Genomic DNA, 239,726 nt, shown 5'->3' with positions numbered 1-239,726 from the left:
TCCTCTTCGGCCATAAGTATTTGATTGTATCCGGCGTTTCCATCCATGAAGCTAATAATTTGTGCCCCGCGGCAGCGTCGATCAGTACATCGGCCGTAGGCATGGGGTAACCATCCATCGGTGTGGCCTGATTAAGATTTCTGAAATCAACGCAAACGCGGAGCTTCCCGTTTTTCTTGTACACCGGTACGATATTAGAAATCCACTCGGCATAACGACATTGCCGAATAAATTTTGCTTCAATTAGCCGAGTTATTTCGGCTTTTATGTCTGGTAAAATTTTAGGATTGCATCGCCGTGCGGGTTGTTGGTACGGCCGATACCCTGGCTTTATGGGTAGCCGATGTTCAACAATAGACCGATCTAATCCGGGCATCTCGTGATACTCCCAAGCAAAACAATCCTTGAATTCTCTTAATAAACTTATCAATTTACACTTGTACTCTGGATCTAAATTTGCACTAATAAAAGTCGGCCTTGGTTTGGTCCCGTCACCTAAATCTACCATCTCCAATGAATCGGCCGACGTGAATCCGTGTCCCAGCTTCCCGTCTTCTCGGGCGAACTGATCCATCTATTGCGCTTCTTCGGAGCCGACTGCTCGGATTGGCTGTAGGCCAAAATCGGTGACCTTCAGGAAATCGGTTTCCCACATCCTACCTGATATGCACCTGACGGTTTCGCAGCTCCATTGCTGTGCGTCGGCTGCTGCGATGCTGTATGCGGAGTCGGCTTTGACCACCTCGATGTTGTCGCCGACCCATTGTACAAGGCATTGGTGCATAGTTGACGGGATGCAGCAATTTGCGTGTATCCAGTCTCGGCCAAGAAGCATATTATAGGACCCTTTGCCATTAATGACAAAAAACGTGGTAGGAAGAGTCTTACTGCCGATGGTGAGGTCGACGCAGAGGGCACCGCGAGCGTTTGACACCTTGCCTTCGAAGTCCTTGAGGATCATGTCCGTCCTGGTTAGGTCGTCGTCGCTCTTTCCCAACTTTCGGAGTACGACATACGGCATGATGTTGACGGCAGCTCCCCCGTCGACCATCAATCTAGTGAGGGGGCGACCGTCAACGTGCCCTTTAAGGAACAACGCCTTCATATGTTGTCGTTCGTCATCTTCGGGCTTTTCGAACGTGGCCATCATTGGTTCTAAAGCCAACCGTGCTGTTTGTTCCTCTATCGCCGACACGTTCTGTTGATCGGCAGGGGTCATGAACTCCATCGGCAATATGAAAACCATACCGATTTCGGCTGCCGATTCATCGCCCACCGACTCATCGTTGCCCTTGTCGTTTGCTTTGGGGCGCCATACCCGAGGCCTCCCTTCCTTCTTGTCCATCGCGCCTTCTTCTTCTTGCAGTTCCCATTGGCGGAGGCGTTGGACTCTTCGTTTTTGTGATTTGGTTAAACCATCGGGACACCATCTGGGGTTTATTGGCCTCCCTTCTTTCCTAGCGCGTTCCCATTCTGGCTCGCGTCCTAACGGGTTCTCGTCTGTTACCCGAGCATCGGCCATGTCTTGGAGCCGACTGTGAACGCTGGCTTTGCTATTTGATTGATCGTGTCGGTCGGTCCTGCCCCCCTGCCCATTATGGCTTCTACTTTCTGACCGATCATATCGGTCACCTCTGCCCCCCAGCCGATCACGCATGGAAGGGCGCTGATCATCTGGGTCGCGCCGATTCCTGCTGATTGGTTCTGGCCTTCCATCTCTGGAGCGAGACCTGGTGAACGGCCGATTGCTTCGATAGGGACCGTTGCACTCTGGGCAAGTATCGGCCGACGGTAGTCTGAGGTTATTTTCCCAACAATGGATGAAGAATGGGCATCTCCAGTGCTCCTCGTGCCGACGCATCGCTTCCTCTCGGGACCTCGAACGTTCATGTTGGCGTTGGTACTTTTGGAGTAGGAACTGTGAAGTAATGCATGGTCCTTCTGACTCACCATCATCGGTCTCCATTCGTCGCTTTCCCTTGACGTCCTCAGTCGTAACTTGATTTCTAGGATCGACAGGGCCACTCCTTTTTGCCGACTCGGATGTCAGTACCTTTGTTTGGAGAGAATTCCTCCCCGTGTCAGCCATGTTGGTAGGAAAAGGGTGCTGGTCGATTTTCATTGGTTTGGCCGGTTTCGCCAGCACTTCAAATTTAAGTCTGCCCTGCTCAATGGCCGACTGTATTTGTTGTCTGAAGATTTTGCACTCGTTGGTATCATGTGACGTGGCGTTGTGCCACTTGCAATACTTCATCTTCTTCAATTGTTCGGCAGAAGGTATGGTGTGGTAAGGCGAGAGTTTAATCTGCCCTTCCTGAAGTAGAAGATCGAAGATTTTGTCAGCTTTAGTTGTATCGAAACCAAATGCTTCCGGCTCCTTCTTGCCGAACGGGCATGATATCGGCTTCTTTCCCTTAATCCACTCTGCAAGTCCGATTTCGGCGTCTTCTTCATCCTCTACTTCTTCCAGGAATGCCACTTTCTTTTGGAAATTCCGTCTTGGATCGAACGGACGCACCTCTTGTCCGGACAATCGGTGGACGATCTGGCTCAGGCTCTCGAACTCTTGTGAAGCATATTTTTCTTTAATGTGTGGCAGCAAGCCTTGGAAAGCTATATCGGCCAACTGTGCATCGGTTAGAGCCAGGGAGTAGCATTTGTTTCTGATCTCCCGAAACCTCTGTATGTATGAGGGTATCGGCTCATCACTTCTTTGCCTGAGGCTAGTCAAATCAGACAGCTTCATTTCGTGAACCCCAGCATAGAAATACTTGTGGAACTGCCTTTCTAGATCGGCCCATGTGATAATTGAGTTTGGTGGCAAAGTGGTGAACCATTGGAAGGCCGATCCAGACAAAGATGACGAGAACAACCGTACCCGCAGGGCATCTTGCGTAGCTGCCTCCCCGCATTGGATGATGAATCTATTCACATGTTCCACGGTAGAAGTGTCATCCATCCCCGAAAATTTGGTAAAATCAGGAACTTTGTACCGATGGGGAAACGGCAATAGGTCATACGTAGATGGGTACGGCGTCCTGTAGGTATAAGTTTGTACCTTCGGCTTCAGGCCGAATTGTTCTTGCATTACCTCCGCGATTTGCGCCGACCAATCTGGTTGTTGCTGGGGAATATTTGGCGGCGGGATCGGCACATGCTGATAAATCGGAGGTTGAATAAAAGGAGGTTGATGAAAAGGTGGTATCTGAGTATAAGCCGGCGGTGTAGTAAAGGACGGCTGTTTGTGGGCGCCACTTGTTTCATCATATAGCATGATCTCCGACGTCTTGTTGACCTCTGGAGCGATAGGTTGGTATGGTGGTATGATCGGCCGAGTGGCCGTTTGAGAGGGTGTCTGGAATGGAGGATTTCCTTGACTGACCGATTGATTCAAACCGGTCGTGCTTAAAGGCGTCCTCCAAGGTAGAGGGATGACTGGAGGGAGTGGTGCAGAGGACGGTTGGATAGAGCCATATCCCAAAGGAGTTGATGACGTAGAAGCACTGGTTCCTCCGACAGAAAATTGGATCGGCTGAGAAGCCTGATAAGCCTGATTTGGTGGAATCGGCTGAAAATACGTAGGTCCCCTATACCCTTGTGGTATACCTCCGGCGAAGGAATTGACAACAGCATTGTGCACCATGTTTGAGAGTACTGGGGATTGGTTGATGAAAGCGTGATGAAGAGATTGTTGAATCATATCGGACATTTTATCCGAACCTTCTGAAATTGTGATCTGGCGGGGAGTGGGGAAAGGAGACTTTTTAACAGTTTCCCCGCTCCTGGAACGACTGAAGGATTTCAAGCAAGTTTTCCGGACTTGCTCCAAATACTGATTCAGATCTTCTTTTTGGTCGTCCTTTAGATCTGCTTCCGTCACTTCGATGACGTTATCTTCGGAGACTTCAGCAATTTTCGACATGACAGCGGTTGTATTGGTCCCACCGGGCGTGCCAAAAGTGTGTTGGCGCTAGAAATCGGCAAACCGAATCCCAGCGACCGACACACGACCCGGGAGAATCTGCTTAGCTCCTGTTCGGGTGAATGCCCTGGTGCGGTTCGCGCGGCGTGCCAGCCAATCTGACCTGTTGATTGGCAAGGAAGAACACGTGTCAAATTCAGTAACTACGATCGGCTAAGTTTCCGATCGAGGGAAGCTTATCGGCAGATCGGCCGATTTACTATGATAATGAAATCGGCTATAAGACAGCACGATCCCTGTAGCCTTGTAGGTAGAAAAATACTTAAAGTAATCGGTACAAAGCACGTAATAACAACACTAGAAAAAGATTTAATCGGCAACAGATGGATCTGACAATAGAAAGTAATAAAAGCCGATACTACCGATTTCTTAGCGGGATAACAGGTGATAAAAACTAGGAAAACAGGTAAAAACCTATGAATCTAGTCGATATCGATAACTGATGAATAAATCTAAACGAAACAACAGCGATGCGCCGGAAGTTAAAGCTTAGATATTACTCGATAAACGGAACTTACAGAATCGGCCGGAGATCAAGATGATGCAGCCCTGCCAACCCGCACGAACTCGTGAGAAAGAAAAGTGATGGCGAAGTCGCCTGCTCGAAAGTAAGTATGAAGAATAAAGTAACTTGTTGTATTGATTGATTGTTGTGTTTACAGATTTACAAAGGTAGCTATTTATAGCCCCGTACAAATAATCTTCTTAACCGACTAGAACTCTATCTCTAATTCAAACAGAAAACAAATATCTACAAGCACAATCCGTGCTAAACTAATTACTCCACGCTTCGTGGGCTGAACTCCACCTTATCCCTCCATCTTTCCAAGCCCATACAGGCCCACCTTAGTCCACCTTCCTGATCGGCCGATTTCTTATCAGCAAAGGATTGCCGATTGGGAATCTAGCGCGTTCACCCTGAAGCGAAGTAAGAGCTACTGACCGATTCTGCTTTATAGCATCTTTTGACCGATTCCGCATTATAGCATCTTTTGACCGATTTCATCCATACTTCTTCGACTTTTTTCCTCCTTGGCGCCGATTCTACTGATGACGAAATCCGGCGTCAACAGGTTTGTAATAAATCGTACCTCTGGTATGTATGTAAAAATGTAATGTTTGTTGATACTATCCCATCGTGGAAGCGATCCTGATGTATGGCTATGGAATACACCGTGGAGGTTTTCAAGGAGTTCTGTGAATAGAACCCTTGACGGACTACCAGACTTACACTGTTTTAAGTGCGTTTTGGATAATTCCTGTCAGGCGCACTTAAGCCAGTTTAAGTTGGACGGTTTCGCCACAATGGCGGTGGAGGCCTTGGCAATTTAACTGCACCAAACTTGTCATCATACAACTTAAATGCAGTAGAAAGTTTAGCTCTTACATCAGTGAAGTAAGCACAATAATCAGTACCAATAAGACTAGATAACAACCTGAGCACATTTTGAAAACCTTTCAATTTAGTTCAGGGTCCCAGATGAATGTAACAGAATAAAATATTGGAATATTCCTCCAGCACTTAAGATAGTAATCTTTCATAGGAACTACCACATGCCTAATCAATTTATCATTCTCATAATGTTTCAGATGGTTAGCAATCAAAATAAGTTGATGCAACATAAGTGGATACGTAGGATAATAAACATCAGAAAGTGGAACAGTAGAATCATAAAACAATTTAAGGAATGATAATTTACTCTCTGCAACAATTCAGTGATCTTCTATCAAAAGTAAAGGATCTTTTTTACTCCTAGGATAGTTAGTATCAATGAAAATATTAAATGTCTGCCTGTAAGGGATCAGATGCTTAAGCATGAGGTATGTGAAGTTCCACCTGATATCCATGTCCAAACCAAACTTTCTAGGACGAACATTCACAGCAATGCATAATCTCTTAAATGCAGCAATGCGTTGGTTAGAAGAATTGATGAAAGAAATTGCAGTTCCAAATGTGTTTCCTGTCAGGAATGAAACACATAAAAACCGAAAATATTCTCTTTTTGAATGGTGTGCCAAGGTCATATCCAACTACAAAAATTATATAGAAACAATCCCTTTCTACATCATATTCTCATGACCGAATTAAGCTTGAGTTACTTCATTGACATCTGCTGAATTTTGTACAGCACAAAGGTGCTGGTGCTAGGTAGGGAGCTTCTGTTTAGGCATCAGCAAGAGCTCAAGATTTTCCATTTGTCTCCTTCCTCTGCTTCAACAGAGATTTTTTGAAACTTGATCCCAGAGTAGACTGCATCTCTTCTGAAGGTTATTTCTTTCTTTATCTCAGTTAACTTGATCATGGCATGTTCTTGCAGCTTGTGGACTCCAACAGAGCTTGTATAGGATGCCTGAGCCTAACAGACTAAAATCGGAAGAACCCAATTCTACAGTGCAAACCAGAACTTGAAATTCAGGGTGTTCTCAAGTTTTCGATGGGAGCTGATAGCATAGAGTCCGCCAGGTTTTACATTTGAGTAAATCGTTGTACTGGAATGATATCATCACCAAGTTGACATATACACAAAGATTTAAAGAAACTGACTAAAAACAACAATGTTCCACCACTCCCCTCACACCTAAATGCTGAGCGTCTCTAAGATTCATGTCGACACTCTGTGTCCGTGAAAACATTCGCAGGTGATGCCGCGGTTCACCGTGCGTCCGTACCTGTGCCGGACGAGGCAGCGGAGGCCACGGCGCGGTCGCCCGTCAGCAGAGGCACCTCGAGTCCACGAAGCTGGACGCACGAGACTGGGAGGAGAAGGCGAAGCTCGGGAACGGAGCCCTTAGCGCCATGGAGTTGCTGCCTCCAAACAAGGCGGCGGCCGTGTGGGCAGGGGCGGATGGCGCTGGCCGGGGCCGCTCCCGGCGCGCGAAAACGCAAGGCCGGGAGGAGAGGCGCCGGCGAGCGGGGAGGTGATTCTAGCTGCTGCGGGGACGAACTTCGATGAAGGTTAACGCTTTCACCTTGCCGTGTTGTCGGGCGACGCCGCGGGCCACCGGCGGCGGCGAAACTGGGAGAGCGCGCCGGCGAGCGTCCCAGCGGCAACCAGTCCAGCCCGGACGGTATTTCATTTACCGTCCGGGCCCGGGTGCCCTCAACCGTTGGATCTAAAGAGTGCGGGCACGATTGAATCAGTTGATCCCAAGCAGGAGCGCCCTCTAGGTCAAACGGAGGTCAAACCCTTTGCCGTGCGTGGGCTGGCCTCCTGGGAGCCTCCGCGCCTGGATCTGCGCTCTTGACCCTTCACGCCGGAAGCCGGACGATCATGGCGGAGGCGGCCACCGGGCGACTCACGGACGGCGCTGCAGCCCTACCGGAGGACGTCCTCTTCGAGATCTTCTCCCGCGTAGAGAACGTCAGCGACCTCCTCCGCTGCGCCATGACGTGCAAACCGTGGCGACAACTCTTCACCGATCGCGCCTTCCTCCGCCGGCTCTGGCCAGACCAGCAGGGCCAGGGGCTCCGGTCACACCTCCTCGGCTTCTTCTTCCAGCAGAAGGGTTTCGTGCGCAGGATGAAGATGATGAAGGCACGGGCGAGGCAGCACTCCCTCCGCCTTCGCGCCCGCCTTCCTGCCGGCACCGGGGTCACCGCTCGGCCCCAGGGAGCGCGCCCTCACCGCCTTCGTCGCCTTCCTGCCGGAGTTCTTCGTGTTACAACTTGGTCGTCAATAGAGACAGGTTGGCAATCGACCGATCGAGATTTCAGTGGCCAATACAATAGAAAAGGTCAAATCATTCATTACAAAAGGAAACAAATTCACCCATGCTTCATAGTTCATAGACATTCTTTAAAAGATTATTACGTATTGGATGCCAATAAGCATCTAGTGCTTGGCCTTTCGATGTTATAAGCAGCGATACATCTTCTTTTTTCCCTACGATGTCTACGGCCTACATTTCTGATGTTCAGCAAAAGAAAAAAACACAGAAATTTGCTAAAAACACACTTCTTACGTTCCAAACAACTGAAATTTGGGTGCTGTCCAGCCGACGGTGTGAAAATAGCCAATGGCGCGTCACTGCCCTTTTCTTCTACGCCACGAGCGTCACCGATCCCAACTTCGATCCGGATCAGTTTCTCTGTGCGATCCCTTGAATTCCGTAGGGCAAATCCCTTGAAGTAAATTATTCTCCACCCCTTCCCGTACGCAACAGCGCTTAGCCGCTTACGATCATGGCGGCGGCAGCCGTTACCAGGAGACGCAAAAGCACAGACGGCGGCGGCATCGCGGCTTTACCTGATGAACTCCTCCTCGAGGTCTTCTCCCGCGTGGGCAACGTCAAGGCCCTCTTCCTGTTCGCCGTGACAAGCCGACGGTGGCTGCGCCTCTTCACCGACCCGGCCTTCCTCCGCGAGCTCTGCCCGGGGCACGGCGAGGGCCGCCGCGCGCGCCTCCTCGGCTTCGTCCCCCGGCAGGCTAAATTGCACGTGGATAGTCCAAGCACAATGAAGATGCGGATGGCGCAGCGCACCTCCGTCTCTCGACTCTCCGCCCACCTCCCTGCCGACGCCGGGGTCGCCGCTCGGCCCCACGGAGCGCGCCCTCACCTCCTTCGTCGCCAACGACGACGGCACCTTCAACTACGCCCAGCCCCTGGCGGCGCGCCACGGAATCCTCCTCCGCCACATCGTCGTCAACCGCGGCAGCTGCTGCATCAGAAGAAAACCCGACATCCACTGCCGCCTCCTCGACCCCGTCACCGGCGCGCACGACGACGTCGCCCCGCCGCTGGAGTGCGCGTGCGTTAATCACGCAAACGGCTACGCCATCCTCACGGCCGCCGACGGCGACCACATCAACCGCGAGCAGCGGCCGCCGTCGTCGGCACCGCACCCCGCGTTCTCCGGCGAGCTGCTCCTCGTCGGCTCCCACCTCGACAACAACCGCTTGCGCCAGCACGTCCACTCCTTCTCCGGCGCCACGCGCCGCTGGAGCGCGCCCGCCCAGATCCGGCACCACAACCGCCTCCGTATGGTGGGGGCGCGAGCCGCCGTCGTGCCCCGGGGCGCGGCGCACTGGCTGTACGCCGACGACACGATCGACGCCTCCGTGCCCAAGCCGAAGAGACCTGTACCTGCTAAGCGCGTCGACGGCGACGGGGCGCGCCTCCGCGTCCGTGACCAAGCTCGCTATCAAGGCCGCCGGCGGGGTGCCGTACCTGTGCGTCCGCCGGGACGGCAGGTTCTCGCTCGCCCGGGTGCACCCCACGCGCGTCGACGTCTGGACGCAGCCAGACGGAGACGACGGCGGCGACATGGTGGCATGGCTCCGTGCTCAGTTTTATGGAAAAGAATGGCTCCTCTCGCAGGTGATCCAGATGCCGGCGGCGGCGGTGCCCGCCGGCGCGAACTTCATGTGCTGCAGCTGGTTCCAGTTCAGCAAGGGGGCGATGATGGCCGTGTACGGCGGCAGCGGCGTCTTCGTCCTTAACCTCGAAACGAAGGCGATAGAGAAGATCATGGACCTGACTTGGTGCGATCCCAGCCGCGGGTATTACAGCTGCCTGCCGTACGAGATGGATCCGCCGGAGTTCTTCGTAGGCCGGCTGGGTGGACGGGCGATGGAGACGGAGGAGCAGGCGGGGCTCACTATGAGAGATTAATCAACTTAGTGATTTGGAGTATAACCACATGTAGGAGGGTGAAGGCCATGCAATGAAAGTGTTCTTTCTTTTCGAAGTGGTGAATTGAGAAAAAGAAAACATTTCAGATTTACGCATCTATTGTCATTGGCTTATTGAACCCAGCCAGCATTTTTTCCAGAGCTACAGTACCTCAACTCGGCCAGCATTGAAGCAATGTGAGTATGTGACTGTGAAAAAACTCGTGTTCATGCCTCTAGTCCAGACCATGGGCTATAATAGAAGAAAGCCCGTTGCTGCTACCCTGCTATTTCGAGGCCCACGGGCGCAAACTGGGTCAGTAGATGACTGTTCCGGGCTCCACGAGCGGCCCAGCATTATTTCCTCTTGTACCTCGAACCTAAAAAATTCTTCGAGTGCCAGTTCCTTCCTCCTCTCCTACGCACACGTTTGGGCGTTTCCAATGTGGCCAAAACCTAGCCTTGTGTTTTTCTTCTTCTTTTACAGAGCAACAGGGTGTGGTTTTCTTGTTCATCAGCAATTCAGCACGGCACCAGAGAAGAAGATGGAATGTCAAGAGCTCCTGTTTGTTTCCACCAGCTTACCGATAAAAATAAGCGAGAATCTCACCAAACGTCTCGCTTATTTTTCCAAATTCTTACTTATGTAGTAAGTCGCTTCAGAGATTTGAACTACAAGAAACGAGAAGAAACGAGAAGCGAGAAACGAGAAAATCTTCGTTTAAATTATAATTCAAGCACAGCGACAAACAGGGCCATAAGCTACGATTTGCCTGATGGACGCTGTCACTGGGCAGAAAATCATGCCGCCCTTGCACTACGCCACTTCCTGACTGGCTGAAGAGAAGATGGGGGCGAAAGGGATCAAAAGGCGCAGTAGCATCGGCACCACCTGATCAAGAAACAACATTTTTTAAAAAAAAATATTGGCAGGAGCTCTGCCTATTTATTTAAAAGGAGAAGAAGTTTAAAGTTTAGCATTACAAGAATATTACATAAAAGTAAGAACACTCATTCTCAGACACAAACAAAAGCTAACTGAAGGCATTAGGATACAATAGGATCTTCTCGGATGAAAGGTGTGCCACAAGCTGTTCTTCTTAGGAGGATGTCGTTCTGAATGAGATGAACAAGCTGAACAGCTGTCATGGAATTGCTGTCGAAAATTCGTCGATTCCTTTCTTTCCATATGTTCCACGTAGTGTACATGATTACTGCTGCCACCGATCGACGATGCTTCCCTTTTAGAGGCTTCAAAGTTGAATCCCACCACTCCTGAATGTCCCCATCATTTGCTGCCGTGAAATCAGGAGAGCAGCCCATCCAGTTTGACATCAGAAACCAAACTTGCTTAGCATAAGAGCATTGTAAGCATATATGAGTAGCATTTTCAGGCTCCTGATCAGAGAGCACACATGTTTCAGAACAAGGCCAACTTGTGGCTAGAAGATTGTCAGCAGTCAGGAGTTTCGATTGAAGCAAAAGCCAGGCAAAGAATTTCAACTTCCCTTCAGCATAAGCTCGCCATATGTTATCTCCCTGCACCACTAAGACAGTACCCTGCAACTGAGCTAGATAAGCCGATTTGGCAGTGTACTGACCGTTGCTGTCCATTTCCACGAAATTGAATCATCCTGATCAGAAAGCTGAACATTTTGCACCATGTCACGCCATAAGCCTCTAGTCCAATTGTGATTAGTTAACTCTTCTTGATCTGTTTTCTGTTTCCTCCAAGCTAGCTTGTATAGTTTTGGAGCAAAGTCCATAGGGGCCTTTTCTGCTTTCCTGCCAGCCAGCTACTTTGCCAGAATTTAGCTTTAGTTCCATTTCCAACACATACCACAGTGCTAACCCTGAACAACTGCCTGTCAATTTTGTCACATAGAATAGCAGTTCCAACCGATGGCCTTTGAGGATCAGTCCATTCAAACCATAACCACCTTAATCTCAAAGCTCTCCCAAACAGCTCAAGATTTAGAATTCCCAAGCCCCCCAATTTCTTTGGTAGCAAAACCTTCTTCCAAGTGACCAAGCAATGATTTCCATTTGCACTCTTAGAACCCTTCCATAAAAAGCTCCTCCTAATTTTATCTATCCTCTTGATAGCCCATTTCTTCAGTGAAAAACTGTTAGGAAGAAAATTGGTACGGCAGTGAGGACAGATCTAACCAAACTTGCCCTTCCAGCCTTTTCCAGCAGCTTCCCTTTCCATGCAGGCAGCCTTGCAGCAATTTTGCAAAAAACAACAATACTTGCGTGTATGCGGTGCAATCTTCTTTTCGGCGCGCATGGACTTTCCTGGGTTCGAATCCATCTTTTCTCATGCTTTGCAGAACAGAAAACGCAAAAGGCCAGCGCAAGTGGAGGTTTCGTTGCCGTCTCATCATGGATATTTAGTGTCAACCCGTTCTAATGCTGGAAGCAGCTCTTGCTCCAGGAGGGGATGGTCGATGCCCTTTTCTTGGAAGGCTTGTCTCTGCTGCGTTCCGTACAGCGGCAAGGATGGCTAATACAAAATTCAGTGTTCTTGACGCATATGGGGGGCACCACTGACAGCTGCCTGCGCGAAAAATTCTTGGTCTCTTTGAATGAAGAGGAATGAAATAGCTCAAGTATCGCAAACTTCCACCAATGGACAAAGCTAAACGGGACCGACATATTGGAGCCGGCAGGACCAAGCCAGCTGAGAGTTCTTCTGAAAACTTTTTGTAGTAGCAACACATAGATTAGAGGGCGATGCTTACCTGCACTACACAAAGTATATGGGAATTAGGCTAGCTTTAGGGCGTGTTTGGATCTTCGGGCTAAAGTTTAGTTCTTATCACATCGAATGTTCGGATGCAAATTAGAAGGACTAAACATGAGCTAATTATAAAACTAATTGCAAAAACCCTGGGCTAATTCAGGAGACGAATCTATTTTGCCTAATTAATCCATCATTAGCAAATGGTTACCGTAGCACCACATTGTCAAATCATGGACTAATTAGGTTTAATAGATTCGTCTCGTGAATTAGTCTCCATCTGTGTAACTAGTTTATATTTAATACTCTTAATTAGTATCAAACATCTGATGTGACAGGGGCTAAAATTTAGCCCTTAGTATCCAATCAGGCCTTAATCTGGTCAAATTTCACCTCTTTATAAAGCCCTTGGCCACTTAGGTGATCCACTGATCCGTGACATGTCAAACCGTGAGAGTCCCGGGCGTGAGTGTCTCCTTAGTTTGTGGCTCAGATCAGGGATATCTGAACACGTGAAGACACAACCAACCCACACTAGGCATTATTGTTGCCAAAAAGAAGGCCTTTACGTTGTTTTCCGTGCTTGCTTTCCCTTGGGGTCTTGTGAAAAGGACGCTTTCTGATGAGATAAAATCTGGGGAGATGGCTCACGGCTACCGCTAGCTTTGAGGTTGATCCGGTGTTGTCAAAAGGTCACCATGCTAAGGAAACAAGATGCAAACGACACGTGGCTGCCGCCAGCCCAGGAGAAAACATCACTCTGACCTTGAATCATCCGATTGCTTGGCATGCTTTCCCTGCACAACTTGATGGAGTTGCCTCTCTCTCTCTCTTTCTCTCCTCTGAATGACCCAAAATATTCAGAGAAGATGCAGCGCATTTCCTGGCCGAGATCAGAAGATGAGGTGCTAGTATCACTATGTCTGTCGGTGTCGACGATTCAGTCCATGTTCTTCCGCACCGTTCTCCGGTGCAGTACAAGTACGTGCGGAGCAAGCTTTTTGGCTTGATGATCTCCCTAGCTCCCTGCAGCTAGCTACGTGCCTTCCGTGCAGCAGCAAGGATGGCAAACGCAGAATTCCATTCTTGGCACCACGAGGACAGAATCAACAGCTAGTAGGAATGATGTAGAATACTGCTCATGGAACTCTTCCTCCCTTTGAACCCAGAAGCTGGATGGAGTATCACTACTTTGATTAAGTAATCGGCAAAGCCAAAACTGGACCGACAGGGAGACCAATGCAAGGTTATCGGGGAGGAGATAATCACCTCACCTGCAACAAGTATGTGGATTAGTTGGCCTCTAATCTGGTCATCTACAGTACTATACCCCCGGTGGGGCTAAAAGAGGAACCCATGTAGTACTTACATGCTACTTTGGTCACAAGTCCAAGTCACGAGCGTGAGCGTCCTGTCGAAACCGTGGCTCCGGATCAGGGTCGTCAACTTCACATTTCTTTGAGTGGGCTTGCCTTTTCTTCCTCCGTGTCTTGTGTCTAAAAAGGATCTCCCTCGTGCTCGCCGCGAGATGGAATGTGGCGGGACGGCTCATCGGCCGGCGGGCGGGGCAGCAAGCAAGTGTCGGAACCGGTGGCGCACGCAAAGCAGCAGGCGAGAAAAAGCTATGGCAGGGCCAAACAAAAGCGCCAGACCTACCAACCAACCGATAACACCAGGAACCAAATGGAAACATCCACCCAAACGCATGTCGCCCGGCCGCTCCCCGGCGCGTGGACCACCACACCATCGCGGCCCGGCCGCCTCGCCCTGCTGCCTTACAGGCTAAGCGAGCTACAGCTTTCTTCTTCCTGCCGTGCGCGCCGGGGTTCGGTTTATAAATACCTCCACCACCCAGCACGGCAACCCAACACAACGCAAGACGACCCTACCACCACATCCTCAACAGCTGCTTGTCTCTCTTTGTAGTCCCATCGTCTTCCGATCCCACACGACGTGCTCCTCCTACTCGTACATGCCATCGAGCCTCCTGCGGCGCTCCTGCCACCACCTACAGCTGCTCATCGGACCACAGATCGAGCTACCGATACAGCTAGCGGCAATACAATGGAGGTGCACTCGGTGCCGGCGGTGGGGAAGAGGATGTGGAGCTACCTGCACGCGCTGTTCTTCATGGTGCGCAAGGGCCTGCTCTCCAACAAGCGCAAGCTCCTCCTCGGCATGCACCTCCTCATGAAGCGCCGCAACAGGGCCGTATCCCGCACCGTCGCCGCACTCCTCTCCCACCACAACGGCCACGGGCACGGGCACGGCAGCGGCAGCAACGCGCTGCGCCGCCGCGAGTACGAGTTCTCCTGCAGCAACAGCCCGGACCCGGCCTCCGCCAGCAGGCGCCACCACCTCGCCTACTTCCCCTGCCTCGGCGCCGTCGCCGAGGACGACGATCGTCGCTACGGCGGCTTCCCCCTCGCCGACGCCGACGCATCGCCCGCGCCACTCGCCAGGATCGAGTACTACGCGGCCGCATCGCCAGCGCCGTCGTCGCCGGGGCTCCTGCTGCGGGAGCTCGCGCCGGGGGAGCTGGAGGAGTCATGCTGCGCGTCGCCCGCGCTGCAGCTGGGCGGCGCCAGCGGCAGCGGGGCATTCTCGGTGCGGGTGTCCAACTACTCGTCCGATGACGAAGGTGCTGCCACCGGCGGGAGCGAGGCCGTGGACGACGAGGCGGAGGAGTTCATCCGCCGCTTCTACGAGCAGCTCCGCCGCCAGAACACCGTCGCGCTGCTCCCCTACATGCAGGAGTCCGCCGCCTGATCATCAAGTTGTATGGTCGTGTGATCGATCGATCGAGTTGATCTTGATGATCATCAACAACATCCACCACGGGCTCGCCCGCGGCACGGATCGAAGAACTTTGGATGGGTGGCTTGCTTGGCGAGCATGCAAGGAATGGATGATGTACAGCGGCGCAATGCATGTGTACATATACTGTTTACTTTTAGTAGTACGTGCCTATGTTTTGCATGTGTGTGTATGTACGTATTGTAATGTGATGAAGGAACGAAGATGTTGAGTCCCCATGGTTTTGGTTGCTGGGACAACGACTACAGATACAATGCAAGCTGCGCATCCTTTTTTTCCCCCTCCATCTTTGTTCTTTACGTATGTTCGTTCCTTGTAACAATATGGTATGTAGATAAGGAATAAAGTATGTTTAGTATACGGTGGTTTTGCCACTTTCAGTGTCTTGTTCATCATCATCCGGACACGCATGATCTGTATGGTGTCTTTTCCGTACTATCTTTCTTTGGTTCTTTGCTAATCTTTGAGACAAGCAAGTACGTACTGAAGGCAACAGCTTCAGGCTGCTGCGTAATGTAACAACCATCAAAATTGCACATCGATGACTCGATCGAGCCAGTTCGTCGTCTCACATGGTGTGGTACTGCTACTACTGGAAATGCAAGAAGCCATCGTCTGGATTTCATTTGTTTGGTGGGTGGGGAGCTAGCTAGCGATCACCATGTCAAATAAAGCTATCCTTGTTGCAGTGGCTAGCAGGCTAGTTAACGAATTGATTATTAGCAATTTAAACGCGACGTGCACGTAATACTAATACAGTGTGTAATAATACAGCTAATATTAATAGATATATGTTCATGTCGACACGTAATAGCTCGGCAAGTGCCAGTGACTATCCAGCTAGGCTTCAGAGCTGAGAACTCCGATCCATCATCCATGTGAAAGTTTCTGAATATTTTCCTAGCAATTTCAGCTGGAGTGCCACGTGGCGCGCATTCCGGAACTGCGAGTGAAGCTGTGCAGAGCAAGAGACAAGCTCGAAGCTGCTCAATCTTTCCATGCATGGAACCCCCAATCACGGAGGACATGTGTCATCACTTGATGTGGATAATGGATAACCCTCTCCCTTTAATCACTCGAAAGGATAATTGAGACGGGCCGATGCACTAGTGCCGTCGTTGGCGAGTCCTTCCCCGACACTCGGTCGAGTGTGCTTTACAGCTGCTTCTCGCACCTAAAGAAACTGGAAAGCAATGCCAAGGGAAGATGGGCCGCCTGACAGCACAGCGCGGTCGTTTGGTGCACGGCAGCGCTGCACCATGTACAGCACTGGGCAATGATCAGGTCTAGTTCTATACAAAACCCCTCACCAGCTGTGCCACTGCCCCTGCATGCCTGCCTGCCTTAATGGCTTAATGCAGCTTTATCTGCTAATTATGTGTACCATGACAGCAGCTGCTCGACCTAATCCACACTCGAATGCGGCACAAACTCTCGAGTCTGGGGTCATCAATTCAGCACTAAACAAAAAAAAATGTACTGTATTAAACAAAGCAGAGCAACAAATCTGAATGCATCAGCTGCCCAATTTTGTAGGAATACTTGTATCTGTAGGCATGCACGCTGTGCGCAGCTAGATGCGGCTGTCTGCCCAACGTGGCTCCATGGTCTCCCGGTCCGACGAAACAAACAAAGAGGTGGAATCCGACTGACTTGCCACGAACAGACGATGCATCTCACGCATGTCGGTCTCAAGTCCGAACCGGCTCCCATCTGTCCGATTGACTGTCGGAGTCAATGCTGTGCTGTTCACTTGTTCATTATTTCTGGACACGGAGATCAAGGACCGTGAGAATCTACATGAGCATTTTATACTTGCCGACGTTGCCGTGCCGCTACCGCGTATTATGATGTCAAGCAAAAAAAATTCATGGAAGGTCAAGCAGAAATTACACGGAAGGACTACGAGTCTACGACTACATAATCTTTGCATAACAAGGGGAAACTGCAGTAGTTGACTCCAAGAGAGAGAGAGAGAGAGAAGGAACCGTAGTTAACTCCGGGCCCATGGCCCACATGAGAGAGGCCGGAAGGCGCGGACGCCGAGTAACAACGTTTTTATTGGGCCCCCATGTACGTGGTTTTCCTCCGGCCGGGACAAGCCCACATCAATGTGCTTGAAGGAGCCCGTGACCCCCTGCAGCCCGCCGCGCGGTTGCTTTTCCGCAGGCGCGACTCGAGTTTGAAATTTCTCTCTCCACCTCGCTTCCGCGGCAACCGGCGGCGATCACCTCCGATGTCTCGGTGAAGCCTCACGCAGTGACGCAGATTTCTCTGATCACCGCTGGTCAGCTCGTTTGTCTCTCACCGCGGCTTTTCCCACGTTTCAATTTCCTTTTCGCCCCCCGAACTCTGACACCATCCGCTGGGGGCACGCACTCTGCTGAATCGCAGAAACGAAGTACCGGATTGGGTACCGGTCGAGGCAGCAATGGTTCGCTCGAGCAAGTGAATCAGACTGGGATGGGATGCCAAGGTACATTCTCGTCAAATTTCGTGGTTTTCCGGCTTCTCTCGCCCGTTCCCCTTCAACTGTTTGATGAAATGCCCGTTTCGATGCTCTGTTTTATCACCGTGATAATGTTTGTTTGTGCTCGATCGGGAGTTGTGAGGACGGTTTAGTCCTGTTGGTATAATTAATTTCCTCCTTGCTTGCTGATTATTAGCCTCGAATCAGTGGCAATAGCTGATGCGTGTTTTTGTCCACATCAACTTTTAGAAGCAAGTTGGGCCCTCTGGTTTAGGAAGAATTTACCCACATCTGTTTCTAGGACTAACGAAGTAACAATGTAACACCACATACAACCTCTAGGAGTATATTGTTATGGATTTTTTATACTAAAAAAAGAACCAGTTATTCTCCATTTTACTATGTGGCAGTATGCTACAATATTTAGGTATGCACTTTACACTAGTTTTTCAAAAGAAGACAATTGATCAATAACACTAGAAGCATAACTACTATGCATACTTTTTCAAAAGAAGACAATTGATCAATAACACTAGAAGCATAACTACTATGCATGCTTTCTTCTAGTTTCTCCATCTGTAAGCATAGAACCTTCGATCCCTTTTAACTTCACTCCGGTAGGCTGGTTACTTGCCTGTATCACTTTAGCATTTGTCTTTCCTTGCTTTATACTGAAAAAGATATACTCTGCTCTCAGTATCTAACTGTCTGTCTGGGTGTTTTGATCAAATTGTGGTATTTTACCAAGTCTAGCATTGCTCTAGATCTCGTATGTCATTCCCACCCGCAACAGTCTGTTATGAGGGATACAAGTTATCTTCTCTGGTTGCCTGAAGTTCTTCCTCATGAAATTGTAGGCGTAGTCAACTATTATCTTCTTAAAGAAATCTGCATTTGGCTCTGCCACCACGTTAGTTTCTCCTAGCATATGGACAACACCATCCTCCATCTCTCTCTGTATTGTTTGGATCTCATCAATGCTTCCATTTGGCGGGAAGGTTGCAATTCTATCTGAAAAACTTTTGGACAATCTTGCCTCTTGAACTCCAGCATAAGGCTCTATCGCGTCTCCTGATTCTTCTGTTAGATGATCTCCTCCTTGGCTGTAGAACGATTCTTCATGGATGAATTGTTTCAAATGTTCAATTAGTAATCCCTCGAATTCTCTTGGATCTTCTACTTTATCATTGTATCCATAACGCACCACACATCGGAATACCCTGTAATCTGTTGGCTCCACATATCGGAATAGGAACCGCTCACTTGTTTCTATTTTGCTGATAGGTAAGTACTTTATTGAGATAATCACAAGAACTGTATGAATGGAAGGTACTTTTTCGACCAAGTGAGGAAGTATGGGTGGGATGCCTTGCACAAGCTCAGAGTACAAAAACCCTATTCCTGGCAACCTAGCCAGATTTCGCCTTGACGCCAACTCTGCCACATAGTTACTTGACACCTTGTTTTGGAGCTCATAATTGTACCGATGAACATGGACATAGTGCCATGTGGCCATTATAAACATTAAGATCGCTGCAAAAACTAGCGGCAAGTAGCCACCTTGAGTAAACTTGTAGAATGCCGAGGATAAGTATATGAGCTCTGCTCCACCAAATATTACTGGAAAGAGTGCGATCCATAACAGACTTGTCTTCCATATCATAACCATTACTAAAGTGACTAGAAGCGTTGTTATAAACATCACAAAAACAACAGCAATACCTGCATAATGTGATGATGGTATGAATATCTGATCATATAAGATGTAACTGATAATTCATGGATGGAATAAGATGATGCATTTACGGATGTGGATCATTGTTGTATGGTATCTTATTTTACCAGGATAAGCTAGCAGATTATGACCCTACTTGCTCTAACAAAAAGCCGACAGATCACCATGCCACTGAAAATTCCACTATTCTTTTAGATTTAATCAAATTGTCTCCATCCATACACTAAGACAAGCTTACTTATGAGCTATAGATCACTAACAATCTCCACAATGTTGGCTATGATGGTTTCATTTGTTCTTCTTTCTTGAGATTCTTGTGGTGATAACATATTAGTGCCACCGGGTGCTTATGAGCCGATTTCACTACCTTTAAAGAGTTATTTTGGCACAAATAAAAAAATAGTCCTTATGGAATAAGAATTTTGGGAAGATTCAATAAACTTTTTTCATTCAGTCAGATCATTTTATAGGAAGTTCTAAATTGGGGAATATACAGGAAGACTCAATGGTTCCAAATTCGTCTTTATTTTGAGAATTCCTACAACAACATTTTACTTCTTTGATACAATCTTCCATTCGAATCCTGTGTGGGTAAGAGTGCTTACTTAAAGCTTGTAAGGTTATTTCAATTATTTAACATCCAGAGAAGTAATGTTCTTCGAGGAGTAAAGTAACTTATTCATCCAACTTGTTTGCAATCTAGGCAGACATGAGTGCGCTTATCAAGTTGGGAACAACTTTACTGCAGCTTTTTAGTATTGATGAAGTCCATGTGACTTTAAATAACTTCAAGTAATTTAATATAATTAAAACGATTGTTCAGGTACTGTATTATGTTTTTTTCTTAGTTAATGTCTTGGGTTGGGACTTGGGAGGGATATTTATCTAGAGTTGAGAATTTACCATATGCATTGCCGATCTTTTCTGTTGTTTGGAAAATAGCTGTAACAGCTACACATAAAATCATCAACGCGTAGTTGATCTCTGGGATGTAGACTTGTCCTTCATACTTTGTTGACGTGTGGGTCACACGAACTCGTGGAAAGCAACCTAGAACTTGGGACTGAGCTATGATTGCAAAGGCACCAGATATCATAGCTTGACTTGCAATTATAGCAGCAGCTACAGCCACCACAAATGTTGGCCAATATAATGGACCTGACAACAAAATTCATGAGTTTACATTAGATTTAATCTTTCAATTGATAATCCATGTCATTCTTTAGTTGATTATTATATGTTCATACCTGGAATTGATTTGTAGAATGTATTTGCAACATTTTCTGGGTGGATACGAAGATATGCAGCTTGTCCAATGTATGCTAGCAGTACTGAAGGGAACAGAACTACTGAAAAACCAATCTGTAGTGCAATAAAACTTTATCATAAATGCCTAGTTGAAGCAACACAGAAAGCAATTTTTGAAGTTTAAGCTTCAAACTATCTCTTTTAGAAGATGAAAAATATCTTTTGCTTTTTAGGACTATTTTCTCCATACACTCAAGGAGTTTCTCCACAAGCACAGCTTTCCAGAATCTTTCCTCCACGGGTCAGTCAGTGGGTGCATGCATTCAGAAAATTAAAGGCTCAGAATTGGGAAATGTGCTCAATTACCTGAACGGCTCTAACATTGAAGTGACCAAGGTCGGCAAACATCGCCTCCGTTCCTGTTTTATAAAAATGTAACCCACATTACAAAAAAGTTGATAAAGATTGTACATATTTTGTTGCTAGCAAAATACTGATATCATAGAGACCCAGGTATATTTCGGAGCTCCGTTACATACTCTGGGAGCAAAAGTACCTGTAATGCATAAAATAACCCCTCCAAGAGAAATCCATCCCTGCTTTCCATTTCTTTTGAAATAGTCCACAATATATTTTGGATTGAATGCTTTCAAAACACTGGTATCATGTTTGCTCAAATTATAAACTCCAATACCAGCAATCAAGATGAACCATGTCAAGATTATAGGGGCAAATGTGTAACCAACTTTGTCTGTGCCAAACCGCTGAACAAGAAAGAGGACAATCAAAATGGCTATTGTGATGCCAGCAATCTGTCCTGTTGATTGGTAAAAAATGTCAGATGTTTTCATCGTAAATAGTAATTTTATTTAAACTTCTGTAACTCTCGTTGGTATGATGCATAGATTGGTGTACCTTGAGTCAATGTTGTTGCTTTTTGCTTGATCCCTCCAACTGCACTAAGCACTGCAAAAGAAATACTTGTGGGTTTTTTCCTTATAAATATATTATAGTGGCAAATGAAAATGCCTGGCAGATTAGCAGGATAGCTCTCTGTTTTGTTATTCTGATTGACAGTTTTCCTCTTTCATATTTGAACTCAGCGGGTGTTTTTAGCATGAGTGAGTGCGTGTCGAATCAGTTCATAAAAGTGATATCATGATTTATTTATTTGAAGAATCAACATGTGTTTCGACTATCCGATGTATGCAATATTTCTTATCAGATATGAGCAAAACCAGAAAGGAGATTGAACTGACCTGAGATACATGGGGTTAGAACACCATCACCAATCACCATGGATGTTGCCAGGACTGTCACTAGGAAAAGCATGACCTTAAATTTTGGACTGTTTTCCATCTTGTTCTTGATCCAATGAGCCCTCTTGATACGATTTGTGGGGGATTCCAACTTATACCGAGAGACCATTGCATCTTCAGCCTGCTGATTAGGTATCAAGCTAATCCTAGCATACCGTGATATCAATGAATAAAGTGCAAATGTTCCTCCTACAATATCATAAATTGATAATACATGTCAACTGTCCCATGAAACAAATAATAATATTTGACTTTTGTGGTTTTTAATTTCTCTTAGCAAATTATGTGCTTAATGCTTTCAGACGTAGCATTTTAATGATTTTGAAATATATTGTTAAAAGCTACTACAGTCTCTATACATACGTATATATCCTTATGTTCAATAATCCTCAGTAAAGGTAACCCTATTGTGTTTTTTTTTTCAGAATCAAAAAATAAAATATACTGCAGTCGAAACCAATGTGGTGGGAGACTTCAGGTCTAGTTGATTTATCAAATTTTCACTCCTGTCGCCCTTTGTGACCATTCTTTTCTATTTTTTTAACATTCTCTTTAAGGAAGACATTGCTTCTAAGTTGTAAAAAAACATTTTCTTCTTAAGTTATTAAAAACTCTTTTTGCCTAGGCGGGCGGACACAGCTCGCCTTGGGAAACAGGTCCGCATTGATGCCTAGGCGATAAGGCGTACACAGCTCGCCTTCCTTGTCGCCTTTAAAGCACTGACTAGAAGTTGTGTTGAGAAAACTTATGGTCATATGGAGCATATTTACTTACCATCACCATTGTCGTTAGCTCGCAGGACAATGAAACAATATTTTATCAAGGGAAGGAGAATCACAGTGTAGATAATTAGAGACATGACTCCAAGAAGGTCATCTGTGTTGTTAATCCCGTTTGTAAAGGTGCTGGAGAAAACATAGAGAGGAGAAGTACCCATGTCGCCATAAACCACACCTATGCTTTGGAATGCCAAATGTAGTGTGGTTGCCCAGCCAACCTTCAGTATTAAAGTGCAAACTTTGAATCAGATTGTGTTTGCCACAAAAATGTGAATCATATGCGTTTAATCATGCAATCCTTAGATGAAAGTAGCTGTTACAGTGATATGCTTAGTTCCTTCACATAAGATGGTGACTGATATGATAATTCAATTGTTATTTTAGGTTGTAGCAGAACCGTGCTTTACAAAACTAGATATATATGATCTGGATTGTTTTGTGCACAATGGTATCTTTATGTGAAATTTACTTTGAAATTTTTTGCTTAAACTGATGAGAATTAAAATATGTCCATGCAGTTATGCAACTTCAAGCAATGGAAGAATTGTTGTCTAATTGAACAAGAGTTACTGGAGATCATACCTTGGCTGCATGTGTTGATCCACCAGGAATCTTTCCAGCCTCCATATGCAGTGAATCAAATCTCTGTAACCTCTTTGGTGGCATTTTCTCTGATGCATATTCAGAGTCCGCATCACTGTGAGCAGCTCCATTGCTGCTCGTGTGCTGAGGTTCAGCCATCTTCAAGGTATGGAGTCTTGCTCTGGCCGACCTTTTGTTCTGTTCTCCATAACTTGGCTTTTATAGGCGTGCTGCGAGGGGCCAAGCATGATACCAGGCTGTTACTTCCTTGCAGCCGTTGGTGCCTGGCTTGTGATGATGGAGTACGAACGTGAGCTCTCTCTTTTTTCAAAGACCAGTATGAACATCTTCTGGGATAGACAGGATGCTCGTGCGACAAACGGATTTCTCCTTGCGTGCTGTTGAAGTCAGATGCTATTATCATTCGCTTCACTTGCCAAGGTCTTCCTTCAACACTGCGGCCGTGAATCTTGTGATGTGCTTTACATAAGCTGGGAACGTGGCTACGTGGGAGGGCACGGTCACTTTTCTTGATCAGCAGTTGTCGTCACTCGTGAGTAAGTGTGGAGTTGCACCTAAACTCGCCTGGAATTCTTAATTTGTAAACACAAACAATAGCAGTTTGAAAGGGAAAAGAGTTAATTGTGTTACTTTAACAGTTGTCATTGGCTCATTGCACTATACTGGAATTTTGGAGTTCTAATGCCTCAGTTTCTGTTATCATCTGAGTGCAATTTTTCTAAAAAAAATCAATAACAATTGTGTCTCAATGCATATAGACATATCTACTACAGCTCTGAAATTGAAATTCTAATTGTCTCTAAAACCCTACACAGCTGCCTATCATGTGTTCTGACCTTCGCTTTCCTACTTGTTGGTACTTAGAGGTTCATTTAGGCAAGTTTCTATTTTCATTGCCAATACGTAAGAAGACGGGATCTTGGAACAGTGTGTAACGGCCCAAAAGTGGCAGCCAACAGTATTGACTTGGAATTTTCAATACCGTGAGCAGCTATAGTTGGAAAAATTATCAGAGCTGAGGTGTTCTTTTGCAACTTGGTAGTTTTTCGTGCTGAACTGCACCGTGGACTTGACTGTTCTTTGTCGAGCAGTATCGGTTGGGGCCTTGGGGGAAAGCTCTTTGTGATGGTGGCATGTGGAATGTACCACCAGCATATGGATTCCTCGAAGGGATTGACAGCCAACGCTTGATGGGACAAGATCTTTGACCATGTGCACAATTTGGAATCTAAGTCTTGGCAACTAAGCTGCTTCTAGAGTTGGTTCAACTTTCCAAGTTTGTAGTCTTTTCTTACTACGTGTGGCATGGCCAGTGGTTTAAGAAATAATAAACGCCATAATTATAGTGCTGTTAGCTACTTACTATAATTCCATTGTGAGTTCTGCCATGGTAATTGTCCTGGTTAGTGCCTGTTGTCAATGTCAGGGATTAGAAAAGACGTACTTGGATGAGCTCTGTCAAAACTCGTATTGACGATTTAGTGATGACTTGGTAGGTGCAGCCTATGCAGCATTCTGCTACAAGACTTCTGTGGTGATGAGTAGAGTGCCTTGGCATCTTTCTCCTCATTTTTCCAATCTGGGTCCGGAATAAAGCTGCACTTGGAAAAATTAGTGACTGCCTTGCTTGCTGTTTAAGATATCTACTTTGGTTGGTACAAATCAAGAACCGGTGCGTGCTGCGTAGGCTAGCTAGACATGCTCGGCGCCTGTTTTTGACGGGTTGTTCGTTTGTTGGTCGTGTGCATGAATGATGCCATAAATGCTCTATGTTATCCAGTCCCCTTTCCATCCAGTTGCAGCCATCCTTCTTGAACCTTGACCAATTTTCATTCTTCTTTTCCTTTAAGGAGCAACGGCATGGCCGCAACCTGTATGTGGAGATAGTAGTGGGGTTTTATTTCCTCCGGTGAAAAGTAGGTTTTTTCTGTCAGATTTGTTCTTCACATTAAAAAAGTAGGTTTTTTCTGTCAGATTTGTTCTTCACATTAAAATCAAGTATTAACACGTGCTGGGATTTTTTTTGAACGAACACACGTGCTGGGATTTTAACGTGGGATATACCAAGATGAATCACATAACTGTTTCCCTATGAAAGAAGACCATTAGCAGTTGTGGACTTGTTGCAGTCCTGTTGCTCCTGATATATTTATGCCATGGCCTGAATTAATCAACAAAGCTACTAACAAATCCAGTGGGCTAGAAAGCCCATTTCCTGAGGCCCACTGCCCACATGGTTTAGCTAGATGGTTTGACGAAATCCAAGTGAGCTAGAAAGCCCATTTTCTGAGTAGCTTACCGGGCCTTCAGCTTTTGCTTCCTTTGGCTAATGGCTAGTACATAATTTTACTCCAGTTTTTTCATTGCTCAGTGATTGCAATCTTTGCTGATTTCTGACAGCTGAGTTACCCCAATTTTTCATGCCTTCACTCGTGGAATCTTAACATACTATGAAATTCTTGTTGCTTTTCAGGCAAAAACAATATATTCTATAAATTCCGTATGACACAGGAGTATAGGACAACTCTATTTTATTATATGTTATTTATTTATCTGCGAAAAGTCAGTTTTAATCGACTAGAATAGCTGGCAATAATGAAAATAACCAATTTCAAACATTTTCTTCTGCATACAATAATCTTGACTTTTATATATCTGAACTTGGACGTTCTGACCCCGTAAATTATGACTGAACTCCCCTGATTAGAGAATTTGGATCTACTTCTTATTTGATATGCTTGTTGTCTATGGATATCGCTCTCAGTGTCACACTACGGAATTTATATACTAGTACTAGTAGTACACAAGTGGCCCCTCAGGAATTATGCTGCAATTGGTAGTGGAATTCCGAAGGACGTGTCTTGTCTTTCACAAGTGGGCTCGTTTCTTGCTTTGTTCTTTCCCCTTGTACAAAGCAATTCCATTTCGTTTTCGCTTTAGGTGAATCGCTCTTCCTCTGGTCGCCCACGTGGCAATTCCAGGCACGCTAAAGATGCTGGCAACCAGATCATCTGAGCTGTGCTTGACTGCATTTGACAAGTCCCACATGAAATTCCACCTGCCATTGCCATTTGCCAGCCCAGACGTGGCGATTCTGAGCTTAGTGGATGCTGCCTTATTTGGATGCTGCACTGCATGCGCCTCAGTACATCGTATGTTTATGTAGGCTGGTTGGATAAGCAGGCAATTTCTATGTGAAGTTCCAATCCAAAGTGATAAGCTTAGGGTGCGTTTGGTTGGGAGACAATGTAGAACGGGACGGTCCCGTTCCAGTTTTTCGGGATGGGATGATCCCATTTCTTGTTTGGTTGAATGGGATGGGATGATCCTATTTTTTGTTTGGTTGGAGAGATCGCTATAGACGGGACAAGCACCGTTTTCTTCTCCTGTTAACACCGTTCGTGGGACCCACCTGTCATACTAACAGGTATTTTCTTCCTCCACCGGCCGGCCGCGGTGGAGCTCGCGCCCGCCGGCCGCCGGACGCGCCCGCTCGCCGGTGCCCGCCCGCGCCCGCCGGCCGCGCCCGCTCGCCCGCCGGCCGCCGCCCGCGCCCGCTCGCCAGCCGCCGCTCGCGCCCGCTCGCCCGCCGGCCGCCGCCCGCGCCCGCCCGCGCCCGCTCGCCCGCCGGCCGCGCCCGCTCGCCCGCCGGCCGCCGCCCGCTCGCCCGCCCGCGCCCGCTCGCCCGCCGGCCGCCGCCCGCTCGCCCGCCGGCCGCCGCCCGCGCCCGCCGGCGCTCGCCTGCGCCCACCCGCGACGGTATTTCACCAATTATCCTGCCCGCGTGGACAGACGGCGCGTGACGGGGGCGAAGTGGGATGCCCCCGTCCGCTCGTTTTGGTGGGACGGGGGCATCCCCGCATCTGGAGGGTATATTCCCTCGTAGGGATGTCCCCGTCCCACCTGTCCTCCAACCAAACGCGGGACGAAGTGGGATCGTCCCGTCCCGTCCCACTTCGTCCTCGCAACCAAACGCACCCTTAGTGTTTGTTTCATTTGCTTTATAAATAAGCAGGTCAAAGTCAAGATAGAAGCAGCATTGCTACCTCCAACCAATTTCTTGCATGATAAGATATTATTTGAAGACGCTTTGCTTATATGATGACACAGGTAGCAGTTCAATGCTGACAGGGACGATGACGGAGCAGTTGTGTGGACGTTGAGGTAGGGAACGCCGGCGACATGTCAAAGTCCAAATCCTGGTAATCGTATTTGAGCTTCAAATCTTCAGCTTTACTTGCCTTAAATTGAATTCGAACTTTAACTTAATTGATAGACACACAAGGAGAATATTTTTAACCTTCAACTGAGCCAGCGTTACTTCTGAAATACGCGATCGCATATTGGCAAAGTAGAATTAGGCTTTCAGCTGAAATTGAACTTACCGTCCATTTTTTAGGGTTACTAACAAGGAAATTATTAGTAGCAGAGTTTGTAGTACAGTCCCCTTTTTTGGAAAAAAAGAGTTAGCATAATCTTTAGTGATCGTGTCTAGCTAGGACAAGGTTTTCAGTGCATGAACCCATCTTCTTTTCACACGCACAACAAAAGGGGGAAAATCATTGATGAGATCCTGGTACAGTAACATTAGGTCTGGAGGATAGCATCAATCATTTATCAGCCACACCGCACTTAATTGCGATGGATAACCTATCTGGCTACATCCTGGTCCCTGCCTGGAACGCCCTCGTTTCTCGCCTGCCGAATACTAGAGAAAAAGAAAATCAGGAAATGGGAGGCGACGGGGACAGGGATCGGGGACAGCGGAAGCAGGGGATGCATCCGTCCAGCGCACTAGTGGGACAAGGCCCAAGTGTGCACGCGAGCACAAACTCACCTTTATTTCCTCCCTTTTGAATCATCGGCGACAAAATTGTGTAGTCAAGCCCCCCTCATGGCCTGGTCAAACTAATGGGGATAATCGTAGCTGTTGACACCCCGGCCCAACCTTTGAATACTTGAACAGTTCAGTACGACTGCTGTAATCCATATGATAGATTCTGTACTGTCAGATTAGATTTTGTCCGAAATTTATATTTGTCTCTTCCTTAGGTGGATACCCGGCTAAACTTTAGCCACCTGTCACATCGGATGTTGGTACTAATTAGGAGTATTAAACATAGTCTAATTACAAAACTAATTGCACAGGTGGATCCTATTCGCGAGACAAATCTATTAAGTCTAATTAGTCCATGATTTGACAATGTTGTGCTGCAGTAATCATTTTCTAATGATGGATTAATTAGCCTTAATAGATTCGAATTAGACTTCATCTGTGCAATTAGTTTTGTAATTATCTTATATTTAGTCCTCCTAATTAGCATCCGAACATCCGATGTGACTCTTTTAAAACACCCTGAGGAGAAAAAAAAGTTGCAGACACATACTGCTGACATAGTGTAGAGGTAAGTAAAATCACAGTTTGGAAACTCACTAACCTTAGAGTAAAGAAAACGAAACACCTGGTAGGAGTAGGAAAAACTAGCGCTACAGACAGACAAGAACATGATGGTAAACCAACAACAAAGAACAAGGCGACCAGGTAGAGACAAGCAAAGCAAGCCCAGACGACTAGCTTGGTTGATTTTGTCACACACACACACAGAGGCCGAGAGGCGGCCGTCACCGTCACCCGGCGTCGCCTCTGCCTTTGCCTTGCCGCCCGCGCCCGGCTTCACTCCAGCACGAGGCAGCTTTCTTCCTGGGAAGCTTCGTCCGCGGGCGCGGCGGATGCGACCCTCGGATCCCGCGAATCGTCGCGCATCCCGGGTGGAGGGACCCGACCCACCCCGCGCCGACAGCGACGCTTGGGGTTTCCGCGCCCCGGAGCGAGCCGGCACGTGATCGGCCGCTCGCGCGCGGTGAATCATAGGCGTAGCGCGGGGAAAGGAAAGGCGGTTGCGGTTGGGCCGGGGCTCCCCACCACCACGCACGCTCCGGTGTGCTGGTGCCATCCGTCCGCGTGTGCGCGCCGCGCCGCCCCGACGGCGACGCGGCCGGCGCGACGTGGTTGCGTGCGCGTCGCGGGCCGGGAGCGGGTCACCGTCCGCCGGTGGACGGATGGATGGAGCTCCGTCGAAGCCGAGGCCGCCACGCCACTCCCTCCTCCTCGGATGGGATCGGCGAGGCGGTCAGTCAACGGCGCGTGCGGGCAGCGGCGACCGGCGACGGGGGGTTGCCGACTTGCCGGCCGCTCGCTGGTTTTGATTTCCTTCCCAATCCCACTGGCTGTTACCACTCGTACACTGCGGAGTACAGGGAGGTCTCAGTTGGATTGGAGGCCGGAACAGCTCAGCATGTCCAGGACGGAACGACTTTGCTTGCTCCGCCACCCGCCAGCCGGATCCCGTATTTCCCGTGGGACGGACGGCCAGTGCAGCCACCCACCCACCATTTCTTTCCTCTCCCTCAGAATCATCATCATGGAGCTTGGCATGGCACGAACATGAGAGGATTTTTTTAGACAAGAACAAAAAAGGAAGGAGATACGAACAGCTCAGAGATGATGGATGCGGAATTCTTGATTACATATTCATCATGTTATGTACACGGTTTCTTTATACATACAACCATGGTTTACATGGCGGAGGTAGCTTCACGGCTTGCTTAAGCAAGCAAAAGCATCTTTTTTTCATCACCATCCCAGGAACGGACTCCTCAACTAGAACACGAACTGATTGATATCTACAGGACGAACAAGAGGATGCTAGTTTACAACACAAGACGAGAAAACCTTGCTGAGGAAAAAAAAATATAAGAAAAAAAATTCATCTCTCTCTCCCTTTGACCCTCCCTGCTGTGTATCGGTGATCATCAATCTACTCTTCTTCTTAGCGAGATCTCTCTCGCGGCTCCCTATTCTGACTGATCTGCTGTTAATAAAAACCGTTGCTGTATATACCACAAAACACACGTAGCGTAGTAGTAAGCTAACGAACAAGACGGTCTGCCGGCGAAAACTGTACAAGATTCGAGGTCTTCCCCCCTGGGTCCGGCGGCGCCCCGGCTTACCGGAGCTCCTCCGTCACCGCCTCGCGCTCAGGCGCGGGCGGACAGCACGCGGCCGCCGCCGTTGCTGTGGGAGCTCCGGCACGCGGCGACGTCGAACCCCTGGATCCTCACGGTCGGCGCGAACGACGGGGCAAAACTGCTGCTGCTGCTGTTACTGCTGCTGCTGCTAATATACGTGGGGCGGTGGTGGCTGTAGTTGCTGCGGCTCTGGTGGTCAAAAATCCCGAGCTCCAACGGCGACGAGTCCACGGGGTGGCGCTGGTTGAGCAGGAAGTGGGGGTCGTGCACGAGCGGGTTGTCCGCGCGCGCCGGCGGCGACCCGCCGAACAGCGCCCAGCCCCCGTCCTCATCGCCGTCCACCTCCGCCTCCGCTGACTTGGTCTTGCCTCCCTCCTTGCTCTGCGATAACAACAGAGGGAAAGATGAGATCTTTGCAAGAGAACACGAGCACGAAGGGGGAAAAGAAGCGATTTTTTTGCAAGGTAGGAGGAAGAACAGGGGTTGGTTGGTGTGGATTTGACCCAGTACCTTCTTGCTGCTGAGCAGGAAGGGCGGCGGGCCAAGGATGAGGTCGGCGCTGCAAGGATGGACCTGGGCCCTGCGCGGCCTCGGGGCGCAGAGCACCGCCGCGGCCGGCGCGGCCTCCCTGCATCCGCCGCTGCCGGAGGACGACGACGACGACTCGACGAACAGCCGGTTCATCGCTCTGGAAGGCATCCTCCTCCTCCTTCCTGGTCGTCTCGAAAGAGTCTCCCCTCCTTGGCTATGTATATATCTCCCTCCTCTCCTCTCGCTGCTGCTTGCAGGTCGGTCGGTCCAGGATTAGATATGGGGGAACGGGGAGTGGACGAACTGAAGCAACGGGGAGGGAGGAGGGAGGGGACGGCTTGGCCTTTGCCTTGCCTCGCCTCGGCCCTTTTCTTGAGGCTGGTGGGAAGGAAGGAAGGAAGGAGGCGGCAATGCAGTGCTGACCCCGCCCCGGCCACCACAAATATACCAACCGCCGAGTTGGCGCCGGGTGGGCAGGTGGACCACGTCTCTCGTGCCCCCTGCCCATCTTTTTTTAGCTGCTGCCTGCTTTTTTTTTCCTGCCGTTTTTATTTATTTATTCATTTTATATTATATTTCTCTCTCTCTCTCTCCCTGCTCACCGCCTCTTCGCTAAACAAATGTGTTCTGTACGTGGGGAAAAATATCATCGGTTCTGCCGTTCGGGCCGTCACGACTTCGTTGTTGCTGGCAGCACATGCACATCCACCACTCGTATCTGACTTCATAGCCTGGAGATGTTCGACGGGAAACTTTGTGAGGGCTCGGAAATATCCTCCCCCCGTTTTTCTCGGTTGCATAAGCTATCTCCATTTTCAAACATTGCCTTGCTCACCTTCAGGCTTCACGATCTTTTTGTGTGTTTCGGTTTCACCTATGCTTTCCCTGTCTCCAATCGGAGGAGCAATGGTGATGCAGACCTTGTGGTCGACCACTATCGCTGTAACCAAGTAAATTATTTTCTTGTGCATTTTATGCATGATCTATTGTCCTCATTTGAGCTTAGATAAAAGCCATCAAGGATGTACCCTACCTTTGTTATAGGAGGCCTTAATTGGTGAGTTCCGGTCACCTTTACGCCCCCATTTAATCTAGAGCTAACAGAAATTTCTATCTAATCCAAACAACTCGATTTGCAGCTAGCTCATGGTCCCGTTTTCGATAACCCAATCTCCTACGTAGTACTCCCTCCGTACATCATTTCGAATTTTCTAGATCCATACATTTTATTATGCATCTAGACATAATACATATTTAGATGCGTATCAGAATCTATTAATCTAAAAAGTTAAAATAAACCTATAATTTGGGACTAGCGTTATAAGATCTTTTAATGTAGACTTTAGTTTATTATACGGTATACCTTCCTCATCGTGAAACCTTGTATGTACACGTGAATCAACAAGAACCGCCAAACAAATTCGTGGCTAAAATTTGCCTATTCGAGGCTCCTCTTGATAAGTTCATGACACAAGCATCTAATCCTCCACGCGCAAACACCACGCGTAAAAACACAAAAGGAGTAAGCATGATTTTCTTATCCACAAAACCAAACCATCGCGGCGGACCACAATTTCACGTAGATGCCTTTTGTTGCTCACGTGCAGAATTATCCTAAATTCCTGACACAGCAAATTGTTGCGAAAAAAGTAGGAAAACTCCGCTGAAATCACGAAAATGCAAACGACCTTATCAGCGAATGGAAAATCGATGCAAAAGAAAAGGAAAAATAAGGCGTTCGACGAAAGATCTGCCGTTTTGTAGGCGCAATTAAAAATGGCAGCTTTGTTCCCGAGGCGGGCGCCTTGGATCTCACGCCCAGCGATGCACAGCCAGATCTTGGCCAGCAGCGTCCTGACACGCACGACGCACCGACCATGCCCTGTCCCCTCCCCTCCTCTTCCCTCTCTCCACTGCACAAGCCAGATTTTTTCCTCTCTTCCAGCCAAATGACCAAACTGCCCCCACCCGTCAGTTGAGTGCTTGACCCTGCGCTGCGTGGTCCCACCCTCTCTCTCTCTTGCCGGCCTCGTCGCCGTCTCCGGCCACGTATGAATACGCCCTGCCGACCAGCCGCCACTACGGCCCGCCGTAGACGACGGCGCCCGTCGGATCGGCGCTCGACGGCCTCGATCTCGTGCTGCGGTGGTTGTTGGGAGGCGTGCCACCGCGGCTCGCTCGGGTACGCAGGAGGCGTTGTGGGCCGGAGGGGCCGGTCCATCCGGGAATTGAATGGAAGGAAGAAGAAGGCTGCCACTTCCCTTTTCGCTTTCCTGTTTCCGTAAGCAAGCCGCTCCTCGCGCACGAGGCGCCCATGTGACTGGACCATGCGAGTGAGCTGCTGTGCGGGTTTATCATTGCTTGAGCCTGACCTAACCTTAAGTAACCTAAACCTAACCTGAGCTAGTCTCCTGACTGGTCGTTCGTGGTCCGAACAGCTCGGCCATTCATTGGTCGTTGCTGGGTTAGGCCTGTGCGTTGAGCAGGCTGTTGGGTTACCTTTACCTTTGTCCATAGACAGACCATTATCATCATCCACTTCACCTGTACCTCTTTTGCAGTGTGGGCTGGGGGCCCATATGGGAATGTGAATTGCCTGGCCTTTTTCACTACGTGTGACAAGAAGGGTTTGGATTTTGGAATTATCCAAAATGAGAAGTACAGTTGTACCGAATGCTGATGATTTTCTACTGCTAAAATTGAGGATTTGGACGCAAAAGAGGCTAGTTGAGTGTAAAAATGCTGACAACGGGAAACTTGAGTAGTCTGTCCATCGCTTTCAGAGAACTGCACCAGGAAGATACCGCCGGTCGCTTGTGTGAGTGACGGCGCAAATCAACAGGTGAGAATCTGGTGGTTGCGGTGGTGCATTGTTCAAGTCGCACACTCAGTCTGTCACCTAGACACAACACTTGCCGATTAATGCTTGAACGCCTCAACTAAACGACCACTGACCTGACCAATGCAACCACAACTTGCACAGTACCGCCGCTCCCGTTCCTCCAAACAGCGACCTAACATGCTCGCCACCCCCCCCCCCCCCCCCCCCTCTTCCTTTATACACAGCTCGTATCCAACCAGTCAGTAACTTGACATTGGTTCTTGAGAATCAATGGCAACCGGTAAGGTTGGTGGCGGAAGAACCGTCGCGTTGCTGACGGTGGTCGCCGTTGCCGTCGCGGCCCTGGTGCCCGGTGGGAGCTGCCGCCCGGTCGACGCGGCGCCGGCGGGCGGCGGGGAGGCGGAGCGGTGCGTGCACAGGTGCGCGAGGGCCATGCTGGCCTGCGCGGCGGCGTCGGGGTGCGCCAGCGTGAGGGTGAGCACGAGCGCGTCGCGGCGGGGCGGAGGAGGAGGAGAAGGGAGCGCGGCGTGCGGCAGAGGGTGCGACAACGAGTACCTTGGCTGCATCGACGTCTGCTAGATGGTCTTCTTTTTGAAGAAGACTAGAAGAGAGACAACCATTTTGCGTCGATCTTTGTAGCTGTATGCAAGTGGCCCTCTCGGATGAACGTTAAAAAAATGCGAATTTTGATGTAATTACAAATGCTGATTGAAAAAAAATCGTGCAAAATAATTATGTTGAGAGTGGGATTTGAACCCACGCCCTTTCGGACCAGAACCTTAATCTGGCGCCTTAGACCAACTCGGCCATCTCAACCTGATGGTTTGTGACTGAATCAAAGCTTAATAATACAATAATATGTCGCCGGCAAGGGAGCGGCCCAACACAACAGGGGCGGGTCAAGCTCACGCGTGGCCGCCGGCGGGCAATGCATAGATACGGCGTTGGCATCGGTGGTGTCTGAGTTTTTGACGCTGTCAAAACCCGATCGATCCACGGCTGATTCGGCAGCTCATAGATGCATGGCAAATAAAGTGAGAACATGCAGTTCGGCCTCAAGTGAGTATATCCTGCAGGCCTGTCTGTTTTGCTCACACAGATCATGTTGCTCGGCAATCGAGCACGTTCCGTCTCGGGCGCTGCCTTGTCACACATCTCTCATGCTTGCACCTTCGCCCCAGCGACACGTCAACTCCTTGCATGAGCTATATATAATGCAGAGATCGATGCTATCGAGCTCAGCCCAACACAGCAGCTCTGCACCTTCACACTTCTCAGCGATCGACTTGGAAGAACGTGCGTGCACCATGAAGGCTGCCGCGGCGACGCTTCTGATGGCGCTGGTGGTCGCGGCGGCGGTCACCGTGGTCCCATCCGGCGCGGCCAGGCCCGACGACTCCGCGACGGTGGGCACCTTCGGCCATGGCCACGGCCACGTCGGCGGCCGCACCTGGCGCGATCACCACGGCGGCAACCGTTCCCCGCTGGCGGGGCTGACGGAGTGCGTCACCGTCTGCGGGTCCGGGGTGACCAAGTGCATGCTCGACTGCTACAAGCCGGCCATCAGCTTCGACCCCCTGCAGCTGCCCGTCTGCCTCCTCAAGTGCACCAACGACGCCATGGTCTGCGGCTCCAGCTGCGCCACCAATCTCTAGACGTCGTTCAGTCACGCATTAATCCTGCATGCCACCGCTTGTACCTAACTACCGATCGAATGCTATGCCATAGTGCCATGCAATGCAGAAGTATACCACTAGGGGAATATGTCCCAAATACACCTATGATTGTAATTCATGCATCCCATACTACCAATGGGTTGCAAAACCGTCCTTACCACGAATAATGCAATGGCTACTTATTACATACCGGTTCATCGATAATTCGATATAGTGAAGCTTCAAATTAAAGGCTACATAATACAAGTTATGGCTGTCCTGATGGTAATCGTTCAAGGCTCTTCGTTTTCCCTTTATGTAGCATGGTAATGGCACCCGCATCACCCCAGGGCCTCTCAAGCTGGAGGAGAGTGTGGTGGAAGTGGAACCTGAGGGGGGGAGTTGGGAGGACTGGGCAAGTATGCCGGACTCAGAGCAACTCCAGCAGGCTCTATAAATACCTCCATACCCTAAATTTAGAGTATCAAGAAAAAAAACCGCGTTCTAAGTTGGTACTCTACTAGACCCTAGATTTTAGAGAAGCCTCCAAAATTCCCTGCACACCTTCGGATTTTAGAGAGCTCTCTATCCGTTGAAGTTGTTTAGAGGGTACTGCTAGAGTTGAGAAGAAAAAATTCTTAGAAAGTAGAGGCAGCTCCTACTAAAAAGTAGAGGATTTGTTTAGAAGGTATTGCTGGAGTTGCTCTTAATATTTTTAAATTTGGTTGTTCTTCTTTTTTATAACATATTTAGTTGTTCTTGATTGAACACTATTATGTGTATTCCTGATTTTTTTAATCTTATGTGTATTCCTGATTTTTTTAATCTTATGTGTATTCCTGATGTGACGTTGAGGTTTCAGGCTTCCTCACTTGTCGCAAGAGACAACTTCGAATCTCCCTTCTTCAGCTTGGAAGTTGTTGAATGGGGAAACGCACCGAGGCCCATAGTGGTTGTAAAATTGCCACCAAAGCCCAGAAAAAAGAGGCCCACATACTTCCATCCTCTACACATCGAAGTGAGGCCCATAGTGATTGTAAAGTTGGCACTAAGGCCCAGCGAGGGTGTAAAGTTTCGACGACCTGAGAGAGAGAGAGAGAGAGAGAGAGAGAGATGGGGAAGAAAGGGAAGGAGGCGGCGCGGGAGCGGCGCGAGCAGCGCCGCCGCGAGGTCACCCTGCTCCGCGCCCTCCCCTACGAGCCCCACCAGCGATGGTGGGACCACCTGGAGCCGCGGGCTGTGGCGGTGGTCACGGGTGCCAACCGCGGGATGGGGTTCGAAGCCGCCCGCCAGCTCGCGCTCCACGGCCTCCACGTCGTGCTCACCTCCCGCGACGCCGCCAAAGGCCAGGACGCTGCCGGGAGGATCATGGCGGAGGCTCCCGGAGAGGCGTCCGTGAGCGTGGAGTGGCGGCAGCTCGACGTGGCGGAGGCCGCGTCAGTGGAGGCCTTCGCGGCCTGGGCGCTGGAGACCCACGGCGGCATCCATGTCCTTGTGAGCGCATTCTCATCGTCTTACCTTTCTACCTCTTGTACTTCGTGATTAGTTGCTTTGCTGTAACAATACGAAGGAATATCATTTCAAATTTTCAATTGACCAGCAAGAGTCGTCTCAACACTTGTTTCTGGAAGTTGTAATCTACTCCGTAATTAGTAATTAAAAATGGATTGGTAGAAAGGGAGAAAAGGACTGGGGCGGTGGATCCACGGCCAAGTCAGAAACAAACCGGAAAGAGTTGCGTTTTCAATTCCCTACACGTGAAATGAGATGAAATAGTGTCTGTATTGCTGTGCACAAAGTAAAATGGGCAGAAAGTCAAGTCACTAATTGATGTCCTGTAACCCGATTACAGGTTAACAATGCAGGTGTAAACTTCAATAAAGGACCAGATAATTCTGTTGAGTTCGCTGAGCAAGTTATCAAGACAAATTATTATGGCATGAAACAGATGACTGATGCCATGATACCGTTAATGAAACCCTCTCCCTATGGTGCTCGGATAGTGAATGTCAGCTCAAGGCTTGGTAGAGTCAATGGCAGACGGAATGTAAGTTTGCTTGACATATCCCTATTTTTCCAATGTCTCTATTGTGCTGCGACCTTCTTAATATGAGGCACCCTTGTGTTGATCATTACCTTGCCATTTATTGATCTTTTTTATTTTATATGCTGTCAGAGAATTGGTGATGCAATCCTCAGAGATCAGTTATTGAATGATGATTATCTATCAGAGCAGTTAATTGATGAGATGATAACGAAGTTTCTTGAGCAAGTAAGGCAAGGTACTTGGTCCTCCAATCAATGGCCTCAGATGTACACAGACTATTCAGTCTCGAAGCTTGCTGTTAATGCTTATACACGACTCATGTCAAGGAGGCTCTCAGATCGGCCTGAAGGCCAAAAGATCTACATTAACTGTTTCTGCCCAGGGTGGGTAAAAACGGCCATGACTGGTTTTGAAGGGAATATTTCTGCTGAAGAAGGTGCTGATACAGGAGTATGGCTTGCCTTGTTACCCTGTGAACAAGGTACAAATGGGAAGTTCTTTGCTGAGAGACGTGAGATAAGCTTCTAAAGTGACCACCTTATTCCTATTCTTGTTTTCAGCTGCAAGCAGAAAAATTTAGGACAAATATGTCATAGTGTAAACTGCTTTGATCGCTGCACACTTGCCGATATGTGAAACTATTAAGATTTATATGAGCCAGCAAGCAAGTTACCAAACAGATTGTGGAGAGTGCTCTTTGATCTGTTACTTAGTGCTGTAATTAGTTTATTTGTCAAAACGATTGATTTTGCACTTACTAATTTAGTACCATGCCCGTGTAATCTCTATAGGCGACTCATGAAGACTGGCATGTTTAAGAGCAATCATATGGCAAGCAGATAGTCAAGATCATTGATGGGTACCACTGTGTCACATTGATGGAAAGCCCATGACCTCTATTTCTGTTAATTAAGGTGATCTACGAAATGTTTATTGCTCATGAATGAAGTATGATAAAAGCGGAATGTTCATCAGGACCACTAGAATGGCAACAGGGAAGCATGACCAGCTGGCTGCCTCCTACTTGCGCTACAAGCTTGCAACAATGACCTGTATCGAAGTGCACACTGCACCACCAAGGGTTGCGTTGGGTTTTTGGCTACTTCACTAGCGACTAGCGAGTTTCTCTTCTTCAGTGGTACACGTCTGGTTGGTTTTACCATCACATTTGCGCTCCGGTCGAGATGAGCTGTGGGATTACTGTACCCTCATGCAGACTGAATTTGTGTATTATCTGGAACTTCGAGATGGGAAGCAAATTGGCTGTAAGCTCGCTGAAGATGTCAGGGTCGAATCAACAGGCTGTGTCAATCAAGCTTATCCCCTACTGCAGATAAAGATGCACAGAACCATGCATATGTATCCATTGCAGCTTCCAGTCATCCGAACCTGAAAAATCCAGAGCAGGGCCATGCCGGCCGGAAAACAAGGCAACATGATGCTGCATAGCTGGTCTTCAGAGGGTCATCGTCCTCATGGTCCTGTGGGCGCCATCGGTTTGTTGGTGTAGAAAGTAGAAACAGTAGGCAGGCGTCAACGGTGTCCGTTTAATTCGGCATCAGCCAGCCGCTGCCTTCACATGTGGTGCTTGCTAGGGATTCTGGGGCACCTCTACTTGTTGCCTGCCTGGACCCTGCCATTTGCATCCTCCAAATCTCCAATGCAGGTGCTGCTGAGCTCCAACTTGTTCACCATGTAAGCTGGACTCATTAATCAGCTGATGTAACACCGGCAATCTAGCGAGCGCCTGATTGATCAGACAAGCATACCTTTCCTTTTCCTATGCAAGGATGATCAGTTCTCTGCCTGTTGGATCTCGGGTGGGTACATAGGCTTGGGCTCCTGCATTCGCAGTGTCCTTTTCGTGCAAGTGGTTGTGACATTAACTGGCCAACAATCGATGCGTTTTTCTTTGCTTCTTGATCTGGAAAGGATGGAGGTTCCGTTTCCATCATCTCTACCAATCAGTCAGCTACCAGGGTTTTTCATTCCACTAGCATGGTGCTGCACCGTTGCCCTACCGTGGTTGTCCTTCAAGACATGTATGCTGGTGACCTGTAAATACTACTAGTAGCGATTAATTAAGCAACACTAAGCCATTGATTCTTGTGAGCTGTTCGGCGTAGAAAGTCAACGTGGAATGCAGGCCCAGCAGTGCCAGGTGGGGGGCATAATGCCACATATAGATCACGAATTCTCAGATCCATTTCCATAGGTGCAAAATGGAGTCTGACTCTTTTGGTTTAAATTGAAAAGCACTTAAGATTTGGAAAACCAGTATTTGATAATTAAATTAAAACTAAAGATGGTTCGTAATATGCCTCTTAGTCCTAGGGGCACTAATTCGCAATATTCTGCTTATTGTTAGTCATTAAATATTAAAACTTAATGGATGTAGAGATGGGCGCCCTTGATCCGGAGCTGCTTAGACCTGGGCGACCGTCTGTTTGTTTCCTTTGTCTTGTTTGTGTTGAATGCCATGGCGGTACAGTTGGTGTACCGGAGCTGCCGGACGGTCGGTTGCTACGAAAAATTTATTGCATCGTTTCTGATTAAGTTGGATCAATCGCCTAATAGTTCAAATATTAATCATACTGCCTACGCTAAAAGCATCAGGTTGAGATGGCCGAGTTGGTCTAAGGCGCCAGATTAAGGTTCTGGTCCGAAAGGGCGTGGGTTCAAATCCCACTCTCAACACTAAGTTTTTTAATTTTTCACGTGACTTTTTTTTTGTATTCCAGCTTATTGCATGGAGAGTTTGCTGTTCCTAGGTACTAGCCTCTAGTCTAATAAAAAAACATATTCTCAGTTATAGACATCAAAGCAGCTAACTTTGCTATCTAGTAAAAAAAAAACATGCGACCGACATGTTAGAAGCTTAAACCAAAAAGGAAAAAGATAGATTCATGGTGGAGATCAATGGCTGGAATTATCAATTCCTTTACAGCGTTGGTATTATGCACTGACACCACACCATGCATACCTGATCTATAGTTTCCATCTGCTGACCAATTTTAAGTCCCACGAGATCCATGCTCAAGCTCAATGCTCAACACACATTCGTGTTCCTGGGGCCCCAAACCCAACCATGCTGGGTGCCTTTTGCTAGGTGTCAACTCAGCAAGTTCTCGCCAGAGCAAAAGCCCGATGGCTCATGGAATAATGGAATCCCAGCCTGCCCGTGACGTTAAAGGAGAAGGCAACAACGTAAGCGAAGCCATGCACCCATCAGAGTTCCGCAGCAATCATTAGCGTCGCAGGATCATCGACCTTGTACTAGATTAATTAATTAATTACTCATGCACGCGTGGCAGAATCATATCCCCTGATGGATGCCAGGTCAGGTACTCTGCCTGCTACATACTGATCCAACCGGCGCAATGGCAGGCAACGTCATCCAGCTAGCCACCCTGCAGCTAGCAAAACGTGTCTGACTCGGCAAACGGCGGCGGCTCACGTGTCAGCGCCGGCGACGAGGCGGCAGCCAGATGGACGCCGCGGCCGGCGGCAGTGAGAGGATAAGGCAACAAGCTCTGTAGCCTCCCGCTGCAGCTGCAGAGGCGTCGTCAAGGTCAAGCCACAGAGCTCAGAGCTCACAGCTGTAGTGCACTCGCAAGCACAGCGATGGAGTCAGTAGCCGCTGCTGATGCGGTCACGCAGGGATTGCAGATATGTTTTCCTTGACCCTGACGTGCCTGAACTGAAGAAGCTGCAGGAAATGGAGCAAGACACGCAGGCGGCCCAAGCCATTGCCGCCAGCAACTGACCAACCACCCCCCCAAACAAAGAGTCAGAGAGACCTCAAGGCCAGCGAGATATGCTTGAAAGAAGTGCCAGTGTTTCGGAGAGGAGAAAAAACGAATTGAACATCACATCAGTGGTCAGACAGTCCATTAATCATCGCCCTAATAAGTGAGCCAGAAAAGTTCAGAGGACCAAACAAACACAGGATGGCTTCCTGATCCTGATGCGACGTCGTGAAAAATCAGTGCTGCCAGCCGTTCCTTCTGCTCGATCGATCTCAATCCTTCACGTAGCATCATCCATTTTTATTTCTTATTGTGGGTGTTGGTGACTGACGATTCATCAATGCTTTCCACTTTGACAATGGCGTCTTGGAGTCGGTAATGCAGAAGCAGCAGAAGGGGATTGAGAAAGATGCAATGCACAGCTCATGGCCACTCTGGAGGGGTAGCAACACGCCGCGGCCCAGCGATCTGTGCTTTGTTCCCCAGCGTCTCTTCCTTGGACGCTAGCTGCCCGCATGCTTGAAGAACAATATAAATGACGAATTAGTTTGATTAAGTTCTTCGGAAACATATGCTAATTTGGGATTAGCAGACAATGCCCTGCCACTTCAGAGCCTCATCATAAAGTGAAAAATCCAACACCAGCTGACCAGCAGGTGAAAAAAGAAGAGGAGTCCTTTTTATCTGATGAGCAAGCACGGCAGCTCCTGCCTGTCTGTCCGTCTGTCTTCCAGCTCAATGAGCCCCCATCATGTTCTTCTCCCCCCCGGCAATCATTGGCTTGGCTCCCCTCGGCCCGTCCCCATTTTCAATCCCACCGGTTTCCCTATTCAATTCCATTTGTTTTTGTTGCCCGCTTTGATCGAACGGCGGCGCATTGCGGCAAAGATAGATTCATGAATGTAGACGAAGGGGAAAGAATCGAAGAACTAATAAGATAAAATGGGGGGAAATCTGCTGCGTCGGCGCAGTGTCGCTATCCCAACGAATTGTCGCCTCCGGTTCAATCATTGGGAGATCCATCCGGTTCTAGTTCTGGGGTCACACAAGCCCACACTCAAGAGCCGCCGGATAAAGCTGGGGATTTTCTTGGCTGTTTTGTTTTCACCTGCAACGGCCGCGCCAAGCCCGCGTTTTTTAGCATCCTCCGCTCCGCTTTCCGCTGATGCCTACAGCTCAACCCGGCCAGTTTATGTATATATACAGGCAATGTTTATTTGCTGCGGGTTTCCAATTCCGATCCGCCCCACCGGTGAGTGTATTCTCCTTCACTTTTCTTGTGGGCGCTCCCCTCCCCATTCCTCCCTCCCCAAAACCTCACAGCTCATCTCGCCCACAATCACTTGCCAGTACAGCGATAGACCCACCTGAGGAGAGTAGGAGGAGGACGCAGAGGTGTTCTTGCCTGCTTGCTGCTTCTCTCACTTTTCACTCTTTTTCATGGATTCTCTCTAGCTGTGGAGAACCTATACGCGCTAGATATTTCTTCCGTAATTTGCCTTCTTCTTGCATTTCTTGATTGGCTTGAAGTCTTTTCTTGTGATGGTAGGAGGAAAAAGACGGGGCAGAGTCAAGAATCGGTGGAACAAGTTTTGCTGTCTGCAGAATGGATTCAGCATTTGATGCTGGTGCTGCGCTTGGACGGGAATGATGCCACGAGGCCTGGGCGATCTGCAGGTATGGTGTAGCCTTCATTTCTCTTCACCAAAATTTGCAACTTTTTTGCATACAAGGGTGGAATCGCTGTGTATTTTTCGGATGGAGTCTGAATCATGTGGATTTTTTTTTCACATACCATGATTTGTGCTCTGTTCAGGAGTGATAATTTTTTGGTGATCATATATATAGATAGATAGATAGATAGGGAAGATCAACAATCAGCAATCCTCTGATGAGTACTTCTATTGGTTACTGTTACTGAGCAGAATTCAGATAGTAGCCAATGGCACATTGCTAGATTGCTAAATTTGACTGTTTATAAATAAAATCAACCCAACATGTATGAGCAAAGCTTCAAGAGGCAAGCAGTTCAAGCAAGAATGCATTCATGTTTTGATGTACACTGTAGCTTATTCATATCTGTTTCAGTGCAGAATGTCATAGCAAAAGATATTTTGTTACACATTTGGAGTCACTTTCTGTAACATCTAACATGCCATTTTACCTACTGTGGCAAAGTTTCTTCTGATCCGTTTATGGCACGAAAAAATTTGAATGATTGTCTGGAAACGTTTACCAGGAAAAGGAAAGAAAAGGAAAGGAAAAAAGTTCAAAGTGCAAACCATGCTGCCACATAACGTCCAATTTTGGATATCTGACAATTCCCTGTTTTCCGTGTGATAATATAAGTGCCCTTTTTGCCAAATTTATGCGATACTAGTAGCTTCGTCCATACCGCTGATGTCATGATCAAACTGCGCTTTCCGAATTTTGCCACTGCACATTGCCACATAATGTCCAATTTCAGATATCCAACAACTCCCTGCTTTTCCATTTGATAATATAGTTGTCTTTTTCGCCAGATTATGTGTTACTAGTAGCTTCATCCATGATGCTAATGTTATGATCAAAATGTGCTTTCCTGATTCTGCCACGGCACATCACCACATATGCGTAATTTTGAATATCTGACAATTCCTTATTTTTCCATTTGATAATACAATAGTCTTTATTGCTAGATTTATACGTTACTAGTAGTTCACTTGTATCATGATCAAAATCCCTAATTTTGCCACTGCACAGCGACAAATCTGAGAGACAGACATTTCATACTGAGACAAAACTAAAGTTGACAAAAAAATTATGCACTTGCTGATTTAACTTTATCCATGGTTTCAGTGTCAATATTATATTAGTGGTTTAACTTTATCTATTGTTCACCCAATCCATGCATACATGTTTGCGTATATCTATTCACTATCTGAATTATTCTGTAGCTCACTGGTCGTCACAACCAGCAATCTGTACATCCATGCTCTTCCTTATGGATTCAAATATAAACTCAGCCAAATTTAATGTACTACTCTTTAGGTTTCCGATCTGCAGACTTCATCACTGCGGCTACAAAGATTATTGCCCTATTCTGGGAGGATATCCAGTAATAGATGTCAGGACTTCTTGCAGCAGCTCTAGGAGGTGCTGTAGGAGGCTTGACACTACTATGTATTGTCACAGTTGTAATTGTACTTTGCCTGCAGTATCGCAGAAGAACTTCAGACTCTTCAGAAAGTGGCTCATCAGGTCAAGCTCTACCAGGTACTGCTTAAGTTACTTTTCATAAGACTATAAAACTTGTTCATCTAAAGATCTATATTTTTCTATTTTGATAAGTAATAGCTTTGCCTTCCATCTTTCAGAGTTGCAGGGAGCAAGATGTCTGACTTTGGAGGAACTAAATTTGGCTACAAGGAATTTCAGCAATGCAAATCTTATTGGACAGGGAATGTTTGGAGAGGTATACAAGGGTTTGCTCCAGGATGGCACGATTGTAGCTGTTAAAAGACGGCATGCTCCTCCTAGCCAGGAATTCGTTCAAGAGGTAACATAATTTTACTTATCCATACGTTCTCTTGAGCAATTTATGGTCCTGAATTTATGGAATGTGCTGTGTTTTAGCTCTATTTTTTCCCTCTTGAAGGAATGATCCTGTTTTCTAGCAAAGGACTAAACCCACTATTTTCTAATATGATTTAAAATATAGCACAGCTTGCTCCACACCCTTCTTAGATTGTTCCAAGCTCAAGCATCCGTGCTGTTTTCTTCTCAGGTTAATTACCTATCATCTCTCCAGCATCGGAACCTTGTAAAACTTTTGGGGTACTGCCAGGAGAATGTTGTGCAGATGCTTGTTTATGAGTATATCCCCAATGGCAGTGTCTCAACACATTTGCATGGTGATTTCATCGTGTTTTCTTTATATTACTCTAATGTACAAAGAGCGGTGTCGTAGGTTGGTAATTCTTCTGCTGTCCTTTTGTAGGTTACAGCCACGCTCCAGGTGTAAGGCTAGAATTCAAGCATAGACTTTCTATAGCTCATGGAGCTGCTAAAGGTAAGCCTATACATATAAACCAACTCTACACTTTCCCTTATTGTCAGAAATATAATTTAGAGGCTCATAACTTCGTATCGACTAAAACTCATTCTGCTGTAACAATGATCTTATGGAAACTACATCAACAATCTTAACATGGCGATCTTTTCTTGTTACTCAGGCCTGAGCCACCTGCATTCGCTGACGCCCCCTGCGATCCATATGAACTTCAAAACTTCTAATGTACTTGTGGATGAGGATTTCATACCAAAAGTTGCGGATACTGGGATTCCAGGCTTGCTTGATCGACTCGGTGTTACAGGACTATCTTCCAGAACACCTAATGATCCATTTGTTGATCCTCGGTAACAACAGGCACACATATTTGTTGTACTTCTTGCATTCATTGATTACATCAGATGGATACGATAAAATCATCTGCTTTCAGTGTGTTGTGTCCAGTGTACAATTCATCACTTGAGTTTGATGGAACTTCCTGTTGCATGATCAGAATGAGGGAATCCATGAACTTGAACTTTTCCATACAAAGCGATGTTTACAGTTTTGGTGTGTTCCTTGTGGAGTTGGTGAGCGGACGGAGAGCCGTGTCTGATCAAAACATCATTCAATGGGTATATTCCAACACTGCTCACCAATTTCTCCCTACTATAGTGGCATCATTTACTCCTCTTAATCATCATATCTGCACTGAAGTATAGGCCTGCTCACTTTGTACCTCGATATGCAGGTGCAGAACTTCCAGGAATCAAGTGATATCTCTGCAATTGCAGACAACAGAATGACCAGTAGTTTCACCTCTGAAAGCATGAAAGAATTGCTGCGCTTGGCATCGTGGTGCGTGAACCCAATGAGTGAGCAGCGTCCGTCGATGAGCCTGGTGGAGGCTGAAATACACCGGATTCGGGAGCAGGAGATCAGCTTGACGACAGTCATGACAGGACGCACCCCAACTGTGACTCTAGGCAGTCAGCTCTTCAGAACATCAAGGTGAAGGAACGGAATGCCTAGCATCTTGTAGCAAAGCTAGTTCTCTCACCAGGGCAGTAGATTAGCCTTGTTCTCTTCCAAAAGATTTCCCTTGTCTTCATAGCGAGTCAGCTGCATCTCAAGTGTACAAAAAAGGAACAGCTGCAAGGCTTACCTTTTTTTTTTCTTACCCTGGTGGTTTCTTTTTCGTTCTTCCCTTTTTTTCTCCTGCAAAGGTTTTAAGGAAGAATGACATTTCTTTTTGTTGAATAATAATAAGATTGGGTGGGTGGTGGCAAACAGGCAGTTCTAAATGTTCAGTTACTTCGGTGAATCAGTCCTGCATGTGTTTTCTCAAAACATAAGAGAAAACATGAAGAAACCACGCAGAAAGTTGAAGCAACAGCGTGCTCGCTATTCTGCAGAATTTCTTTTGTGAGACGCCCGACATACATCCATTATGTGAGGATAAAGCAGATTTTCAGGCTCTCAGTTTTTACAGGGCTGAGAACCTCAGGCATGAAGATACACACATTGTTATTCCTTTCATTCAAGAGCTTTTTCCTAGCAGCTATGCTATACTTGATTTGTTTTGCACGGAAAGGCTTGTGCAGTAGGTAACCATCTAGCTTGATTTGACGATGTCTTCCCTGCTGGTGTTGACGGTGAAGTCCCAGAGCTCGCCATACTTCTCGTTGAAGTCCCAGATGTCCATGGAGTTGTAATCGGCGATGAGCTTGTCACGAGCCGACCTCTCCATCATGTAGATCTCCGGCTCGAAGTTGTGCGGCTTGTCCGGCTTTTGCATCTCGATGATGCAGAACACGACGATCCAGAGAGCTGCCCCGATGTAGAGGTACTCGCCCTGGTGGTGGTACAAGCAGGCACATCTCCAGTCAGTAGAGAGTTACATGAACGTAGGGTGAAAGGCTTGGGCGAACGTTTGGAGCGCGGGAATTTCGCACTAGTCCAGTTCAATCCTCATAGAAGATCAGAAAAAAGAATCCAATATGTTTGAAACAGAGCCTGATGTAAATATTCAGTCCATACCGGTACATTGAAAGCCATGCCAAGGATGATTGCAGGAGGAAATGCCCAGGAGATGAGTGCTGCACAGCAAGAAATTGCCATTGATATGCTGATGAGGAAAGTTTTTTTTTTCACTGCCACTGAAAGCAGAAAGATATCCGAGGAGCTAAAGAGTACCTTGAAAGCCCTGAGGAGGCTCAGCTTCTTGGTACCATTCGGAGACATCCTCCCAAAATCCCTTCTTGTCTTCAGATAGGGCATCGTCATCGCAATTGTTTGCAGGATTTGTTACACCACATCACATAGCATAACAATCAGTGCTCCTTCTTGCAAGGATATCAGTACAACATGGATACAATGACAGTGAAGTTTTTAGGACAAGACCTTGGCCTTCGTGATAGGTGTGGTGTCCATCGTACACTCCGAACTCAAAGTCCTCCTGCAACACACAGATTATTGTCCACTCCAGTGTTATCCCATGAACAAAGGCAATCCATTATTGTCCACTCCAGTGTTATCCCATGAGCAAAGGCAATCCATTTCTTTCTTCAGAGAGTTCAGATAGCACAGCCAAAATTCTAAAGCGAGTGAATTGAGAGGAGGGACGGACCGGGCTGATGCCGGGGGTGGCCCACCGGTCGATGGGGTCCTCGTTCAGGTCCGGCTCGATCTCCGACAGCGCCCCGGGCCCGGCTCTCGCCACCACCGCGCCGCCCCTGCCGCCGCTTTGCCGGCGGCGGCCGTGCAGCCGCTGCTGCTGTGGCTGCGCTACCTTTATCCTCAGCTGCTTCACCGCGCCATGGCGATGGCGAGCACCGGCGGCGGCAGACGGTGACGCGGAGATGCCGGACACCACGTTGCTGCTGCTCATTATCTCACTCCAAGCGCTGAGCTTGGCTCTCTCTGCTCCATCCCCACTGGACTCTGCACTTTATATCTCCCTGCTAAGAGAAAAAAGCACACTGGATAAGGGTATTGGACATGTACCGTCCAGGAATTTCGCTGCGTTTTTCCTTATCCATTTTTCATGTATGGAAATAAATCGGGTGTTGATTTTTTTTTCAAATCACACAGTAGAGACGGGCTCACATACACTTACACACGCTCGGCCCCATGAACACAACACACGTAACCCTACCTCTATAAACACCTCCGAAAGACTGAGCTGACAAATCTTTGATATTAACGAAATCACCACTGGTGTCTCGCCGTCGATGAACACATCGCTTATTACCGAAAGAATAGCGCCAATTAAATCCTAAAATAAATGTAAGAAAAAGGCGAGCAGTACCGAGTCAAGTACTCGAAATCTGATAGTAGGTTCCACTACGGGAGTTTTACCACCACAAGGAGTTTTACCAGCTGAGCAATGCTCAGTTTGCAAATTGAGTGTTGAATCAATAGTAAGCGACTCACAAGAACTCAACATGATGCCCCTGTACTCTGGCTGATCTGTGATTAACAGACAATTTGTTTACATCACTGCATCCTAAATTTTCAGGGAATGCGGAGCTTCCGGTTCACAGCCACAGGTAAGGAACAGCAAAAGAGCAGAGACAGATCAAGCTGCCAGTGTCATTGCGTCACCGGCTCAGTGTGCACGCTGCAGTGAACCTTCATCGTTACTTGTACAGGGAAGGTTTCTGACAAATAAATGCACAGTTCACGACATGTACAACATCGCTCTTGTACCCTGTGTTGCGTTAGCAGGAAACATCCTACTACCTCGTTTGCTATGGAAAAAATGCTACATGCTTACAACACACTTCAGACATTCCAGAATACACAGCAGATCCTACCCAAAGAAAAATTACAACCCCATTTATCATAACTTTCACTGGAGAACTATCCTGGAGATGGCCAGAATTATTTACCCCACCTGATATGCAAGAATTTAGTGTTAGGCATTCCTGGAGTACCATAAATGTTGTAATGCCATCAGGCAAGAATTTACAACAGGATTACCTTGTTCAAATCAACCTCGCAAGCTTTGCCTTGCTTTCATAACCAGCTCTTCCGTGGTAGCGCCGATGATCTCATTGGCACGCTTTAGAGGAACGCAACAAATTCTTCCAATAGAATCCTGGATGCAAAACAGACTTCAGTATTATGTGGGAAAAAGTAGAGAACAAACAAATAGAAGCATGTGTGCCTGCAAAAACTTGACTATGTGCACTGTGTGTGTAAGAAACTATTCCTATGTTTGACAAATTGGTGATAAGAGAAAAAGATGTGAGAACTCACTCTTGTGGTGATACCAAGCCTCTCCAGCTTTTGAACAGCATCCATCACCTCAAAATTGCATTGCAAGCCAAACTCTTCCTGGATTAACTCCTCGCATTGCAAGTCAAGATCCTAGCACATTGGGAACACACAAATATTTAATTTTAATATTTCTTCCACAAGAGCAAGTATAGATTTTTAAAATGGAAGAACAATATATATACATCACTGGTAGCCTTTCCATTTTCCATCAGAATATAATAGGCTATTATGACCTCCTTGACCTGAACATTCGGAACCACGAGGATGAAAGTGAACTGTCAGTTCAGCTTCGAATTCCAATATCTGAACTATTGTTTTTCTTTTGGGGGTTCATTCTCAAGAAATACGGGTCGAGTCTAGACCTACCTCCTGTTGAATCACATCGTCGCAGAGGTGCAGTAGTGTGCCTTTCCCACTATCTAGTTGTTTGTCATACATTGATTGAGTGATTAGGTTTTGGTAGGTTGCCATGTTCTGTTGAAACCTGCGTAAAGAAAAACTATTTAACAGACTACTCAACACAACAAACCAGCACTAAAAATAACTATTTAATATACTGCCCGACACAACCATAAACACTAACAAGTATCATCCTAATGAAGAAAGGCTGAAGCATGAAGGTATTCTGTAGCATGTCTACGAGGTCACAGAAACAAAGGGCGTGATTGGTTGGTCAGACGCCTCGGGCCTGGCTGAACATCAGAGCCAGGCCAGCCACAGCCAGGTCTGGTGTGTGCAGCATGCGCTTGTTTGGTCTGCTGATCACATTGAGCCAGGTGCAGCAGGGATGCTGATTGGTTGCATATAAATTCTATCGCTGCTAGTCACGGACACAACGCGCTGGGATGTCCTTCGCATGCACTCTCGTATCGAGCGAGCCAGGCCCACGATGCGGAGCCAGGCTCCGAGGGACCTTTTGCATCTACGGGGACAGGCTCAGACTGCTGTGCAGGAAACCAATCATCGATATGTTGCACCCCGCGAGCCTGTCTCACCCATATGCAATCATCCAATCACGCCCAAAAATCTTCCACTGTTCTCTATTGTCTTCATAATAAAAAATACCTATAGAATGAATAAAATAAAAAAATCAACTAAGATACTCACGAGAAATAGATCTTAGCACAATATCCAGCCAGAGCAGAAAGGATGGCGATTACAACCCAGAAATCGGCTTTAGGCATTTCGAGTGAACTGATAAGTGTAACCTGAGTGATGTGACACAAGTAAATTAGAAGGTGAAGTATCACAAAAGAATCAAATGAAAACGATTCAATTCCACTTACGAGTCCAATGACAACAGAAACAATAAATTGAACCCAGTCCATTGGTGTGAGGCTTGGGTTTTTCTTCTCAGGCTGCAGTGGTTACAATTTTTCTTCAGCATAAATAAATATGAATGTGAAAATTTTCTCCAGAAAAGGCAACTCAGTGCTAACCAGAACCAACTCCATATCTGCCATTGGAATATTTTTGAAGTGTTTTACATGAATTGCTCTATCATCCTGGCCCTTTGGACTTTTCCTCCTGAAGGAATACATAAAAAAATCAGTTCAGTTTATTGTCCTGAGCAATGCAATGGACAGGGGGTCTCCCTGGTACTCTTAAAAAAATCAGTTAATGCTGTAATAAAAAAAAAATCATGCAAGCAACCATTTCAGAAACAAGACAAGAAAGTTTTGTCAGCAACCTCAAATCGTTTTATAACTTTTACCTGTACAAGACAATAACCTCTTCAAATGTAGGCTCTTGAATTGCGACCTTGCCAATTAAATTTCGCAAGCTGCAAAGTGCAAACTGTGAGACCATGAGAGAGAGATATAGGGATTGTGATGGCTTAACAGGTCAAAGAAGAGGCAAACCTTAACTCCATTGTTTCAAGCCGTATGCGTTCAACATATAGCTCCTTGTCCTCTACTTCACTGGCTAGATCATCATTCTTCTTGGAATCCATCTTTTGCTTACCATTTTTCTTTCTGGAGAAGAGCTTTTGCAATCTGAAATTCCAGTATGAAAAAAGGTAACCCTTTCAATGAGAAAGATAAAATGCAAAGGGCATTAAATGTGCAGTGGATAACATACCTCGTCTTCTCAAGAAACTTTCGCCATGCACGAGCTATGATCATGTCCACTTTCTCCATGAAGAAAAAGTTGCTAGTGCGGTCCAATCCAATGCCCCTACGAAATATAACATACTGGCAAATAAAAGGATCATGTCAGCTAAACAAGTAGTTGTTCATGAACAATATGTGAGGAATACTCCCTCTGTCCCAAATTATAGGTTGTTTTAGCATTTTTAGATTCATAGATTTTGTTATGTACTTAGATATATCCTATGTCTAGATGCATAATAATATCTATGAATAACGACCTATAATTTGGACGGAGGGAGTACTAAGCAAGAAGTCAATGCCACTAGGAGAGAAGGGGTCCGGACTCTGGAGGGCAACACTAAACAAAAACATAATTATACAATACATAATACATGAAAGTTTAAGAAGGATTAGCTGATAGCTAAATTCGAGTTCCCCAATTTGCACCTTTGCCTACTTGGCTGGTCAAAAAAACCTAGAATTTCAACGCATTGCTTATGAAATAACATTGACCTCATGTAACCCAAAGAAAAAAGAGAAGTCCATCTATGTCACAGTAAAAAACATCACCTTATCTGAGAAGTCAGGTAGGTTTTCATGATGGTGCTCCTTAAAATACTTTGACAAAAGTTTGTTATCTAACTGCACAAGCAAAAAAAAAAAGGAATTTCACACTGACATTTAGTGAAATTTAGATAAGGAGACATAGTTTGCAGGGAAAGGGGATTAACCTTTGATTCATCAACTTTGATGGGAAGATTCAACAGGTATTGTCCAGAATGAGCAAGTTCAACCTCATCATCGTTTACTATGTTAAAATTGCTTTTTTCCATCACCTGCACTTTAATTAAAGACACTTTAAAGAGCACATTTACAGAAATGTTTTGATGCATTGCAACACTATAAGAAACTGCTCCATGCCTCCATCCTTCACTTGGACACTAAATCTATCAACAGTTATTTCTCCCAGAATAGGTTCTTTACCTGAAAGAAATAGGACAGGAAGTTCTGCTCAAGCGTATCGATTTCCTCAGATGAGAAGTTCTGCTGCTGCAGTTTTTTAGCACCGTGCACAGGATCAAAGAGAGCGAACAGTTCCTGCAAAAGTACCATAGATCAGATATCATTCAAACACCAAAGACCCTAGAGATGGTTGTAAGCATCAATTCAAACCAACAAACGCTGTGTATGTGTAATTACTAAACTTTCCTCACCATCATATCATCAAACTGGAGATGGTACCAAGCCCTTATGGTGTATTCAACCCTCTTACACAGCTTCAAGAATTCTTCTCTGTCGGATTGATGTTCTTCAAAAATACAAGGTACAGTTAAATGGGTTGCACGGTCTTGTATCCAAAGCAAGATTCTTGCTTCAGCTTGTCGAAAACAAGACAAGGCAATATTGAAAAGAACATATTTGATGGCCGCTTTCAGCAGTTTGATACTCGGGCTTCAGTAGCCCAACATGACAAGTAGCACACTAGTGATCTGGAATGAATAATGTATTGCAGTCACAATGCCTACACAGACTTCTCTATACAGATTCCACTTTACATGATCCAGGCGAATTAATCAAAGAAAAGATTCTAGCCTTTCCCTCAAAAGCGATAAGAATCTCGCAAGATAATAACTTCACAGTAGAAATAGGATAGTCACGATACCGGAGCCTCCCTTTAAGTTTAAGAGCCCAACCATCCCGAGCTCGACCGACCAAGAAACGTGCATCGCCTATGGTGGATGGCTGAATGCCCCTAAACGGATCAGGCAAAAGGAGAGGCAGGGAGAGAAAGAGATACCAATGAGGTAGGCAAGCTTCATTATGAGCTTGGGCTTCATGATGGGGATCACGGACTCGCGCTCCAGCCGCACCACATCCTTCTCCTTCCCTGCCTTTTCCTCCGCCATCGCCTGTTCTTACCTATCCAGCAAGGTTCAGCTCCCACTCCTTCAAGCCTTCAAGATCCCTTCCTGAAGGCGGCGGAGGAAATGCAGTTTCGAACGGAAGACGAGGGGGTGAGTACTGCCGCCGTGCAATTGAATAATTGCTCTGTCGTGGACGAACTCGGAAGGAGTGGAAACGCACTACGGTTACAGATCCACACAGTGTTCGTGTCTTCTTCCTCCAGCCGGCGGTACGGCGAAAGCAAGATCAAGTCGTAGTACGCTTACCCAGTAAGAAGGCGTATTTACCACATTCAAAAAATCAAAAACCTTGTCCTGTTGTGTTGTGTTGTAGTCAAACAAGAAGACAAACATAGACATGTTTGTATCCGCTTATAAGCGGCTTACGGGTGGAAATAAGCGAAAATCCCACCCAAACATCTCGCTTTTTTTTCGCTTAGCACACAAGCGGCTTAGCCCAGAATCCACAAAATAATTGGAGCTTCGATTTTCTGGTAAGTAGCTCGGGAGACGCTTATCGCGTAAGCGAACTCCCTTTCCCCCGATACCCTCCGCCGGCGCCTCCCTCCACGGCCGCCATCTCCCGCGCTCCGTCGGCGCCTCCCTCCACAACCGCCGCCTCCCGCACCTCCCTCGATGCCTTCCGCCTCCTGCCCTCCGCCGATGCCGCTTCCTACCCTCCGCCGCCGCCGCCGCTTCCTGCCCTCCGCCGGTGCCGCCGCCTCCCGCACCTCCCTCATCGCCCTCCACTTCCCTCCATGGCCACCACCTCCTGCCCTCCACCGGTGTCGCCACCTCCCGCGCCTTCTCAACGCCCTTCGCCTCCCTCCACGGCTGTCGCCTCCTGCTCTCCGTTGGGCTGCAGGGCTCCTCCGATCCGGGTGCGTCCGCCGTCCGCCGCCCTCCGACCGCCACCGGCTCCGTCCGCCTCCCTGCCTCTGTCACCGCCCCTAGGCTTGGCCCCCGCCGCCGGCCGCCCCTGCCCTTCCTCCCTGCCTCCGCCAGTTGAGAAGGTGGTGCCTTTACCTGTGCCGCCGGTTAGAGAGGAATTTGTGCTGGAGATGACCTTTTTCCTAAAATTTTGTCAAGTTCTAGTGCTATATGTGTCAATAATTTGGCATGTTTGGAGGAAGACTAAAGAGCTTATTCTCAGTGAAAAATAGTTACCATTGTTTAGGTAACCTGACCACTTAATGCTTTTAAGATTTGCTTCGAGCAGAGTTTGCTCATCACTTAATTATGGTAGAAATGAAGCAGACTTATCTGCCAAAAGGACATTCTAATACTTCTTTGCCCTTGTTAGCTGTGGGTAGAACCAGACTTAATAATATTATTGTAATGTAATTTCTATTTAACAAACTCCAAAGGCATTAGAATTATTATCTTCTCCTCATATTCAAAACAAAAATGAGCTATTATCAGCCTCAGGGGCATTCAGGTCAATTTACCAGTCAGGATAGACAATCGACACAAAATAATCAGGATTGTCAAACACCCGGATTCTCCAGACAGCAGGCTTATCTGATAAGCCTGCTTGCCAGATAAGCGAGTTCCAGAAAAGCGTATACAAACAGGGCCATAATTGGGCCGAGCTTCTGGAAACTGACTGTGGGCCAGATGGCCTAGTATACGATGTAACGGAATCGCTATCTTCTATGATGGGCCAAAAAACGAACTGCATTAGAAATGATCCACTCTCACCCTTCCATTTTCATTTTTTTCTCTTTCCGGAATAAACAAATCGCATGCACGCTGTAGTATTTTTTAAGAGGTCCATTGTACGTTTTTCATTAAAAAAGAAAAGAATTACAATAATGCAACTTTAGTAGAGACTCTATAGCGTAGAGGTACAAGAGCCACTACCGGTGAGAAACAACACAGTCACAACAACAGAAAAGAAAACTACGACACCACCAACACACCCAACACGACCTAAGACAACCGATACCTGCAGGAGAGACAAAGATATCAAGAACACACGCACGTCACCACCTGCCTAACAACCAGAAGCCAGCGGAGGTAGAGTGAGAAGGTCTTGCAAGACAATGCCTCCAGAGAGGAAGCGACGCTAACGCCGCCATTGTCCATCTGTCCCCAGGGAGCAGACCAAGTCTTCACCTGGCAAAAACTACTGAATTTGGTGGCCGCAACAATGCTCCCAATGAGATGAGCTACGTCCAAAGACACAACCATGGTCGACCCAGGCGAATGCCCGGTTAGGCTTTCGTCAAAGTCCCCAAACCAACTCCGCATAATAGACCACCGAGATCTGGATGATAGCCAAAGCGATGGGATGACAGCGAGTAATCCACGGCAACGATGATGAGGAACATTTGTAGGCACAGCAGAAATGGATCGCTATCATGACGAAAAAAAAAAACCATGGAGCGATCAAGCAACCGAAGAGGGAGCTCACTCCATAGGATTACAACCTTCGTGTTTAGCCATAGTTGTGGCGGCTTGAATAGAGCTTTACGTATGGGCCTTGCTATCGTCATGCCAGAAAAATGGTCTAAAAATACTTACACGTTACAACGATGTGGTTTGATTTGAGCCGTTTTCAACTCAAAATTGGTGGTTCGAGCTGAGGCCATCCTCAAGAGCACATGATTTTGAGGCCAGTTTCCACTCACGAGCTGTTTTGTCTTTTTTCTGAAAAGTCAGTCGACGTAGTTAAGCCGTTTTTTAGAGTGTCTCCAGCAGCCTTTCAATAAATGTTAACAATTACTAGTTAATAGAGATATTCCAATATCATTTTCATCTTTAGTGGGAGAGTTGCTTTTGCAGCCTCCTAATAATCTCATCCCAATCCAACTACCATATTGGGAGAGTCACAACTCCTCCTTTATTTAGAGAGAGTTGGGGTGAATTATTAAGTTGTCCCAATAATTATTGGGAAAAGGAAAGAAAAAGACTATTGGAGTACTATTTTCTTATTAACTCTCCTATGGTAATTGGATTTGGGAGAGGGAGACCGTTGGACTTTCGTTGAAGTTGCGATTGCAACCAGTCAATGCAACGCTTCATTTTGAGGAGGCAACATCGCCCACAGTTCTAGAAAAGTCTGAAACAAAATACAACAGAAACATTTTCCACAAAGAGCAGCTGGATAACGCCTGTATGATCAGGTCACGCGTGCACTGAATTCGTGCTCGTATAACTGAATTGAGCTGTTAAATGGGTGCCGTTCTTGACCCTGAAGCGGAGATCGTCGTGGTCAATCGAATCCCAATCCTGACCAAGTCACCGCAAGAGCTGCAAACAGCGAGGTGACGGACATGAACTCAGAATCCGAAAGCAACCATGAAGATGCAGGCGCAGCAACCCTATAGATTCACATCACTCTACACTGATCAGTCGGTGCCGTATATTTTCCCCTGAATATACATTTTGGTCCAAAAAAGAATATAAATTTCAGGAGGCGTAGGTAATAATAAAAATAAAATATGAAGAGGTGGGTGGGGGTAAATGCAAGCATAACTGATTCGGAGATGCGGTGCTCCGCCGGTGAGGGCACGGCGCCGGTGAGGCATACCCCTCTTCGTCGTCGTCGCCGCCGTCGTCCACGTTCAAACCCACGACCGCTGCCCCTCGATCCCGATTCCACCAATCACACTATTCCAACTCGATCGGCGTCTCAGATTCGTCACTAGTTGCAGTACATTAATTTGATTTATGAGTAACTACCAATAACCAGCCGCCACGCGCTCCTCTCTCGTCGCCATTAACGACCGCTTCCACTCCCCCCTCCGCTCCCTTCCTCGGCGGCTCGCCCGCCCGCCACCGCGTGGATTCGCGGCTACAAATCCGGCTCCCCCCGCCCCCACCGCCGGGGCATCCGCATCCGCCACCGCCGCGTGCTGCCGACGGACCAAGGGGGGAACGATGGTACGGCTCCCGTACGTGACCGCGCTCACCACGCTCTTCAGCTACGGCCTCCTCTTCGCCTTCGGCCAGCTCCGCGACTTCTTCCGCAGGATCCTCGACGCCCGCAAGCCCAGCAACCTCAAGGTGCGCTGCCCTCGCCCTTGCTCCTGCCTGACCGGCCCCCGCGCGGGGAGCTACGCTCCGGATTCGTCTCGCTCGCTGCTCCGTCTCGCGGCAGGCCGTGCCTTACTGTTGGTTTCGTCGCAGGGTTACGCGCCGATTTGCTTGGGCCTCGAGGATTTCTACACGCGCCGCCTCTATCTCCGCATCCAGGTGAGGTGATTGCCACGGTTTCCAGAATAATAATCGTTTCCCCCACCCTTGGTTGCAATGCTCATGGGCACGGGATCATCTAGCTCTGGCTCAATTATTTCTTACTGTTGTTGCTGATACATTCCTTTTGTGATTAGACCGAGCAAGCTATAGAGTTTTGAAAACGAAATAAGTAGAAGAACCGTAAAGTATTGAACTGTAACTTTAAAACGGAATAAGTTGAAGAACCGAATAAAGGAAAGCTCCTTTTCTTCAATGGATGGGTCATGGCTGAATGAACTGGAAAGATTGCCTCATTTTGTGTGCTATTCCAAATTTCAAGTGCTCCAGTTACTGAGTTTTCATCAGTATAGGAACTAGCCTTTAGTCTGAGTAGGTGTGTATGAACAATGTAAAGTATATATCACTTCTGCTATATAAATAAAACCTAACTTTTTTTTATGGCCGGGGTGTGAGGGATGACATTTCACCATTCACCTACTAGAATGACATGCTCTTGCTGCTGCTGTATTTATTTAGGTTTCCTTATTGACTTCTAGTCTCAATTGTCATGGCAGGACTGCTTTGGCAGGCCAATTGCCAGTGCACCAGATGCTTGGTTTGATGTGGTTGAGCGTTACTCAAACGACTGCAACAAGACACTCCAGTATGTTACTTACATTCCATCCTGTAGCTATTTAGCATTGTCTCTGCATGACAATGTCTCAGAATGGGTGTCAACATCTCATTCAGCGCATCTTTGATGCAGCCGTACCACAAAAACATCCAAATGCCTTAATTTGGGTTCCTACAACTACCTTGGTTTTGCTGCGGCTGATGAGTACTGCACCCCTCGTGTTATTGAGTCGCTGAAGAAATACTCTGCAAGCACGTGCAGTGTTCGAGTTGATGGAGGTTGATCCTTATGTTTATCAAACTATGCCATAGTTTGCTTTGTTGAGCACATCAAATAATATATCGAAATTTGTAAGCTTAATTGATGTTTATATGACATTAGGTAACACTAAGCTGCACAATGAGCTTGAAGAACTGGTTGCAAGATTTGTTGGCAAGCCTGCAGCAATTCTTTTTGGCATGGGCTATGTGACAAACTCTGCTATCATTCCTGCTCTGGTTGGGAAGGTTTGTTGTGAAAATATGCTCACGCTCTCTCTGTTATGTTCTTTTATAGGAGCTGCAGCTAAGACTTTTCTGATAATTGCAGGGAGGCTTGATAATAAGTGATTCACTGAACCACAATTCTATAGTCAATGGAGCTAGGGGTTCAGGGGCCACCGTTCGGGTTTTTCAACATAACAGTAAGCGACTAACAATTGCATTGCAAGTACTAAGACCAATTGCGCACTGTGAAGTTTAATGCTTTCCTTATTTCTCTTCCAGATCCTGCTCACTTGGAAGAGGTATTGAGAGAGCAGATTGCGGGAGGGCAGCCTCGTACACACAGGCCATGGAAGAAGATCATTGTGATTGTTGAGGGAATTTATAGCATGGAGGGGGAGCTATGCAAACTCCCAGAGGTTATTTCTGTCTGCAAGAAATACAAGGTTCGGTGATTTTGCATGATGACTTGTGCTTTGTATTAGGATACTTGTGCATCTTTTTAATGGTGACAAATAATTTCCTGCATATTGGATGTGAGCCAGCATGTGATTAATGTCATAGATATTGTTGCAGCTTTAACTAGTGTTTTGAACCGGCAGTGTTGTACTGGGTAGGCTGAAGTATTTTTCACATCTGAACAGGCTTACACATATTTAGACGAGGCACACAGTATTGGAGCTGTTGGGAAAACAGGGAGAGGTGTATGCGAGCTACTAGGAGTGGATCCAGCTGATGTTGACATTATGATGGGTACATTTACGAAATCATTTGGATCGTGCGGAGGTTACATCGCAGCATCAAAGGTATGAAGTATATAGTCAGGTAGCTTTTCTTGATTGAAAAATTTTTAGGTTGACAAATCTGACCCCACCAAACATTCTATATATTCTTTTCAGGAGATTATTCATCATCTAAAGCATACATGCCCAGCTCATATTTATGCAACATCCATGTCACCTCCAGCAGTCCAGCAAGTCATTTCAGCTATAAAGGTTATCCTGGGAGAAGATGGAACTAACAGAGGTATATCATAAAGAATTTCAACATTCTTACATCTTAACAGTTTCTTACATCTCCTGTCTCGCGGGAAGTCCTAATGTACTAACTGTTCTAATTAGGGGCCAAGAAACTTGCTCAGATTCGAGAGAACAGCAATTTCTTCCGCTCAGAGCTTCAGAAAATGGGTTTTGAGGTTCTTGGAGATAATGACTCACCTGTCATGCCTATCATGCTTTACAATCCTGCTAAAATTCCTGCATTTTCAAGGGAGTGCCTGAGGCAAAATGTGAGTATACATGAATATATGATGCTGATATTTCTTAATGGACCTTTGTCTCAAAGCAAACCATCTTTTATGTTTTAACTGGTTAAGGAGATTTTTCCATATGAAAGTTTTTTGTTAGTTTACTAATGTGGCCCACTCCATATTGCTAGGTTGCTGTTGTTACTGTTGCATTTCCTGCCACGCCACTTCTACTTGCGAGAGCTAGGATATGTATCTCAGCTTCCCACTCCAGGGAAGATCTCATTAAAGGATTAGGGGTAAAGCACACAATCTTATCTGTGTTACTAACAAGATGGTGGTTGGTGCAACAATGGTGCTTTTGTTGCAAACCATAATTGTTGATCTAACTCTTTTTGTTGTATCGATCAGACCATGTATGCTGTTGTTATTGATTGCTATGCTAGATATAACTAAATTTCATGCCAATTTGTCAGGTTATCAGCAAAGTTGGTGATCTCGTGGGTATCAAATACTTCCCAGTTGAGCAAGAAAAGACCGCAGCTGTTGAGAAACTGAAGAAGATCCAATGAACAGTGGCAGGTGCAAACAATCTGCTGCTGTTGTTCTAGGTTTACTGGGTCATTTTGGTGTGCGTCCGTATAGCTTTGTTTGGCCTCTCTGTGCACCTCAGGGCCCCTTTTTCTTGCCCTTTTGTTTCTGAAGCAATTTAGATGATTTTGTACAGTATGTATCATCCACCGTAGTTTAACACATGACACACAAATAGACATTGTTTTATCAAATTCGGAAAAAAAGCAATTTTCCTGGTTCAAATAGATATATGAGCATCCACCGTAGTTCAGCTGAATCCTTGTGAGGTGAGACTATGAGCGAAACCATGTAGATATATGCAGTTCTATTATCAATAAATACAGCTTGTTTTGAATTAGATTAGATGACTCTTGGCTCCAAGTTTGTGTGACCAACTAATAAACCCAGAGTACAGAAATGCAAGAGCAGCAGAGTTGAGTCTGAATCTTTTAGTGAGTTAGCGACCAGTGCTTAGTGTTGATTCATCTGACTGAGTGATCTCACAAAAGTGCCCATAAGGTGCAGTCAGTATGCTTCACTGCAAGGGACTTGGAGATGGTGATATATTTTCATGGTGTTCAAAGGAAGCTAATCTTTTGCAGTAACTAGTACTAGATGGGCCTTGGGCCCTTGACAGAATGTGGATGTGAAGGTGCTGATATTCTCCAGTAGGATTGCCAGGAGATGATAGGGTGGGCCAGACCAGTCACTGAGGTGTTACTATCATCAGGAGGCAGCTGGAGAGAGAAGTTGCTGTGACATGGTGCTAGGTGTGCACAAGCATAAGACTGATTTGAACTGGAGCAGCACGGTCTTTCTTGTTTGTCTTGTTATGCCTTGGTTGGTAGCATTACCATCAGGGGGAAAAAAAGAGAAATCAGAGATGTAGTGCGTGAGTGTGAAGCTGCAGCATGTCTAGGGCCAGAGCATGAGAGGAGAGGCTGGTGTGGTCATGCCTGTTATGATGCAAAATGCCTGATGGCAGTGTACTGCTCCCTGCTTTGCATGGCACAAAAGGACCTCGATCTCTCTCTGTCTAGTCAAACAGGGGCCTGCAGCAGCACAAAACTATATAGTCCTGGTATTATATATATAAATATGCAGGTGAATGGATGCAGCACTTTGCCTTGACGGGGATGAGTGAGATGTCTGTGATGTGGTTCTTTTCATAAAGGAAAGCTTGCTGGGTGGATTCTCTCTTGGGTCATTGGATGCATCAGGGATTCAGACTACTTATGCTGCCGTAGCTGTACTATATATAGCTAGGCAATGGAAAAGGACTGAATCTAGGAGCAGCACTGTAGCAGAAGAACAGTGGCAAGTGGTATGATCTTTGATGTGAAGCAGCAGAACAGTGGCAAGTGGTATGATCTGGTGCATGCAGAAGCAGAGAATGAGAGAAGCATCAAGAGCTGCTACAGATCGATCGGATTGAATTGAATTGAGGCCATGTTTAGTTACTCCCAACTTCCAACTTTGACACTATGCAAAAAGAAGATTCCCCATCACATCAAACTTGCGGTACATGCATGGAGTACTAAATGTAGATGAAATTAAAAAGTAATTGCACAGTTTTGTTGTACTTTGCGAGACGAATCTTTTGAGCCTAATTAGTCAATATTTGGACAATAATTCACAAATACAAACGAAACGCTACAGTGTGCTACAGTGCTGTAACAGTAATTTGGCACCTCCCAAATTCGCCAACTAAACAAGGCCTGAATTGAATTGATTTGTAGCTATATTCTTGTTGTTCAGGGACTTGGAATCAGCAATGTGACTCAGGATTTCTGTTGGAGCTACCACAGGTGATTCCCTGGCCATCTCTGAACTCCTTTGCTGCTTCTGAGTACATACTAGTAGCTGCTTTTCTTGATTCGTGCTATAGCTTGATTGAGATTACTGAGTCATTGAGGCCTGCCTCCTGGTCTGCGAGCCAGGAAGCACCCTACAGATATTTTACATTATAGGATCGAGCTGCAGAACTGGTTATAGCTGTTAAGCACATACGTGTGCGTGCATATGCTTTTTACATGCATGCCAGCTTACTGGCTCTTTTTCCAGAGACGTGCATGCATGCATATGCACTCATGCAGTGGACATGTACTAGGAGCACTATAGCTTTAGGTGTAGTGGAAGTAGCATCCTACCCCTAGCCTACCAAAGAAGCATACAAAAACAGTAAAAAGAGGCAGAACATGAACAGCAAGATACCCTCTACCCAGACAGACTGAAGGCTGTTCCTACTGCCATTATAAGCTTGTGGTGGCCTGCCAAGTGAGGTAGCCAGCCAGCAGTGAGCAGAGCACCACTGCAATGCAAAAGCCTTTTTTCAGAGACAGCTAGAGACAAAGGAAAGCAGAGTAGAGAACAAACACTAAGGGGACACTGAAACACAGAGGAGAGGACCGGCCGGACCCTAGTTTGGTTTAGCGGTTTTGAGATGGTTGGTTCGGTTCACAAAGATTCACCGTGATGTGTCTTTCCATGGCATCAGTGCATGGCTGCAGGCCTTGCTGCTGCCGCCGCAGCATTGCAAGCCAGCCTTATGCATGCATGTGTGATCGATGTGCATGGTCCACAAGATCTTCCTTGACATATCACGAGGAACTATGATCAAAACGCGGACCTCACCAATCCAAACATCTTGTCATGCACAGCACAATCTTTCTTTTCCTCCTCCCCCATCCCATGTCCTGCTCCTGCATGCACATTGGAGAGAGGGGAAATTGAGGGCTTTAAGTATTGGTGTGTTTATATGTGTGTGCACACTTTATAGGCATGCAGAAGTGTGGGCTGGTCAAGAGAGACATGCACCTCCACACTGCACCACAAGTGAAAGTGAAACACTGAAATCTAATGGAAAGTAGGGAGGTGCTTCAATTCCAGTGCAACATTTCATCTCAGAATGCCAGTCTGAAGGGAGCCAAACAGTGCTGCACGTCAAGTGTCTCTCTCTCAATTCTCGAGTACTCTTGGTTGCCATCATGAGCGTCCAAACAAAGGAAACATATCATGAAAAAAAGGTGTGTGTGTGTCTGTTCTCCCGGGATGGACTGATTGACTGATCATCTACAAAAAATTGCAAACCGGAATCCAGCTTTGTTTGTATATGCAGATACATGTGTGCTACTGCATACAATTGATGCATTATGATGTTGAGTTTCTGACAAATGGTGGTGAGGTGAAAATATATCAGAATGAAATTTAAAAAGTTAAATCTTAGAAATCATGTTGATTAGTGAAGAATTAATACTCAGAAAATTAGGAAGTCAGAAATTGTGTGGTCCTAACGGACTGTTCTAGTTTGGGGATGTTTTTAGTTCAAATTTGAAATCAATAAAAACAATCCCTAAGATACCGACCCTGTTTTGTCTGCCGGACAGACGGTAATCTATACAGAGACCTTTCATCTGCCTTTGTTGTGCTTTCGACGTGCGACTGGTCGGTGTCATCTTCGCATCATCCTATGGAGACTTAGTCAGTGTTTATCTGTTTCCTGTTAGCATCATGCTACTCAGCTTCTTCTCGATCTACAGTTTTTGCGGCCTGTATAACGTATGGATGACAGTGCATCATATCTGAGAGAACAAAACGGGCCACCTGAATTTAATTGGATTACTGTCATTTCCTGACTGCTGAAGAATTTGTCTTACTAACCAAAGCCCAAAGGCAGATCAGCTGTACAACCGTAGAACAGGAAATCAGTTTGGATTGGAAACCTCTTGATAGGCAGAGATCGATGATGGTGTCAAGAAAGGTAATGGTTAGTGAATTCAACAGACAAGCTTTTATCATAATCTGCGTAGGAGCGAATTCGGCATGTTCTTATGCAAAAGGAGGAATTAGTGAGTTAATAGACCATATTCTCCCTATATATTTCTTTATTCCAACCTCGACGCATGAAGATTAAGACCATTAGCTATTTCATAGTGCAGGTAGTGACCAGCACGTATTCAGTATATGCATGTATATATGGATCTAAAAGTGTTGACATTCTATAAGGCTGTGTACACAATATAATGCCATAATATCCATTTGCTGGATGTTTCTGGCCCAAAGAATGTTTTGTGGCCAGGATTGCCCTTATGACGCAGATCAACAATGTAGCCAAGATAACTTTAACAAAACAAAACAAATCACTGTAGCCAATATTCTGTTTCTCTGAACCAGAGTATTGCAGCACTAGCAGAGAAAGTATTAACAATTTAAAATCTACTGCCCGCACAAAGTCATAAGCTACTCTGTTAATGGAAATGATCAAGGCCTTGATAATTTGGCAAAAACAATGGAGGTATCCCGATTCTTCATGCCATGCATATCAATCACATCATGAACATAATGATGCAGTGATTCCAATTATCATAGGCAATGATATTTTGCGACTAGTCCACGAGTGTGATTGAGCTAAAACTTCTTCCCCTTCGTGGTTGTGCTGTCCCGTTGAGAAAAAATTGGTATTATGGATTATTCGGAGCGAGCTAATCAACAGCTGAGAAGTTCTTGGTTTTGAATTGATACGTCCTCTATATTGTATAATACTGAAATACAAAGCGTGTGTGTCGTATACGACGTGAGGGCACCGTCGACAAACATGATTGGAGAATGATCTCACAAACTTAGCTGCTCAGTACAATGACTCCATAAGAAATCATTGAAATGCACAGCAAATGCAATTGTCGTTGACATTGCACATTTGTTTTCTGTTCATGTGGTAGATAGACTATTGTGTTCTGCTGCTCTTCCAGTAGTCTAGTACCACAGAGTAGTAGTTTTGTCCTCATCATGAGCCATGAGGCTGATACTATAGCAGATATGTCGTCTACATGCTGGAAAGATCAGATGGCCCATGCATGAATGCATGCAATCCCTTGATCTTTATTTAGTTGAAGTATTTTTCTTTAATCTGTTCTGCATTACGTGATGGCCTCACCTGCAATGATTGACAACTAAGTACCCAGCTGATTGCCTGCTGTAGATCAAGCATTGATTCCTGAAGATACTTATACTACGCTCAAGTTGATGTAATAATTTCGCGGAATTAATAGTACTGCCCATCACCTTACAGCATTGAGCTGCCATTAGTCAAATTTAAAATGATTAGAGTTGGAATAAACTGAGAGCTGTCAACTTAATGTTGGAAAATGCATGCAGGTGGTGCAATAATATCGAATATATATTTTTACAAGAATATATCTGACTCATTAAGTACAATTCCATCAGTTAATTGTGAATTTTTTTTAGGAAATTGTGGGAAGTTGGGTAAAATATTTCTGTAATTTTTGTCTATTAATCAGTTTCCTTCTACATATCATTCTCATACTGCAGCAAATACAGTTATCAGCTAAAAATGGTTGAAAACGTGACATCATGGGCATTTTGTTAATAAACAATTTAATAATGCATAAGAATTCTTCTCATGATCATTGGCACTTAAGATGCATGTGGTTGATGTCGCGTTTCTAGTGCGTGCACTATAATTAAATGATTGTGTACTTATCAGACAGCACTATATTTCGTTCACCAATCCACATATATGTAATCAGATTAAGACTGATGGAATAGAGGGTTGGTGAGTGATTATTTTTTTAAAAAAAAACATATTTAGAATGCTTCCCAAAAATGCATTGTTTAATTTCTCTTTTGCGTAAAAAAATGTGCTATTTCCGTTCACATATATATGCAATATCTTTTGTGTTATATGACTGATGTGAGCAAATGTTCTTGTCAGACTTTAGCATCAGAAGATTAAGGTTTCTGATCAGACTTGGAATCTTGCGAAGTGACCAGCTAGTAGCTGGTATCAGCAGGAACAGGGACATGACAACGTCTAATTAAGCTTAACAGGATCATAACAACATAACCTGCACAGAAAGGTACCGAACGCCTCTCTTAATTATATGCCATTTATTTCGAGTTGATTAAGTAGATATGATTAATTAATTAATTTACACATTAGGAAAAAAAAAGGATAAATAAAGGGGGAAGGGTGCAGTTGCTTAAGAGTGGTGAAAAGCTACACCTGTGCTAAACATAGTAATAACTTGCGACAGATTTAGGAACAAACAAAAGATTAGTAAGTTACGTTTCAAAAAAGAAAACAAAAGATTAGTAAGGGTAGTGGAGTTGCCATGCTGTCACCTCAAGTCCTCAACGTACAAGACACTTCAGTTTCCCACTCTGCCTACCGTTTTTATTCTGAAATACTCTCCATGAAGCAGTGAAGCCTATGCATAGCTACACCTCTGTTTGCATAGCACTAGCAGCCCCCATGGTCCACCAATCCCACAGCTATCGATTCTACTGCAAGATCATGGCATGCACAACCTTAAAGTAATATTAACTCATTTGCGACACAAAACACACGCTAATAAGGGTGTCCTCAGTGTGAACAACTTTTTTGACCACTACTGAAAAATGGTTATATATGTACGAAGAGTTGTAAAAGCACCTTTTTTTAAATTAATAAGGAAACCAGCTATCACCTGAAAAGTAAAATTGGTTAAAAGTATGTGCATGTTAGAGGCTCAGTTGACGTGCTAAATCATAAAGTGAATAATTTATAGACTTATGCATCATCCTTTTCTTAATTTGCTTTCTCTCTCCTCTGGCCTCTGCAAGGAACTATTTCATCTCTCTTGGCCACAAGCTTCCAGGCTCGCTCGAGACCAAAGGGAAAGTGAGGCCCTCCTCATCTCTCCTCATCTCTCTGTACTCCTCTAGCATAGCTCCCCCCTTAGCTTCCCAATCGGAGAATCCTCTTCTTCCTCCTCCCTTTCAAGTCATTTCTCTCAGCTAGCTTCTTGATCCATCATCTTTGCTTCTATCTGACTCCTCCATAGATGTATATATGTATATGCATCTCTTCTTGATCCATACATGCATATATAAACAACTAGCTAGCTCTTTTTTTGCACTTAATTATCTAGCACAGCCGTGGTGCCGGAAAGGATTGAGATATGAGAGATTTGCACCATGAACGATGAGCTGTAGCTAGAGAGAGAGATCGACCGAGACATGAGACGTACCACACGGTCGAGGTCACGTCGTCGCCGCCATGGTCCCAACAACTAGGAACCTGTTGCACCATGACGGCAATAGCAGAGGCAAGCCGTGCTACCACCCCGGCCAGTACTGCGTCGGCATCGCCGCCCAATTGGAGGCCTCGGCGGCGGCCGCGCGGCAACAAGACCACCGCAAGCCGTCAAGATCCACTCGGCTCGCCATGGCCGACGACGAGCCGGCAGCGGCGGCCGGCACGAGCTCCCAGGGCGGTGCCGCCGCAGGAGACGACGAAGACTGGCTCCAGCTAAGCCTCGCAGGCGTCGCCGTGGCGTCGTCGTCCTCCGCCTCCTCCTCCGGCGACACCAACAGTATGGATCCAGCCCCGCATCCTATGGAGCTGGACTTGCTCACCTACGACAAGAGAAACGCGAGGATGAGGCCGCCGTTGTTCCCGCTGCCCCTTAGGAGCTACCAGTCTTACGGGCGAGGACGGTATCGGCCGGCGGCAGCGAGCGGGTCCTTGTCGGCGCCGTCCTTGACGTTTACGCCTCCGTTCAGGACCTCCGGCGATGCCATGAGAGTCATTAGCCCGCCGCGACGAAGGGAGACGGCGGCGGGGCTGTGGCTGAAACTTCAAGCAGCTCCCAACCAGTATGTGCATACTTGTCCACAACTTCTGTAGTTCTGTACATCAGTACATCCATATGTGTGCATACGGCATACCTCTGATCATATCATCCGTATTATACACAAGAGACAAGACATAAGCATATGTTCTATGCTATCATAGTAGGTGATGTCTAGATGAATGCATCAGATAATACTGAAATTACAAGGCCAATACATGAGCTTATTGTTTAGATTTTCAGTGCTGTCCTTGTTCATGTGGCGTGGAACTGCAAAATACTTAACTATTCTTTTGATGCTTGCAGAGTTAGAGAACCTATTTTGCCTCAGATACCAAAGAGCTACTTAAGAATCAAGTAATTTCCTTTCCTCTTTCTTCTTGTTTTCTATTGTATGATTAACAGCTCTGGTATTTGTAAGCTTACTATTTCCTCCCCAAGCTAGCATAAGCCAAGCTTTGTGACTATTGGATGTGTGCATACAGGTTGACTTGCTGCTTGATTGGATGCTAATCCAATAGATAAAAATTGGAACTTAGCTTATACAAAAAAAAAACTATATCAAGTCGCTGTTCTGATGATATTCCCAAAGATTACATGCTTAACAGTGTTATACTATGTGTGTATCTGCAATGATATAGCTCCCATTGCTTTGTCATTGTCAGAAAGACCAATCTAGCCAGTAGCTAGCCTTTTAGTTTCTAGACAGATCGATCAGGAAGCTATAAGTATGAGTAGTACCCATCAAGTGAACTTTCCATTTTGCAATGACCATTATGAATTGAAAGGTCTACAGACATCGGTCTCAAATGATATGCATTCAAACTAATTTTTCCCCAGGGACAGCAACATGAAGGTGGAGGTGGTGATGAAGTACTTGGCCGAGAAGCTGGGGATCTCACGATCTCATCAGGTACGTGCACGTCTTTCGTCGAATCAAATTATGAAGTTTTTGACAAAGTTGAATGGCCCAGAGAAGAATGTGTGTCGATGGAGCGATATGATCAATATAGTGAGCTAACAGTGGCAAGAACTCGTTGAATTTGCACTGCAAGTTATGCAGCATCGATCGGCTCCAGCAATGTGGCCGCAAATGTGAATTGGCACTTGCGAGTAGGCATGAAAGAAACATTATACCTAAGCGTACCACATATAGCTAGGTGGCCTGGATCTCTTAGTTAGCTTTGGTCTGGAACAACTAGACAAAGCAATAGGTCAGAGGCCCACATCATGACCTGTAGAAGTAGTTATATACCTTTTATATTGTTGCAAATAAATATGTGCGTGCACATATAATAGGACATATGACATATAGCTAGTAGCACGTTCAAGAAATTAAACCAAATAAAATTGTGGCACTTGGTAACATTGAAAGCATTGTCTCATTGTTATATTATAATGTTAGACATACTTGGGAGGTTTCGTGAGGGTGAAAGAAACAATTAGCCAGTCATTTAATTCGGGTCAACTTTTAATCAGAGCGCGGCTAACTGTTGAACTGTCAATTAATGTGTGTACATTAGCTAGAGCTGTTGAAGTGCAAATGTGCTTGTGATGATATAACTCACCAACGACGACCTGCTGCCAACTTCTCTCATTCATATATCTGCACCAATTATAACTGATTAACTACTCCGATCCATCCGCCGGTTCAGATCATTTTCGATGAACTTGATCATCGTCTTTAAACCGAGCTAACTAGGCCTCTTGTATGCGTTTACTCCTAATTTTCTAGCCATTATCATTTGACAACGGTATGCTCTTCTAGCCCGAATAAAACACATATTATGACTGCAATGCAATGAGTGGCCTAAAACTAATCGTCAGTTGGTTTTGGTTCGTTCCTCTTCATCAGAGAGTAGGTCAGTAGCTAGTCGTGGATGCATGCCTGACGACGCATATACAGCGGCAGCACGCACGGTTTGCATATACACAGCTAGAGGTAGCTATAGGCTACAGCATGTAGGAGTACTCCTCTATCTATGGGTGTATGCAGAGCATAATACAGGCACCACAGCATGAAGGGCATGCACGCGTGACCATGTGCGGTCAAGTCATACGCATGCATGTTTATTCGAGCATATGGCTATAGTTCTGCTTGGATCGTGCGTGCATGCTGGCACTACTCACTCACTTTTGGATGCGCACGCATGCATGCTTTTATTTGCATCCAAGATCGACAATGGAGAATGCAAGGGTAGGTAGAATTGTTGTAATGGTAGCTGAGATCGGATTTAGTATTTTCAGTAGGATTTTGTCTGTGGTTACTGTTTTAAGTACTGTCAGTATAACATTAAGCTAGACACAATAACAATACACGTACGGGTTTTTGCTAGTACTGAGCCGTTTGATCAATTAATTTCCTATATTATACGGAAATTTCTGCGACCCGATGCAAGCGTACCGGCCGTGTGCGTGCTTTCGCTTTTGACCGGATCGGAATCAGAGGGACAGGACATTATTAGGACTGTGCATTAATTTCATATGCATGCAGCATGCGCACGGAGGGACGATCGATCGTGGTGACGGAGTGGCGACGCGCGTCACCTGGTCGTCATGCTTCCGTATGCAACCACTATATATGCTTTCTTATGCATGTACTTCCTCCATCCCAAATTATTATTTATTATTCTAAATTACTATTTGTTAACTAATAAATAGTAATTTAGGATGGGCATGTACGCATAAGGTAAGGTAAGGGGTATATGGTTACGGTGTTAATTACGTTACGCTACGTCGTCTCTCTTAGGACAAGACAGGAGAGCTGAGACCATACCGACTAGTGGCTACTATGCCTATAGCTAGCTAGCCTAACAGAAGGCACTGCACGCGTCGTCTAGCTGGTCGTCCATTCTGCATAGGCTGGACTACATGGTGCCCTTAGCTTGCTTGCCATTTTATTTGTAGGCGAAAAGCATCAAGGATAGATCTCGGTCACTCACATCACATAAAAAGCAACCACGCTAGTCGCTACGTGCATAGGTGACTAACCTAAGACGAGATCGAAAACAGCATAGACCTAAGTGATGATCTACATGAAGAGAAAATCATTGTGCAATAGTCAAGGATCACATGCTATATAGCCCATTGAGATTAATTTCCATGTGCTTAATTAACACAATCAATTTCCAAAAGGAATAAGATGCTGGGAAAGAGAAGGCGGACAGTATATTATATTATAACTAAATTTCGCAGTCAGGGTAGCGCGCGCAGATGGCCAGGCCTGCGGCGCGACAGCAACCCACACTGGATGGAGCCACTGCAGATGATGGGTACACGTACGCACCCTCGTAGCGTTGTAGCACGCGCCTGCGCTAAGAGCTCCTCCAATTATATTTTAATTATATTTTAATATGAGAGAGAAAAGAGTTATCTCTTGATCAAAGGTAGTCTCATATACACACTTCAAGATTACGTGAGGATGACATGTGGCGTCATTCATACTATGAGATATGTGCTAAAAGCTAGATTATTGGAATGGTTGTCTTTTAGAGTGCTTAGAGTTAGATACTAGCTGATACTATTGGAGGAAGATTAACGCTCTTGATCGCATGCGTGTACGACACGGCGAGCCATCAGCGAGACAACGATAGCCGCCGAGGATACATCATATAGATCCAGCGCCCACGATCGATGATGACCAGGTCGTCGGCGATGTAATAATGACTAGTAGCTACTCCATCTGTTGCAAATTGTAGGTTGTTTTAGTTTTTTTAAAATTGCAGATCGTTTTAGTTTTTTTTATTCATAGATATTATTATGCATTTAGATATAGTGTATGCCTAGGTGTATAATAATATCTATGAACCTAGAAAAGCTAAAATAACCTACAATTTAAGACGGATGGAGTATGTTTTAACGGTACTGAAGGGGTTTGGCTGATGCTAAATGTCGATTCTTTAGTAGTGTGATATGGTTCGCTCAACCGTTCTTGATTCATTAATAAGAAAAATAAGGTTATATTTTCTTTTTTTTTAATTAGCAGACGCTACTAATTTAGGACCACTTACCACATTTATGTATAATAGATGTATAGGTAACTATATAAGTTGGTGTGTGTGTGTGTAATAATAAGCACATGGAGACGGAGAGAAGGGGAGTATCAGGAAAGCAGCTTTTGCCTGCACCGCTGCATGCCTAGCTATGTGTTGCCTTTGCAGTGGTTTCTACGGTAAGGCCGGCCGGAGCGCGTGCTCATCTCTCTCCAGTCTCCATGGTGCAGAGGTTGCATGCTGATGAGGATGTGTAGAATGGACGGGCGGATGGATGCACGACAAAGGCAGTGTGACGGCGACACGCAATATACCCATCAAATCACCACGGTCTATGTCGTCTAGCCTAGCTAGCTACTGTTCTGTAACCTTCTTCCGTCCGCGTGCATACGTCTACATGCCATCACGCTTATGTTGCGATAGGTACGTCACTACGTCGTAGGGTCGTCGTACACGTCGAGAGTGCTAGCGACGTTTGTGCGTACGTGTCACACTCACATCACAAGAAACACAATGGCTGATAAGGTTAATCTCATCACGAAAAGTTTCAGAGAGATGTATGTGTATTTTGGTAATGCATGGAGAATCAATGCAGGTTTTCAGTAGTGGCAGACTGGTAGTACGTAGCAGTATTCTTGTGCTTATTAATTGGTCTCAGATTAACATTTTGTTCTTAGCGGCGATTGACGACTGAGCATGTATAATGGCAGGTGGAGCTGACTTGCAGAGGGCAGCTTCTTCATCCCTTCCTGCTGGTGAAACACGTGAGAGATAGCATCTGGTGCTCGACGGCGCCGAGGGAAGAAGAGACGCTCGCGGAGCTCACGGCTTCACGGCGCTCACCGGCGGCTACTGCCGACCATGTCATGACACTCTGTTACAGCACAACTAGGAACACCAAGCTAGTAATCAATCTGTAATTAATTTATTTATTGCCCAACAGGTTGTTTGGTCATTTTATTTTTTACCTACTTCCCCTGCTGATCTGATTAAATCTGATGGTTAACTGATACGATTCTGAACGGCCCGGATTAACCAACCAGCGTACCCGTCATCCTTCTCCATTTTTTTGCTTAATTTTCTATGATTACCTTTTCAATCAATCATATTTATTTTTCCTCATCTTCCACAACATTGATTTGTTGCTCTAAGTGTCCTGTGCTTCATCTTTGGACATCTATAGGGTTCTAAAAGAGACATCACCATTGGCCAACACGACTTTACTGAACTTAAACTGAACAAGCCATGTATCCACAAACAGTTTCACTGCACACACGCTCCACAGTCTGCGTAAGTCAATAGCTCAAGGAAATGCTTCCTCAGGTGTTCACCTAGCGGATACAGTGTTCAAGAATCTTGGTCGGGTATCATTCGTCCGTACGACAATAACAATTATCGTGTTTGTCGCAGATGCAGGTATCAAAGATCCATCCCGGTCCGATCACCGCTCTCCTTTCTGCATCTTGAATCTAGACATGGGCCTTGAAGAAGCAGAGGTACCGGGCTGCCAGACATTCATGAAAATAGTATGAGGACAGATCAATGTGAATTTCTCTTGCGGCAGTGAGAGATTCAGAATAAGTAGTTCTATTGCAGCAGTGAGAGATTCAGAACAAGGAGGAAAACCAGCTTACCTTCGCCGAAGAACTACCGACTGGAGGTTGAATGGGTAAAAGATTGTCATCACGTTCAATAATGGATCCCGTAAAGGCCTGCTAGGTGAATAAGTCACAAATTAAGCTCAGGTGCAAGCTCAAAAGGCGTAGAAGTACATCTGACAGAGGACAAGAAAAAGACCTGCCGTCCACTTGATATTATCTTTCGCTCACGAGATGGAGCTGGGTCTGAAGAACCCTGCAAATATATATTACAAAAGAAAAACATGATTCAAACATGGAGGTAACAGTAAACTGTGGTACATGTTTGCAGAGACGTGGCATATTTAGACAGAAGAACTGTTTGCACCCAAATAACAAAAAAGTATGTAGAACTGCATACATTCAAATAAGACCAAAACATGGGGTAATTCTGTCTAAAGCATATGCTAGATCCTCCGTGAGAATATTTCCATGCTCAATAATGTCAGTTTATAAGTCCACCGAAGAAATCCTCACTGAGAGATTTATGCAAGCAAACGAATGAATGCAGAAATTGTGTAAGGAGTAAAACAGTCAGTACCTTGAACCCTGGAGCAGGGTGCGATGGATCTGGGGGCAAGGAAGGAGACTTTGACGAACCAACTACATGTTTGTCATCTTCAAAAGAAACAGCTGCAAGTAGAACATGTGGGGTCACACCAAAACCAGCATGGTACATAATTCACCACACATATAACAAGCAGATAAAGCGCCAAGAGAATCAAGTTTAGTTCCATCTCCAGCCACAATACATGAACAAGAACAAGGTGGCAATTGTACTACGCTACAAGTTGCCTCCAACCATAGAGCAGAACTAACCTTTACGAACCCTGACTTCAGAATTTGTTATCTGCAAATGAGGGGGGAAATGCGATGTCAGGACCGAAGGAAGATATACAAATTAATAAGCTGTTCATTCACAGACAATGCAGAAGGTCTTCAGAGAAGGGTAAACAACTTACAGAACTTTGGCCAGGAAATACTGAATGAGATGTGTGGGCTGACGGTGCATGGGAAATGCCTCTCAGCAGTTCCTCTCCTCCAGGCTTCTTTAGTGCACTCTTCAGCTATTACTCAGAGGATCAAAATAAGTAATTCCAGCACATGAACCAATCTACCTTAAGCCAGATCTGTTTGAGAAACAGGTACCTGGATATTCCCATGACTCCTATCATTGCCACCATTTCCAGAAAATGAAGCACCAAAACTGGAACTGTGGTGCTCATTGCCATCACTTAAAGCATTTCCAGATTCCTCATTTTCCTCACCATCCTCACTTGTTACAGCACCCCCATCATCTTCGTCATCGTCTTCTTCTTCTTCAGAAGTACTTCCAGCTTCCATTTCTTCCATCTCGAGTTCATCTAACCTTGCCATTATCCGAGCATGTTCCTTTTCTTTATCTGACATTCCCCCAGTAGCAACTGAAGCCTCTGAAGTAGACAAGTAGAAAAAAAATACTAAAACAGTCATGTTGAAGTAGAAGATTCAATTACTTGCTATGCATATAAGCTCCAAAAAGTTATCTGCCATCTTTGTGCGATGGAGAGGGATAATAATATCACCAGAGCAACAAGTCACCGTGTCATGCCTATTATATATAGAAAGTACAATATACACCATTACACCCTCAAACCAACCATTCGCTTGCAAAATGAAATAGTGACAGAACAACTTGCAGCAAGATAACTTAAAACTTGGCCAATCCAGGATTAATGAATAGATATTCTACCATGCAAGGAGGATTTAAAAGAGAAATGATATATATTTGGAATACACTAATATTAAGATCTCAATATATTAAGAACTAATAAGGAGGCAAAACAAATCATAAAGACAGAAAAGTCCAAATGGTCACCTGATTTTGATGAATTACTCTCTGTGTCTTCATCATACTCTTCCCTGATTTCAACTAGACCCTCCTGTCCACATCAACATAGTTAAGCATCCAATTCAATGTAATTGTGCACACAAAGAATGAAGAGATGACAACAGTTTTGACTTCTGTTAAGACGAAATGCATTGAACTGAACAAGCATAAAAGTAGCTCAGTTAGTATCAGGTCTACAAGGCTATACTGTTGTGCTCTAAAACACCATGTATAATCAGATCATCACTTAAATTAAGCATATGTAAACAGAATAGCTTTTTTTTCCAGGGTGTGATTTAGCATATTAGCAAAACCTGGCAAGCTAAACCCATATATCAAAAATCTAAAAGAAGACTATGTTGTTAAGTTTGTCTGCATACTGATTACTGAGACACAATAACTGCAACTGATGGGTCTACATGTCAATGAAAGCCTGTTGTAATTCATTAACCATTTGTTTTTCACTCCCCACTCCCCAGTGGCCTCAAAGGAAACTGATATTATGGTTACCTTCACTAAGTAAATCACTAGTCTACCATTGCCCATATATTACAGAAAATTGAGAAAGGAGCCTTACAGAAGCCTCGGCAGCAGTGGACTCAAAGAATTTTGCCTCAGCTTCAAGGTCAGAGATAGTTGCCTTCATCACTTCCACTTGAGCTTCCAACTCCATCCCCCTCCTATGCAAAATATCAGTTGTCTGCTTAGCAGATCTCTCTGCATAATACCCCTCTCCTAGAAGCACCTAAGACATAATGCAAATCATGAGCATATAGGCTGATAGGCCCATGTAGACTGAAAACCAAAACTGTTTCACAGTGGAAACCATACCATGAGTTCATTTGTGTGGATTAAACGCCCTGGGAAAAATGCGGCACCACCAAAGGGAACCTGCAATGCATAGTTCTTTTTTTAAAAAAAATGTTGCAAAATATATAAAGCACGTATGGTGAGACTAAGAGCCTTTTAATTTTCAATATTGCAATCATGTATTCAACTATTCATTACCATCCAGCATCCACATACAGAGATTGAAAACTTAGTCCAATTCAACTTATTGTTGTATAGCCAATTAGCCATAGTTTGCACAATGCAAAGGAATGGACGATTGATGGGATAAATTACTAGTGCCAGTTACTAATTCTTACTTTTCAGACTCATCTCATCAAAAAGAGTAAATCGATAATACAGTACCAGGTAAGCTACCAAATTCATCTTGAGAAGAAGACACGGATTTCTACTATTCAGATTTTAAGGAGAGAATGAAATACCATGATTTCGTGCGAGAGTTCATCGGGGAGCCTGTTGACGAGGGAGACGAGGGCGGCGTTGTCGGCGACGAAGCCCTGCAGTCGCCCGAGCTCGGCGCGGCGGTCCGCGATAGACTCGGCCACCCTCGCCACGGCCCTCTTGGTCTCCTCCGGCGAGAAAACGGCGCCCAGCGGCGTCGCTGTTCCCTTCCTCGGCGCAGCCATAACCCTCCGCTTCCCCCACCACTCGACCAAAAACCCTCAAGCGACAGCCGGGTTTGGCAATTCAGCACGGCGGCAGCCTCGTGAGCCTCGAAACCTTCTCGCCGGCCGTCGGGCTCGCCTCTGCGTACCTGGCCCCGCCTTCTGCGCCGAGCGCGTGCGCGAGTCGCTTCTCCCACCTTCTTGGCAGAGAGGAAGGCTGAGGCCAGCGATACGGAAGGCGATGAATCTAACTGGTCAGCCTGGGGGAAGCCTCAGCGTCGTTGATGGAGGTTGGGAGTGGATGCGGCGGGGAGCGAACCTTGAGAAGGAACGGGGGAGGCGGCGAGCGCCGCCGCCGGTGGGAGGAGCGGTGGTGACTTGTTGGACTCCGTCTGGCTGAACCGTAGGAGCGGCCCAATAAAACGAGGGGTCTCGCTGGCCCAAAAGGGTCCACATGCGCTGATTCAATTTGTGGCCCGCACGCACGCAGCCAGCCCGGGCAGACGGAGAATCGGCTCAGTCACCAGCAGAATTTTTATTTTTTATTTCCCCTTAGGCAAAATAAATATTTAGGAATGTTGTTCCACAATCAAAGATGATGATCTCCTGTAAAGATCTAAAACACTTTTTTCAGTCAGCATTTGACTTGTTGAATTCAGCTCACACAGCTCTCCTACCAAAGAAGCCAGAGGCAAAAAGGATATAGGCCAATTAGCTTCACTTTTTCCTAAAAACAAGTGGGCCATTGTTTTTCGCTCACAGTGTGGTCAAGCTCATACCCAAGCTGCGCCCAGCTCTTCTTTTTTTTCTTTTTTTTTTCTTTTTGCGAAAGCTGCGCCCAACTCGTTTATATGTTAATGATTTGTTTCTAAGGAATCCAAGTGTATCCATAAAATTTATACACCCAAAATCTGGTGAGGGATGTACCACGCCAAGAAACTGTTCCCGTTTCTGAAATTACAAAGGCATTCGAGGTATTCGTGGAATAAAAAAATGTAATATTTTCAGAATAAAAAAAAGGTATTCGGATCCGTATGATGCGCCTACTTGATGAAGGTTTTGCGACAATTGGATTTCAGGATGAGATTATCATAGTGGATTTATAGATAACTGAAGAAATTGGTTCTCCTCTCTCATTGAATGAGACAGCTCGAGGACACAGGCACAACGCTACCTTACTTCACAAATCTGAAAGAAACGATCCAAAGACAGAAGAGGGATGATCATGTGGAAGCATAAAGCTAGGCTGAGCATGCATGGTGTTTAAATTTAAACATGGCAAGCTAGCTACATCATCTCTATGGTTTTGCCTACCACTCCCCCTTGCATTTTGCTGGGCTGACCTGCTGCATTGCCCTTGCCTTGGGTCTTGTTGCTGGCCTTCATGAAGCAGAAGCAGGAGCAGCAAGGGCACTGGAACAAGAGCTTCATGCCTTCTTGTCGTCGATCTTCTCAGCTCCGATCTCGATCTCCTCCGCGTCTCCCCAACGATCTACCGACTCCGATCCCTTAATTCCGGAGGGGTCTCGACGATCACCTGCCCTCACCTAAGCATTCAGGAGAGAATAAAGCAGCCTGAGAAGTATTGATCTGATCTGATATCTGATCTGGCTCTCAGCTGCATTGACGACGCACGCTTGGATTCCCTTTTAAAACGAAGGAATGCAAATGGCGGGGTTGCTTTCAGAGAGAGAGAGAGAGAGATAGACGCATGGCCCAGCCAAGGTAGCCGTGGACACACACTAGCTGATGACTAGCCTCTAGCTCAGCTCCATAGAGCGTGCATGGCTCTGCCGCCGGACATTCACCTGTGCGCTGGCCGTTACTGTTCTTCAACAGCTTGTCTTTCCCCTGTGGATGTGACAGCTGCCGTTGCAGTCTAGGAATCTACTCCTTAATTACTGGATTAAGCAGGAGATCATCAACTGATTATAGTAAGAAAGTGATCCTAGCTACTGCATATCGCAGGGCAGGCAGGCAGTAGTGGTTTTGGTGAAGAGGGAGGTTAGGTTATTACACGATGAACTGTGCGGAGGCCGGGTGACAGCCCAGGTGGCGTCTCTGATATGATCCTCCCTGGTCTGTACATATCGACTGCAGCGTCGTCGTCGTCTGTCGGTGGCGTACCGACGGATGGATCTCCGCGCCGGCACCGCTGCCTGCCGGCTGCATGCAGCGCGATAGATGCAACGGCAACGAGATAATAACGATTGGCAGCTTGCGCACCCTTCAGTACTGTGTTGGAACAAAGCGATTAATAATAAGCAGGCTGGGAATGAGTAAAACCTGAAGCTAACAATTCAGAAACTCCTGCGAGCTGATGACACTGAATTGTATCGATGTTCTTTGTACAGGGAGGGGAATGGGATGGAGCAGGCTCATGCATGCAGCATTGCAGCGTGACCCGAGAAGAGAAGAGAACATGGTGTGCAGATGCAGAGGAGGACAGGGTAGCTAGGTGGGGAGACAGGTAGTGCGATGCATGGTCCTTGGTAGCTATAGGAGTGTGTGTGGTGTGGTCATGTACTCATGTGAGTTGATGCGGGCGATGGGGCTCGCCAACCACCTCCCATCCGTACGTATGCCTGGTCTGGTCTGAGGTAGATAGATCGCCGATCGATCGGGACGCTGCTGCCGCGCGCGCGGTTAGAATTAGCTAGTACTAGTATAGTAGATTGGGGAGCGAGCTGAGCTGAGGCCTCAAAGCCTCAAGGATATGAGATACGTAGTATGCATGATGCGGCATCATGGGCACCACGCGCACATGGCTGGCTCGGCTGTCCCTTCGCTCCGATCCCTTGCGGTTGGCGCCACTTGCCCTCCACGAACACCTTCAGTCCTTCACGGCCTCCACGAACACCTTCCAGGCGGCGTCATGCATGGGCTCTCGCTGCCTGCGTAGCCAACCGGCGGTGCCGACGGACCCGGCCCTGCGCATGCCCTCCTGGTCTGGATGAGCAACATCTGTGACACCAATTGGCAGTTACAGCGATCTCTACCAAGCTAGCAGGCGTATGCTGACTGTACAGGATTGATGGCGTCATACCTAGCTAGCTCCGGTCTTGTCTCTCTGATCACGATCGTCAACTGCTCAAAGCTACCTTAATTAGCAGCAGGAGAGCAAAAGGCCTGGACGTCATCAAAGAATACAAAGGCACATTCTATCGTTCTCGCCGTGCTTCTGTCGGCCACACAGTCGACGGTGGTTGCTGATGCCATGCCTCTCCCTGCACGCGCGCGCAACGACCAGGGAGGCCTCGTTTTCAACTGCATTGTCAACGTACGGGGGGAGGTGACAGTGATGATGATGCAAGACGTGTAACCTACACACCAGCTAGCTTCTCCTTCATACCATCCTGTCAGTGACCAGAGCTTGGCAATCATGGGCTTGACAAACATTGGAGTGCGTGGATGCTAAGCCAAGCCAAATAGCTGGAACCTGGACCGCATTCATTCATTTATTGTAATTAGAACCGCACCTCTTGTTGGATGCCTTTTTAGTTTCAGAAGAGGAGCGGCTTATACAGCGAGACTCTAATTAGCATGTCGATGACAAAAACTGTGGTACCAGATATTCAGATAAAGTAAGTTCGTTTTGTGGCGATAGGATGGGAGAGAATGTCAACTGTTATGATGAGAGCTATCTCGTCCTCAAACCATACAGAGATATAACCAGGATCATAGCATTAGGAGGGCCAAGCAAGTTATTTCCTACAAACTATCAAATGCAAAGGGTTAAATGCTTCAAGTTTGAGCAATTTTTAAAACAAAATATACAATCATATACTGCTAATGCTCCGACCCTGCAGATATGGAAGCTACATACACGCTAGTCCGAATGCACTGCTTGGAACGCATGAATTTCAATTTATATTCATATAAAGATAAACTAAGAATTTCAATTTACATTCATTTTCACTTCGGGCAGCAGTCAGTCGCCCAAATCGGAAGCAGCTCCTTCGCAGTTTGTCCCCCAGATCAAGTGTTGTACAGTACTTGTAGCAGCAGTAAGCACCGCTACGAGCTCCTAAGCCTTTTTATTTTCACTAACATCATGTTCATAGCGCCAAGCTTTTTTTTTTCAGGCTTTGATCTAAACCTGGAATGAAGGGGTAAGGGGGTGTTTATATCTTTACTTCGGACTAAAATTCATATCACATCAAATATTCGGAGGCTAATTAGGAGGACTAAACATGAGCTAATTATAAAACCAATTGCACAGATGGAGGCTAATTCCCGTGACGAATCTATTAAGACTAATTAATCCATCATTAGCACATGTTTACTGTAGCACCACATTGTCAAATCATGAACTAATTAGGCTTAATAGATTCATCTCGCAAATTGTCCTCCATTTGTGCAATTTGATTTTGTAATTAGTCAATGTTTAATACTCCTAATTAGTATTTAAACATTCGATGTGATGAGAATTTTAGGAGCTCGAACCATCCGAGAGGCCTAATTAATCCCAGCTCTCAAGCAACATTCCGCACCAACCACCTGCATCTGCATTTGCCTCCCATGATCACCTGCGGATCCTCTACGCCGCCAGCCTGCCAGGCCGATCCGCACATGCTGTGTTACGTCCGTCGGATCAGGTCCATCAACGGTAGATGCGGAGGAAGAGAGGCGTTTGGTGTAGCAGCCGTACACATGGGATGTGAGGCCAGCACGGCACCGAGAACATCGCTCTCGGCTCTCGCTACGGGGATGTGCAAACCAGCGTGGAATTTTGCTTTTCAGTTTTCAGAAAAATGTTTGATATTCCGTTTTTGCGTGACGGACCCTCCTCTTGTCCTGATTATCACTTCTTTCCATCTTCTCCTTCATTCGTTGCCATTATTCAGAACTTTTTTTCCCCATTGTTTAGGAAACACAGCATGCTATTCGTTGCATTCCATCCTCGCAAACTAAATAGAAATGTATTTACTTTAATCGCATGATTGTTGTTCAGCATAGCAAATGTTTGAGTGAACGTGACACACCGAATACTAGCATTTACAACACAACACAAAATACGAGGATTACGCTTAAGTGTAATATAGCAATAGAAATACAATGTAGCAATAATTAAGTTTATTTATATAAATAGAAAATTCATCATAGTTTCTCTGTAGTGGACTTCGTGGAATGAAGCGAACCACCCAAATTGAGCAAAAATAAAGCACGGAAACAGCACAAACAGAAAATGGTAACCAAGCCGGACTAACTAAAATTTAACAAAAGGCGAGGGGTAAACTGTAAGAAAGCAAAAACTGAAAACTCCACCGGCGTCGGGAGCGTGCTCCCCCCCACCTCCCTCCCACTCCCCCGCCTCGCCATCTCCGCGCCGCGGCCGCCCGGCGGCCCAGATCCCACCGGCGAGCCGCACCATGGACCGTCTCCGGGCCGGGAGCCCCGTCTACGGGCGGCAGCGGAGCGGGAGCAGCACCGGCTCCTCCTCCCCGGGCGGCGTCTCCCCCTCGCACCACCGCTCCTCCTCCACCTCCTCCGCCGCCTCCGCCGCGGGCGCAGCTGGCATCTCGAACGTGCGCCGCACGCAGAACGTCGCCGCGCGCGCCGCGGCGGCGAGGCTGGCGCAGGTCATGGCCTCGCAGAACGCCGCCGCGGCCACCGGCGACGACGATGAAGACGACGACTACGCCGCGGACCACCCGCCACCGGCACCCATGAGGTTCGGAGGTGGCCGGACAGCGCACGGGAGCAACGGCGTCTCCCTGCTTGGCCGCACCGCGAGATCTCCCTCCCCTGCGGTACTTTACTTCCGGATCTCTCGCTCCATGCTGCTTCTCTACTTAGGAATTGGCTGCTCCGGCCTGCTGCTATGCGCGAATTAGTCCAAATTGGTCAAACTGGGGTCAACTGTTATGAAATCGTCCAGGATCGGATGAATTTGCGGAAGTAGATAGTTCCCACTTGCTAGTGCTAGATCACTTTTAGTAATGCTTGTTAATTCCTTTAGAATCAGGGGAATTGGGTGAAAATTGATCCGTACATTGTATAGTGTCTCAGTTTACTCAATTTGTTTACTGCTGGGCTGTGGCCTTCCACTAATTTGATCTCCTCATATTTTCATTAGTTAGGTCGGAACATTGTAGAACCACCTCCGACCGTCCGCTCATCATCAGCAGGCAGGCCATCTGTTGCATCACGACCGACCACCACAGTGGTGCCACCGATCAAAACCAACACGACATTGCGAACCCCGTCCCCTATACCTCCCGTGGCTGTGGAGCCTCCAGCAGATCGCACTCGGCAGAAAAGGTACATTTGTTACATTTCCTCATGCCTAAAAAACGTGGAATATACCTTCCATGCTAAAAATAGACTAAATGATTAGTACTAGTGTGTCACCAAATGAAGCAATACTAAGTGAATTTTGCTTCTTGGACCATTCTTTGGAAGGAGTGATTCCACTAGCTTACTGCATTAATCAGCTCTTGCAATGGACTTAGTCTGACTTAGCATTTATATATTGCTGCATGGTAAGCGTTGCCCCTAATAACATATGGTCAAGCATCACTGCCCATGAATTAACCTGAAAAAAAAGCAGACAAATATTACAGTGCTTCTTACTTCTGAGCTCCAGTTTTGTAGAGTGACACAGTAGCATAAAGTGGAATGAACAAGTTTTGTGTCCATACATACATAACTCCTGATGTTCTATTTATAGAACGATTTGCATGCTTGGTACAATGGTCACAGTGTGACTGAAATCGATCAATATCAGTAGCATCTAAATTTGGGAATAAGATACTAGATTAGATCTTCTGGTGTAAATCATTTTTTTATACATCTAATGATCTAATGCTAAAAAATAAAATAAAAATGCCTTTTGAGATCCCCACCATGTCAAACATGCAGATTTTCTGTATATTATTGTGAGTTCTGCATTGCATTTATTAATAGGAAACTGGGATTAGACATTGTCGCATTATCGGTTGCTTCTTACAGCTTGGAATTTTCTTTTCATCTATATTTTTTCGTTTCAAAAGAAATAGGGGAAACTTAGTTATTGACCCCTTTTTATTCCTTTTAGGTTTGATGCAGGGCTTCATAGCTCCAGAGAATCAGGATTAAAAAGAGAGGCATCCACTCTTCAAGATGAGGTGTTCCTTTTTCTCTGAAGATTACTCATTTATATTGATTCTGCTCATTTTTTCTTGTGTAACTGTTAGGAGTTCTTACTATAACTTGAATACTTGAGAGTGCATATCTACTATTTCAAGACTAACGCTATACTGTCATACAGCTTGACATGCTACAAGAGGAGAATGAGAGTGTTCTAGAAAAGGTGAAACAGCAAATGACATTATACAACAATGTATCTATTGGTTTTATGCAGGGCTTCAATAAAAATTTCTTAATCTGATACAGTTGCGACTTGCTGAAGAAAAATGTGAGGAAGCAGAAGCTAGAGCCAAGGAGCTTGAGAAACAGGTGAGATAACATCTACTATAAACATTTAATTTTGCTGTTTTGCTCTATGCATCAGATATGGTCATTTGTATGACATGACATGGTCTGATTCTATCCTCTACTGCAATTGAATCTGAACCTTGAAATACAAGGTTGGGTTTTTATGGCCATGAAATGATTTTTCCTTATGTAGTGAACTATATACACAATTGCTTAGGTCTTAATTTCTTGTTACACAGGTAGCTGCTCTTGGAGAAGGAGTGTCACTAGAAGCTCGCCTCTTGAGCAGGTTTGTTCTGTGTTTGAAATACACATATTTTATAAATCCACTACTGGTCACGACATAACATGTGCATGAATGCTGGCAGGAAGGAAGCAGCACTTAAACAGAGGGAGGTTAGTTTTCTTCTTGTGTTCTGCTATAGGCTGCTGGCATTTATATGTTATCATATTGCTTTTTTAGCCAGTTGTTTGATGTTCAAATGAGAAGATAAGCCCTGTGCTGAACTTCATCCCAGTTTCTACTTTGGGTGGTCCCTAAATATACTCCCTCCATTCCTGTTTATAAGACGCACACGTATATCAAGATCCAAAGTTTACAATCTTTGACCAATAATTTAGCCAACAATTTTTATTTTTATAATGTAAATTTGACATGGTTGGATTTATAATCAAATGTACTCTCCAATGATTATAAGTTTATAACCACAAAAAATATAATATAAGCTAAATGAATGGTCAAAGTCTAATTTAGGAGACCGTGCCATGTTATACCACGCCTTATAAACAGGAACGGAGGGAGTATTATGAAGTACTTATTTCAAGGTTTGCTGAAATGATGAATGAAAATGCATTATTACAGATTTTAAAAGCTGCTATCAACTAAATGGCTGAAAAAAACTTGCTTATCCACTAAACGACACTTCACTGCTAATTTTGCAACTCTTCTTCATTCGTCCTCAGGCTGCACTAAAAGCTGCAAGGGAATCAAAGGATGGTAGAGAGGAAGTAACAACACTAAGGCAAGAACTTGAGGTAAAGATACTTTTAGTGAATTTAAATGTCCTACTCTTTGTTGTATATGCTGTTTTATTTGACTCCTATTGTTCACTTATCATGTTTTGAATAGTCTGCCAAAGAAGAAGTTGCATCAGCATTTGACCAGCTAAAGGAGGCAGAGTCTGAAACGAAGGCTCTCCGGTCCATGACTCAGAGAATGGTCTTAACTCAAGAAGAAATGGTTAGTCTGATTATTGCCCAATCCTCATTTTGTTTTGCCGGCATGAATTTTAATCCAGTTACAACTTTATAGGAGGAGGTTGTTCTAAAAAGGTGCTGGCTTGCACGCTATTGGGGTTTAGCAGTTCAGTATGGTGAGTTACCTGATATCTTTTTTTCAAAGGAAAACTCTTTATCATTTTTTCTGATTATACTGACTAGTCACTTGAAATTTTAAAAGGAGAAGTTGTCTGGTATCCGTGATAAAAAAGTTCCATTTGCACATTCACTATCCATTGTTCTCTCTTGAAATTCAGCTAGATAACTTATTGCCTCAATTTACTTTATTTGATAAATTTCAATAAGATACCATGCGATGGCTCTTCTAGTCACTCATCCACTGATCATGTGGTTATGGTCGTCAGCAAAAGATAAATGTTCTGACGATAGCGTAAAGGCTATTTAGTTTGGTAAGACAACATTTTTATGTAATCACTGTGCAATTTAATGATATAGTTTGTCTCTGGATGATAGTGCTTTGTGTTCACCCTAAACCATAGCCAACCTGGCTAGCCCTAGTACATGTATGGCTTGACCCATGTCAAGGTTTGGCAACCCAAATGGGATCTGGGCCTGGTATGAAAGTGCGCAGGTCTAGTCCACCTGCATCAGTGACACTAAACTGCTAATGTTTTATTTCCTCCTTATTCTTGATTACCTGATGATCCATCCATTAATTAACTTCAAGGAGTGTATCCCGAGATCGCGGTATCAAAGCATGAACATTGGTCATCGTTGGCTCCTCTTCCCCTCGAGGTTGTTCTCTCTGCTGGTCAAAAGGCTAAGGAGGAACCTCGGAAACAAGGCAAGCCTGCATTATTATAATGTGTAAGTTGTAGATCATAGTTTATTCCATGCACTCCAATTAAGCATGCTTGAAATTTATTCATGCAGGTGATGATGCTCAAGGGAGAAATAAGCTTGCACGAGAAATGAGTGATGTAATGGGAGAAGGCAATATAGAGAGCATGCTTTCAGTTGAAATGGGGCTTAGAGAGCTTTCTTCATTGAAGGTGTTGAATTCGCTTCCTTTTGTTTATAGATTTCTCCAAGGCAAAATTGTGGTACCTTACTCACATGTAGAGGCAAGCACCTGCATTAAAAAAAACATGAGGGAAGACATAAGCTCTCTTAAGTCTTAATATCCTAAAACCTTTGGCAGGTTCTCCTAATATCTAAATGCAGAACTTAACATGCTAACTCTTTTTTGCTTCTGCCAAAAGTTGGAAGGACTTGGTTGGACTTCCTACTATAGTAATAAAGTGCTCAGAGTGACCAATTTATTTTGTATAAAGACTATTTAAAAGTTGGACAAATTAGTGAATCACAAAGGCCACAAGGGCAATTTGTCGTTCTACTATTGCAGTCTCTCTACCATATGTAATTACTGGCTGGCTTCTCTGACATGTCAAAGCTGAATTCCTGTTATTGTCATGTAGGTGGAAGATGCTGTTGTAGTTGCACTTGGCCAACATCGCAGACCTAGCATAGTTCGGCAGTTCACATCAGGTTTGCTCCATTTGCAATGTAGTTCATTTTCATCTATTTTGGCAAAACATATATTGTGTGAGGCTAATGAAATTTGGTATATCAATCATCATCCATCACACATGTCTCATAGCAAGTTTTGAGTCTGCACATCTGCTCTATTCACAGTTGGGCCCTATAATGTTAATTGTGTGTTTGAAACATCCAAATCCATTTGCATACTTGCATCGATGTTCTTCCAAATGCTGTCTCACCAACACTCTAATACTACATGGTAGTGGCCATCTCATGAAAGTATTTGTACAAATACTGACTGTAGGGTACTGTGATGCCATCTACAAGTGCATGCATTTGATTTTTCTTTTCAGCGGGAGATTTTACGTGTAAATTCACTTCTTTGTCCTTGCTTGGAAAGCTAGAAACTGATCAAGTTGTGAATTATTTTGTTCTCTACCTTTGCAGATTTTAAATCACCTGGCGAACCTAAATATCTGGAGGCATTTGGTACTACTTTCTCCCCTTGGCTAATAGGACTTAATACCGCTTTAACTTTATTTCACTACTTGTATGCACAAACATTTTAGTCAGGTTTGTATGGCTTGAACTCAGAGCTGAAACTATTTCTTCATTTTGCAGATCTTAGCCCAGAAGAAGCTGAAGATGTTAGCTTCAAGCAGGTAAGCTTTCAGATATGTGAATTCTGCAATTCTTCCATTCATTGCACATGACTTATGGAATCCACACCAAATTCAGGCATGGCTTATATACTTCTGGAGAAGAGCCAAAACTCATGGTGTCGAGGAAGATATTGCTGATGACCGGCTTCAATTTTGGATTGGTCGCAATGCACAAGCTCCAAATTCGCATGATGCTATAGATGGTAAGATGCTTGCTCCATCCTACTAGTTACTAAAACAAGTAACCATTGGCAGGTATCCCTGTAAATTTTACTGATTAGCACGATGCTCATTGGGTGGACTTCAATTTCTGCAGTTCCTTTGAGTAGTGATGCCTTTTATGCATGCTGTTCAGTTGATTTTTGCATGACTTCTTGCATTAGATCCAATTATTCTGGTTCAAGGTGACATCTTTTCCATTGTCTTGTGACTGGTTTCTGTCAATTTTATGACTGCAGTGGAGAGAGGTCTAACAGAGCTCAGGAAATTGGGCATAGAACAGCAATTGTGGGAGGGTTCACGAGCAGATATAGATCAAGCTTCTTTGGCGATGGAGAACTAGTAAGAATTTGCCATGGTTGTCTATGCTCCGTGTATTATCCCATTTTTGGAGAAACGGGAACTCTGGTTCCCGACCGGTCTCGAGCCCTTGCATCATCAGATATCACAGAATAGTGCTTCGATCTTGGGGCATCGAGCGATGAACTTGCCCAATTTCCAACAAGTTTGTGTAGTGCATGTGCAAGCGATTCATCTGTTGTTGAAATAGCTTTGTGAAATGTGTAATAGTTTTGCCTCGGCAAGAGAAACAACGACGGCCTCACTTCGAGCAATTGTGAATTTTGTGATTATTGCCCCTGTTTATTCTCTGTATCAAGCTCAATCATCCAGTGCCGAGGAACGTTTGCAACAGATGAACAAAAGAAATTTCTGTATCATACTCCTGCATGTTTTGTGTCGGTGGCCTTCGAGTTTAGGCTTGATATACTGTCGTGCTTCAGTCCTGTGATCCTCTGTTTATGGTTGATCCACATGAAGCAGAAGCTCTACCATTTGCTAGCACTCCCGGTCAGTGCATGTGCTGTACATGTTACGTTGTTTGTATCTTCGTCATAATCATTTGTCATGAACCTGCAGTCTCATTTGATCACATTGTTTTCTGAATTGTTGCACCTGACTGATCGTCAGGTCACGAGACAATGTTACGATTCGCTGATTCCTCATCATCTTCCTGTCCTACGCCACGACATGTCGACAGGTACGCCGAGGTCCCTTTCTCTGGTCACATGCCCTCCTTACCAAACGCCCAGCAGAACCCAACCCAGACTTGTCCTGCACGGACGCCACGTGCAAAAATATACCGCCAGCATCCAGTTTTAACGACAAAAAACGCGTTGAACCTGTGCGATCCTTCAGAACAGCAACTCCTTGTTCCTGTTTCACTGACCCAGATGAAACAGCCACTGGGTCTCCGTTGCAAGTAGGCAACACGCAACTAGACTTACAATTTGAAGCGGAGGGAGTAAAAATGATGGGCGGCGACTCCTATTCACACCCCTATTGAGCGTGGTGAGAGTAGGCATGAAGTTTCTGTGGAATCCAGCGGCGGATCGGTTGCATGGCGAGGAGGGAAGCCGGCGACCCCGGCTGGCCGGCGGCGATTGGTGAGGCGTCCTTGTACCTCGATTAGACACGCTCCGGCTAGCTAGCAAAGAATTAATCGCCCTTTTTTTTCTGTGAGGGGAGGAGGAGGAGGGGGGGGTCAAAACGGGTTTAGAGCCGTCACGGGAAGCCTGGGGTGGTGCCGCTCGCCTTTCCGCTTATTTATTCCCCGCTTCCCTTTCATATCTTCCGTCGCCGGGCATTCACCCGCGACATTACATGTTGCCCTGCTCATTCCCTCGCCGGCACGTTAAAGGCTTCTTGAGGGAGGCCTCGTCGTCGCGCCGTCGCCGTCGGCTACGGTTGGCGCCTGCTAGTGCTAGCTGGGATATGATCGCGCCGCGCTTTGGTAGAAAAATTAGTACTGTATCCTGGTTATGGAGAGTGTTTCAACGAAAAACCGTAAAACGATCGAGAGATTAACTGAACAATGAGTTGTTTATGGATGGGTTCTCGAACGAACTGGTTTTGCATCCACGATTCGTGAAGGTGCATGCACTCTCCCTGGAGTGTTGGTTCGATGCCAATACTGACGATGATGATCAATCATTAACGTGCAAATGGACAGGTCTACTACTTGTACTTGATGCACCCTCTCATCTACAAGTGGGCCCTCAAATCGAAGGTCTTTTTTAATCATAACAAATCCAGAAAGCTGCAACTGACCTGCCAGTAAACATCAATCTGCCCAAGGAATTAGTAACGTTCGTCACTGGTAACACCTGCGTTACTGAAACTGTTGTACTGCCAATCATGACCAAATTGGATTTATTACTACATCATCATAAAGAAACAGAACTCCCTAAACAAAATCCCCAATTAGCCCCTCCCTGATCTCCAAGTCTTCTAAACACCGAAGCCGTCTGAACTGCTTGGCCTGAAATTTCATGTTCCATGTGGCCGTAGCCTTTAGAGTACACACCGTAACTTCTTCCTCGACCGCTTGACCTGACTTGTCACCTGTGCCGTCGAGCCGCGGAAAGAACAGCTCTGAATTCTCTGCTACCTCGCTTTGCAGAAACGCTCATGTGATGTGTGAACCGTGGTAGGCAGAGCAGGCCTCTTTTTTTCCTCTTCTCTTTCCATAGCGTTGTGTTGCCGCGGGTTTACATTCCCTTGCCCTGCGTGTGTCCGATGGTTTCTTCTGGCTGGCTGGGCTCCGGCAGCGTCACAGGATGCATGAGAGACCTTGTAATTGGGTTGCGCACACTCGAGGGGTTGAGTAGGAATTCATTTCAATCATGTACCCTTCCCCTCATCCCCAAACCGTGAACAGAATGATCTCGCCCTTTTGTTCCCTCCCCATTCTTCGGTTCTACCCGTTCTTTTTTTTTCTTATTGATAGATTTTACTCTTCCTCCGCTGCGGTGGATAACTTGGCAACAAGGGATGACCACACCAAATCATGTATTACCCCTCCATTTCCAAATATTCTATATCTTAATTTAAAATACGAGGAATGGATTAATGTTGTTTCTATAACGTTTTGTCTCTTTTTACATCTATATTAATTTTCCATCTATTTTTAACATTCTGAGTAAATGTCCAACCGTTATTGGCATTTAACACTATAAAATCATTCCCAAGAAATTTAACACCACTATAGGATAATTGTTATCCACCATTCCTCCATTCTTCTAATTCGTATGATTTTCAATCCTGTGCCCAATGAAATTTTTTTAGATAAAGGGATAGTTCATGCGCAGCTGTTTTCCGATCAACATGCAAAGAAACAACCCCTCATTCATTCTCGGATTTTATCTTTGCAAAAAAAATCGCTAGAGATGATGAGAATGGGAGATCGAAGGGAGCACAATAGACAAATTTGGTAGGAGAGTTTAACCATGAGGGCAGAGCACAAATTAAGATATTATCAAGATACCCCAAACTAAAAAGAAAAGAATTCGATGCGACTCTCGTCTTGCGTGCAGTGTGCAGTGGGCCGGGGAAATGATTTCTAACGGTTAACTTTTGATGTAGTCGGTTTCTTGGACACCAAAATTGCACTCAATGGGTTCGTCATGCAAGTTGCGTACATTGATTTACAGTTTGCGCTCGTTTCATCGTGTCAGTTCCCTTGCGTAGTGTTCTTTTTCTTTTTCCCTTTTTATCGGATTCTTGGTCACGTTGTCGTTTCATGAAACATTTAGAAAGTGGCATTCAAAATGAGGCAATCGTCACGAAAACAACAATAACTTATTCGACGAATAGGATTTACATACGAATTAACAAGATGCACAACTCGTATTCGCCTTGTTCATAGATTAGCAGTGGCCCATGCATCTTTTCCCTTGCACAATAAAGCCATATATGAAACTCTTGCTTCCAAATGAGGTAATAAGCCTATGTGTGTGAGATGCACAAATTTTCTTGTTCTTTTTTCTACTATATAAATCCAACACACCTCCTCTACGTACGTGTCTAGATGAGTACGTGCTGATCCTGCCGACCAATTTTGGACGGGATCACCAAATGAATCAGATGAAGCAAAGCTAGGCAATCAACCAAAAGCCCAAGGCGGATGGATCAAGCCGGCGATCGATTAACCAAAGCAAAGCAAACCGTCACACGCAAAGCCGGGCGTCCGGCCGGCGTCCGTTCTCCGTTCTCGCTTCTCCGTGAAAGACGAGCAACAGATGGCGACGGGAACGGCTTTTCCGGCTGTGGCTACACTGCCAGAGCAAAAGGGAATCCCAGCAGAAACCGTGCGAGAGACCAGCTTTTCTCTCGCCGGGCTGCAGCGCTTCCTTCCAATCTGCCAGTCCTGGTTCTTCTGATGAGTACTCACTCCACGCACTACACATTTCCACATCAGACATCACTCACTGCTGAGTCCTGATCAGGTTGTTGGGATGCAACAGTTTTTGTTGCAGCATGGCACAGCGTTGCGTTGCGTATAAACATCTATTTTTTCTTTAGAAAAAAGTGGTGGTGGTATTGTACACCTAATTGTAATGTCGTGCAATCGTCTTGACAGTAAACTTTTGTAATGTCGTGCAATCGTCTTGACAAATAAACTTTTTTGGAAGGCTGTAAGAAGGGAACAAAACTATGTGGCGTGACACAAGCGCATGTGTGAAGCAAATCTTGTACAATTAAACGCGCAACATAGAAGCTACATGCAAAAATATATCTTATAAAAGAAACTAGATACTAGGAATATAATACACGTGACGGTGAATATGTGTGCGTGCATATAAGCATATAAGCATCTGTATGACTAGAAAGTTTAGCAAATCAAGGGCATGAGAAATTGAATATGTGTGCATACACGCGTGGCATGTGGGAAGCATATAGTAAGTGAAAAATATGAGTTGGATGATCCAAGCAACATCAGTGCAAACCGCACGTGCCCGCATGATTTGCGGAGGCAACTGCAAAATGTAGATTCCTATTGGTTGATTGTTTATTATGTCGGATTTTACGATACCAACACGCACTTGTAGGTCCGTTATTTACGCTATCTACGTAGGTCAACAGTTTTCGATCTATACAGCTCGGCAATCCATCTTCAGATATATCGCTTTTTGAAGCGTTTGCAACATGATGTAACTGCAACAAATATGACAATAAATAACTAGTTTACGAGATAGCATTAATAGGTCCACGATTTACAGATGTACAATAAGTCTCCTCTTGTAAGGGTCACTTTATCGCTTGAGCTACCAATGCGTTCGAGATGATAAGAATGTGAAGGTGAGTGGAGGAAGACTGGAGGAGGAGGGCAAGGCCACATTGTCTATGGTCCAGCAAAAGAAATCAGTGGGAGGGGAAAAATTAGACGTTAGATATTTAGGTCTAAACCCATAAAATCATGTTCTAGAGATTGAATATAGGAGGAACATAACAAACTCACCCTGACACATGATCTTTCAAAGTTCTAAATGCGGTACACCATTCTGTGACAGAGATGAGAGTATTGAAACTTGAAAAAAGTTCATTTCTATCAAAAATAAACCGGATCGATTCACTTAAGCGACCCGGTAGCGGCATTTTGGCAGAACCCTCCAAAGCCGAGCAACAGATCAGAGCAGCCTTTTGGCATGCAGACTACAATGGTACTGCCAAAGAAACTAGTGGAAACCGACAGTGACGCCTGACCGACCCTACACATGTCGTCTGGCGGCCGCCGAACGCTTCCTTCCTTCCAAGCTGAACACTTCCTTCCTTCCAAGCTGCAAACTTTGTTTTGCTTTGATCCATATTGTCAGCTTTGGTAAATCATCCATGGATTCCACATCACTACCGAGTCCAAATCACATCGATCGGCAACTAGTCGCTGCAACGGTTTTTGTTGCAACATTGGCATGGCACGTCATTACATCCTAGCCACCAAACTGTGAATTGTGGTGTTCGTTCCAAGAAATTCTATTAAGCTTTTTCTTCTTGGATTGGAGGTAATTTGATCCGGCTGGCTTTTTTGAAAGGTGGTGAGAAGGGAACAAAATTGTGCCAAGATTTGTAATTTTGTAACGTGACACAAGAGCCATGCAGCAACCAAACAAATGGACCTTGCATGGGTGAACGAAGCAAGGCTTGCACACAAACGTCTCTCTTCTTCTCTCCTCTCTCTCTAAAAAAGAAAACGGCTCTCTCTCTAAAAAAGAAAACGGCTCTCTCTCTCTAGTCTCTAACTCCTTTCTCTCTCTACATCCCTCTCTCTCCTCCCCCTATAAGAGGGCAACCAAGGCTTCGGCGCTCTGGGCGGAGAGAAGAGAGAAAGAGAGAGAGAGAGAGAGAGTTGCCACTACTGAGCCGCAGAAGAGAAGGATAATTAGTGAGGAGACCGATCGACAAGGAGCGGAGGAGGGGCGTGGCGGTAGCCATGGACAACTCGGCGCCGGGGAAGCTGGACGAGATCGAGGGAGGGGGAGGGGCGGCCGGGGACTGGGCCTACCTCTCGTCGGACGGGATGGCCTCCGGCTCCTTCCCGCTCTTCCCCTTCCCCAGGGACGCCCTCTCCACGCCGACGCCCGCCTCGCTGCTCCTCTCCATGGACCCCGCGGCGCTCTTCGACCTCCACGGCGCCTTCGCCCCGCCCTCCTCCTCCACCCCCGGCGGTGGCGGCGGCTCCGCGCTGCCTGCCTTCCACGACTTCACCTCCAACAACCCCTTCGACGACGCCGGGCAGTTCCTCGCCGCGCCCCCGCCGGCGCAGGCGGAGCACCAGCAGGTGCAGAAAGGTGGGTTCTTGGCGCCGGCGGCGGCCCCGGCCTTCGTCCACGGCGGGATGGACTGGGACGACGACGAGGAGATCGAGCACAGCGTCGACGCGTCATCCATGGCCATCTCAGCCTCCATGGAGAATGCTGCGGGCGCGGCCACGGGTGGAGGTGGCGGTGGCGGCGGCAGCGGGAGGGGCAAGAACAAGAAGGGGCTGCCGGCCAAGAACCTCATGGCGGAGCGCCGCCGCCGGAAGAAGCTCAATGACCGCCTCTACATGCTGCGCTCGGTGGTGCCCAAGATCAGCAAGGTGATCCACCGTGGCCTCTCCATATTCGTCTCTTGTATCTATCGCTTCCCATCTGTGCTGCATGTTTTAGTTTATCCTTACACTGATGTTTGTGATAATGGTGGTGTTCTAGCATTATGGTAGGATTTTATTACGATCATGTCACTTTACTATGTGTGAATTTTGGCGATGAATTCTTGAATTGTCTATGTTTAGATCCAAAAGCTACTCTCTTTGGTAGATCTATGGCACGCCTAGTAGCTATATGTGCCTATGTTCATTGCTTTAGCTAGCAGCGGATAGCGCCTTCATACGTTGAAAGCGGTCTTCTTTCTTTCATGGTAAATCATATACAGAAGTATATATGTATGCTTTTGATTACTCCTTATGTTAGACTGTAAATTTTTATCATGTAATTTTGAGCACCAAATGGAATTACTGTTACTTTTCATTTCCTTGATGATTGGTTTACTGTCCACCCATGGTAATTTCAGTTACGTACTTGAAATGTTTTCCCGTATTGTTTAATTCTTACTTATTGGGGCCTTCAGTTCTGAGACATGCCCAGATTCATTGATGCAAGGTTAACACAGTCCCATGCACGACATGTCGCTGAAAGCGATCCATCAACCCATAGCTTGTGAGATAATGAATTGTTTGTTTTTCTTTCTTTCTGATTTCTGTTAATGATGATTCTCGGTTTTGCGGGCTTTTTTTCTACGTATTGCTGTTTTATCCTAAACAATATGTGCACTTGGAAATTTAACCATGATGGTACATGTTTGATTGTAATCAACTTATTTTTCTAGTTCATCCCAATGATCAAGATTGTTTTGAACAATAAAAGAAGACTTCAAGTACAACTATTAAGATACATGACAAGTTGCAGTGTATCAATGCAACGCCATTTACAAGTAACACATTTTTAATGCAGCAGGACAGCTCATTCATGTTTAACGATATAGTAGTTGATTAGCTCATCAACAGTTTTCTTCTCATGTGACAGATGGATAGGGCTTCCATCCTTGGTGATGCAATTGAGTATTTGAAGGAACTCCTGCAGAGGATCAACGATCTTCACAATGAAATTGAGTCTGCTCCAAGCTCTTCGGTTGTTGGGCCAACATCAGCTAGCTTCCATCCGTCGACGCCCACATTGCAAACATTTCCTGGACATGTCAAAGAGGAGCTTTGCCCAGCCGCATTCCCTAGCCCTAATGGGCAGCAAGCCACGGTTAGTTTGATTATGAACTAATTCTAAGTTGGGAGTCACAACCTAAGTCTGTTTTATGCTCAACATTCATATACTGAATGTTTTACAGTTCATATTAGTACCAGTACGTTATTTGTGCAGGTTCTTCATCCTTTACTTCTTTTTTGAGAATTGTGCATGATACTGAATGAGATACACCAATCTTGTTGGCCTCAGGTTGAAGTCAGGATGAGGGAAGGGCATGCAGTCAATATCCACATGTTCTGCGCGCGTAGGCCAGGCATCCTGCTGTCCACAATGACAGCTCTGGACGGCCTGGGTCTCGACATCGAGCAGGCAGTCATCAGCTGCTTCAATGGGTTTGCAATGGATGTCTTCCGAGCTGAGGTCTGTGCTCACCACATCATAACCATTTCTGCTTCTTATGGATTCAATTCAACCAAACCCAACGTTACTCGCCCTCTTCATATCTCTGTTGTCTGCTCCAGCAATGCGGGGATGGTCCTGGACTCGTGCCTGAAGAAATTAAGGCGGTGCTGCTGCACACTGCTGGTCTTCAAAACGCAATGTAGCTGGTCTGAAAACAAAGTGCTTCGATTCGGAAGTTAAGCTGTGCTGTTCATCGGTTTCTTGGTCAAGAGATGAGATGATGCTCGCCATCTAGGGATATGAAGTGATGATGTAACTATGGATTCTCTTTCGTTTAATGTCGAATTTTCTCTTTGGTACTGTGATGTAATAGAATCTATGTCGTGTGTTAAACAATCTGGTGAATGGTGATGAGATATAATCAGATTCAGTGCCATGTCGGTCAGAGATGATGCACATAGACTCCAGCAATGATTGTCACTGGCAGTGTGGCAGGCAAGCTGGGATATGGTCCTTGATCCAAATGAATTGAATCCTCTGGGTTCTTGGTAGTATTTATGCTAACTGTTTTGCAGTCAGTGAAGCCTGCCTGTTGAATGAATCCTGCCCCATGTGAAGACTGGGAGTGTGAGGCTACTAGATGAATCGGCTGATAGCTGATAAATAGTGAAGGATTTGTTGGGAATGGGATTGGTTGCGTCACTGCTCTGATTCCGTGATCCCTGCCTGCCTCCTACCTGCAGGATGCAGTTCTTGCCTTGAGCCATGTCCCTCCTAGACCACTGCGAGATCTGCAGTGCAGCTGCAGGGCTAACGGCTCTAACTTTAAACACATTTGTCCAATCTAGCGGGGTTAGGTGTGATAATCAATATTCCCATTAAAATGTCTGATATAACATGTAGTTTGACCTCTGTGATCGCAGATCAACGCTCGAGATATGAAACTGGCCAAAATCAAAACTCCAGTCCAGCAGAAGAGAAACTTTTTATGGATATTGTGATTTGGGGTGTCACTTTGTCTATACAAAGATTGATTATTTTCTTCAAGCAAGTACATTGTTACACATAAGCGATCTCATAGTTCGTCTCATGCAATTGGTGTGGAGGAGAAAGAGCAAGGTGGGAGAAAGAGGTCGTTGTTTCGCGAAACAACTACCTCATAAGCTAAATTTCAGGACCACAAGACAACTTCACTATTGTACAAGTAGTTGTTGCCATGCAACTCATAATATTTCTTTACTCGTATGCACAAATCAAGAAATTATATAGTTTTATCAGACAACTTAGAAGACAATCCATTGTATGGGTTGTTTGTTAAATATAAGTCACCTCAAAATTACATGTCAATATATGAAACCGTATATTAGATAACATAAATGTACTTTTCCCTAAACTAGCAATTTTCTCGTTTTTGAAATATGATACAAGGTATGACATATTTATCTCTAAAAATCTATATAGGTGAGTAATACTTGAGTTATCCATATACGTACCACATTTTACCCGATCATCCCCTTCCTTTTACTATTTTCCTTTTGTTATCTTGCACTTGCACTACACGTCGGCATGACGCAACTGTACTAGCGACACCCCATTAACACCACCATCACAACTATTTGAACTTTTTATAAAAATAAAAACTTATCTATTGTAATTTCTTAAGTTCCTATATGGTCCTGAAATAGTCCAGAAATGGATTCCATAGCTTACGACTCGGTTTCCGTCTTGATGGCCTTAACACGTAAACACAAAAACCCGCCTTCTCGCGGGGGTCCCTAATCTCGGCTGCTGACAGCCTGGCAGTGTATAGAAGGTGCTAAGAAATGGCGACCTCAGTGCGATCGGCAGCAGCGCCGCGCCGCCTCGCTCCGTCGGCACCTCCGGCGAGCGCCGGGCATGTCCGAGGATTGGCGCGCTTCGGTAATCGAACCGGGCCCCTCGGTGCCCGAGGATTGTCAATGGTGGTTGCCGACTCCACCCGCCGTCGGGCCAAGTTTGGCAGCGGGGACAGCGTCCTCGGGGCTCCCGTCCTTGGAGGGCCCGGGGCGGAATTGGGGGATCAGTTGAGCGTGGTGATGAAGTTCGGGGGATCCTCGGTGTCGTCGGCCGCGAGGATGGAGGAGGTTGCCGACCTCATCCTGGCGTTCCCCGAGGAGCGCCCCGTCGTCGTCCTCTCTGCAATGGGGAAAACCACCAACCTCCTGCTCCTCGTACTGATCGCATCTCCCTGCTTTTGATTGATTCCACATTAGGCTCTAGCTCTGCAATCTTTCTTTGCTTTACCAAAAGTTTAATATTCCCTTTGGCTGCATAATTCACTGGTTGAATGCATCAAGAAGAATCTTCATCAATCACCTAAAGTAAAGTTTTCATCTTTATCAGTGATTATTTTCCTTGCGACTAATAATGGATCTGTAGGCCTTTGTAGATGCTAAATAGTCTCTTTTCCCATCAACAATAACTATAAACAAAGGTACAGTTAACTATACTGAACCTTTATACAGGATTGACTCTTGCATTGTTGCATAGATCCTCGAGAACAGGGTTAACTACTCCTAGGACATTTTGGGCATTGTTTAATGGATACACTCAAGTGCAGTATATGCGTTTTTTTTAGGCTGGAGAGAAGGCAGTGGGTTGTGGAGTGATCCATGTTTCTGAAATCGAAGAGTGGAACACAATCAAAGACCTGCATATTAAGTATGCTTACTTTTCGGACGGTTTACTATTGGAATACTTGCAACAATTTCAATTGATGTTAGTCTGTTTACTGTCAATCCAGAACTGTTGATGAACTTGGACTGCCAAGATCCGAAATACATGGTAAAGGTTACAACATTAATAACCTTTTCTTCTGGATTTTCTGACCTTTACATAACAAAATTACCTTTTGCTGCACTCTGAACTTCTAGACATGCTGGATGAACTGGAGCAACTCTTGAAAGGTATCGCAATGATGAAAGAGCTGACACTTCGAACCAGAGACTACCTTGTTTCATTTGGAGAATGCATGTCCACACGGATCTTTGCTGCTTATTTGAACAAAATTGGTGTCAAAGCACGGCAGGTACTGCTTGACATTTCCTTCAATCACCTTAAATCAGTGTTCTTCTCAGGTTACGAGTGCACCAACCTTCATGAATTTGTTGTAATATTCCTCTCCTATTGTGGGATACCCTGAAAATTTGATTAGTCACTGAATCTTTTACTGCTTAATCATTTCATGTTCTCAAGTCTCAGCTCATTTTGTTAGTTGCATTCCACTAGTATTCTGCAGAAATTTCACATTTCAATACTGATTCGTTCATTGATTTCTTTCATTGGTGGAAAAGATTCTTTGATTATTTTTATGATATTTAGAAATGTAAACTTGTTGGTTTAAATCTCTAGACTAGCCCAACCTGCTTGGGACTATGCTTCATTGTTGCTGGAAATGTACACTTGTGTGACTGATTCGGAATTGCCATAAACATACAATCAAGTGCTTGATTACAATCTGAACTGAACATTGTAATTTGAAGATAGGTTGTTGCTTGATTTTCCTTTCTCAGATGTCTCACTTTGATACAGGGACCCATAAATTTAACCAGACAGGCTGAAAACCCCCTATGTATATCCATATGTATCCAACTTCTTCAGCGTTATGCCCTGATGTAAACTCATGTTGGCTAATTCTATTTTCAAACTCTTGTGCAGTATGACGCATTTGATATTGGTTTCATAACAACAGACGATTTCGGTAACGCTGATGTCTTGGAAGCAACTTATCCTGCTGTTGCTAAGAGACTTCATGGAGACTGGATACGGGATCCAGCAATACCCGTAGTAACTGGATTCCTTGGGAAGGTATCTCATCACAAACAATCTATTCATTAACGAAGCAACTTATTATCTATCACAACTTCCATCACTTGCACTTGCAGGGCTGGAAATCAGGAGCTGTTACTACTTTAGGCCGAGGTGGTAGTGACTTGACTGCTACAACCATTGGTAAAGCCTTGGGACTGAGAGAAATTCAGGTCTATGTTAAGTCTGAATAGATATCAAATAAACCATATTTTTCTTTCTAACGACAAAATGTTGAGCCAACATTTGATTCATGCTAATAATTAAGCTAGCATGTACTTTCAAGAAAATTGTTGCTTATCCCCATTCACTGCATGTTTGGTCTGAAAGCAGACTGTGCCTATGATAGGTATGGAAGGATGTTGATGGTGTACTCACTTGTGATCCAAATATCTACCCACATGCAAAGACTGTTCCGTACTTAACATTTGAAGAGGCTACAGAACTTGCTTATTTTGGTGCCCAGGTATGCATTCATTTTGAGCGAAGATCAGAAACTTTTTTTTCCAAGAAATGTTTATGTATCTAAGATTGTTAAAGAAGATTCTAAAGTGGAATTGTGATTATACCTGGCAATGGCAATTGATAATTCATTTTGAGCACTACTGATTCTTTCTAAAAAAATATTTTGAGTGTCTAAGATTGTTCAAGAAGAGTATTCTTAACTAGATTACAATGATGGTAGGCACAAGATAATTCATGTTCGTTGCAGTTTTTCAGGACTTTATGTATTATATGTAACATCCTTCTCAACACAATGAATAAATACATCGTTCAGTTGCACGCTTTTGAAAAATCAAACACTGCCAAACGCATTTTATACCTACACTCTTTAGTGCATTATTAAGAGTTCAGAAGATAAACTGAATGCCCTCTGTTGTTTATCCGAAATATGGTGTGTTGGTGGGCATTTGCATTTGTAATCATAATGAATTGTAGATGAAGCTCACGATGTCAGCCTTAGATACTCCTTTACTCAATATAACTTAGATTCATTACAATGGATTGTTCCGCTCCGATGCAGGTTTTGCATCCACAATCAATGAGACCTGCTAGAGAAGGTGATATACCAGTTAGGGTTAAGAATTCATACAACCCTAAAGCTCCAGGCACCCTTATCACTAAACAAAGAGAGATGGATAAGGTGTGTGTCAGAATATTCAAGGTGTATTCTCACAACATGTGTTTTGGCTCTCGTGGCATTGATTTTGCCCCCCCCTCTTTTTCACTATTAGGTTGTACTTACTAGTATAGTGCTGAAGTCAAATGTCACTATGTTGGACATAGTGAGCACTCGGATGCTTGGTCAGTTTGGTTTTCTGGCAAGGGTACGTTGACCACTGAGCCATTTTGTTTACTTATATTTCATTGTATTCTTATCTCTGTATGTATGAGCTTGAGCAGGTATTTTCTATATTTGAAGATCTAGGCATATCTGTGGATTGTGTTGCCACTAGTGAAGTTAGCATTTCTGTGTCACTTGATCCATCAAAGATCTGGAGTAGGGAACTTATTCAGCAGGCAAGTGCTTCTATCTGAATGCCTAATGACAACTAGTTGTACTCTTACTGAATTTCATTCGGTCATAAGGAAAATTAGCAAGTAGAAGTACATGAGTTTGACACTATATCTGTTACTAATTCTCTGTGCTTCAATATTGTTACCAATCTTGTAGGAACTTGACAATGTAGTCGAAGAGCTTGAGAAAATAGCAATTGTTCATCTACTTCAGCAGAGGGCAATAATTTCGCTCATCGGAAACGTGAAACGATCATCTCTTATACTAGAAAAGGTACAGTACTTTGCACATTTTGAACAGAAATGTTTCTAGATTTTCCTGTCTTTGCTCTTTTGATATGCGAACCACACGCTAACCATCTTATAAATCTTCAGACCTTCCAGGTGCTGAGGAAATGCGGTGTCAATATTCAGATGATCTCACAAGGGGCATCCAAGGTACTAATTCGCTGTACCCAGAGTTATCATAGCAAACGAAACTGAGTGCCTCATGTATGCATGATCTGGCTCCAACGTTACCCATGCCTTCATCCTGCGCAGGTTAACATGTCGCTGATAGTTCATGACAGCGAGGCGAAGGCCTGCATCAAAGCCCTCCATCAGGCATTCTTCGAGGACGAGGATGTTCTCACACAAGTTGAAACGGAGAACCTGCTGGTGGGTTGACCGATACAGGTCGCCGTCTCCAGCATGTTATCCAGCATCAGCTCCACCTTGTCATCTATCTCCATCATCAGTGGCTTAATCCGCTTTGCGTGAACAGCATTGTGTATTTAATTTGTCAGTCTGCTTCCCACTGAATGGCTGAAAAAAGACATGGCTTTTTATTGTTCCCAACTCGGGTGAACACAACGAACACCGCTTGTGCATGAACACTGAATGGATGTTTTTGAGAGAGATAACAATGAGCAGTTGAACAGCATTTGAATGCACAGTTGTGCACACATCAATGAACACAGTGTGTACTCGCCATGGCTTCGCTATAATGGCAAGGATGTGGAGCATGTATGAACTATGCAAGTACGAGCGAGAGCGAGTATGATCCGGTCAAGCTGTGGCTGGGTTCGCTACTACAGGTCTACAGTCTACAAGAGTGCTACTGTGCCAGCTGTGATCACACGTACGTGCGCGTACTAGACCTGTAGTCTGTAGACCAGAGGACGACACCACCAGCGAGAGTAAACACGGTGTCTTGACAGTTGGAGGGGTCGTGTTGTTTTGCGTGTTCCACGAAAACGACTGCCGGTCTGGTCGTCTCCTGCGTGCAGTGCAACCACGTCAAAGATGCAGCGCTGACACGGGTTCCTGGACGTTCCCCGTCGGCGTCTCCCCAGGACGCGGCGGCGGGCCGGCCGGAGCTGGCCGGAGTAGCTACTACGAGCATTCACTTCGCTACAGCGTCGATCGGTAAACCCAATGCTGGTGTGTTTTTCAACGGAAGCGTCGGTGCCCGCGCCCGGCCTGCATACTCAGACCATACGGGAAGACGAAGACCGGGCGAGTCCGAGCACACCATTTCTGCTGCTCCGACGTCGACGCAAGGGGTGTTCGACTGAGGAGGCTAAATCACATCGGATGTTTACAAACTAATTAGGAGGATTAAGAGGGGAGTATTAAGAGGGTATTCGGTTCCTGGAGTTAAAGTTTAGTCCGTGTCACATCGAATATTCGAAGGCTAATTAGCAGAACTAAATATGAGTTAATTATAAAATTAATTACACAGATGGAGGCTAAACGGCGAGACAAATCTATTAAGCCTAATTAATCCATCATTAGCAAATGGTTACTGTAGCAGCACTGGTCAAATCATGGACTAATTAGGCTTAATAGATTCGTCTCGATGTTTAGCCTCCATCTGTGTAATGGATTTTGTAAATAGTCTATATTTAATACTCCTAATATCTAAACATTCGATGTGACACGGGCTAAAGTTTAGCCTCGGGAACCAAACGGCTCCTAAACATAGTCTAATTATAAAATTAATTACACAGATAAAGGCTAATTCGTGAGATGAATCCATTAGACTTAATTAGTTCACAATTTGAAAATGTGATACTACAGTAATCATTTGCTAATGATAAATTATGTAGGCTTGATAGATTCATCTCGTGAATTAGTTTAGAGGTTCTACAACTAGTTTTATAATTAGTTCGTGTTTAGTTCTAATTACTATCCGAACGTGATAAGATTAAAGTCTAACACCTTTATCAAACAGCCCCGTAGCGTGAGAAAAACGAGGTCAGACTGTCAGAGACGACGAGGCGTGGGCGTGCTGAGGTAGGCGGAGGCTGGGGCCCAGGCGCTGCGGCCACGAGTAAAGCCGGCCTTGTCGCCACGCGCTTGGACTGGCCTGCGGCCTGCCAAGATCCATTTCCCGTCCGCGTCATTGGTTGGGCCCCAGCCCGGTGCGGTGCAGCGCGCGGCGGCCCCACCTGCCTCTCTCTTGGTGGGCTGGGCTGCTGGGCTCGCTTGCCTCTGCACTGCTGCTGTACCAAACGACGACGCGGATCCATCCAACCGCCCAAACTAGTCAGTGATAGCTGCCGCTGCAGTTTGAAGTAGTCCCAGCCGCTGAGGACGACGCTACTACAGTAGTCAGCACTCAGCAGGTCAGTAGCACAGCAGCCCACGGCGTAATGAATACGGTATAAATGCGCCTCGGAGTGGGGCCCTCGACTGCACGGTGGGCCCGGCATGTCAGTTTCGTCATCCCGTTGTACTGCTGCTACTGCATCTCGCTTCAGTGCAATCTGACCTCTGCTGCCTGCTGCTGCAACAGGCAGAACGCAGGCGGAGGCTGGCCGGGCCGCCGGGGGGGCAGTAGCGCCGGTACGCGAGGCCATGATGATTCCCCCTGCGTCCTCGACAGGGAGAACCGAGCGCGAACCCTACCAGATCGCCGCCCCGTCGTCACCCGCCGTGTCCAGATCCAGTCAAACTGCTCGTAGATGAGGATCGAGATCGACGTCTTTAATTCCTTCTTTTTTTGCCAAAAAAAAGGAAAAGGAAATTCGACCGGCCGGGGCCCAGCACCTAGTCAAAGCTTCGACCCGGCTTGGGCGTGGCGCACTCCACTGCTGCTGCATCCGTGGTAGGCCATGGTGGGAGCAGGCGGTGCCACGACAGCCACGACAGCGGCCGCCGCAGCAGTGACTGACCGGCGCTCGTAGGAAGGATTGGCACGTTCCCGCGCCGGACCCATGGAGATGGAGGCAGGAGGCAGGCAGCGCACGAGACCGGGTGCAGCGAATCTCATCGCCTCGCCACGTTTCGACCCCATCCGGCCTCGCGCACATCGCAAAAGCGAGGTCACTTTACACGGCTGTGTACGCTCGTGTTCCGGTGTCCTCGCCGGATCGGAGGCAAAACCATGTTGACCGGCCGAGGCGGCGCCGGTGCACGCACGCTTCCTTCGAGTCCGAGCCAGCGCAACTGCCACTGTAATTGCAAGCCGGGGAAGCAACTACGTGGACGGGTCAAACAAGATACTGATGGCGCCAAGTGGGGAAGGAAAGAAATACACTAGGCCTTTCACGACCTGCCCAGTGCCCACCTGCCTCGCCGCACGCTGTTTTTTTCCACGGGGAGGGGAGGCAAGGGGCCAACGGCGCAGCACTGGGGGAGGCAGGCAGGCAGGATCAGCGTCCGTCAACCACACCCTTCCGTTGGTTGGTTGGTTGGATGTCCCGGCTCACTTTCCCTGGAATTGCTCGGCACCACCAACGCTTCCGTGGTCTCCCTCATTACCAAAACACACCAAAAGCGGACAAGGATTCGTGTCCACAACTCAAGAGTCCCAGCTCGACTTGCCTTGCTCTGCGCAATCGCGTTGCATCACCCGGCAGGGAGAAGGAGATAAGGAGGAGAAGGGCCCCGCCAGACAATTGCCGCTCGCTCCGGCATTCCCATCGCCAATCATGCATGACAAAAATAGAGGGTGTGCCTTGCCTTTAGGTCACCGTCGCCATCACAGGGATTGCAAGCGACATGAATTTGTTTACACCAATAAAGCATCTGAGGGCAGCAAGGGGAGGTGCCTGGGGTCCTCTATTAACTCTCTTACTATAATACATTCAGCGAGAAGATCAGACATACATATACCAGTGTTTGTCATTTATCTCACGCTACAGAGCTAGCTTACAGGGATTAAAAAGCCGCGAATAGCTGGTTAATACAAAGGTACTGCTACTGCTTGCTACTACTGGACTGGGTAGATAAATATTTACATCCAAAAGGGTGAGAGAGGCAAATCAGCAATAAAAATAACAATAAGAACCTCGGCCCTTCAACTTTCTGCCAAGAGCAAACCGCGGAGAAGTAAATTGACAGGTCTACACTTCCCTACTAAACCCAGACGGATGGGATGGGATGGGATGGGCTGCAACAGACAAGCAAAAGATTTGAGGTGTTACTTGGCTGGGACCCGGCACAATGCAAGTTCCTCTTCATGCATCGTCAGCTTCCTTCACACAACCTACATACACATGCCAAAAAGCGATAGCAGGAAGATTAGTCCCCTTCGGTGCAGCTTATCATGGCAAACAGCAGCACCATGTGACAAAAGCCTACTGCATGCTGAATATTACAATGCATTTACAGATATTAATATTACCATCCCTAAACTTTAGCTTTGCTTACGTAACATGCCATCTTTCTTTCCATATAGATGTTTCTTTAGTTTATTTAAAAACTCATTTTCCATAAATTATACAGAACAAAATACTAAGGACCAATTTGGTGGACTTACCTAGTTATCTAAAATGCTTGCTGCAGGCAGACAAGCCCTACTCATTTGTGGCTGCACATACTTCACCAGCAGCTGGAGGTTCCTCCTTTCTTGGGGCAGATGATTTTGAGTTCATCTTCTGGACCTCCTCCTTCGTGTAAATGTAGATCTTGCGCACTATGCTGCAGAACTCTCTGCTCAATAAAATAATGCACTGTGTCAATATTGGAATGAAAGCTCATACACTTATCGAGCGAGCACTAAGATAAGGACATACTCCCACGGGTCATCTCCCACAAGCATCATATCACCCTCATTGTCGGTATAAACAATCTGCCAGTTCTTGTTAGCAGATACCAATTCACCCTCAAATTCAAACATTTTGTCTAGTTCTGCTTTGAGCTCATCATAGTCACTGAACTTTGAGAGGTCCACAGATCTGCCAAGTGCAACTCCTTGCTTATGAACCTGGAGAATGTTGAAAGAGAAGCGTAAATTGAAGAGGATAGACCTCCAGAAAAATGTAGGCACTACAAATATGCAATGTTGTAATCTGTAAAAAGTAAAAACAAGGCACTCTACACGGGACTGAATAATCCATTATTTAATCATGAAAACATAAATGAACACCAAAATAAATCCATGCAGAACAGGAAAGGATCTATGTATCATCAAGCAGATCACGTTTAAGTGCTGTCTTTCCCCCCCCCAAATAATAACAATCAGCAGCACTAATGTAACCACAAAACCATTGAAGCTTATATCACATGGACAAACCTAAAATTAGGCAACCTAGGAGGCACATCAAGCAATCACTGTCTGGTTTTATTAGTGTCAGCCAAAAGAACAATTTTCAGTTAAGGGACAGTCAAGTGGTCTGTTTGGATAAGGGAGGTTCAGGATCCAAATCCCTAGGATTTAAACAATTCTTGAGCAATACTCACTACCTAAACAAGGCTATAAATCGATTTTGCTTCGATAAATGAATGTGCCAATAACTGCTAGGACATTCCTATTCATTTGCACAGACAGGATAACATAAGTACAGACAAGTTATGTCCATGAACAGGTAAAACAACGGTACCTTCGTGCAACTCCTTGTTGAAGCACCCTGGGACTTGCTTTGAATATCTTTTGAACTTTGTGTAGCTTGCTGAATGCTTTTCTCATTCTCAGTTGATGTTCCAGCTGTGCTTACAGACCCCTCAGGCAAGCATTCAGTTTGCACGGGTTGCAATTCATTCACCGATGCTGATGGTTGAGTTTGTACCACATGCTCCCGCATTGCAGACATCGGAGAGCTCAACTGAATAGGAGATGCACTCGCGGTATCAACTTTGAACCCAAAAATCTTAAACCCGCTGCCTTCTCTTGTCTTCTCTAAATCAAATGGAGCAACCGATGCGTGAGGTCTGACAACTCGTGGCTGTTCAACCAGGGGGAATGGCTGATTCAACCAATTTGATGGATTCTGTCCATATCTGAAACCCTGCTGATCAGTTGTGTTACCATAGACCGTATTCTGATCGCTCCAGAATCGCAACTCGTTGTTTGCTGTTTGCGTCCTTGTGCTTGATTCAACAGTCAGAGAAGGTTGCTGAGGCATAAAGAAGTATGGGTCCGCAAAGCGATGAGCTGAGCCTTGATCTTGAAACTGATTGTTGAAAGAAAGACGGTGCTGATTGTCATCAAAAGTTTGCATAAAGAACCCCTGGGTATCTCCAAATGATTGAGAGGATGTACGGGCATCCTTGAATGCAGAACGGTTGTCCTTGAAATCAGTTTCACGCCTTCCCAATGGCATCCAATTATCCATAGAGGGTCTCTGCTGAAAACTAGTGTGGGTTTTCCCATTGGGTGATGGGGACCACATCATAGGTTTCTGAACAGTGGCATCAGAGTCGGTACTTTCATTCATGTTGTTTCTCAAGGTCATCTGCTCTTGACCTTGCAAGACCGAGTTTTGATGTTGTGTTTGAGCAGAACCAATATCAACCTTAGATGCACCTGCAAATTGCACAGATAATTTGAACAGCATTAGCAAGGTTGTATTTTTCATCACCCTTACGCTTGAAACTGAAATGATCTCAAACTTGCCTTCTTTTGTAAGAACAGATGATTCAGGTGAAGGCTGGGGAGCATTTTGTCTAGGTCTCTTGACTCTAGAAGAAACTGGAAGGGGATTGACAGGAGGTGATGAGGCAGGCTCTATCTTCCAAGGAGAGACCCTTTCTGGACGTGGGATAGTTGAAGGCTCATCCCAACGCACCTACAATAATAATAAAAAAACCAATCCTCCATAAGCACAAAATTTTCGATCATAATGGCAGTAGTAAACATTAAACAAGCAGTTACCTTCAAGTATCTCCAACTTGAATCAGGCCATAGTGGGTCAAGATTTTCACAACCAACTATAGTACCAGTAAACCTACAGGACAAGATAACGATATATCACAATAATTACTTTGAGTAACGGCAAATAACCACCAGAGAGAATGCTGCGACGAGGTGACAAGAAACAAGGCGAGTACAGAAGGCCAATAAGATAATTACCTCTGCTCTGGTGCCTCTTCACCTTCAAACCGCATCCTAAATCTCATCCCAATAGAATAATTGTTTTTTAATGACTCCATATACTGATCATATGGTATGATGAACTCTGAGGGGCTCGTCCTAACATTGGTATTTAGAGATCAGACACAGGGTACACTATCTTTAGTTAGAACAGATTGCAGGTCACAATCTCATGCAAGATAACCAAGACAAATCAGTATATTTGTCTCAAAAATGTAATCGGCTTTTTTGCAGACATTTCAACATACCGAGGTTTGTAGTACACAGTGAACATGGATTTAGTGTTGATGGCATGCCAAGCAGTTGCAAGGACTCCGAGGTGCATGCTTTGGCTAGATATGACTGAAGAAGGTATGTTCGACAGCTGCCTCATAGCCCGCCTAACACCAACTCGAAGTTCACCATTTTCTCCTCTGCAGAAGGCACAACAGAAACTTAGCACTGGATTCGGAAATTGCTATCATGCTTGGTGGGCAGGGAACATCAACAGACCTGAGGAAAATGAAGGCGTCGCCAGCAACAAGCCTTTTAGAACTAACAAACACACTCCAGCCACTCTGAAGGAGATGCCTCCTAGGTTGCCCTGACGATTTTGCATAAACCCATCAATGATCCACATCAAGTACATAAACAAGGTTTTCAGTAGACAGATGCAATATATCATAGTGAAAATTTGGCTATGATAAATTACAATTACTGCCCAAATCGGCATCGCACAAGACAATTACAGTAATGGTGCAACAGATCGAACAAACCCAAAGCATAGACGACCAGTGAAAAGGATGCAATAAATCCCAGGGAAGAGAGGAACACAACTTACCACGAAAGATGTGGCGGAAGCGCCACTCCATGCCATGCAGATCCTTCGCCACAAGCTCCTGTGTGGGAGGCGACTGGGTCATATCCTGCCGACAAAACAAAGGAGATAAGCTCACCCGAAGACGGACATCTTAAGCAGAAGTACATGCGTCTCTGTTCTATTATTAGTAGAAAATCCACAAGGGATGGAGAACACACACCAGGGGAGGGAGGCACTCGTCAGCGTGGCGGCGCAGCACAGAGAAGCCACCGTGTGTGCTGGTGTCGGACGCGGTGAGAGTCTTGCAGAAGGACCTGACTGCTGGCCTCGGCGTGGCGGCAGACCCAGAACTCGCCTTCTCAGCCGCTACCTCGTTCTGCTGCACGAGCGAGCAGCGCGCAAGTAAGCATCTGCTCATACCGGAAAAAAAATCCCCAAATACACGCCCAAAATGAACCCTCTGGAGTCAATAGACTACCTCGGGCTCTGGCATCAGCATGATCTGTGCGTAGACCTCGTCGGTATCCGTCTCCGCCTGTTAAAATTGGGAAAGCTCGTAAGCATCAAGACTGAAATTGCTGGCCGCAGAGAAAAGAGACGCGAATTGGCAGCAAAATTTGGGGGGGGGGGGGGGCACAGCGGGAAGAGGAGGAACCTTGAGCTCGACGTTGAGCACGCGGCAGAGCAGCTTGGAGGGCAGATCGTAGAGTCGCATCTGGTTTCCGGCGACCTGGTTCATGGACGCCTCCACCTGAAAAGACCCCAAGCAGCACAAAATCAGCGCCAGGAACAGAGGAAACCAGGTCCAGCGGAAGCAGGGGAAGCGGTTGTAGCTGGAGAAGGTACCTGCTCGATGTGTCCCTGCGGGAAGTAGAAGACGAGGTCACCGGGGCGCGGGACGGTGACGAGCGGGCCGGCGCAGGCGCGCCAGAGCTCCGGGTACAGCGGATCCCCTGCCGGAACACAGCCACCCATGAGCACGAGAGCACGGGTAGCCCAGCCGGGAGAGCCGGCGAGCGGAAGGGAGAGAAAAACCCAGCAGCCCGCCGAAGCTGACCGGATCTGGCCGCCGGAGCGGCGCGCGTACCTGAGTTCGACGGTGCCTGGGGCGTCGGCGGCGGCGCCATGATGGCGGGCGGCATCTGCCTCGGATCGGGTGGCGGCGGCGGCGGCGGCGGGGGAAACCCTAGAAGGAGGGAGGTGGGGAGGGAAAGGGGAAGGCAGGCGGAAAGGGGGAGGCAGCGGCAGCAGCAGTCGAAGGGGGAGAAATGTTTTTGTGGGGGGGAGGAAGGAGATGGGGTAGGGGGATTTGGTGTGGTCTCTTTGTAGGGAGTAGAGAGAGACACACCCACGAGCCCCCTCCTCAATCCTAGAGAGAGATAGGAACAAGAGGAGAGAGAGGGAGAGGGAGGCGGGCAGTGCAAGGCAGGCGCGGTGGCGTTCGGACAAAAAGAAAGCCGAGAGCCGGTGGTGACCCGACCGACCGCGTTGGCTTTCCTTCCCCTCACGCCCTTCTCGTTCTCAGCGAGGACCACCGGTTCGGTCCGGGCGGCCGGCTCGGCCCGGTTCGTCTGGTGGGTCCGGGCCTGTGCTTGCGTGTGCGGGGCTGTCTGGTCTTTTACCGGCCTGCAGCAGCGAGCGATGGGTTGGGGGGGGGGCTGGCTGGTGGGTGCAGTGCTGTGCAGCAGAGCACTGACGACGGCCGCTGCCGCGCACCTCACCACCACACCTACGGACGCACACGGCTTTATAGGGGGCGCAATTCATTGGAGAATGGACACCTACGCCACAACAGTGCCCTCTCTCTCTCTGCTGCACTGCACCGCCCTGCTATGCTGTTCTTTTTCTTTTTTTTCCTCCGAATAAAATGTGAACATGGCCGAGGTTTTCTTTTTTCATAAGAAAAATGGCCGAGGTTGTTTTTTGATACCGAAAAATTCACCGCAACGAACATGAAGCGCTGGCTGCCATTCATTTCCGTGTGGCTTTTCAGGTCCACGCGTGAGTCGTGACTCGTACTAGCAAGAAGGCCTCGTTAATGGCGTGTCTTACTGCTAAACATTACGAGTAGTATGCCAGCAGGCTAGACGTGGAATTAACAGTACAGTAAACATGAATGGTTCCTGGAATTGCACTGCTGTTTTGGTTTTTTTGTTTGATCGTGGTGGCAAATCCTAAAGTGACGGGCAATTGTTGAATGTGTTTGCAGAGAATTAACGTGTTGAAGTCCAACTGACACGTCACACTTCCAATTATTAGTCCACATTAATATTACTCTTTTTCTGAAAAATACGAGATATTTTTCGGTGGCGGAAATGGACAGGAAAGACTTGAGAGGTCTTAGCCGTTCTATTTTTGCGACCAGTGGCACTCCCTTTCGTTGCATTTTTATCCCACGAATGGACTAGCAGCTAATGTGATAAGCCTCTCTTTTCCACACTACGATGGGTTAGTTCAGCCATGGTTTTCTTTTCCACGCCCAGGTGTGGAATTCCGGCAAGCGATGGATGCAGGTACCCAAGAAATAAAAAAGGAAGGGGGGGTTGGATTTTCGGCGAAGCAAAGCAGAGCTTGAACTGGAAGTGTTAAGCAAGGTCAAGAGTATTTTATCGCGGCCCATAAAAGGCAAGGCAGAGGAAGCCCCTAAACGGAAATCAATAGAAAACCCCTGTCCCTGCCCTGGCAGCCAACCAACGTCCTACACGTACGCGCAGATTTCTTTTTCCGGGGCGAAAAGAGGGGGCGCCGGAGCTCACCTACGCTGATGGCATAAATGGGGGCATTAACGAGGGCGTCCACCCTCAACTTGGTGATGGTACTGTTCCCCTAATCTAGGCTGGTGGGGCCCAGTGTTTAGAGAAGAAGAAGAAGATAAACACGCACAGCTTTATGCCTGCAAATTACTCTATCAGCGAGCAATGGCGACAAATGATACGTGGCCAGCGCTTTTTCTTCCCTTCTTTCTTTCTGGTTCTGAATATTATTAGCGCATAATAAAGTGGGGAGGCCAAAGGAAAAGGCAGCTCAGCTCGCGTGCGAGCACACCATCACCAACGCAACAGCGCAGAGAGCCAGAGAGATTAACAACCTCATCGCGAGGGTTTAGTAGTTTAATCAGGATGGAAGGATTTGGATGTCCGTCCCGACGAAAGAAAGGAAGAAAGAGGGGCCAATAATTGCGGTGTGAAAGGAACAGAAAGTGGCGGAGGGGGGTTTTTGGGCTCGGGCCGGCCGCGGCTGACGGCGACGGGGTTGGCGCGCCGGGGGCGAGGGGGGCAGGCGCGGCGGTGTCGCGGCATCGGACGGCACGCGGGGCGGGGGGGCGCTCCTGTTCCCGTCGCCGGGGGCCTCCCAATAAACTAATCGCAAAGGCAACAGTGACAGCAGCAGCGGCAGCAGCATCGTCTCGGCATCTCCACCACACCCCGATCAGCCGATTAATCTAATCCCATCGGCTAATCCCGCTGCCTCATCGCGGTGGATTAAACTAATCCCGCGGCGGTGTGGCGCCCGGGCCCCCACCTTTGACGTGCTCCGCGGGCGCGCGCATGGATGGACGCCGCGGCGATAATCCTAGGTTGCGAGGAGGAGGAGGAGGGCGCTGTCTCCTGTTGCCTCGCAGCGCAGCCGGTCTCGTCGCCGTCATCATTACCGGGTCATTAGCGACGATAATTACTCCTCCTCCCTCCAGGATTTGTTTAGTTTATCGTACCCTGACGTGAAGACCTAACCTGCCGCCTAGCCTACCACCACCACCAGGCGCTACTGCTCCTGCACTGCTGCATCCAAGGAATCCAGCCGGATGGATTGATTAATTAATCAATTAATTGGATGGATGGTTTGTTGATTAATCCGTCTGGTCCCTTGATTAGCGTACTACCATATCATCGCTGCCCCTGCCCGCCTTTTTACTTTTTTTTTCCCCCCACCTCCCTCGCCCACTCCTGTTGCCGGTCGGCACGGCACGAGATCGGATCGAGCAAAGCACACGCCCAGGACCGAGTTCCTCCACATGTTTTGCTCGTCGTCCTACGTCGTCGCCAGCGGTGAAGTTTAGTGGAGAGTCATGGCTTGAGCTGTCCTTCCAGCTCAGCCGACAGGGCCACGTCGGACAGGGACACGGACGCGTAGACCGAGCCGGGGTTAACACCATCACTACTGGTAGTAGCATTTTCCATGCCTTTTTGTGCTGCGTCTGTACACACGTAGCTCGGCCATTGGATGGACCGGAGATTGGTCTCCGTAATTTGTACGCTGCCTCAAGTTAAGCCCAGCCAGCCAGCCATGTTAACCTCCGCCACCAGCCCACCACACTGCGTGGATTTGGACTCGTCGACCACACGCTGCTAAATCCAGTGCCGGCAATCTCGTAATTAATTAAGCCGGAACCGATGCTGACAAAATGATAATGGAGACGCCCCGACAAACTATAATCCCCATGTAGAGCAGGCATGTTTTTTTCCTTCTTCTTTGCAAAAAATAAAGGAAAACGCTAGAAAATTGTACCCGCGATCTGGCCCGATCCGCATTTATTTCCGGAGGAAATTAGCATCGGCGATGGAGTTTGGTGGCGATCGATTAGCTTTGACTCGATTGGCTAATAATTCCTCTGCTCCGCACGGAGGACTTGTTTTTCTTTCTTTTTCTTCTTTTTTTGGAACTGGAGGAGTTGGGGATGGGCAGGCCGGGAATGGCGACCGCCTTGTCGCTGCCAGTGGATCCTAGTGGGGGGTCGTGGTTGGGAGCGCCTGTAGTTTGCTAGGCCTCGTTTCGTTTCGGTGCCATCTCCGTCTGTCGACGAACTCTTTGCGATTGGCAGCGCATCGGTTTTTCCACACCTCTTCTCCATTTGACCTCTTCTTTTCCCAAATCCCAGGTTTTCGATGTGGATGGTCGCTCGTCCATGGCTTGGGCTAAGGCCTTGTTTAGTTGGGGAATTTGGGAGGTGCCAAATTACTGTTACAGCACTGTAGCACACTGTAGCGTTTCGTTTGTATTTGTGAATTATTATCCAAATATTGACTAATTAGGCTCAAAAGATTCGTCTCGCAAAGTACAACAAAACTGTGCAATTAGTTTTTAATTTCATCTACATTTAGTACTCCATGCATGTACCGCAAGTTTGATGTGATGGGGAATCTTCTTTTTGCATAGTGTCAAAGTTGGAAGTTGGGAGTAACTAAACATGGCCTAACATTCTTCAGGGCGAATCCGCAGCATCCGAGTCTCACGTTACATCCGAACACGCTGGAATTTGGAGAGTTTTCTGAACCAGATATTTGATATTTCCCCGTGTCTGTGAAGAAGTCCAAACCAAGTCTAGGGCTAGGCTGCCTAGTCATTCTGGACGAAAAGGCTACTAACTAGGAGTACCTGGTATGGTTCAGAAAACGCTACTATTATGCATGACAGCAACGTGAATAGCCATCGTCAAATTCTGCCGAGGAATTATATCGCGTGCAAAGGTTTAATCAGGGTGTGACCGTGAGGAATGCTGAGGGGGTGAGAGTTGACTCCCCACCGAATTGCATTGCATCCCGGTGAAAAACCCTCCGAAATGCACACGCAAACGCACAGGGAAGGGCAAGGAACATTCAACCCACGCGCGTGCTGGTGGTGGTCGCTGTCCCCGTGTGCTTCCCGTCCAGAGGAACAAAAGTCACCTCCAAACAAAACAAAAAAGGAAAACGCCCCCTGCCGCTCCTCCTCCTACTACTACTAAGGGGTGTTTGGGAACACCGTGCTAAACTTTAGCACCTGTTACATCGGATGTTTGGATACTAATTAGGAGTATTAAACATAGTCTAATTACAAAACTAATTGCACAGATGGAGTCTAATTCGCGAGATGAATCTATTAAGCCTAATTAGTCCATGATTTGACAATGTGATGCTACAGTAACCATTTGCTAATGATGGATTAATTAGCCTTAATAGATTCGTCTCGCGAATTAGACTTCACCTGTGCAATTAGTTTTGTAATTAGCTCATATTTAGTCCTCCTAATTAATATCTGAATATCCGATGTGATCCTGCCAAACACCCCCTAACACGGGAACCACTTCCCCAAAGCAAGAGGTTAACGCGTAATAAGCACAAACCTAGACAAATTATCTTGAAATTAGCCGTGCCTGAAACCTCCCCCAAAAAAAAGAGAGGAGCTGTGAAATATACTGTAGCAGTACAAAGATTTTGATGCGATTCGCGATACAATTGTCGTGTGGCCGGAGCAGCAAGCCAGAGTAGGACGTGCGTCGTCAAAGCTGCTGCTTTCCGGAGACGGGGAGGAGGCAAGGAGGACGGTGCGCGGAGGGACAGACGCCGACAGGTCGTGGCGCCGTGTCGCACGCCTGCCCGAGGCCGTGCCCGTGCCGGCCCCCTCCCGGCCTTGTTGCTACAGGCCGATGGAGACGTGTGCGAGTAGCCGAGTACTGTGCCTGAGCGAGTGCCCTCCCTCCGCGTCGCCGGGCCAGGACCACCCCAGTATACACACCGTACATGTACACGCATACCACAACGATCGGTGGGTACATACGCCGGATAGTTGTCACCGTAGTAATGGCGAGTACGTAACAGGTACGCGTGCACCCGATCTGATATGGTCTGCTCGGCTGCAATCTGATCCTCTGATTGGGGACGCGCCGGCCCACTCGCCTGTAGGCTAAGCACGGCCCCCCGTCAGAGAACAAAGCAGACGGCCCACCATGATCGCTCTGGGGTGGAGAGAGAGAGAGAGCCCAGGAGCGTACCAAGCACACACGTGGTCTCTCCAGTCTCTCTCTCTCTCTCTCTCCCTGTCAAGTTTTATCAGTCAGTCACTCCGGCGACCGTAAAAAGCGGGCCGTCGTCCGGCGTACGGCCCGACAGGCTCGGCCTCGCGGATCCGATGATGATGCCCCATGCGCGCTCTCTATATACCGAGGTGAATCCGAGGGGTGAGGTTGATCCGGGCCGTCCAGCTGCGGATCCGACGGGCGGGGAGTTCTTTCTCCGGGATGCGTCTCTGTGGGCCGTACAGCCCGTGGCCTGATAAACCACACATCCCCCACTGGACGGCACTCACGGGTCTGCCTCGCTCTCGATGCCCCCGCCGATGGATCATGGATGGCCGCTGCTGGCCGGCCTGCTGCTCCTGCTGCTGCTTGCACGCCGTCATTTCCTTGCTTGGGCCCTCATGCCTGCCTACGCAGGCTCACATTGCTCTCCATCTCTCAAATTATGGGCTAGTTTAGCAAAGCTGTGGTTCCTGCTAAAACGGCTCCGGTTCCAGCTCCTTCGATGAAGCGACTTCTTCATCGAAGCTGAAATCATTTTTGAAAATCATTTGGCAGAATAGCTTCTCCTATTTTTCATTGATGGATGAAACATGTCAAATGTCCAATTTGCACTTTCCTTTTCTCCTCAATATATAGTATGATTTCATATGAATAAGAAGGATTAATGAATATACTTGTATACCGATTTATGATTTCTTTTTTCCCTTTTCTTTTCGCATATTTTTCTATCCTTATCCGGCCTCTCCCTTGCTCACTCATTTTTTCCCCTCATCCATTCGTAACAGGCCAACGGCCCCTCGTGTCCCTTCTCCTCGCCGGCCTTTTTCCGGCCTGCTGCTCCCTACCGCCCCTTCCCAGCCTTCCCAGCTTGTTGCTCCAACACCATTGATGCTCCTTTGTCGCTGCTGCTCTACCATTGCTGCTGCCCGCGCCTGTCGGCTGTCGTTGCTACTGCTTGCCCAAGTCCCGGAGGAGCCGCGGGCGACATGGCTATGGCCGTGCTGGCGCCGGCCGAAGCAGGACCAGCGGGCCCACGCGCCTATGCCGGCTGCCGTCGTTGCTCCAAGCCTGCACAGGGAGCATAGGACTTGGGTGGTAATTCATGTGTGATTTTGATGAATACAGGGTAGTTTCGTATTCCCTGATGCGAGGTGGAGGAGGAGCCGGGAGGAGCTATTTTTTTCAGCTCCTTCAGCATAGTTCATTTCTCAAACGGCTCCAGCCCAGCTTCTCCCGTGAAGCTGTTTTATTTTTGTGTGTTTGGTAGAGCTTCAAATGAAGCCGGAGTGGAGCGGTTTTTGGAGCCTTGCCAAAAGGGCTCTATACTCGCTCTTTCGCATCTCATGCTTCCCCATGGTAGGAGTACGATATATCCAATTCTCTAGGGCACGATGTTCATACATAATAACCCATTTGTTATGCAACCAAAGACATTAAAATGTTATCCCTCGATTTCTAAATATAGGTCGTTTTAACTTATTTAGATTCATAGATTTTATTATGCACTTAGATATAACTTATGTTTAGATGCATAATAATATCTACGGATGTAGAAACGTTAAAATACCACGTTAAAATACCTTATAATTTGGAACGGAGGGAGTAGTACCTTGAATCATTGAGCAGCATCCCTTATATGAACCAAAAGTTTGTGTGCCAAGCATTTCCCCAAATGATGCTAATTTCACCAAACATAAAGTCGATTCACGTAGTTCATGGCTTTGTTTTGAAAGAGGAGAAGCCCCTGTAACTTCAAATAAAGATAGAAAGAAAAGCTCGACATAGTCCCCCTAGTACCCTTTTTTTCCCCTACCGCATGCCCCTTCTTTAGCACATGTTCCTCTCCTATGGTCCTATTTCATCTTTCTGCTACCAAAGAAATGGAAAGGTTGGCCACCGGGAACAGCTGCTCCTTTCAGTGCCCACATGCAAAGCCTGCAAGGCGGCATGCATGCTGTACTCTCTCTTGTGCGATGCTGGATGCTCTCCTCTCTCTCTCGTCCTGCCACTGGGCCCCTTCTCGTGTTGCACGCGTGGCCCACTGGCATGCATTGCATTGTACCACCAGCACCTTGCTTTGCTCGACACACGGTCCAGGCAATAGGCCTTGGTGCACTGCATCGCTGCAGGCCTTGCCATCCTGATCCTGCCTGCACTGTGCAGGACTCAGAATTTTCACAAGGCCCATGCATGCCATTCAGGCCTTTGCAGTCCAGTCACAGACAGCCTCACAGGGAGGGAGCCAGGCAGGAGGTTGCGAAACAAGGAGGCTGGGTGGCAATAAAGCCTTCTGAAATGGTGCTTGCAGCTCTCCAGTCCAGAGCCAGGGACAAGAAGATAATTTTACCAACGGTCCGGCCTCACATAGGATTCTTATTATTTTTCAGTGTCAGACAGAGTCAAAGAGCCTATCAGAGTCTACATGAACAAGTTGCACATGGAGTCAAGCACAGTGGCCAGCAGTTCATGAGCACAGCAGTGCTCTCCCTTGGCCCTTGCAAACACGTGAGATGCAGAGAAATGCCGTGGAAACAGTTGAGCACTTGGGCCCAACAGCCTGTTAAATACTAGGCATCATAGTCACAGGCAGAGTGGAGGAGCCGGTGTACATGAATGGATCTCAATTCACAAGCACATCATCCTTCTACAGCTTACAGCAACAGATCCATGCCACAGAGCTTTCTACAAAGACATATTCACAACTCCATGGGCAGAACAACCCAGGAAGCTCAGCCACCAGCATGTGGCTACATTTTGAATCAAATCACAGGGAGCAGCTGCTGCATGTTTGTAATTCTGAAACTGTTGCTTCCCTTGTGGACCATTTGGCTTGGACACTCCAGCCCAAGACACTGAAAGCTACTACCACACACTCACTTGTGCAGCAGTAAGCAATAAGCATTGATCCAACATGATTTAGCGCTGTGCCAGTGCCATGATGGAAGAACATATGCAGCTCTCAAGAAATGATTGATGATGATTATAAGCTGTGGAGCTGCGTTAGCATCGCGACGAGCTCATCGCTGGATGGCCGATCCACTGGCGAATCCGACAGGCAGACAATGGCAACCCTAATAGCCATAAGCATCTCCTCTTCTTCCCCTTCATCTCCTACGACGCTACTATCCAGTGCTTCTTTTGGATCCGAAGATTGCTGAATATGCCGGAGCCATCTGGCGAGGCCACCCTGCCCAGTTTCGCCGGAGAAGAAAGGATCTGTTGGGTCTCTCCCGGTGAGCAGCACACCCAGGATCATGCCAAGGGCGTAGACATCACTCTTATCTGTGTACCTGCACCATCAATTAGTTGAATTTATATGAGATAAGGCACCTACACGAGCAAGTCATTATGGTATTAGATAATCACAAAGGAAATATATAAACAAAGTCGACCACAGTACTTGTACAGGAAAGAAGATCAGTTATATTAAAAAAATCAGTATACTTCCAACTCAAGGGGCGTAAATTTTAAATCCACCATGGCTGAAACAACGCATCATTCAGACCCTTCTATTTATTTGAGATAAATGAGCCTGCTTTTTTCTGAGAAAGATATTTGAGTCTCGTAAAAGTACCTGCTTAGGAATTAACCGTCGAAAATTTACTAGCATAGCTAGGCATTCCATAAAAGTCGATGGAATATGAACTACGGAATCAGAATGCCAATCCTCAAAGGATTTATTCTCTGATGGAGATGTGGAAGGTCTGAATGAAAAAGGATAGTTATAATTTTTAAGAGGAAAAAGGGGAGCAGACCGTATTCAGTATGCCCTCACGCAGGAATATATGAAAAGCATAAGTATCAAAGGCAGGGGCAGGCAAATGGAGGTCCTCTAGCAAAGTAAAGATTCTCATGTCGCAAAAAGCAAAAGTTGGATACCTTCACTAATCCCTAGGGATAATCATCATTTTTATGCTTTATACCTTCTCTGTTACTCTTCTCACCATTTCATGATAAAGAAGACTAACAATAGTAATTAGGAAAACTTAATGGTAGCATCCACAAGTCAATTGAGTCTAGTGGGGATAAGAGAATTAGTAATTTTATTGAAGGAATCTGTTGATGCAACATGGAAGAGTAAGCAAATAAAGGGTCTTAACATTTGTTTTGCCAAACAGGAGATCTGTTAAACTGCCACTAGGTTTTCAAAGATGATGCTAGGATGCTTTTGGTGTCACTCAGATGTGAAGTATGATCTGATAAAATCATTACAGTATTATATTTTAAATCTACAATGTCAACTAGACTAGACAATGCGAAAAGAAAACACTAAACACCACCGCATACATCACAGCTTTCAACAAGGCCTTTTTTATCTTCATATTTCTACAATGAAACACCTTCAGTTATTTGCATGGTCCGAGATTTTTACTAGAACAGTTGACATCTGATAGCCAACACCAGACTGCTCAAATCTACAACATATGTTTTCTTGGGTAACCTTCTATTCAGTGAGAATGTTAGATGATGAGAACGCATTCAAGAATGCTACATAGGTAAGATTGAGCTGATATTCTAAAAGATTATCACTTCGATTTAAATTTCCTTCTTTGGTTCAAAATTCAATACAAGGGTGAAGGCATTGATAAATCTGAAAGCATATTGATTTGTATCATAAAGCATCAACAATAAGCTAAGGGCCCTTAGAATGTGGGATTTCATTTTCAACCTTCCTGCAAGAATTCTACTCTTTGCTCTGAAATTCATGCTTTCCAAGAGGGGGCTAAGAATATTTATTCAGGGATTTAACTGGTAACAAATCAACAAAAAAAACTGAAGTAGTAATGCATGTATGTTTACCTGCTGCTCTGGTAGCACTCTGGAGCTGCATAGAGGCCACTGCATAATTCTGGATCACCTGAACCTGCTGCAATCAGCCTTGCAACACCACAATCTGCCAATATTGGTTCAAAGCCTTCATCCAGCATAACGTTTGAAGGTTTGAGGTTGCAATGGAGTATCCTTGGACTGCAATCAAAATGCAAGTGCCTCAACCCCTTGGCGATCCCAACAGCAATCCTGCTCCTGGCATCCCAATTAAGGCTGACCTGCTGCGATCTCACCCTCTTCATCACATCCTCGAGGCTGCCCCCAGGAATGAAGTCATACACGAGCGAAAGGCGGTCAGCCTCACGAACATACGCCTTCAAGGTCATTACATTCTGGTGCCTCACCCGGGCAAGGGCCTCAAGCTGCCTCTGCACCCTTCTCATGTCAGATTTCGATGTGCTCGGGGACATTGACGGCGAGGCCTCGGGGCGGCTGGCCGCCTCAAGCCGCTTGACGGCAACGGTGAGGTCATTGTCAAGGGTCAGCTTGTAATACTTGCCATGGGGACCATGGGCGAGCGGCTGCGCGGAGGGGAGCGCGGCCAGGAGGTTCTTGGGGGAGATTTGAGGGGTGAAGGAGACAGGGCCCTTGACGATCGCGGGCGCACTCTTGGCGTGGAGGATGGCGACGCGGATGGCATAGAGGAAGGCGAGCGCAAGGAGGAAGCCGGAGAGGGAACCGAAGAGGACGCCGAGCGCGATGCGGCGGAGGCGCGCGGCGCCGCCGACCTGCGCGCGGGGAATCCTGGATTGCGGCGGCGCGGGTGAGGGCGGAGGGGACTGGGTGGCCATGGGCTCCGAGTGGAGCGGCTGGGAGGCGGCGGGCGCGCACAGGGCGAGGAAGGCGAGCAGGAGGAGAAGGGTGGCCAGGAGCGGCGGGGTTTTGGTAGGGTTCTTGCTCGTCATCTTAAATTGTTGCTCCATGAAACAAGAACAAAACTTGCTAGGAAAAACAAACAAAATTACTTGGGATAGATAGGGGGGAAAACGATCAATGCGCAGGATCAAAGGAGGTTCAAGATGCTAGTTTTCGCTTACTTCTCGCCCACCGTCACTCATACCCCCCTACAGTTTTCCTCCATGGAAATCAAAGGAGAACTGGAGTTGCAAAGGATAACACAAGCGAGGAACTGGCATACCTTCAACTTGTGCATGGTCCTCGTGATCTTAAGAACAGAAATTTGGCAAGAAACAAGACGGAAAGGCAGCTGCCCAAGGCGAGAGCGGCGTGGAACATGGAATGAAAAGTACCTGACGAAAAGAACCAGGACAGAGACAACAGCGAAGAAACCCCCTCCTCCTTTCACCTCCCACAAGCACCCAAGCAGGCGGCTCACGCACCTGTCGCCTCCCACCACCAAGAAATCAAGCGAGATTAGCGGGACTCGCCGCAGCACGGAGAGCACACTCCGCAAGCGTGATCTCCGCGAGAGAAATCCCAACTCCCCCCTTTGCTCTCGCTCACTATCAACTCTCAGGCTCTCACTGATACCGAGCCGTGTGCTCCCTCCAGAAAGCTTCAAACCGAAACGACAGGGAGCAAGAATTATCCAAAGCTGAGCCCCTCGCCGGCTCGCTCACCTGGGTGACTGCTTGCAATAAGTTACTCGGAGAGCAGAGCAGTGTGGCATTGGTGTGGGCGCCTAAAGCTAAAAGCCAAGACTTTTCTCGGCGCACCCCTCCCTCTTCTTCAGCCTCAGGCGGCTTGGCTTCGCATCCACCATGCACAGGCACAGCGACCGGACCAGCCAAACATTCTCCCCCGCCGCGACTCGACCGCTCTCTCTCTCTCTCTCTCTCTCTCTCTCTCTCTCTGAATTCTCCCGTACCCCTCACCTCTCTCATATCCCCTCCGGGCGCGGGGGGTGCATCGCGTCGCGTGGCTGTAGCGGCGGAGGGCGCGGAGAGAGAAGCCCGAGACGGAGCAGAGATGCTTTGATGCCCGTGCACAATTGCCCACACTGTTTCGAATCTCTTTTTTTAACCTGTCCTTCCTCAAAGTGAGAACTGTCGCTTCTCCCCACAGTCTTGCTGGTGATTTTTCCTTTCGTTCTTCGCCTGGAATACCGGCAGCACTCCAGTAAAATTTTCCTTTCCAGATTCGGTACTGCCATTACTGCCGCGTGGGAAACAATGGTCAAAACACACAAGCTTGCTGAAATGATGTCACTGTAATCCTGCAAGGAGTTGACTGCTTAATCCAAAACTTGACTCGCCCAAACAGCAGCACCTGGTTAATGGAGTTTCATCAAACTCTCTGGTGTCCAGCAGTACTTCTTTGATCACTGTCTGGTAGGAATGACCGAATGAGACTGCTTTCAAGTGGCCCTAGTAGAATTACAAATCTACAATTACTGCTCCGTAATCTGACGAACAGCAAGGACTAAAAACTTTCTTTTGGCTGCTTGCTTTCGGGGGGGGGGGGGGGGGGGGGGAAAGGGAGAATAAAAAACGGAATGGAGCGGGTAATTATACCCGGGCCCGTACTTTGAGATGCCCTTTCCCTTTTCCCGCCGCTTGTGTTCGGGCCTCTTTTCGGCTGCCGCGACGTGACCCTGACATGTGGGGACCCTATGCACCCCGTCATCCACGTCCCGCGAAGCGGGCCGCGCGCCGCGCCGCTCTCGCGGTCGCCGGCGCGCGGCGGCTTGTTTGGGTGCGGTGGGCCGACCTGTCAGGAGCTACGCTCTTTAGCCCATGAGGACGATGGGCTGCCGTTAGGTGTGATCCTTAATAGCTTCCCCATATGAGTCCTGGGCCAGCCCGCGAAGCCAGCGTTCGTTATCCTTCGAGGCCCATATTTATAGTTGAAGAGTGTAGACTGTAGAGTGTCAACCAACTGGCCACTGAAATTCCTTCGTTAGCAGTTGCATCCACCGAGATCGCTCGGCTGTGTTCATCCGGCGAGATAATCCATGGCTCGGTGGTGCTAGGGTTTAGGGCTTCCTCGCCCAATTCCATCCGCCCCTCGGAGCCGCACACACGCGGAGCAGGATCGATCGGTTCGGTAAGAACCAACCAACCACCGATCCCCATTTCCGCTCGATCAGGTTCCCCGATTTCGGGGGCGGATTAATCCAATGCACAGGCTCAAACGCGGCTAATTTGGTTTTCACATTCGAATCTGCGGTGGAACGCTTTCGTTCTGATCGGATTCCGCCTCTACCCGCTGGTTCTGAGCTTGATTTCGATGCAGGATGGAGGGCGGGGACGCGGAGGCGGCCCAGCGGGACGCGATCACCGCGAGGATGCGGAGCCAGGACTACGCCGGCGCGAGGGCGCTGCTACTGCAGACGCTGCAGACCAACCCCAGGCTGGAGGGCGCACTGGAGATGCTCCCCGTCCTCGAGGTCCTCTGCGCCGCCGGGGAGACGCTCGCCGGCCGCGGCCGTGGTGTGGACTGGTACAGGGTCCTCCAGGTCCTGCCCGGCGACGATGCTGCCAGGATCGAGGCGCGGTACAGGAGCATTGTGGCTCAGTTGGAGCCGATCGGGGCCGACCTGCCCGGTGCTGAATTGGCTCTCAGGCTTGTCAGGGAGGCGTACGCGGTGCTGTCTGATCCGGAGAAGAGAGAGGGGCTCGATTCCAGGGACATTTTTGCTCGGTTTGTTCGTTCTGGTGTTGTTGTCGCACCAACTCCTGATAGTACAATGGTCCATTCTGACAAGCTAAACAGTCTTCACACAAAGGATACTAGGACAGCGGATTTTACAAGCAATGCAGTCTCACATGTTCAGCGCACCACCGACAAGTCATGTTTTGAAGAGAGGAATTCCCATCTTTCAAATGTGGCTAGTTCTTCCAGAACTAAGAGGGTGGATCCTTGCTTAGGTGATGATGGTGACTTGCAGTCACCTGACGATGGCCATATTGACAAGAAGCAAAAGAGTGTCTGTGAAGATGATCTTTATTGCGCGTTGCCCTCACAGGAAGATTTGGGTGTCCGCTTTGATGATCCGTCAGATGCCAAGGAAGATGAACACTGCTCTAGAAAACAGTATGAATACCATAACTTCGAAGAAGACAGGGCGATAGAGAATTTTTCTACTGGCCAGGTTTGGGCAGCATATGACTGGGAGAGGTTTCCTCGCAGATATGCACTGATAGTTAAAGTATTGATGGATAAGATGCAGTTATATGTCTCATGGTTTGAGCCCTGCCTGCAATCTCATGAAGAGAAGAAATGGTCGCGTGCAGGCTTGCCGTTGGTTTGTGGAACTTTTGCCACAGAAGAACGTCGAATCTCTTTAACTTGTCCAACTATTTTCTGCCATCAAATTTCCAGTGATAATCTGAATCAACATCTTGAAGTATATCCCCAGGAAGGTGAGGTATGGGCCATATACAGTGACTGGGATATTGAGTGGTACACTGATCCTGGGATGTGGAAGAAGAGCGCCTTCTATATTGTTGAAATTCTTACTAGTTATTCAAAAGAATCAGGTTGCACCGTTGCACACTTGGTAAAGGTAGATGGACATGGAAGCATTTTCCAAAGGCATTTGAAGAGTGGAACAGAGCGTCTACTGCAAATACACAGCGACAATCTGCTCATGTTTTCTCACATGATCCCTTCTTTCAGATTTACTCCTGAGGTTGGAATTATGTTCGAGCTTGAACATTCTGCAGTTCCGGAAAACCTGCGCCAAGAAACTGCATTGGCATGTATTTCTCCTTTGTTGCTTTCCGGTTTACATGATGACACAAACAGCTTTCATGAAGCTGCTGTTGCACAATCCTCAAATCCTTCAACAAGCAAAATGGATTCAGGTGCTCCATTGCAAGCCATGATGAGCTGCGATAACAAGTTGTCACCCAAGAATTTTCTGGAGGGCCAGATATGGGCTGTATTTGATTCTCGAGATCGAATGCCTAGGTCTTATGTCAGAATAATCCGTGTGGTTTCATCAACTTCAGTTTTTGTGTTGAAGTTGGAGCCTCACCCTATGCTTAATGAAGAGATACGGTGGGTTGAAGATAGTCTACCCGTTGCTTCTGGGGTATTTCGGGCTGGTACTGAAACCACTTACAAGGATGTCTGGGAATTCTCTCACCCTGTAGAGTGTGATTGGAGTGCAAAGAGATCTTTCTACCGTATTTTCCCAAAGAAAGGGGAAATATGGGCAATGTACAAAAATTGGAAGATCACCTTGAATAGCACTGATATTGACAAATGTGAACCTCGCATGGTTGAGATCCTCTCAGACTACTCTGATGAAAATGGAGTCAATGTTTGCAGCTTGGTTCGGGTAAAAGGTTGCTTAACCTTTTTTCATAGGGTAGTAATGGAAGATTTCCATTTGACAAGGTGGATTCCAAGGTCTGAAATGCTCAGCTTTTCCCATCGTGTTCCTGCTTTCATTGTTGTTGAAATCAAAGATCTTGCTATACCAAAAGGGTCCTGGCATTTGGAACCAAGTGCCCTTCCTACAAGGATCATACACTAACGCATGTATAGTAGCAGATGTAGTCAATAGCCCAATTGTAATGACTCCACCCGTCTTTATCACCCCATTTTAAGTACTTTTCCTACCTCGGTTAATGATCTTCCATTCATTGTCTTTTGTGAAGAGATTTGTTTGATCACCGCTTCCTAATTATAATGCTTTACCAATTGAAAATTAAGACTGTCAGGTGTTAAAAAAATGAGTTTTTTCACCATGAAATGATGATACAAGGCCAAATGAGAAATTAATGTAACTGAAATCAAGGTTTACCATATGATTATTTTACTTTGCTATCAACTGCCCATTTACACTGCCACATGCACTCCAGTTGGGTTATCTGTTGATCAGTCCTTCTGTTCTTTTAGTTGCTTCTTGATGAGCATTGTATGCAATCACCATCTACTTTGATCCATTTGGTCTAATGGAGCGTTGAGTAAATGATCTCTCTTGGGTGATTCTGCCGACACTGCATTATTGTCAAAGAAAGGAAATACATTTTCGTCAACCAATAATATGTGTTTCCTTGTGACAGGGTGTCCAAAATATCGTTGTCAGTGCTAGATAATTCTATTGAGATGATTTGTCTCGATATCAGAATGATGTTTGCAGACGTAGAAACAAGAGAATGATGTCTTCTGTAGTCACCCTCTTAAGCTGTTTGAAGGTCCATATCAGCACAGTATCAATTAAGTGCTACTGACTTTGTGGATACACTAAAGATTCCTTTTTCTTGTTATTTGGGTATCTTGTAAGGCTTGTTAGGTAATTAATTTCTGTCTTTACTAGCAGCTAAACGTATACATTCATTCAAATGTCAGCACTGTGATATTTACAGTTCCAACACAACAATTGGATTTTGATAAAAATCTCCAACCAGAGACTGAATTTGGTCCAATTCTTGTGTGCTGGATATCTTTCTGCTCAGTTCAGCCTTGTAAATTGCTACATTCAAAGGAAATGTTAGATTATAAGTAGCATATTTTGGTCCTTGTCGGAGTACCCGAGGTAGAGTTTTTTGGTTCGTGGGTGTCGCCGAAATCAGGAATTCGATGGTGTATGTAGGCACGCGATTTAGACAGGTTCGGGCCGTTAGATCGTGTAATACCCTACGTCCTGTGTGTAGCTTGCTCGTATTGGATTGAACTTATCTGGAGGGGGTCCCTGACCCCCTGTATACCGGGGGAGCGGACAAGAGTAGTAGTCGGATTCGACCAGAGAATTCTATTCCGACTAGGAAGAATAGTTTCTTTGTCCTCGACTAGTCCCTTGGACTCCATGTAGACTACGCCATCCTGCACCGTAGTCTCCGTATCTGATACGTCTTGGTGTGCAACCCGAATCTATCCAAATGTTTGATACGTCTCGGTGTGCAGCCCGGATCTGTCCAAACCTTTTGGTGAACTGACATGTATACATCATATATAGGCAACTTACAATAAAATTAGACGGCATCTTGGTATAAATGTAACTTTTTCATCTGTCTTAATAATCTGCACTGTATCGTATTGTCAATTGTGGTACGCAACTAGTTTCCAGTAAGCCCTTTTTTCTTGACAAGTCGTCACCAGCTCTTTGCTTGTTGCACGAGCATAGTCTATGCGTTTTTCTTGTGCTCAAGTGCAACGTTTTTAAGTGTTTTTGCATTCAAATATGAAGTTTCCTGCTTTCCAAGTGGCTTTAAAAAACTTTCAAGAAACTACAGAGACAGTTATATTCATGATTCAGCAAGAGACGTGAAGCATTCTGTGTTGCTCATTCTGGAGATTATTTCGTCCACCATCCAGATGTCAACATCATCACACCTACAAATATGCTGAGAGCGCATATTACTCTGTAAGCTACACGTTGTTAGGGGACGTTTCGGTTCCTTTGCTTATTTTTAGCACGTGTCACATCGAATGTTTAGATACTAATTAGGAGTATTAAACGTAAACTATTTACAAAATCCATTACATAAGTGGAGGCTAAGCGGTGAGACGAATCTTTGTCAAATCATGGACTAATTAGGCTTAATAGATTCGTCTCGCCGCTTAGCCTCCACTTATGTAATGGGTTTTGTAAATAGTCTACGTTTAATACTCCTAATTAGTATCTAAACATTCGATGTGACGTGTGCTAAAAATAAGTCAGAGGAACCAAATCAGACCTATGCTCGAAGTGGAGGTTTTTGTCCTCGCTGACATGGAAACAAACTTGAAAGCGCAATCTTTGGTCAGTAGCGTGCTCAGAAAGGGTTGTAGGTGGGCAGAGGCACTCCCCTTATTCTTTACATTGAATTTGCAGCGTTGTTCTGAAATTCCTTTGGGTACTTCATGCATTCAGCTATCAATGGCGATTTGGCACCCTATGTTTTTAACTATTTAGCTGCTAACAGTTTTCAAGGTTATTAGGTAGCGTGTCGGTTTGGCCTTAACAATGCATGCTACGTGCATCAAGAAAATGAAAGTGGCTCATCCAAATTTATAGGTTAGTCTTGCATACGACATCAATCAGGGTCAATGAGTTTTCAGTCATTTTATTTTTGGAGATCCTGGACCATTTGATTTTTAAGTTTTCATTTATGTTTCTGAAATAAAGTCTCCACTTGATAGCACTGAGACATGAAGATGGAATTTCATTCAGTGGTTCTATGGAGTATGTCTCCCTCCTTGTCATATCTTACTTCTTGGTTCAAACCCATCGTACTTTCAGTATAGGTGAACACTGAATGCATGCCAGCGATGATCTTGGGGTTTCGGAGATTGATAGTTCCTCTTTGCCTACCACTTAAATAGCAGTAGCTTGGTGTCTCTTATCCTGGCCTTTTTGTTGTACGTTTTAAGGGTGAAGCAGTACTACAGTGTATGCTAATCATTTCGTGCTAACAGTGTATTAAACTTAAAGATGCCCAGAGATAGTGTACCTAAAGAGCACTTTGATTCTACCTTTATGTCACTGCAACTTTTGTTCCTCTGCCCCTTATTTTTCATTATCAACTCTACCTAGTACAATATATAACCATCACGCTATAAGGTGTTAAGAACTGGAACCCCTTTTTCTCTGTAAACCCTACCTATACAAGGTAAAAATACACATAGCACTAGCAGTTTCAGGAAGAAAACTTTACAAGATCCTAAATTTCTAACTAAAAAACAATAGATTAGCATATGGATTCTGGATGATTCTTCCTGATTGTGTACTCTGTTGTTCTAATGTCACATTTCACCTTCCATGACGGCCATTTTAGACTTTGGAGGCCTTTCTTTTTTTACTTTTGAGTTATTTACCTTTGCAAGTAACCTCTCTGATGTGGTGACTTCTTAATTTCTCACTGTAAACCGACAGAGTGGGGGAAAAAAAACAGGCACACAGAAGAGGCAGGAATCCGATACAAAGTGGGCCACCTTCAGTTGGAAATCGCCACCAGACTCCCTGACAAGTGACATCATATAATCTTAGTCATCCAATGAAAGTGAATGACCATGATACAGTGGACCGGACCGGGTGGGTCTTTGCAAAGGGAATCCATCATCAAATTAAGTATGGTTTCTGTAGTTCACCTTCAATTCATCCTGCGCCTAATTTCATTCACAGGTGCTTAAAATAGTAGGCCTTTCTTCAGTGGGTGGCCTCGGCAAGTAACTGTTCATATCTTTCTCTCTCTCTCTTCTTCTTCTCCGAGGACTGCTAGTATAAAAAGGAGAAGCTCTTGGTGCTGTCATTCTGCAAGAAAAAGGGGAGCTCAAGAGGACAGAGGGGGTGGTGTTCCCTAACGGGAGCCACAGGCCGCCATGGACATGGAGCTTGAGCATGGAGGGGATGAGGAGGAGACACGGAGCGAATCGTCCAAGAGGAGCTTGGGTGCTTCGTCGGATGCTACCGTTAGCAGCACAGCAAGCAAGCTGCAAGCTCTGAGATTTGCAGAGGACCTCTCCCTGCCATCGGTACGCTCTCCCTCTCCCCCTCTTTTTCGTCAATGGTCAGTTAGCTGATCGCCTAATCAGCATCTAGAAATCTGCAATGACTTCTCGTCAGAGTTCGTGAAATCCCAGGTGCCATTAGTTTATCTGCCAAATTAGAGCCGTCCTCTGAAGTACTCTGTTCTTTTTGCTTCGAGGAGGATCCAAACCCTGCCATTCCAGAAGCCATTAGGCTCCGCTCCTCAAACAACTGGCCGTTTCTTGACGCCATTGCTCATTCAGCCATTTGCTCTTCCCCAACCCAGTTCTCTGAACCCTGAACAACAGAGCCATCAGAACCTCTTCCTTCACCTTTTTCTCAGTGGAATCCTTCATCGGTGCTATATTAAATTACTCTATCCCTCACTGCATTTAGACAGACAGTATCCACATATTCTGTGCCCCACTGCCCCCCGCAAATCGAGAGAGGAACGCATGCAGGTGCATCCTTGGATTCTCAAGGCACAGGAGACCCCATTTGCCATCGCTATTGCCCTCCAGCCCGGCTTTTAGCGGAAAGGTGAAAAGTCTCGCTAGTGGCCTAGTGCCAATCCGCCAAACAACTCCACTGCCGCAGCAGCAGCAGGAGGACAATTCCTTCCTCAGGCTTTCTAGCCTCTGCACTGGATGGGAATAGAAGCAAACTTCTCATCTCAGGCTGGAAATCAGGATGATCCATCCAATTCCATTTCTTCACATGGAAACTGGAAATTGGAAATGGAGAGCGGTGGCAAGAATCTGGCAGCGGACACCGGGCGCGCATGCAGAAGCTGTAGCCTGTATGAGACTAGGAGTTGGACCATGCTTCCATGCTTGGTGTGTGCTACCGTGTTGTGTGCTGGGCTTGGCTTGGTCGCAGCTCCAGCTGCAGAGCAGCTGCTGGGAGGTCGAGCTGCTTGTCTGGCCACGAAGGTGAAGGCGTCACTGATCTCGGCGCCTTCCCGTGGAGTAGTGTTTCCAGCTTTGACCATGGCGGGCGGCATGGGCGTGCGGTGGACAACTCGGCATGAGCGAGCATCACGTGCGTGGCAGGCAGCGTCGTCCCCGATCCTCGCGAGGGTCGGAGCGGACACTGTAGCCGCCATGCCTGAATGCTCCTCCTGACGAACTTGTCGGTCTCTTAGCCGTTGGACCTGAACATTAGCTGTTCATCTCTCCTCCTCTCGACCATTGGATCAGAGCTTGAACCCAGAGTCGTTTTGGATGTTAACATTCTGCAGGTCAATAGATGAACCCAGAGTCGTTTTCTCTTTTCCTATGCCCATTCGGATACACTCTGCATCTTATAAATGCAGTCAAATGCTATACGATACGTACACGGAATCATCAGTCGGTCAGTCAGTCAGAGAAACATCCCCTTCGTTCATTCGTTCTCATCCCAGCAAACCTTCTGCCTGCCAGCAACGCGTCTCGGGTGACAAACTGACACACGTGCGTGCACCCCGTTAATTTTGACCGTGAGTGCAAATATATATAAAATATATATCTCCTGCCATTTGATCCCGTCCACCACTTCGCCATCAGTTCGCCGGGGCAGTAATCTATTAGCTTTAGCTCTGACTGGACATTTCTTCGCATCTTCTGAATTAAAAATGCGCACTTATGGACCTTCAGCATCCTGCAAACATGCTTTGGACGAGGGGATTTGGATATCAAATAGAATTCCCTCATTGCTAAGATAGATTTGTGGAAGAATAAACAACAAAGCCGCTAAGATCTTTCACAATTCAGGCACTGCTTCTGCTTAAAAAAAAATTCCTTCTGCTCAAGATTCTTGGAGAGACGTTAATGCCATCACAGCCATCCACACATCCTCCCAGTAATTTTAATAAGCCGACAGCAAGGGATGATGAGAGGCACCACACGGCCGCATGCACTTGCCCTGCAGCAGCAGCTGCTGGTAATGGTATCTGATAGAGTCCTTGGCCTGATCGCTAGAACGAAGAGAAGTCAAGAAGATCACAAACACAAACGGTAGGCGTGCATATACGCATGCGACCAGACCCAGCCCGGGCACTGCACGTGATACAGTATCCGTACTATAATGCAAGTGGCTTGAATAGGCCATAGATTAGCATGTGTTTACATTGTTATGTTCTGCTGCCATGGAGCCATGCATGCAGAGTCAGGGACAGCAAATCAGCAATGTGCTATCCTATTGCTGCTTGCCTGATAGGAGGAGTACAATTTAACAATAGGGTTCAAAAGTGGCAGCCATGTGACTCGAGACTTCAGAGAGAGAAACAGAACGGTTATACTGTATCATGTTTTTTTCCCTCCTTTGTATGGTATATTCCTCACAGATAGTTTAATTATGGGTGATTACCTAAGTACTCCTTCCATTCCTGTTTACAAGCCGCTATATGACATGGCACGGTCTTCTAAATTAAACTTTGACCATTCATTTATCTAATATTATCTTAGTTATGGTTATAGACTTATAATCATCGGAAAGTAACCATGTCAAGTTTATATTAAAGATGAAAAAAATTGTTGGTTAAATTATTGGTCAAAGATTGTGAAGTTTAAATCTTGATATACTCGCGCGCCTTGTAAACATGAAACGGATGGAGTAAATTCCAGTATGGATGATGGAAAGGGTAGGTGAGAGAGGCGGCATTAGTCACCTACCCTTTTTAATTAGGGTAGGACTGCTAGCACTTAACCCCGGCCCTCACATAATTGATCATCATCAACAGCTACGGCGAAGGCTAACCCAACTTGGCCGGCGTTTTTAACAAGCGTCCGTGCAAGCTGAGTGGATCAGTGGCCACGGCTGGTCCATGGCTTAGTTGCGTAGAAGCAATGCAAATGCAAATACGGCTGGGTGATGAGTTGGGGGTGGCGGTGATGGCTGGCATTGGCAATATAATGACGCTCGACATGGAGAGTGAATGCTACGTACTTAGTGTTGATGGAGAAAGTACGAGCGATTGATAAACAAATTAAACTGGTGGGAATGCAGGTGCAGGTTGTGGTGATGAGCGCCAACATGGGGTGCTCGCACTGCCGACAGCGCGTCGCCAACGTCGTCTCCAAGATGAACGGTGAGCATCTCAATCACTGCCCTGACCTGACCTGAGATACTCACCTCGTTTGAAATTACAACACCTATTGACCAACAAAAATTTTTACACAAATTTGTGTTTTTTTTTAAAAAATATCTTTTTATAAGTACACCTTTATACGTTTATATCACATAAAGTGTATTTTTTTTCTCAAAGCTTCATTCTAACAAAAATGAAATACGCATTGTAAAAGAAAAAACAAGAGGACGCAGCTCGTCAATGCAGGTAGTGCACCATCAATCAGCACCACTTGTTAGGACACGTATCGTTTAAGTAGGCTGCTAAAGCATCGTTCTTTACGCATCACCGATGTACAGCCGCGCGCTTTCTTGCTCATCACGAGCTTGCTTTGTGTGGTTAGCAGGGCTGCTGGATTACATGGTGGATTTCGGGAAGAAGGAGGTGACGGTGAGGGGGAAGGTGGCGCACACCAAGAAGAGGAGGAAGCACAAGAATCCCTTCGCGGCAGGCTGGGAGACCAAGTCGTCGGCGTCGCCCGGTCATGGCAGGACGACGCTCTCCTGGTTCTTGGGATGCTACGCCTCGTAGTAGCTAGCAGTATACTAGTCTATACTACCACACCTATAGGAGTATGTGTTATATAAATATTAATTGTAACCTTTTGTTATCCTCTTGTAATTCTTTCCTTGCTTTTTTTTTCCTTTTGCCATTATTTTTTTACTGTATTCAGAAAAATAATGTAGCTGTAGTAATTGTAATGCGGCTGCCATTGTAAATGCTATGCACGTGCGCGTGCTCCCCGATCCTCCACATCTCTGCATATTCATTCTCATTCAGGCATTATCCTGCCTCCTCACTGTTGCGTTGTCATCTCACGTATAGACGTATAGTTGCCGAACAAAAATCCCCTTTGGCGTCGCCGTCTGCCGAGCACCTGCCAGCAGTCTCGTCGTCCGGCAACGTAACGTTCAGATCAGTGCAGCCCACCACGACCCCTCCTGCCCGGAGAACCGGATCCGTGCCGGGGCTCAACGGGCGTCGGTGTCATGCTGCAGAGAATTTCATGGGCGTTGCGATCGCGGAGGCTGAGATGACGAGGAAAGACAGGGGAAGCGTTAGGGAACTGGCGCTGCTTGGTCCGGCCGTGTCGACCGGCGGCTGGCACCTGTGTCTGTCGCGTCGCCTGAATATTCTTCACGTGCGGATGCTCGCGAGAGTTAACCAACTGTCGGAACTGAGAGGCCTGAGCTGAGCTGAGCACAAGAAAAGACATGGAATCGCGAACTTGCATCGGTGATTCAGTGTCACAGTCGCTGAGCCGTAGTCGCTGGTCAGTAACATGAACGAACACTGACTGGTTGAGTGTTTGAGCTGCGAGAAAAAGAAAATGATGGATTTTGTTTTGGATAAACAAAAAAGGCATCGGGGTGGATTGGATTCAGTCGGTAAAGCACGCACTGCTGCTAATCATAAGAGGGAGAGGGATCAAAGATGGCAAGATCGGATCGGTGCGGCTGCCTTTCGAAAAGAGAAAAGCTGAACGCACCAGCAGCAGCAGGAGTGCGATCATTCCTTCCCAGGGTCCAAACACGAACAGAAACGGAGGATGAGATGCCCAGAGATCCGGTGATGGGGACCGGACGACGAAATGCTCCACGCGTGCAGAAGCACGATCCAACCGTGCTGCATCAGATGGGCTTCGCTGGTGTTGGTGTACACTCTGTCAGAAAAATGAGTTTCTGAACCAACTGAACTTGAATGGACACCATTACGGGGTGTGCTATGGTGAGGAAGACCAGACTTCATGTTGTTTAGCGACGACTACTGGTGAGATGAGGCACGGAGTGGTGGGCGGTGGGCGCGGCTCTCCGCCAACGCGTAGGCGGCGGTGATCTTCCCGTCGGTGGCGGCCCCAGCCATGAGATGTTCACTGGCGGTGGGGTGGAGCTGTCAGTGGCGGAAAATGGAGGCCCGGCTGTCAGTGCCGACCGAGCCTGCGGCCACGCCAGGGCGCAAATTTCAGCAGACACATGATAGATGTGGGTGAAGGTCACGTTATTTCATCATCAAGATCCAAGAGTTGCCAGTTCGTGATTCACAGCTCCAATAATCCGGTAACATACGCCAAAGGTCTTAGTTTTTTCACGACCGGCGCAGCAGAGGCGTCAGATCACACTGGCATTCCTCAGAGCTTGTCGGCGATCCTGCCGACGGCGCCGGCGAGCCTGTCCAGCGCGCCGAGGAGGGCCGCCCTCTGCTCCCTGTCCGCGCGCCAGCTGCACTTCTGCGCCTCCAGCTGCTGCTCCAGCGCCCGGTTGCCCCGCTCCAGGGCCTCGATCACCTGCTTCCCGATGCTCACCGTCGCCGCCGGCGTCGCCGTCGTGGTGCCCTCTGCTTCGCCGGCCACGAACGTCGCGTCGCTGTCCTTGTACCCGCCGCCGCCGTCGTGCTGCGACGTCGAGTTCTTGTCCGACGCCGCCGCGCCGGCCTTCTTGTCGCTCTCCGTCACTGACAAAAATGTGCACCAAAGTAGCTGTCAGTGTCAGATGTACGTAGAAAACAACTTATCGTGCAAATTCATTGGATCACATGAATTTCTTCATAAATCACGTGATATAACTCGTGTAATTTTGATGACACAATTCCTGCGCACCTGGACCAGAGCATTCGTGTTCAGAGGAGGCAGGTGGTGGCTCATACTTCCTTGCTGCATGGAACACAACCAAAACATGAAACGTGTTACGTTGTGTACGGCTGCTGATGCACGACAAATCACAAGCACTGCACGAACGTGACAGGATGAGCGACTACTGATGCATACCTGATATGGGCATGACCATGATGGGCGGCTGCCGGTACACGCCCTCCAGCTCGCCGTCGCCGAAGTTCGGTAGCGCGGCGGCGGCGTCCTCGGCGACGGCGGGCGTGCCGCAGACGAGCGCGTCGTACACCTCGCGGTCGAACGACGACGGCAGCTGCCTGGCGCGCCGCTGCTCGCCGCGCATGTCCCAGAACGACTCATGCTGCTGCGGCGGCGGCAGCGCGGCGCCAGCGCCGTCGCCGGCGGCGGCCTTCCCCTCCCAAGCGACGATCTTCTTGAGGTCCCAGGACAGGTTGCCCCAGCGCTTCCGGCACTGCATGGGCCCGCGCTCCACGCCGTGGCGCCGGCAGTAGGCCGACACCGCCGCCCACTTGGGCCGCGGTCGCACGGGAAGCTGCAGGCCGCGCCGCTCCATGGCGCGCCTCGCCTGGATCAGGACCAGCGTCTCGTGCCGCGTCCACCGGGGCAGCCGCGACCGCGGCGTGGAGGCGGTGGCCGCCGCAGCCTCCACCGCCGGCGGCGAGTTGTCGTTGGCAGACATCATGCGCGCCGCCGAGGCAATGAGGATCAGCGCCGCACTGTGAGGCCTTGGCCCAGCTTCAGCAGGGATTTATCACCAGAATTTTCATGGCCATTACACCAGCATCAAAGCTTGCATTTTTCAGCGGTGAGCAAAAAACTGCGAGGATTGAATCCAGTACAGCAAATGCCATCTGATCGTACATATCCAGCAGACATCAGTGTATAATTGCTGGCAATTAGCAACGAGCAACAATTAGTAAGGATTAAACGGGTTGATCAAATGAAATCTCACTGCTTACAGTCAGGCAGATATGCAAATTAGTGCCGTGATAGAAACTATGAATAAGAGAATGAGTACATGACATATTGAGAATCACCTGCAGCAACATCTATATCCTAAGCTTAGAATACCACCATGAAGGTCATTCCAGTAAATTGACGTCAAATTTTAACCTAAGAAATGGCAGCTGAGGCCATGACATCTGAGATGCCAGTCAGTATACAGGCAATTGTAGTAACCTAAGAAATGTGCAGTAGAAAAATTATGCATCAGAAAACTTTTGTTTTTGCTATAATTTAACAATCGGCAGCATCATCCATATATACAAATGCGCAGCAGCAGCAGCACATTTTAATAAACACATAGATTCAAACCATGACTTGAAGGATGTGTAACATATATATATTTATAGGTTAAATGTTCCACCATTAGATATATCGGTTAATTGATAGTCTGCAAAATAGGCTACCATGTCTGGCATGCCCTCCACATATCACATATGACAAAATAAGAATGCTCTAAAAGGAGATCAAGTTGCTCCTCTTTTGCTATATATCAGAGCATGTCTAACTATGAAGCACATGCTAAGGCTGCATTCCTACAAAATAATTTGTTTCCTCCAAAATCTAAATGGAAACACACAGCAGGTCTAGTAGAGACGCTTCCGGCAATCAGGAGCACCACAGTGGCATGGCAGCTTCACAATTTCTCCATCAGGCCCAACAACACTGTCCAAGCGATAACCATAGTCATAGGATAGCTCCTGAAAAGCACACGGTCGTCAGTACTTTATTTTTTGGATGGAATTTAAAATTTTGGTAAAGAAAAGTCAAACCCATTTCACCTGAAGGGGAAGTATAGTGTCAGCAGCAAAAAGTGTGACTTTTGCCAGCTTAACGTCATTGTGCGAGCTCAAGACGCACTGGACGAAAAGGTTAGGTTGGCAACTGTGGTTTATGAACCTCGCAAAATTACCAATAGAACTAGCATCTATGCAGTACTCTGGCGCAGGTGGTGCCTCTGAATCATTATCAGGATGAAGATTGGGCAGGTGCATTTCAGACCCAGCCCTTTTCTGCAGGAACAGAGTATACATAAGGGCTCCATAATTGGTACCTAAAAAGCATCTGATGACATTTTAACACACCTTAACATTAAATATCTATTGTACAGTAAACAGGCTAATGTTTGGCATAGCTCCAGCTCAAAGAATTTTTTGAGCTGGCCATCCCTAGCTCCAGAAATTCTTGGAGCTGGAGCTGTAGGCGCATCAAAGTTGGAGCTTTGCCAATCAAGCACATAGCATAAGTTAATATTTCGTGTTACTGTAAACGAGAAAACCATTACCTCCCTTCCATCCAAACCCTTCATGGTTTGAAGACAGTCAATGTCGAAGCAATAGTTGTTCTGCGAACCATCCAAATCCTCAGTCCTCCTCAACACCCCGGTGTACTCACAGATGGGAGCCCCGGGGAGGATAGTGTCCCAAGTCCTGACACCCCAACCTTTTGAAGCTGTCTTGAATACCTGCATAGTTCAGCTTGTCATGGCAAGTGCATTGGTAAACGAGTGGTTTCATAGGTCATCCTAAGCAATGCCACATACAAATTTTGATGATGTGAAGAGAGAAAAAGGTCATTGTCACTAAGCATCCACCCCATAAGAGTGAAAAGAGCTGTATTTAGAAGCACGTGTACATACAACAACAAACGATGGCGGTGTTTTTTGTTGGAAACCTTCATGTACGACACAGTAACAGAGGCAGGTGGTAATATTAGGAAAAGGGAAATAACTTCATATGTGACCTATTCATACAACTTCATTAGAACCAAGTGATCTGACCAACGAGCATTCACCCAAATGATTTGAGCCCTTTGATCTCCTAGTTGTAATTGAGTGCAAATGGGAAGTGTACATATAGAAGCAAAAGGAAATACCAACCTCCAGGCGATACTGCAAACCCTGTTGAGATGTTCTGTTCACACAGTTGTGGTTGCAGCTGCAGTTAGCCCCACATTCAAATACTACTGCTTTGGGCTCCACCAACCTAGTAATTAACCAAGAGTTAAAAATTTCAGCTGAAATGCTTATAGAAGAAATATACATGCTGCTCGTATGACATTCAAGACACAGTATACTTTCCTTAATGTAAAATTGCACAGATAAGTAATGATTGTAGTATACAGGAAATATCATGTTCACAAGAGTATATTGGTGAACCTATGCACAAATTCAATCCCGTCCCTCATTTACAATCCGAGTGGCGCATATTGGGGTGGGAGTTCTCCCATCCCTCTTCGACTAACGTAGCCCCAAATGGATTGAGTCCATTTAAAAGGTGGACATGGGGATGAGAGAATTGACACGTATCACTTGGATCATTCAGATCGGATCCAAGGGAATGATATTGAATTTGTGCATATGCGCACCAATATACTCTTGTACATCTGACACTTCCTCTTAGTTGGAGCATTTTAACCATGCACTTTACCTGCCAATGTTCTTATATGATACGTAAGGAAGATCAGAACCGTTGCGCTGAGCACATGAACAGTTTTTGTTGCTAGCGCAATCTCCTTCACAATCGCAGCCAATAATATTAGACGGCATCTTGATGCCCTTTGTAATTTTTAGCGATTTCAAGTACGTGAAACCTAGAATGTTGCCAAAAGTAACACACATATTAATTAGTCACTAACATTACTACATAATATGAAAAAGAAACAGGAACAAAGGCTAAAAACAACAGTAGAACATAGCAGATCTGTTAGGAGCAACTATACATTAACTTGACATATGTCAATGGTGAAATTCTCATGGAAATAAGAAAGATGAGCAACTATACATTAACTTGACATATGTCAATGGTGAAATTCTCATGGAAATAAGAAAGATTTGGCACTAAATTTAGGCAACTTAGTTGCGATTAAATTTCGGAAGTTCCATTTAGAATTTTTATTGAATTATGATTATCTTGTTTGGAAGTATTAGTATTACTCTCAGTTATTGTCGTTTGGCACTTTGGCTAACTACTGTTTGTGAGGTATAAACCAAACTGCAAATGGAGGTATTGTTTTGTTGTATCCTACAAATAAGTGATGTTTGGGCATAGACATTGTTCCTACAATAAAACTTTGACAGCTAAACTTCGTTCTAATAAATTTACAAAACATAGCAAAAGTATAGTATTATGAAAGTACATTTTAATTCAAAATTTCAAATCTACACGTACCATTTTAAACACCCAAACTCAACATATTAAAAGTAAATTGTAATCAAAGTTTGGAATGATTGAGTGCACGCAACTCAAAACATCACTTACTTGAAACCAAAGGAGTAGTTAACAGAAACGAGTTTAATCCAATAAACTGTAGTTTTTTCTAAGCTGCTTTTCCACAGAAATTAGCAGCTTTAAAAATTTAAAACACAACCACCACATAAACACAACTAACCCTAAACCACAGCCATTTGATGTATTCCAGGATGTTGCTTATTTAAATCTTAATATCACTCTGAACAACTGCTCCAGTTTAAAGGAACAATGCAAAGAGGTGTCCAACAATGAAAATATGAAATGGAAAACTGATAACCGAACATACCAGATGGAGGGACAGGCGGATCATCAACTAAGTTAGTAGCAGGAATTGGAAGATTTTCTTGCCCTCCAGAAATGTCATCACAAACCAATCTACCAAAGTAAAACGCAACATATGATTAGTGCCATTCATTAGGAAAGCATAAACACTATATCCCTAACATAATAAAACAATACGTTCATGGATGGTAGTACAGCTACAGCACAGTTGTGAAACTACAACAATCATCAATGTTGTTAAAGAACCATCTTATGAGAAGAATCTTTAAAACTAGATTAGGTAGCATTTATATTTTTGTATAGATCCTATGTCATATATTTTTTTTCTTAAAAAAGATCCTACATCATCTCTAGTAGACTGCCATGATTCCCAATTCACTTGTACCATAAACTATATATATTTGACCTCCGGAATGAGGCAATACAGCCAAAAATTGTGTCTCGCTATTCTACCCTCTAAGCAATATGAGCTACTTTACGTTACAGCACATAACTCATGCACGAAAAAAATTAATTGTGAATGGTAACATAGGAAGTTCAGGGTTTGGATCATTTACCCAGGTAATTCAGAAATAGTTGTGGGCGCTTCTGCACGAGTAAATCGCACCTGATGTATGGGATAAGGCACAAGAAGTTGTGTAAAGAACACATAATATATTAAAAAGTTAAAAATGCTAGATAAACACCAGCATATATGAAAGAAAATGCTACCAACACTAACAATTAGCATGTATTTTAGCCATTCAACTAGCAAACCTCAGGAGTGTTATGTTATTTTTGCATTTCTTCTCTACACAATTAACGAGGTAGCATAAAAACTAGAGGAGTCCAACAGTCCAAGGAATAACAGGACAGTGGGTGGCATCAGCACAGCACAACAAATACAGCGTGTTAACTTTGTTCAGGCATACCTCAGAAGTTGTCAATGATGGCTGACCCTCAAGCCGCTTCAGTTTATACTTGAAAACAACATGACCTTGCACTCCATTCTGCACCCAGTCATCCACAACCTATAGAATATTGACATGAAATGAGACAAAAAGAAAAAATAGTCAGACAGAACGCAATCAAACCAGATACTAGCGAAGCTATTTCTGTTGTGTTCCCATGGAACAATCTGAATAATGTAGCCAATAGAAGCTAGAAACAGAAATGTGTATCCATGTTAGTGCAGGTCAAAAGCCCCGAGCTCCTATCACAAGATTAAGTGAAGATCCAGTCTACATTATTCGTAAGAGAACAAAGAAATACAAAGACCTTGTAAAGCCCATCGTAGGTGTAGACTTTGCCAGTATAGCTAGTCTTTGAAATATGACCCCGGATAACTCGGATAGGATTTCCATTATCCCTGCTATTCTGCAAGAGTAAAAGAAAATGAGGTCAAGAAATGCTAAATGGTTATCAAGAGCTTAGTATATATGCATGAGATCAACAATTTATTCGAAACCATAAGGCACAACGCTTGTGATCGATAAGAAAACTAAAATGTTGAGTACAAACTAAACTCCGATGCAGAAATGTATTCAACATGTCATGGCTTGAATGAACTCAAATATTGCAACACCCTAGATCCAACTAGGATTAGGCCTTCCTGCACATCACGCTCGCACCAACCAACTTATGCTTTCATCCTTGTTTATAAACATAAAGGATTAATCTGGTATTGTTAATATGGGATTTTGGACCAGCGGCCTTTTTGTTTCCTATCCAACAATACCCTCTAAACAAGCCCTCTATTTTTTTTGAGTAGGGGCTGCCCCTACTTTCTAGGGGGTTGATTTTTCCTCTCAACTCCAGCAGTACCTTCTAAGCAGCCTCCACGGATAGAGGGCTCCCTAAAGACCCCTCAAGAATGGAGGGTGTGGGGAAAATTTTGGAGGCCTCCCTAAAATGGAGGGTATAATAGAGGGCCTACTGGAGTGCTCTTTTTTTGCTTGGCCCTCTAAATTTGGGATTGAAGGCTGTTTAGAAGGTCTGCTGGAGTTGCTCTAAGCTAGCTTATAAGTCATGGGTAGTATGGTAAAATACTACAAAAGATTCCAAAATAAGCTACCCAAGATTCCAAAATAAGCTACCCAAGATTCCAAAATAAGCTGAAATAAACATCCCTTGGGCAGCTTATTCCAGCTTACTTTGGAATCTTTGGTGATATTTTACCATACTACCCGGGACTCATAAGCTAGCTTATATAAGTTGTGGAGGAAACAAACAAGGCCAAGCTTATATTTTGGTGTTTCTCACCCTATACTAGCATGGTGAAACTAACCGAACGTATCATACATATATGCACATGAGCCACCATAGGCCCAATTGAAATCATACCCAGGACTCATAAGCTAGCTTATATAAGTTGTGGAGGAAACAAACAAGGCCAAGCTTATATTTTGGTGTTTCTCACCCTATACTAGCATGATGAGACTAACCGAACGTATAATACATATACATATATGCACATGAGCCACCATAGGCCCAATTGAAATCAGGCTGGGATGTCACACTAACACATTATAAATAGCAAAACAAAAATACTCAGCATTCTTCAAAGTTAAAAAAAATATGTATAGAAAAACCACCAAAACAAACCTTCAGCGCCAAATTTCCACGTTTCAACTGTTGAGAGCCAATTTGGCGATGGTTTCCAAGTAAATCATTTCCTCCTTGACCCGTATAAATAATTTCATCAGCTTTGTCTAGATCATCTTCATATATCCCAGACATTACAATACAGGTGGCCAGTGGGAAAATTAAGTTCTCATACTCCTTCTGCGTAATTAAATTCAAAAGTATTAGTTAAGATACATGATGATTCCTTCAATGTCAGCTTCTGCTCTGATTCGGAAGCTGGAAATGGCATAACAGGTAACTTGCTCAACTACTAAAAAATACAGAGAAATAGCTACTAGATGCAGCAACAAAGAATTAGATACTTGGGAATTATATAAGGGAAGCACTAGGACTAAATAACTAATGGTAGCGGCATAAGCATGTTGGACCAAACTGTAGTTCCAACGTCAAATGAACAACTCAGTTACAGTAAGAGATGTGTTCTGGCATGTTTTGAATAGAGAAATTGCAGGAAAGATCAGAAAGAAAGAAATTCCAAGTTCAAAACCTGCACTTCAATTTTAAAAACAGAATTAAGTTTTTACAGAAATGCTTGTTGAGTACCTTTCCTTGGTATTTCATTCCCATGTAATCAATCCCATTAAGCCAATGGCTGTGGACGCCTAACACAACCATTTCTGCACGAGAATAAAATTGATCTCCAACATCGATCCCTGAGGAGGAAAAGAAAAAAAATATCACATTGCACATCCATAAAGTAAAATGCAAATATGTAAAAAGAAAAAACTCCAGTGAGCTCATGCAGCTTAAACTTTAGAATACGACTATTCGTTCCTTAGAGGAAAAACAGACTAACCTGGTAGATGTCCTATCCTCTTCTCCGGATAAAGCACGGCATTGGTTTCTTGCATCTAGGATACAATAACAAGAAGGCCAGAAAGTAGAGCAAACTCAGACAGTGATACACTTTGGTAAAATAGCACTGAGAAGAATGGCAAAGATTATATAGTACCTTCGTGATTGCCTTCAGGTCAGGCCGTTTTGATGGGCGTTTCTCTTTCTCCTCACCTTCAACCTCCTGTTTACCGCCCTTCTGCATTTATAGGGCAAATGAGCATATACATTTACCCGATATTTATCACAATCTTAGCACAATCGAACAAATATACAGGCAACTAAAGGGATACAAGAACATGTGCTACGAGGAATTCAAGATCACGAAGATTCATACCTTTTTGCCACCCTTTGCCTGACGTTTTAGGCTACCCTTTGCCTCAATTTCTTGTAGCGCAGCCTGCGCTCTTTTCTGCTCCTCCTACACAGCAACATACATAAAACGTCAGTTGAAAACACGCTATAAACTTAACAAAAATCCGTGCATTCAGACACACAAGGCTACCTGCACAAAATGTAGGTAGTGGCTGTTGAACGCCCTCAATGTCTCCTTCACCCTCAGCTTGGCGCTCTTCCCAGTCCCCATCCTATCATCTTCTACAGCAGCTGGAGCAACACCAGCGCAAGAAACTGGCACCGCCGCAATCACCGGCATCGGCTTCCTCTCCCCTGCCTCCGCCTTGGAGGCCTTCCTGCCCGGGCTCTTAGCACCCTGCTCCGCTGCCGGCTCCTGCTTCTCCTCGTCCCTCTTCCTCTTGCCACGGCCGCGGCCGCTGGGCTGCTTGGGCGGCTCCTGCTCCGCGTAGCTGGGCCGGGTTGGTCTGTTAAGGCAACGAGCGCTGCGGCGCAGCACAAGCGCCGCCAGCGGCGCGGGCGGCGGCGGCGCCTGCAGGGGAGTGGCGTCGATGAAAGGCGGGTCCGGCACCGGCGCCACCTCCATCACAGCCACCGAATCCATCTTCGCCATCCACCGGACGCCACCAACTTCACCGAATGGAAACCCCAACAAAAACCCGAGAAAAAAGTTACAAAAAACAGAGGAACAGAAAACCCCATTTCCTGACTGAAGCGATGAAGCCGACCGAATTCACACCGCCGCCGCCCAGATCGCGGCATCAAAGAAGGCAAGAGAGAGGAGGAGCTCACCCTTCCGGTGCAGCCGGAGAAGACGATGCAGCTACTCCTCCCCTTGCGCTCCGCGATAGCGGGAATGGCGGAAGGCGAAGGGAAGGGGGAGGAGAGCGAAGCGTCCAGAACACAGCAAAATAGGAGCACGGCTGCGCCTCCTCGGCCCTCGCCTCCTTTTTGCTGCAAGGGAGAGATGACAATAATGCCCCCGGATTTTGTTGTTTATTTACCGGCACTGCCACCGTCCCACGGCGTGCTGGCCTGCTGGGTTGGGCGGCGTTTGCCCGGGCGAGTTTGAATTTTAGGCGAGGCGCACATTGGGCGGCTGAGGATTGGCCGTTCGAATTGCAGGCACCCGCGTCACCGTCCGATTGGGGTGACGCGTCTTTGAACCCGATGCGTCAAATCGCTGCGCCAGTCGCGCGCATGAAAGGATCACCAACGGGCAACAGCCCAACGCGGTGATTTCCTTCCATACCTTTCGTACCGTACGCAGGGGAGGGGCTAAAAAGAGGGGAAGCTAGCTGGGGGATTGGAGTTTCCATTTGCATGCTTCATCAATTCCCAGACAATGCAGGTGTTGTGTGCTTTCAAATTTTGAATTTTGAAATGGCTGTTTGGGTGTGACAGGTAGACAGGGTGTACATCCATATCAGGTCACATAGTACGATTTGACGCGCTATCACTATGTTTCATCATTTTCCGAGCAATACAACTGTTGTGCTCTTTCAAACTTTAAAATCTTTTGTCGGCGTGTAGCCAGAAGACAGGTCAGATGATAAAAATACCAACCTGGAGTGCAATATGACGTGTGAAGAGGGCTCGGTCTCCCATGCTGAGCTTTGATTAGGAATCTTCATCAACGACAACAGAATTAAGATCGTAAGTTTCCCACCTACCCCTAGTCCCACTTTATACCAACCTACAACTGTTATTCTTATTCTGCAACTTGTCAAGCGTGTGCACGATCTTTCATGTTAAACTTTGACTAGTAACCTTCATCAATGAAAACACATTTAAATTTAAGTTTGTAAGTTTCCCACCTACCCCTAGCCCCACCATATACCAACCTACAACAGTTACTCTTATTCGACAACTTATCAAATGTGTGCATGATATGATGGTTCTTGCGCTCAAGTTTCAATGTAACAAATCGTTTTATGAAGGGTATTTTCAAATCGAGTCTAATATATGGGGCTAGTTTGTGAACTTTTAAGCACGTGGAGTTAGGGTTTCACCAGCAAGGGCGCAACTGGAATATGAAATGTTATAATTGCTGGTGCGGCCATAGCTTTTCTTTTATCCTACAACTTGTGGGTGGGGTGGGGCATATGTCTCCTTCTTTAAAAGAAAAATTATCTGGATTTCTGTTATACAATCTTTTGGCTTGACATTTAGTATGAGTTGTTAGGTTGGATGCCTTACATTACCTAGATGTAAAATTCAATTAAGATGTAGTTTTTTTTTTCTTTTGCAGTTGGCACAACATGTCTCTTGTTAATCTTTTTTTATTCGCGATGGCGCATGTCATAAGCTCTTGCTTTTAGCCTATCTACACCATATTTACCAAATGCTAGTTATGACAATATTAGATATAAACCAAACATACTTGGCAATGTTACACACAAAAGCTGGCAGCATATCTAGCTCTAAAAAAATATCTACTGTGTACCCTCACCACACTATTATCATGTCTTGCGTGTTTGCAAGTATTGGAGCCTTTTTTTTCTATAAGATTAAGAACCATTTATTCACGATAGTTGTAATAAGTTGGGCTAGAGGAATGGGTCGTTGCTTTCGTGCCATCACTATGGAAACATAAACTCAAGAGGAGAAGATGTTCACACATATCCTCAATTTGCAAGAAAGGTATTGTCATTGGCGATAATTTATTTCGTGCAGAATAGATATATTTTTGTTTTAAGTCGTATGTATGTTATTATGCTGAGGTCCTTATCATTTACTTTTATTCAAGTAAATTTTTTTTGTTACCATTGTTATTTGTTTGGCTCCATATTCGCAATCAAATCTGTATGCCTCCTTTTTGCCGGGACGTGCAGGTAGCCAACACACGCTTTACAGGGGGGAAAAAACGTGACTTCGTTCAGTATACAAAGGTAAATTCGCTTGAAAAAGGATACTGAAAATTACAGCGGGCAGAAGGGGGGGGGGGGGGGGGGGGGGGATTACAGCGGGCAGAGGCAAATAAAAAATCGACCGCCGTCCGTGGGGATCGAACCCACGACCACGTGGTTAAAAGCCACACGCTCTACCACTGAGCTAGGACGGCTAGCACGCTCAATCTCTTTAAAAGTCTTATTAGAATGGTGTTATTAGTTCCACAGAGGAAACACTTGTGACCACCTGAGTCAAAAGGAGAACTGATGCGAGAAGGAATGATCGTGTTTGTCTTCAGGGTGCCTTCCTGTTCATAGTTTTCATATGCACGTGCACATAACATATTCAGGGATTTGGTTTGCAGTCGCTGGTCAATTGACCCCGCCCGCTGCAAGCGGACAAAGCTGCATTTTACAGGTACACTTACACCATTTATTTTTTCTTCTTCTTTTTTCCTGCGAAGATGTTACGCCACTATTTCGGGACCAATAGATGCATCTTTGTTGTAATCACGGATCGTACTGTGCTCCTAGCCTCTAAATATGACTCACAATGTGGTTAAACGGCCTGAGGATGCTGGACATAGTCCTTGAGGGGGATCAGGGGCATCTTGCCGCCAAGGAACTCTGGGAGCTGGTTCTCGTCGATCTCACGGCGCAGTGTCTCCTGCAGGCTCTTGTCGTCCACGAAAACAAACTGCAAACGCATTGCACAAAACACAGTCAGGAGAAGAGGAGGAGGAAATGATCGACCTGCGCTAGCAGTTTCCCAATGCAGCGGTTGGTGGGATTTTTGGGAGATGGGTTACCTTGTCCCTGGTGTTGTTGTCGATGAACGGGTAGATCATCTTCCAGGCCTTCATGAACATGTAGGGCACGTGGATCAGCAGCGCCTTGCCGAGCCGCTCCGGGTAGTAGTTCTGATGCAGAGAATCAGGAGAATCATCAGCCAATTGCTCCTGCTGCTCAATTGCGTGCAAGGAAAGTAGCTTAACTGAGTGAAGGCAGAAATGACAGACCTGCATGATCTCTATGGCTGCGATATAGGCCCGGATGTCGCAGTTCGAGTACCCCCAGCCCTTAAGATCAACGATGCAGAGGAATTTCTCCTGGCCTCTGGGGATTCTGCATTTTGCATATTGCTTCGTGAATTACAGGACAGTCTTTTGCAAGGCATGGCACAATCAGAAGTTCAGGAACTGATGTGCTTGATCGATGGTTACCTGGCACAGATCTTGTCGAAGAAGTAGACAACAAAACCTGCAGAAGAAGAACTGCAACTCAGAAACTCATCATCTCGTGGGGGTCAAGGATTAGCATGGTCGTCATTAGATGCATACTCTTGAACTCTGGCATGTCGCGGCTGGCGGAGTAGTGCCTGGCCGGTAAGCCGACGAGGATGGGTCGGCCGGTCCTGTCGACGCCGCCCATGCAGATCTTGTCCTGCGAGAGCTCCCTCCGCACCTGCTCCTCCGGCACGAAGCCGCCGGGCGCCGCCTCCCTCCGCCACTGGAGGAACTTGAGGAACATGGCCGAGGCCTTGTCGACGTTGTGGTCGCGCGCGCGAAGGAACCTCCGCAGCGTCAGGTTGTCCACCTCCTGCTTGCGTGCGTGCGTATGACGACGACGATGGCAGATGAACTTACAGTTAGTTTCTGATAGCGCAGTCAGTGAAAGGTCTTTCGAAAAGAAATGTACCAGTAACTAGTGAGATGTTGATGTTTAGTGCTAGTAAACTGTGATTAATTTTAGGTCCTTGAACAAGCACGGATGGATGTCGATAGATCGGATCAGCTGGAGCGTTGAGGCTAGAGAGAATGACGGGTAGAATGGCCGGCATGCCTGTGTCTCTAATGTTTTTTCTTTTTTCTTTTTTTGAAAGTGATGTATTTGACTTTGAGGTTATTCTATCATTGTACATTTTACTATTGCAAAAATGCATTGATTTCTGCTTAGAAAAGTATACAGTAGGCTCCCATTCCCCAATGTGAATTGGTTGAGCACACCTAATGATAAGGTGACAACTGACAACTCATATGCTGATGAATCCTTCGTGCGAGATGGCTTAAATTATCCATGGCTTGATCTCATCGAGCAACTACCAAAGATATGGTGCTGCTACTGTCAACAGTTGTAAAGGCAATTAAACCTAGCACGAGATAATATAAAATGAATGTTCCATTATCTTCCATTTTCAGTATGCGCACAATCTTAGAGTTTTTCATTTTGAACTTTTATTTTAACGACAGGAAGCATAACGATAGATTGGTACTTTTGATGTCGATTCATAATATTCTACTCTCTAGCGCCTTTTAAGATGAAATAGACGAGCATCGGGGACTCGTGTTATATTTATTGTGCTAGGAGGAATCCAATTCCAATACAATAAACTGCGCAATGGCAAAAGTGTTAAGATAAAAGGAAATAGCAAATTGCATCGTCCTAGAACAGTGTTCCGCCAGAAAGAGCCGGCCGGAGTCTCCCGAAGCCCGGGAAGACGACCAGCAGCAGAGCTGCACGTAGTACAGCTGTACAGGATAAGAAAAGAACGAGTGCCGATGAACTACGAGGTGATAGAGAGAGACGACACAGGAGCGCACCTGCGCACGCAAGAACAAAAAATTTGGTGCTGTTTGGTCGTAAAGTTTAGTAATTGTCACATCGAATATTTAGATATTAATTCAGATGGAAGTAAATTCGTGAGACGAATCTATTAAACCTAATTAGTCCATGATTTGATAATTGATTAATTACATTGTCAAATCACATTGTCAAATCATGAACTAATTAGGTTTAATAGATTCGTCTCGCGAATTAGCCTAGTTTTATAATTAACTCATGTTTAGTTCTCCTAATTAGCTTCCAAAAATTCAATATGACATGGATTAAACTTTAACTAATTATCCAAACACCCTGAGGCAGCAGGTGGAATCGCGTAGCGCGATGGATCAAGAGCAACCGGCCGGAGAGCCGACGCTAGATAGCTAGGAGGACGTCTGTCTTATGGCGACTGCAACAGACGATACTACGATTGACCGATAACAAGAGATGGAGCAAGTTAATCATGGGTTGGATCGATGAGCTCTCACTGACCTTGGCGTGGGGGTCCTGCGCCTGGACCATGGCCCTGAGCTCGGCGACCTTGAGCCACTCCCCTTCACCCGCCGGCCCACCTCCAGCGGCGCTCGCCATCTCCCCTCCTCCTCGACCCAGTAGCGGTGGTGATCTCGAGATGAGGAGGAGCAGGAGGTTGGGCAGAAAGTGGGGTGCTCAAGCGGTGAAGACGACGGCGGATCGAGGGAGCCTGCCTGTGGACTCTGGCTGCTCCCTTGGCCCTTGCTACTTGCTTGCTATAATAAGCGAGCAAGCGCGGGTCGCATGGCGTGCGCTGGACTTGTTTTCTCCCGCGGCGTTCTCTTCGACTTTTCTCCCTGCGAGCGAGCTCGGCTCGGCGAAGTCGACGACGATGATGTGACGTGACCGCTCTGTTGAGTCCTGCTCCGCGACGACGGGGGGCGGGGAGGGAATATATCCGGCCCGGATGCCGCTCTGTTGTATGGTACTAGCATAAGGCCCCGTTCGGATACCCGCTAAAGTTTAGCACCTATCATGTCAGATGTTTGATATTAATTAGAAATATTAAATATAGACTAATTGCACAGATGAAGTCTAATTCACGAGACGAATCTATTAAGCCTAATTAGTCCATGATTTGATAATGTGGTGCTACAGTAACCATTTGCTAAGGATGGATTAATTAGGCTTAATAGATTCATCTCGCGAATTAGCACAGGGTCTGCAATTAGTTTTATAATTAGCCTATATTTAGTCCTCCTAATTAGCATCCGAATATTCGATGTGACACTGCTAAAGTTTAGCACATAGTATCCAAACACCCTGAGACGTTATAGCGTTTTAAAAGGTCAAACTTTGACCATTAACTAGTTTCATAGTACAACATCTGCTTTTAATACAAAATATCATATTAAATAGTATATGATGCGAAATAAACTAAACTTTGTTAGTGCAACTATTGGACACTATACATGCATATGCATAGAATTTAGCTAATTGTTGATCAAACTTACTTAGGGGGTGTTTGGAACACCATGCTAAACTTTAGCAGCGGTCAAATTGAATGTTTAGATACTAATTAGGAGTATTAAACATAGTCTAATTACAAAACTAATTGCACCGATGGAGTCTAATTCGCGAGACGAATCTATTAAACCTAATTAGTCCATGATTTGCTAATGATGGATTAATTAGCCTTAATAGATTCGTCTCGCGAATTAAATTCCATCTATGCAATTAGTTTTATAATTAGCTCATGTTTAGTCCTTCTAATTAACATCCGAACGTCCGATGTGACCTGCTAAAGTTTAGCACCTCTATCCAAACATCCCCTAAATTTGACCTTTTCAAATACAATATGCCCTACATAAAGAAAAAGAAGCAAGTGCAGCTGCATTTTTTTGACATGAAGGTAAAAAAAAGTTAAATTATTACATTCTATAGCACCTCTTAAAAAAACTTTTAGTACTTTTTTATATGAGCTTGATAGAGATAAAAATTTATACCGAAATTATAGAGCACAACGACATCTACAAGTTTAGTCTACTGAGTTTTTGTTTAAAGCCATCTTGGTGCCAATCGCCAAATAGTCCATACAAGTTCAGATCTATATTTGTCTACTTAAATACTATATTGATTATTTCAACAAAAGGATGGGTTGCAGAGTTTGTAGATGTCATCGAGCATTGTAATTTTTAATAATCTTTTGTCCCTATCCGAGGTCATATTGAATGTGATTTTTTTTAAATATATGTGGTCCCGTTTGCATGCCATCTATTATACTATATTTAGATAATGATATATTTTGAGCTTTTTTACGATACACAATACTACTATTTAGTGGTATATAGTATATATAAGATCTAACTGTTCATTATTATGAACAATTTAGTAATTATTATATTGTAAAATATGATATTTCAAATAGAATGTTCCTTTAGACTTTATGCTAGTGTCAAAAAAGATTATAGTGATGCTATTTGTGTTTTTTTTTACCATGATAACATTATGCTACTTATACTACTCATGATGTATACTACTCGTACAAAAGATGAAGTTTTCAGTAGTATATAATTAATCTTAACTGTGTTTTTATATTAGAGTATTGCATAGTATTGTGAGCTCTATATTTTTATTATAGATAGTGGTTGATTCTGCCGAATTTAGCATCTCAAACGAGTCCGTGTCCGTGCCTGCCAGCTGCCTATTCTTCCGGACTGAAGAAGAACAGAAAACGCAGCCAGCAGTTCAGCGATGAGTGGTTTTGCCTTAATGGGGTGTTTGGTTTTCTACGACCTCCTAAAATTTCCTATCACATCTAATATTTAGATACTAATTAGAATTACAAAACCAATTGTACAGATGGAGTCTAATTCACAAGATGAATCTATTAAATCTAATTAGTTCATGATTTGACAATGTGATGCTACAGTAACATGTGTTAATGATAGATTAATTAGGCTTAATAGATTCGTCTCGCGAATTAGCCCTGTCACATCGGATGTTCGGATACTAATTAGGAGGACTAAACATAAGCTTATTACAAAACTAATTGCAGAACCCCTAGGCTAAATCACGAAACGAATCTATTAAGCCTAATTAATCCATCATTAGCGAATGGTTATTGTAGCACCACATTGTCAAATCATGGACTAATTAGGCTTAATAGATTCATCTCGCAATTTAGCCTAGATGTTGTGTAATTAGTTTTGTAATTAGTTTAGATTTAATACTCCTAATTAGTGTCCAAACATTCGATATGACGGGAGCTAAAATTTAGTCCCCTCCTCCCAAACACCCCTGATAGTTTCATTTCATTTTCTTATAGCCCAGGCGCCCAGCCATAGGGTACAGACAATGTCAGCTGCAGTTATGCTGATCACTGACCTCGGTCAACGCTGATTGGAGCAGCTGTACACAACGCTAGCAGTCAGAGCCGCACTTTACAGGTACGCCATTGTTGCATTGCAGTTGCAGGGCTAGTAGTTAGAGGCCATCTTCCTCCCTTCTGTACCCAGAGAGAGGTTCATCCTTTGCGCACCAAACCGCTAATGGAGATTATTACCGACGTGTGCGCCTAAACGGATTCAGGCTGCTGGACATAGTCCTTGAGGGAGACCAGAGGCATCTTCCCGCCAAGGAACTCCGGGAGCTGGCTCTCGTCGATCTCCTTGCGCAGCGTCTCGTGCTGGTCCTTGTCCTCCACGAAAACGAACTGCAACCACATCGCGGCGCAAATGAGTTACAGTTTCCTCCTCTTCATAGAAGCAGCTAGTGCCGTCATATCGATGGCTGAATCGGGGAAGGCCGGCTCACCTTGTCCCTGGTGTTGGTGTCGATGAACGGGTAGATCATCGTCTTCCACACCTTCATGAAGATGTAGGGCACATTGATCATCAGCGCCTTGCCGAGCCGCTCCGGGTAGTAGTTCTGCATGATCCAGGAGAATCTATGTGGTCATTGCGCAGTTGCTTGTATCATGTCGATTATCTGATCGTGCAGGACAGGTTTTGAGTGGACGTCCGATTGAGCGTAGGCAGAAGAAACAACGGACCTGCATAATCTCTATGGAAGCAATGTACGCCCTGACGTCGCAGTTCGCGTACCCCCAGCCCTTAAGATCGATGATGGCCAGGAACTTCTCCTGACCTCTGGGGATCCTGCGTGTTCATTAATTTGCTCCACAGGTTAAGATAATCTAGTGCAAGACATACAGTGTGAGCATGTTATACAACATCTGCTGGCAATCAGCTGATGAAGTGCGTGTAAATTTCCATTGCCGGGCAGAGATGGAGTGTGTTTACACAATCAGCTGAGCACAAGTCATTACCTGGCACAGATCTTGTCGAAGAAGTAGACAACAAAACCTGCAGGCGGAGAAGAAGAACAACAACAAGCGTGACTCTACAGTCAATGGTTTCAATCGAATCGAATGCGCTGCATTTCCAAGCCAACTCCAGATGAGATCGCATACTCTTGTACTCTGCCATGTCGCGTTCGGCGGAGTAGTGCCTTGCCAGGAAGCCGACGAGGATGGGGCGGCCGGCCCTGTCGACGCCGCCCATCCAGGCCTTATCCTGCGCGAGCTCCCTCCGCACCCGCTCCTCCGGCACGAAGCCGTCGGGCACCGCCTCCCTACGCCACTTGAGGAACTTGATGAACATGGCGGCGGCCTTGTCCACGCTGTGGTCGCGCGCGCGCAGGAACCTCCGCAGCGTCAGGTTGTCCACCTCCTGGTGGATACATTCAGATGCAGCAGATTCGCTTCAGTGAATGAATTCATTACCACTGGCTTCAAAAGATGTGGCTGCCGGAACTGCTGCAGTTGCAAAAAGGAGATCTACCAGGAGACGCTGAGAAAATGATCTCTGGTCTTTCTTTACTTGCCATATGGATGCGGTCACCAAGACACACACGCCTGGCCGTCAAACTTTGCAGTTTCATCACGTTGATGTCGACAGAAACCATATAAAAATCGTGGTAAGATTACGCCACTTTTGACGTTTGTTTACGCAGGATCAAAACGGTTTAAGCATACAGCATAGTTCCTAAACGGTGCGCAGAAGAGAGAAGGGGCAGTCCATGTGTCTCCCAACCCCCAGCTGGAGTGCCGGTAGACAACCATGGGCAGCTTGGCAAGTGATGATTCTCTGGGAGTAAATTATGCCAGCAAATTATGCATCCAGACAGGACGGAGCAAGCAGCAGGCTAAGGAACTACGGAGTAGATACTGGCGAGCACGAATCGGGCAGACGAGAGGCCGGGGTTGCCGACTGGTGCTACGAGCTGCTTGCAATCCTTGGCGACCCATGCGGTGCCTCGACCTATTATCGTTAGGAATCAGAGATTGAGGAGGTCGTCGTCACTGACCTTGGCGCGGGGGTCCTGCGCCTGGACCACGGCCCTGAGCTCGGCGACCTTGAGCCACTCCCCTTCCCCCGCAGCCCCACCTCCCGCGCTCGCCATGTCGATCTCCTCCCTCCTCCCTCCTCCCTCCTCCTCGATCTAGCAGCAGCGAGAGCCAGTGGCGTGGCGCCGCCGCATACGAGTACTCGAGGGCGGACGGGGAAGCTAATGAAGCGGGCTGCTAGCAGCAGCTTGTGTGGACGAGGACGATGGGGCTGGAGCGACCGACGACTCGACTCGCTCACCTGGGAGGGAGGGAGGAAGGGAGGGCTGGAGGCTGGAGCCGCGGCTTTGTTCTCTTGCGCGCGTTTTTCCTGGCGCCCGAGACATTGGATGGCGACATGGCTGTCGTGTTGTTCCCCTCTTCCCCCCCGGGACGGGGACCCGGAGGGGGGAGGAGGAGCACACCGCTGCGGCGCGCGCGGTGTCGTGTCGCCCGCTCACTGGCGGTGGCAGCACGTCTCGCAGGGACCATCCGTCCGCCCGTCGATCATTGATGGCCGTGCCGTGCCGTGCCTCGGAGCTCGCCGGCCCGGCGGGGGGTCCTGCTCCTGCGTGCGCAGGACAGGATCACAGGACACGTCGCCGTACCGTCGCTCCGGGTTTCCAGCTCGACCAATCACAAGGTGCGTGATCACGAGCTGCGCGCGCGGACCCGAGGAAGTCCGGGCCATGTGCTTTGCCATTTCGCCAAGACGATTGGGGTCAGGTCGCGGCCGCCGTCAAGACGATTGGGGTCAGGTCCCAATCGTTCATTTCCTCCAACCGCGAACTGCCGTCAACAATCGGATGGGCAATTGCAGTAATGAGCCGCGCGATGAATAACAAATATCTTGGGCGTGAGGCCCCGCTGCCTTTTGTTGACAACTTCGAGTCGACGTGACGGCATGGCCCGGGGCCGGGGAAATGGAGACAACGTCGCCAAGCCCATCTCGACACCGATGTAGATTAAGGCCCATTTGAGTAACAGGCCAGGATTACTGGACCGTACGCCACACAGGCCCAAGAGGATTGATACATCCAGCGATCGTTTCGGTCCTCTCTTCTCTCTCTCTCTCTCTCTCTCTCTCTCTCTCTCTCTCTCTCTCTCTCTCTCTCTCTCTCTCTCTCTCTCATACTTCGCAGCTGTACACTGATGCATTGTTTCACCAACTGAAAATGGCGCGTCAAATGCTAGAAAAACCTTGCGATAGCCAAAACGAAACAGGCAGCGGAAACGACACGGGCAGTATGCTCCTGCATCCATCCGAGTCAGAGGCACGGGAACACGCAAGCACGACGAAAACGAGTCGTTGCTGGCAGTAGCTCGGAACGGAACGGAACATCTACTGGTACTCGTCTTCCTCCCTTGTCCGTTCCTCCCCGTCGACCAAGTCAAGGGCTGCCGGCCAATCCGAGTCCCGAGGATTAGCTTAACTATCCATCGCCGGCGGCGCAATCCTATAATTAACAACGGCCGCGCCGCGTCGGTGCTTTTAGGTGGGGTCTCCGCTCCGGCCGGACCGACGCGTCCCGAGCGAGTCCGCGTCCGCCAGACCGCCGCGCTGGCCATCACGTGGTCACCGTGCGTGCTAGATCACCCCGGATCGCAAGACGCGTCCGCCAGTTCCCACCGCCGCCCGTACCGACGCGCCGCCGCCGCCGCGTTTGGTACGGCGCGGCCGGGCGTTGGGTTGGCGGCGCTCTGCCCGACCGCGGCCGGTCTCCCTCTGCGCGAGCAAAAAATCTCACGGTCTGCGCAGATCCCTTTGTTTTCAGGTTCTGAACATCACATTCCGACACGGCGACACCCCCCTGGCGCCGTGGAGTTGACTTACCGGCGGCGGATGAACTTTGTCGCCATCCTCAACTGACGCGGGTCGCAGTTGACCGATGCCTCAGGTCTTATCACCGCGCCAGTTCTGTAGCATACTGTAGTATTTCGTTTGTATTTGTAAATTATTGTCCAAATATTGACTAATTAGGCTTAAAAGATTCGTCTCGTAAAGTACAATCAAACTGTGCAATTAGTTTTTTATTTCATCTACATTCAGTACTCCATGCATGTACCGCAAGTTTGATGTAATGAAGAATCTTCTTTTTGCATAGTGCTAAAGTTGAGATTTTGGAGGAACAGGCTCAAAAATTGATGCGTGCAATCCCGTGTTCCGAGAAGAGGGTTGGGGAGGAGCCAACGAGGCAACGACGGCCTGTTCATACGCCACCGACGCTAGCCGCGTAGTGCAGGGCATGTCGTTGTCTGCCGCAGCGACCTACCCTACCAATGTTCGCCGGAAAGTCAAAGCTAGATCATCGGAGCATGTGGAGATCGGAGGAGCACATGCACACGTCCATTTCGATCGCGTCGTGCTCCTACCCTACCATGGGCTCTTCGATCCTGTCACCATGACAGAACCCGATTTCCTCATCATGCAGACAAAACCGCGATTCTGCTCGAACGGGAGGATCGCAAATCCAAGAAACGCTGCCAACGAGCGAAACGATCCCCGGCACTGCGCGCCCAGCTTTATCTTTTTTTCTTTGGGACAATTCGGAGCAGTTAAGGGCACCCGCAAGAGTTACGGAGAGTCTGCTCTCTATAACTTGTCCATATTAGATTAGGTATAGGTATAACTTGTCAGCTCTCTACTAGAGTCTCCTTATAAGGACGAGTACATTGGTGTTGTCTAATAGTCGATCTTATGCATTGATACGTAATTTTGAGACGACTCAACAGGCAACCCGTACAATGGGTTGTTTTATAAGTTGTCTGGTAGAACTATATAATTCTTTAATTTGTGCATATGAAAAAATAAATATTATAAGTTGCATAGCAACAATAACTCGTACAATGGTTGTTGAGTTATCTCGTAGTCCTACAATTTAGCTTATGAGACAGTTATTTCACGAAACAACGACCTCTTTCTCTCTCCTCGCTCTCTCCTCCACATTATCAAAAATCCTACGTGGTATTGCATGAGACGACCTGTGAGACCGTTGACATGTCAACGGACACACTATAACATTTATTTCTAACTGTACTAGGACCCAAGTGTCACGATATTTTTAATCATCCTTGTCCTCTCCTCCTCTTCCTCTCTCTCTTCCCCTCTTCTCCATCTTCCCCACCACGCCGGTAGCCAGCACACGCACGCACCTCCGACCGCCCATTCCCCAAGCCAGCGGGCCAACTCCCTCTGCTTCACAGGCCGCTACCTCCCGTCACCCCGCCGCCAGCGCGCTCTGCAGCACGGGCTACCGCCTCCCATTCTCCCCGCTCCAGCCTTGTGCCGCCTTGCCCCACGCCAGCGGCCGCGGCCCGCCCTCTCCTCTCTCCCCCTGCCGGTGTCGCCCCACAGCGGTAGCCGCAGCCCGCCCTTCATGCCCCTCGCCGCGGCCGTGGCATGAAAGGCGTGCGGCTCGACGCGCGAACTTGAGCTCCGGAGCACGCCGCTAGCAAGCCAGCCCCGTGCGCTGCAGAGCCGGTGCTGGATTGGAGGGAGGGGGAGTCGCGCGCCGCCCCCGACGGAGGCTGCCCGCGGCATCGGCCATGCTCCGGCAGCCCGGTTCCGTGCCTCGGCCACCTCGCCGGCATTGGAAACCCTCTCCTCGCTGCACGTTCTCCCCGGTTGGCCGGGATGCCGAGCTCCGCCCCAGTCAGTGAAGTGGTGACCTATAGCGCTGACGCCGGCAGGCTGGCTCGGACAGTAGGCGGTGGCCGAGCGATGCCCCAGGTGCCATCCTCCCTCTCACCGGTCGTAGCACCTGCCCACCCTGACTCACCAGCCGATTGCCATGGTGACGATATCCTGGCGATCGAGGCAGGGAGAGAGGAAAGGGATGATGACAGCATTGTTGGGCCCACGAGTGTTGAATTGTGTGTTATAGAACGTCGTTGGCTTAAGCGAGAGCACCTTCTCTCCTACCTTCTTTCTCCTACGTGGAACCTTGTAGAGAGCCTAACGACATCCATTGCGGGTGCCCTAACAAGAAGAGGGCATTTTCCTTTGATCGCATAGGTATGCTGTTGAAGAACACGAGGCGTGGTACAATTTCTGGTATGTTGGGTCCCGATTGGATCTTGCTTAGAAATTATTGAACCCTACTGATAAACGTGTACCAAACCCCTGGCCCCTCCAGATAGTACCAGTAAGTAGCTTGCTAATCTCTTTTCCCCCAAATCCGCAATGCCGTCAACAAGCACCAATGCTTTCTGTTTTCTTTTTAAAAAAATTAATTTCCCTCAATAAACAGAAGGAAAGCATTGAACCAGATTCCTTGGCTCGAATTGTTTGTCCAAAAAAAACCCTCATGAGACATGAGCCCATGACAGTGAATGATCATGGGTGCCCCATGTGCAAAGGAACAATCCCAATCAGCACAATTTATAATACGGAAAAAAATGATTGCCAGTGGGGGGAGAAAAGGAAGAAAAAGAACAGGACTCAGGGGCAGAATACTAAACACCATGACACAGACGCGAGGTTCTATCGGTAACTAGTTAAAAAGGAGTGAAGAAACCAAGGTTTGACGTTTTATTAAGGTATAAGACAAGTGAGAGGTCCAGTCCAAGTTTGGTGAAAGGAAAGAGAAAGAAACCTGACATCTGATGCCGAGGTAAACCCCTCACCAAACATCCATTCATGTACCACAATTACATTAGTTTATTACACTAATCTAATTAGTTATTAGAGGGGGCAGGATTACAGCTCATCATTGGTGTGAGGAAAAAGATTAGGAAAGCAGGAGGAAAAGGGGCCGGGAGATGCATTAGCATATAGTAGTAGGGGAGTAGCAAAAGAAAGAAGAATCAGCCGCGGACAGCCTTCCTACCCTCCTTTCTCAGTCATCCCTTTCTTCCTTCCAAGTAAGGAGAGAACATGACCTCTATTTCTTCCTGAAGCTGGTGTGTGTTGGAGGAAGGAGGAAGGAAGCCTAGGAAAGCCACCGCTCACCTTCTCGGCTCCCCACCAAACGCTGCTTGGTAGGAGAAAAATTGGCGGAAAAGCTTCCCCTTGGCCGGGATCTCTTCTTTAATTACCCCTGGGGATTGGCTGGCTCATAAGAGCGGACAGGGAGAGGGTCGCCGAAGAAGGAGAGGAGAGTAGAGACTAGAGACACACACATCGGGTGCTCGCTGGGAGGAGGCTTGTGGGGAGGGATCGAGAAGAAGATGAGGCGGCGGGCCTTGGCCATCGCCATTCTTGTTGCAGCGCTCTTCCTTGGAGCTGAGGCCCAGGCGGTGCAGCAGGGCCACCAGACAGAGAGGATCTCAGGTGAGGGACCATTCCTTTTCTTGTGCTCGTTTCCGTCTCGCTTCTGATCTTGATAGGCACATTCTTGTCAGTTTGTCGAACTCAAGCTGCTTGTTTTACCTAGCTGGTTGTCTGTAATACATCTGCTACTAATTATAAGTATGTCAGCTTTATCTATCACTCTATCAGGTCTCTGAATCCCAAGTTTGATCCCCATCTGATATGCTAATGGAGTAATAGGTTACAGATAGATTGAATGCAGATGCAGGTGTATCCTTTGGCTTTAGGTTCATGGTTATTTGATCTGGTTCTGGCTTATTCAGTTAAAAATTACATTTCTTGAACATCCACTACCACTCACTAAAAGGGCTTTAGATTTTGTGCTTGACTGATGCACTTTGTATTTGTCTGCTGTGGAAAATGTAGAATTCAGTTTGATGCTTAGTTTACCTCTTTCAGTGGTTTCTCATGGCAGCTCGTTCCTCAAGCTTAGACAAACAGGATCGTACTCACAGAGCAGTCAAATGTCATCCTTCATTCAGTTTTGCAAAGGCGCAAAATTCACTTTAGACCTATTGATGGCTTAGCTAGCATAGTTTGCTTCGGATCAATGTGCTATATGATCCTGTCATTCCTAGCATGGTTCTAAAACCAAGTGTATTCTTTTCCCCACTTCTGTGCAAGTCCTAATGCTGTGTCCGATAAAAATGCAGGAAGTGCTGGTGATGTGTTAGAAGATAACCCTGTTGGGAGGCTCAAGGTCTATGTCTATGATCTCCCCAGCAAATACAACAAGAAACTCCTGAAGAAGGATCCCAGGTGCCTGAACCACATGTTTGCCGCTGAGATCTTTATGCATCGGTTCCTGTTGTCAAGCGCTGTTCGAACTTTTAATCCTGAGGAAGCAGATTGGTTCTACACGCCTGTATACACAACATGTGATCTGACTCCTTCGGGTCTTCCTTTGCCCTTCAAGTCTCCTCGAATGATGCGCAGCGCAATTGAGCTGATTGCCACGAACTGGCCTTACTGGAATAGATCAGAGGGCGCAGACCATTTCTTTGTCACACCACATGACTTTGGTGCTTGCTTCCACTATCAGGTACAATCACTAGTACATTAAGTAGCTGTCGCATGCATTAATTTATCCTTGTACTAATGAAGATTAGATGTAAAGCTATAATAGTTTAGTACAAAATTCCAGCGTTGGGAACAACTGGGACATATCTAATTGCGGCACAGAACATGGGGGCAATGGGATATCTAGATGCTTGTTCCAGTATTCATTCTAGTTGATAAACTACTCTCGAATAAATTAATTCAGGCTCCACATGTTCTTCGTCCCTTGTGAACGAAACATGTCCCATATTGTGATTTACTGTAAGATGTCATGTTTATATTCAGATTCATGGTAAACTAACCACCTAATAGTAACCACTTGCCATACTTCTGATTGATGCCTTCTGTTACTGGCTGTTTCATTGTCTTGATCTTTCTGTAACGAGCATACCTCCATTGTTTCAGGAAGAGAAAGCAATTGGACGGGGGATCCTTCCCTTGCTTCAGCGTGCGACACTGGTTCAGACGTTTGGACAGAAGAACCATGTCTGCCTGAAGGACGGATCCATCACAATCCCACCATTTGCGCCTCCCCAGAAAATGCAGGCTCACCTTATCCCCCCAGACACGCCTCGATCCATCTTTGTGTACTTCCGTGGTCTGTTCTACGACACCAGCAACGATCCGGAGGGTGGTTACTATGCAAGGTAAATCATCTCTATGTCTACAAGTGATAGAGTCAACACCTCTATATCTGCCTCTTGTTCTTCTTCCATCCCATTGCATCCTGGATTTGACCTCTGATGATATGCATTTTCTTTACAGAGGTGCTCGTGCGTCTGTCTGGGAGAACTTCAAGAACAACCCGCTCTTTGACATCTCGACGGATCACCCGCCGACCTACTATGAAGATATGCAGCGTTCCGTGTTCTGCTTATGCCCATTGGGCTGGGCACCATGGAGTCCGAGGCTGGTGGAAGCCGTGGTCTTCGGCTGCATCCCGGTGATCATTGCTGATGACATTGTTCTGCCCTTCGCGGACGCCATCCCTTGGGAGGAGATCGGTGTGTTTGTTGCCGAGGAGGATGTTCCGAAGCTGGACAGCATCCTAACGTCCATTCCCACAGATGTTATACTGAGGAAGCAAAGACTTCTCGCCAACCCGTCGATGAAGCAGGCCATGCTGTTCCCCCAGCCTGCTCAGGCGGGAGATGCATTCCACCAGATCCTGAACGGGCTCGCGCGCAAGCTCCCGCACGGTGACAACGTCTTCCTCAAGCCCGGGCAGAGGGTCCTGAACTGGACCGCTGGACCACCGGGTGACCTGAAGCCTTGGTAGCATCTGGCATAATTCTAGAACTTTTTGGAAAAAGCAAGATTTGAGGACATGATAATATACATGCGCCTTTGAATTACCATGGCTGCATAGTGCTGACCTGAAGCCAAATGTACATTTTTGTATGTTCTTTACCTATAGCTGCTATACTATATATCTTCATTTCTTCTTCTTCTTCTTTTTCCCTCTTTTATTAGGTGATGAGAATGTCAGCCTTGTCAATCATATGTGGATATCATAATCGAAATTTACAAGATTTTACTCATGCTGAATGCTTGATCTCATTTCAATATCCTCCTGCACTGCCAATAGCCATACTGCAGATGCAATCGCCTCGTCTTGCCCATCCTCCATCGTGTTTGTGCTGCATGACCCGGTTGATTCTGGTTCCATTTTTATTTGTCTCTAAGCAAATCGGGTGATAAACGTGAAACTGCTGTTTGAAGCAAAGATCATCTGGAAGCCTGTCTGATTTGCGGATCAGTGATAAGAAAGATCATGTCGCTGTTGTGGTCTTTGTCTGAATGTTGCTGAGTTCCCAAGGAATGTTCCAGCAAGTTGTGATGTGAGTACAGTAACCTAGAGAAAGATTGTTGGTTGGTACTGTAACTTCAGGCCTTGTTTAGTTCCCTTTTTCCCAACTTTAGCACTATTCAAAAAGAAGATTCCTCATCACATCAAACTTGCGGTACATGCATGGAGTACTAAATGTAGACGAAATCAAAAACTAATTGCACAGTTTTGTTGTACTTTGCGAGACGAATCTTTTGAGCCTAATTAGTCAATGTTTGGATAATAATTCACAAATACAAACGAAATGCTACAGTTGCACATTTATGGCAAAATGCAAACTTTGCCACTCCCAATTTGGGAACTAAACAAGGCCTCAAACAAGGCCTCAAACAGGAGGCTAGACTAGATGGATTAGAAAGAGTCAACATCAGCGCTTTTTTTTTCGGACCAAGATGTCATCAGCTGTTATCAATTGCTGCAAAATCGTTAGATTGTACTAAAATATTTATGAAATATGAATCAACCTCTATGCACTGCACTAAACATGCATATAGTTTGACTCAAAACTAACTGTTGGTATAGTTAAATTTTTTTTTGACCATTTGAAATCATAACACGTCATACAGAAAGAGAAAGAAGAAGAAATAATGGAACAGTATCATTACCCTGCACCTGCATTTGATCGAGAGATGTCGACGAACACCAGAAAGATAGGTAATCCATGGGGCTGTGTTTGTACGCGTCACCTATTCCAAGCTTGTTTTCCAGGTGCAAACAGTACTCGGCGGCGACAAAAAAAAAATCCGGTGAGGCGTCAATGGTCCGTGGGGTCAACGAACGTGGAAGAAGATGAAGAAGGAGATGCATTCTCCTGCAGTCCTGCCCCGCCGTGCGGTGCGTGGCCTAACCCTAGCGAGTTGGGGAAGACGACGAGGGGGACAACCTAGCCTAACTACCGGGAGCTGCTGCCCCACACCGACAGCCTCTTAATGGCACGAGCTGCGAGTAGTTGGCGCCAAATGGAAGAAGAAAGAAAGGAAGGAAATGAGACGCAGCTGCAGCCGGTCGTTAATAAGGCTGGATTTGGACTGGATTTAGTCATTCAGATTAGATTAGCAGAGGGAAAAAGGAGAGATTAGTGATAATAACCCTGGTTCCGGCCCCGCGTCTCCCGCGGCCTGATTTTGATCGCTCCGTCCCGTCAGTTGCCAAAACCTGGCTCACTGACTCGCAGCAGAGCCATTCGGAGGTGTGATTTGTTGCTGGAACGCCCTGCTTTGCTTCGCTTTGGCTTTGTATTGCGGATGCAAATTCAGGGTCGCAAATTCGTATAGTGACAGAGAGGCCAAATCGCGATCACTCCTCCTGTAGTAGTGGTAGTGTAGGGCTAGGTTGGGGGAAAAAAAAGAACAGCGACTGGCAGTGACAGGTCAAAACGAAACGACGCGTGCCTGTACACCGTACGTGTGCGTATACGCTGCTGAGGGGAACCTGGCACCCACCACCTGCTGTCCACCGACAGCTCATCACTGACGGCGACGCCCCGCAAGCCAAGCCACCATCGCCGCCTCCCTCATCGATCCCACTAGCAGCTTGCTGCCACTTCCCCGACCCTCTCGAGTCTCTCTCGATCTCTCCCCGTCCTTCCTGACCGAGGCGCCGGGCGTGGAGAGAAGGTGCGGCGGGCGGCGGCCACCGCGGGTGTCGGGCGGACGGACGGCTAATGGGTACGGGGGGCGCGCGGGCGCCGGCACTGGCGCTCGCCTTGCTTCTCGCCTTCGCTCACGTCGCCGTCGTCGCGGCGCAGGACACCGAGCGGATCGAAGGTACGCGGCGCGGAGCTGCTCCCTTTCCCCTCCCTTCCGTCTTGCCCGCGCCATGCCTGGATTGTGCAGTTATGCATTGCCTGCGCCCGTCGGTTGTTGATCCCGGGAATCCATGCTTGTCAACGCGTTTTGGTGCTTCCAGTGGATCTGCTAGTGAGTGTGAGGGGAATCCGATGAAGCGGACTTGGGAAGGCGAGCGGGCGGGTAGTTGGCGAGATCTCCCGCTACATTACCTCCTGGCACGAGTGGCTCTACGCTTTCCCCATTTTTTTTTTATTCCATGATTGAATGAACTAGCTCCTGCGCTCAGCTCACTGCTCAACAGTGCACACTGCAAGAACTCTGGGTTGCGTGCTCTGTAGTGGATTATGATCCTGAACTAGCCTATGCAGAGCGGCTGAGCATAAATGAAGTTGGAATTCTTTCTCCAAGTATAGCCAAACTAGATACACTGTCAAGTAGCAAACTTCTGTAGCGGCTAGTCTGGCATTGTGCATTACTAGATCAGCAAGGGCACTTCAGGTTGTAGAAATTAGCAAATTTAATGGTCCCTTTGGATTGGACTCCACTAATTATGCACATCGAACTACAGGACCCTTGATACAACAACCAGGGATTCTCAAAATCTTTACTTTATGTGATATATATTTAGCTGCATCTTACCAAGAGAATTATGTTTGCTGGTTAGCAGAGTACTCGTTATGCTTTGGCAGTAGCTCATCAAAATTTGTAACTTGTATGCTGTGGCTATTGGTTAGTGTAGCTTGGATTATGCTTTGATGGGAAAGAAGAATGGCTTTTGAATGCCTGTTTGAGTCCCATTGAATTAGGATTGTGGTATTACAGTACATGATTCTCACATTTTCATTGCAATCATGATCAAAATTCAGGAAGTGCTGGTGATGTGCTAGAAGATGATCCTGTTGGGAGGCTCAAGGTATATGTGTACGAGTTGCCCACCAAGTACAACAAGAAGATGGTGGCCAAGGATTCTAGATGCCTCAGCCACATGTTCGCTGCAGAGATCTTCATGCACCGGTTCCTATTGTCTAGTGCAATCCGGACTTTAAATCCAGAAGAAGCTGATTGGTTCTATACTCCAGTATATACAACTTGCGACCTTACCCCATGGGGTCATCCCTTACCCTTCAAGTCTCCAAGGATAATGAGAAGTGCAATTCAGTTCATTTCCAAGCGTTGGCCATACTGGAACAGGACAGAGGGAGCAGATCATTTCTTTGTTGTGCCTCATGACTTTGGTGCATGCTTCCATTACCAGGTGAGTTGTGGAACAATAAACCATGAATCCTCATATGTTTGACCAATGCAACTCGCTAACTGCGCGCGCGCGCAGACACACAATGTTTTATCATTCTATTCGTGTTTGATTCTAGGACCATTCTTCTAATATGCATTCAAATGTTCCCATTGTTCAGGAAGAGAAGGCTATCGAGCGAGGAGTCCTTCCATTGCTTCGCCGTGCTACTCTAGTCCAAACTTTTGGGCAGAAAGATCATGTCTGCCTAAAGGAAGGCTCCATCACCATCCCACCATTTGCTCCTCCTCAGAAGATGAAAACTCACCTTGTCCCCCCAGAAACCCCTCGTTCAATCTTTGTCTATTTCCGTGGTTTATTCTACGATACTGCAAATGATCCTGAGGGTGGTTACTATGCGAGGTACACATCTAAATTATATAGCTGACAAGTAGTCTTAATGAATCAGTGAATAAGACATCCTGATGAACCTACCATGTGCAACACAGGGGCGCCCGTGCATCAGTATGGGAGAACTTCAAGAACAACCCACTATTCGACATCTCGACAGACCACCCACCAACTTATTATGAGGACATGCAACGTGCCGTCTTCTGCTTGTGCCCACTGGGCTGGGCCCCATGGAGCCCCCGTTTGGTGGAGGCTGTGGTCTTTGGCTGCATCCCGGTGATCATTGCTGACGACATTGTCCTTCCCTTTGCGGACGCGATCCCATGGGAGGAAATCGGCGTCTTTGTGGCTGAGGATGACGTCCCCAAGCTGGACACCATCCTGACCTCCATACCGATGGAGGTGATCCTTCGCAAGCAGAGGTTGCTCGCGAACCCATCAATGAAGCAGGCCATGCTGTTCCCGCAGCCCGCCCAGCCCGGTGACGCCTTCCACCAGATCCTGAACGGACTGGCGCGGAAGCTGCCGCACGGCAAGGACGTGTTCCTGAAGCCCGGGCAGAAGGTGCTGAACTGGACCGAGGGCCCCCGGGGTGATCTGAAGCCATGGTAGGCATAGTGGCATGGCATCATCCCCATGGCTAGTGTTCTTGTGTAGACCATACCAGTGAACCAAGAGAGGCATCAGTGCCAATGATGCTGGTGAGTGAACCAAGCCATAGCCGCTAAATGTAAAGCTCCTTCATGCTTCTTTCTGAGGCAATGTGGCCTGCTTTCCCTGTATGACAGTGCCTATTTTGACCTTTATTTAGTGTTAGCCTAGATGGTGGCAAATGTAATGTATGGCTGTTGTAGTATACTGTATGTATTATATTATATGCTGTTACCGGTTTACCATAGGGGAAAATAAAGTTAACTCCAATCCAGGAACCTGCAAAATGCTGTGCTTTTCAGTACTGAATTCTGAGTGTTATTGGTGCAGTGATAAGCAAGGATTAAACATCCATATCAATCTGTTGCCAGTCCATAGATCCAAATCAAAAGAGAGATTTGTGCAGGGCAAAAGAGGCATGGACATATTCGAGGCTTTTGGTGAGAGAGAAGGACGCAACAGGGGGCCGTTGTCCAAGGTTTATCATGACGAAGAAACTGGTGAGACGTGCTACGGGCCTACGACGATTCACGTTGATGATGGTGCACCGACGCAGACCGGGGGTAGGTGAGATGCTACATACCCGGAGGGAAGGAAGGGGATCACAAATTCCCAATTCGCAACAGCAACGGCAACGCGGCCTGTGCCGAGGACTGGAGCCTGGAAACAGAGGCGGCGCGTGCAGAATAGCCGAGGAGAGAGTCGATGCGATGCGTACCAGTAACCACGGTCCACGGGGTCATCGGCGACGTTCCTTGCTTCCTGGGCTCCGGCGTCGGCGTCGGCGCCGGCGCTGGAGAAACCTGGCCGGCCGTCTGGCGGCAGGCAAAATCAGAAAAGCGGTTTGATCGATACCTGCCATGGTTTTTACTTCCTTCTCTCAGTTGCAGGAACCAGGAAGCCGTCACGGTCCCGGATTGCCAAGGACTGGGCCGCCTAATGACAGCAGAAGTGGCAGCAATGGACTCGATGGGCCACAACATAACTAGGGGCGCACATCTTACAACGGCCCACGTGCATTATCCTAGTCCGCCAAGCGTGAGATTAAAACATTAATATAAATATACTTTCAGAAAAATTAAACAATAGCGGGGATAGCTCAGTTGGGAGAGCGTCAGACTGAAGATCTGAAGGTCGCGTGTTCGATCCACGCTCACCGCACTTGATTTTTTTTTAACTTTTAATTTCATACCCATTGTCTCGCAATCACTTCGCTTCTTTTGGCCAACTTCTTGGCTCTTTCTCACCTCTCTCTTTTTTTTTGTAACTAGGCTGCACGGATCAAGACCAATCCATCCTGAACCTGTCCTTGACTTGCACGAAGCTAAGCTATTCCAAGTCCGCATTATGTTCTTGAAATTGTGTCATACTTTTGTGCTTGTTGCCCGGTCACGGTCTTGAGTCTTGACAAGCGGTTACCAATGGATCAATAGACTGACACCTATCGATGTTAAGAGTTGTTGCTGTGATAGCGTCGTCATTTCGTACGAGTATTCCCTCATCCTCGCCTAATTTTCCCGGAAGATAGTATATTTTCTGTCATATACTGTCTATATTAAGTGATGATTGCGTGCTTCCAATGTAATAATGCTTTTACTAATTATTTGTTTAGAACTTGATCGATAACCAAAACAAATCATAAACAATATATCCTACACCTGCTCTCTTGACTTGCGCGAGGCTATATACACGCTATTCCCAGCCCATTTCATGCGTCAGTTCCGCTTGTTACCCGGTCACAATCCTGACGAGTTCTGAATGGTTACGAGAACTCCTAGATCAATGCATCGTCACCTATCAATCTTAATCGTGATGGATGTTTTTTAGCCTAATGTCGTTGTTGTATGTAGACTGCAGAGACCTTCATGTCATAGCATCACTTCATAAGACTATATGAGCATGCCTTCACCGTTACCTAGTTTTCTTTTTTTATTTTTTTAAGTAATTAACTATGCTTTATGGCGTCCCAAAAAAAATACTTTCGTAATAAAGAGATCATACTCTTCCTTTTAATGCGAAACATGACAATTAGACTCTGCTGTTGACATTAGGACATTCCATCAGCCCTTGTGTGTTCCGGCACGCTGTCCACACCAGCGGAACAAAATACAGAGCCAGTGTGCCCCATTGTTCATTGAGGAAATCAAACGAGCATCCAATATTCAAGAGATTGATACTTGCGTTGCTTTTTTTAGCCATTTGTTTGCGACTAGCTGATATCCAAACACTAGCACGTCACTGCAGCTGTAACCGCTGTAACTTCAGTTCCGTGTAACAAAATTTCCAGCCGACGGAAAGCCAGCAAACTTTTTTTTTTAGAAAAAAGAAAAGGTAGGTGCGCATGACATAAAGCAGAGAAAAAGGAAATGAAAAGAGGCTTTAAAAACTGAAAGGATATAGGACAACGAGTGGTGGAATAAGGTGGGGTGATGCTGATCCGTACATAAACTTTTTTTTTTCCTGTTGGTTTTAAAACTGCCGCGCGTGTTGTACCACTACATGAATGGAGTTGATGGGTTCGTTAACGGCCAGAGTCCGGATGCACCGACACGACGCACAGGGTGTTAATGGCGCCGCGCCGTGCCCGTGCGCGTTGCACAGGCGCAGGGGACGGTAAAAAACGAGAGAGAAAAATTAGTCGTCCCCGCAGGCGCCGGAAGGGAGCGGCCGGCCGCGCGCTGCATCTGCATGCGGGCAACGTGGGTGAAGATTCCTCGTCTTCCCCGCTGTCGTAGCTGCAGCTCCCGTGCTGTGCAAGCAGGTCGTCGCCGCAGCGCGTCACCATCGGCGTCACATGTGGGGTACTTTAATTTAACCTAACAAATTTTAATTTAATCTAGTAAATTTAAGGTTTAATAAGGATCGAACTCTCTCCATCCTCTAATACATGACGTTGGCTAGCTCAAAAATGAACTAACCAACGTTACATATTAGAAAATAATATATAATTTTAAACTAAAAATAGATAGAACTGAGTTGAATTGTGAAATATATAATTTTAAATTAAAAATAAATATGGTTAAGTTGGATTGTGAAGGAGTCGTGAGGACCGTAATCCATTACCTGCGGCTGGCGAGACGATGGGTTGCCGTGGCTCCTCGCATAAACTAGCAAGCCCGTAATCACGGAGGCGGAGGCGGCAGGCTATTCGTCGTTCGTTGGAGTGAGCAGGCCAACCACCGCGACCTAACGGCACGGCGGGCCAACCAGGCGCACACCTTTTTCTTCTCCTCTACTCTTGTGATTTCTCTCTTTGTTTTGTGGTGAGCTTTTGCTCGGTCAGTTGGTCTCTCCTCTTTACACCTCGGCCTCACGCTCGCGGCAGGAGAAGCCGATCGAGCAGGTGACCGCGCAGGCACGCCTCTCCGTGATTGGAGGCGGCCGGCCAAGGTTGCTGATCAAATCCAATCAAGCGCGCTTTTCCAAAGAAAGAAAGGAAAAGAAAAGAAAAGAAAAGGAGCTGTTTCCACCACGTGTAGCCAATCTAGTTTGGATATGTGTATATGTACAAACATGGAATCTAAAAGCCATTTCCAAAGATGCTTCAGTCCAGCACTACGTTCAAAATACGTTCCTGTCTTAGCGGCCATGGAATCTAAACATGATCGCCGTAGCCTGTGCTGGCTGCTGACTCGATTACTCAGGGAGCCAAGGGTTTGCTGCACTGATTCGTGTTTACAGCAAAGGTTTGGCTCTCGAGGGGCGTCGTGTGTCCAGCTCCAACGCGTGCAGCTCATTTCTACGAACGTATAAAAAAAAATTGTTAGCCCATCTCTAACATTATCGCTTTTATTCATCAGACTTTACAATTAAAAAAATACAGCAGGAACGGTACCCAAAAGGAGGCTGCATCGCTGTAGCAAGCAAACATGATTAGCGCAGGTGCGTAGGGTGACTTGGTTACTCAAGCCTGGCCCTGGCCACATGATTAGCGACGCAAGTTGGGCCTGCCTGCTGCTCCTAGCAACTGCGTAGCACGAGCACATGCCGAGCCGATAAGCCTTTGCAAGAAGCAATTGGTTTGGCCTCGGACGCGGACCCGGTCGGTCGGGTCGCCCCGCGCCCCCCTTGTTTTCGTATTACGCCACCCGCCGCGTGCGAGCCATGTAGCTGCTGCGCTGCACCCTCTCCTCCTTTTCCTTTTTCTTTTCTCCTCTTCCTCCCCCGCCAGCTCGCTCTCTCCCTGCGTGCCTGCGTGCGTGCGAGAGCACCAGCAGCAGATTCCGCTTCCAATTCCGCAGCTGCACCCCCTCCATTGGCTCGCCGTCGCCGCGACCTTGACTACCCCGCCTCCTCACCTCCTATTCTACTACTCCCCCTCCCCTCCACGGGCCGCGCCATCGGGGCCTGACAACGACAGCCTACCAGCACAGGCACAGCGGAGGACGACGACAAAGCGCTCCCCAGCGACAAGTATCCCGGCACCACTTCGCTGCCGCCCGGCGCTCGAGCTCCACACGCACGGCCGCAGCGGCAGCACGAGCAGGAGGGGAGAGCGTTAGCCGCTAGCTGCTTGATTCGGTCAACTCCGGGGCGGCGCCCGCGGCAGGATCAAGGCCAATGGGGCGGGACCGGAGGCCGTGGCCCGCCGCGGCGGCGGCCGCCGCGGTTCTGCTCGTCGTCTCCTGCGTCGCCGCGGCGGCGCCGCCGCAGCGGCAGCAGCACGAGCGCGCAAGGATCTCAGGTACGCGCCGCCCGCTTCGCATCCTCCTCCTAGATTTTGAATTCGCTCGCGGCCGGCGGGCGCGCGAGGGTGCCCCCCTCGAGATTCAGATTTGGCAGTCCCGCCGCCTCCAAACTGCAATGCCGCCGCCGCCGCTGCCTGGTTTGGACGGAATTGGTTGCGCTGGCTCGCGGCTCGCCGCCCTGTGAGGTTGTGATCCGTGCGCCCGACAGCTCACGCTTCGATTTTGATCCGGGTTTCGTGCTCGCTGCCACCGCATTCCGATGGTCCCTCCCTACCCCCGGCGGACGCCGCTTGGCTCTGGCTTCCACCGCCGCGCACGCAGCTGGGAATCAACAGCCTCTTCTGGGATCAATCAATCGTGGTGGCTGTCTCTAACCGGCTGCCGTGTGCGGCTCGCGCCCCTGTGATCCACCATGTGGCCGCTGCCCTCACACCAACTGTACAGAGCTGTACCTGCTCTGGTAGCAGCAAGCCAGCAACTAGTAACCACTAGCATTACTGTAGGAGTAAAATGCCTGCGTCTGCAATGGATCAAGCAGTGCTTGCTTAGCATTGCTTTCTGCAACAGATTAATTGGTTGCTGAAGTGAAGCTTAAACCATTGCATTGCATCAGTTGTTTTGAAGCGGCCATTGCATTGCATCATGCTTCATTGCTTTGCTTCGTAGCTTCCCTGATCCTACATTGCATCGCATCATCATCAGTGTGGATGATGGTTCAGATCTCTAGCTCTGTACCATCTTCTTCGCAGTCACGCGTCCACGAAGCAACAGCTTCCAGAATAGGCATCTCTTGCGGGGAGGACTACTGTAGTGTGGCGCGGCACCAGCAAGATTGGGTTTAATTTAATTAGCTGCATTTTAGGGCCTGCAATGCAACTATGCAAGAGCTTGAAGTGGTATAACTATAAAGAAAGGATAAGTGGCAGCTAGATCGAGCGGTGGCCATCCACTCACTCAACTGACCACTGGCGCTTTCAAACGATTTTTTTTCCCTTGAACCGGACATGCTAACGACCAGATTAGTACCGATAAAGAAAGGGATAAGAACAACGTATCGTTAAAGTAGAGACCACTTGAAAGGGATCGGTATTTTATTGATTAAAGTTCAAATTTCGTGGTTGGTGGACTGCCGAAAGCAACGACTCCACCAACAATTGTACCCATCACTAGTGATTTCTTGCATCATTAACTGAAACATCTCTGTGTTTGCCTTTTCTGAAATCTGAAACCCTGTTAGTACTGAAACTTGTTCTGTAAAGATCTGACCACTCTGCATATTTTAGCACAGTGCATTGAATATTGATAATATCAGCTACATGAATTCGTTTATTCCTGAAGAAAGAACCTTTTCAGAGTATGTAGGGTACTAGGGCGAATTCCCTGATCATTGCATTGCTCAAGACAGTTCAAATCATTACAGCATGTTATAAAAGCTTAACATTCAAACAGTACTTGTGTAGAAAGAACTGCATGCGAGACGATTTACTAACCTGAATGAACGAACGATGTGAGCAGGGGCCGCCGGCGGCGTGCTTGACGACAACCCGGTGGGGAAGCTGAAGGTGTTCGTGTACGAGATGCCTCGCAAGTACAACCTGATGCTGCTGGCCAAGGACAGCCGGTGCCTGCACCACATGTTCGCCGCCGAGATCTTCATGCACCAGTTCTTGCTGAACAGCGCGGTGCGTACGCTGGACCCCGAGGAGGCCGACTGGTTCTACACCCCCGCGTACACCACCTGCGACCTCACGCCGCAGGGGTTCCCCCTCCCGTTCCGGGCGCCGCGGATCATGCGCAGCGCCATCAAGTACGTCGCCACGACGTGGCCCTACTGGAACAGGACCGAGGGCGCCGACCACTTCTTCCTCACGCCCCACGACTTCGGCGCATGCTTCCACTACCAGGTGTGTGTGCGTTGCCGGAGACAGGCTGCAGAGCTGAAAAGAAATAGTGAACTGATTGGCACTTGGCTTGTGGTTTCAGGAGGAGAGGGCGATGGAGAGGGGCATCCTGCCGCTGCTCCGGCGCGCGACGCTGGTGCAGACGTTCGGGCAGCGGAACCACGTGTGCCTGCAGGACGGGTCCATCACCATCCCGCCCTACGCCAACCCGCACAAGATGCAGGCGCACCTGATCAACCCCGGCACGCCGCGCTCCATCTTCGTCTACTTCCGCGGCCTCTTCTACGACATGGGCAACGACCCCGAGGGCGGCTACTACGCCAGGTAATCCACGTTTTTTCATGCTTAATTTCTTGCCGTTCCAACATTGATGCAAATAGTTAAGCTGCTTGTAGATAACGTGATTGACCATGGCCTTACCTGATGATGCAGGGGCGCGCGCGCGTCGGTGTGGGAGAACTTCAAGGACAACCCGCTGTTCGACATCTCGACGGAGCACCCGTCGACGTACTACGAGGACATGCAGCGCGCCATCTTCTGCCTGTGCCCGCTGGGTTGGGCGCCATGGAGCCCCCGGCTGGTGGAGGCGGTGGTGTTCGGCTGCATCCCGGTGATCATCGCCGACGACATCGTGCTGCCGTTCGCGGACGCCATCCCCTGGGAGGAGATCAGCGTGTTCGTGGCGGAGCGCGACGTGCCGCGGCTCGACAACATCCTCACCTCCATCCCGCTGGAGGACATCCTCCGGAAGCAGCGGCTGCTCGCCGGCGCGTCCGTGAAGCAGGCGCTGCTCTTCCACCAGCCCGCCAGGCCCGGGGACGCCTTCGACCAGATACTCAACGGGCTGGCGCGCAAGCTGCCGCACGGCAAGGGCGTGTTCCTGGAGCCCGGGGAGAAGGTGCTGGACTGGGACGCCGGGCTCGAGAACGACCTCAAGCCGTGGTAGACGACACAGAGCCGTTTGCGTTTGTTGCGTCTGCATTTGTTCATGTTCTTTTTTGTTTTCTTTTACATCGATCCATGGATGGATGGATCACGCATTAGTTTTTGCACGACCAGTTTACATGCAGCAGCAATATAGAGCGAGATTTGTCAGGAGGTACGAGAGGCAGCCTTGTGTGATTTAGATTTAGTGGTCACTGCATCGATGGTTGCAATGTGATTTAGTGTTTGTAAATCGAGCTAACTAAAGTTCCAGGACTAAAGTTTAGTCCATGTCACATTAAATGTTTAGATATTAATTAGAAGTATTAAATATAGACTAATTACAAAACTCATTGTACAGATGGAGGTTAATTCGCGAGACGAATCTTTTAAGCCTAATTAGTCATGATTTGACAATGTGCTGCTACAATAACCATTTGCTAATGATGGATTAATTAGGCTTAATAGATTCGTCTCGCGAATCAACCTCCATCTGTATAATTAGTTTTATAATTAACTCATATTTAGTTCTCCTAATTAGCCTCCGAAGATTCAATGTGATACGGATTAAACTTTAGCTCAAGGATCCAAACACCTCTAACCTGTTCTACTTTGCTTGACGTTTGTTTTCCCTCTCCCCTCTGAACTCATCTGTCAAACTGACAGTTTCAGTTGCTCCTGCGCTCTGAATTCCGGTGCACCTGAAAAGCAGTTTCAGGTTCAGAGGATGATTGTGTGGGGTAGAACTAGAAGTTGGTCAATCCGAAGAGCAGCTCTGCAACAGAGGAAAAAGGAGGATCTTTGCAAGCAAAGGAGAAAAAGGGAAAGACTGGACAAACTCTGAACAGCTGAAGACGTGGATGTTCTTTCAGTTGCCAGTTGGGGCACCGGCAAACGCCTCTGCCGGCAACTGTTCAGATTTGGAGAGGAGGAGATGGAGTAGGACTCTGAAGAGCCCGATCGGAGGCAGGTCGCCGCAGCTTGCGCGCCCCGGGTCAGGAGCACGAGAAGCACGGCCACTGCAGAGCGGCCAAAGGGCAAGTTGGCCCTTGGGATGGGTCAAGTTTCACTCACCACGCCCCATGGATGGAGCTTGCCCTGCTTCACAGCTCAAGCACAGCGAAGGGTCTGTCCCCGCCTGCGCTCAGGTGGACGAGAGTTTTGAGTCCGTCCATTTACTAGTTTCTGTTTCTGCACCTCTGCCAGGGTTTCTCCTCTTCAAATTCCATCATCTGCATTTCGCGTTAACGCACTGAAAACACTTTCTGAAAAGCAAAACAGAAAATAAAAGAAAAAATAAAAGAGGAAGAGAACTTGACGATTTGTGAACTTAGGGTTTAGGGTAGGATCGTAGCAAGTATGGTAGCCGCCTCCAACGTCCCACCAGCCAGCTGACGCCCTGCGTTCATCGCTGGGGGCTGACTGCTAAGCATGCGTAGCAGCCAGGATCGTTTGGACTTTTCCACGGTCCAAGGGGCGCTTTTCTTCCGTCATTGCGATGGCACAACCCGGCGCGTCAATACGAGGAAACCTAGGGACCGGCATGCATCGTGCCTTCCTTTCATTTCTGTTTTCTGGATACTTTGGCCGATGTGAAATGGCAAAAATATCTTCAACAACCCATGTATCAAAAACACGACCAATGACCAACCGATTCCTCTTCTCATTTGGTTCACACTCTCCGCTTTTTTTTTCCCTTTCAAAGCAAAAGACACATCTGACCTTTACCAGGTGGATCTAGCTCAACTATTTCGCCATTTCCTCCTATCATTGTCAAAGAGGAGCTACCTCCAACCTGATGTCGTTTTCAAGGGTGTCGAAGACGGCTTGACAGCTGTGTAAGTGCATTTACATTGGTTGCATTTTATAGAACACATCAAATATTAATCTTTCTTACATTGTTGCGCCTGGGATGAGCTGTGCATTCAAGTTCGTAAAAAATGTACAAATGGATATAGAAAATGCTAAGCTGAGCATTTTAATGGGGGATGAAGAATATAAGATGCACAATAACGATTAGCAAGGACCCCCCAATGGTTTTTTTCTATTGGTACAATGGTACTACTTTTCCTAAAAATATTCATGTGAAAAATGTGTGCGTTCTAAATAGGCATCATGTTGATTTTTCATGTTTGGAAAAAAGAACAATATGTGAACGTAGTAAAGAACGAATACACAAATATCAAGGGGTCTAAGCGCAAAAACGGCAGGCGAAAACAGATAATGCGCCTACTTAAATTGATGCTGACGAGCAATAGAGGACCTCGTCTCAATCTCAGCTCCAAAACCTCGCAACAACCCCCGTGAGCGACCAACCCCACCCATCCATCCCCACTTCCCTTCCTTGCAGTTCTCACCAACCCCGGCGGCGATGAGCGGCACGGTGTCCAAGCTGGCGGCGCCCCGGCCGGCGGCGGCGCTGCTCCCCCCGGCGTCCCTCCGCCCAGCCGCCCTCGGGTTTGCCCCCTCCGCCCGCCGGTTCCGCGTCTCCATCGCCGGCCGCGCCAGGAGCCCCATCATGTGCGTAACGCCACCTTCCTTCCCCTCTCCTCTTCCTCGCCCGTGCCGCATCAGTGAGATTAGATTTGCGGTTTGATTGAAGTAGCCTTTGCATCCGCGTGCGTGCTTGAGTGGGTGATTGATATTGGCGAGGTTTGATTAGATTCGAGCTGTTCGTCTCTGCGTGCTTTGGATGGGAGATCGGTAGCATCGAAGGTTGGGTCGCGGGTTGATGCTCCGCCGCGTCGATGCGTGGCGTAGCCCGCCACGCCGCCAGATGTGGCGATAGAGACGCTCGGATCCGGTTCTGAAGCCTGTCCGTTTCTGCGGCCGTTCGATCGGGAAATGGACGGTGGAGAGGCTTCTGGCATACCAGCTTCTCGAGTCGCCGGGCTGGTGCAGAATCCGTGTGGAGTTGGGGGTGGCCAAGCGCTCCTATTTAGGTGCCGTGCCGGGAGCTGGTTGCATGCTGCATCACGGCTGCACACCTGAGTCGCTGACTTGCTGCTTCTGTAGACCTCTTGATAGCAGCCACACGCCAGCCAAAAAGTAGCAACGCTTTCTATTAGCGTCAAAAGAATTTTAGTTTTCATACCTCTTTCTGCCTTCAACAGAAATGCCTTTTGGGTATGTGGTAGAGAGTGGTAGTATGAAACTGATAGATATTTTCTTTTCAGAAAAGAAACTGATATATATATATATATATATATATATATATATATATTTATATATGGGTCTCTTGATAGAGTTCCTGGGGTGGTTGCCCTGGAACTCTAAAAAAAAAGATATATAGGTCTACTATGTCACTTGGATGCATATTTACTACCTACTAGCAGTGATATAAGCTTTATGAGCTCCCTGAATTGATTGTATTGTGGTCTTCTCATATGAACTTAGAACAATTCATCACACATATCATCATCATCATCATTTTTGCAATTCAACTAGCTTGTGGACATGACCTTACTTGGTGAAATGCAATTTTCAGTGCGATGGCTTCTGCCGAGGAAGGGAATGGTGCTCCGACCAAGAGGACCTCACTTCATGATCTCTATGAGCTCCAGGGCCTGTCCCCATGGTACGACAACCTCTGCCGGCCTGTCACCGACTTGCTGCCCTTTATCGCCAGTGGTGTTCGTGGAGTCACCAGCAACCCTACGGTAATACTCCATTTCCACCTTTTTTTGGTGCATATTGTATGATCACTTGCATATTTGCATCTTCACTCCTAACCCTGTCTCGACACGATGCAGATTTTCCAGAAAGCCATTTCGTCATCAAGCGCATATGATGATCAGTTCAAGCAGCTCATTTCAGCTGGAAAGGATGCAGAGAGTGCTTACTGGGAACTCGTTATAAAGGACATACAAGACGCATGTAAACTTTTTGAGCCTATCTACAACGAGACAGATGGAGCTGATGGGTATGTCTCTGTGGAAGTGTCTCCTAGGTTGGCAAATGACACTCAGGGAACAGTTGAGGCCGCAAAGTGGTTGCACAAAGTGGTCAACCGCCCCAATGTCTACATAAAGATACCTGCTACCGCGGAATGTGTTCCTTCTATCCGGGAAGTCATCTCTAATGGCATTAGTGTCAATGTCACAGTAAGTATCGAGTTGTCTTGACATTGCCTTCTTATGGTATTGTTGTGGTAAAACTACGTCTTGCAGAACTGCTTTCATAAGCTTATTGATGACATGTTCATTGCTGTCACTGCAGCTTATTTTCTCTATTGCAAGATATGAGGCCGTGATTGATGCTTACCTTGATGGGCTAGAGGCTTCTGGTTTGAGTGACTTATCTCGAGTTACCAGTGTTGCATCCTTCTTTGTCAGCCGAGTTGACAGCCTTATTGACAAAATGCTAGAGAAGATTGGAACACCTGAGGCGCTTGCCCTTAGAGGAAAGGTAAATAAAATAAAAGTTGCCTGCCTCGTAATATTAGGACTTACTAAATTGTCCATGAATTTCTGTAATATGACTTCCCTATTTTCTGCCAGGCTGCTGTAGCACAGGCGAAACTAGCAAATCAGCTCTACCAGAAGAAATTCTCTGGACCAAGATGGGAGGCTTTGGCCAAGAAAGGTGCCAAGAAACAGAGGTTGTTGTGGGCATCCACTGGCGTCAAGAACCCTGCTTATCCTGACACCCTTTATGTGGACAGTCTGATTGGACCCGACACGGTGTGTTTGCACGATGAGCATCCTAGATCGAATTTGTTTGAATCGTAGATAGGTTCTCTTTCTATCATCATGCAAAGTGTGGCCTTAGAGTGATGCTAAACATGAGTTATTCCCTTCTGCTTTCAGGTCAACACAATGCCCGACCAAGCGCTGCAGGCATTCATTGACCATGGCACTGTTTCTAGGACAGTTGATGCGAATGTGTCTGAGGCGGAAGGTGTGTACAGTGCCCTGGAGAAGCTTGGCATCGACTGGGATGAGGTCGGGAAGCAGCTTGAGCTGGAAGGCGTAGACTCGTTCAAAAAGAGCTTTGACAGCCTACTTGTGAGCCTGCAGGAGAAGGGCAATAGCCTCAAGACGGCAAGTGTGTAAAACTGAAATGAATTGGTACCCGCCGGTGAACGATTACAAAATAAAATGCTAGCTTGCTGGTTCTCCTCTTAGTTTTGTGAGTGTACGGTTGCGCTCAATTTTCTGAATCGGCTTTGTATTCTAGGCTTGCCTGGCTGTCATTGTGTAACCAATGTTCATGGCTTGTAACTGCTATGCGCTATTCGATAAATAATTTTTGAGCAGATTATTTGTCTGGATATATCATGTTTGTTTTATAGAATGTTTGTCTAAGATACATTTTGTTTTACCCATGACACTGCGATTCTTGAATCTCTGATGAGGCAGTGGATAATTTTAAATTTTATCCATTTTTAACCTAATAAAATTTCAATAATAACAAAACTATTATTTATGCTAATCAACTTGACAAGACTCAAGAGGTGAGTCGTGCCAAACTGCTTGTGATAATTTAGGGTCACACAATCTCCTCGTGACAGCTGGCCTCTTGAATCTTCTTAAAATCTAGCTTTATAAGTGTTGTTATTAAGATTTAGATTAAAAAAGGGCTAAAAACGGTGCCTGAAGGCCTGATGGCTGCTACTCTTGCAAATTGCCATTGCGAAACACTTAAGTTCATGGCTTGCGATTATATTCTGCGACCAATTGTCTTTAGGAAAGACGCTTTAGGCAACCATCGAATGCTTTGCAGCAAGATGAGCTTAGAGCATTTTACGCACTTCAGTAGGAGGCACCATCAGATAGGCTACAGAACCCACCAGGCAATCACTATTAAGATCAGGTTAATCTGTGCTTCCATTCTTGAACTACCATTTGAAAATATAACCAAAGATTGGGCAAGCAAATTCCAGCACGAATTTTAGTAAGATATAGATCATCATTTCAGTACATGTAAGAAACTGATCTCGCGAAAGAGATCTATTTGGACGGCTCATTACTATTATTTACAATTCCCCAGCATTCCATACTGTAGACCATTTCCCTTCCTCTGATGTGAGATCATGTAAAACAAATGTCTATCATGGGCTCTCGCAAAACTCCATTTCCTGCAGTGTTATCAGATTGAGGGATAAATTGTCAGCTCGGTATCATAAAATTACTCCTTAGAAACTGATGATGAGTGATTAGCAATTATGATCTTCGATTGAGATTTGAAAACTATAAATGCCGAACTATCAGTATCATACCTTTCCACACATTGGACATGTATCACTTCTCTCCATCCATTCATAAATACAACCAAGATGAAAATGGTGACAACATTTTGTTATAATTTTCGGATTGTCCGGGGTATATTCTGCACAGGGAATTATCGTAATGAATCGGTGGAAAATATGTTCAGAGACCAAGATAAACTGTTATGTATTTACACAAAGCTATATGAATACAAACCTTCCAGACAAGTAGGGCAGACATCCTCATCTTCTGAACCGACAGCTGCATAGCTGCTGTTATAAGCTTTTGCAGACAAACTCTTGGTTGATTCAGAACGATGGACCTTATATTCACCCTCATTTTCAGTGCTGCTCCGTTTCTTCTGAGCAGCTAAATGCTCAATACCTGAGCTGCTTGCGTTGCGTCTAAGGGCTAGTGACTCTTCCTGTGCGAGATTTATGGATTTCTCACGCCTTGATACCAAGCCTTCTCTTTGAACACGGGCATATCTAGGATCAGTATCATATGGGGGTGGTCTAGAAACAAGGCGATAAGTTTCATCCAGTGAATTGTCATTTAGGCTGGCACTTGGATTAGTGGATCCCAATGAAGCAGCCCCTTGGGCTGGGTTGCTCGGCCTAGACTCAAGCCTCTGGAATGTTGCAGTATACTACATAGAACAAGGAAATAGAAATGCTACAGTTATAACAAGTAATAGTCCAAAGATATGATAATGGACAGATCAAACTCTGGTAATTGACTGGCAAAAATGTAACTAGATGGACTTGCTTCATTACAAGTATATGATTTATCTACAACATAACTAACAAGTATACGATGTATCTATCTAGCCAAGTGTATATGTTCCTCAATCTCTACCTTGACCATGTTTCACCTTTTCAGCTAGTTTTAGTCATCTTCTGAAAGTTATTGCATGTTCACTACAATTTTGTATCCTTTTTACCCAATATCCATCAACGGTGCCATCTAATACTTGAGAAAACGCAATATGGGCTATCTAATATACTTGAGAAAATGCAATATAGGTTAGCTTTGAACATCATGCGATCAATAAAGCTAATGCATCCAGGCCATGGCCAGCGTACATGACCCCTTGACAGAAACAAGAAAAGCGGACATGACTGTTGGAAATTATAGGTTAATATCTAACTCTTCGCAAGCATAGTCAAAGAACTGGATCATATCAACACGCTATTCTCGATTATGAGAACAAAATCCTAGCATATCATCAGTTCTATAGACAACATAAGTAGCAAACCCGCATGTAAATGTAAGCGGTGACACTATGTGATATTTGACTAGAGCCTATAAAATACAAAGAATCGGTTATGCATATTACCCCGCCAAAAATGTTGTGGAAAAAATGCCTCAAGGATATGCATTGCCTATAGATAGGGTTGCTTGGATGGACATATTCCTCAAAATCTTCAGTACTGAAGCAACAGCAGAATCCACCCATAATTCACTGGAAACTGCACAGTTTAGAAGTATCAGAATCCGAGTAAGCAGACGTAAATAGGACTAGTTCTGAAACTCCCACATCCACAACATTATCATATGCAGACAAATAAAAGGAAATAAAATAAGGTATGAGATAAAAAAAATACCTCAGAAAGTTGTCCAGTAGTCCCCCTGGACAAAAAAAAAATGGTTGCTACTAGCTACGGAGCTTGAACAAAATTTCCAGGTGGTCGTGGAAAACCAAGCCTACCATCAACGATAGCAGTAAAGCATTCTCCAAGCTGCAACCAAACAACGAAAGGTGTGATCTTTAGGTTACTGCATTGAGGAAAAAAAAAGATCAAACATGTGTGTAACCAGGCAGAAGAGTAAAACTGCAAAAAATGTCTTAAGCCAAGTTCATACGCCCTGTTTTTTGTATACGCCTTTCTAGCTGCAAGATAGATTCTTCCATTGTGTATGTTCCAGGTATTACATCAGTTCATAGACGCATTATACTTGCATTGACGGTTTGATGCATAGGGATCACAACTGTAACCCGAAATGCCACACTTGATTTCTTAAAAAAAGTATGCATATTCGAGGTAATCCAGAGAATGAAACCATTGCCCTGGAAATACATACAAGTGATGTGCCCGGGCAGCACTAGGCCGGCTAAAGCATCCTAGGTAACGCTGCTAGATCCTTGCACCTATCAAGGGAACTAAGTACTAGGAGTAGAGCGAGGCGCTTGCTCAGAGCATTGGCATCTCCGAAGTCCGAACACACATACAATTGTACCAGCGGCCGATCTGCATCTCCTAAATAAGCGTATAAGAAGCGACGCACCGAATCGCGCCGGCACGCGGGCACCCTAGAAGCGCGCTCGGAGTCGGAGGGGAGCACCGGAGCGAGGGTAAGGGAAGAGCTGAGCAGCGCCGACAGACTGCTGGGTTCAGGGACCGAGCACCAACTGAGAGCGACTGATGAAAGGAGGAAGGGGCGCACCTCTCCTACGGCCCGCCGGCTCCGACGTCGGCGGCGGAAGTGGGATCGGAAGGGGCCTCCCGAGGCCTGGTCGGGCGGCCGCGGCGCCCGGGCGGGGGAGAGGGGAAAGCGACGAGACGGGGAGCGAGAAGCGGAGGTGACTGGAGCACTGGACCGCGGAGGAGTCGGGGGGGTGGAGGCCGTGGGGAGCGGAGCGGAGAGGCCGAGAGGGTTGGTGCGCGTGCGGAGTGGCTCGCGGTGCGGTGGGGTGTCGCTGTATGGTCACGCCAGGTGGTAGTGAGCTTCCACCAGGCTTCACTTATGCATTTTAGTCTGATTGGTTGGGTGCATGAGCTCCCTAGTCGGATCTAACTTATGCACCATAGCCCTCTTAGCCTGGCCAGCTGGAAACGAGAGAGGAAGTCGCATTCACTGAGCTGGGCTTCGTCTAGCTCGAACTTGCGTATTTGCTCACCTCCCGCGTCGGGTACCTCCTCCGCCATCTCGTGTCTCGCCTTCCTCCACTGTCCCGCGTCGCTAACTTCATGCCAAGCCCACCACGACCGACCTTCCCCGTCCCGTGCGATCGGCCAAACCTTGATTCGCACCGGATCTAAGCACGGTGGACTCTGCCCCTCCCGTATTGATGGTGCTGGTGGCAGCGTGTTAGCCTAGCTTCTTGGACGTCGCCTTGGTGTTCGTGCGCGGGTGCCACGGCGGCTGCTTGTCATGGATCCGGATGTTCTCACGCCTTGCCTGCCGCACAAGTAGACCCGCTGCCGTGACTCCGTGAGCTCACCGCAGTCCCGTAGTACTCCTTCGCTCCTTGTTGTCTGCTATTCTTGCCACGGAGGAGCTCGAATTAGACTGTGGTGACCGCAATTTAGAAGTTCACTAGCTGAAATTGGACGGTGTTGAGCTTGATTTGGAAGTCAACGATCTCGATTAAGCTCATCATCTTTCACCTTACAGCATGAGGAGAGGAGGGAGTGGCAGCACTACTTCTTAGGTACCTGCGGCGAGGGGAGCAGAGTAGGAGGCGGAGGCATTAGGAGAGAGAGGAGCATGCAGGGGAGTGAAGGGTGAGGCCGGCGGTGAGGAGAAGGGTTGGCCGGAGGTGGTGGAGAAGAGAAGGGGAAATATGATGGTAACTTCACCTATAGCTTGTATAGGATCATCTTAATAAATTGGACAGACAACCAAACATAATCTTAGGCTAGCCAGGCTTAGACTAAGCAATCAACCAAACACAAACAGATTGTACTGCATTAGACAAGTTTGGACTAGCCTGGCTCCAGATTCTAGCCAGGCTAGATTAAGCCAAGCAACCAATTGCTACCATAAACTCCACACCGCCACGGACCGACCTAAAACGTCACGATACAATACATATAGATCCCTCGTCGTTAGACTTTTTTTTTTCCCTAAGTTAAAATCTTCTTCTAAATTGTAACCACCCATACACACATAGTAGCTTGGTAGCGTAACCACTCCACTCATCATGTGTAATTGTATGCTAAAGTAGCCGGATTTCTTGCATGGAATGGCAGCAAGATCCAAGCCGTGGCGTTTAGCTGGCCATAGGGCGCCGGCGAGTTGGTAGTTACTGGCGTGTAGTTGTTAGCTTTTCTCAGATCTGCCAGTTCTGGAATCCGCGTTTTAGGCTTTGAACTTCAAGTGCCTTGTCTTCCTGCAGGTATGCTCGAGGGATGTTGCTGGTTGCCATCGGAAGCGGAACCTCCGATCTGGCGAGCTTAGTGAGTTGGCGGCCACATGCCTCCCCGCGCCGCCGTGTACCTGCGCTGGCAACTGCCGCCCAAGAAACAACAAAGCTAGGGTGGGTGGATCCAGCCAGCAGCCCAGCCAGGACCAGAAACGAGAGCAAACGGCCGGCTGGGCATCCGTGCCGCAAAGGCCCAAGATGGAAGAACTCACACTACAAGGCCCAACACGAGAGAAGGTACACGACTACAACAGTACTGTACAGCAGAATCTCCTTGGGGCAGTTTGCGTACCCACTATCCACGGCAACACCGATGATCCCAGTTCCAGACGGATTAACATTCAGTCCATAAAACGGATTAACATTTTTGTTTTGCGGAAACATGAAACGGATGAACAAATGGTTACTCTGCTGGTATATACAAGACCAACAAGATGGAACATCATATTACTGATGAAGTCGTAACAAAACGCCCTTCTTCAATTCGTCTTCGTCGGGACCCTGATAGTGCAAACTAGCAGCTCCATCAATCATCCATCTGCCATTGATCAGGGCCTGTACAGCCTGCGTAGAAAAATAAACTAATCTTTGTAAATGAACTTTAACGTTAACTCATCCTTTAGAAAAAAAAACAGATACAAGAGATGCCGATTCTATTGAAAAAAGGTAAAGTCCAGACTGGTCCTATTTTGACCACCATATTCAGTAGAATGCCCTCAATGCATTGAGGTCAAAATATGTACCCTCCTCTTTAGTTCAGTTATTAGTGCTAAACTCTATCTAATGGCGTCACCGTATATATAGTAGCCGAGACTTTCCCTCTTTAGTTCAATTCTTAGTTGTAATTTTTTAAAATGGCTCCTTCAAAATTTAGCTTTTCAATATCTAGTTCCTTTAAAAGAATAGTTTAAACTCTATTCTTAGTCCAATCCTTAGTCACCACCGATCCTCTTTAATCGAACTATTTTTTTTTCAATACGTAGCTTGATTAATTGAACTAGATTTTCAAAATCTAGATATGCACATCTATCTAACGTCCTGTTTGGCAGGGTTTATTTCGGCTTCAACTTCACCTCGCACTATAGTGTGAAACTATTTTGTAAGTCGGGGCTAAAATAAATTAGAAATCGGGTGAGGTGTAACACCCCTGGTGTTAATGACACTCACTTAGCAATTAACATGGTAGTAACATTAATCATGCATGCAAAAATGCATTTAAAATTTGTTGTTAGCACTTGAGCACTTAAGATGCTCGTTCTCTTTTGAAAATACATTCTTAGAAGAGTTTAGGCTAGATTTACTTTTAAATATTAATGAAAAGCATAAATATGAAAAATATGATAATTATGCCAAACATTGTTCATAATGACAAATGAATCATTTTTGATCCATGAATACGTTTTCAACAAGAAATAAACACAATTTTCCCGTTTAAATTTGCTTAAACCCATGAAATGTTAAGAAAATCCTAAGTGTTGGAAGTTCTAAAAGTAGCTTTGTTTGGTGATGATTAAAATTAATTTTACCTAAACGCTTAACTTGGTCCAATATAAAACTTTGAGTTATTTCTTTATACTCCCAAAGGAGTATGATATTGGAGCATGAAAACTATGTTTAAGTATTCAAATGGTCAAACACTGAAATTCCAGACACAATGGATGCAAAAGTTAGAGCAATAGTCGTGCTTAAGTCGTTGACTTGCACTGTCCTTGGTCACGAGCACCACAATTGCCCCTGCCTGTGCACGACGCGCGTCGGCCATCGCGTCGCCGGCGAGCGGTGCCGTCGCCACGCGTCGGCTTCCGTGGCCATCGCTGCACGGCCCTGCGGGTCGGTCAAGCCGATGCGACGCCCCTGCCCACTTGCTCCACCGCGCCATACCGCTGACGTCCGCGCCAGCACTGCGCTCACCACTGCCGCGCCGTCCTCGCATCGTCCTTGCTCCACTGCTCGCCGTCCTCCCGACATTACTCGACGCGCCCAACCGTCGCTCGCCCGGCCTTATCCTCTCCAAACCAGCCGGCTCTTTTTCTCCCTCTCTCAGTCTTCTTCTTCCTCCAGCCTAAGAAAACTCGACGAACAGAGCAAGCTCTATCTGCCGGCAAAAATCTCCGAGCTCCACCCCACCATTCTCAAATCACCACCGCCCACACCTGCCTCACCTGCTCGGATACCTCCTCCACCTCTCCTTGCCCTGCTCCATGGTCCCAAGCGCTGGGGATTGAAGCTCCAGGCGCTGGGGATTGAAGCTCCAGTGGCCGCCATTGCTGCCGGCACACCTCACCGTCGAATCCCATCCTCCCGCTCCTCTCTTCTCCAAAAAAACTACACAAAACGAGCTTTGGTGAGCCCACGGTCGTGATGCTCTTGCTATTTTTTGGAGTTAGGCTAGTTGCCACGCTTGATTTCGCGCTCACCGCCGGAGTGCCGCCGCCGCTCATCATATGTAGCCTTAGGGCTAGGTTTTTGAGGCAATAAGTAGGGGATAAGGTGAGCTAGGGTGAAAATAAGGTTATCGGGTAGTCGATGTGGTGGGGAAAGCCATCTCCGTGCCGGCGTGGTTGCGCCGCCGCCGCTGGCCGTGCGCGCACGGGTGACCTGAGGAGGAGGAAGGGGATGGGGTGTTGTGTGTGAAGGAAATAGAAGCTCGGGGAGTTTTGTGTAAGAGTGCAGGATTTAAGTGCTAAGTGCGAACTCTTCAAGGGGCCTAAGAGCTAGATCTAAGGGCGGTTTTGTAAAGGGAAGGGTAGAGCTGATGGTAAAGTTTGTTTTCAAGAGTGTAACTGTAGAAGTACTTCTTCTTTTTTCGTCCTTAGTTTTGTTGAAAGGGGCTTAAACTTGTGAAATTCTTATAAAATCATAGAAAAAATTGATAAAAATGCAAACTAAATTTTGTCGGTTTCATTATGCTCATTTCTACCTAGTAAAATACTTGCTCATGTGAAATATATGCACATATGATTCTGTTGCTGATTAAAATGCATGTTGTTTGACCTTCTTAATTTAGAATAAATAGCTCCAGTACTCCTAAAATCCTGATAAATTCACAGTAATCTATTAGTGTTGAAAACTATTCTAGGAAGTTTGTAGCACTAAATGTCGGATAAAACTGTATTTATAATTTATTCTTCATATCTACAGTTATAACATGTTTGATTTTTAGTAAATTCTGTGGTACTCCAATCATGCTACAATTTTTATAGCAAGGTGTTTGTATGATGATTGAGCTCCTGTAAATGATTCATGTTCATATAGGAACGAATGCTTACTGAATAATTATTCTTGTTGTGAGCTAGTTTATTTTATTAAAAATACTTAATGCTAAAATTGTGACCCCACAAATTATTCTTATGCTCTTCATCAGCAGTATATTCATCCCTGAAAAAGTTGCTACCAAAATCTTTATGGTCTTTAGCATGTTGTCACCATAGTTCCATTCATACACGTGTTTACTTAGATCTTGCCATCATCATGGCATGTTAATCACTTGGTTAGAGCCTGATGTTCATGCCATGCTGCAACCCAAGGTTACTGAAATATTGTTGACTTAGCTTGGTAGTTGTGTTTCACATGAAAAGCTCTAGTTAACTCTATTGCGCCAACCATGTTTCTTTGTGTAGATAGGATTATGTTTTATGATTTACTTGGATCTTTAAACCATGTATGATTGAGTTGCTGCACTCCTTAAACTTGATGTTGTGCATGTGTCACCACCTTTCAATCAACTCATACATATGCATTGTTATGTAGATAACCTGCTAGCTGATGGATTGTATGAATTGATTGCCGAGTCCAAGAGTGAGTCGCGTGAAGCCTCTCTAGTTGAAGCGTCACAAGACCTGAACAAAAGTTTAGGAGATCTCAAAGCTACCATGGAAGGCAAGCACCGGAGCATGACCACTAATTCCAAAACTATGCAATTATCTTACTTACATATTTTACTTTTATTCATTAAGTTCCTAGGAGTTGAATGAAACCTTAGCTGCATGATCCCTAGGACTCCCAAGTTCAAATACTAGTGTATTTTCTGCCTATTCTAAACTAAACTAAAGCCAAAATAGCTCTCCACAACCCCTCTTTGTGACGTTGTGTGATCTTTATTAGATCTTGTGAGTTGGGTAGAAGAGAGGAGCCATTCGTGAGCATAAGTAGAGCACTCAGTTCCTTGAGCACTAGTTTGTCTTGTCAAGTTTCAAGTGAAGCAATTGTTACTCTTGGAGGTGTACCTCCTAGACGGCTAGGCATCACCGGCTAGCTCCTACTGGTTTGCCTTGTCAAGTTTCAAGTGAAGCATTTGTTACTCTTGGATGTATGCCTCCTAGACGGCTAGGCGTTGCCGGCTAGCTCCCAAAGGTGTGGTGAGTAGCGGCAAGTTTGCGAAGGCTGCGATCTTGCCTTCACAAGCAAAAAAGGTCATCTAGTGGAAACGAGGAAAGTGGTTGAATTAGACCCGACACATTGGAAGGAAGTTGAGTAGACTCGTATTCCAATGGGCTCCTCAAAGGAGATGTAGGATTCATAGTGGTGAATCTGAACTTCGGTGAAACAAATCATTGTGTCTCCTCGCTGATTTGCTCTCATTTTCGTTCATTATTGAACTTGTGAATTTGGTTGATCTACTCGGGTGTTTGTGTTTGTAAAGTGCAGCAACTTTGTGAGCCTGATGAGAAACACCTACTGAGCCTCTACACCAAGTCTAGTTGGACCTCGAGTTCATTTGCCACTATGTGTGTTGGGGGTTCTCTCTATCCAAGCCAAAACCGGAGGTTCCAATTTCTGGTAGAGAGAGTTTTATTCCGCTTCAAAAGTGCTTACTCTCCTAGCTTCAAAAATTTCCGTAGATTTCTTTGGAAATTTCGTAGGTTACGGAATTTCCAGAAACATCTTCGGAAATACCGGAAGTCGCTGATAAACTTATTTTTAAGTTGCGATAATTTTAGGGTATGCCTATTCCCTCATGTAGGTGACATCAAGATCCTTTCAAAGTCAAGTGTGTCTGTCACTCGCGAAATATAGGTTCCTCTACTAGTTATGGGTTAAATCTAAAGTAAATGGTGCATATGAGAAAAGTTGGAGGTCGGGTGGAGATAGAAATGAAATTGATGATATTGTTGTTGGTTGCGCTCCGCCAGTGTTGCTTAAGGCCCGTTCGTTTTGGCCCCTGTGATTGAGTTTGAACTGTACTATCCACATGGCAGAAGTAAGAGGTAGTTGAAACCGGTAAAATCTAGTACCTTATTGCACGATAGTAGATTGAGTTGGTCCTGTTTTCTATTCGTGCGCTAGTCAGTAACTCACATCTGGTCTGGGGAGGTACTGGTGGTGATTAGTACTCGAGGGTCGCAGGAGTTCTCAAATGCTATCGCTCTTTAAGGGAACCGTTTGCCATATGCAGTTCGACGGGGTATGAATAAATCGTGTGTCTAGGTCCACCTTACAATGTTATAAATCGAATCGATTCGCCACCGCTCTCGGTTAAGAGAACCTCGATCGCTGAGTCACATCGTAGTAAGAAGTGGAATGGAATGAAATGTGAATGATGATGCAGTTATTGTTTAATCAAATGTTTTTCTACACTGAAAAGTTTTTGACAACTTGCTCATTTAGAATGGTTAAGTTCAACTTTAAAGTGGATGCTAAAACTTGAAAGTAAGGATCCACTCTTTGTTGCTTTTTGGCAAAATAAACACCTCAGCCAAAAACCTTGCATATTAGGAGTCGGCTAAGTATAATACCATAGTCGGGTAAGTCTTGCAAAGTATTAGTATCCTCATCCTTGCTTGTTGATTACTTTCATATGCTAGTGAAGAAACCTTTCTTGAGATGAGTTCTAGTCTACCTTGGGATGGCTGTCCTCTGCTAGAACGTGGCCTCACTTTGAGATGGTCTTGTGTTTAGATTACATGTTGTCGGGTTACTCATGTTATCATGTATCTTTGTTCGAACTTCTCGTATTAGTCTTCTGATGTGTTTATTTAAGAACTCTGGTTTGTAATCTATGGTTCGTAATCTATTTAAGTATTTCAAACTCGGTTTGTAAATTAAATCTGTGTACTCCATATTTGTAAATTGAAATGTCATGTTATATCGTCTGCGCTCACCTTCGTGTGAGACTTGTTGCATATTGTTTCGATCAAGATATTCAGTGGTTCAATCGGGCTTGACCCGACAGACTACGAGATTACACCGTTTTAAGTGCGTATTGACCGGGTTAACTATTAAGAGGATGGTTAGCGCACTTAAACCAGTTTAATTTGGACGGTTCTGCCACATGAGATCAGTTTCTTTGACTTCGTCGGTGAAACCTTTTGGGAGAAGCCCTTCCAAATGACCCGATATTTTTTTTTTAAAAGTGGCGTTAGTAATTGACCCTAGCTAGTGTTTCTTTTAGCAGAGGACAAACCTATCCAGCTACCTACAAACCAACGAATAATTGACAACAACAAAAAAAAAAGAAAGGAAACGGCAAGTTCACGTCAAAATGGAATTCTCTTGTGACGAATTGAAGGGAGTCGGGTCGCAGTTGGACGACGACAGCATCCACAGCTTTTTCTTGGCTCGCGGCCGGGTCACGGGGGCGCCCATGGAATAAACAACCTTTAGTTAGCACAGCTCGGTTCGTCAATTCCGAGAACCGACATATGGACAGAACAAGAGAACTACGAGTAGTGTTTCGTCAATCCAAACGTGCTTCACGCCGCCTATATAATTATATATAGTACTGCTATTCGAGGGTTTTAATAATCTATCGTTGCTTGCACTATTAGTAGAAGCAACAAACAAAACTCTTTTGTTTCAAAATTCAAACAAACTCGTGAAGCAAAACTAAACAAACACAAAGGGAGGGGGGAGAGAGAGATGCATGCGTACCTCTCCTTGCGCTTCTGGAAGAAACGCTGCAAAGATCTCTTGCTCGAAATAGGCATCTCTGCGTGTGCAACGGAACAAGAAAGGGCATTATTCCCTTCCCTATTCTAGTTTCCAAAGCATTGCATGCATGGCAATGGCATCATGGCATGTAAACTTTATAGTGCAAAAAATAAGGATGTAATCGATCACCAATTTTGGCCGGATATGATACACTGAACTTGCATTTTTGCCCCGGCCGGATACACAGAGAGGATCGGACTACTGAAGAGTAGTACTAGAAAAATCATTTTACCAAGAAATTACATACCTTTTCTCAACTTGGCCAGCAACTCCTCGCCGTGGTTTGCCCGGCGAGGACCGGCGCGGCCGTCCCCACCCTTCTCACCCGCCGCCATCTTCATGAGATCCTCCGCCTGCCGCCATGGCACATAGGGCACGCGCGCTAAAAGGCATGAGCAACGAGAACTAGGCAAGATTGATGATACATGCTGAACTAGAGTGATCGGATTCAGTTGTACAGAAGAACCATAGATCGACGGATATACATAGTCCATGGACCTTATCTTGTGGGAGATGGAACACGGCGACGCCGCCGTTGTAGAACATCGTCAGAGGCTTCGTTTTCGCCGCAGTCGTGGTGCTGGCGGTGGCGCCGCTGCATCGCCGCCACGAACAAGGAAGAATAAGATCGACACTGATGTGATAATAAAGATATATAAACAGCGGCATGCAGACGCAGGGTCCTGCTACTGCGATCATCGGATTGAGACGATTTACCTGGTCAGGAAGTCGCCGGAGAAGCTCGCCATCTTCGTCTGCAGCGGTGGCGGCGGCGGCGGCGGCGGCGGCAGCGAGGATCCCACGACGAACACTACCCGCAACGTCAATCAGTTGATGAGGTACATAGAGAATGATCAATATATACACAGACAAATTGACATGAGCAATCAGTACAGTTCCAGCCCGACCGGCGTGAGATCACACAGAAAGGCGAATCGACCTGAACTATGCTTATATGATCCGATGGATCGAGACATCTACCTTGAGGTGAAGAGGAGTTGGGGTTGCGCATCAGCGGGTGGTCAGCTGATGGGTGCCCGTGCTTGGCCATATCGATCGGACTCCTGCTCGGTCGCCCGTCTGTCGATGTCAGCTAAGTATAGTACGAGCTGCCCCTTGGAGAGCAGGCACGAGCTACACAAAGAGAGGAGGAGACGGATACAGGGACAGGCTGGGCGCTTGCTTGGGAGAGGCAGACACTTGAATGGATAAACAAAGAACTGCTTTTGGGGTACTCTGTCGAATAACCCGGTTTGCATTCTGAATTGAAAGAGATTTAATAAGCGTATGCTAAATAAGAGCACGTGTAAAATATGGTAGCCACCGGCCACACAGCCACACAGGGCGAGCATAATAAAGAGGAGCAGGATACAGTGGCGCCTATGAACAAGAACGAAACAGGCATATGCACGACAGCTAGAGTCCGGCGATCGCCGGACTGCGCCTCGCCTCGTACCGGCCGGCAGTCCTCCAGCGCCGGGTGCTGCGACGGATATACAAATGCCATCTTGCCATGGTTTCTTTCTTCAGAGAAAAAGCCAGAAACTGCATGCTACGAATATCACACACAGCACAGTAGGATTCCTCATCGCTTGCGAAGAAAAGGGGAAAAAGCACTGTGCACCAAGTCCATTTCAGCACGCGTGTGTACTAGTATGATCGCGTCACTGCCTATATCCAGCCAACGACTTCGCCCTGGGGGTCTCGTCGACGGGTCTTGTCGTGCATGTGCCTGCCCGTTGCGTCTCGTCCTACTCCTCCCTGCTCGGGCCATCCAGCTACTACGCCCAGTCGCCCAGAGACCCTTCACTCTGTCCATCTTCCATTGGTTCGGATTGCGACAGCTCGTCAGCCAGCGGCCCAGCACGAAGCCACGAACCACCGCCCCGGAGAAGGGAATGCGTAGACGACACATAATTTAAAGTTGGCGCGCACGCATATGGCTCTTGGCTGCTTCCAGCCTCCAGGAGCTCAAGTCCGGACCAGACCACGCTTGAACTGAATCCTACGTACTCTTATCGGCATGGCAGTCTCTCTCGACGCATACTAGAAAGTAAGAGCAACCTTTTTCACAGTGGGATTGGCACATTACGTCTTACTGTAACCACTATGTTCCTTTTCGTGTTCCCTTCGTTTTTTTTCTCTTTTTGTCAAAATCCAGTGATTATGCTAAGGTAAGCCGTGCGTACCTGGAGTTACAAAAGATCCCTAATGGTATGTAGCTTGCCGGGCATCCATGGACCTAGGCATGCCGTCGAGGAGCTCACGGTATAAACGGGTTGAATGCATTCTAGGTTTTTTTTTAACCATCAGCAAGTGGAATCCTTCTTTTTCAAAAAAAAAGTGGAACCCATTGTAAATAATGTTACGAAACGAATATAGTTGTTATCTCTTTGGTTAGGGATTGCCATACGAAAACAATAGAGTTTGAAAAAGGAAGCGGAATTGGCAAAGCGGAACCGGAATCAGCGTCGTCGATAGAGAGATGGATGGATCCTAGTGAAAGCCCCGGAGTGGCTGTGGCGTGAAGCACTTTTGAATTGGCCAAAATATTCTGAAGCAGTCTCAATCTTTTTTTTTACACTGATTCTCGGAAATTGAAGAATCGAGCTTGCTCTGCTTGTTTATTTCAAGGCGCCCCGTGGCCCGGCCGTGAGTGCATCGGGAGATAAGAAAAGTTGCTATGATGTTGGTCATCTAACACATGCTTCCTCCGTTCTAAATTATAGGTCATTTTATCTTTTTAAGCATCTGCACATTAAAAAGTTAAAAGGATCTATAATTTGGAACGAAATGAGTACGAGCCAGTAAGTTAAAAGGATATACAATTTGAAACGAAAGGAGTACGAGCCAATTTATACACAGAATGCAGTGGACATGCATGAACTCAGATTCTGCACATGCAATCGGGAAGGTTAACTTGTTGTTACCTAATTTTGATCGTGACATTTCCGATTTTCCGCGGCCTATACAGCAAGCACAGGCTGGGCCTACTACTTTCCGCCGGTCGGCGGGGGCGGGGGCGGGGGCGGAAGAAATTGCGGGCCGGTGAAACTGAGCCCAAAGCAACCTGAAATATTGCAGCCCAAATAAGCCCATAGAAAACATTTCACTTCCAAATGTGGCAACTGATGGAGTTGTTTTTCAATTTTCACTCCTGCCACAAGCTGGCTGGAGTTTTTGATCTGATTAGCCTACGACTACTTGTGATGAGCAGATCGCCAGATCGATGTCAATGGGCTTTACATGGATTTAAACTTGTAAGATTCCAAACGGAGTAGGCTAAACAATCAACACAAGTGAAGGAATTCGGCAGAACAAACAAACTACAAGTGAAGGGATTCGGAATTCCCCACACCTCAAGGCAAGCAACCAAGCCCAAAAGAAGAATCTCCGCTCATCCAGCACGCAAATTCCTACGCACTACATTTAAAATTAGTAGCAGTTCACTAAACAAGATTACCGTGGAGGATGATTATTAGCAGGGTAATTAAGTATATCATATCATTAGTGGCCGTATTATTAGTAGCGTGGGGGCTGCCATTTCCTGATCTCTCTCCTTCCGCCCCCTTCCTGCCCTTCTTCCCATCTCGCGCCGCTCTCCAGGAGGCGACGGCGGGTCGGTGCCGCGGGCGGGGCGCGAGGGGAGGGAGCGGGGGGCGGGGCGGCGACGATGGTGGACGTCTCGCGCGTGCAGAAGGAGCTCACCGAGTGCAACCGCGACCGGGAGGTCTCGGGCGTCTCCATCACGCTGCACGACGGCGCCAACATCTCCCACCTCACCGGCACCATCGCCGGCCCCGCCGATAGCCCCTACGAGGGCGGCACCTTCACCATCGACATCCGCCTCCCCGGTGAGCCGCCCCTCCTCTTCCGATCCCTTCCCCCACCTCGCGCCTTCCTTCCATCGGATCCCCCATCCACTCGTCGGCCTCGCCCTCGCGCGCCTGGAATTGCAGATTCCGCTTCCCCCGGGCGATTCGTCGGCCGAATAGATTGCCGCGACGCGCGATTGCCTCTCCCGCGGAAGGGGTTTAGGGTCGATTAGGGTTTGCTGCCTGCGAACTTGGCGCGCTCCTTGGCTGGTTGCAATTCCGGATTAGGGTATGGGAGGGCAGACGTCGGTGGGTGCGTCGCTGCATGTGGAATTGTGGATTCGCCTTTGCTAACCTGTGCAATGAAGCATCGCATCTGAACAGGCAGATGTGTCTGTTCCATGTTTACACGTGTTAATATGCACCACTTCAGTGTGCATTTCACTTTTATCTGTTCTGTTGTAAATAATCTGTGCCTCTGTGGTGTCGTGTTTGTGGTGCTTTTGTATTCACTTATTAAGAACTCACAGAGTTAAATGTCTTGTGCACCGCCATCTGCTAATAACTGGAATTCAGAAGTAAGAGAGTACGGTGTGGCAAATGTTATTTCCTAACTGATTTTTGTCTTTGGTTGGCAGGTGGATATCCCTTTGAGCCTCCAAAGATGCAGTTCGTCACCAAAGTATGGTATGCAGGTTAACCCCCTCTGTTTTTATTGATGACTTTTTATTCTCGTTACACAATGCTCCTACATATATGTGTTGTTATGTTTTCTCTGATCATGAACAACTAGCACTGACAGATTCCTTACATCCATTTCTTCAGCCTTTTGATTTAGTGATTATTATCTTGCCATTTTGTTACATGTCTCCCCTTGTGTTCCTAAGTTCTGCTGCCCTCTCTTAGTTTTTTTTTTCAGTTCAGCTCTGACTTCTCCTCCAACCTATCTTGAAGGCACCCTAACATCAGTAGCCAAAATGGAGCAATTTGCTTGGACATTCTGAAAGATCAGTGGAGCCCAGCCCTTACTTTGAAGACAGCACTGCTTTCCCTTCAAGCTCTGCTTTCTTCTCCTGCACCTGATGATCCTCAGGATGCTGTTGTTGCACAACAGGTCTGAACTGGTTGTTTCCTGTTGTGGATCTATTTTTAGTGCACTATATATTTAATTTTTGCAATTTAAGCTAAAGTTGGTTGAGAGTTAAATTGCCATAGCCTGTCATTGGTGGATTCCCATGAAATGAGTCAGAATGACTGTTTATCCAGAAAATATGTTTATGCTGCATAATTGCCTCGTCATGCTGTTGGTTGAATAGCGTCATACATTTTCGCAGCAAATTAAGCATGAGATTCTATGTGAACTTTGTTGCATCCATCACATGAGCTTGTGCCTGCAGCGCACTTGGCAATTTTACAGTTGTAATGTTACACAGGTGAATATGTTTGTGGTAGTCCTGTATGTTTTATTTTTCCGCTATAGAATTTTTCCACTAGTGCAATTAGTCCTGCATGTTCTCCATGTGCTAATGCAGATGCTAGACTGCAAGATAGGGCGTAAGGTAGTTTTATTTGGTTTTCAGCAAGCTCGTATGCATTTAGTATGGCCCACAAGGATATATAACGCTGTATGGAAAGCTGGGTGTAAGAAGTTTCTAATGAACCGTTTTTACTATGACGTATGACCATGTCCTCAGCCGAAATGAAGGATAGCAAATTCCAAGGAAATACCTCTTTGATATATTTGTCCAGCAACACAGCTAGGTGCTTTGTTGGAGTGTGCTAGTGATGTTGTGGTTGTTACTTTGATAACAGACTAGGCCACTAGCCAGTCCCAGAGGAGGCATTATATAGCCTACAGGATGGGCTTAGTAACTTCATTCTGGAATTTGTACTGCAAGAATTAGTCCAGTGATGCAGAGTGTAAGCATAAGCTCTGAAAATTCACTGCAAGAACGAATGGAACAGTGTGGACCCATAAAGCTGTACAAGAACTTGTGAGATTCTTAACTGAATTACTATTGCCAACCTTCTCCCATAATTTCTATGTGTTGATTCTGTTTCTGCAGTACCTGCGTGATTATCCAACATTCGCTGCTACGGCTCGCTACTGGACAGAGGCCTTCGCAAAGAGTGCGTCCACTGGCATGGAAGAGAAGGTACTTACAGTACTGCTCATCATTTCATTGTGTATGTAAGACATGTACATGTTGATGAGCCTTTTTGTTCGTGCGGAGTACAGGTGCAGAAGCTGGTTGAGATGGGCTTCCCAGAGGATCTTGTGAGAAGTACCCTTAAGAGTGTCGATGGGGATGAGAACCTGGCTCTCGAAAAGCTCTGCTCTGGCTAAACCACCCTATGGCTGATATATGAACTGTAAATTGCATCCCCCTTGGTTATTATATAAGAGAACAATGCCTGCTAATTCTCCTGCTCTGCCATTTCAGTGTGGCCGTTTATTAAGACAATATATATAGGGGATTGGACCATGGGACTGAAGCGAAAACTGAAAACTGCTTATGATAACTCCAGAGTTCATTCATTTTCTTGTCTCACATTTTGATTTTATTCGTCCAGTCGCCTGAATTATCGGTGCTGTGACGTGTTTCTCTTCGCTCATGGAATCCTGTTTATATCTGATACAAATCATCAGTTTTACACAAGTCCGAGCATTCTGAATGTGACGGGTAGCATCTCATATTTGATTTTCACCATGTCCATTGTTTTGTGTCTGAATGTGATTAGTCATGTGTGCTACTAGCCGTTGTCTGAGATGTTTGTGTTTCTGTTGGTTTTGCTTGATGAGTTGGCCGTGGTGTGTTTCTCTGTTACTCAGCTGTGGACTGCATGCTGCTGTTTTACGCAGGAAATGCCTGGCACGGCATGCGTCAAAAGTTTTTTTTTTGGTTTTGAAAAGGACACGCGTCGAAATTCGATTCATTTGAAAGGAGAGCATCAGGCATGAGGTCGGATTAAGACATGACGATGTCACGTGTGTTTATAATTCTTAACCTGGGTGATTGAGGACGGAGCAGTGTGTGGTTCAGCTATCAAAACTCTTAATAATGTAACATTATTTTCCTACGGATAGGTGGCAGAATCTATTGGCTAGCTGCTGCACAGATACGCTCTGTAGCACTGGAAAAAAAAAGGTTGGTTCTTCGTCTGGTGTGGCTGTTCTGTTTGGTCCAACACGTCGAAACTAACCTCCAAGGGTTGACTAGTTCCAAAAGGTCGAACTTGGTCGTATGTAAAAGACGGGCGCGTTGACTTTGAACAAGTGTTGTGTGGATCCGAGGCGTCAACACAGCTATTACAAGTCTGCCACCCTCTACTACGACGCAAGTTCGAAGGAGGAAAGAAAGGACAGGTGAAACAGCGAGTTTTTTCACTCGAGGTGGGCCACACAAGCACGATTTGACACGAAAATCCCAGAGGCTATCTGTCTGGGTCGAGTGCCAAGCGCTGAGTGCCTGAGTGGCAACTAGGACGCCGGAAAAGGATCTGAAAATGGCCGTGCACTACCGCAGCTTCCACACCTGTCTCCACCAAGCAAGCCAATTACCCAAGCATCACATGCGTCGCCCTCAGCCGTGGAAGACCGGCCGGGCGCTTGCTTGACCCCAAAAGCAAGGCACCGTCCGCCGCATCGATGTGTTGCGACGAGTCAGTCCTATCACATATACTAAGATAAGTGATGATCTTGTTCCTCAGATTCTACGTCTTGACTAGAGAATAATGTTCTGTCATATAAGCCTTCATCAATTCATCCTAATTTTGAACTTTTGCTGTAGGTAGAGAACAAAACCATTGAAGTGCTCTCCAAAGTAGAGAGAAAGGGAACAACCTTGCCCTCAGTTGATTCTTGTTAACTCCTACTGTTGGGTATATTAACGATGACGAATATATCCGCAAGCGTACGGATACCATTGTAGCTTTCATCTCAAAGTATTCCAAGGGTATCGAATCCCAAGGAACGTGTGTACTAACTTCTAGTTTAGTCGGTCCAAGGACACACCAAGGTAGGAGGCAAAGGTAGAGAGGATTCCTAAGATAGCACTATAGTTGAGTTAGGGGTCGATCTCTCAAATAGAACTTTCTTCGGGCATCGGCTTACCCCTGATCTGTCAGGCAACTCTTGCCTGCGGTTTTATGAACCCAACTCTACGCTGTATCCGGACGTGGAGGATTACAAAGGATCAATAGGGTTGTCACCACCTACGGTCTACCTCTAGCAACCTGTGGGATATAAGGCAAACGAAGAATAACCATTTAGACAAATTTTTCCAGCAGTAGTCAGAGATAATGCGAACAGGCCTGGGACCAATTGGTCACCAGAAGCCGTAGTAGCACCAAACCTCAGTAGAAGGTCCCAAGTTCGAATCCCTTTGGAACCGGATTTCGAGGGGATTTTCTAGGATTTTTCCTGGATTGCTGCAACCTCAACACGTGTTGGGAATTGCTGTCCGAGACCATCTCTTCATGGCAGGCATGTGAGTGTGAGTGTAGGGGTAGGATTTAGCTTGCGATATGTGTGATTGTGGTGTTGGGTGTGTGTGGGGGTGTGTGTCTATGTGTAAGTTCAGATACTACAACTTGTACTCTCATAAACGAGGCTTTTAAAAAAAAGATAATGCGATGACTTCTCCCCCATTATCACTATGTTCAAAAACAAATTTTTGATATTAGTTATGAAAATATTCTTAGTTTCATGTAAATAATACCCAATTAGCAAATTCCAGAAGCTACATTTTTTAACCTTAGCTCCTTGTATCAACTATTTGACAGGAAAGAGACATAAAATTGGACATTAAGTTATTTAAAGCAAATTATATCGCAGTCTGTGATTTTATACTGTGTACTTATTTACCTCTGCTACTAACACAGAGCTAGTTTTCAGCTACATCCTTATTTGCTGCTTTTCGTTTCCTTCTCTATGGAGGAAGGTAATAACTTATTCCTTGATATATCATGGTTCTTTATCAGATGAAAACTATACTATTTCCATTGTTTAAACTAGATAATTTTTTTGTTTGGCCTTGAGCATTATTATGGTTACACTGCTACTGCAGAAAACAAGAAGCTTAGCATGCCACTAATATGAGAGCAAAAAATTTTCTGTACAGTGTTGCCCCTTGATATCTGCATTCTGCAATATGAGGGTGTTTGCTAAGTTATAAATATTTCCATACACTAAATGCGTCCTTGTGCTTATGTAAAATGAGGACATGCAAACAAGCATGGGCCTGTAGATTTCTGTCATGTTGTTCTGATCCTTTTGATAACAGAGGAGCTACTTATAATAATGTGTATATCCTTGTGTAAGCTATTCCTGATGTTGCTGCGTTTCCCTGTCAAGTCGGAAGGTCGGCGGAAAAAGTTGAATGGGGTACTTCACTATCAGGATTCTTGCATTGTAGAAATTTCTAGATGACTTTGTATGTTTAACATTATCCCCTTTTACACAGGTTGGCTATGTGCCCACCATATGCTTTGGTTGCTTCTTGATCAGATGCATAATGGTAAATCCTATACGGCACTAACTTAAGTTCTGAAATAATTCCAATAAACATTTTGATTTATTATATCTATCTTACAGATGTGCTTTAGTGCTTTTAATAAAGAAGCTGATCTCGATGTTCTGAATCATCCAATCCTGAACTTCTTTTACTACTTGGTATGTTGTTAGTACCTGCAATTTTAACCATGCTATTTCAGATCACTTGGTGTTTCTTCGCAAGTTTATATTTCACTTTCATTTGTTTGATGTAGATATTGATGTCTTCTAGGAGATTTTCTTTATATATAATGATAGGAAATGGTTTTTTGATACATATATAAATGTCAGTTCATTTCAATCATATAGGCTAACTTTGTGATATCATTTATATCTCCTTATGATCAATCGTCGCACTTGCTGATATAATTGCTGGTGTTCACTGTGTCTTATGCAGCTTGTTGAGATTGTGCCATCGTCTTTGGTGCTGTTCATCGTAAGGAAACTACCACCAAAACGTGGGATTGCACAGTATCATCCAATCCATTAGTCAGTAGAGTGGATGGTCCATTTCTAACAGTTCCATCCAATTGCTAAAGACAGAAAGGCAAACGTGAGATGCCTTGTAGGTTAGTAGCTTTCTTGTGAAGAAATCTTTACCAAGTCTTGCAAATATAACTTGTTGAAAATGTAAACTCCCGCAGTCATTGCAATCCCAAATATCACTAACACAACATGTTTCACCGATACGGGTTTCCATCTGTAAACTTTAGAACAGACAAGGACTTTGATAATTTATTGTGATGTAGAAAATGTGACAGGATTGGTTACTTCAGAAGAATGATAGCGGTCCAGGGATTATATCCAACCCCTAGGTTTGCTGGGAGATTGCTTCAACTCTCCCAATCCGAAGAGGTGGTTTGCTGGGACCTGGGAGATTGCTTCATCTCTCCCAATCCGAAGAGGTTAGACCTGATCCTCATCCGCTGACACAAGCTTGTCTGTATGTAAATGATTAAACTGATGCTTCACAAATTCTGATGGGACCTAAAGTCTAAAGATATTGGACCACCTTCACATCTTAAGACTACCAACGTTGTTGGAAGCATAGTCAAGCATACACCCATACTAATTGATGCAAGTTAGCAGACAGTGAAAGGAATAGATGTGTTTATCAAATAGAATAAAGCACACACATGTCTAACGATCAATCAGCTTGACAGCATGTACCAGATCACAGCAGCATCAAAATTCAGAGAACCATAAGAACAAGTTGGCCGCTGGACAGCCGAGGGGAACGGAGAGGATTTGAACGATTCATTCTCATCTTACCTACTAGCCTGTTCAGAGGCTTCCATTCCGACGAGCATGGTCAAGCATACACACATTATTTCTGCCTATGATACTGTCCAACTCAACTGCCATTCCCGGGTACTTCTGAATTCTAATTTCGGAACAAGTTACATGCAAGCAAACCGCCAGCGTTTGAGAAGCCACTGCCAGCTACAAAGCTAAAAAGTCCTCAATCAGATCATACTTAATAAGCGCGTTCTTAAACTTAAACATCCCGATTGATGAGACGATTAAGTTTTCCAGCGGGAGCTGCTCCTTATCGAGTGTCCATCCCTCCCTGTATGCTTGCACCACCAAATTGTAACACCCAAAATTAAAAGAATTCAAATCCACTAAAAATTGCTCAATTAGGATGTTATTTAAATTTCTAGGCATTTAATTTTATTTTCTCAAATTAAAATGATTCACCATAGGAGTTTATTGTGCATGCATGCTGGTGCATTTATTTTGATTGACTGTGTTTGATCAAATTCAAATTCTAAACTCAAATCCCTTTTTACATAAAAAGGCTTTTTTTTTCCTTCTCTTTTTGGTTGCATCCCCTTCCTTCTCCTTTTCCTCCAACACTACTCCCTTTCTTCTCCTCCAACCCACCACCAGCTCCGCAGGCCCACATTCCCTTTCCCTGGCCCGTTTCCGCGCCAGCCTGCTCGCGGCGCAGCAACCGCTTCCTCTCGCCGATAGGTGGGCAGCGTCGTCCCTCACCTTCCTTTCTTCCTCCTCCCGCTCCTTTCCTCCCAGCGCGCCGCCCCCTTCCTTTTTCTTGCGCCGCGCCTTCCTTCCTCCGCACGCCGAGTCCCTGCATCCGCGTCGAGCTCGGGCTGAGCCGGTGCCGCCTCCGCCCCTATATAAGGCCGCCACCCCTGGTCCTTTTTGCCGCACCACCAAACCCTAGCCGCCTCCGAGTTCCAGCGCCGCTGCTGCAAGCTCAGCCTCATGGTGAGTCTCGACCGCGCCTAGTCCCTCGCCGAAGCTCCAAACGAGTTCGCTGTGCGCCCCTCGTGCTTCCTGTGCAATCCGCACGTGAAACCATGGCCGGGAGCTCATTTTCGAGCAGCTCCGGCGGAGCACCGCCGCACTGCCGCCTCTCACCGCCGCTCACCGCTGCTGGCGTCAGCGCAGCGCCTCGCCAGCCGCTCGATCTCGAATCGACGGCCTGGGCGAGAGTCAACTAGCAGCGCACCGGTCAACCGCGCCACGCCGCATCATTTTTGCATTTTAACCCTCGCGTTCTCCGCAAATCAACCTGCAGTCCAAGCTAGTTCAAAAATATTTACGAGCCGGTCCTGTTTTCTTCTGTTTTAAACCCTGCTCTTTTATAAAATTAACCCGCCATCCGGAGTGGCGTTTTTGCGCATTAAACCTTCGGTTTGTATGCGTAATTACGTATAAGTCCTCGGTTTCTCACAGTTTAGCCCTGGAAGTTGTTTTTCTCGCTGAAAAGCCCCTAAAACTTGTTTTAATCATATCTTTTGCATCTTAACTTCGTTTTTCGCGTTCTTTATATCCACGTGTTCGTTTTAATGCGTAGATTAGTTTTTCAATCTTGTTTTCTCTGTTTATTATGATTGGTGTACTGTTTTTCATGTTACGCATTTGTTTGCTTGTACGTGCTCATGTGACGCGTGTAGACGTTCAGCAGTTCGAGGGATTTGAAGATCAAGCCTTCGAGGAGTATGAATAGCAAGAGCAAGGTCAAGAAGGCAAGTCGTGTCCTTGATCATTTCTTTAAGTCCTATTCACCTTTACTTTCATGTTCAATACAACATTGTTATGCACATAATACTTTTAATCTTGATGGGTCCCAATTAAGGTTCGCCTAGATTTTATTTACCTTTGTGTCGGTGTCAAGAATCATGGGTCAAGACTCCGGCAAGTAAATTTGTTTTCTATGCGTGTAAGGCTCAGATGGTTGCACGAGAGGACACGAGATTTATACTGGTTCGGACACGAATAGCCCTACGTCCAGAGTGGGAGGCTGCTCGTGTTACTCGTGCCAAGTTTGTAGTAGGGGTTACAAACGGGCGAGAGAGGGAAGCTGGTCCCAAGTCTCTGTGGGTGTGCACTGATGCTCGTGAGGTTGGATTGCGGGTCGGAGTTGGATTGTTCCATTCGAGAGCCGTCCCTTTCTCGGCCCCCCTGGTCCTCCTTTTATAGCGTAAAGAGGACACATGAGTTACCATTGAGCCAGGAGTAAAGGGAAGTAAAAAAAGGTAAGCAAGGAAGGTAAAGCACAGGGAGAGGGGTCGAGCCACCGGGGTGGCCGCCTTCCCTTCTGATTTCTGCGTCCTGTCAGCGTGGCCACCGAGGAGGGGTGGTTGCCGTTGGGTCCCATCGATGACCCAGCGGTCGGCCACTGTAGCCGAGCACGCGAGACGTGCGTGGCGACCGACCACTGTAGCCGTGCGAGTTGATGATGATGACTGGCCACCGTAGCCGTGCACGTCGCGGATGACGGGCGACCATTGTAGCCATGCGTGCTGACCGGGGGGCGCGGCTGACACGCCCCTGCCGCCGGGCCGAGCGGGAAACCGGGCGGCGCACCCTCCTTAGTTAGGTAGCATGGGCGATGAGTGCCCTATGACGAATGTCACAGGGGAGGGTTAGGATGGTGCAGCTGTAGCCCTGTGCAGTCGTGGCAGCAGTGCGCCGCCCGAAAACTCCAGCAGGTCACGTAGAGGAACGCGGGCGCCTCTCCGTGTGTCAGAGCCGTGTTCCGAGCATGCGCGTCCCATCGGTTGCATTGATGGCGAGATCGGTGGGGGCCCACAAGATCTGCGCCCTCGTCTGTTGGTCCGCGCACGTCCTTTGGGCGAGGCGAAGCCCTATCCTGTGGGTCCGGACACGTCCGACCCTTAGCGCCCGGGGTCGGGCGAGACGGAGCCTTGCGACGAGGGGTCGGGCGCGTCCGACCCCTTGCGCCTGGGGTCGGGCGAGGCGGAGACCTGCTGCGAGGGGTCGGGCGAGGCAGAACTCTCTCGGCTGGGATGAGGAGCGGCCTCGGGGGGTCAAGCGCGTCCGACCCTGTGACCCTGGGGTCGGGCCAAGTCGGCGGAGGTCACTGTTGCTGGAGGTGGGCCCGGGCCCTTATAACTGTCGTTTAAGGAATATAAGGAAGTCGTTAATATTTCCCCCCAACAGTAGCCCCCGAGCCTTTGGTGGAGCAAGAATGCTCCTCCAGAGGCTATGTTCGTCGTTCATCAAGGATCTTTGTTTGACCTGCAACCTGCATTTGATCAGGGAGGAAAAGCTTCGCTCGTTTGGCCTGGCCGGGGAGTTTTGGGTAGGCGGGGTGTTCTGAGGATGGCTCGGTTCGGGAAGATTCCCTATCGTTCCGACGACCACTCCTGCTCCAAGACTCCAAATATTGACCACACGCATGGTCGTTGGTTGCGATTCCAGCCCCCGAGCCCCCGCGCGTTGTAGGGGACCGATCGAGAGGTTGGATTGTCTTTTAATCGGTACCCCTCAAGCATCCGTTCGTTGGGACGGAGGGGGTGAGCCGTGCCATGTTACCCTCGTCGGACGAACCATGATGCTCGGTGAGCTGCTAACGGATCAGTTGGAGTGGAGTCCCGGTCCCCGTTCGGGGGGGTTCGGCTTGGGCCAAGCTAGTGGCGTACTCCAGATTCCGGATGGCCAATTCATATAGTTCCCGGATCCGTTCGATCGGATCCAGGGGCTCGTTGCCTTTCTTCGGGGAAAAACCATAAACTTAAACGCCAGTCCGGCCTCGAACGTGAGGTCGGGACGCCCTTGGCTTTCGCTCGCCTGGGTGGTGCCCGCTAGCGGACCCGTCCCTTCTCACCCCTTGCTCGGGAGTGTCCTGGGGTGACTGTCGAACCCTGCGGTGGGCCAGCCTTCGAACCCCTGGACCGTAATGGGCCGTAGGAGCATTTTCAGCTCCGTATCCCTTTTTTTACCTGTTGGTGGGCCCCGGGCCGTACGTGGAGGAAGTCATGCGCGTGCATCCTTTGGGAGGTGAAGCCACGGAAAACACCAGGCCCGCGAAACGAGGAGGGGAGACGTTCCCTGCGGTTGGAAGAGATCGTGTGCACGGTTCGAAAAAGGCGGAGTGATGGGCGTACCTGGCGTCGCAATAACTGCGATCGGATTGCCCTTTCGTTTCCCACGCGCCCCCTATAAGACGAGGGAGTCTGCACTCGTCTCCAGCCTTTCTTGCTTTCTTGCGCACTTTTCACCTCCCTTCGTTCCAGCGCATTAGCCTTCTCCGCCCCCACCGTTGAGCCTTCCCTTCCCTTAGCGATGGAGTCCTGGCTGCGCTCGAACTTCAACACCGCTCGCGCCACCAGCCTCGTGAAGAAGGGCCTCCTTTGCGAGAGGACCGCCAAGAATGAGTGGTGGTACCCCGGGAGGGAGGATGCGCCGAAGCCGGATGACGGATACATCGTCTCGTTCGCGCACTTCCACGAGAGGGGGTTTGCGAATCCGCCGAGCCACTTCTTCCGCGGGCTGCTGCATTACTACGGGCTCGAGCTGTAGCACCTCAACCCCAACTTGATCCAGCACATCGCGGCGTTCGTCGCTCTGTTCGAGGGGTACCTGGGGATTGAGCCCAAGTTCTCGCTTTGGAAATACTTCTTCGCGGTCACCCTGCATCACAAGATCGAGAAGAAGGGGATCCAGGTGCGGACAGGTCCGGTGCCGATGGGGTGCGCTGGCATCCACCTCCGCCAGAACCGCGCCAAGAAGTACATGGTGATGAAGACCGCGCCGTCTCACAAGGGGTGGCACCAGCAGTGGTTCTACATGAAGAACTGCTCCGAGTCCCCCTTGCTGGAGTTCACCGGCCGCGTCATCGCGGAGGCGCCGGACAACTGGACGTATGGTTCGGTCGAGAAGGAGAAGAGGAACATCACTGGTTTTCTCTAGGCCATCAATCGCTTGAAGGAGGGCCTAACCAGGGCCGGAGTTATCGGGGCGTACCACGCTCGGAGGGTGCCACCACTGATGCTCCAAGCCCCTGCGCTTGGCGATATGGTTCCCGGCGCGGCGACTGACGGCGCCGTCCTTGCGACGGGTGTGCTCGCCGACGCCTAGATCGAGCAGCGTGTCCGTGAGGCGCTGGGCGACAGGGACGTCGTTTACCCGGTGCCGGATCACCCTCCGATGCGCCTGGACGAAGGCCACATCCCGCTGGTGAGAAATCTTTGTCTTCTCATCCTTCTTTCATGTGTTTTCTAGTTCGCCATTCCTGACGTGATATTTTCGAGTCTGCAGGGCGAGTTGAACCAGGCCGTAGCCTCCCACCCGCCAGTGCCGGAGGACGCAGCGCGGCCGCAGCAGAACTGCCTCCTCACTGAAAAGTAGAAGAGGAGGAAAGACAAGGAGACGGCGAGGAGGAGGAAGAGGGCCACGAAGGAGTTCCGAAGGCGGCGGAGCGGCGCGGTCGTGACGGACGACGATGATGATGATGACGATGAGGATGATGAAGACGAGACCGAGGAGGAGGAGGGTTACGTCCCGGCCTTCGTGCCTGGCACGCTCATCATCCGGGACCAGTCCCGTCAACCGGCCGCGGGGGACAGGTTGAGCGGACCGCCCGCCCAGGGCGCGACCCTGCGGGGCTTGGAGGCCGCGCCCCAGGGGTCGACGAGGGGCGCTGTAACGACCAACCCCAAATCTTTCAAGTAAATCTTAATCCGAGTCCCTAATCCCCTGTCTCAGCTTTCCCGAGTTTAAGAGCTCAACCTCCGGTCCCGGTCCCGACCCCTGAGTATCCGACCCCTTCCGCTGGTTTCCAACTCCGATCCATGTCGACCCCAACCCATACTGCCGCATCCTTCTAAGTCTTCCCACAGTGCCTTTTTTCAATTTGAGCAGTGGACCAACCGAGACTGACCGGTGGACCCACAAAATCTTTCTCCCAGATCTCCCGCGACGAACGCACTCGAGTGGCATGCCCGTTTCAGAGCTTCTCCCACAAAAAGGGTGGTTGCCGTTGGGTCCCATCGACGATTCGGCGGTCGATCACTGTAGCCGAGCACGCGAGTCGCACATGGCGGCTGACCACTCTAGTCGCGCAAGTTGGTGGCGACGACCGGCCACTGTAGCCGTATCAGCAATCATCATCATGAAATCATCCGGCAAGAAGCTAATGATGTCATCACCATACAACAGCTTGACCAGCGTAAGAGTAACATCACTCAAAGCTAAAAAGTCTTCAATCTGATTGCCGTCTATCAGATCATACTTCATAAGCGTGTTCTTGAACTTAAACGTTCCGATTGATGAGACGATTAAGTTTTCCAGCGAAAACTGCTCCTTACCGAGTGTCCACCCCTCCCTTTGTGCTTGCACCACCAAATCCTTTAGGCTTTTCATCGAGAACTTCCCACCTTCAGTTAGAAGCCAGGGCTACTTGGGGTTCGGTGTTAAGAGCATGTGGAAACCTTCGTTGGGATCAGTCACCTCAATCAGCATAGGATTTTCCTTGAAATGGTCAACTGGGTTCTTGTACAGTAGGTGGTAACAATCTTTGGCAGTTGACAGTACAACCTTCTTGTAATTGAGGAGCATTAGTTATCAAATTTATAGTGTTGTGCCTGCTTATTTATGTAAAGATAAGCAATTTATTTTGCAAAACAATTTCCAATCTAAGAGGCCCAGACTGCAAGGTTAGGCACTAGTAGCTTAACAAAAGTCGTACTTTCCATGCAACAATTACAACTCATTCACTTAACGAAACAACCAAACACACCTTAGAAAAACTGCTCAAACCGAAGATTGTGGAAGAGTTCCACCATTCTCTTCCTCTCACGGAACTCAATAGCGCATCTAATTATCAGCGGTAACCACCTCGGGAACCTGTATTGCAGCAGCACATAGATTGCCTCAGGTTGGTAATAGGGTACGATAATTAAACTTTGGTTCCGTGACCCTCCAAGCAATCACGCCATGGCAGTTGGGGATAGATTGCTCGGAATCTTTCCCCGGTGGTTCAGGCAGTGGGCGATGACGTGTCGTGGAAAGATAATAACTTGTCTCTCATTTTTCAAATTGTATCTTTCTTTGATGTGACTGAACCAGTGGTCCAACCATATATCATTCTTTGCTATGATGATCGAGTCATCTTAAGAAACACATGGTATTCTGTAGGACAAGTTCTTCAATATAACTGCAACATCAGATGTATGTGTGGACAACAACCCGCTGTCGTCCTCCATGAACACCCTGTGGATTTTCATATATGGAGGTCCATAGCAAGAAACAGAAAAAGGTGTTTGGGTAGAAGTCAATCCATAAGTTAGCTAGCTTGGGGTTGGCGATCATTTTTAGATCAACAATCATCATCATGAAATCGTTCGCCAAGAAGCTAATGATGTCATCACTATGCAGCAGCTTGACCAACGTAAAAATAACATCGCTCGAAGCTAAAAAAGTCTTCAATCTGATTGTCGTCTGGCAGATTATACTTAATAAGCGCGTTCTTGAACTTCAACGTCCGGATTGATGAGACGATTAAGTTTTCCAGCGAAAACTGCTTCTTACCGAGTGTCCAACCCTCCCTGTGTGCTTGCACCACCAAATCCTTTAGGCTTTTCATCGAGAATTTCCCACCATCAGTTAGAAGCCACGACCACTTGGGGTTCGATGTTAATAGCATGTGGAGACCTTTGTTGGAATCAATCACCTCAATCAGCATAAGATTTTCTTTGAAATGGTCAAATAGGTTCTTGTACAGTAGGTGTTAACAATCTTCGGCAGTTGATAGTACAACCTTCGTGAAATAGAGTTACAATGATTGTCAACATTATATTGGTGTTTCTGCTTATCTATGCAAAGGTAAGCAATTCGATTTGCAAGACAATTTCCAATCTAGGAGGCCAGTCTGCAAGGTTAGGCCCTAGTAGCTTAACGAAAGTCGTACTTTTCATTCAACAATTACAACTCATTCACTTAACGAAACAAGCAGACACACCTGAAAATCATTAGCTTCATACCGGACGATTTCATGATGATTGCTGATCTCAGAACGATCGCCAACCCCAAGCTAGCTACCTTGTGGATTAACTTATACCCAACACTTCTTCATGTGTCTTGCGATGGATCAGTATTTATGAAATTACACGAATAGTTCATGCAGGACGACAGCGGGTTGTTGTCGACACATACATCTGATGTTACACCTATACTGAAGAACTTGTCCTACAGAATACCAACTGTTCCTGATGATGACTGGACCATCATATCAAACAATGATCCATGGTTGGACCACTGATTCAGTTACATCAAAGGAAAATACAATATCAAAAATAAGAGAGAAGTCATCATATTTCCACGACAAATCATCACCCCCTGCCTGACCACCGGGGAAAGATTCCAAGCAATCTGTCCTCAATCGCCATGGCGCGATTGCTTGGAGGGTCAGGGAACTAAAGTTCAATTGTCGTACCCTATTACCAACCTGAGACAATCTATGTGCTGCTGCAGTATAGGTTCTCGAGGTGGTTACCGCAGATAATTAGAGGCGGTATTGAATTCCGTGAGAGGAAGAAAATGATGGACCTCTTTCACAATCTTCGGTTTGAGTAGTTTTTCCAAGGTATGTTTGGTTGTTTCGTTAAGTGAATAAGTTGTAATTGTTGCATGGAAAGTACGACTTTCGTTAAGCTACTTGACCTAAACTTGCAGACTGGGCCTCCTAGATTGGAAATTATCTTGCAAATTGAATTACTAACCTTTACATAAATAAGTAGGCACAACAATATAATGTTGATAACCATTGCACCTCTATTACAGGAAGGTTGTACTATCAACTGCCAAAGATTGTTACCACCTACTGTACAAAAACCCAGTTGACCATTTCAAGAAAAATCCTATGCTGATTGAGGTGACTAATCCCAACGAAGGTTTCCATATGCTATTAACACCGAACCCCAAGTGGCCGTGGCTTCTAACTGATGGTGGCAAGTTCTCGATGAAAAGCCTAAAGGATGTGGTGGTGCAAGCACACAGGGAGGGGTGGACACTCGGTAAGGAGCAGCTTTCGCTGGAAAACTTAATCGTCTCATAAATTAGGACATTTAAGTTTCAGAACGCGCTTATTATGTATGATCTGACAGACGACAATCAGATTGATGCTTTTTTTTTTGCTTCGAGTGATGTTATTTTTACGCTGGTCAAGCTGCTGCATGGTGATGACATCATTAGCTTCTTGGCAAACGATTTCATGATGATGATTGCTGATCTGAGAACGATCGCCAACCCCAAGCTAACTACCTTGTGGATTGACTTATACCCAGCACTTCTTCCTGTGTCTTGCTATGGACCAGCATTTATGAAATTCCACGAGTTGTTCATGGAGGACGACAGCAGGTTGTTATCGACACATACATTTGATGCTGCACATATACTAAAGAAACTTGTCCTGGAGAACACCAGTTGTTCCTTAAGATGACTGAACCATCATATCAACCAATGATCCATGGTTGGACCACTTGTTCAGTCATATCAAAGGAAGATACAATGTCAAAAATGAGAGACATGTCATCATCTTTCCACGACACATCATTGCCCACTGCCTGAGCCACCAGGGAAAGATTCCGAGCAATCTGTCCCTAACCGCCATGACACGATTGCTTGGAGGGTCAGGGAACCAAAGTTCAATTGTCGTACCCTATTACCAACCTAAGGCAATCTATGTGCTGCTGCAGTATAAGTTTCTAAGGTGGTTACCGCAGATAATTAGAGGCGCTATTAAGTTTCGTGAGAGGAAGAAAAAATGATAGACCTCTTTCACAATCTTCGGTTTGAGCAGTTTTTCCAAGGTGTGTTTGGTTGTTTCGTTAAATGAATGAGCTGTAATTGTTGCATGGAAAGTACGACTTTTGTTAAGCTATTATAGCCTAACCTTACAACTAGTCTTCTTAGAGTGAAAATTATCTTGTAAATTGAATTACTTACCTTTACGTAAACAAGAAGGGAGAAACCAAGTTCCTAGGCGTCCGGCGCCTTCGCCAGCCCCTGACGAGCGCCGACGTGCATGCTGGAGGAGGAGGGCGGCCGTGTGCCAACTGTCGTCGCGCCCTACAGATAGCCTCTTCGGTGTCCGTAGGCGTCGGGTTATGATGAAGGTGTTTTGTCGTCACTACGGTGTCCGTTGGGAGGGACGGCGGATGCCACCGTCCTGATGATGGCTTGTGGAGAGAGGGCGTCACATCCTTGCTCCCGAGCGCGGGGGGCCCGAGGGCACGCGGGGCCCGAGGACGGGCGAGTCTTCCCTCTGCTCCGGTCGGCGCAGGCCATGAGTACCCGGCGGCGAATGGAAGGAAGCCACCAGCACTGTAGCTCGTACAGTGTGGTCGTGCATGGGTACTTGCAGCGGGTTGCGTGAGGAGCGTGATCATCCTTCTCCCTGTCAAGCCTGCGGCACATTTATGACGAGGTCGACAAGGGGGACCCACGGGATCGTTACCTTGACCACCCGGTCCGCACCTGAGGGGGATATCCGTCCTGGGGCCCCCAGTGAGTCCGACCCCTGTGCTCGGGGTGGGACGAGGCGGAACCTTGTGGCGAGGGGTCGGGCGCCCCTGACCCTGGGGTCGCGGTCGGACGAGGCGGAGCCTTGCGGCAGGAGGTCGGACGCTCCTGACCCCGGGACCACGGTCGGGCGAGGCGGAGCCTCGTGGCGGGAGGTCGGACGTTCCTGACCCTGAGACCGTGGTCGGGCGAGGCGGAGTTTTGCTCATGTTGGGCTTGACGGTGAGTTTGTTATCCTGGATGGGCCTGGGCCTTCATGTTTGTTCCTTTAAGAGGTATTTAGGAGATCGTTAATATTTCCCCCCAACAATATCCCCCGAGCCTGTGGTGGAGCAAAAGTGCTCCTCCGGAGGCTTCTTTCGCCGTTTCGCCGGAGATCTTGTTGGGGGTAGGGTGCGTTTGTTTTAGCCCAACTTGGCCGGGGAGCCTGCGAATCGCGACCACACGCGTGGTTGTTGGTTGCGATGCTAGCCCCCGAGCCCCCGCGCGTTGCAGGAGACCGGTCGGGAGGCCAGGTCGACTTTTGTTCGTTGCCCCTCAAGCGTCCGTTCGCTAGGACGAAGGGGTTGAGCCGTGCCACGCTATCCTCGTTGGACGAACCGTGGTGCTCGTTGAGCTGCGAACGGGTAGGTTCGAGTGGAGTCCCGGTCCCCGTTCGAGGGGGTCCGGCTCGGGCCAAGCTGGTGGCGTACTCCAATCTCCCGCCGGCCAGTTCATATAGTTCCCGGGTCCGTTCGGCCGGATCCGGGGGCTCGTTGGCTTTCCTTGTGGAAAAAACATGAACTTCATGCCGGTCAGGACTCGAACGTGAGGTCGGGACGCCCTTGGCTTTCGCTCGCCTGGGTGTTGGCCGCTAGCGGACCCGTCCCTTCTCACCCCTCGCTCGGGGGACGTCCTGAGGCAGCTGTCGAACCCGTGGCGGGCTAGCCTTCGAACCTCTGGACCGTAATGGGCCGTAGGGGCGTTTTCAGCCCCGTATCCCTTCTTACCCTTCGGTGGGCCTTGGGCCGGAACAGAGCGGTCGTTGCGTTTGGGCCGAACGTGGGGGACGTCGTGGGTGTGCCTTCCGGGAGACACAGTTATGGGGAGCGTCGTCCCGCGGATCGAGGAGGATAGGATGTTTTCGCAGCCGGTTGTGCGCGCGGTTTCCGAAAAGGAAGTGGGCGTGGCAGGGGCGTACCTGGCGCCGCATTTATGGCGGCAGGGGCGTCGATTTGGCTTCCCCGCGCCTTTCCTATAAAAATGGAAGCCCGCCTCGCTGGTTCCGCCCGCCTTCTGCATTCGAGCCCTTTCGTCCTCCAGCCTCGCACTTAGCTCACCTGCGTCCGCTTCGCCTTCCTCCTCCCCAGCTGCGCACTTGCCTTTCACCTCCGTCGAGCTTCCTCCTCCTCTGGCGATGGGTTCTTGGGGGATCTCTCACTTCAACTCCTCGCGCGCCGAGGGCCTGGTGCGGAAAGGCCTCCTCTGCGAGAGGACGGAGGCGGCCGAGTGGTTGCTGCCGGGGCCGGAGCAAGTGCCGGAGCCTCCCTCCGGCTACATCGTCTCCTTCGCTCACTTTCATGAGCGGGGGTTCGCGTCTCCACCGAGCCGCTTCTTCCGGGGGCTCCTCCACTACTACAGGCTCGAGCTCCAGCACCTCAACCCCAACGGGATCCAGCACATTGCGGCGTTCGTCGCACTGTGCGAGGGGTTCCTGGGCATCGAGCCCAACTTGTCGCTGTGGAAGTATTTCTTCACAGTGAGTTTGTACCAGAAGACGGAGAAGAGGGGGAGCCAGCAGCGGTCGCCTCCGGTGCCGATTGGGTGCGCCGGGATCCACCTCCGCCATACTCGCTCCAAGGAGTATATGGCGATGAAGACTTCGGCGTCCCACAAGGGGTGGCACAACCAGTGGTTCTACGTGAAGAACTACTCGGACTCCCCCCTGCCTGTCGTTGTCAAGATCAGCGGATCAAGACTTAGACTAGTAAATTTCTTTTATGCGCGTGAGCCTCAGATGGTTGCACGGGAGACACGGATTAGACTGGTTCGGGTAAAGGAAGCCCTACGTCCAGTATCGAGGATGCTCGTGTTGCCCGTGCGGAGGTTCTGTAGTAGGGGGTTACAGATGGGCGAGAGAGGGACTGGTCCCAAGTCTCTTCGGTTTTCGTGCTCTTAGGAACAGTGGTTGTGTACTATGATGTGCGGGAGAAGAAGATGGTTGATTCTATCCTTTTCGATCCCCCCTCTCCGGCTCTAGGTTCCTCCTTTTATATCGCAAGGGGACGGCTGGAGTTACAATTGGGATCGGGTAAAAAAGGTCTGTCAAGAGTAAAGAGTAAGATGGTAAAAAGTAAGGCAGGAAGGAGGGGAGAGATCCTAGGCGCCCGATGTCCTGCCGACCCTAAACGCGTGCCGTCATGCATGCCGGAGGGGGAGGTCGCCGGATGCCAAGTGTTGCTGCTCCCCGTAGGTAGCTACTTCGATGTTCGTAGGTACCAGGTTAGCTCATGATGAGGCGGCTTCGTCGTTACCCCAGCGTCCGTTAGGGAGGACGGTGGATACCGCTGCTCCGGCGATGGCCGCTGAGAGGGAGGGCGTTACGTCCGCACTGTTGGGTGCGCGAGACTCGAGGGTGTGCGGGACCCGAGGACAGGCCTCTCTCTTTTTTGCTCCGGTCGGCGCAGGTCATGAGTGCTCCGTGGCGAATGAGAACCGGCCGCCGGCACTGTAGCCTGCACAGGACGGTCATGCACGGGTACTTGCGCCAGGTTGCGTGAGGGGCTCGGTCGCCCTGCCCTCTGCCAACTCTGTGGTGCATTTATGGTGAGGCCGACGGGGGGACCCACAGGATTTGTCTCGTCTGTGCGGACCGTATCCGAGGGGGCTCCCGGACTTGTGGGCCCCAGTGCGCCCGACTCCTTCGCTCGGGGTCGGACAAGGCGGAACTTTCGTGGCGCAGGGTCGGACGCCCCCGACCCTGGGGTCGCGGTCGGGCGAGGCGGAAACCTTGCGGAGGAGGGTCGGGCGCTCCCGATCCTGGCGCCTGGGTCGGGCGAGGCGGAGAGTTGATCATGCTTTGGTGGGCCTGGGCCTTCATGTTTGCTTTTTTAAGCAGTGTGTTAGGGGGTCATTAATATTTCCCCCCAACAGTAGCCCCCGAGCCTGTGGTGGAGCAGGAGTGCTCCTCCGGAGGCTCCTTTCGCTGTTTGCCGCCGGTTTCTGTATTATGGCGCGCTTGTTTTTATCTCCGCCTTGCTCGAGAGAACCTGCCAGGTTTGTGACCACACGTGTGGCAGTTGTTTGCGAGGCTTGCCCCCGAGCTCCTGCTCGTTGCAGGAAACCGATCGGGAGGCCAGGTCGACTTTTTGATCGTTGCCCCTCAAGCGTGCGTTCGCTAGGACGGAGGGGTTGAGCCGGGCCACGTTATCCGCGTTGGACGAACCATGGTGCTCGTTTGAGCTGCAAACGGGTAAGTTCGAGTGGAGTCCCGGTCCCCGTTCGGGGGGGTCCGGCTCGGGCCAAGCTGGTGGCGTACTCCGATTTCCCGTCGGTCAGTTCATATAGTTCTCGGATCCGTTCGACCGGATCTGAGGGCTCGTTGCCTTTCCCCGTGGAAAAACCATGAACTTTACACTGAGCGGGACTCGAACGTGAGGTTGGGGCGCCCTTGGCGTTCGCTCGCCTGGGTGTTGGCCGCTAGCGGGCCCGCCCCTTCTCACCCCTTGCTCGGGGATGTCCTGAGGCAGCTGTCGAACCCGTGTTGGGCCAGCTTTCGAACCCCTGGACCGTATTGGGCCGTAGGGGCGTTTTCAGCCCCGTATCCCTTTCTTACCTCCCTGTGGGCCTTGGACCGGAGCGGAGCGGTTGGTGTGCCTGGGCCGGTCGTGGGGAGCGTCGTGGGCGCGATACCCGGGAAGCGGAGTTATGGAAGCGTCGTCCCGCGGATCGAGGAAGATAGGATGTTTTTTCGCGGCCGATCGTGCGCGCGTTTTTCGAAAAGGAAACGGGCGCGGCAGGGGCGTACCTGGCGCCGCATTTATGGGGGCCGGGGCGTCGATTGGGCTTCCCCGGTACTTTTCCTATAAAAGCAGAAGCACGCCGCGCCGGTTCCTCTCCTTCCGCACTCGAGCCTTCTTGCCTTCCTAGCTCACTTGCGCTCGCCTCGCTCGCTTTGTTCCCATTGCTTCACGCCGCGTGCTTTCGCTTTCGCCTCCGTCGGTCCCCTTCCTTCCTTGGCGATGGCCTCCTGGGGAGTTTCCCACTTCACCGCCAACCGCGCCGAGGGCCTGGTGCGAAAGGGGCTCCTCTGCGAGAAGACGACGGCGGACGAGTGGATACTGCCGGGGCCGGAACAGGTCCCGTCGCCGCCCGCCGGCTACGTCGTCTCCTTCGCCCACTTCCACGAGCGGGGATTCGCCTCCCCTCCAAGCCGCTTCTTCCGCGGGCTCCTCTACTACTACGGGCTCGAGCTCCAGCATCTCAACCCCAATGGGATCCAGCACATCGCGGCATTCGTCGCGCTGTGCGAAGGGTTCCTGGGCATCGAGCCCCACTTCGAGTTATGAAAGTACTTCTTCACCGTGAGCCTGTACCAGAAGGCGGGGAAGGCCGGGAGCCAACAGCGGTCGCCTCCGGTGCCGATTGGGTGCGCCGGGATCCACCTCCGTCATACTCGCTCCAAGGAGTATATGACGGTGAAGACCTCGGTGTCCCACAAGGGGTGGCACAATCAGTGGTTCTACGTGAAGAACTACCCGAACTCCCCCCTGCCGGCGTTCACCGGTTGCACCATCGACGCGGCGCCCGACGTGTGGGCGTACGGGCCGGTGGAGAAGGAGAAGAGGAAGATCTCCGACCTGCTGCAGGCCATCGGGCAGCTGAAGCGGGAGGGGCTCACCGGCGCCGGGGTCATCGGCGCGTACCACGCCCGGCGGGTGGCGCCGCTGATGCTCCGGGCGCGTCCACTTGGCGTCATGTCCCCCGACATGCCGACCGAGGGCACCGTCCTGGCGACAGGCGCGCTCGCTGCCTCCGAGATCCGGCAACGGCTCCGGGAGGCGCTGGAGGACAAGGACGTCGACTACCCGATCCCCGTGCATCCGCCGATGCGCCCGGAGCCGGGCTTCGTAGACCTGGTAAGGTTTTTGGGTCGCCGCTTCTCCCTCCTGATGTCCCGTTGTTTTGTTGTTCTGATGCGGATCCTCTTTCGCGTTTTGCAGGGCATGCTGACCCGGGTTGCGGACTCCCTCCCGCCGGTGCCGGAGGATGCCGAGCGGAGGGCTCGCAATCGTCTCCGGGCCGAGGAGCAGAAGCGCCGGAAGGACAAGGAGACGGAGAAGCGGCGGAAGAAGGCCGCCAAGGAGTTCCAACGGCGGCGGAGAGGGGCGGTCGTGTCTGACGACGACGACGACGAGGAAGAAGAAGAAGAAGAAGAAGAAGAAGAAGAAGAAGAAGAAGAAGAAGAGGAGGAGGAAGAGCTGTTTGCCCCCCGTTCGGGGGCTTTGGTGATTCGTGACGCACCCCCGCAGACGGCTGCAGGGGGTGCAGCGGCGGGAGCGTCCGCCCGGGATCCGGCTCCCCCGGGTCCTGAGACCGTGCCCCAGGGGTCAGCGCAGCGCGTGCTCTAGGAGCCGGTGCGGACCGCTCCTCAGGGGTCGGCGCAGCGCGCGCCTCAGGAGCCGGTGCGGATTGCTCCCCAGGGGGCGGCGCAGGACGTTCCCCGGGGGTCGGCGCAGGGCCTCCCCCGGGGAGGGGCGCGGGGCGCCCCCCCGGGGTCGTCCCAGGGCATCCCCCAGGAGCGGGCGCGGGATGCTCCCTCGGGGCCGGCAAGGGATGCCGCCCCGGCGTCGACACGGAGCGCCCCTCAGGGGCCTTCAGAGTCCGCCCCTGCCGCTGCCTTGGGCCCGGCGCGGGGCGCTCCCCAGGAGTCCGCTCGGGGGGCTCCTCGGGGATCCGTGGGGGCTGCCTCCGCCGCCGTGCCTGTTGGCGGAGGGCAACGGGGCGGCGACAACCGGCCACTGCCAGACGCCCCGGGGTCGGCGTCCGGCTCCGAGTCGAAGCGCGCGCGCCGCCCCTGCGCTTCGAGGGCGTAAGTTGACTCTTCCTACGTGTCATCCTTCCTTTCTCTTTCCGTTTGTTTCTGTTGACGCCCGTCCGTCGACGTGCAGTACTTCTCCCCGCGGCGTCACCCTGCGGCTGGCGCCCAAGAAGATGCTGCGGACGTCCTCCTCCTCCGCCGGAGGGGGAGCGGACTCCACTCCGCCTACGGCCCCACCGATCGCCCCTCCGGCTCGGGTCGTGATTCCCCCGGGCCCTCAAGCCGGGGAGGTGATCGACCTTGACGCCGACGAGGCGGAGGAGGCGGAGACGGCGGTGGGCAGGGCGGATGCCCCCGCTGCCATGGCGGGGTCAGAGGCAGAGGGGGCGCTGGCTCCCGAGGACGCGGCGGCGGCGAAGGCAGTGGTGCTGGAGACCGGGGTCTCCGTCCCGGTTGCTCCCGCGGGGGTGACTCTAGCGGCCGAGACGGAGGTGCCCACAGGGGTGCCGTTAGCGGCCGCGGTGGCGACGGGCGCGCAGGCGCCGGAGCCGTCGGTGGATCCAGGGGTTTCTGGCGTCGTGATGTCGTCATCGACGGCGACGTCAGAGTCGGCCCTTGTTCCGCCCTCGGCTTCCTCCGTCCCTGGGGCGTGGAGAGGGCCCGTCCTCCGCTGGACGTCCCGCGATGACCCGCCGAGGCGCCTCTACGCGCTGGATGACGCCGCCGAGTGGCATAGGTGGCAGGCGATGCACGGCGGCGTCGCCCAGGTTCAGGCGGCTCTGACCTCGGCGTTGGGAGTTTTGGCCAACACCGTGGTTCCCGGCAGCCAGGTATGTTGTTCCTGCCGCTCGGCGATGAGTTCCTTCTCTTTACTTTTTTTTTTTTGCTTTTAACGGAATGCTTCTTTGCAGGCTCTCCAAGAGGGCAGCCGGGAGAAGTCTGACTTCCTCCGGCGGCAGCGGAACCTCTGGGAGCACTACAACACCGAGAGGGAGCGCTCCAGGGATCTGACCCTGCAGCTTGGCGCCGCCCAGGGCGCCGTTCGCGACCTGGAGGGGCGTGAGCAGGCGGCGCTAGAGGGGGCGCGGCGTGCCGAGGCCAGGCTCTAGGCCGTCGCGGAGAAGGCCCGCCTCGACCTTGAGGAGTTCCAGGCCGCCATGGACAGGGCCCGCCGCGATGCCGAGGGGCTAAAAGCCGCTGCTACTGAGCGGGCCCGCCGAGACGCCGAGGAGCTGGCGCGGCTGAGGGGGGAGAGTGCAGCCCTTCGTGCGGCGCACGAGCAGCTTCGTTTGCAAGTGCAGGGGCTCCAGTCCGCTTTGTCCCGCAGCGTCGACCGGGAGCGCGAGCTGAAGGCCGAGGCCGACGGTGAGGCTTTTTCTGCTTCTGCGTTTTTGTGTCATTGGTGTTTTGCTTCTTCTGACTTGGTGGGATTTCTCGAGTGGGTCCTGCAGGTGACATCGCCAGGTTGCGGACTCTGCTCGACGAGGAGCGCGGCGAGCATAGCGCCCTGCGGGATGCGGTCCGCGTCATCTGTGAGGACTTCGGCGTCGCTCCGGAGGAGGGGTCGAGCTCGCTGTCGGCTCGTGTCCTCGAGGTGCGCCGTCGTCGTCGCGAGATCGCCGTGGACGCGCTTCGCCTTGGCGTGCGGCGCGCCTTCGGAGTCTTCGGCTCTCACTATGCCGACATTAATTTTGTCGGGATGAGTGAGGGGTACTGCGCCGGCTACACAGACGCCGAGCTGGATGAGATCGACGCCGTGGTGACCGCGCCAGCGGAGGCTCTCGCGAAGCTTCTGGAGGATGAAGTCGTCCCCCCTATCGATCCTGAGGCCGCCGCCGTCGCCGACCCTGAAGCCGCCGCTCCTGTCGACCCCGAAGCCGCTGCTTCAGCCGACCCCGGAACCACTGCTCCGGCCGACCCTCCTGTTAATTAGCTGTACCGGGCTTGTGCCCGAAAAAAGTTTGTACTTAAGTCAGTCGTGTTGAACTCGTTCGTGTTGGCCATACGGGCCTGTTCTTATGACTTTTTATTTGCGCTAAGGAAACCGTTTCCCTTTGTTATTCCTTTGGTCTTGAAAGCTTTTGGATGCATTGCCGGGTGCGTCAGTAAGTTTTTGATGAGCGAAGGTACCGTAGCCGCTGGGGCGTAGGCTTTTTCGCAGTCCGATCGCAACTTGGCTGAGTACCGTTCACGCATCCTTATCTTTTTGTGTCCAATGGTTTTCGAAAGGGAGTGTTCGGTTTTGAAAAAAGAAAAAACGTTTTCTTTTAAGGCGGTGCCCGGCGGCTGGGGTCGGGACCCCTGGTAGCCCCCGAGGGGTGTGCGATCCTGGAGCTAGGCCAGGGTCGGATACCCCTAAGTTTAAAAGAAAAGGCCTTCTTTTTCGTAAAAGAACAAAACTGGTAGCCCCCGAGGGGTATGCGACCCTGGAGCGAGGCCAGGGTCGGATACCCCTGAGCTTAAACGAAAGGACCTGAGCCAAAGTGGCTCAGGGTTTCTTTTTTTTTCGCAGAAGAACAAAACTGGTAGCCCCCGAGGGGTGTGCGACCCTGGAGCGAGGCCAGGGTCGGATACCCCTGAGCTTAAACGAAAGGACCTGAGCCAAAGTGGCTCAGGGTTTCTTTTTTCGCAGAAGAACAAAACTGGTAGCCCCCGAGGGGTATGCGATCCTGGAACGAGGCCAGGGTCGGATACTCCTGAGCTTAAAAGAAAGAACGGAAAGGATGGCAGGACCATGCATAACTTGTAAATGAGAGCTATGGGTAGAAGCGCCTTAGCTGTTCTATGTTCCAGGCGTTGCTGAAGATTTGCCCGTCGGGAGTTGCCAGCTTGTAGGTGCCTGGTCGTAGCACCTGTGCGACGATGAACGGGCCCTCCCATGGGGGAGTCAACTTGTGCCGACCCCTGTTATCTTGGACGAGGCGGAGCACTAGATCTCCGACGTTGAAGGCGCGGCCTTGTATCCTGCGGCTGTGGTAACGCCGTAGGGCCTGCTGGTATTTAGCTGAGTGTAGCAGGGCTACATCTCGCGCCTCGTTTAGTTGGTCTTGTGCGTCCTCGAGTGACGCCTGGTTTCCCTGTTCGTCGTATGCTTTGACCCTCGGTGACCCATACTCCAAGTCGGTGGGCAAGATGGCCTCTGACCCGTAGACCATGAAGAATGGGGTGAACCCTGTCGCCCGGCTGGGGGTCGTCCTCAGGCTCCAAAGGACTGCTGGGAGCTCCGCAACCCATCGTCCGCCGAATTTTTTAAGGCGGTCGAAGATCCGTGGCTTGAGACCCTGAAGTATCATGCCATTGGCTCGCTCGACTTGCCCGTTCGTGCGGGGGTGCGCAACTGCCGCCCAATCCACTCGAATGTGGTGGTCGTCGCAGAACTGGAGGAATCTTTTTCCGGTGAACTGCGTACCGTTGTCGGTTATGATGGAGTTCGGGATCCCGAAGCGGTGGACGATGTCGGTGAAGAACTGTACCGCCTGCTCGGACCTGATTTGCGCCACTGGCCTTGCTTCGATCTATTTGGAAAACTTGTCGACAGCGATGAGTAGATGGGTGAAGCCCCCGGGCGCCCTTTTGAAGGGTCCGACGAGATCCAGTCCCCAGACCGCGAACGGCCACGTGATGGGGATGGTTTGTAACGCCTGCGCGGGCAGGTGGGTTTGGCGGGCAAAGAACTGGCATCCCTCACAAGTGCAGACTACCTGGGTAGCATCCGCGACCGCGGTTGGCTAGTAGAAACCTTGTCGAAAGGCATTGCCCACAAGCATCCTTGGCGCAGCGTGGTGACCACAAGCCCCAGCGTGGATGTCCTGGATCAGCGCCTTTCCCTGTTCGATCGGGATGCAGCGCTGGAGGATCCCAGTGTGACTTCGCTTGTAAAGCTCCTGGTCGATGATGGTGAAGGATTTCGCACGGCGCGTGATCCTGCGGGCTTCGGTCTTGTCGGTCGGGAGCGCGTCGTGGATAAGGTAGTCGAGGTACGGGGCTCTCCAATCGGTCGAGGGGTCGGCCCCCGCCGCGGGGTCTGCCTCGATTTCCATAACCACGGGGTCGGAAGGCTTGGCTTCCGAGGCCGGGTCGGGTAGGGCAGCGTTGGTTCCCTTGGGATCGGTGCTCGGGTCCAGGACAGGTGGCATGCTGCCGACCTCCCCTGGTTCGGACCCCGCCCCCAAGGCTGGGCATGCCCCGCCGACCCCTGCTGGCTCCGGGTAACGGATTGAAGGCTTCAGCTGGTCGCTAACAAAGACGTCGTCGGGGACGGGCATCCGGCCGGACGCCGCCTTTGCGAGCTCGTCGGCGGCTTCATTGAAGCGCCTTGCGACGTGGTTGAGCTCCAACACGTCGAACTTGCCCTCGAGCTTACGTACCTCGTTGCAGTAGGCGGCCATTTTAGGGTCATGGCAGCTCCATTCTTTCATGACTTGTTCGACGACCAACTAGGAGTCGCCTCGGACGTCTAGTCGACGAATGCCCAGCTCGATGGCGATGCGGAGCCCGTTGAGCAGGGCTTCATACTCAGCGACATTATTGGATGCAGGAAAATGGAGGCGGATCATGTACCTGATGCGTACGCCCAACGGAGAGACGAAGACGAGGCCTGCTCCGGCGCGGGCCCTCATCAGCGACCCGTCGAAGTACATCGTCCAGTACTCCTGCTCCTCTGTTGCCGTCGGTGCTTGTACCTCTATCCACTCGGCCACGAAATCGGCAAGTACCTAGGATTTAATGGCGGTGCGGGGAACGTAGGTGATACTCTAATCCATAAGCTCAAGCGCCCACTTCGCGATCCTTCCTGTTGCATTCGGGTTCCGGATTAGTTCACCAAGCGGGAATGAAGAAACGACCGTTACCGGATGGGAGGTGAAGTAGTGACGCAGCTTCCTCTTCGTGATGAGGACGGCGTAGACGAGCTTCTGGATCTGCGGATATCACGATTTGGACTCGGACAACACTTCGCTGATGAAGTACACCGGGCGTTGCACCTTAAGAGCGTGCCCCTCCTCCTCCCTCTCCACTACTAGGGCCGCGCTGACCACCTGGGTGGTTGCCGCGACGTAGAGTAGAAGGATCTCGCCGTCGGCCGGCGGAACTAGAATTGGGGCTTTCGTCAGGAGATCCTTGAGCCTGTCAAGTGCTCCCTGTGCCTCGCTGGTCCACTCAAAGCGATCGGATTTTTTCAGGAGCCGATAGAGAGGAAGTCCTCGCTCGCCGAGGCGTGAGATGAAGCGGCTTAGGGATGCTAAGCATCCCATGACGCGTTGTACTCCCTTAATGTTCCGGATCGGCCCTATGTCGTTGATGGCCGCTAGCTTCTCCGGGTTCGCCTCGATGCCGCGCATGGAGACGATGAAGCCTAGCAGCATGCCCCTTGGGACACCGAACACGCATTTCTCGAGGTTAAGCTTGATACGCTTATCCCTTAGCCTTTCGAAGGCTAGCTCCAAGTCGGGAACGAGCTGATCGCCCTTCCTGGATTTGACCACGATGTCGTCGACGTAGGCCTCAACGGTCCGCCCGATGAGATCTCCGAAGCACTTAAGCATACACCGCTGGAAGGTAGCCCCCGCGTTTTTGAGGCCGAATGGCATCTTAACGTAGCAGTAGGGGCCAAAGGGGGTGATGAAGGAGGTAGCGAGCTGGTCAGCCTCTTTCATCGCGATCTGGTGATAGCCGGAGTACGCATCAAGGAAGCTGAGTGTTTCGCTCCCGGCGGTTGAGTCTACTATTTGATCTATGCGTGGCAAAGGGAACGGATCCTTTGGACACGCTTTGTTGAGACCGGTATAATCGACACACATCCTCCATTTCCCGTTCTTCTTCGGTACAAGAACAGGATTAGCCAACCACTCCGGGTGGTGTACTTCCTTGATGAACCCGGCCGCCAGGAGCTTCTGGAGCTCTTCACCAATGGCCCTGCGCCTTTCTTCGTCGAAACGGCGCAAGCCTTGCTTCACTGGTTTAGAGCTGGCCCTGATGTTCAAGGAATGCTCGGCGACTTCTCTCGGGATGCCTGGCATATCCGAGGGCTTCCACGCAAAGACGTCGTTGTTCGCGCGAAGGAAGTCGACGAGCGCGCTTTCCTATTTGGGGGATAGGGCTACGCTGATCCGCACGACCCCACCGCCGGAACTGCCGGGGTCGAGAGGGACTTCCTTGATGCCTTCGGTGGGCTCAAAGGAGGCACCTGACTGCTTGGCGCCGAGCTGGTCCTCGATCGTCTCCTCAAGCTGGGCCACCATGTCGCCCGAGACGGTGATGGCCGCGGCGTACTCGCAGCACTCGACGTCGCACTCGTATGCCTTCTGGAAGGTTGTGCCGACGGTGATTACCCCGTTAGGCCCTGGTAGCTTGAGCTTGAGGTAGGTGTAGTTGGGGATTGCCATGAACTTCGCGTAGCATGGCCGCCCCAAGATGGCGTGGTAGGTTCCGCGAAACCCTACCACCTCGAAGGTGAGGACCTCCTTCCTATAGTTAGAAGGGGTCCCGAACGTGACGGGCAGGTCGATCTGCCCGAGGGGCGTTGCCTGCTTCCCTGGCACAACGCCATGGAAGGGAGCCTTGCTAGGACGGAGACGGGAGCGATCGATCCCCATGGCGTCGAGGGTCTTGGCGTAGAGGAGGTTGAGGCCGCTGCCCCCATCCATGAGTACCTTGGTGAGGTGTGTCGTACCGACGATGGGGTCGACGACGAGAGGGTAACGCCCCGGATGCCGGACGCGTCCCGGGTGGTCGGATCTATCAAAGGTGATAGCCGGTCCGGACCAATCGAGGAAAGCCGGGGTCGCAGGCTCGGCCGCGTAGACCTCCCGGCGCTCTAGCTTTTGCTGGCGCCTGGTGTCGTACGCGACAGAGCCCCCGAAGATCATGAAGCAGCCGTCAACTTTAGGAAAGCCGTCTTCCTTCTCCTCGTCACCCTTCTTTTCCTCGTCGGGTTTCCGCTTCCGGTCACCTTTCACCGGATTGCCCACAAAGAACCTCTTCATGAGGTTACAATCTTTGTAGGCATGCTTGACGGGGAACTCGTGGTTCGGGCACGGCCCCTCGAGCAGCTTGTCGAAGAAGCCCGATGCGCCGTCGGGGGGCGGTTGCCCCCGCTTGCGCTCGACTGCGGCTACGAGTGGAGCCTCGCGTCGCTGCTTGCCCTTCTTCTTCTGCTGCTGGCGGTTGGAGGTGCCTTCGTCGGCGTCCTCCTCCCGTTTCGCCTTGCCCTTGGAACGATCGAAGATCGCTCCAACAGCCTCCTCGCCAGAGGCGTAGCTAGTGGCGATGTTGAGGAGCTCTTCCGTGGTTCGCGGGCCTCGGCGCCTTAGCTCGTGGACGAGTGGCCGGCAGGAGGTCCCTGCTAGGAAGGCTCCTATAACGTCGGCGTCGGCGACGTTAGAGAGCTCGGTGCGCTTTCTGGAGAAGCGCCGGATGTAATCCCGGAGGGACTCGTCTGCCCCCTGGCGGCAGCTCCGAAGATCCCAGGAGTTGCCAGGGCGTGTGTACGTCCCTTGGAAGTTTCCTACGAAAACCTCCTTCAGGTCGTTCCAGTTGCGAATGCGTCCTGAAGGGATATGTTCTAGCCAGGCTCTCGTGGAGTCTGCTAGAAACAGGGGTAAGTTGCAGATGATGAACAGGTCATCGTCCGCCCCGCCGGCTTGACATGCAAGCCGGTAATCGCTGAGCCATACTCCAGGGTTGGTCTCCCCCGAGTATTTGGCCACGCTCGTCGGTTGCCTGAAGCGCGGCGGAAAGGGCGCATTTAGGATGCGCGCGGAGAAAGCCCGAGGCCCAGCCGCTCCGGGGCTCGGACTGCGGTCCTCCCCGCTGTCGTAGCGCCCGCCTCGGTGGACGTGGTAGCCTCGATCTGCCCCGTCCCCCCTGTCCGCGCGGGAGCGTCTCCGCGCGTTCAGCGTGTCGCGGGCGTCGCGGACGAGACCGACGCGCTGGTGGACGGATCGGGCCTCGCCTTCCGCGGGTGGCGGTGTTCGTTGGGCGGTCGCAGCCGGATCCGCCCCCGGAGAGGGTTGATGGACAGATTCCCCCCGCCGTTCTGGAGGCGCGCCCTGCGTCGCCCGACTGGCGTTCTGGCCGCGTCGTCGAGACGCTGAACTTTCCGCCTGCTGGACGGCGGCGCACTCGAGCAGGTTGTGCATCTCTTGGCGCGCCCGTCGCTCCTCGGGCGTTGCTGGCTCGGGAAGGTGCCGGAGTAACACCGCCGCCGCGGCGACGTTCTGGCTAGCGCGGGCAAAGAGCGGCGGGCGTTCTCCATCCGCACAGATGCGTTCCTGAACGTCGCGCGCCCGTTGCCGCGCTCCCCCCTCGTGATGGGGGTGCTCTACTCCCTGGCGAGCGCCCACGTGCGCTTCCGGTTGCTGTGAGCACTCTGGGGCCCTGGGTAAGCCTCCAGCCGTAGCGGCGGCGTCCGAGGGGGGAGCCCGTCGCCTCCCCTCGGCACCATCGCCATTGGACCCCTCGGAGTGCGCCTCGGCCATGAAGCACTCGCGCGAGGGGCGGGGATTCTCGTTACTAGAGCCAGTGTCGGAGAATGTTCTTGCCACGCCCACGAGCTCGTTGCTCGCGGGTGACGCGGGGAAGGACCGCGCTAGGAGGCGGCCGTGAGCCCCCGTGGCGTTGCGTAGCCCGAAGAGCCATCCTTCTGGTGAGACCCTCCTGGCTGGCGTCCGGCCGCTCGTCGCCGGTGAGACCCTCCTGGCTGGCGTCCGGCCGCTCGTCGCTGCCCTGGCGGTGGTGCCGAGGGCAGCGGGACGAGCGGGCAGGACGTGGACAGGGATCAGCTCGATCCCTTTCCCGGTGGCCAGGAAGTCCAGGCTCCCGAAACGAATCAGGGAGCCCAGAGCAAAGCTGCTATCGCCATTGGCCATCTGAGACTTGGAGATGCACGCGCAAAGGTCCCCTACCTGGCGCGCCAACTGTCGTTGTCAAGATCAGTGGATCAAGACTTAGACTAGTAAATTTCTTTTATGCGCGTGAGCCTCAGATGGTTGCACGGGAGACACGGATTAGACTGGTTTGGGTAAAGGAAGCCCTACGTCCAGTATCGAGGATGCTCGTGTTGCCCGCGCGGGGGTTCTGTAGTAGGGGGTTACAGATGGGCGAGAGAGGGGACTGGTCCCAAGTCTCTTCGGTTTTCGTGCTCTTAGGAACAGTGGTTGTGTACTATGATGTGCGGGAGAAGAAGCTGGTTGATTCTATCCTTTTCGATTCCCCCCTCTCCGGCTCTAGGTTCCTCCTTTTATATCGCAAGGGGACGGCCGGAGTTACAATTGGGATCGGGTAAAAAAGGTCTGTCAAGAGTAAAGAGTAAGATGGTAAAAAGTAAGGCAGGAAGGAGGGGAGAGATCCTAGGCGCCCGATGTCCTGCCGACCCTAAACGCGTGTCGTCATGCATGCCGGAGGGGGAGGTCGCCGGATGCCAAGTGTTGCTGCTCCCCGTAGGTAGCTACTTCGATGTTCGTAGGTACCAGGTTAGCTCATGATGAGGCGGCTTCGTCGTTACCCCAGCGTCCGTTAGGGAGGACGGTGGATACCGCTGCTCCGGCGATGGCCGCTGAGAGGGAGGGTGTTACGTCCGCACTGTTGGGTGCGCGAGACTCGAGGGTGTGCGGGACCCGAGGACAGGCCTCTCTCTTTTTTGCTCCGGTCGGCGCAGGTCATGAGTGCTCCGTGGCGAATGAGAACCGGCCGCCGGCACTGTAGCCTGCACAGGACGGTCATGCACGGGTACTTGCGCCAGGTTGCGTGAGGGGCTCGGTCGCCCTGCCCTCTGCCAACTCTGTGGTGCATTTATGGTGAGGCCGACGGGGGCACCCACAGGATTTGTCTCGTCTGTGCGGACCGTATCCGAGGGGGCTCCCGGACTTGTGGGCCCCAGTGCGCCCGACTCCTTCGCTCGGGGTCGGACGAGGCGGAACTTTCGTGGCGCAGGGTCGGACGCCCCCGACCCTGGGGTCGCGGTCGGGCGAGGCGGAAACCTTGCGGAGGAGGGTCGGGCGCTCCCGATCCTAGCGCCTGGGTCGGGCGAGGCGGAGAGTTGATCATGCTTTGGTGGGCCTGGGCCTTCATGTTTGCTTTTTTAAGCAGTGTGTTAGGGGGTCGTTAATATTTCCCCCCAACACTGCCGGAGCTCACCGGCCGTACCATCGACGTGGCGCCGGAGGTGTGGGCGTACGGGCCGGTGGACAAGGAGAAGAAGCGGATCTTCGACCTGCTGTAGGCCATCGAGCAGCTGAAGAGGAGCGGGCTTAGCGGCGCCGGGGTCATCGGGGCGTACCATGCCCGGCGAGTGGCGCCGCTGATGCTCCGGGTCCGCTCGCTTGCCGCCTTGACTCCGGACGCGCCGACCGAGGGCACCGCCTTGGCGGCGGGCGCGCTTGCCGCCTCCGAGATCCAGCAACGAATTTGGGAGGCGCTGGAGGACAAGGACGCCGAGTACCCGGTGCCCGGGCACCCGCCGATGCGCCCCGACACGGGCTTCATAGACCTGGAAAGGGGTTGGGGCGCCGACTTCCTTTCTACGTTTTACGTTCGTAGGGCGCGCTGACCCGGGTCGTGGACTCGCTTCCGCCGGTGCCGGAAGACGCTGATCGGCGAACGCGCAACCGTCTCCTTGCTGAGGCGCAGAAGCGTCGTAAGGATAAGGAGACGGCGAAGAAGAAGAAGAAGAAGGCCGCCAAGGAGTTCCAACGGCGGCGGAGGGGGCAGGTCGTGACAGACGACGACGACGACGACGATGATGAAGATGAGGAAGATGATGAAGAGGGGGAGGAGCTGATTTCCTCCCTCCGATCGGGTGCACTTGTAATCCGGGAGGTGCGCTCGTGGACGGCCGCGGGGGATGAGGCGGAGGGGGCGTCCGCCCGGGCCCTGGTTCCGCAAGGCCCTGGGGCGTAGCCCCAGGGGTCGGCACGGAGCGCCCCTAGGAGTTGACACGAGACGCCCCCAAGGGGTCGGCGCGGGGCACCTCCCCAGAGCCTGCGCGGGACGCTCCCCAGGGGTCGGCGAGGGGTGCCCCCCAGGGGTCGACACGGGGCTCCTCCCTGGAGCCGGCGCGGAGCGCCCCCGGGGGTCTTCGGAGCCTACACCGCCGCTGCTCAGGAGCCGGCGCGGGGTGTCCCCCAGGAGTCCACCCAGGCCGCTCCCCGGAGGTCCGCGGAGACCGCCTCCACCGTCGCGCCCGAGACTGGAGGGCAGCGAAGCGGCGACAAGCGGCCGCTGCCAGATGCCCCGGGGTCGGCGTCGGGCTCCGAAGCGAAGCGCGCGCGTCGCCCTTGCGCTTCAGGAACGTAAGTTGGCATTCCTCGCGCGTCTCGTTCCTCTCCCTTCTCGCGTTCGTTCCCGCTGACGTTTGCTTGTTGATGTGCAGCGCCGCCCCTCGTGGCCTCATCATGCAACTGGCGCCTAAGAAGGCGGTGCGGGTGTTGTCCTCCTCCGGGGGACGGATCGCGGTCCCGCCCGCAGCGAGCGGCGAGGTCCTTGGTGAGGCCGCAGACCCCTCCGCGGAGGCGGCCCCCGTGACGGCGGCTGGCGGAGCGACGGCGGCGTCGGTTACGGGGGAGTGGACCCCATTCCGCCTTTGGTTCCCCCGGTCGCCCCTACAGCGCAGGGCATCATTCCCCCGGGTCCTCAGGCCGGGGAGGTGATTGACCTTGACATCGACGAGGCGGAGGAGACGGCGGCGACGGGAGGCGGGACGGATGCCCCCGCAGCCGTGGTGCGATCGACGGCGGCGGCGACAGAGGAGGGAGTGCCTACCCCTGCGACCGCGGCGGAGGACGTAGCGGCGACGGAGGCGGGGACCTCCGCCCCGAGGATCCCGGCGGAGGTGACTCCGATGGCGGAGGCGAAGGGGCCCGCTCGAGTGGCTCCGGCAGGGGCGGAGGAGCCTCCCTCGGCGATTACGGCGGAGGGCGAGGTAGCCGCGGGGATTCCTAACTTGCCGCTTGCGTCAGAGGCGGCGCTGCCATTGGGCGACCCCGCGGCGACCTCGGCGACGACGGGTGTGCAGGCGTCGGAGCCGTCGGCAAACCTGGCGGCTTCCGGTGTGGTGGTGCCAACTCCGACGGAAGCGTCAAGATCGGCTCCCGCCTCAGCCTCAGCTCCCACCGTTCCCAGGGCGTGGAGGGGGTCCGTCCTGCGTTGGTCATCCCGCGAGGATCCGCCGAGGCGCCGCTTCACCCTGGACGACGCCGCGAAGTTGCACAAGTGGCAGGCGGTGCAGAGTGGCCTTGCCCACGCCCGCGCGGCTCTGTCCTCGGCGATGGGGGCTTTGGACAACACCGTCCTCCCTGGTAGCCACGTACGTTGCTCTTTCCTGTTGGTGATCATCATTCCCCATTGCTTTGTCCCTGATGGTACGTCGCTTTGCAGGCCCTCCAAGAGTGCAGTCGGGGGAAATCTAATTTCCTCCGGCTGGAGCGGGGGCTCTGGGAGCGCTTCAACGTGGAGAGGGAGCACACCAGGGAGCTGTCTATGCAGGTTACGGCTGCCCAGGGGGTCATCGCCGACCTGCAAAGGCGTGAGGAGGCGGCGCAGGAGGAGGCGCGGCGATCGGAGGCCAAGCTCCAAGCCGTCATCGACAAGGCCCGTCTTGACCACGAGGAGTTCCAGGCTGCTGCTGAGAGGGCCCGCCACGACGCTGAGGAGCTCGCACGGCTGAGGGGGGAGCATGAAGCCCTCCAAAAGACCGTCGAGCGCATCCGGCGTGAGCGGCACAAAGCTTGGCAGGACCGGGACGCCGAGAAGGTCAAGAAGGAGGAGGCCGAGAAGGTGGCGGCTGACCTTGGCGCGGAGGTTGGTCACCTCCGGTCGCAAGTGCAGGGACTCCAGACCGCCGTGTCTCAAGGAGCCAACCGGGAGCGCGAGCTGAAGGCCTGGGCCGACGGTGAGATTCCTTTCCGTTTCTGCGTTCCCGTGGTGTTGCGGTGGTTCCTGACCTGATGGGCTTTTCTGGATGGTTCCTGCAAGCGAACTCGCCAAGCTGAAGGACTTGCTCGACGAGGAGCGTAGTGAGCCCAGCGCCCTGCGGGATGCGGTCCGCGTCGTCTGCGACGGCTTCGGCGTGGTTCTGAAGGAGGGGTCGAGCTCCCTGCCGGCTCGTGTCCTCGGGGTACGCCACCGGAGTCGCGAGATCGTCGTGGACGCGCTTCACACCGGCGTGCGGCGAGCCTTCGGGGTCTTCGGCTCCCACTATTCCGGCATCAATTTTGCCGGGATGAGCGGAGGGTACGCCGCCGGTTACTCTGAGGCCGAGCTGGACGAGATTGATGCGGCGGTGTTCACCCCGGCAGAAGCCCTCGCGAAGCTCCTGGAAGATGAGGCCATCCCTCCTGAAGACCCCCCGTCAAGTTAGTTGTACCGGGCTTGCGCCCCAATTGTAAATATGTCAGTTTCGAACTTGTTTCGTGATGGCCATACGGGCCTTTTTTATAACTTTGTCGTTCGAAAGTTTCCGATCCCCCTTTTTGTTCCTTTGGACTTTGAAAGTTTGGAGTGCGTCGTTGGGTGTGTCAGTAAGCTTTGATGGGCGAAGGCACCGTAACCGCTGGGGCGTAGGTTTTTTCACAGTCCGGTCAATCTTGCCTGAGCACCGTTCGCGCATTCTTTCCTTTTTGCGTCCAAAGGTTTAGAAAGAAGGGGGGCTCGGTTTGAAAGAAAAAACATTTCTTTTAGATGGTGCCAAGTGGCTTGGACCGGAGCCCTTGATAGCCCCCGAGGGGTATGCGGCCCTGGAGCGAGGCCAGGGTTAGATGCCCCTGAGCTTGAGGGGAAAAGCCTGAATAGAGACGGCGTGGAATTTCTTTTTTCCGCAAAAAGAAAATTATCAAAATTGCAGATAAGTTTGTGCAGAGCTTGGAAATAAGAGCTAGGGGTAAAAGCGCCTTAGCTGTTCTATGTTCCGGGCGTTGCTGAAGATCTGCCCGTCGGGAGTCGCCAGCTTGTAGGTGCCAGGCCGCAGTACTTGCGCGACGATGAAGGGGCCTTCCCACGGGGGAGTTAACTTGTGCCGACCCCTGTTGTCCTGGACGAGGCTTTGCACCAAGTCGTCGATGTTGAAGGCTCAGCCTTGCACCTTACGGCTGTGGTAATGCCGTAGGGCCTGCTGATATTTAGCCGAGTGCAGCAGGGCTACGTCTCGTGCCTCATCGAGTTGATCTTGCGCGTCCTCGAGTGATGCCTGGTTTCCTTGTTCGTCGTATGCCCTGACCCTCGGCGGTCCGTACTCTAGATCGGTGGGCAAGATGGCCTCGGACCCGTAAATCATGAAGAACGGGGTGAAGCCCGTCGCTCGGCTGGGGGTCGTCCTCAGGCTCCAAAGGACTGCGGGGAGCTCAGCATCCCACCGTCCGCCAAACCTTTTAAGGCGGTTGAAGATCCGTGGCTTGAGACCCTGGAGTATCATGCCGTTGGCTCGCTCGACTTGCCCGTTCGTGCGGGGGTGTGCCACGGCCGCCCAGTCCACTCGAATGTGGTGGTCGTCACATAACTGGAGGAATCTCTTCCCGGTGAACTGCGTGCCGTTGTCGGTGATGATGGAACTTGGGATCCCGAAGCGGTGGATGATGTCGGTGAAGAATTGTACCGCCTGCTCGGACCTGATTTGCGCCACCGGTTTTGCCTCGATCCATTTGGAGAACTTGTCGACGGCGACAAGTAGGTGGGTGAAGCCCCCGGGCGCTTTCTTGAAGGGTTCGACGAGATCCAGCCCCCAGACCGCGAACGGCCACGTGATGGGGATGGTCTGTAGCACCTGCGCGGGTAGGTGAGTCCGACGCGCAAAGAATTGGCACCCCTCACAGGTGCGGACTACCTGAGTAGCGTCGGCGACCACGGTCGGCCAGTAAAAACCTTGTCGGAAGGCGTTGCCAACGAGGATCCTTGGCGCGGCGTGGTGACCGCAGGCTCCGGTGTGGATATCCTGGATCAGCGCCTTCCCCTGTTCGATCGGGATGCAGCGCTGGAGGATCCCAGTGTGGCTTCTCTTGTAGAGCTCTTGGTCCATGACGACGAAGGATTTGGCGCGGCGCGCGATCCTACGGGCCTCCGTCTTGTCTACCGGGAGCGTGTCGCGGACGAGGTAGTCGAGGTAAGGGGCTCTCCAGTCGGTCGGGGGGTCGGCCCACACCGTGGGATCTGCCGCGATTGCCATGACCATGAGGCTAGAGGGATAGGGGCTGGCGCCCGAGCCTGGGGTAGGCGGCGTGCTACCGACCTCCCCTGAGTCGGGGCCCGACCCCGGGGTCGGGGGGGCTTCGCCGACCCCTGCCGGCTCCGGGTAACGGATTGAAGGCTTCAACTGGTCGCTAACGAAGACGCCGTCGGGCACGGGCATTCGGCCGGATGCCGCCTTCGCTAGCTCGTCGGCGGCTTCGTTGAAGCGCCTTGCGACGTGGTTGAGCTCCAGCCCATCGAACTTGTCTTCGAGCTTGCGAACCTCGTTGCAGTAGGCGGCCATCTTGGGGTCGTGGCAGCTCCATTCCTTCATGACTTGTTCGACGACTAGCTGGGAGTCGCCCCGGATGTCCAGCCGACGGATGCCCAGCTCGATAGCGATGCGGAGCCCGTTGAGGAGGGCATCGTACTTGGTGACATTGTTGGACGCAGGAAAATGGAGGCGGATCATGTACCTGATGCGCACGCCTAGAGGAGAGACGAAGACGAGACCCGCTTCGGCGCGGGCCCTCATCAGCGACCCGTCGAAGTACATTGTCCAGTACTCCTGCCTCTCCGGCGCCGATGGCGATTGAACCTCCGTCCACTCTGCCACGAAGTCAGCGAGTACCTGGGACTTGATGGCGGTGCGGGAGGCGTAGGTGATGCCCTGGTCCATGAGCTCGAGCGCCCACTTCGCGATCCTTCCCGTGGCGTCCTGGTTCCAGATTACTTCGCCTAACGGGAATTACGAAACAACCGTTACCGGGTGGGAGGTGAAGTAGTGGCGCAGCTTCCTCTTCGTGATGAGGACGGCGTAGATGAGCTTCTGGATCTGTGGGTAACGTGTCTTGGACTCGGACAAGACCTCGCTGATGAAATACACCAGGCGTTGTACCTTGCGAGCGTGTCCCTCCTCTTTTCGTTCCACCACCAGGGCCGCGCTAACCACTTGGGTGGTCGCCGCGATGTAGAGCAGGAAGGGCTCGCCGTCGGTCGGCGGGACTAGAACCGGGGCCTTCGTCAGGAGGTCCTTGAGCCGGTCAAGTGCCTCCTGGGCCTCGCCAATCCATTCGAAGCGGTCAGTCTTTTTTAGGAGTCGATAGAGAGGAAGCCCTCGCTCACCGAGGCGCGAGATGAAGCGACTTAGGGCCGCCAAGCATCCCGTGACCCCTGAGTATCCGACCCCTTCCGCTGGTTTCCAACTCCGATCCATGCCGACCCCAACCCATACCGTCGCATCCTTCTAAGTCTTCCCACAGTACCTTTTTTCAATTTAAGCAGTGGACCAACCGAGACTGACCGGTGGACCCACAAAATCTTTCTCCCAGATCTCCCGCGACGAACGCAATCGAGTGGCATGCCCATTTCAGAGCTTCTCCCACAAAAAGGGTGGTTGCCGTTGGGTCCCATCGACGATTCGGCGGTCGGTCACTGTAGCCGAGCACGCGAGTCGCACATGGCGGCTGACGACCGGCCACAAGATAGCTAGCTTGGGCTTGGCAATCGTTCTCGGATCAGCAATCATCATCATGAAATCATCCGGCAAGAAGCTAATGATGTCATCACCATACAACAGCTTGACCAGCGTAAGAGTAACATCACTCAAAGCTAAAAAGTCTTCAATCTAATTGCCGTCTATCAGATCATACTTCATAAGCGTGTTCTTGAACTTAAACGTTCCGATTGATGAGACGATTAAGTTTTCCAGTGAAAACTGCTCCTTACCGAGTGTCCACCCCTCCCTTTGTGCTTGCACCACCAAATCCTTTAGGTTTTTCATCGAGAACTTCCCACCTTCAGTTAGAAGCCAGGGCTACTTGGGGTTCGGTGTTAAGAGCATGTGGAAACCTTCGTTGGGATCAGTCACCTCAATCAGCATAGGATTTCCTTGAAATGATCAACTGGGTTCTTGTACAGTAGGTGGTAACAATCTTTGGCAGTTCACAGTACAACCTTCTTGTAATCGAGGAGCATTAGTTATCAAATTTATAGTATTGTGCCTGCTTAGTTATGTAAAGATAAGCAATTTATTTTGCAAAACAATTTCCAATCTAAGAGGCCCAGACTGCAAGGTTAGGCACTAGTAGCTTAACAAAAGTCGTACTTTCCATGCAACAATTACAACTCATTCACTTAACGAAACAACCAAACACACCTTAGAAAAACTGCTCAAACCGAAGATTGTGGAAGAGTTCCACCATTCTCTTCCTCTCACGGAACTCAATAGCGCATCTAATTATCAGCGGTAACCACCTCGGGAACCTGTATTGCAGCAGCACATAGATTGCCTCAGGTTGGTAATAGGGTACGATAATTAAACTTTGGTTCCGTGACCCTCCAAGCAATCACGCCATGGCAGTTGGGGATAGATTGCTCGGAATCTTTCCCCGGTGGTTCAGGCAGTGGGCGATGACGTGTCGTGGAAAGATAATAACTTGTCTCTCATTTTTCAAATTGTATCTTTCTTTGATGTGACTGAACCAGTGGTCCAACCATATATCATTCTTTGCTATGATGATCGAGTCATCTTAAGAAACACATGGTATTCTGTAGGACAAGTTCTTCAATATAACTGCAACATCAGATGTATGTGTGGACAACAACCCGATGTCGTCCTCCATGAACACCCTGTGAATTTTCATATATGGAGGTCCATAGCAAGAAACAGAAAAAGGTGTTTGGGTAGAAGTCAATCCATAAGGTAGCTAGCTTGGGGTTGGCGATCATTTTTAGATCAACAATCATCATCATGAAATCGTTCGCCAAGAAGCTAATGATGTCATCACTATGCAGCAGCTTGACCAACGTAAAAATAACATCGCTCGAAGCTAAAAAAGTCTTCAATCTGATTGTCGTCTGGCAGATTATACTTAATAAGCGCGTTCTTGAACTTCAACGTCCGGATTGATGAGACGATTAAGTTTTCTTGCGAAAACTGCTTCTTACCGAGTGTCCAACCCTCCCTGTGTGCTTGCACCACCAAATCCTTTAGGCTTTTCATCGAGAATTTCCCACCATCAGTTAGAAGCCACGACCACTTGGGGTTCGATGTTAATAGCATGTGGAGACCTTCGTTGGAATCAATCACCTCAATCAGCATAAGATTTTCTTTGAAATGGTCAACTAGGTTCTTGTACAGTAGGTGTTAACAATCTTTGGCAGTTGATAGTACAACCTTCGTGAAATAGAGTTACAATGATTGTCAACATTATATTGGTGTTTCTGCTTATTTATGCAAAGGTAAGCAATTCGATTTGCAAGACAATTTCCAACCTAGGAGGCCAGTCTGCAAGGTTAGGCCCTAGTAGCTTAACGAAAGTCGTACTTTTCATTCAACAATTACAATTCATTCACTTAACGAAACAAGCAGACACACCTTGAAAAAACCGCTCAAATCAAAGATTGTGAAAAAGGTCCATCATTTGCTTCCTCACACGGAATTCAATACCGCCTATAATTATCTGCGGTAACCACCTCGAGAACCTATACTGCAGCAGCACATAGATTGTCTCAGGTTGGTAATAGGGTACGACAATTGAACTTTAGTTCCCTGACCCTCCAAGCAATCGCGCCATGGCGATTGAGGACAGATTGCTTGGAATCTTTCCCCGGTGGTTCAGGCAGTGGGTGATGACGTGTCGTGAAAAGATGATGACTTGTCTCTCATTTTTGACATTTTATCTTTCTTTGATGTGACTGAACCAGTGGTCCAACCATAGATCATTGTTTGGTATGATGGTCCAGACATCTTCAGGAACACATGGTGTTCTATAGGACAAATTCTTAAGTATAGCTGCAGCATCAGATATATGTGTCGACAACAACCCGCTGTCGTCCTTCATGAATAACCCGTGGAATTTCATAAATGCTGGTACATAGCAAGCCATAGGAAGAAGTGCTGGGTATAAGTCAATCCACAAGGTAGGTAGCTTAGGGTTGGCGATCGTTCTTAGATCAGCAATCATCATCATGAAATCGTTCGCCAAGAAGCTAATGATGTAATCACCAAGTCGCAGCTTGACCAGCGTAAAAGTAACATCACTCGAAGTAAAAAAAGCATCAATCTGATTGTCGTCTGTCAGATCATACATAATAAGCGCGTTCTGAAACTTAAACGTCCTTATTTATGAGACGATTAAGTTTTCTAGCGAAAACTGCTCCTTACCGAGTGGCCACCCACCCCTA

The 239,726-nt window shown here is 48.2% G+C and overlaps 30 protein-coding genes, 1 long non-coding RNA gene and 4 other non-coding genes across 42 annotated transcripts in view; 19 read left to right on the top strand and 16 right to left on the bottom strand.

Annotated features, from left to right (window-relative positions):
* The first annotated feature begins 14,188 nt into the window (after positions 1-14,188).
* Positions 14,189-15,534, top strand: LOC101765987. The gene has a single exon (XM_004971108.3). It carries the CDS (start codon positions 14,402-14,404, stop codon positions 15,104-15,106), a length of 705 nt encoding a protein of 234 aa, XP_004971165.1. The 5' UTR covers positions 14,189-14,401; the 3' UTR covers positions 15,107-15,534.
* A 2,561-nt stretch (positions 15,535-18,095) lies between these two features.
* Positions 18,096-23,564, bottom strand: LOC101765574 (potassium transporter 5). The gene is made up of 9 exons (XM_004971107.3): positions 23,288-23,564; positions 22,701-22,923; positions 21,867-22,115; positions 21,523-21,573; positions 21,164-21,424; positions 20,974-21,026; positions 20,607-20,721; positions 20,263-20,517; positions 18,096-19,346 (listed from the first exon to the last, which is right to left on the bottom strand). The coding sequence occupies exons 1-9, from the start codon at positions 23,444-23,446 to the stop codon at positions 18,385-18,387; spliced, it is 2,328 nt and encodes a 775-aa protein (XP_004971164.1). The 5' UTR covers positions 23,447-23,564; the 3' UTR covers positions 18,096-18,384.
* A 6,247-nt stretch (positions 23,565-29,811) lies between these two features.
* Positions 29,812-31,296, bottom strand: LOC101765169. Its single transcript, XM_004971106.4, has 2 exons — positions 30,848-31,296; positions 29,812-30,718 (listed from the first exon to the last, which is right to left on the bottom strand). The coding sequence occupies exons 1-2, from the start codon at positions 31,034-31,036 to the stop codon at positions 30,347-30,349; spliced, it is 561 nt and encodes a 186-aa protein (XP_004971163.1). The 5' UTR covers positions 31,037-31,296; the 3' UTR covers positions 29,812-30,346.
* Positions 31,297-34,445: 3,149 nt separating this feature from the next.
* On the bottom strand, positions 34,446-34,526 carry TRNAL-AAG. Its single transcript has one exon. It is a non-coding gene; the product is annotated as a tRNA-Leu (tRNA).
* Positions 34,527-34,963: 437 nt separating this feature from the next.
* Positions 34,964-35,587, top strand: LOC101764362 (anther-specific protein RTS). The gene has a single exon (XM_004971104.1). It carries the CDS (start codon positions 35,018-35,020, stop codon positions 35,363-35,365), a length of 348 nt encoding a protein of 115 aa, XP_004971161.1. The 5' UTR covers positions 34,964-35,017; the 3' UTR covers positions 35,366-35,587.
* An 872-nt stretch (positions 35,588-36,459) lies between these two features.
* Positions 36,460-39,527, top strand: LOC101764764 ((+)-neomenthol dehydrogenase). 2 transcript variants are annotated; one of them, XM_012846131.2, is made up of 4 exons: positions 36,460-36,859; positions 37,218-37,412; positions 37,542-37,893; positions 38,204-39,527. In XM_012846131.2, the coding sequence occupies exons 1-4, from the start codon at positions 36,479-36,481 to the stop codon at positions 38,212-38,214; spliced, it is 939 nt and encodes a 312-aa protein (XP_012701585.1). In that variant the 5' UTR covers positions 36,460-36,478; the 3' UTR covers positions 38,215-39,527. The 2 variants fall into 2 exon arrangements, with proteins under 2 accessions (XP_012701585.1, XP_004971162.1); XM_004971105.3 differs by lacking the exon at positions 38,204-39,527 and having other exon boundaries at positions 37,542-38,180.
* Positions 39,528-40,028: 501 nt separating this feature from the next.
* On the top strand, positions 40,029-40,109 carry TRNAL-AAG. The gene has a single exon. It is a non-coding gene; the product is annotated as a tRNA-Leu (tRNA).
* Positions 40,110-41,907: 1,798 nt separating this feature from the next.
* On the top strand, positions 41,908-46,505 carry LOC101763289 (proline-rich receptor-like protein kinase PERK1). 4 transcript variants are annotated; one of them, XM_022826906.1, is made up of 9 exons: positions 41,908-42,413; positions 42,711-42,838; positions 44,359-44,416; positions 44,518-44,699; positions 44,928-45,054; positions 45,141-45,212; positions 45,376-45,559; positions 45,706-45,826; positions 45,943-46,505. In XM_022826906.1, the coding sequence occupies exons 2-9, from the start codon at positions 42,809-42,811 to the stop codon at positions 46,204-46,206; spliced, it is 1,038 nt and encodes a 345-aa protein (XP_022682641.1). In that variant the 5' UTR covers positions 41,908-42,413; positions 42,711-42,808; the 3' UTR covers positions 46,207-46,505. The 4 variants fall into 4 exon arrangements, with proteins under 4 accessions (XP_022682641.1, XP_022682640.1, XP_004971158.1 ...); XM_022826905.1 differs by having other exon boundaries at positions 41,909-42,556; XM_004971101.3 differs by having other exon boundaries at positions 41,911-42,556; positions 44,192-44,416.
* A 1-nt stretch (position 46,506) lies between these two features.
* LOC101763951 (photosynthetic NDH subunit of subcomplex B 5, chloroplastic) lies at positions 46,507-48,129 on the bottom strand. The gene is made up of 5 exons (XM_004971103.3): positions 47,821-48,129; positions 47,595-47,649; positions 47,388-47,456; positions 47,232-47,290; positions 46,507-47,046 (listed from the first exon to the last, which is right to left on the bottom strand). Exons 1-5 carry the CDS (start codon positions 48,079-48,081, stop codon positions 46,807-46,809), a joined length of 684 nt encoding a protein of 227 aa, XP_004971160.1. The 5' UTR covers positions 48,082-48,129; the 3' UTR covers positions 46,507-46,806.
* A 518-nt stretch (positions 48,130-48,647) lies between these two features.
* LOC101762878 lies at positions 48,648-53,690 on the bottom strand. The gene is made up of 16 exons (XM_004971100.2): positions 53,367-53,690; positions 52,783-52,877; positions 52,553-52,666; positions 52,300-52,404; positions 52,139-52,210; positions 51,558-51,670; positions 51,338-51,472; positions 51,190-51,258; positions 50,915-51,002; positions 50,762-50,833; positions 50,583-50,683; positions 49,842-49,959; positions 49,658-49,717; positions 49,455-49,565; positions 49,176-49,293; positions 48,648-49,089 (listed from the first exon to the last, which is right to left on the bottom strand). The coding sequence occupies exons 1-15, from the start codon at positions 53,473-53,475 to the stop codon at positions 49,186-49,188; spliced, it is 1,470 nt and encodes a 489-aa protein (XP_004971157.1). The 5' UTR covers positions 53,476-53,690; the 3' UTR covers positions 48,648-49,089; positions 49,176-49,185.
* Positions 53,691-56,972: 3,282 nt separating this feature from the next.
* LOC101762477 (long chain base biosynthesis protein 2d) lies at positions 56,973-60,947 on the top strand. The gene is made up of 12 exons (XM_004971099.3): positions 56,973-57,483; positions 57,607-57,672; positions 58,230-58,318; positions 58,421-58,566; positions 58,670-58,794; positions 58,877-58,970; positions 59,053-59,216; positions 59,415-59,576; positions 59,670-59,796; positions 59,892-60,058; positions 60,208-60,315; positions 60,493-60,947. Exons 1-12 carry the CDS (start codon positions 57,358-57,360, stop codon positions 60,586-60,588), a joined length of 1,470 nt encoding a protein of 489 aa, XP_004971156.1. The 5' UTR covers positions 56,973-57,357; the 3' UTR covers positions 60,589-60,947.
* Positions 60,948-67,167: 6,220 nt separating this feature from the next.
* On the top strand, positions 67,168-73,251 carry LOC101761256. Its single transcript, XM_004971096.3, has 4 exons — positions 67,168-68,245; positions 68,527-68,577; positions 69,061-69,133; positions 72,923-73,251. The coding sequence occupies exons 1-4, from the start codon at positions 67,647-67,649 to the stop codon at positions 73,130-73,132; spliced, it is 933 nt and encodes a 310-aa protein (XP_004971153.1). The 5' UTR covers positions 67,168-67,646; the 3' UTR covers positions 73,133-73,251.
* Positions 73,252-73,417: 166 nt separating this feature from the next.
* On the bottom strand, positions 73,418-79,108 carry LOC101761647 (unconventional prefoldin RPB5 interactor). Its single transcript, XM_004971097.4, has 11 exons — positions 76,991-79,108; positions 76,551-76,610; positions 76,297-76,464; positions 75,708-75,771; positions 74,999-75,282; positions 74,812-74,916; positions 74,669-74,699; positions 74,391-74,482; positions 74,010-74,066; positions 73,847-73,924; positions 73,418-73,716 (listed from the first exon to the last, which is right to left on the bottom strand). Exons 1-11 carry the CDS (start codon positions 77,192-77,194, stop codon positions 73,654-73,656), a joined length of 1,206 nt encoding a protein of 401 aa, XP_004971154.1. The 5' UTR covers positions 77,195-79,108; the 3' UTR covers positions 73,418-73,653.
* Positions 79,109-82,460: 3,352 nt separating this feature from the next.
* Positions 82,461-89,018, top strand: LOC101760852 (coiled-coil domain-containing protein SCD2). The gene is made up of 17 exons (XM_004971095.4): positions 82,461-82,926; positions 83,253-83,437; positions 84,213-84,282; positions 84,426-84,467; positions 84,551-84,613; positions 84,832-84,881; positions 84,961-84,988; positions 85,556-85,627; positions 85,722-85,832; positions 85,905-85,965; positions 86,559-86,675; positions 86,765-86,883; positions 87,310-87,379; positions 87,821-87,862; positions 87,995-88,035; positions 88,112-88,238; positions 88,494-89,018. Exons 1-17 carry the CDS (start codon positions 82,546-82,548, stop codon positions 88,595-88,597), a joined length of 1,683 nt encoding a protein of 560 aa, XP_004971152.1. The 5' UTR covers positions 82,461-82,545; the 3' UTR covers positions 88,598-89,018.
* A 5,372-nt stretch (positions 89,019-94,390) lies between these two features.
* LOC101759762 (transcription factor ICE1) lies at positions 94,391-97,198 on the top strand. Its single transcript, XM_004971094.2, has 4 exons — positions 94,391-95,170; positions 96,156-96,383; positions 96,579-96,749; positions 96,851-97,198. Exons 1-4 carry the CDS (start codon positions 94,523-94,525, stop codon positions 96,932-96,934), a joined length of 1,131 nt encoding a protein of 376 aa, XP_004971151.1. The 5' UTR covers positions 94,391-94,522; the 3' UTR covers positions 96,935-97,198.
* A 1,309-nt stretch (positions 97,199-98,507) lies between these two features.
* On the top strand, positions 98,508-103,067 carry LOC101759358 (aspartokinase 1, chloroplastic). The gene is made up of 13 exons (XM_004971092.3): positions 98,508-98,941; positions 99,349-99,431; positions 99,514-99,554; positions 99,644-99,798; positions 100,428-100,577; positions 100,655-100,750; positions 100,927-101,043; positions 101,602-101,721; positions 101,813-101,905; positions 101,982-102,098; positions 102,253-102,369; positions 102,471-102,533; positions 102,636-103,067. Exons 1-13 carry the CDS (start codon positions 98,555-98,557, stop codon positions 102,759-102,761), a joined length of 1,665 nt encoding a protein of 554 aa, XP_004971149.1. The 5' UTR covers positions 98,508-98,554; the 3' UTR covers positions 102,762-103,067.
* A 3,043-nt stretch (positions 103,068-106,110) lies between these two features.
* On the bottom strand, positions 106,111-111,548 carry LOC101758683 (auxin response factor 4). 2 transcript variants are annotated; one of them, XM_004971090.4, is made up of 15 exons: positions 111,282-111,548; positions 111,041-111,147; positions 110,850-110,945; positions 110,673-110,729; positions 110,415-110,573; positions 110,216-110,300; positions 109,888-109,978; positions 109,644-109,808; positions 109,375-109,494; positions 109,177-109,249; positions 108,919-109,090; positions 107,906-108,828; positions 107,099-107,289; positions 106,843-107,015; positions 106,111-106,569 (listed from the first exon to the last, which is right to left on the bottom strand). In XM_004971090.4, the coding sequence occupies exons 1-14, from the start codon at positions 111,334-111,336 to the stop codon at positions 106,880-106,882; spliced, it is 2,430 nt and encodes an 809-aa protein (XP_004971147.1). In that variant the 5' UTR covers positions 111,337-111,548; the 3' UTR covers positions 106,111-106,569; positions 106,843-106,879. The 2 variants fall into 2 exon arrangements, with proteins under 2 accessions (XP_004971147.1, XP_004971148.1); XM_004971091.4 differs by having other exon boundaries at positions 110,415-110,570.
* A 7,947-nt stretch (positions 111,549-119,495) lies between these two features.
* LOC101758280 (inactive leucine-rich repeat receptor-like protein kinase CORYNE) lies at positions 119,496-123,693 on the bottom strand. 2 transcript variants are annotated; one of them, XM_022827138.1, is made up of 3 exons: positions 121,770-123,693; positions 120,544-120,673; positions 120,108-120,259 (listed from the first exon to the last, which is right to left on the bottom strand). In XM_022827138.1, exons 1-3 carry the CDS (start codon positions 122,720-122,722, stop codon positions 120,248-120,250), a joined length of 1,095 nt encoding a protein of 364 aa, XP_022682873.1. In that variant the 5' UTR covers positions 122,723-123,693; the 3' UTR covers positions 120,108-120,247. The 2 variants fall into 2 exon arrangements, with proteins under 2 accessions (XP_004971146.1, XP_022682873.1); XM_004971089.3 differs by lacking the exon at positions 120,544-120,673 and having other exon boundaries at positions 119,496-120,259; positions 121,770-123,644.
* Positions 123,694-124,650: 957 nt separating this feature from the next.
* On the top strand, positions 124,651-127,384 carry LOC101757859. Its single transcript, XM_004971088.3, has 2 exons — positions 124,651-124,805; positions 124,995-127,384. Exon 2 carries the CDS (start codon positions 124,996-124,998, stop codon positions 127,243-127,245), a length of 2,250 nt encoding a protein of 749 aa, XP_004971145.1. The 5' UTR covers positions 124,651-124,805; position 124,995; the 3' UTR covers positions 127,246-127,384.
* Positions 127,385-130,785: 3,401 nt separating this feature from the next.
* On the top strand, positions 130,786-135,024 carry LOC101757203. 2 transcript variants are annotated; one of them, XM_004971086.4, is made up of 3 exons: positions 130,786-131,168; positions 134,149-134,230; positions 134,613-135,024. In XM_004971086.4, the coding sequence occupies exons 1-3, from the start codon at positions 131,016-131,018 to the stop codon at positions 134,798-134,800; spliced, it is 423 nt and encodes a 140-aa protein (XP_004971143.1). In that variant the 5' UTR covers positions 130,786-131,015; the 3' UTR covers positions 134,801-135,024. The 2 variants fall into 2 exon arrangements, with proteins under 2 accessions (XP_004971143.1, XP_004971144.1); XM_004971087.3 differs by having other exon boundaries at positions 130,968-131,168; positions 134,616-135,012.
* A 1,134-nt stretch (positions 135,025-136,158) lies between these two features.
* On the bottom strand, positions 136,159-138,078 carry LOC101756788 (trihelix transcription factor ASR3). Its single transcript, XM_012846246.2, has 3 exons — positions 137,034-138,078; positions 136,866-136,919; positions 136,159-136,720 (listed from the first exon to the last, which is right to left on the bottom strand). Exons 1-3 carry the CDS (start codon positions 137,575-137,577, stop codon positions 136,398-136,400), a joined length of 921 nt encoding a protein of 306 aa, XP_012701700.2. The 5' UTR covers positions 137,578-138,078; the 3' UTR covers positions 136,159-136,397.
* Positions 138,079-138,220: 142 nt separating this feature from the next.
* Positions 138,221-146,176, bottom strand: LOC101756377 (histone-lysine N-methyltransferase, H3 lysine-9 specific SUVH4). Its single transcript, XM_004971084.2, has 16 exons — positions 146,036-146,176; positions 145,395-145,873; positions 145,227-145,310; positions 145,008-145,088; positions 144,852-144,906; positions 144,599-144,708; positions 144,014-144,193; positions 142,688-142,786; positions 142,342-142,440; positions 141,988-142,037; positions 141,435-141,523; positions 140,327-140,489; positions 139,777-139,882; positions 139,183-139,362; positions 138,680-138,910; positions 138,221-138,598 (listed from the first exon to the last, which is right to left on the bottom strand). The coding sequence occupies exons 2-16, from the start codon at positions 145,854-145,856 to the stop codon at positions 138,485-138,487; spliced, it is 2,103 nt and encodes a 700-aa protein (XP_004971141.1). The 5' UTR covers positions 145,857-145,873; positions 146,036-146,176; the 3' UTR covers positions 138,221-138,484.
* A 2,059-nt stretch (positions 146,177-148,235) lies between these two features.
* Positions 148,236-148,307, bottom strand: TRNAK-UUU. Its single transcript has one exon. It is a non-coding gene; the product is annotated as a tRNA-Lys (tRNA).
* Positions 148,308-148,402: 95 nt separating this feature from the next.
* LOC101755573 (random slug protein 5) lies at positions 148,403-151,745 on the bottom strand. Its single transcript, XM_004971082.3, has 6 exons — positions 151,228-151,745; positions 149,475-149,733; positions 149,358-149,394; positions 149,154-149,259; positions 148,944-149,054; positions 148,403-148,831 (listed from the first exon to the last, which is right to left on the bottom strand). Exons 1-6 carry the CDS (start codon positions 151,324-151,326, stop codon positions 148,694-148,696), a joined length of 750 nt encoding a protein of 249 aa, XP_004971139.1. The 5' UTR covers positions 151,327-151,745; the 3' UTR covers positions 148,403-148,693.
* Positions 151,746-153,968: 2,223 nt separating this feature from the next.
* On the bottom strand, positions 153,969-156,437 carry LOC101755980 (CRAL-TRIO domain-containing protein YKL091C). Its single transcript, XM_004971083.4, has 6 exons — positions 156,079-156,437; positions 155,183-155,441; positions 155,039-155,075; positions 154,763-154,868; positions 154,525-154,638; positions 153,969-154,423 (listed from the first exon to the last, which is right to left on the bottom strand). The coding sequence occupies exons 1-6, from the start codon at positions 156,172-156,174 to the stop codon at positions 154,286-154,288; spliced, it is 750 nt and encodes a 249-aa protein (XP_004971140.1). The 5' UTR covers positions 156,175-156,437; the 3' UTR covers positions 153,969-154,285.
* A 4,465-nt stretch (positions 156,438-160,902) lies between these two features.
* On the top strand, positions 160,903-164,011 carry LOC101755166 (probable glucuronosyltransferase Os01g0926700). The gene is made up of 4 exons (XM_004971081.4): positions 160,903-161,369; positions 162,062-162,450; positions 162,873-163,114; positions 163,233-164,011. The coding sequence occupies exons 1-4, from the start codon at positions 161,267-161,269 to the stop codon at positions 163,744-163,746; spliced, it is 1,248 nt and encodes a 415-aa protein (XP_004971138.1). The 5' UTR covers positions 160,903-161,266; the 3' UTR covers positions 163,747-164,011.
* A 1,769-nt stretch (positions 164,012-165,780) lies between these two features.
* On the top strand, positions 165,781-168,686 carry LOC101754759 (probable glucuronosyltransferase Os01g0926600). Its single transcript, XM_004971080.4, has 4 exons — positions 165,781-166,082; positions 166,973-167,361; positions 167,519-167,760; positions 167,847-168,686. Exons 1-4 carry the CDS (start codon positions 165,980-165,982, stop codon positions 168,358-168,360), a joined length of 1,248 nt encoding a protein of 415 aa, XP_004971137.1. The 5' UTR covers positions 165,781-165,979; the 3' UTR covers positions 168,361-168,686.
* Positions 168,687-169,487: 801 nt separating this feature from the next.
* Positions 169,488-169,560, top strand: TRNAF-GAA. The gene has a single exon. It is a non-coding gene; the product is annotated as a tRNA-Phe (tRNA).
* A 2,889-nt stretch (positions 169,561-172,449) lies between these two features.
* Positions 172,450-176,215, top strand: LOC101754359 (probable glucuronosyltransferase Os01g0926400). Its single transcript, XM_004971079.4, has 4 exons — positions 172,450-173,083; positions 174,603-174,991; positions 175,071-175,312; positions 175,421-176,215. The coding sequence occupies exons 1-4, from the start codon at positions 172,960-172,962 to the stop codon at positions 175,932-175,934; spliced, it is 1,269 nt and encodes a 422-aa protein (XP_004971136.1). The 5' UTR covers positions 172,450-172,959; the 3' UTR covers positions 175,935-176,215.
* Positions 176,216-178,178: 1,963 nt separating this feature from the next.
* LOC101753964 (transaldolase) lies at positions 178,179-181,220 on the top strand. The gene is made up of 6 exons (XM_004971078.2): positions 178,179-178,432; positions 179,400-179,571; positions 179,665-180,015; positions 180,131-180,319; positions 180,412-180,594; positions 180,721-181,220. The coding sequence occupies exons 1-6, from the start codon at positions 178,284-178,286 to the stop codon at positions 180,964-180,966; spliced, it is 1,290 nt and encodes a 429-aa protein (XP_004971135.1). The 5' UTR covers positions 178,179-178,283; the 3' UTR covers positions 180,967-181,220.
* Positions 181,221-181,727: 507 nt separating this feature from the next.
* On the bottom strand, positions 181,728-184,830 carry LOC101753542 (E3 ubiquitin-protein ligase At3g02290). The gene is made up of 6 exons (XM_004971077.3): positions 184,570-184,830; positions 183,729-183,863; positions 183,461-183,593; positions 182,338-182,770; positions 182,133-182,242; positions 181,728-181,991 (listed from the first exon to the last, which is right to left on the bottom strand). Exons 3-6 carry the CDS (start codon positions 183,578-183,580, stop codon positions 181,965-181,967), a joined length of 690 nt encoding a protein of 229 aa, XP_004971134.1. The 5' UTR covers positions 183,581-183,593; positions 183,729-183,863; positions 184,570-184,830; the 3' UTR covers positions 181,728-181,964.
* A 1,691-nt stretch (positions 184,831-186,521) lies between these two features.
* On the bottom strand, positions 186,522-194,442 carry LOC101753137 (protein TIFY 9). Its single transcript, XM_004971076.4, has 6 exons — positions 194,183-194,442; positions 193,919-194,012; positions 193,700-193,796; positions 193,449-193,554; positions 193,142-193,199; positions 186,522-186,835 (listed from the first exon to the last, which is right to left on the bottom strand). Exons 1-6 carry the CDS (start codon positions 194,250-194,252, stop codon positions 186,820-186,822), a joined length of 441 nt encoding a protein of 146 aa, XP_004971133.1. The 5' UTR covers positions 194,253-194,442; the 3' UTR covers positions 186,522-186,819.
* Positions 194,443-196,722: 2,280 nt separating this feature from the next.
* Positions 196,723-199,568, top strand: LOC101752726 (ubiquitin-conjugating enzyme E2 27). The gene is made up of 5 exons (XM_004971075.3): positions 196,723-197,055; positions 197,655-197,703; positions 197,971-198,130; positions 199,083-199,172; positions 199,256-199,568. The coding sequence occupies exons 1-5, from the start codon at positions 196,875-196,877 to the stop codon at positions 199,361-199,363; spliced, it is 588 nt and encodes a 195-aa protein (XP_004971132.1). The 5' UTR covers positions 196,723-196,874; the 3' UTR covers positions 199,364-199,568.
* Positions 199,569-202,318: 2,750 nt separating this feature from the next.
* On the top strand, positions 202,319-203,120 carry LOC101754775 (tobamovirus multiplication protein 3-like). The gene is made up of 4 exons (XM_004972263.2): positions 202,319-202,402; positions 202,482-202,535; positions 202,613-202,690; positions 202,968-203,120. Exons 1-4 carry the CDS (start codon positions 202,319-202,321, stop codon positions 203,058-203,060), a joined length of 309 nt encoding a protein of 102 aa, XP_004972320.1. The 3' UTR covers positions 203,061-203,120.
* A 21,905-nt stretch (positions 203,121-225,025) lies between these two features.
* The window catches only part of LOC101752468, a 19,674-nt gene continuing 4,973 nt past the window's right edge, over positions 225,026-239,726 (bottom strand). Inside the window, exon 3 of the long non-coding RNA XR_001164016.2 lies at positions 225,026-225,177. This is a non-coding gene — a long non-coding RNA (uncharacterized LOC101752468). The remainder of the gene's footprint in view (positions 225,178-239,726) is intronic.

Source organism: Setaria italica, chromosome V (genome assembly GCF_000263155.2).
Source record: "Setaria italica strain Yugu1 chromosome V, Setaria_italica_v2.0, whole genome shotgun sequence".
Lineage (NCBI taxonomy): Eukaryota > Viridiplantae > Streptophyta > Magnoliopsida > Poales > Poaceae > Setaria > Setaria italica.
The sequence above is the reverse complement of the archived record's forward strand: the minus strand, read 5'-3'. Positions and strand labels throughout refer to the sequence as shown.

What these genes read in the sequence shown, in the direction of transcription:
- LOC101765987 (XM_004971108.3), top strand. Translation starts at nt 14,402, where the DNA reads ATGGAGGTGCACTCGGTGCCGGCGGTGGGGAAGAGGATGTGGAGCTAC.
- LOC101765574 (XM_004971107.3), bottom strand. Translation starts at nt 23,446, where the DNA reads ATGGCTGAACCTCAGCACACGAGCAGCAATGGAGCTGCTCACAGTGAT. An exon ending in GGTTATTTTATGCATTACAG is followed by an intron (nt 21,027 to 21,163) that starts GTACTTTTGCTC and finishes TTTATAAAACAG; the next exon opens with GAACGGAGGCGATGTTTGCC. An exon ending in AAAGATCGGCAATGCATATG is followed by an intron (nt 19,347 to 20,262) that starts GTAAATTCTCAA and finishes CACATTATGCAG; the next exon opens with GTATTGCTGTTGTTTTTGTG.
- LOC101765169 (XM_004971106.4), bottom strand. Translation starts at nt 31,036, where the DNA reads ATGCCTTCCAGAGCGATGAACCGGCTGTTCGTCGAGTCGTCGTCGTCG. An exon ending in TCCTGCTCAGCAGCAAGAAG is followed by an intron (nt 30,719 to 30,847) that starts GTACTGGGTCAA and finishes TTGTTATCGCAG; the next exon opens with AGCAAGGAGGGAGGCAAGAC.
- LOC101764362 (XM_004971104.1), top strand. Translation starts at nt 35,018, where the DNA reads ATGAAGGCTGCCGCGGCGACGCTTCTGATGGCGCTGGTGGTCGCGGCG.
- LOC101764764 (XM_004971105.3), top strand. Translation starts at nt 36,479, where the DNA reads ATGGGGAAGAAAGGGAAGGAGGCGGCGCGGGAGCGGCGCGAGCAGCGC. An exon ending in ACGGCGGCATCCATGTCCTT is followed by an intron (nt 36,860 to 37,217) that starts GTGAGCGCATTC and finishes ACCCGATTACAG; the next exon opens with GTTAACAATGCAGGTGTAAA. An exon ending in GAGTCAATGGCAGACGGAAT is followed by an intron (nt 37,413 to 37,541) that starts GTAAGTTTGCTT and finishes ATATGCTGTCAG; the next exon opens with AGAATTGGTGATGCAATCCT.
- LOC101763289 (XM_004971101.3), top strand. Translation starts at nt 44,266, where the DNA reads ATGTCAGGACTTCTTGCAGCAGCTCTAGGAGGTGCTGTAGGAGGCTTG. An exon ending in ATCAGGTCAAGCTCTACCAG is followed by an intron (nt 44,417 to 44,517) that starts GTACTGCTTAAG and finishes TCCATCTTTCAG; the next exon opens with AGTTGCAGGGAGCAAGATGT. An exon ending in GATCCATTTGTTGATCCTCG is followed by an intron (nt 45,560 to 45,705) that starts GTAACAACAGGC and finishes TTGCATGATCAG; the next exon opens with AATGAGGGAATCCATGAACT.
- LOC101763951 (XM_004971103.3), bottom strand. Translation starts at nt 48,081, where the DNA reads ATGAGCAGCAGCAACGTGGTGTCCGGCATCTCCGCGTCACCGTCTGCC. An exon ending in CACCTATCACGAAGGCCAAG is followed by an intron (nt 47,457 to 47,594) that starts GTCTTGTCCTAA and finishes CCCTATCTGAAG; the next exon opens with ACAAGAAGGGATTTTGGGAG. An exon ending in GCCTCCTCAGGGCTTTCAAG is followed by an intron (nt 47,291 to 47,387) that starts GTACTCTTTAGC and finishes CTTGCTGTGCAG; the next exon opens with CACTCATCTCCTGGGCATTT.
- LOC101762878 (XM_004971100.2), bottom strand. Translation starts at nt 53,475, where the DNA reads ATGGCGGAGGAAAAGGCAGGGAAGGAGAAGGATGTGGTGCGGCTGGAG. An exon ending in TACCTGACTTCTCAGATAAG is followed by an intron (nt 51,671 to 52,138) that starts GTGATGTTTTTT and finishes TTTATTTGCCAG; the next exon opens with TATGTTATATTTCGTAGGGG. An exon ending in CTTGAAACAATGGAGTTAAG is followed by an intron (nt 51,259 to 51,337) that starts GTTTGCCTCTTC and finishes TGCACTTTGCAG; the next exon opens with CTTGCGAAATTTAATTGGCA.
- LOC101762477 (XM_004971099.3), top strand. Translation starts at nt 57,358, where the DNA reads ATGGTACGGCTCCCGTACGTGACCGCGCTCACCACGCTCTTCAGCTAC. An exon ending in AGAAGATGGAACTAACAGAG is followed by an intron (nt 59,797 to 59,891) that starts GTATATCATAAA and finishes TGTTCTAATTAG; the next exon opens with GGGCCAAGAAACTTGCTCAG. An exon ending in ATCTCATTAAAGGATTAGGG is followed by an intron (nt 60,316 to 60,492) that starts GTAAAGCACACA and finishes CCAATTTGTCAG; the next exon opens with GTTATCAGCAAAGTTGGTGA.
- LOC101761256 (XM_004971096.3), top strand. Translation starts at nt 67,647, where the DNA reads ATGGTCCCAACAACTAGGAACCTGTTGCACCATGACGGCAATAGCAGA. An exon ending in CTTCAAGCAGCTCCCAACCA is followed by an intron (nt 68,246 to 68,526) that starts GTATGTGCATAC and finishes TGATGCTTGCAG; the next exon opens with AGTTAGAGAACCTATTTTGC. An exon ending in AAGAGCTACTTAAGAATCAA is followed by an intron (nt 68,578 to 69,060) that starts GTAATTTCCTTT and finishes ATTTTTCCCCAG; the next exon opens with GGACAGCAACATGAAGGTGG.
- LOC101761647 (XM_004971097.4), bottom strand. Translation starts at nt 77,194, where the DNA reads ATGGCTGCGCCGAGGAAGGGAACAGCGACGCCGCTGGGCGCCGTTTTC. An exon ending in GAGTAATTCATCAAAATCAG is followed by an intron (nt 75,283 to 75,707) that starts GTGACCATTTGG and finishes TGTCTACTTCAG; the next exon opens with AGGCTTCAGTTGCTACTGGG. An exon ending in GGAGTCATGGGAATATCCAG is followed by an intron (nt 74,917 to 74,998) that starts GTACCTGTTTCT and finishes TCTGAGTAATAG; the next exon opens with CTGAAGAGTGCACTAAAGAA.
- LOC101760852 (XM_004971095.4), top strand. Translation starts at nt 82,546, where the DNA reads ATGGACCGTCTCCGGGCCGGGAGCCCCGTCTACGGGCGGCAGCGGAGC. An exon ending in GATCGCACTCGGCAGAAAAG is followed by an intron (nt 83,438 to 84,212) that starts GTACATTTGTTA and finishes TATTCCTTTTAG; the next exon opens with GTTTGATGCAGGGCTTCATA. An exon ending in GGAGGAACCTCGGAAACAAG is followed by an intron (nt 86,676 to 86,764) that starts GCAAGCCTGCAT and finishes TTATTCATGCAG; the next exon opens with GTGATGATGCTCAAGGGAGA.
- LOC101759762 (XM_004971094.2), top strand. Translation starts at nt 94,523, where the DNA reads ATGGACAACTCGGCGCCGGGGAAGCTGGACGAGATCGAGGGAGGGGGA. An exon ending in TGGTGCCCAAGATCAGCAAG is followed by an intron (nt 95,171 to 96,155) that starts GTGATCCACCGT and finishes CTCATGTGACAG; the next exon opens with ATGGATAGGGCTTCCATCCT. An exon ending in CTAATGGGCAGCAAGCCACG is followed by an intron (nt 96,384 to 96,578) that starts GTTAGTTTGATT and finishes TGTTGGCCTCAG; the next exon opens with GTTGAAGTCAGGATGAGGGA.
- LOC101759358 (XM_004971092.3), top strand. Translation starts at nt 98,555, where the DNA reads ATGGCGACCTCAGTGCGATCGGCAGCAGCGCCGCGCCGCCTCGCTCCG. An exon ending in GCCAAGATCCGAAATACATG is followed by an intron (nt 99,555 to 99,643) that starts GTAAAGGTTACA and finishes CTGAACTTCTAG; the next exon opens with ACATGCTGGATGAACTGGAG. An exon ending in AGTTTGGTTTTCTGGCAAGG is followed by an intron (nt 101,906 to 101,981) that starts GTACGTTGACCA and finishes GAGCTTGAGCAG; the next exon opens with GTATTTTCTATATTTGAAGA.
- LOC101758683 (XM_004971090.4), bottom strand. Translation starts at nt 111,336, where the DNA reads ATGCCGCCCGCCATCATGGCGCCGCCGCCGACGCCCCAGGCACCGTCG. An exon ending in ACGAGTGCCTCCCTCCCCTG is followed by an intron (nt 110,301 to 110,414) that starts GTGTGTGTTCTC and finishes TTTTGTCGGCAG; the next exon opens with GATATGACCCAGTCGCCTCC. An exon ending in CTTCCGCCACATCTTTCGTG is followed by an intron (nt 109,979 to 110,215) that starts GTAAGTTGTGTT and finishes CAAAATCGTCAG; the next exon opens with GGCAACCTAGGAGGCATCTC.
- LOC101758280 (XM_004971089.3), bottom strand. Translation starts at nt 122,722, where the DNA reads ATGGAGCAACAATTTAAGATGACGAGCAAGAACCCTACCAAAACCCCG. An exon ending in GAGTGCTACCAGAGCAGCAG is followed by an intron (nt 120,260 to 121,769) that starts GTAAACATACAT and finishes TTGATGGTGCAG; the next exon opens with GTACACAGATAAGAGTGATG.
- LOC101757859 (XM_004971088.3), top strand. Translation starts at nt 124,996, where the DNA reads ATGGAGGGCGGGGACGCGGAGGCGGCCCAGCGGGACGCGATCACCGCG.
- LOC101757203 (XM_004971086.4), top strand. Translation starts at nt 131,016, where the DNA reads ATGGACATGGAGCTTGAGCATGGAGGGGATGAGGAGGAGACACGGAGC. An exon ending in AGGACCTCTCCCTGCCATCG is followed by an intron (nt 131,169 to 134,148) that starts GTACGCTCTCCC and finishes GTGGGAATGCAG; the next exon opens with GTGCAGGTTGTGGTGATGAG. An exon ending in CGTCGTCTCCAAGATGAACG is followed by an intron (nt 134,231 to 134,612) that starts GTGAGCATCTCA and finishes TTGTGTGGTTAG; the next exon opens with CAGGGCTGCTGGATTACATG.
- LOC101756788 (XM_012846246.2), bottom strand. Translation starts at nt 137,577, where the DNA reads ATGATGTCTGCCAACGACAACTCGCCGCCGGCGGTGGAGGCTGCGGCG. An exon ending in CATGGTCATGCCCATATCAG is followed by an intron (nt 136,920 to 137,033) that starts GTATGCATCAGT and finishes TGTTCCATGCAG; the next exon opens with CAAGGAAGTATGAGCCACCA. An exon ending in ACACGAATGCTCTGGTCCAG is followed by an intron (nt 136,721 to 136,865) that starts GTGCGCAGGAAT and finishes CATTTTTGTCAG; the next exon opens with TGACGGAGAGCGACAAGAAG.
- LOC101756377 (XM_004971084.2), bottom strand. Translation starts at nt 145,856, where the DNA reads ATGGCGAAGATGGATTCGGTGGCTGTGATGGAGGTGGCGCCGGTGCCG. An exon ending in GAGGATAGGACATCTACCAG is followed by an intron (nt 144,709 to 144,851) that starts GTTAGTCTGTTT and finishes TTTCCTCCTCAG; the next exon opens with GGATCGATGTTGGAGATCAA. An exon ending in CCTACGATGGGCTTTACAAG is followed by an intron (nt 142,441 to 142,687) that starts GTCTTTGTATTT and finishes AATATTCTATAG; the next exon opens with GTTGTGGATGACTGGGTGCA.
- LOC101755573 (XM_004971082.3), bottom strand. Translation starts at nt 151,326, where the DNA reads ATGGCGAGCGCCGCTGGAGGTGGGCCGGCGGGTGAAGGGGAGTGGCTC. An exon ending in CGACATGCCAGAGTTCAAGA is followed by an intron (nt 149,395 to 149,474) that starts GTATGCATCTAA and finishes CTTCTTCTGCAG; the next exon opens with GTTTTGTTGTCTACTTCTTC. An exon ending in ACAACAACACCAGGGACAAG is followed by an intron (nt 148,832 to 148,943) that starts GTAACCCATCTC and finishes ATGCGTTTGCAG; the next exon opens with TTTGTTTTCGTGGACGACAA.
- LOC101755980 (XM_004971083.4), bottom strand. Translation starts at nt 156,174, where the DNA reads ATGGCGAGCGCGGGAGGTGGGGCTGCGGGGGAAGGGGAGTGGCTCAAG. An exon ending in CTTCCATAGAGATTATGCAG is followed by an intron (nt 154,639 to 154,762) that starts GTCCGTTGTTTC and finishes TGGATCATGCAG; the next exon opens with AACTACTACCCGGAGCGGCT. An exon ending in ACACCAACACCAGGGACAAG is followed by an intron (nt 154,424 to 154,524) that starts GTGAGCCGGCCT and finishes ATGTGGTTGCAG; the next exon opens with TTCGTTTTCGTGGAGGACAA.
- LOC101755166 (XM_004971081.4), top strand. Translation starts at nt 161,267, where the DNA reads ATGAGGCGGCGGGCCTTGGCCATCGCCATTCTTGTTGCAGCGCTCTTC. An exon ending in GTGCTTGCTTCCACTATCAG is followed by an intron (nt 162,451 to 162,872) that starts GTACAATCACTA and finishes CCATTGTTTCAG; the next exon opens with GAAGAGAAAGCAATTGGACG. An exon ending in GAGGGTGGTTACTATGCAAG is followed by an intron (nt 163,115 to 163,232) that starts GTAAATCATCTC and finishes TTTTCTTTACAG; the next exon opens with AGGTGCTCGTGCGTCTGTCT.
- LOC101754759 (XM_004971080.4), top strand. Translation starts at nt 165,980, where the DNA reads ATGGGTACGGGGGGCGCGCGGGCGCCGGCACTGGCGCTCGCCTTGCTT. An exon ending in GGACACCGAGCGGATCGAAG is followed by an intron (nt 166,083 to 166,972) that starts GTACGCGGCGCG and finishes ATCAAAATTCAG; the next exon opens with GAAGTGCTGGTGATGTGCTA. An exon ending in GAGGGTGGTTACTATGCGAG is followed by an intron (nt 167,761 to 167,846) that starts GTACACATCTAA and finishes TGTGCAACACAG; the next exon opens with GGGCGCCCGTGCATCAGTAT.
- LOC101754359 (XM_004971079.4), top strand. Translation starts at nt 172,960, where the DNA reads ATGGGGCGGGACCGGAGGCCGTGGCCCGCCGCGGCGGCGGCCGCCGCG. An exon ending in CGAGCGCGCAAGGATCTCAG is followed by an intron (nt 173,084 to 174,602) that starts GTACGCGCCGCC and finishes CGATGTGAGCAG; the next exon opens with GGGCCGCCGGCGGCGTGCTT. An exon ending in GAGGGCGGCTACTACGCCAG is followed by an intron (nt 175,313 to 175,420) that starts GTAATCCACGTT and finishes CTGATGATGCAG; the next exon opens with GGGCGCGCGCGCGTCGGTGT.
- LOC101753964 (XM_004971078.2), top strand. Translation starts at nt 178,284, where the DNA reads ATGAGCGGCACGGTGTCCAAGCTGGCGGCGCCCCGGCCGGCGGCGGCG. An exon ending in GAGTCACCAGCAACCCTACG is followed by an intron (nt 179,572 to 179,664) that starts GTAATACTCCAT and finishes GACACGATGCAG; the next exon opens with ATTTTCCAGAAAGCCATTTC. An exon ending in CGCTTGCCCTTAGAGGAAAG is followed by an intron (nt 180,320 to 180,411) that starts GTAAATAAAATA and finishes ATTTTCTGCCAG; the next exon opens with GCTGCTGTAGCACAGGCGAA.
- LOC101753542 (XM_004971077.3), bottom strand. Translation starts at nt 183,580, where the DNA reads ATGGGTGGATTCTGCTGTTGCTTCAGTACTGAAGATTTTGAGGAATAT. An exon ending in TCCACAACATTTTTGGCGGG is followed by an intron (nt 182,771 to 183,460) that starts GTAATATGCATA and finishes TGTTCTATGTAG; the next exon opens with TATACTGCAACATTCCAGAG. An exon ending in CATGTCCAATGTGTGGAAAG is followed by an intron (nt 181,992 to 182,132) that starts GTATGATACTGA and finishes ATAACACTGCAG; the next exon opens with GAAATGGAGTTTTGCGAGAG.
- LOC101753137 (XM_004971076.4), bottom strand. Translation starts at nt 194,252, where the DNA reads ATGGCCAAGCACGGGCACCCATCAGCTGACCACCCGCTGATGCGCAAC. An exon ending in CAACTCCTCTTCACCTCAAG is followed by an intron (nt 194,013 to 194,182) that starts GTAGATGTCTCG and finishes CGTTGCGGGTAG; the next exon opens with TGTTCGTCGTGGGATCCTCG. An exon ending in TCCATCTCCCACAAGATAAG is followed by an intron (nt 193,555 to 193,699) that starts GTCCATGGACTA and finishes CCATGGCGGCAG; the next exon opens with GCGGAGGATCTCATGAAGAT.
- LOC101752726 (XM_004971075.3), top strand. Translation starts at nt 196,875, where the DNA reads ATGGTGGACGTCTCGCGCGTGCAGAAGGAGCTCACCGAGTGCAACCGC. An exon ending in CATCGACATCCGCCTCCCCG is followed by an intron (nt 197,056 to 197,654) that starts GTGAGCCGCCCC and finishes TTTGGTTGGCAG; the next exon opens with GTGGATATCCCTTTGAGCCT. An exon ending in ATGCTGTTGTTGCACAACAG is followed by an intron (nt 198,131 to 199,082) that starts GTCTGAACTGGT and finishes CTGTTTCTGCAG; the next exon opens with TACCTGCGTGATTATCCAAC.
- LOC101754775 (XM_004972263.2), top strand. Translation starts at nt 202,319, where the DNA reads ATGTGTATATCCTTGTGTAAGCTATTCCTGATGTTGCTGCGTTTCCCT. An exon ending in GGCGGAAAAAGTTGAATGGG is followed by an intron (nt 202,403 to 202,481) that starts GTACTTCACTAT and finishes CCTTTTACACAG; the next exon opens with GTTGGCTATGTGCCCACCAT. An exon ending in TCTTGATCAGATGCATAATG is followed by an intron (nt 202,536 to 202,612) that starts GTAAATCCTATA and finishes TCTATCTTACAG; the next exon opens with ATGTGCTTTAGTGCTTTTAA.